The 257,566-nt window shown below is 40.5% G+C and overlaps 3 protein-coding genes across 5 annotated transcripts in view; 1 reads left to right on the top strand and 2 right to left on the bottom strand.

Annotated features, from left to right (window-relative positions):
* Positions 1-73,826, bottom strand: part of LOC111146579 (TATA-box binding protein associated factor 2) — a 91,881-nt gene extending 18,055 nt beyond the window's left edge. Inside the window, exons 1-25 of one of the 2 annotated variants that reach the window (XM_022502190.1) lie at positions 73,548-73,826; positions 73,076-73,130; positions 64,039-64,199; positions 54,253-54,371; positions 52,819-52,960; positions 51,353-51,584; positions 49,031-49,215; positions 47,432-47,545; positions 46,186-46,285; positions 44,517-44,602; positions 41,927-42,062; positions 40,737-40,891; positions 39,941-40,055; positions 39,489-39,598; positions 37,380-37,445; positions 35,932-36,184; positions 34,207-34,347; positions 30,917-31,027; positions 26,336-26,529; positions 25,362-25,501; positions 22,224-22,293; positions 15,462-15,571; positions 6,012-6,241; positions 4,552-4,707; positions 3,959-4,064 (exon numbers count right to left, since the gene is read on the bottom strand). In XM_022502190.1, the coding sequence (XP_022357898.1) occupies positions 3,959-4,064; positions 4,552-4,707; positions 6,012-6,241; positions 15,462-15,571; positions 22,224-22,293; positions 25,362-25,501; positions 26,336-26,529; positions 30,917-31,027; positions 34,207-34,347; positions 35,932-36,184; positions 37,380-37,445; positions 39,489-39,598; positions 39,941-40,055; positions 40,737-40,891; positions 41,927-42,062; positions 44,517-44,602; positions 46,186-46,285; positions 47,432-47,545; positions 49,031-49,215; positions 51,353-51,584; positions 52,819-52,960; positions 54,253-54,371; positions 64,039-64,199; positions 73,076-73,130; positions 73,548-73,630 (3,370 nt within the window). In that variant the 5' untranslated portion in view covers positions 73,631-73,826. The remainder of the gene's footprint in view (positions 1-3,958; positions 4,065-4,551; positions 4,708-6,011; positions 6,242-15,461; positions 15,572-22,223; positions 22,294-25,361; positions 25,502-26,335; positions 26,530-30,916; positions 31,028-34,206; positions 34,348-35,931; positions 36,185-37,379; positions 37,446-39,488; positions 39,599-39,940; positions 40,056-40,736; positions 40,892-41,926; positions 42,063-44,516; positions 44,603-46,185; positions 46,286-47,431; positions 47,546-49,030; positions 49,216-51,352; positions 51,585-52,818; positions 52,961-54,252; positions 54,372-64,038; positions 64,200-73,075; positions 73,131-73,547) is intronic. The other variant, XM_022502191.1, reaches the window with a different exon arrangement.
* A 504-nt stretch (positions 73,827-74,330) lies between these two features.
* LOC111146631 (DNA replication and sister chromatid cohesion 1) lies at positions 74,331-89,167 on the bottom strand. Its single transcript, XM_022502264.1, has 9 exons — positions 88,945-89,167; positions 87,427-87,595; positions 84,864-84,998; positions 83,509-83,599; positions 82,214-82,352; positions 81,455-81,507; positions 81,113-81,267; positions 78,513-78,661; positions 74,331-75,424 (listed from the first exon to the last, which is right to left on the bottom strand). The coding sequence occupies exons 1-9, from the start codon at positions 89,121-89,123 to the stop codon at positions 75,316-75,318; spliced, it is 1,179 nt and encodes a 392-aa protein (XP_022357972.1). The 5' UTR covers positions 89,124-89,167; the 3' UTR covers positions 74,331-75,315.
* Positions 89,168-101,594: 12,427 nt separating this feature from the next.
* LOC111146641 (DEP domain containing MTOR interacting protein) lies at positions 101,595-229,862 on the top strand. 2 transcript variants are annotated; one of them, XM_022502275.1, is made up of 9 exons: positions 101,595-101,716; positions 145,416-145,594; positions 146,869-146,992; positions 169,855-170,033; positions 189,974-190,159; positions 192,315-192,449; positions 197,107-197,177; positions 199,087-199,191; positions 228,194-228,509. In XM_022502275.1, exons 1-9 carry the CDS (start codon positions 101,595-101,597, stop codon positions 228,320-228,322), a joined length of 1,230 nt encoding a protein of 409 aa, XP_022357983.1. In that variant the 3' UTR covers positions 228,323-228,509. The 2 variants fall into 2 exon arrangements, with proteins under 2 accessions (XP_022357983.1, XP_022357984.1); XM_022502276.1 differs by lacking the exons at positions 145,416-145,594; positions 146,869-146,992 and having other exon boundaries at positions 228,194-229,862.
* Positions 229,863-257,566: the final 27,704 nt, after the last annotated feature.

Below are 257,566 nucleotides of genomic sequence, written 5' to 3'. Positions count from 1 at the left end.
TCTTCTCTAGTGCACATGGGACATTCTCCAGAATAGATCACATCCTGGGTCACAAATCAGGTCTCAACCGGTATCAAAAGATTGGGATCATTCCCTGCATATTTTCAGACCACAATGCTCTGAAGCTAGAACTCAATCACTAGAGGAAATTTGGAAAGAACCCAAATACATGGAGACTAAACAGCATCCTTCAACCAAGAAATTAAGGAAGAATTAAAAAAATTTATGGAAACAAATGATAATGAAAACACAACTGTTCAATATCTGTGGGACACAGCAAAGGCAGTCCTGAGAGGAAAATACATAGCAGTACAAGACTTTCTCAAGAAACAAGAAAGGTCCCAAGTACACAACCTAACCCTACACCTAAAGGAGCTAGAGAAAGAACAACAAAGAAAGCCTAAACCCAGCAGGAGAAGAGAAATCATAAAGATGAGAGCAGAAATCGATGAAATTGAAACCAAAAAGACAATAGAACAAATCAACAAAACTAGGAGCTGGTTCTTTGAAAGAATTAATAAGATTGATAAACCCCTGGCTAGACTTATCAAAAAGAAAAGAGAAAGAACCCAAATAAATAAAATCATGGATGAAAGAGGAGAGATCACAAACAACACCAAAAAAATACAAACAATTATAATAACATATTATGAATTCTATGGCAACAAATTTGACAATCTGGAAGAAATAGATGCATTCCTGGAGACATATAAACTACCACAACTGAACCAGGAAGAAATAGAAAGCCTGAACAGACCTATAACCAGTAAGATTGAAACAGACATCAAAAATCTCCAAACAAACAAAAGCCCAGGGCCAGACGGCTTCCCAGGGGAATTCTACCAAACATTTAAAGAAGAATTAATACCTATTCTCCTGAAACTGTTCCAAAAAATAGAAATGGAAGGAAAACTTCTAAACTCATTTTATGAGGCCAGCATCACCGTGATCCCCAAACCAGACAAGGATCCCATCAAAAAAGAGAATTATAGACCAATATCCTTGATGAACACAGATGCAAAAATTCTCACCAAAATACTAGCCAATAGGATCCAACAGTGCATTAAAAAGATTATTCACCACGACCAAGTGGGATTTATTCCAGGGCTGCAAGGTTGGTTCAACATCTGCAAATCAATCAATGTGATACAACACATTAATAAAAGAAAGAACAAGAACCATATGATACTCTCAATAGATGCTGAAAAAGCATTTGAAAAAGTACAGCATCCCTTCCTGATCAAAACTCTTCAAAGTGTAGGGACAGAGGGCACATACCTCAATATCATCAAAGCCATCTATGAAAATCCCACCGCAAATATCATTCTCAATGGAGAAAAACTGAAAGCTTTTTCGCTAAGGTCAGGAACACGGCAGGGATGTCCATTATCACCACTGCTATTCAACACAGTACTAGAAGTCCTAGCCTCAGCAATCAGACAACAAAAGGAAATTAAAGGCATCCAAATCGGCAAAGAAGAAGTCAAACTATCACTTTTTGCAGATATGATACTATATGTGGAAAACCCAAAAGGCTCCACTCCAAAACTGCTAGAACTTGTACAGGAATTCAGCAAAGTGTCAGGATATAAAATCAATGCACAGAAATCAGTTGCATTTCTCTACACCAACAAGACAGAAAAAAGAGAAATTGAGGAGTCTAAATTCCATTTACAATTGCACCCAAAACCATAAGATACCTAGGAATAAATCTAAGCAAAGAGGCAAAGAATCTATACTCAGAAAACTATAAAGTACTCATGAAAGAAACTGAGGAAGACACAAGGAAATGGAAAAATGTTCCATGCTCCTGGATTCGAAGAACAAACATTGTGAAATTGTCTATGCTACCTAAAGCAATCTACATGTTTAATGCAATCCCTATCAAAATCCCATCCATTTTTTTCAAAGAAATGGAACAAATCCTAAAATTTATATGGAACCAGAAAAGACCTCGAATAGCCAAAGGAATATTGAAAAAGAAAGCTAAAGTTGGCGGCATCACAATTCCGGACTTCAAGCTCTATTACAAAGCTGTCATCATCAAGACAGTATGGTACTGGCACAAAAACAGACACATAGATCAATGGAACAGAATAGAGAGCCCAGAAATAGACCCTCAACTCTATGGCCAACTAATCTTTGACAAAGCAGGAAAGAATGTCCAATGGAAAAAAGATAGCCTCTTCAACAAATGGTGTTGGGAAAATTGCACAGCCACATGCAGAAAAATGAAATTGGACCATTTCCTTACACCACACACGAAAATAGACTCAAAATGGATGAAGGACCTCAATGTGAGAAAGGAATCCATCAAAATCCTTGAGGAGAACACAGGCAGCAACCTCTTTAACCTCAGCCGCAGCAACTTCTTCCTGGAAACATCGCCAAAAGCAAGGGAAGCAAGGGCAAAAATGAACTACTGGGATTTCATCAAAATCAAAAGCTTTTGCACAGCAAAGGAAACAGTTAACAAAACCAAAAGACAACTGACAGAATGGGAGAAGATATTTGCAAACGACATATCAGATAAAGGGCTAGTATCCAAAATCTATAAAGAGCTTATCAAACTCAACACCCAAAGAACAAATAATCCAATCAAGAAATGGGCAGAGGACATGAACAGACATTTTTCTTTTTTTTTTTTAAAGATTTTATTTATTTATTTGACAGACAGAGATCACAAGTAGGCAGAGAGGCAGGCAGAGAGAGAGAAGAAAGCAGGCTCCCTGCTGAGCAGAGAGCCCAATGTGGGGCTTGATCCCAGGACCCTGGGATCATGACCTGAGCTGAAGGCAGAGGCTTTAACCCACTGAGCCACCCAGGTGCCCCTGAACAGACATTTCTGCAAAGAAGACATCCAGATGGCCAACAGACGCATGAAAAAGTGCTCCACATCACTCGGCATCAGGGAAATACAAATCAAAACCACAATAAGATACCACCTCACACCAGTCAGAATGGCTAAAATTAACAAGTCAGGAAATGGCGGGTGTTGGCGAGGATGCAGAGAAAGGGGAACCCTCCTACACTGTTGGTGGGAATGCAAGCTGGTGCAACCACTCTGGAAAACAGCATGGAGGTTCCTCAAAATGTTGAAAATAGAGCTACCCTATGACCCAGCAATTGCACTACTGGGTATTTACCCTAAAGATACAAATGTAGTGATCCGAAGGGGCACGTGCACCCAAATGTTTATAGCAACAATGTCCACAATAGCCAAACTATGGAAAGAACCTAGATGTCCATCAACAGATGAATGGATAAAGAAGATGTGGTATATATACACAATGAAATACTATGCAGCCATCAAAAGAAATGAAATCTTGCCATTTGCGATGACATGGATGGAACTAGAGGGTATTATGCTTAGCGAAATAAGTCAATCAGAGAAAGACAACTATCATATGATCTCCCTGATATGAGGAAGTGGAGATGCAATGTGGGGTGTTTGGGGGTAGGAAAAGAATAAATGAAACAAGATGGGATCGGGAGGGAGACAAACCATAACTGACTCTTAATCTCAGAAAACAAACTTGAGGATTGCTGGGGGGAGGGGGGCCGGGAGAGGGGGGGGGGGTTATGGACATTGGGGAGGGTATGTGCTATGGTGAGTGCTGTGAACTGTGTAAACCTGGCGATTCACAGTCATGTACCCCTGGGGACAAAAATACATTATATGTTTATAAAAAAAATTAAAAAAATTAAAAAAAAAATACAAATGCAGAAGTATGCCAAATACTTAAAAAGGACCAAAATGAAACATAATTTTAAAAAATCCTTTAAAAAAACTTATTCCTTTGCTAATAGGCATTATAATCTGATACAACCTAGTACTTGATACTACCTACTTTTCAACTTTATAGCTGTTCACTTGTAAATAAAGCAAGCGGTCTTAGAACATCAGTACCACGAGAACTCTCTTCATCACCTCCTGATTACTGTACACCAGTCTTACCTGGAGTCGATGGCCTTTCAAGCATGTTTAAATGATGGGAAATGAACGCCTGGCTATCATGAACTGTGTCCATGTCAATTTCCTCCTCATCTTGAGAATTTGAAAACTAAAACACACACACAAAACAAAGGAGGAAAAGAACTATTACATCGCTTTACGTTTGGATCTTAGCTCTTAGGAAAGGTAGTAGAGAAGCCACAGAATATACCCCCACATCTTAAAAGGAAAAGTAGTCTTTTTCTCAAAAAGTACTATGAGTAAGAAAAAATTAAGTGGGCCAGCCTCTAAAAGAAGCTGAATGGATATTACTGGAAATGAAACAGCAACTAAAATCTACTCCTATGTTGTAGGGAGAGGGAGTGAGCCATGGTAGACAACACACACATAGTTCCTCCCCCAAAACAGAGAAGAAGTATGTGATAATAGAAGTTAAATAATCAGATGGAAGATCTGAAATGGACATTTGGGTTCTTTTATGATTCAGTCTGCCCCATCTGTTCCTGCTAAGGAAAAACCATTGGAAGTATTCAAAAAGATTTACAAGAAGGTGAATATCCTACACTATTAATACAGGTTGAACCTGTATTTCTTACTCTGATTTTGAGTTTGACTTTACTGCTATCCTCATTCTTCTCCAGTATTTGACCAGGTTCTAGTGGGGACCCCAGTGGTGTATCAGCCTTCCTCTTCACTCCCTGCTGATGAGCTGACATATTACATGTTGCTTCCTTGGCAAGGTGATCATCTTCCTGCGGCAATATTCAAGATCAAAATTAGATTTCTGAAGACAAGTAGCTCATATTATAGCTGAACACTAATAGCTACAGCAACCATGCAGATTAGAACATGCCCAGTGCCTAAAAATTATCAGCAATGGGCTTAAAATAAACTTCACCTTTTCCTGTCTGCTGGTCTTTTTGTGGGGAGGTGGAAGGTATAAAAGCGAACTTCTAGAGCTTTCCCAAAAGAATGTATCTTTTGGTATCATTTCCTCCTCTTCTGAAGACTCCAAGAATGAATGTGAATAAGTTAACATAAATGGGCAAGAATTAGAAACATATTTATTTCTACAACTTTGTAAATATTCAGATTTGAAAGAGCACATTAATGAGACTCTTTTTTTTCCTATGGAAAGATCATCTTACTTCTTTATAACCCAAACTCTAGGATACATTTCAAATTTACAACAAATACGTACAACTCTATTCCATAAAAATCTAGGTGAATAAACAAATTTAAAGTAATTATCACTAACTAGCATGAAGAGAATCTCAGTTTTCAAGTGTCAAAACACCAGTAGGGAATTGCCAGGGAAGTAATCTGGTCTAAATATTGGCGAAAAATGAAGCATGAGTTATTAAGGACATTTTGTTATTAATATGAAAATCATTTCTGGAAAACTTTTTTGAATTACAGTAAAATGATTCCTCAAGGTCTTTCTGCAAAAAGTCTGGTAATTTTCTAATGCATAGCTAGAAACAAAATTTTTTTTAAAAGGCAAACACAGACACACATATATAAATAAAAATGTAACGTATCAACTCCTCCCAAATCAGCAGCTTACTCATTTACCTAACCATTTACGGTTATATAATTCGAAAAGCATTTGCCAGGCACTTATCATATGCTTAGAATTGTGCTAGGTATGACAGAGAGTAGCAAAAAAACCAAACCAAAACAAAACAAAAACACAAAGTCAGGGCCCTTGTGTTCAAATAGTTTGCCAACAGCATAGACAGATAAGATTAACTATTCATTTTAATTTTCTACTACTCGAGGAAGAAATTCAACAGTCAAGTACAAAAACACCAGGTCGTGACAAAAGGGGAAAAGGGACTGACAGGACCTCATTTGCCACGTGCAGTCGTGCAGCTTGTTGGGAGCACGTTCTAAACTGGAAAGTGCTCTCAGCTACTGTCAGTTGGCCGTTATTTTCAAGTGGCACATCAAACTCTTCGTGGCTTTAAAATTCACCAGTCAAAAAAAGCCATTCTCCTCTCTAGAGAGCCCTCTATGATAAAACTACATCTTCCAAAATGCATGGGATTCTTACAGGGTTCGGAAATCCAACTAGCTGTGCGTGACTACTTGGATTAATCGCAGCTTCTTGGTTGCCTGCTATGGCCTCTGGAATTATGGTCGGATTCAAGACAGCTTTTTTCTCTTTTAGATTAAGAACCAACCCAAGCTCTGGTAAGGGCAAGCAGGAAGGTCTACTGAGGCCAAAGAGTGTGAAGTACAAGTCCACAGCACCACACCGTAACCTCCAGTCATGTGACGTTCCTAAGAAGAAAATAATAAAGAAATAAGTCAGTACGTACATTTATCCACAAATTTTTAACTGTTCTACAACCTACAAAGGGGAAAGGATTATGATGTCAAGGGGCCATCTAATGACCTGGGCTCCACTGGCAAACCCTCTACTCTCAAGATGCATCGTAACACAGATTTTCAGAAATTGTTATGGAAGCAGTAAATGCTTTTTTTCTTAAAAAAAAAAAAAAAAAGTTATTTGAGAGAGACCTCGCATGCACAAACATGTGTACAGGGGTGCAGGGGAGAGGAAGAGAGCATCTCAAGCTGACTAGGGAGCCCACGTGGGGCTCGATCTTATGAGCCTGAGATCATGACCTGAGCTGAAATCAAGAGTCCGGAGGCTTAACCAACTGAGCCACCCAGGTGCCCCTGGAAGCAGTAAATGTCAGTGAATGAAACTAATGAGTTTTATAACTGGAAAAAATGTTATCATTATACCATTTTTTTTTTTTTAAGATTTATTTTAGAGAAAGAGTATAAGTGAGTAGTGGGAGGGACAGAGGGAGAGAAGCAGACTCACTGCTGAGTGTGGAGCCTGACCAGGGGCTCCATCTCAGGACCCTGAGATCATGACCTAAGCTGAAAGCAAGAGTAAGATGCTTAACCAACTGAGCCACCCAGGTACCCCCATTACACCATTCTTCTTAGCAAATGCATATTAGACATTCACTAAAAATTTAATATTCCCCCAAACAGTATTTTTTTCTGGCTTTAAATCTTCCTTTTAATTCCTCCTCCTCGGTAACTACTCCACGTTCATTCATTTTCTGTTCATCTTGTCGGATTTTCTTCTTGAACAGCCCATTAGGAAGACAGCACACCATGAGCCTTTATGAACCCTACCACTTGAAAACAAATTCTCCTGTCAAAGTTATTACTTTTAGGTTTAAAATATGGTAAGAAATCCTACAACTTCTTAAAATAACATGATTCAAAACTTTATTGAGGAGGAGGAAAATGTTTTGCTAAATGTCTTTATATTTGTGTTGCTCTACTAGGTATTTGTTTAAAAAATAAAAATTAAAGGAAAAAGCAAATCCCATGGATAGCAACAGCTGGTAAAACACATACTGACCAGAAGACTGACTGTGTAGAAATTCGGTTTAAAGTCATTGAGAGACTAGAGACAAGTTCTTTCAATTTCTCTGATGAATCTCGGTCTTTTTTATCTCCAAAATAAGGGTTTTGATCTTAGATTACACCTTATCCCATAAAATAGCAGATCAGAGAGAGCAAATCAATACCAGAGTTCTTTCTCACTTTCCCTTTTTTCCCCAAAAGAGCCCTCCAGGAAGATACTGCCATCAAATGGAACTCATTGAAAGGACAAAATCTGTCACCTATGGTTGAAGAATTGCTATGGCTTCTAGGAAGAATTTAAAATGAAGTACAGAATTTAAAATAAATGAAAAGTGACATGTAAATTCTTCTGGATAAGAAAAACCCTACAAATACTTCATTTTGATCAAGAACTATGATTTCAAAGGAGGACCATAATGTAGGAAAAGAAGTTGCTACAGCAAATTTTAGACAGCATAAATACTAGGTTTTGTGGTTTTCAACAAATACAGAATGAGTAAATAAACTGCCATCAGTCATGTAGTGGTTCTGATAAGACTTACTCAAATAGGTAATAAACATCACATAAATTTTATGCTAAGGAAATTCATATGGGAGGAATTATTATTTTGGAGAGTTCATACTATATACGACACTGGGCTAGGCACCTTACATGCCTAAGTCTAATGTACATGCCTACATGATGTACATGATGTACATGAAACAGCTAACATCAATCCTGTTTGAGACATCTTAACTTTGCTACTATGTGAGAAGGTAACAGATAAATAGCATTGTTAAAAGCAAAAGAAAGGCAAGAGCTCCTAAGGAGGATGAGGTTTTTGCCACAAAAACTACAGAGAAACTAGACATGGCAAGAACAGTATGGATTGAAGAGTAAGGATTTTATGCTGGAAATCCATTTCTTTCTGTGGAATACGGAGAGCTGGACATTTTAATGGCCTACCATTGCTTAAGTTTTTGTAGGCATCCACTATTCTCCTCCTCGAAGCATTTTCCACACGTAGGTTCCACAAAGGGCAGGTATCGGATTCCTGAGGCTTTTATTACGAAGCCTGGATGGGCTCAAACCTCTGAGGGAAAGGAAGGAATCCTGCCAGAGCAGCGAGCACTATCTACTCATGGGCGTCACAAGTAAAGGAGTGAACCTCAGGCATTTTATCAGCAAAGAAAACTGGAACAGTTTAGGGTACATTTACACTGGAAGAAAACTTAGCCTTGAAGATTGGTATCACCTAATTACATCTGCTGCAAATAACCATCCTGAACTACGTTGTAGATGACATCAAAACCAGTCAGGCCATTGAGTATGAACTCCTAAGTTTAAATAAAAATTATTAGCAAATGGAAAATGTACATTTTGATGAACTAGGGTGTTTTGTTTTTTTTTCAAAGTCAGCTTGAAGATGATTAGGCAGCACAGTGAAGGCTGCTAAATGCACTGAGCCCCTAGAGTAAGAACTTTGATGCTTTTTATTTCTATGTGGGCTTTCTGGTTTTGTTTTAAGATTTTATGTATTTCAGAGAGTGGGAGGGAGGGAGAGCATGTGCACGGGCACAAGACTGAGAGGAGGGGCGGAGGGAAAGGGAGATCACCTGCCGAACAGGGCGCCCAATGCCCGGCTCGATCCCAGGACCCTGAGATCATGACCTGAGCCGAAGGCAGACACTTAACCGACTGAACCACCCAGGTGCCCTGCACTTTGTTTCGTTTTTTGAGGATTCTGGTAGATCCTCATTTGAATGGAGGAATGAATACTGTCTTGTTCCTGAGGGAAATTACTGATAGTGCTTCCTCCCTCAAAGAACTGATGTGTATGTATTAAAATGTAGGGCTGGTAAGAGGGAGCTAAAAAATGAAGAGCAGTACTTCCTATAAAATTACAAAAGAGAAAAAAAACAAAGCTCTATTCCACTTCAAAATCATAGAACAGAATCTGAAAATGGCTGTCCTTATGTACAGTGCAACTAAGTTGAAAGGCATACCAGGGAAAACATTTCTGCTAAATGACCTGCTGGCTCTGGGATCTTGGGCAAGTCAGGAAGGAGAACACAGATCTGAGATAATGCGTAAGGTCCCCTCAGGTTAAAATTCTATGATTTCAAATCAATCAATTCCATTAATGAGAAGCCCTGAAACAGTTCCTGACTTCTACCCTCAGTTACAGCATTTTGAAGATGCTCTTCTAGCTTACATGGCTCCAATCACGGAAGCGGCAAGGAATGCTCATAATATATGAACAATACAGTTATTCGCTCCTCTCGGGTCAAATGCTGTCCCATCCTGTCCTCACTAGCGGTTACACTCTGGGACCCACCCTGCTTGCCTGAAACAGAAGAATAACACTCATGAAGAAAGGAGGATACCCAGTACTGATGTTCTCTACTCCAATCACGAAGTTTCTAAAGACAAACTCCCAAAAGAGCAAATCTGACACTATAAGAGCATCTCTTCGTTTTTTGAAGTAATTGCTACTAAAGCTGATCAAGCCAAAACACTGCTAAGAAGAGAAGGAAAGCAAGCTACTGTTTCCAGGACATTTTTCAAGAAACCCAGCATTTCTTATTGATGAAAGAACCTTGGAAATCTGAGCAGAGCTGAGTCAAGCAAATAACAACTGCCCGAGGGCAGGTCTATCCTGATCTCCCCACGCCTATTATACGAAGTACAAAAATTTCACTCACAGCCATGTGTGTGTACATGGATGAAATTTCCTACAAAATATGTATTAGTGAGTTTTCATTTTCTTGGCCATTGTTCTTCCTAAAAAAGAGTGTTTACAGGGAGAACACCAGAAGGCCAGAACTTTGAAATCTTCTGATGTTAATATCAAAACTGTCTATTTTCTTACTCTGAAATGTGGCAAACTCCACCAAACAATTTGAATTAGAAGCTTTCATTCTACCCCCAAGAGTATAGTTGTACACTTCCAAACACTAAAAAGTATGATGTAAACAGCCATCAATGTCCCGAGCAATTTTATAAATGCTCTCACGTCATTGTCACAGTATTGTGCCAAACACTGAAAAGCAACTTGGGGAGTAATGGCTAAGATTTCTTTCATAATGACATACAATCTAATGCAGGCCTCTATCTTGAGAAATGAAAAAACACTGTTAATCAGGAAAGACTTGAGAAAGTACTTACATTTTAAATAAAATGCAAAGCACCAATGAAAAACTCCAAGTCCTAAGTACTTAATTTTTACATGTATTTTTAGGGGGCCTGGGTGGCTCAGCGGGTTAAAGCCTCTGATTTTGGCTCAGGTCATGATCCCAAGGTCCTGGGATCGAGACCCACATTGGGATCTCTGCTGAGCAGAGTCCGCTTCCCTCTCTCTCTCTGCCTGCCTCTCTGCCTACTTGTGATCTCTATCAAATAAATAAATAAAATCTTAAAAAAAGAAAGGAATTTTAAAAATTGTCATGGGGTGCCTGGGTGGTGCAGTGGGTTTAAAGCCTCTGCCTTCAGCTCAGGTCATGGTTTCGGGTTCCTGGGATCGAGCCCCACATCGGGCTCTCTGCTCAGCAGGGAGTCTGCTTCCCCCCCATCTCTCTCTGCCTGCCTCTCTGCCTACTTGTGATCTCTGTGTGTCAAATAAATAAATAAAATCTTAAAAAAAAATGTCATAAAAGAAAATCATTGTCATGTTGGTCTAAAATCCAGTATCTTACATAAAGCTGTAAGAGGTAGGATTCTCATATGTTCTGAATTTTACATTTTTCTTTGGGAAAGGAAAATCATTTCTTTCACTGTGGTAGAAATATATATATACAGCTAATAGAAGAAAGCCAGGTCACAACTCCACCTGTTCCTCACTATATATGGGATAAAATGCAAACTCCTGAGGGCTCTTTACTTTTGCATCCTAATCCATTTTTCCAGATAACCCTGTTTGCCAAACACCCTTTCAGAACTTCAGGCTTTTTTTTTTTTTTTTTTAAATAGAATTCTCTTACCTAAAACATCTTCCTCCTGTGGCAAACTCCTCCATTCCTTAAGAGCTAGCTCAAAAGTCACCACCCCACAAACATTCTGCCATTCCAGGCAGGGTTCGTGGGTCTATTTTCAGGTTTCTGAAGTTCTTTGCTCTTTTCCTTATTTCGGCAACTATCTCTTTGTATTAAATTCTTGTACATACAAAACATAGTACAGTGGCTACTGGAAGTGCTCAGGAAATAAATGGTGGATAAATGAATACTTGAAGCTTTAAAAAGGACTGCCTATGAACAATGTGATACTTTTAATTGAAAATAAACCTATTTATTTAAGATTCTTAAGCAACTAGAGACAAAAACGATACAATGTGAAAGAGGTTTCTCTTTAAAAATGTCTATTCTTGGGGTGCCTGGGTGGCTCAGCGTGTTAAAGCCTGCCTGCAGCTCAGGTCATGATCCCAGAGTCCCAGGATCAAGCCCCACATCAGGCAGCGGGAAGCCTACTTCCTCCTCTCTCTCTCTGCCTGCCTCTCCACCTACTTGTGATCTCTGTCTGTCAAATAAATAAATAAAATCTTTAAAAAAAATGTTTATTCTTTCTGAGAAGCGTTATTCTTTAAAAAGTATATGAGAACAAGAACGACATTTTGGCAGAAAACTGAGGAAATGTGGATACGAGATCTACACTGGAGTAGGGCATGTTACTGATAGAGGATAGGTTAGAGGATTTCCTTATTTTTAGGAATATATACTAAAGTATTTTGGGAAGAGTATCATGATGCAACTTGCCTTCAAACAATTCAGGGAAAAAAAGAGGTACGTATACACAAAGAAAGAGAGGGAAAAGAAAGTACGTATGGTAAAAAGTTAGTAGCTCCTGAACTGAGATGAAAATACATGGTCATTCACTGTATTATTCTTAAAATTTTTCTAAGCTTTGAAAATGTTAAAAACAAAATGTGGGGGAGGAAAAAAGTATGTGGGAAAATTAGAGGAATGGGGTAAGATATCTAATATCTGTATGTATGTGTACATACTTGTCCAGGTGTATATATGTGTAAGTGTTTTTAAAACAAAAACAGAGTAGCAACCCAGAACTTCAGACTGAGTGGAGCTACCACACGCCAGACAGATAGCAGAGACCAGGCAGCCCTGGGATCTCAAGGCAGAAGTCTGGGAACCTTCCTTGTGGTATATGGCCATTAGAATGACTCAGTTTCCAAGAGCCCCTACTTTCTTAATCTCTCAGCTCTAAATACTTGTAGTTTATTTCTAAAGAGTATTATTAATATTAATGACATATGAAATAAAAAAAAGCATGAATATAATTTCATATAATTAGTTCATTTGTCTTACTCTCAAAGTAATTTCAATTTCTGAAACCCTAATGCTATGTATCCTACCACAATTACTCTCTTATTGAGAAGTTTCTGAAACCAGCTAAGCAAACTTTGATTCTTCAGAAACACCTGATGACCACCTTCTAAGATGAGATTTTCTTAACTGCTATGATACTGTCTCTCTATACAATTTCAAATGGGTTCAACAATTTTTTTAACTATGCAAAGTCAACATATCTCAAATCCACTTCGGAACAGGACAGAAATAAATGAATATAATTAAATCCCCATTGTCCACAGTTTTTTGTTCTCCGTATATTTATCGCAAATGACCAGATGACCAAGAAGCCCCAATAGGGAGTGAGGGGCAGACAGATTTCGGTAGGATTTAGGGCCTGAGATGATGTTCTGGATCCTTTTGTTACAAGCATATTCTCATTACCATTTCTTAAAAACAATCACAAGTAAGAAGATATATAGTAATGTGAGAAATTATCATGATAAAATGCTGTTTTAATACCTTTATTTCAACTACAACTATGTATATACAATTTTCTTCCCTAAAGGCTGAATATATTTAAGTGTTAATAGTGGGGATGTAATAAAATTACATAATATTTTCTGTTTTGGTTCAGATAAAACTCTGTAATGTGATTATATTAATGTTACCATTTTTTAAAAAAGACACTTTAAAAATTATGGGGAGTCTGGCTGGCTCAGTCGGGGGATTGTACGACTCTTGATCTTGGGGTTGTAAGTTCGAGCCTTACACTGGGTGTAGAGATTGCTTAAAAATAAAACCTAAAAAAAAAAACCAAAAAAAACAAAAAAAAGGGATTTCTTAAATCAGATTCATTCATATATCCCAAAGGTTCAGGAGTGGAAGGGAAATAAGCAATCCTCTATCCAATCTTCCCTAATATCCAATGTCCCTCTGAAAACATTAAAAAACAAAAAAACAAAAAAACTATTCCCAACTATTCATGCCACTCCCACTGTTCATACTACTCCCATTTATTTATAACTCTGAAACTGAGCAATAAATTATTTATAACTACAGATCTGTTCTGAGAACTGCCATTGAGAATTCCAAGTCCAACCAACAACTGTACTTTATACTGAACACTACCAAAATTAAATACTAAAACATCAATCTGAGCTTGAATGTATATAACCACAGTTTTCCAATGGGTTTCAAATAAATGTCTTAGAGAAATCGTCCCATTCATCTTAAACACATATTTATTTTGTTCAAGAAATCTTCTCTAGAAGGTGATAAGAGATTCTTTATTTCATTACTATGCTTTCCTCAAAGTTGTAACCCATCCCAGTCATGGAATCATGCATCTTGTTAAGAATATATTCAACACAGTACAGTTTGTGCCACATATTAACTGTTAAACGACCCTTTCCAAGTTCCTAAACTTGTGTATTCATCCCCTGGATCTAAATGACAGTAATCATAACACCCTTCAAGGTACCACAAATAGCAAAATATAAAAATTATGTAAACAGCAGCAATCATTCTTCTAGGGATTAGGGAAACCATCAGAAAAATAATTGAGGTTTATCAGTAGGAAATGGTTTATGTGTTATTTTCTGAATACTTTGAGGACAAGAGTCATACTACTGTGTTTCAATTTAATACCTGCTATGGTGCTTTTACCTGGGGTGCTGCACTATGATTACAAAACTAAGGGACAGAGTTATACAATTACTTAACATCACAATGCTAGTAAATAAAATAATTGTTTAAAAAGAACCAGAACTCGGTATTTAGTTATGATTTAGAGAAGTGGCCGCCAATATAATAAGCAGGATAAGTTATTTTCTAATACTCTAGAGAGCAGATAAAGTAACATACATATTGGAACGAATAGCAACTGCTCTCTCACCGTCTACCTGGAACAGTTTATCTTTAAGTAAAATAAATTTACCTTTTAATTGAATTTTAAAACCAAAACTAGTACTACAATTTCAACACATCAGAGCCATACGGCAAATTTTCTTGAAGTATATACAACATTTATAAGTCAACTGGAAAAGATAAAAAAATTATTTAATAGAAATGGCAAAGAGTATGAACGACCTACGAAAAAGGAACTACAAACAGCTCAAGTATATGAGACGCATAATGATATCATTACTCTGTTAGCTTAACACCACTGTTGGCACTTAATATGAAATAGATACTGTGCTTTACAGATAGTAACTCACTGAGTTTTCAGTTTGCAGAGGCGGAAATCAGCGCCACCCCATTTCATAAATGGAGATACAAAGGCTTAGACAAGTCACACCTCATAAATCATTCAGCTGGGACCTGACCCTCATCCCGCTGGTTCCGGAGCCAGTATGTAGGAGCAATACCTCTCCCAAATAAAGTGACTTCAAAGTGTGATGGTATCCACTGTGCAGAACGGTAACAACATACACTGCTCATGAAAGGACACACAGGAAACTGGTTCCCCCTGAGAAAGGGAACTAGGTGGCAAGGGAAACCAGATGAGAAGACCTATTTCTCAACGTTTTGTAACCTTCTGAAATAAAAATAACAATAGTAACCCTTTGCAGGTCCATATTTATAGCTCTTCAGACATGTGGGATACTTCCATATAAATTAATATTTTTGTTTCCTCAACCACTTTGTGAGGCAAAGGGAGTGAACAGATCCTTAGCAAATGTCACCACGCTCACCACTGTGAAGGCACATTTCATAAGTATCCGTCTTAAAAAAAAAATGATAAAAAATTAACCATAGTTCTTTAAGTACTGAAAAGTTGTTATAAAATGAAAATACTCGGATAATAAATTTTTAAAAAAATTCTTACCAGAATTCATAAGTTTCCAAAGTTGATCTACCAAGGCTTCATTGCATAATGGAGACTCCATGTTCTTAGTAAATGGTGGGTTCTTTGTCAACATGTTTAGAATCTTATGTCTGAAAGATAAAGAAAAATCAAACTTTTGCTGACCATGAACTAAAAGCGTTTGAAAATTATCTGTAGTATCTCCTTCCTATTTTATCATCTCTTCTTAGATTTATCTTTGTGTTTAAGTTTAATTTAACTTCAAAAGACATTATTTCACACATAATATTTACTATTGTTTTTTCACTGGAAAGATTCTGGTGGGTTTGTTCTTTCAAAAATTACCTTAGTGTACAAGGAGGTCCTTTAAAACGTGACTTTATGTATTCCTAACCAACCTTTCCCATTTCATTTCTAAAATGAACCTTTTATTCTCCTTAGAAAAATTTTTAAAGAAAAGACTGGTCAGTAAATACAAAAATCTTAAAATGGGTCAAAAAAAAAATTACGTATGGACCAAGAAACCAAGAAGCCTACACTGAGGTAATAAAATGAATACACACTTCATTATTATAGTACCTTTTAAAGCATGGAAATGTGCAGAAGCACTCAAAATATGGAGACCAAAAAAAAAGGTTTCCTCAAAATGAGCTGAAGTTTAGAGGAGTTAATTAGTAAAAGCATCCTCATGCTGGTAACAGTTAAACTCCGCTACTGGGAGTTATCTCCTGTGAGAGGCCATCTGAACACTTCTGGAGTCTTCTAAAAATAGGGTTGGTGACCAAAACAAAATCTGAAAAAGAAAATGTCCAAAGCTATGTGTAGGAGACACTAAAGAAAGAGGATAGAGAAAGAAAACGAAAAGCAAGGAAGCTATGGCAGTAGTCTAACTAAATTTAGTGCAGGGATAAGAGCCAGGGCCAGGCCTAAGAGATTAAAGACCACAGAGTAATGGAATACTTGGATATAACTGGAGAAGAAACTTAGGTTGTAATTACAAATGAGATTAGCAAAACCTTAAAGGTGAACTCAGGCAGTTTTTATATTTAATTGTTGGTGGTAAGGCATTGAACTGGATTTGTACTTAAAAAAGAGATGGGAGGAAAGTGGAACAAATGGGCTGCAGATTAAGATACTTAACCCCTTTTGGCTTCAATTTTATGTCTGTAAAACTGGAAGATGTGGACTCCCACTTTAACATCCTCTTGTGCTTTGGTATTTTAAGACTGTATAAAATAAAAAGACTAACGAAAAGCTTTGAGAACAAAAAGCGAAATGGAGTTATAGATGCAATTTACAGATAGGGAATATCAAAGGGGATACACACCTTCATGGATATTTCATATTCATATTTTCAAACCTTTATAAATAAACACAATTTCTATCCTTAAGGACCTCAGAATCTCTATGTAAGAATAGATCAATAATACAAGTAAACAATCTTTAAAAATACAGATGAGTTTGTTTACAGCATGTTCATGTTGTTATACTTTAAGTCTGCATTAAGAAGAAAACTTAAGTTTCTATTCCGCTGCTTTCTCAGTTATCCTCAAAGACCAAAGTGGTAGCACCCAACTAATAAAACTTTATGGCATTTACTCAGATCATCACAAACTCCTTAGAGATGTGCCAATGAACTGAAAAGATGAAACAGAGGGTATCTTTGAAACGGTCACTAAAAGAACAATAATGATCAGCACATGTATTACTATTATCAAATTAAACATTTCCTCAAAACCTTTGTGTTTCTCTAAAGTTTAGATGATAGAAGAAAGGATTTTACAAAGAAATACTTATAAATGACTAAATACCCAAAGCAATACTCAGGAGATGAAGTTTAAGGAAAGACAATGAGAATCTCATGCTTAATTTTACAGAGATTAAATATAAAAATTCAGAATATGCTTATATGCTTCAGACAACTGGAACAGACCTAAAGCAAATCCTGAGAAAGTCACAGGTTTATAGTATTATTTCCCTAAACAGTTGAGAATCTTCTTGGTGGGCCAGTCCAATCTACTGCAAATCACTATCAATAAGAAACTCAAATCAAAACTAAAAACATGCTCAAAATCTCTCATGAGAAAAAGCACAAGATGTATGTGTGTCTCTTGAGGGACTGATATACTGTAATCAAACATATGCTTCATTCCAAAACCAGAACATAATTCCATGTCATCTTTAAAACACTCTTATCCATTTTAAAGAATATAATTAATAGTTCTTCCTATCCATATAAAAAGTATATTCATGGATAGAAATGACTGGAAAGGAATAATCCAAAATGTTAAGTGTTTCTGGTTAAAATAATTATAGGCTATTTAAAGTTTTCTTCTTAATGTGATTTTGCAGTTTTCCAAATTTATAGGAATAAAAAAGTCATGCCCAGTAATGAATCACTAAGTTCTGCCCCTGAAACCAATACTACACTATATGTTAACTTACTTGAATTTAAATAAAATCTTGAAAAAAAGAAAAAGAAAAAAGTTATGCCTACTGAAAGGAAACTATAATTTTCAAAAATGTAAATTTCATTTTAGTTCAAAAATACAACACCTAGATTTAATTATTTATTTACTGCATCTAGATTTTTTTTTTTCTTTTCCCTTTTTGGATTATTTCTCTGTCTAATCAGACATGTGAAATGCACAGCAAACTTTATGGAAAAAAAGCATTAGTAAATGGTCAGGTGATTATACAGGTTACCAAAAGTGCATTTATTTAGTTTCAATTCTCAAGATACCTTAATGAAGAACTAAGCTACAATCTGAAAATCTTCTATTGCAAGAAAATGATAAAAATAAAGTGGACAACCCTATTATTATATTTAAAACATCAAGCCAACATGAAAGGCTAAGAACTTGCCCAACATTTCAAAATAAACACCTTAAAACTTTTTTCTGTATACAGTTGTCAACATAGAGATAAAATCACTTCTCTTTAACATATGAAGGAAGTTAAACATACATATGATTAGGGAAAAAGCCATACAGATGTTTAGAGGAAAAAGGAAAAAATTGCATCCAATCACTCATTTCACATGTACTGAACCGACTATTTGTAAGGACAATGTTATGTTCCATACATACAGTGACAAAAGGAAACGCGGTCCCTGTCTCTTTGGAACTTTTATTCCTATGGGGGAGACAAAAATAATCAAATAGTTCTAGCTATAAAATTAATATTTATATATACAGGAGGTATTTCTTTAGTATAGGAAGAATGGCAGGATTTTTATGGGTGATTATGACTTCAGGGACATGTTCTAGTACAAAGAATCAAGGAAGCATCCTTGCAGAAAGAAATTTCAAGTTTAGCTCTAAAGCATCAAGGAGTAATTATAGGTAGTTGGGGTTTTTTTCCTCCAGACTTTAAGGTTTCACCCTAAAATTCTTCAGAGCTTTATCTAACTCTACCAAAATCAGTAATTCTGACATATATAATAATAAACACAGAAAGAGAAAATCAACATATATTTTTTAAATTTAAGTCTTATTGGGATGCCTGGGTGGCTCAGTCGGTTAGGCATCCAACTCTTGGTTTCAGCTCAGGTCATGATCTCATGGGTTGTGAGACTGAGTCCTGTGTCAGTCTCTGCACTCAGAGGGGAGTCTGCTTGGTGGTTATCTCCCTTTGTCCCTCCCCCACTCTCTCTCTCCCTCTCTCTGTCTCTCAAATAAATAAATAAATCTTTAAAAAAATTTTAGTTTTTATTGAAGACCATTTCATCATTAGCTTAAAAATCAACCAGGGCCATAAAAATAAAATGCTGTGTTTGGGGTAGGAGAGAATAATGCCAGTGACTATAAGACAGACACTAATATTTACCCATCTTTAAGACTAAGAATTCTATCCAATCAATAAAGCAGAATATGGTGGATCTGTACTGTAGTTACTTAACGAGTTTAAGAAAAAGTAATAGATTGGTGGTTGCAGGGGAAAGGGGGACAAAATGGGTGAATCGGGGCAAAATGGGTGAATCAGGTCAAAAAGTACAAAACTACAATTATAAGTCACAGGGATATGATATACAACATGGTGTCAATAGTTATTAATACTATGTTGTATATTTGAAAGTTATTAAGAGAGTAGATGTTAATAGTTCTCATCACAAGAAAAAAAGTCTGTGATTCCTTATGGTGATGGATGTTCACTGAACTTATTGTGGTGACAATTTCCCAATATATACTAATATTGAATCACTGTGTTATACACCTAAAACTAACATAATGTTATATGTCAATTATACCTAAAAGAAAGAAAAGAAAAAGGGAGAAAGAGTAATGATGGGAACAAAGAGAAAAGGACAGAGTTCCTATTCAAACTATTAAAAACAAAGAAGAAACAAAAAAATATGGACAGATGTGCCAAGATACTAAATACACACATGCATTAACTGTTACATGGTAATACTTCTATCCTCTGACAATTAACATTAAAGATTTTTAAAGACACGCTGAATTTTTTAACTATGAATAGAACTATGGGCTAGACGGTATTAAGTACAGAATAAGAGCTTCCCTACTACTGATGATATAAATGAATCAGATTAACTAAGAAGAAAAGCGTCAAATATAATCATGAAGTGTATCTTTAAATAAGGTTTTCAGTTCAGACTGTAAATAACAGTACTCTTGAAATTTGAATGCTATTAATAGTTCCACAACAGAACTTCAAAAACAATCATTCAGGTTGTATAGTATATAATTTAGAAATACAGAGACTTCAAATATTATATAGTACTACAATCTGCTAAAATGATCTTCAAAACACAGTTCCATGATCTCAGAAATACATGCTTTAATGTCAGTTTCGATGTTGTGAACTGAAAACATAAATATACACGATATACTTTGTTTATACTCTATTTTTAATTTCTGTTCCTACTTGCTGTCAGTAGGATCTTACAAACTTCCAAGTGCATGAACTGTCAGGGAAGAGATGAAGCTGGTTTCCTGCTTCTCCTCTTTTATCTGAATATATACCTGAGAACGGATGATCATTTTATCCACGTCAACCATACCTTTAGTACACATCAACCAGAAAGAAAAATTATTTAAAATACAATTTAGATCACAAATCATGAACTATGAAATATTAACAGCAAAACTTTGCATGAAGATACACATATAACAGGCAACATTTAAAACACTGAAATGGGGGCGCCTGAGTGGCTCAGTTGGTTAAGCATCTACTTTCGGTTCAGGTCATGAACTCAGGGTCCTGCAATGGAGCCCCACATCGGGCTTCCTGCTCAGTGGGGTGTCTACTTGTCCCTTTCCCTCTGCCCCTCACACTGCTCATGCTCACTCTCTCTTGCTCTGTTCTTTCTCAAATACATAAAATCTTTAAAAAAAAAAATAAAGTTAAAAAAAAAAACACTGAAATAGTTAGAGTTGAAAAAAAGACAGACAGAAATAAAACACTGAGATAATAAGGTCCCTTAACCAAGAGCTCACTGCTACAACCCATCTCAAAAACTAACACTGGTCAAAGACAATGTCTTTATTAGGGAACTATAATCTCTTACATGGACTCCTCATGCCCTGACGCATTTCAGTAAGGGTAGAGAGCAGTTTGCCTGTACGCCTTTTTGGAAGAAAACAACTATCTGCCAACTTACATGTAAAGCTGAGTAAGACAACATATCTAGGTTTATGTTCTTGTTTCTAGTGGGCATGACTATAAGTTACTTACCACAAGTCAAATTTTATTTTATGAAGTCATAATCTTAAAAGAAATGACAAAAATTTAAGTGTCTCATATATACAAAGAAAGGAAGACAGAAAAGGTAAAAAACTGAATCCTATTCAAATAACTATGAATTATATGTTAATAAAAAATACACTATGAAGATCCTACTTTGCAAAAAGAAAGCAAGAGAAGTAAAGGAAATGAAGACTAGAAGAAATACAAAAATGAAGCCTTACTAAGTCAGGACTGGGATTTTCTTCTACTTTCCTATTATACTTTTTAAATCCCAGGTCTGTGTATTAAAAATGGAGATTTTATAGGAGATGGAAACAAATGGGATACACCAAGACACTTCTCTCAATGACTTGTAAAATAGACTGAATCAATCAATACAGATATTATAAATTCGGATATATAAGAGATGTACCATGTACACTACAAACTGTTATATAACCTTTTCTTTGAATTACAATGGAAGTTGTATATAAAGTTGCAGGAAATAAACTTTGCTTATTAACAATGTATTTTTAGGGACCCCTGGGTGGCTCAGTGGGTTAAGCCACTGCCTTGGACTCAGGTCATGGTCTCAGGGTCCTGGGATCCAGCCTCACATTGAGCCCCACATCGAGCCCCGCATCGGGCTCTCTGCTCAGCAGGGAGCCTGCTTCCTCTCTCTCTGCCTGGCTCTCTCCCTACTTGTGATCTCTCTCTAATAAATAAATAAAATCTTTAAAAAAATGTATTTTTTAAAAGGTTTTATTTATTTATTAGAGAGAAAGAGAGAGAGAGAGCATGCATGAGCTGAGGGGAGTGGCAGAGGGACAGGGAGAAGCAGCCTCCTTGCTGAGCAGGGCATGATCCCAGGACCCTGAGATCATGACCTCAGCCCAAGGCAGACGCTTAAACAACTGAGCCACTCAGGTGCCCCAGCACACTCAATTTTTTAAAAAGCACCTTAAAAAGGACATTAATACATGTATAACATATTCCTCTTTTTTTAAAAAATAAAAACTTGTTCCATGTATAATCTTGAAAATTACTCAGTTTACTTTAGGACTTGCAAAATCAAAATACAGCACAAAAACTAACCTTACATAGGGTACAGGGTCACTCTGAATCATATTAAGTAGCCACTGCAGTTCTTCATAACTCCTGTCCACTGAAAATAAAAATAAAGAAATGTATGTTTTTAACTATAACAAATGAAATAATGAGTGACAAGGAGAGATTTACACTTAGTATTTAGGGCAATGCCTTGGCTGTATTTCAAATCAGAGTTGAAGGCTGTAGGCGAATTCTTACATTTTTTATGAACAGGCCACTTTGTAAACTTCACTGGTATTGTGCTACATATAGCCAAAACATAAAACAGGACCAAGTGCCTATTTTTCGCTACTGCTCAAATCAATGACAAATATAACATAAAGCAAATTATAATTTAAGATCCCTAAATTAGATGAGTAACTCTAAATGGACAAAATATACTTAAATAAAATTAATAGGAAAATTTGATACCCAGTGGTATCTCGACTATAATTACAGTATACCATATGAAATACTGTTTTTACCCAAGTGGTTTCTTTCACTTAAGACTAAAGAACAGTCTTAACTTCATAAGATAACATAACATAGTGCTATAAATATAAATGAGCTGGATAAAAACACTCATTAGCAATTTCTGTTCACCTTTTCAACAAGTTATGTACGCTTTTATGATTTGAAAACCTTTACTATCAGAATTTTATTTCTGATCTCTTCTATTTTTTCACTTTCTAATGATCCAGATATACGGATAATACTAAAGCACCTCTCAGTTATACTTATAAACTTAGCATTCTTTTGGAAATCATAATATAAGCATTCTATTTGATTTCAGGTAATACTAATTCATGAAATCTTCATATTCATGTGGCAGTAAACATCATTCATGTATTTTGGGAAAGAACGTTGGGAATACTGGCGTATCTGGTAGATCTCAGGATGTCAAGATTTCACAAACTGGTAAAATGTCCAAACAAAATAGGAGACTGATAGATTATTTTTACTTGACAAAATATCCATTAAAACAAAATCACTATTTTCATTGCCATTTCTTAAGAGAAAGATTTATTGTTACCCTCAATAAAAAGAACAAATGAGGGGCGCCTGGGTGGCTCAGTGGGTTAAAGCCTCTGCCTTCGGCTCGGGTCATGATCCCAGAGTCCTGGGATCGAGCCCCGCATCGGGCTCTCTGCTCAGCAGGGAGACTGCTTCCCTTCCTTTCTCTCTGTCTGCCTCTCTGCCTACTTGTGATGTCTGTCAAATAAATAAATAAAATCTTTAAAAAAAAAAAAAAAAAAAGAACAAATGACCATCCTTTCTGAACTTAGCCCAACATATATAATATACACTATTTTGTTCTACACCTTTATAATTTCTGACTATACACACACATACTTCTATTGAAATTTATAAAAAAATGATAAAGATTTGAGATTTCCTCTAATATGTAAAAATTAACCAGTATCTATTAAAGAACTTCGTTCACTCCTTCCTCTCTCCAAAGTCAGAAGAGAAGTATAACATACTCTAACTTCTTTACTCTTTCCAAATTTTAGCATAAATCTGGAATTCTATATGTAAATTAAATTATAAAGTTCTTATATTTGCATATTATTTTTTAATTTTTTAAAAGATTTTATTTATTTGAGAGAGAGACAGAGCATGAGCAAGAGAGGGACAAAGGGGGGAGGAGAGTGGAAGCCGACTCCCGGCTGAGCGAGGAGCCCAAACTGGGCCTCAATCCCAGGACCCAGAGATCATGACCTGAGCCGAAGTCAGACCCTCAACCGACTGAGCCACCCAGGCGCCCCTACATATTATAAAGAATTATTTTGGAGGGGTGCCCGGGTGGCACAGTCAGTTATGCCTCTGACTCTTGGTTTTGGCTAAGGTCATGGTCTCAGTGTCATGCAAACAAGCCTTCATGCGGCTCCTGCGCAGTGTGGAGTCTGCTTAAGACACTCTCCTCCTCTGCTCCCCCCACCCCACCAAAATAAATACATCTTTTATAAAAGACAAATTATGTTTGCATTAAATTTTCTAACCATGCCATTAACAAATATTTAAGCTTAGTTCTAGTTTTTTTTTACAGGCATAGCCATTCATCACTGGGTCTTTCATTTCACACTTTCTTCAATCTTGAGTTATTATTTGATTCACTTCCAGCTCAGCTGAAAATTCTTTGGGAATTTTGTTTTAAAGAGTGTTATAAAGGAGATGTACTTCTAAATCTTTAAGACTATATGAGTGACAACCTGGCAAAAAGAGAAGGTAGGAATGCACTTTTCCCTAAACATTACATTAGCCCTTTGTTCACTATCTTTTGAACTCTTCATATTCTGAAGAAGTCACAGGCCACAGGTAAATCATTATTTTTTTATCCTGTACAATAACTAGGTTCTGATATTCCTAGGAACTTATACACTTTTTCTTTAACCTTAAAATTTTAAATTTTATCAGATTTTAGCTTAAGAAGTTTCATTTTACTCTTTCAAAATATTCTATTTTGGATTACTGTTTTTCTTCTACCTCTTCTATTCTTCTTGACTGAATTCTTAATATTTTCATCTTTTTATTTTTCTGCCCTGTATATCTTTAAATGTTTTGAATACACAATATTCTCTTGGTCACTTTCTGCTCTTACATTTTTTCAATTTCATGAAGCCTGTTCTAAGGTACAAGATGTTTTCTTGAGTCTTCAGTTAGAAACTTCCCAAAAATCTTCTTCTAGTTTTAATAACATGTAATTAAAGCTATGGAATAATACTACTGATTCCTTAGAAAGACCAAAGATACCTATCTCTAATTTTATTCTTTTCCCTCACTTATTCTTATGCAAGTTCTACATTTATCAAAAATTCTTTCTAAAGAATTTAAAATTTAAAAACCTATTATGGGGGCGCCTGGGTGGCTCAGTGGGTTAAGCCTCTGCCTTCGGCTCAGGTCATGATCCCAGGGTCCTGGGATCAAGCCCCGCATCGGGCTCTCTGCTCAGCGGGGAGCCTGCTTCCTCCTCTCTCTCTGCCTGCCTCTGTGCCTGCTTGTGATCTCTGTCTGTCAAATAAAAAAAAAAAACAAAAAAAAAACCTATTATGTAATAGGAAACCTCAATAACTAAGATGGCTTTAAATATTTAATAAACATTTCCTTCTAAAATGATATGCACATATGCTTCTAAAGCATTACCTTTAGTATAATCAACGACTGCTTCCAAAGCTGCTATCCTGATGTCCACAAAGTGGCCATACTCTGCATAAGATTTAAAAAGAGCTGGATCACTTGGAACATGTCCATTCTTCTGAAGCACTCGTATGGCTCTCAAACAACTAGGAAAAAGAGTACTTGCAGTTACATATTTCCATAAAAATATACTGAATCAAACTTGTTTCCCAGACATTAGGAATCAATCTGTAACAGCAAACTGAAATGCTGATGTGATCTGAATCTTTTAATTTTGTAACATTAATTTTATGCAATAATTTAGTCAATAACATCATAAAAGTGAGAACTGATGATATCTGAACTACTGGATCAACTGTTTTTTTAGCAAACTCCTAAAGAAACAAGCTTTTAATAGCCATATACAAACAAGCTGACAGAACTAAAGTCATCTAAATAAGAAGCTTAATAATACAGAGATGTTTATACTATATCCAATGGGATAAAAACATTTTCCAGACATCAAAAAATAATGCTTATGAAGAACTTCTGATGACATGAGAAAGTGTTGTGATAAAAGAATATAAAAATTTATATATATAATATGTATCACATAATTAAAAATGTATTTAGTGGGGCGCCTGGGTGGCTCAGTGGGTTAAAGCCTCTGCCTTCAACTCAGGTCATGATCCCAGGGTCCTGGGATCGAGCCCCACATTGGGCTCTCTGGGCAGCGGGAAGCCTGCTTCCCCTTCTCTCTCTCTCTGCCTGCCTCTCTGCCTACTTGTGATCTCTGTCTGTCAAATAAATAAATAAAATCTTTAAAAAAAAAAATGTATTTAGTTACAAGATGAAAAAATTTAGAAAGCCATTCTCCAAAATACTAAAAATACATCTGTGATGGTATAATGAAAAAGGATTTTAATTTTCTCCTTTTACTTTACTATATTTCCTGTAATTAGAGTAATTTCTATTATAAAAGCAAGTAACTTTTATTATACCTGACAGTGATGGTGTGTCTATAACTTGGAAGAAGTTTTTCCATATTCAAAAACCTGGTGATTTCTTCAAGAATGAGTCGCACATCTGGATTTAAGTTGTCCAAAGTTCGAACTTCATTATTCACACTGACTGCTGGCGTAACAGAGTTGGCAAGGGCATCGATCATTTCAGCACGATAATAGTTATCTGAAAACTAAGCCAAAAATAATTGCAAGAAACAAAATTCACACTTCTGTTCAAAAATTAATAAAATATTTATAACTTCAAAACATAATTTATCAGAAAACATATGCAAGTTCTTGGGTAATTATTTAACTATGTCTTTTGTGTAGTTATCCATTAGGAAAAAGAGTAACTCACTAATTAGTAATACATTAGTTTACTCAACTAGTATTTACTGCATATAAGAGGAACCTAGTTGGATTCCTCTCAAAGGAAGACCACAAGCAACAAAGCCTACTGGTAACACACAGCTTGAAATCAGCTGTTTAGCTCTATTCTCACATATAAATTTATAATCAAGAATCACCAGATATTTAAGGAAAGCATCAACATAAAAAAGGAAGACCAAAACAAACAAAAGGAAGAAAAGCAACCTGTTGGCAAGAGTTTGCAAGGAAAAGAACACTGCTAAGGGGGAAGAAAATCCAAAATCTATCATGAACATTGTCTGAGAAATAACCAAAGGTATGCCTTCCAACTGCATAACACATTTTAAAAAGAAAAAATATGCAGAGATTAGAAAAAAAATGCAGAAATTCAGAATCAAAATTAAATTGGAATATAAAATTGAAAAAATTCCTTAAATTCTAAGCAAAAAGGAAGATACAAAGTAAAAAGAAAAGGAAACGAGGCCTGGTGTAGAAGACATAATAAGGTACAAACAGGAGATCTAGCAAGAGAGGCAGAGATAGCAGAGGAGACAACCATCCAAAACAATTTCTAAATCCATATCCCAGTCAATTCCCAGAGAAACAATTTATTGAAAGCAATCTAGGGTGGCTTGATTAGCCTGGGAATTTGAATATGGAGCAATTAATTTTATCATCAGTGGGAATATGATACAGTTTTATATCATTGGGAATATGGTACAGTAACACCAACTGCCAGGGGACAGAGGGGAAGCACCTGTCCCCTGTGACTTCCATGGTGGAGGCAGAAGTTCACAATGACAGTTTTAACGACAGAATCCCAACACGTGCCTATGTTCAGATACTGGGCAGAAAAAAATAAGGCACACACAAAAAAACAAAAATCAAAGAAAAAATACTCCATACATGTTCACTATGGACCAAGTTTTGTTTTCAAATCATTTTCATGATTGCAAAATTAATCACTAAAATTTTAATCTCTAAAAGTCCTATCTTTCCCTCTGGAGCCAGGGAAAAGAATCATGGATTTTTGTCAGCCTAATTTTGTTTTAACATTGTGGTATTTATCAACCTTTTCTTTTCCAGGTTCTAAGTCTTGTTTCCAATTTAGAAAGACCCTTTCCATTCAGAGATTATTCAAATTACCAGTTTTCTTCAAATATTCTGATTGCTTCATTATTACCTTCTGATAACTACTTTGCCAACAAAGCAAGAGTTCATTTACTTAACCACTATTTCTGACATAAGTATTCAAATCACAGAATGAACTTGGAAATTAAAAATGAGATGGGGGAGTGGGTGAACTAGGAAAACCAAAAAGATTTAACATTTATCCCTCTGACCACATCCAATTTTCACAGCTACTATAATCCTAACTGAACAAGCTAGATTATCTGATCACCTTAAGGTTATAAGAGACAAAGAAGAAAAAATAATTTGCAGAACACATGGAAGGTAGGAGGTATTCGGTATAGCGATAATTCCTACAAAAAACGAAACAAAACAAAACCTGAAGGCATCAGTATCAGTGTACTATAGCAAAGACTGACTGATGTTTTTAACAAAATCAGGAATAGTTCAACCCATGTTCCGTGTACTGTAATTAACAAAACAGAAATTCCATAGGCATATATTATTTATTAGAAATTCATATACATGTATAAGAGATTAGCACAGAAAATGGCTAATAACTAGGCTTTAAGGGGGTTTAATTTCAGACTTCTTGAAAACTTACCCAGAGTACTGAATTTCATGCTCTACCCAGTTAATGAGATGTTAAAAAATTTTTAAATATTTTCCACTGATTCTCAACTTCTTTTTGGCATTTCTACACATCTGGCTTATTACCCTAAGGTAAATCTTTATTAGCTTCTAATCTCCTCAAAGGGAAATTGAGATAATAGTCTCTATCTCAGATATCTGATGAGAATCATATTAGATTATACATATTTTGGTCCTGGCCATCCAACACACAAAAAACAGCTTATTTTATTATTACTATTGTTATCATTATTGTATTTATTCTATCCTTAATATCTTCCAAGATTAGTATGCTAATCTTACAGCCACTAACTATAACACCTGATTAGCCTTCTTCTCAAAGTTACAAGAAATTGAGTCTTACACGTTGTTCTGCAAAAAAACAATGGAAGTGTAAAATTTCATAATGTCAGTACGCACCTTACAAAATCCTAAATGATGACATGGATGATATAGCATCATGTAAAGTAGCATGGTGCACTAAAAAGATCACCACATAGATGGGTGGTGACAGCTCACAGCACAATTCCCAGATTACACTTACTGTTAATTTTCAACTCTCAACCTCTGTGTTCTTCTTTCATTTGTCAACTCCAAAATAAGTAAGGTTTAAAGAAATTAAGGTAGATGAAATCACTTTACAAAGTAAAAGTACTATACTGGGGCTACCATGATTTTAATTACATAAGCAACCCGCTGAAACAAGAACTGACATAAACAATCTTATAAAGTATTTCTCCCTTCCATCTGAATGTAATTTTGATTCGACATCATCTGAAATTCTAACCTTGTATCTTCAAATAAAAGAAATTCATGTGTAGAGGAAGAAAGGAATACTATAAATCAAAGTCAAAACAAACCAGAAGACTAGGAAAGAATCTTATAAAAAATTTTTTTAAAGATTTTATTTATTTATTTGACAAAGAGAGAGAGATCACAAGTAGGCAGAGAGGCAGGTGGGGGGGGGGGGAGGCAGGCTCCCTGCTGAGCAGAGAGCCCGATTTGGGGCTCGATCCCAGGACCCTCGGATCATGACCTGAGCCGAAACCCACTGAGCCTCCCAGGCGCCCCTAAAAATTTTTTAACAGTATTCAAAAATGGAAAGAAAAAGTCTATCAACTATAATGTACTTTTATTTTTATTTTTATTTATTTTTTTTTTAAGATTTTATTTATTTATTTGTCAGAGAGAGAGAGGGAGAGAGAGCAAGCACAGGCAGACAGAATGGCAGGCAGAGGCAGAGGGAGAAGCAGGCTCCCTGATGAGCAAGGAGCCCGATGTGGGACTCGATCCCAGGATGCTGGGATCATGACCTGAGCCAAAGGCAGCTGCTTAACCAACTGAGCCACCCAGGCGTCCCTATAATGTACTTTTAAAGTACTAATTTTTTAAGGACTATTTTTAGCTTAAATCATTTGAATATTATTCTATGGACTTGAGGAAAAATTGGTCTTCCTGATTTTCATTACCAATCACCATTTTTTAATAAACATACTTGTCACTTTTTCTTTACTGTTGTGATGTTTCATTAACTGTTCATGATTTCGACTTATCTGCCGTATCAGATACATGTGTCTTTACATGTCCTGTTCCTTCTTCCTAGAATAACACTGCAAAAATCCTATTCATCTTTAGGACTCAGTCTGAAAGTCACCACTTGTATACAAAACTTCCCTGAGTTTTTCTCTCTATACCCTTTGGAAGGCACTACTTTCTTTGAATTGCCCTAGAAAAGTCTAAACATATTTCCACTATGGATGACTATTAACTGCTTACTTGTCTGATTTCCCCATTAGGTTGAATCTGTGAGGGTCCAGAGTCAAACTGAAATACAGCAGTTGTTCAAGACATGTTTAATGAGTAAACAAAATTCTAGATGCCATCTACCAACTCTTCTTTCTGTTTAACACAGTATATTGCCTAGCACAGCATGTATTTTCAAAAACATTTGCTGACTGTTAGTTACAATTACAAGATGAAATGACTTTTGAAGCATAGCACTCAACAGCTATTAGCTAAATAAATTAATAAACATACATTATAGTAAAAAGTTAAATTTATTAATGAACAAATTATCCCTGGAGGGAACTGTTTTCTGTGTATCACATGGCAATAGAAAAAGGAATAAAAAATAACTGGGCTGTCAGACTTCCCCAAATCAAGTTTTAGTTGGCTTCCTGAAATCTGATACACTACTATTTCCACATTGCAACAGGTATGAGGAACATGCAAAAAAAAAAAACTAATTAAAACAAACAACTAATCTTGGGTTGTCTTCCACTGGTTATTATAATAAATCATATTTGTGTATTATATAACAAATATATACATATATAGTCTCAAGAAATTTCAAGTACCATGGACTCAACAATGATTTCACAGTCTAAACATTTCTTTAAGAACAAAATGTCACTAGGTAGTTTTATAATATTTGTTAAAGTATCTTACCTTATTTTTTCTGTTGTCATTGTACTTGATTAAGTCTAAAATGAATGTTAAGACTTCTTTGGGACAAAGGTTGTGAACATCTCTCAATAAAGCCATTGCAACTGGCATAGTCTACAAAAAAAAAAAAAAGAAAAGAAACTTTTTAAGCATATAACCTCTTCTGTTACTACAATTCATTTTAGTATATGCAGAAAAGGGTTACTCCAGGGCTGACCTAGGTATCTGGATGGCGCTTAACCCTCTAATTCTCACCCCTTCTCACTGGGAACATGTGACACGTTGCAACAGAGAGCAGAGTAACAAACCAAGGGCGGAGTAGTCTGTAGCCTGTGTGCCTATGTCTTCATTTGGTGAAGTAAAGTATATGACATATTAATTATATAAATGCAGTTCTGTGTCTTACAGTGGAAAAGGAATGGGTTTTAACACTAGAGAGACTATTCTTCAAGTCCTACTCTACTACCAAGACGATTATTTTAGCCAGCTGCCTAGTTAAGAGCCTTGCTTCCTCACAAACATGTTTAGGATCAGATGATACAGTGTCTGGAAGCATGCGACAGACAGGAAAGACATCATGAGTCTGAGAGACACTGATTCTGCAGTACCACCCCACTCTCAACCTAAAGAAAAATGGTATATTACCTAAAATCCAGCCTAACTTTTCCCTTTCCAGATTTTCACAGGGAATTTTCCTAAAGAAGTGGAAACCTGACTCACACAGTGGTAACCTTTACCAGTAAAACCAAGCTATTTAAACTCAAGAAAGAACCACAGATGAAGTCATCACAGTCCTCAGTACCCAGGGAGATCTGGACTATGCTCTCATCTGATTCAAACTAACAGCATCTTCCAAACTGCAGGACAAAAAGGAGGGTAAGCTCCTTTGCTTGCATGAAGGAGTAGAAGCGATAAGACCGTCAGTGTTACCACGATATATAACAAAAGACAGTGTTCGTGCCCTAAGAATGGAAGGAAAGGCTCTTTTCCACAGAAATACCTGTCCTATGCCTGTTCTGCCCTTAAGGAACTCAGGTTTGACTTAGAGTAATCTTTTCTCAGTCTTTTCTGGCACCAAAGTATTATGTGAAAGAAACTGGTCTACAAGCATTACTTTTCCAACTTTTTTGACTGCAACCCACAGTAAGAAATACATTTACATCCCAATCTACACACACACCAATGTCATGTATACTAATTAAAACCACAAACACTCTATACCTACCCTTATAAGATATGTTGCCTTCTGAAACTGCCTACTATTTTATTTAAAAACAAACAAACCAAAAATTACAAATCGATCTCATCCCTCTCACTAATGGGACACACCTCCCAATATAAAACACAATGTAAGGTATACGGACACAATGGCACAATGAAGGGAACATTCTGGGTAGACAGAGAAATCAACTTGTCTCCATACCATGGATTAGTGAAATGGCAAGAGAGAGCTGAGCAACAAGTTAAGTACTAGAGAATGTTCAGTCCTTTAAAATGACATGCCACCTAGAATTCTTTGATCACACAAATATTGGCTTTCCCAAAACCTGGTTCATCCTGAATCTGTTCTGCTGATGAAATTCGCTCTAATTATATCATGACTTCTATTTTCAGTAGGTATCTCCATGTGGCTGGGTAATCTTTTCCTTCTCCCACTGTCACATATAAATCTCACCTTACCTAACAACCCCCTCAACATCTATCATTTCACCCACTTCCAATTTGCTTTCCACCTGCCTCAGAAAAAGGAATGTTCTTATCTTTTCTAAAATAAACCTCCCAACTGCGTCCCACCCACTCCTGTATCTTTAGAATTGACTTCGCCTTCTCTTTTTTATATTTACTTGCTCCCACTTGAATATTTCATCTCACCCTTTCCACAGATTCCTTTCTCTGTGCCAAACATGCCTCAAGTTTCTTCTTCCTTTATACAAAACTAACCCACTGCTTTATCCATGACATGTCTTTCTCCCACTCCTCAACACCAAAATCATTAAATAGGCTTTGTTAGTTTTTTCTACTTCAACTTCATTCCTCTCTCTAGTTTGATCTACTTAATCTGAACTCTGCCTTTATTACATATTTTGTTTTTTTTTTTAGGAGAGCATATATACATATATATATATAGAAAGAGAGAGAGAGACAGACAGAGAGACAGAGAGGGGAGGAGGAGGAGGAAGAACAGAGGGAGAGGGAGAAAGAGAATCTTTTTTATTTTTATTTTTATTTATTTGTTTGACAGAAATAGATCACAAGTAGGCAGAGAGGCAGGCAGAGAGAGAGAGAGAGGGAAGCAGGCTCCCTGCTGAGCAGAGAGCCCGACGCGGGACTTGATCCCAGGACCTGAGATCATGACCGGAGCCGAAGGCAGCGGCTTAACCCACTGAGCCACCCAGGTGCCCCGAGAAAGAGAATCTTAAACAGGCTCCACACCTAGCACAGAGTCTGATGCAGGGCTCAATTTCACGACCCTGAGATCACAAACTGAGCCAACCAAAATCAAGAGGTGGCTGCTTAACTGAGCAAGCCACCTAGGCACCCCTGCCTTCATCTTCATCATCATTATCATCATCATTAATATATATATATATATAAGTTTTCTATCTGATATAGTGTAAAAACACTTTATATATTTGGTCTATTTGATTTTTAAAAAGGCAAATTTTACAATTGAGTAAACTGAAGCTTACAGGGTTAAGAAACTTATCCACGTGCAAACTGCTAGTGAGAGCAGAGCTAAGACTGAAACCAGAGATGGGTACTCTACTTGTCTGTTTCAGAAGGGTTGTCCGCATTCTGGAAGGACTACCATCAGAAGGACTCACCCATACCTCCATCCCCTATATGAGCAACCAAAAGGTCAAATTATCCATTTCTGTTTACTTTAGTATGAATGTTGATAGCTACTTACACACAGCTCATAATCTCAATGAATAATCAATTAAAATTTGGGGAACATTTTTTTTTTTAAGATTTTGATTTTGAGAGAGAAAGAGAGAGAGAGCATGAGCAGGTGAGGGGCAGAGTGAGAAGCAGACTCCCCACTGAGCAGGGAGCCTGAATCGGGGCTCGATCCCAGGACCCTGGGATCATGACCTGAGCCGAAGGCAAACACCTGACCAAATGAGCCACCAGGTGCCCCTGGGTAACATTTTGAAGAACCAAAAATAGAACAAAGGCAAACGTTTTATAAAAAAGTAAACACACCTGTTATTTAAATAGTCCCCAAGTTAAACTGAAATACATAGATAACAGCAAAAAACAATTATAACAAAGTAGAAAGTAAACTGTACCTTTTGTAGAAAATAGCTTTGAAAGCTCATAAAGTTGTTTGTTTTTACAATGTTTGGACAAGTTTTGCAACAAAACATTCGAGTAAAGAGTGACTTCATGGCTGGTGGTCCTGTCCATGTGCTCACCATTGAATTTGCAATCTGCAAATAATTAGAATGAAGTAATTTCCATTACCACTGAAAACACATTTTTAAATAAATAAAATAGCTTCTTAAAATCTATTAATTGGATTTGTTTTCAACAATTTCAATTCTCAGAAATTTAATAACTTTAGCCTTTTATTACCATTTCCAAAAAAAATTAACTCACCTCCCCCCCAATTCTTATGTACACTTATATTTTCTGTAATTTCTAAGTTGGAGCATTCTGTTATGTTTAAAAAAAAAAACATATTTGCAAAAGGCTTCTATTCTGAGTAAGTTTGTCCTTTTCATTTAGGAAAATATAATTCTAACACTTCAAATTACCAAATAGAATCATCACCATGAATTTTAAATAAGGTTTTAAAATCTACCCTAACTGAAAAATAAGCCAAGTACAGTGCTAATGTTTAAGTCTGCAAGAATGCTCTACAGAAAAACCATATATTGCTACTGAAACTTTTAGAGTATATAGAAATTATGTCTGAAAAGAATAATTTATAATTTTAAATAACAGTCTATAATTTCATGGACCTGCTAAGAATTTAGCATGCAAGAATCACAAAGATCTTTATAAAAGCAATGAAATTATATCCTTAGCAGATGATCTATCAAAAAATACCATGTTGTCCCTCACATATCTGAGCAGGATGTAGCAATGTAACTCAATAGTGACCATTAAAGACAAAACGAATCTAACCATTATAATCTTCGGAAATGCCGGGCAAATGGATTTTAGCAGTGAGGAAGGCAGGGCGGTCACTAAATGCAAATGAACCTGTATCAAGATTTTTTTTAAATACCTGGAACCCAGTATTTCTGGCCAAATTTTTGTCTGCATTTTTCTGGTTTTTATTTGTTCTACCTTCAGTTTTTTAAAGAAAAATATTTAGTTTTCTTAATAAATAAACTTTTCTAGCATGTGAAATTATAGAACCTATCATTTTAAGTTATGTATCACTAATATTGGTTACTAAACCCAAACCAACATGAAATAACCACCACACAAACTAGTTAAGATGAACTGATTTCCTATAATATTTAACGTAAAGCACTACTCAAACTAAGGAATTTCTTGCCAAATGCATTCTGTGCTTTAACAGGATGGGTTTGGCAATTCAATAAAATGGTGAACAATCCTCTTTGAATTTAAAATCTGACTTTCATTTTGACAATAAAAAAATTTTTTTTTTTTTTAAACCTTGGTCTGACCTGGTAAAGTTCATTCTGTAGGCACAGAGGCAGGCAGAGGGGGAGGCTGAGCAGAGAACAGGATGGATGTGGGGTTCAATCCCAGGACCCTGAGATCATGACCTGAGCCAAAGGCAGAGGTTTAACTCATTGAACCACGCAGGCGCCCCGACAATTATAAACTTTTAACGCATTATCTATTTTCAGATCAAAATATTTTCCTTCTGAATCAGTCTTATTAAACATATTTGGAAAAAAGCTTTTGAGGGACCAGCTACCAAGTAAAATTAAAGACTTCAGTAAATGTTAATTCATTATCAGAGTTTTTTGGGTTTTTGTTTTTGTTTTTTTAATGCAGTAATCGCGTTTTCTTTCTACTATGCATCATCTCACCTTTGCGAGGCAGAAGCAAGCAGACATTCTTACTCGGTAGAAACACTGCTCTTGTTCTAATATGTCAGTGAGTGCAAGGCGAGATGCTGGCGTAGGGAACTTCTCCAAGGCCAGAATGGACTCCTGCTGTGCAACAACGTCCCTCTCATAGCGGAGCTGATACTGCCACATGAAATCAGCTTGCTCAAATTCTACTTTCCTCAGCACTGACATATCTGGGTCTATCCTTATCCACAGCAAAGGGGAATCAGCACTGAAAGAAAATAAAATTTTCTTTTGTTTCAAATTCATGTATTTATAAAATAAAAACTAAGCATTTATTAAACAGATTCTCTTCTCTATGTAATACTCAAGACTGCCTGAACTTTTACTGTATTTTTTTAATCACACTGAACATTCTCATTATATTTAATGTATTTCAAACTTTCTCACAATAGCTAATATTTACTAATCTTACTTAAAAGATCCCTCAAGGATAAGAAGACAGTGGTCACAAAGAAATTCCATCTCAAAATATTAATCTGGGGATTTTGATTTGTGATTATATAATGTGAAAAAAAAAGAAAGAGATCAAGTTTCCTCATTCCATGGCCTACAGCCTAACTGACTATGGCTATAAACGCCATCATTTCTTGGAATCAATCTGTGACTAAGAAATGAATTTATTTTACTAAATTAACTGATTTTTTAATACTTTTTTAAAAAAAATGTTAGATTCATGATCATCTTTTTCAAATAGCAAGTTCTGAAATCATAGTTCAGAGGCATATCATGAATTTATCCTCCCATACTTGTCAAAGTAACTCCCAGTTTAAAAAAATCTAGTCTATGGCAACACCATCATCAAAAGGACACTACCTAAAATACTACTTTAATTCACCAAATACTAGTGGGTGCTTACTACAGGAAAGGCACTTGATATAGAAAAAGTATATAAATAGCATATAAACAGCAGTAATATTTGGCAACCAAGCCAGTAAATAATTACAGATATTTAATTAAAAAAAAAAAAACCACAGAGGCACCATATGGATGAGCAAAATGAAGTCTGAGTTATAGTATTTTTAAAAATTAAACACTGCCAATCAGTATATACTACCACATAAAATTTAGAACAGTGATATTTAAATTGTATTTTGAAAGCACGGGGAGCCTCAAAATGCCCTGAAGCCTTGACCAAAGACAAAAAGAACCTGGATCATCTGAGAGTTCCCTAGAAATACAGACTATCAGGACCCACTAGTGAAGCACTAGATCAGAAACTGTATATTAAGAAGATCTGCAAGTAACTGACATACACATTATAGTTTAAGAAACACTGCACTTCTATGGACTTTCAAAGTTTTAAAAGCAGCAATTTCAACACATTTACATACTTTTAGGTGTGTGGAGTAACGAGACAAACGACAATGCATATAATATTACATCCTGAAACTTAAGTAACTTACTCCATCGCAGAAAGATCCATGTCAACTTCTTCTCCATTCATGAGTGGAATTTTTTTCTTCTTATTCCTACATTCAGGGAAAAGTTAAGTTTACAAACTGTGACATTTTCAATTCAGAAAGGAGATAAGAACAGCTGAAGTTCAAAATAAAAACTTCAGGCAATGTTGTAAGACAGCTTGAGGAAGAAGGGATAGTGAATGTAATGGAATTTAAACACCAAAAAAATCTATTTTGAAGCTGAAGGGAATGAAGTCTATGATACTGAAAGCTCTTCCTGATGAAAGCTTAACAAAAAGCAAAAATATATAGCTAAATGCCAGGTTAAAACATAGATGTACTTCTAAAAACTGGTAATCTACAATTTTATACAGAAAAGATTGATCTATCAACAAAGAAATCCTTTATAAAAAATTTGAAAAAATAACCAGGCCTGACATGAGACAAGGAGCAAGGAGCTATCCCATATGAAATGAAGTATGTGGTTAACTATAAAACATCTTAACAATATTAATTAACATGTACAACTGATCAATATGAAAAAGATTTAGGATAAGTCCTCCAAAAAGCAACTGCTTCCATGCAAATTACTCTTGAATGATAAAATCTACTGGATATACACTAAAAACCTGGGAGACTACAAATTAAAATAGGAACAGAGAACAGTCTTCCTGTGTTCCTCACACCAAAGAATACCCAAAGGACATACTGTTACTATAGAGAAAAAACCCTGAGGAAATGCTATGAAAGGGGTAGCAACAGGATGTTCCCAATTTCCAAGGCAGAAACAGAACAAAAGGAAGGGAAATTCAGCCTAAACTAAGAAAGAATTTTTGCAGAGAAAAAATGGTTTCAGGGAAATTTCACAGTCAAGTTTCTGAAGGCCGTCACAATCAACTGACATCCTCATCTGTCTGACATGACCTTAATGTAGTCATAAAACTTCTGTTCCTCAAGTTCTGATATTACTACACAATCCTCCAGCAAAGCACAAAAATGTTCCCATCTTTTTATTCAGAATACACGCTAATGGCTAACAACAGTGGTAAGAAAAAATATACTACATTGAAGATGAACGGTTGAATACTTTATTATTTTTTATTAACATATAATGTCCTATTAGCCCCAGGGGTACGGGTACTTTTTAAGGAAAATGACAATGTGCCTTTTTAAAAAACAACAAGAAGGTTTTTTGTTTGTTTGTTTTTTAAGATTTTATTTATTTATTTGACAGAGAGAGAGAGAGATCACAAGTAGGCAAAGAGGCAGGCAGAGAGAGAGGAGGAAGCAGGCTCCCCGCTGAGCAGAGAGCCTAATGCGGGGCTCGATCCCAGGACCCTGAGACCATGACCTGAGCGGAAGGCAGAGGCTTTAACCCACTGAGCCACCCAGGCACCCCAACAAGAAGGTTTTTTTAAGGGGCACCTGGTTGGCTCAGCAACTCCTGATCTTGGGGTCATGAGTTCAAGTTCCATGTTGGGTATAGGACTGCTTAAAATAAATAAATGAAGGGGCTCCTGGCTGGCTCAGGTGGAGGAGCATGTGACTCTTGATCTCAGGGTTGCAAGTTCGAGCTCCACACTGGGTATAGAGATTACTTAAAATAAATTAAAAAAAAAAAAAAAAAAGAATGTTCTGTAAAGGCATGGTGATATAGAGAAAAGGAGAAAGACAAAATAAAGAAGATGCAGGGGCTTCTTATGACATAGGTATTCAGCACCTTCCTTTATATTTAATGATCATTTCCCCAATATTTACTATAGATATTAATCCAGCGGGACTAATAATCCAAACAATTTGCCTTGAATTTTTCCTGGTTCCAAAAAAAAATCAAACTTCTATCCCACCTCCCAATGACCCTACAAAATAAAGATTCTTAAATCTAAGTTTTTAAATTAATTAATTCAAAGAATAAAAATGTCAAGAACAGAAAGCAAATAAAGAATATTTGGTAATACCAACTTGAAATAGAAGGAAGAAAAAAAGATACCAGATAATATGTTCTTTACTTGAAACTTAGGTATATATTAGGATTTTTATTTTGGCATTTTAATCCGTGAGATTTTAAGTTTAATTATCAACTGCAGTTTAAAGTTATGATTCAATGCCTACCTTCTGCTTTTGGAATGACAGGGAATATCATGTTTAAGGCTGTTTTCTTCGATTTGCAACGTATGATTGAAAGATCCATCTAACTCCTGCACTGTCACTTTAAGTGGTCCCTTTAAAAAGAAACAGTGTTCAAAGATAATGCTAGAAAAATATCATATATGTATTCTTACATGTACAGGTATATATTTCAAGATATAAAACAGTACTATGGAAGATCTGTATCAGGAAACACAGAAAGGTAGTTGGCACCAAAGGAGGGGAGAACTGGGGTAACCTGTGTCCCCTGAAATCTCCATCATAACCTCCATCATTGATAGTTTGTGTTTTCTCAATTTCCACCTTTGCAAACAAAATCTCATTATATCTTCTAATCAGTTCTCCACCCATAAGCTCTTCCTATATTGAAACGGGGAAGAAAGCAGTAAAAAAGGCCATTTGGAAAAAAATCTTACCACATATTTCTGAGTTCCAGGGGATGTATAATCTTGCTTTATTTCTAATTCCAAAACATTTCGTTTTCTATTAAATGCAAAACTTCCATAAAATTTTACCACTCCACTCTGGTCTCTGCAGAATTGTAAAGGAACTTTTGAATTCTGAGATGAATATGTACTAAACAAAATAAATGACTCATTACAGTAGGTGATAACTTTCAGACACATTCTCACCAGTTCAAGGCCTGAGAACACACTTCAGGGTAAACCAGGTGGCAAAGTATTCAAAATTTTTGTGATAACTGTTTCCCCAGATTTAAACAAAATTTCTGAAATATTAACAAATTTGTGTTTTGAAAGAAATAAAACCACTGTACTGGTTTATTAATATAATAGTGCTTTGATATGAAAAAAATGTAAAAATTGAAAAGTTCCCAGAGAGCACTTAAGTTGTGCCAACCCCTAACCACATCTAAAAGCCACCAGACTGCTACATCTAACGAGCCATCCTCCAGGCCTGTCTGGTGGATTATTCACCTCCCCCACCATCAAGCCTATTGCAATACTCACATACTAAAAAGCAATTCAAAATATGCCAAATTTTATAAGCATAAGCATATATGTGTGTATATCTCAATGATTAATAGGCACCTCAGCAGAAATGATTTACAGTTCCTAGTTATTTCTACTACTATTTAGCAACTTAAATAGTTCTTCTCCTTTGGTGTCCCAAATCTTTCTTTTGCCTCCTTCCCCTGACACATATAACCTTATTCCCTTCCCCTCCTTGGTGAGCTGCTACTGAAAAGGATACACCCACTGCTTTATTAAAGGCTGGATGTCTTTGCCAGAGACATTTGAGATGGATTTCAAAAATCCAGATGTGGAAACCAACATCTGACTCCACATATGTGACTGGAACTTCTGTGATGAAGCAGTACTAGCCAAACTTAGCAGTTTATTGAAGACCTGTACGGATGAAAAGGTCATTTAGTATGTTTGTGTAACACAATATACATTGTTTTTAATTCTGTACTATACCCACTTTGCATTATGACTTAACTATAGTCAATTACAAAGATAATACATTTCATATCTTACTATATAGGTAGATCTAGTTAAAGACTATTAGCAATAAAAGCATGCAAAGATTTAAACAGCCAGACTATAAAACTGTTTTTCCTCAAAATATAAGTCAATTTTAATGATGTCCTAGCCAAACAATGAACATTATTTTTAAGGATTATAATAACAATAATATATAACACCTATAATTTATTGTATCATGAACTTTCAAAGAAACTAAACATTTAGCAAGTTGAGAACACTCATTAAGACTTACACAGCTCTACAAGTTTCTTTATGGACCATCTCTCATTTAATATTGCTCCACTTTAAAGGTAAGGTGAAGGACAGAAAGATTAAAGAAACTTAATTTTAAGGCAAACATAAAATGCTTTAAAAAAATTACTAAAAAAATTTTTTTTCACTCACCTGTAAGAATGTTATCAGTGGAAAAAAAAAAATAGCTGACCATTTACAATACATCTTGCTTCTACTACCTCAACCACTATATCTCAACTATTTACACCAAAACTTGCTTAAAATATATGGCAGAATTTAATAGTAGCAAAAATAAACATCTTTTAGACAGGGTTGGGTTTTTTTATTGAAAACACTCGTAAGTGGCAGTTCACCCTTAATATTTTAAATAATGCTAAACACAAAATCATATATACAAATAGGTTTTACTTTCATTCCTACATTCTAATTTTATATCCATGACAATCCAGCATTAAATGGGTAAGTATTGATACTCATTCTACATCTGAGGAAACAAATGAAAAGCACTGATTACTTTGTGAGCAAACAGCTAATTAGTAACAGAATTCCTGCTACAACCCCAGAGGCCTGACTCCTATTCTACAGAATAGCATTCAGATTATACATATAGAACGTATCTTTCTTTGTAACTGTTAAGTCCTTAACTTCAATACTACTTACTTGTAGCATGAATTCCATACTGATCCTATTTTCAATCAATCTCATCACGAGGTGAGCTTTACACTGAAACATAGTGTAGTATTCCCAGGAAAGTGTATGTGGATGTTTTATTGAAAAGTGTAGATGAGATGCCGGACTAAAAATATAAACAACTGTACTTAATAAGACAAATTTGTGTTAAATAAACAAGTTTCATGGCCACATCATGATAATATAACTCAGTAATTTCTTAGCATGAGAGCAATACAAGTAGGAAACTTCTAAAAATAAATTTAACTGCAAGAAAATTACGAGGTTTCATGAAAAAACAAAGGAAAATTTTAATAAAAACACATCCAAGCTCCTAGATAAGAACAGTGTCCATATTTTCGTGCTCTCCAAATTCATCATTATAATTAATATAATTCTAACCAATATCCCAAGGTTAAACCACATACACACAAAAAATTCCAGGCGCACTACATAACAAAAACAATTACAAAAGTACTAGAAGAAGGAAAAAAATTTCTTGTCCTATTCTAGGGTGGGAAAAATCCTTAAAAAACAAACAAACAAACAAACAAAAACTAACTAAATAAATAAAATCCAGGGGACAAAGACCAGACTGACTAGGTAAAAATTCTAAATTCTGAAATGATGATGATTATCATCATGAAAAGAAAATCATTAAAGAAAAGTAAAGTCTAGTAAAAAAAAAAAATTATAACATATATGAACACTTAAGATGTTTAAAACTTTTCACTATTTTAAATAATGCTGTAGTGAATGTCTTTTTACACATGCGCAAGTATTTCTGTATGGCAAATGTCTAGAAATAAAATTTCTATTTCAACAGAGTTAGAAAAACAACTAATGAATCTAAAAATCATCTACTTTAAATGGCTATTTAATTGGTACCAACAAATTACCCTTCAAAATGACTGTACCAAATTACACTCTCACAATTAATGTGTAAGGGTAGTCATTACACTTGCTTCATAACATGGCATATCGAAATTTAAAGTATTCGTCAATTTGGCAGTTACACAGTAATATATGTATGACTGAACTACGTTTGGTAATGCTGTACATAAATAAAGGCACACACACACACAAATGGTTATGGCTATTTCTAAGAGGAACTGGTGGGAGGGAGGTATATTGCTTCCAGACTTTTTTTTGCCTTTAAAAATTAAACATATTAGAGCTAAATAAATGGGCAGAACCAAAGTAAAAGCTTTCAGTGTAAACAGTATTTACACACCATGGCAATGCCTTAATCATATGCTGGGAAACTGCCATATAGCAGGCAGTCAGGAGAAGAAAGTGAAAGGAACTAGTATTTATGAAACTTGATTTCAAGTAATCCTCACAACCAACTTGGTTAAGGACTATTACCGTCATTTTACACATTAAAACACATACACAAAAAGGTTATGCAATTTTCTATGATCACAAAAATATTGACAAAAATCCAAGTTTGCCTAACTCCAAATTTCTATGCTTTCCTATGAACTTACTCTTGTCTTGGTGACCATGCTACAACAAAGAAAAGGCTACTGGTTATACAACTTTAAATTTCTTAACCTCTGTGGTGATTTTTTTTAGACACTGGAGCAGCCTGGTTAATCTTATACGTCCACTTTTGAAAAAATGCTTTCATATGCACAAAATACAATATATAGAATTACACAGAAAACCAATTGTAATGAAATGCAGTTATAAAAATATTTAAAAATTATGATATGCCAATATATGTGCTAGTTTATTAATACATTAAATAATGAGATCTGGCAGTGGTCTATTATAGTAATATTGAGGTGGTGATAAGTGCAGAGTATTTCAAAATATCTGCTAACAATTATAACATGACAGGAAAAGATCTATGATTTCTACTGTTGACAAAGTCACAGATAGTACTGTCTGTTGCCTACTTTCATAGTTAAGGAAAATATAAAATGTCAGCTAACAATGAGGGAAAATACAGAAAAACTTTCCCACCCATTTCAATCCACATTCCTTTAGGGAATCCATGGACACTAGAACAAACAAGACTGCCTGCCAGTACCATTATTTTGCTGTAAGTGGCTGTCTTCTTTACAGGGATTTGCTACACAACACAAGGAGAGAAAGGGAAAGAAGGAAGGTAGAGAGGGAGGGAAGTAAAAGGAAAGAAGGGAAAAAGCAAAGAATAAGTAAGTGTCTAGGTAGGTGACCATTCAGACAAACAGGTATAGGTTGGATGTCCTGAACTTGAAATTACCTACTTAAGAAAATAATTGGTGGTCCATAAGCAAAATACTTGTTCCCATTATTTTTAAACCTTTCTAAGAACAGTATAATAAACTAGCATCTGGAAATCAACATGGAAAAGAGTAAAGCCTTATATTTTTTGAGAGTCTTTAATGTTTAAATCCATTTGTAGTCATCACATGCAGTAAAAACAGTAAAGTAAGGAAAGAAGTAATGAGAGTATTACCAGTATTTGTGGTTTCAATATTACATACTATTATTTTGGTCTGTGTGGGCCTCAACACACATCCCAAGTAATCCTCCAAGACTGAACCCATAATATAAGGTTTATAATACCACCTCTGAAAAGCAAACATACTTATCCTTCTCTTTTCCTCCACCAAATATGGGATGTAGTAAAACTCCACCAGTTTTTAGTTCATATGCCACTATTTTGTCTAGCTCCTAAAAAAAATAAAAATAGAAGTCAGTGCAAATTTCTTTATATATCAAATTTTAGAACTGAACTGTGATTTCTCATTTCCTGGAATCAAAATGTAAATTTCTTAAAATATGTTAAATGTGTTTACAAAGTAGTTTATGTTCTTATAAACAAAGCAGACTATACAGCCAGCTCAATAATAATGCCAAAAAGCCTTCTCTCCTTTGTGACTTCAGGGCTGGCCAGCAGCCTGCCAATTTTTCTTAATGGCTCTTCCCAACCTTCTCTGACCTGTGTTCCAAGTTCATTTATTCCTTCTTTGTATTTTGTTTCTGGTGGAGGATTTAGGCAAGTAAAAAGAAATGGAAATAAAATTATGTCAGGAATCTACCATTTTAAAACTTTTTCAGTCTTCTCTAATAGGATACAGATCAAAGCAAAAAAGAAAGTTTAAGTGGAAAAAAAAAGACAACAGAACTGTGTTACAAACTCATGACTAATTTAAATAATATGTAAGCTATATACAGAAGTGGTAAAAAATCATAGTGAAGTAGTTAAAAACCTGGTTTGAATTCTGGCTCTACTACTCACTAGCTGTGTAACTTTGACCAAAAATTTAACCTCTCTTCATTTCAGTTTCCTCATCTGTCAAATGAGAGTACTAACAAGGTACTTAGGAAAATTAATAGTTAATACTTGTAAAATGTTTACAGTAGTTCCCAAAACACTGTAAGTGCTATACGCTATTTTTGCTCTTCATTAATAGTTTTTGAAATGAAGAATGGACTCTTCCAGTTTAGATGTATAAATTCTTTTTTGGTTTAGATGTTTGAAATCCTTTACAATTATCTTTCGGCTTACTTGAGTTTAGCCTGGGATGATGAAGATACATAAAATGAGAAAAGGGGAACATGGAGGGGTTTATTTCATAAAGATATTAAAGGTTGAAATTTTCCCACTTGAGAAGGAAGGAGTTAAGCACAAGATGAGTAAAATGTATATGCACGTGAACAGAAAGGGCTAGGCAAAATACATTTGATTTTTTTCTTTTTGGCCAAACCTTTAATTAATAGGAAAAAGACGTGACAATGACAGATAGCATAAATGCACTGAAGGGCTAGCTGGCACATAAGAAGCACTTATGATGTACAAGGCATCACGCACACTACATGTATGATGTCTCATAATCCCCATCTACTCTCCTTATAAAGATGACACTGAAAAAGATTACCCAAAGTCACAAAGCTTGTAAAGGCTATGAGGCCGACTGAAAAGTAATCTGACTCCAGAAGCTGGGCTCTAATCTAAACAAATCTAAGAAGCACAGAGTTATGTTACCAATGACTACAAGGAGCTTGGATATATCTGATGACTAATTTGACGTTGAAGGAGCCTAAATACTTCCTTGCTTATTAGCAAAAGAGTCTTTGGAAGTCAACACTGACATGGAATTAGCTAAAAGAGACCATTAGTCTTACTCTGTAAAGTGATTTTCATTTTGCTGGGGAAAATTAGGCACTTTCAAATGACAGTGCTTTACAATTATGGAAAGTAAAGGACAAGTGACTTGTTGACTTCTAAATGGGAATGGATCTGGCTTTTTTACCTCTTTAATCCAATGGCGGTATTCATTAACACCAAAAGTTTTTTTCATCCAAAGTCCATAAATATAGCCAGAAATTCCCTTCAGTACCCATTCATCAGACCTATACAAAAAGTCAAAATGTATTCTTTTAATCATAAAAACTCTTAATCATAAAAATTTTCAGATAAGGCCAAAGAGGATAACAGAACACAGAGTCTGTACTTTAATGCATTCTTTAAAAAAATGAAAAATAATTTAAAAAATGTATTAACAAAATATTTGGATTAACCACTTCCTAGCAGTAAGTTCTACTTACCCATTCATTACACCTTCCTCACATCTGCTTTCCAGTCTTATTTCAAGTAATGTCCCTACATTTGCACTGCTTCCCTCCTGGCCAACTCTGTCCATACCATCCGCCTCTAAGGAAATACTTGCCCAAAGCCAGGACTGTACTGCTCAATTTGTAAATTTCACATTTGCCAATCTCATGCATAATTATCAATGGGATTCTGAGATCGAAAGTTCAATTACTTATTTTTGGTTTTTCAAGAGGAAAGGGAATTAACACAATTCATTCATCTGTTCATTCGTACACTTATCCATTCATTCACTCATTTCTTCAAACATTTTGCCTACCATGTCCCAGGCACTATTTCTTCACTGAAACTATGTTATTCTGGAAAAAATTACAAATCAAGAGAACTTAACCTCTGCCAACAACAACAAAAAAAGAAACAAACCGATATTCGTTTACCACATATAGCACAGAATGGTCACAAAAATAAATTATAATCTTAAGGGAGTTTCATGTATTTCTTCAAATTCATCTCAAGTTAATAAAAAAAAAAAAAACTATGTTCTTATCTCTTACTTCTTTCAAGTATATTAGTACAAAGGTAAACACTAACAGGAAAATACCTACATCATTATCACTACTGTAGAAGACTGTTATTTTGCCTTATACATGATCTTGACCATTACCAGTTACATTGAACACTGACATTAGAATTCTAACCACAGTTTTCTACACATTCAAGGCCTTATGTCTACAGTATTCATTCAGTTCTCTAATAAATTGTTGCTATCAAAATTCTTTTAAAAATTATAGAACTACAGTGCATTGACAGTCAAAAATTTGGAGTGAAATTTATACTCATTATTTTTCTCTAAATATACAGAGAGAAAAGAAAATACAGGAAAAGAAAACAAAATCAAACTTTCCCAATTCTTCATCTCAGTAGTTGTAAACTATGAAATTACTCACCAAGACATTCTGGATATGAAACACCCAAAAAACTGCTGTGCTAAGGACTGGGCTAAACACCTTCTAGTCAGAGGCGTCTCATCTATAATCATGGCACTATGTAACAGATTTGTGCTAGAATTTAAAAGAGATAGCTAATTATAACCAAGAAATAAATAATTATTCAGTCAAAATAAAATAATCACACTTTTAAAATAAGAGAATTCAAGTTCAACGTAAAAGAGAAAAAACAGAACATTCTTCCAAAACTTTCACCATCTTTTCAAAATTTAGGTGAAATCCATAATCTTAATTCACTTTTGCCTAAAACAAGGACTGTAATGTTTCCCACTGATCTCTGTGAAAAATCTAAGTATCTTTTTCTGTGGGAAGGGGAAATTATCATTAGCCTGAATCAGGTATGTTCATCAGAAACTGATCCTCCTATGAAGCACTCTTCTAATTTCAAAAACCTTTTCCCAATAATAACTATTAATTTTTTTTAAGATTTTATTTATTTATTTGCGAGACAGAGTGAGCGAGAGAGAGCACAAGCAGGGGCAGAGAAAGAAGGAAAAGGAGACTCCCCTGATGAGCAGGGGGCCTGATTCGGGGCCCAATCCCAAGACCCTGGGATCACAACCTGAGCCAAAGGCAGACACTTCACCAATTGAGCCATCCAGGAGCCCCCCGCCTCCCCCACTTCTTTTAAAGTAAGTTCTACACCCAGTGCAGGGCTTGAACTCACAACCTCAAGATCAAGAGTCATATGCTCTACCAAGTGAGCCAGGCAGGCACTCCTATTAATTTTTTGTGCTTCATTGTTTACTTTTAAATACACTGACCATTAAGATCTTTCTAACATACTCCAGAAAATACAGGGGCAATAATACTATTCCGCTTCTACAGATGAGAAAATATAGGCCCAGATAAGATAAAATGATTGAACCTAAGGCATAAAATTTATAAATCTGGAACTTTCCAAGGAAAGAAAGTAAGTAAGGCAGGAGCAGAAAGGAAATAAATGAAGGGCGCCTTGGTGGCTCAGTCGTTAAGTGTCTGCCTTCGACTCAGGTCATGATCCCAGGATGCTGGGATTCAGGTCCCCACCCGGCTCCCTGCTTAGTAGGAGGTCTGCTTCTTCCTCTCCCACTCCCCCTGGTTGTGTTCTCTCTCTGTCAAATAAATAAATAAAATCTTTAAAAAAAAAAAAAAAGAAAGAAAACAGACGAAGTTTTCTCTCTTTTATAATTTGCAAAGAAATTTCTGACATCAGTAAATTTTTAAATGATGCTAGGAAAAAAAGCCCATTAGACATTTATATAAGCTATATAACTTACATGATTTTTTAAAATGCATAAGAGACTAAAAAAAAAAATCTGTAAAACATCACTATCAGTTACATCTGGATAAAAGTAACAGAAGTGTTTTGGGTCACTTGGAAATTTTCTTTTTTATGCTTTTCTACATTTTGAATTTTAAAAGCATTAGATTTTCTACAAAATGAATCCTATTTAAATGAAAGGAAAAATGTTTGAAACATATCTTAAAATTGATCACGAAATAACCTGTCTTCATAACATTACCCTCATTTGGGCATTGTAAATCTTAAATACCAACCTAAAAATGCTCATGGAAGCATAAGCAGCCACTTCAACATAAGCCTCGTCGATGAATACAGTCTTAAAACAGGAGTATGGGTATCGACATGTAAGAATTTCTTCATAAAATTCAAAAACTTCATGAAGATACGATGTAGTATGTTTAAGCAATGGAAGAAGTTGAGGTAAACAAAAATGAGTAACCTGAAAATAAAAAGCAGGAAAGTTCATTAAAAGACAATGTTACCTTTAGTATTTTAAATTCCCTAAATGTCTCAATTATAAGGAAAACTTCATTCATATAAATCCTTTTCACAAACTCATGGCAATGAGGGAAAATGCTAGTGTGAAATCAGTGATTACTTTTACTGATTATGTTTATAAAATATTCACTGTACTCAGAAATTAAATTCATGATGAATTAGAAGTCTGTGAAATGCTTAGATACACTGAAAATACAACTTTGGTTCAAAATTAAAATGCCCTCTGCATTATAAGCATACAAAAGAAGAAAGATTTAAATTTCCGAGGCTTATTACAAATCCAATTTCGATTCATAAATATCTCACCTAGTGAACAGGTCCACCTTGGACACAGCCACTCAAGTGTAACATATCCTCTCATCCCATATCATGATTCTGTGCCAAATAAATGGCATCAACAACAGATCACTCTGTTTAGAATGACCTACTAAGGTTTCATGCTAGAGATTAAATCTGAGCTAATCTTTTTGAACTGGACAAAAGTTTGATAGGAATGAAGAGGTCAAGAGGACATTCTCAAACAAAGTCAAAGATAGAAAAAAATATGGTATGGTTAGGAAAATCTAAGTACCTATATCAAATATAATAAACAAACAGGAAAGTAATGGAGAAAAAAGCTAGGAAGGAAAATCAGGGCCAAATTCTACAAGATCCTGAAAGCCATACTAAAGAATTCTGATTGCTGCAGGATTGTGGAGGCAAGGAAAGTTTTTAACGTGATTAAAAATTATTCTTCTAACAGTGTTAGAACAGATTAGACACTAACATACATGAGTGATGAGGATCCATGTACGATTAATGGTCAAGGGCCCAAGGTGCATTATAATTAGCACTCCTCTTGGTACACAAACAAAACCCAAAATACTATTCATCAAAAAAAGATTCTCTTTTAGAAAGACCCACGTGACAGCAAATCTGATAATGCAGTAAAAACTATTTATTTGAGACAGAGAAAGACTAAGTGGGCTCTAAGTATTCAAGAAAAATACTTAACGATCATTTACCTTTCTCCTATCCAATGGCCTGGGAGTGGGAAAAAATTCTTCCAAAACACAAAGTAGGTACTAATCAAATATTGATTTTACAGCTAACCATTTACCAAAGATAATAAAATTCTCTGCCAATCTTATCAGCGAATATACTTTTAAGAGTCACTGTCAAGCCAGTAAAAGCAAAACCATTCATAAAATATCCTGAATATTTTCCACAAGTGACTTTATAAATCTTGTGAATTTCAGGAAAGCAAATATAAGAACATACCGAGGAGCTTACTGACAGTCTAAACGTAACTGTCAGAGATGCCCTCCATCTTGCTAGCATAACAGAAAGAAATACTATTGAGACATATAGTCATTGTGTATCTTAGCTTTATACTAAGAAATAAAAATCTAAAATTGAAAATGTTAGGGACCAAGAGTAAATAAAAAGAGATTCATTCAAATGTTACTTTAAACAGGCACAGAAGTAGAGAGAGTCAATAACCAATACATCACTTCATGAACACCAGAAGTCTCATCCTTAGGGAGGCCTAAAAGGGCTAATTGGTCTGCCAATTAATATACCATTTATAGCAAGATATGGGATGGAAAAAAACTGCAAGAAGCCTTCATGAGTGTGCTGAACAGAATTCTAAACTCAGCTTCAGCCTTATCTTTCTTCCTCTATAGCTGCTTAAGTGAGAACAAATCTTGTTCTTTAATTCTGAAATTGCAATATTTCAGATTCCAGAGATGGGACCATAACATTCATAAACATACGCCAAACAAAAAGGTGACACTAATACAAACTAGTTACATAAATCAACTCCTATTCTAATCAAGGTACACTTGAAACTCATTTGGAACTCTAAGTTCTCTGTTGAAAGAAAATCTAAAACTTCAATATACCAACATTTTAAAAGGAATTCATTCAAGAATTCACATCAGTTAATATATCAGATAAGGAATCCTTTTTCTCTCTAGTAATATTCTGGATAATTAGAAAGAAGAGTTGGGAAAAAAACTCAGTATTTCATTATATCCTTCCCTTTATCAGGGTGAAAGGCTGGGAGGAGAGAGGAACAAGAAGCTATGACTTACCTCATGCATATATGGATCTACAAGTATTTCAAAAGGTCCAATGGCCAAAGAGATATTTGATGCAGCTGTTGGAATGGTAAGCATGTAATGGAAGGTCTTCTTCCTCATATCATGGGTATACACTGTCTCCACCAAATCTCCATTGGAAACAGCCACCATTGCGGCATCTACTGTAAATTCTAATTTCCATGTACATAATTCAGAGTATGAATCAACACATGGGAACCAAAATCTAGAAAAAATATCAATAGCATAAAAAAATAGTGAAAGTATAACCTTCATCATTTCCCCCCACATATAAGTTATTCTAACATTTACAGAATAGGTGCAAAACGGCCTTCAGCTATTTGCCTACTGAAGCTTTTTACTGTGTAACTTGAAAGAATCTGATTAAAGACAGAAACTTTTCGCCAAATATTATTTGGCAATATCAAGGAAATATATCATGTGATACTGCCAGTTCAAACGCTTAAAAAAGAGATAAGGAGTTCTTAGCTTTGAATCTTTAAATTAAAAATTATTTTCACTTGCATATTCACAATAGTTTTTATGTAGTATTCATTTCTGGAAACTAAAAAAGCTTATAATAAAGTCTAAAAAAACACAATATTCAGATCTGATCCATAAGTTAGAAAACTGTTTTTGCAGGACACGATGCACTGTATTAATTCAAATGGTGTTAGTAAAGCCAGACATTAAATTTCTATACCACTTTCTATCAAGGTCAGGTTTTACTGTCAGGGTCTGTACCTAATATTGCAACACAAAGAAGTATAAGACATCATCCTTGGCTTGAAGGAGTTAATAATCTGAGGATTACTAAAAATCTGAAGAGACTATGCATACTATAATATTTCAATAACATACAGTGAGCTCTTGAGCTCTGGGAATGAACTATAAGTACACGTAACAATGAAGGTAAATCTCACTACCATTGTGTTGAAAAAAACCCATATATAAAGAGCATAATGCATAACTTCCATCTATATAAAGTTCAAAAACAGGTAATTAAGCTGTGGTATTTTAGAAATAAAAACAATTGTTAACCTTGGGCAGGAGGACATTAGGTGAGCAAGTAATGAATGGAAATAGGTAGGAGGGACGATTCTACATCGCTGGTAATGTTCTTTTTCTTGATGTGAGATTACGTAGGTTTGTTCACTTGTGAAATTCACCGAACTTTTTTTTACTTACAATTTGTGTAATTTTCTGTATGCTATTTTACGTCAGTATAAAGTTAAAAAATAAAAAATTGAAGTGATTTTAGAAGCCTCATTTTGAGAGGTAAAGAGAAAATGTAAGACAGGACTAAAAATGAATGACTAGTGGAACAAGATTCAGAAGAGGTAAATTTGAGGATCAAGCTCACACTTCTCATTTTACACAAAACACATGTATTGCACATACACAGAAAAAAATGCAACTGGAAAATGAAATTAACTGAAATATATAAGAATATAATCTACCTTGTGGAATTTTGATACCCACAAGAGAAAACATGAGCACCTCTCTCTGCCATACTTCCCTCAACACTGGGTACCACAAAATGAAGACCTCCTTTTGGCTGATCCAAAGAAAAATTGATGTGTATCTTTAGGACCTTTAATTCTGCAACAAATAAATATATATATACATTGATATATAAATACATAATTAAGTAACAGTGGTCTATATAATAAGGGCAAAGACTTACACTAAACATAAAGTGGGAATCAAAGCTCAATTTTAAATGAAAAAACTACACTACTTACCCTCGTTTAGGCTCTCACCTTCTCTCCACCTATACTAACTCAACAGCCTGCCTCCATTGATGTCCTTCCTTCCACTCAATTCCACTCACTGCTAGCTGTGTTCTCCCAAAATATGGCTCAGGTCATGCCATACCCTCCTCCCAACATTTCTGACAATGTTATACTGCTTCAAGAAAACAGTTCAAAACTAGATTCAATGCAAAACTTGAAAAATAAGGACTTAAAAAGCCTCCCAGATTGTTAGTTGACTTCGGGGAATAGGAGTAAAGGATGAGTGGGAAAAGCTACCTGAGGATCAAAGGTAACATAATGCATTATTTATTATGTTACCTTTGATTTCTACATAACAAATACATGTTGCTTTCGTAAGATTAAAAGGCGTTTCTTATAATTTCCCTGAAAACCCTACAACCATATGGACTATTTCCAATCCCTGAACATGAAATTATAGCCTTCTATGACTGTCCCCTAAATTGGGCAACTCCCCTCAAGAAAAATGCCCCCCAAACACACCAACTATTTAAAAAAAAAAAAAAAAAGCAAAAGCAAAACAAAAAGTTTTTTTACTTCTTTATCTTGGTTATAGGCTAAATAAAGGTAGGTGAGTTATATATAGTAATTATAATGGCTGTGATTTTATACAAGAGAAAATGAAGGTTTAGAAATAATAAGACAGAGTGTGCTCAAAAGTGCAGAACAGAGAACCCTATGTTCTAGCACTGATTCGACTTCTAATTAGTGACCTTCAATAGGTCACTTACTGTCTGGACTTCAGATTACTCTTCTGTAAAAGGAAGGAACTGAACGAGGTGGTTTTTTAGGATTCTTCCTGCTATGACATGCTGTAACTCTAAACCACTTTGACACTGCACGGGTTCTCAACTCTTGGCAAATTGTCCCAACCATCCAATTATTTTTTAAAATAATTTTCACTTTAAAAACAACAGTGAATGGGTTGTTTTGTCACAGTCCTTAATTGCTACTTTCCTATTAACCAGTGATCCTTAAGAAAAAAAAAAAGAGCTTCCAACTTCTGTATGTTTCAACTTATTAACCTACAATTATGACATCATTAATTTTCATAGACGTTTCAGGTCACTGAGCCTAACATGATTCTACTGTCCAGTCAATATATTTTTGGTATTTTACCATCAACGTGTTTCCATAACTCTGATGGAACCTTAATGCAAAGTTCTCCATTTCCTGCATCGGGATCCACAGCACTAACCGCGGCTGCATAAGCATTGGAAAAATAATTCAGATTTCTCCTGGAAGAGACAAAAAAAGAGCCTGTTCTACTAATAAGCCAAACATCTCACCAACTATTTTCTTAAATATTTGATAGCATTTGTTAAGTATTGTATCATTTTATGTAACCTATGAGAATATTTTTTAGCCAAGTAACTATTACTCAACCCATCATGACAAAACCTATTAAATAATAAATATGTCATATTTAATCTACTTGCCAATGCTATGGTATTATTATGATTATCACATCCTTCATTAATTTTGGAATGCCAAAGCCACTATACCTTCCTGAGAGAAGTGAAAAGAATATATGCAGAATTATTATTAACAATTAATGAATAAATATTCTTGATCATGCTGGCAAAAATTTCAATGGATTCACAAGCTCTATGATCTGACAGAAATTAAGAAATTAAGATGTTTAAAATAGGTTAGGATGAGTATCAAGTCCTCAAAATATAACACTTCTTACCATCACTCACCAGTGCCTGACAATATAAGCTTAAGGAAGGAGGGAAACTTTTGGCTGCTTCACTGTTTTATCTCCTATATGCAAGGGGGCTACTCTATCAATATTTGTTCAATAGTTACTTGGCTTTATTTCCCATTAGATGAAAACAACATAGAGAAGTCTTATGGAAATATTAAAACACTCTTCCCATTCAATTTTCTAATTTTATTTCACTAAAAACAATATATGTATGTGTGTAATTCACTAAATACACACACACACACACATAAATACACACCCACAGAGATCTCCTTCCATTTACAACGGGTTTATGTCCTAATAAAACCATCATAAATTGAAAATATTCTAAGTTGAAATACATTTAATACACCTAACCTACCAAAATATCAAAGCTTAGCCTAGCTTACCACAAACGTGTTCAATACACTTTCATTAACCTACCACTGGGCCAAATCATCTAACACAAAGCCTATCTTTTAATGAAGTGTTGAACATCTCAGGTAATTTATTGGATAATATATTGAAAGTGAAAAACAGAGCGGCTGTATGGATAAAGAATGGTTCTAAGTATATAGATTGCTTAGCCTTGTGATCACATGGCTGGCTGGGAGCTATGGCTCACCGCACAGCAAAACACAGGTACCACATACTGCTAACCTAGGAAAGTAATCAAAATTCAAAGTATGGTTTCTACTAACTGCGTATCACCACCTCTGCACTATCATAAAGTTGAAAAATCTTTAAGTCAAACCGTCCTAAGCTGGGGACCATCTATACACCTATTACATTTTCTCACTGAAATCGGTTAAAGGAATATGGACAAAATGGATAAAAGAAAAAAGACAAGGAATGATGTAACAAGAAAATGAGATGAAAGACAACCCCATGAGCCATATTCTTGTTGTGCACCTTTAGGCTTATCATTTGGCCACTAGATGAATCCAGAAAGTAAAGTTAGTTACATTTCACTAGCTTAATAAAATTTTAACTAGTTAAAAGGCAAGATTTATAGACTATACAGAGTGATTACAGGAAAAATTAAATGGGAAAAGCCATTAAAAAAAATTAAAGTTATAAACTCTGAAACTGACAGAGGCCATTCCTCTCCCATTTTCATCCTCTATTATCTAGGAAGGATGTACTAACTAAAGCTTTTAACAACTACACAACATAACGTTTCGGAAGCACTTAATCAGACTTCTCAATAATTTTAACTATTCCGGGACACCTGGGTGGCTCAGTTGGTTAATCGTCTGCCTTTCGCTCAGGTCATGATCCCAGGATCCTGGGATTGAGTCCTACATCAGGATCCTTGCTCAGTGGGGAGCCTGCTTCTTCTTCTCCCTGCGGATCCCCCCACTTGTGCCCTTGCTCGATCTTCAAAAAAACAGTAATAATTTTAACTATTTCTTCCTGTCAGATAAATGTGTAATGTGTGAAATGTGTAAAATAAATGTAAAATATAAAATAAATGTAAAATGTGTAGAAACTATAGGATCACAATAAAATGAATAAATCTGTATTTTCACATACCATCTATTTTTTTAAAATATCATACAGCAAAAAGAACTCTTTTTCCTTTGGTATATAATTCTGTAAATTCTTACACATGTGTAAAACCACTACCACAATCAGGATATAGAATAGGTCCAGCATCCCAAAGAGTACCTTGCGCTATGCCTTGTGTCAGATAAATGGGAGTCATACAGAAAGCAACCTTGTGAGGCTGGTTTGTCTCAATCCGTATGTCTTTGAAATTCACCTCAAGCATTACATGTATCAGTAAGTTTGTTTCTTCCTATACCTAACAGCATTTCACAGTATAGACTGGACCACTGATTATTGTTCATTCATTCAGCCACTGAAGAACATGTGGGTTGTTTCTAACTTTTGGCTATCACAAATAGAACTGCTACGAACAACTGTATATTGTTTTTCATGTGATTTTAATTTTCATTTTTGTAGTACAAATACACAAGAGCAGAACTGCTGAGTCAGATGGTAAAATATGTTTAGCTTTGTAAGAATATGCCAAACTGTTTTCCAGAATGGCTATACCATTCCATATTCCCACCATCAATATATAAAAGTGCCAGCTGCTTCACATTCTTGCCAGCACTTAGTTAACATACCATCTAATTTTAAAGGCTACTTTGTATATCAGAGATTGCAATTTCTTTTCAATAGAATTTCAGAAACATGAAATATGAAAGACAGTGGAAGAAACCTGTAATTTCCCCCCCAGTTATCTGTGAAATTCAAAAATAAAAAACAATCATTACATAAAAAGCCAAATTTAAACATATTAGACCACTCAGTTTTTTTATGGGAAATTATTCTCACTTAATCTCCTCATTTCCTGAGAAAAGGTAAAGTGGTCCAAATAAAATGGTGAGTCATTTTAAGCAGAATCTATTGGAAAGTTAGTTATGAGGAACAATCTTCTCATGGTTTGGATTTCAGTGTTTCCTTTCATAATATGAATCAAATATGTTTCTTTTCATAATAACCTCACTAAAGCCAAAAATCACAAGGCAGGATTATAATAAGTGTTTTCAATTTTCAGAATAATAGTGACTGCAAAATATTAATATGTCCTTGCCCTGTAACCACGACCATCCCCAAACTCCAGCTCCCAACCCTCATCCCCTCAAGGAGACAAAGCTTAAAGAGACAAGTAATGTTGTAGGAGAACTGAAAAACTGGTAAACTAGGTTAATCAAAAGAATTTTCTCCAAGAACCTATTATAAACATTCATATTAAAATAATCTGGTAATTCTTTGTCAATAACATATACTTCTTTAAACTATAAGTGCAGATTTTACAAAACTTAAGATTCAGTTATTTGTAAACTTCTTCTCTATTTAAATAAAAAAAAACTCATGGAAGTGCAATACGTATCAGAAAAGCACACATAGTCTAAATATACAGCTAAATAAATTTTCACAGAACAAAAGCAGCCAGAATAGAGCAAGAACAGAACTTTACCAGCCTCTCAGAAGCCCTCCTGTAATCACTAACCAAGCCCCACTTCCTACTACCAAGGTTACCCATTATTCTGACATCTAAGGTGATAGATTAACAACTTAATAGACTTTCTCCTGTGTCGGACTTCTTTTACCCAACGTCAAGTCTGCGAGATCCAGACATACTACAGCATATAGCTGGTGGTCATTCATTCTCGTTACTGTTTAGAATTCCAGTGGTGTGGGAACATACCACAATCTACCTTCCACCCCTGGTCAGTCTTCAGGTAATTTCCAGTTTGACTATTATAAATGCTGCTGTGAACATTTTTGTACACATTTTTTGGTGAACATATGTTCTATGGTGGTGAGCACATGTTTCTATTGGGTATATACCTAAGAGTAAGACCTACTGATAAGGTATGCATCTATTCAAACTCAATTTACATTTCTATTAGCAGTGTTTGAAAGTTCTAGTTACTCTACATTCAAGTTTTGGTTTCCCTTCTGTCTTTGGTTTTGACAGTTTCCACACAGAGAAAATAAGTAAATAAGCCAGCCAGCAGGAAAACCCATTTTCTGAAACAGAGACCATATTGGTATTTGGGTATTCCAAATCAATAAAGATGACTTTTTAGAAATAATCAAAACAACATTTGATATGATACTGTGAAATAAGGTTGCTTGGAGAAAACTGTACCTGACAGGTTTTTATACAAAAAAATAAATAAATAAATAGATAGATAAATAAATCTAGGGGATTTCCCTCAAATTCAAACTTGAATGAACTACTCCAAATAGCCATTTGTCTAAAATTAACAACACAGAAAACAACAAATGTTGGTGAGGATGTGGAGAAAGGGGAACCCTCCTACATTGTTGGTGGGAATGCAAACTGGTGCAGCCACTCTGGAAAACAATACAGAGGTGCCTCAAGAAGTTAAAAATATAGCTACCCTATGACGCAGTAATTGCACTACGAGATTCAAAGGGTACACGCACCCCAATACTTCTAGCAGCATTATCAACAACAGCCAGCAGCATTATCAACAACAGCCAAATTATGGAAAGAGCCCAAGTGTCTAATGACTGATGATGAATGGATAAAGATGTGATATATATATACAAAGAAAAAGAATAAAATCTTGTCATTTGCAACAACATGGATAGAACTAGAGTGTATTATGCTAAGCAAAGTCAGTCAGTCAGAGAAAGAAAAATACCATATGATTTCACTCATATGTAGAACTTAGGAAACAAAACAAATGAATATACGGTAAGAGGAAAACAAAGAGAGAGAAAGAGGGAAGCAAACCGTAAGGGACACTTAACAATAGAAAACAAACTAAGGGTTGATGGAGGGAGGTGTGTGGGGGATGGGCTGGATGGGTGATGGGTAGTAAGGAAGGCACTTATGATAAGCACTGGGTGTTCCATGCAAGTGATAAATCACTAAATTCTACTCTTGAAACCAATATTACACTATATGTTAACTAACTAGAAATTAAATTAAAAATTTGGAAAGGGGTGTCTGGGTGGCTCAGGGTTAATAAGCCTCTGCCTTCGGCTCAGGTCATGATCTCAGAGTCCTCTGATGGGAGTGCCATATGGGCTCTCTGCTCAGCATGGAGCCTGCTTCCCCCTCTCTCTCTGCCTGCCTACTTGTGATCTCTCTGTGATATAAAAAAAATAAAATCTTTAAAAAAAAATTTTGGAAGAAAAAAATCAAAACAAAACAAAACCAAAGTAGCCATTTGTGAAAGGCTAATAATGTATTTCAAACTATAGAATAATGAATACACATAAGGTCAAAATTACTCTATAGCTATGCATCTATCATTTAATCCAAATAGGAAGGACTATATCTAGTTTCAGGGCTACCACATTTAAGAAAAAATAATGACAAATCAGAGTATATTCAAAGGGTGAGAATGGTAATAAATTTGGAAAGAGTTTTAGATGAGGAAGGGTTAAAAGTATTTAGATCATGTAGACTAGAAAGGGGAAAACAATATTTAATTAGGATAAAACAATATTTAAGTGGATAATTTTGTGAATATCATAGCAAAACAAACTGTAGTTCGATATAATAATGAATTTTCTAGCATTCAGAAATAATGAAAGGGGTGCTTTAAAATATAGTGAGCTCTCCAGAGCTAGAAGCGTTCAAGCAGAAGGTGAAACAGTATAGGAAAAATTCCTGTTGATGTTTTGACTAAGTCAACTTCAATGTTACTCCAACCACCATAACTTAATGCCAATTGATACTAGTAAAATAACTGGCAGTGAGGCATCCTGGCTGAGTTAAAATATAAAACTATCTTCATATAAAACTTACTTAACCATAATCAGTGAGGGAATCACCTACTTCTACTATGTATTAGTAAAATAACGTTTAAAACCTTTATAGTAGAAGTCTGTATTAAAATAAAGGATCCACAAAATCTTTTTTTAAAAAGTAGCAAAAAATAAAATTAAACATCAATTTAAAAAAATCAACTCCAATTACTCTAAAAATAATCATTCTAATCACTCAACAGCTACTTCATTTATATCTCAAGATTGGTCATTTCTACTATCATTCCTGAGTGAAAATGAACATAGGAGACAGGAATTAAACTGATGCTTGGAACTCTGGAAGACTGAAGCTTTTCAAGCAAAATAAAAAAGATCTTCTCAAAGTTGCAAAGCCTACCTAGGGAAGGAAAAGAAACAAAGTAAAAGGATGTCAGCCTCTGTAGGCTATCCACAGAAACAGCTTCTCTGGCAAAATCTACATTTATTTCATTCTAAGAAAAAAAAAATACAGCAAGAAAAAAAAAAGGAAAAAAAAAGAGAACCAAAAAGCCATAACTCCTACAGGACAAACTATAATTTATCAACAATATATAAGATTCAAATATAAAATATACTTAGAGAAACTGCTGCAATTATTTTACTGGCAGACAATAAGCCCCCCAAAAAAAGAGTGAGAGAGAGACTGAGCAAGCATGCGTCCCATCCATGTAACGTAGCAAACAGGGTTTTTAATTGCATCTGGTCATTTAACAACTCAGCTAACAGTTAGGTAAAACAGGCAAAAGTATAGACACAGCAATGTCTTTTAGTCTGTTATCTAATAATGTTTCCCTTCCTTACACTCTCCCTGCAGTAAAAAGATACTGAATCTCAAACAAGGTAAGCACACACTTTCCATTAAAAATAGAAGGGCCTGGCGCCTTAACTTTAAAACAAATAAGAAGAAATGTGACGAAGCAGTATTATTACTTTGACTGTTAGGATAATCTTGTTTTAAATACATTTAAACTCATTCTGGTAGTAAAGATCAAATGTTATCACAGAATCTAACTTTCAGTTTCAAAACTGCTACACTTAATTTCTGTTTCAGCTTCAGTGTAAATTTTACTGGTTTATGAAAGAAAGTTACTTTAGAAACAAAGGTGACGGAAGTATCCAGGAAGCACAGTAAGGACCTCAACTCTCGGCCTTTCCCAAAGTTCTCTAAAAGTAATATAAGCCAGAAGAGAGATTTTCCACATCTAACTTCTAAGGAAAGCAGAATTTCCTCCACTACCTGGCATACTTCTATTGTGGCTTATCAATCACAACAGTATTTCCCTCTTTGGTATGGCAGCCAGAAGCACCAAACCCAAGTCTAGTTCTTCCACAGTCACTATGCAGTAGCTTCTGTTAGCGTGTGCCCACTACCCAATTTGCTTTTCACTGCTCACACTACTTTCATTAGCTTCTTTTTAAAACTGTTGTCTAAGAAAATTCTACAACCAATTTCAAACCCTTTTTAGAATGAGTCAGAGAATAAAAACCAGGAAAAAATAACTAATGTCCTCTCTCTTAAAAAGTAAATGAGATTCTAGCGCTTGGCAGAAAAGCAGGGGTAGGGAGCAAGTATTTGCTAAGTGACCATGCCTAACTGAGCTCTGGTTCTAGCTGAAAAGATTAAAGTGTATTTTTGAAAAGATTTCCCTTTATAACCTCCTTTTCTTTCCTTATAATGCTCTAAGTGATAAAGCATCTTCCCTACCACTAGAGAAAAATTTTAGGGGATATGATCACCTCAAAACAAACATGGCAAAAGTAAAGCTTGCTTCCTCAACAGCTGTGGAGTCCACTGTTCCTGTCATTGGACTGGCACTGATTATATTCTCTGAGACCTGAGCAACAGGTAAAGCAGATGTGCAAGCACTGTTCTGTGACTGGCAGATAGAGAGGCTTCTAACCCTGTCATGAAATACAGAGTTCTAGTACCAACTGGGTAGCTATTCTGGGCTCTAGGAAGGCAATGGCTTCCCCACCTGCTTTTTTGCAGGTGTCTTTTCCTTTCATTAGTGGTGTATATTTACTATCCCAAAGGCAAGTCATTTCTACCCACCCCCGCCCCCGGGGGAAAGAGGATGCAAATGATTTTTTAGTAAGTGTTTTTATATGAGCTCTACAAGTGTGGCTGAAAAAGCAATGTAATTTCAACAACAACTCATCTCTGTGAAATGGGAAGTTACAGAAGCAATTCAGACATTTCCTGAATTTTTCCAACAAGCATTTCCTTTTCTCTTCCCTGAGTTGTAAAGATTCTGAACCAATGATAATTGGAACCAAAAATACACCTAAACACAAGCCTCTTTTCTCAACCCTTCTAATCACCTGGCACACTATTTAAAACACAAATTGTAAGACTATATCCCCAGTTTCTGATTCAGTAGATCTAAGCCAATGCATGGGAATCTGCATTTCTTTTTTTTTTTTTTTTCAAGATTTTATTTAAGTTCTATCAGTTAACATATAGCGTAGTATTAGTTTTAGGACTAAAATTTAGTGATTCATCACTTGCATATAACATCCAGTGCTCATTACAGTAAGTGCCCTCCTGAACACCTATCACCCATTTACTCCATCCCCTTACCACCTCCCCTCCAGGAACTCTGTCTGTTCCCTATTGTTAAGAGTCTTTGATGGTTTGCCTTCCTTTCTGTTATTATCATATTTTTTTTCTAACAAGTTTCCAGGTGATACTGATGCTGCTTGTCTGGAAATCATATTTAGAGAATTACTGCTTTAAGGCAATGTTGTACATCTAGAGGAATTAAAATACCATCCTGACTTAAAAAAGGTTATAATGAAGTTTTGGCACCTGACCCCAAAACAGAGACTCATGATAAAATGCAATGCTATCTAAACTTTGAAAAAACATGTGCCCTCAAATGTAGTTGACAGTACTTAACACAAATGTTACGGGGCACAATGAAGTAAAATACTAAGTGCCTTAAAAATAATAAATAATCAGGGGCACCTGGGTGGCTCAGTGGGTTAAAGCCTCTGCCTTCGGCTCAGGTTGTGATCCCAGGGTCCTGGGATGGAGCCCCGCATCGGACTCTCTGCTCAGCAGGGAGCCTGCTTCTCCTCTCTTTCTCTGCCTGCCTCTCTGCCTACTTGTGATCTCTGTCAAATAAAATAAATGAAATCTTAAAAAAAAATAATAATAATAAATAATCCTATTTGCCTAAGGAAATAATTCAAAGGAAAATAAACTGATCTGGGACAAAATATTCACTCAACATTACTTAGGATCTCAAAAGCTGGAAATTATACAAAAGCTGAAAGCTGGGAAACAACATGCGAACTATAGAATACTGAGTAAATGGAATATTAATCTAACCATAAAAATGACAGAAAGTGAAGTGTATCATATTTGGAAAAGTGGAGACAAAGCACTTAATTGTAAAAAGTAGGACACAAAACTCATCACAACGTGTTTACTGATAAAAAACAGAAGTAACCTCAGTAGCTGCAGTATTTATGTAAAGTGAAGCAAAGAGGCATTTAAAACAATATTTTATATGATAGTCTGAAACTGTCTAAAGTAAAGTGGTCTCTGGTCCAGGGATTATAGTAAACACCTAATCTACTAAGATCACACTTAATATTTATGAAGTAATTTTTAAAAAACATTAAAAGTAGGAAAATGGTTAAAATTTATTTAGAATTCTCAGATAATACTTCTTGAAAACCAGTCTGAAGAAAGGAAACTTAGTAACTTATTATGTTGGGCAGAGCTAGTAAAATTTCTTGAACCAAATGGGCAGAGCGGTAAAAGAAAAATTATAATTAGGAAAAATATTGCGATTTGAAGTCTAATAATCATCTAAGAAAAATCTATCAAAAAAATTACTCCAATAATATCGGGAAAATAAAGCTGTTAGAAATATCAACTCTTAGTGTATACAACTTACTGTTTTGATTCATTGTGACAGACTTCCAAGGTTGGGTCATTATAAATAAAAGCAGCTTCTAAATCATTTATCCTTACTCGGTATATTCTACACTGTTTGCTGTTCAATTTGATTCTGTTCAAGTTCGCAACTGTGGGAAATATAGTCAGTTCCACGAATCCCTGCAAAGATAAAGAATAATAACTTCATTAGAATTAAGAATGGTAGGTTTTAGAACATATTTTTTAATCTCTACTACTTACACTTACTTATACTTTTATTTCTACTATGTATACTACACTTCAGAGACAGAATCTCAAATAGCTACATACAAACAAAAGCTCTCCAAGTATCTTCATTTCAAACATTACTGTCCTAATGAATGAACAGTTGTGAATTATAAATACTTTTATCTTCTTCATGATTCACTATCAGTGAAAATTAGACATTCTGCTAATAGAAAAGTAAAACGACTCACTATCAAATTCAAGAATTTCCATACAGACTGGAACTCAAACAGGGAAGAAAGAAAAGAAAAAGAAAAAAAAAAGAGCAGAAAGAGAATCAAAACCAGGTTGGTGAGTGAAAGAACATGGCCCTCCAAAATGGGAATCAAATGGGAAAGATGGGCCATTGGAACATGGCATCTAGTCCACTGATTTTACTATCTCAAGTAAAAAAACTGATGTACTCAAATGCCAATTATGGGAGGGCATGAAACAGTAGCCTTTAAGGGGCTGCAGGGTGAATAGGGAAACTGGACAAGCTACAATGGGAAAAGCTAAGATGAAATGAGGCCGCAACATAGAGGACTAAAGCATAACAAGTATAATGGCTGCTATTTAGTGAGCGCTACTATATGCCAGACATTACACGAATATATTCTCTCCAATCCCTCTAACAACCTAACAACTGAAAAAAGTATACTTTTCACAGATAAGTTAACAAAGTTAAGAAAGTCATATAACTAGTAAGAGGAGTATTCACATTCAAACCAGATCTAAATGATTCCAACGGATTCCTACAATGCTAGGTTTCTCGTACAAGGTTTTAAATAATATACAAGAAATTTTTTTTATAACATTCAGCATAACTGCTCAAATATCTAGAGATTCTGCAGCCCCAATCCCTCTAATTCCCAAATATGAAGAGAGCCGTACATTCTTAAATTATACTATCTATGCAGATCTATGTGGTAGCAAATGAGAACAGAAAGAAGCCAAAATACTGCTGATGAAAGCTGTGTTTAAAGGTGTAAACTGGGGTGCCTGGGAGGCTCGATCATTAAGCCTGCCTTGGGCTCAGGTCCTGATCCCAGGGTCCTGGGATGGAGCCCCGCACTGGGCTCCCTGCTCAATGGGAAGCCTGCTTCTCTCTCTGTCGAATAAATAAGTAAAATCTTAAAAAAAATAATAATAATAAAATAAAGGTGTAAACTAGCTTAATTAGCCTATCAGCAATCCAATGACCAATCTATATGAACAAACTTGGATCAGCTCAAAGACAGCGAGCAGAATCAAGACAACAGCGAAAGTGAGCTGTAATAGAAAAGATTATGGAAAGTGCTTTAAGTCAGTAGTTAGCTACATGGCTGGAACTAAGAACAGGATTTGGCTTTCTAGACTAAGGTTAACAGTGACAGAACAGTGAATGGAGTGTATTTCATGAAGATAGGGAAAGCCCAGTCTCCTTGTAACATCAGGTCTCTGACACCACCTAGAGCCCTAACCTATATTTGCTTACAACATTCAGATCCATTAATTTCTACATGCCTCTGACCATTGCTATTACTGCAAGGCCCCCAGTCACCTAAGCTCTCACTTAGTCTCATCTCCTTCTTGCTCCTTGTTCCCTCCCAAACACTTTTTTTTTTAATTTAAAGATTTTATTTATTTACTTATTTGACAGAGAGAAAGAGATCACAAGTAGGCAGAGAGGTGGGGGGGGGTGTGGGGGGGGGAGCAGGCTTCCCGCTGAGCAGAGAGCCCCATGTGGGGCTTGATCCCAGGACCCTGAGATCATGACCCGAGCTGAAGGCAGAGGCTTAACCCACTGAGCCACCCAGGTGCCCCCCTCCCAAACATTTCACAGCTGATCATACTCCTATCCTGTTCTAAATCTCTCTTTTGCTATTCAACTTTTTCAAATACTTGTTCTATACCTTCTGGCTTTAGATAAAATGTCTCTTGAAATCCCTCTGACAAGAAGTTACTTATTCTTTCATTCACTATAAATTATGGGAGGGGAAAACAGGAGACGTCCTAGTTTCAAATGCTACTCTAGACCGCTCATAGGATTTTATATAGCATATGCTATAAGAGCAAGGGCAGGATAATGTCATCTTTAAATGTTATGTTTTCTGGAGGTAAACTGCCTGCATTCAAATCCAAGCTCTACCACTTAATGAGTGTATGATCTTGGGTTAGTCTAGCTCTGTCTTTTCCTCATCTGTAAAACAGGTGGTCTGACAACTCAGCAATTTAATACATGGAAAGCCCTTAAAATCATAGTGGACATCTAATAAATGCTTAAGACATGTCTTTATCATTCTTTTCTACTTCTTTTCCCATATGTTCATGCCACATAGGTCCACTACCCTCTATTCCTCTTTATTCGAATCTCCCAAATTCTTCAACATTTATCAAAGGCTCATACTCCCCCTTTTTAACCTCTGCCATCACTCTAAGTGATATGAATGTAGATATATTTGATCCGTGCAGTAACACAGCTTCAAAGTTCCCTGACCTTAATTCCTACAATCTTCACTTCAGCATCGAGACCACACTCCAAAAGATGTATCATTACTGCTGGTAATTACTCCCACGCTGACACTTCAAACTTGAGTGCCCACAATGCTTATCCTTCTGCCCCTCCCGTTATTTCCCTCCCCAGTCTTACTCGTCAACCACATGAAGTCCTCCAATTCCTTGACCTCCTCCAGTTTCTTACACAATCCTTCTTCTCCGTTTATTCAAGATCCTTCATTTCAACCACTCTTCTGCCATCTACCAATTCTCTTGCCCTCCTGCTGCATGTAGCCATCTTTACTGTTCAAGAGTGATCCTTCCACTGGTCACTGGAGGCCATACCCTACAGCAGCCTTTAAAATTCCACTCTATTAATCACCCTCTCCTATAATTACAATGCCTCCTCCCTACAGAATTTCTTCCTGTGCCTACAAACATGTACAAGTCTCACATATCATTCCTTAAAATCTTGAGATCTATCACACTCAAATGAACTAATTTTTGCTCTCTTCTTGGAGGTATTGTATCTTGATTCTGAAACAATTCCTGGAGTCCCAAAACCTTACCAGTCTACTAGTCATACTGGAAGTCTTTGGAAGTCAAGTACTAATGGGGGTAACAGCCCAAGGCTATTTCAGAGTAGGACTCATGCTTATTTCCCCAGTCTCAGAACACACAGTATATATTTTAGTAACTGACAAATCCCCGTATTTGTTCTCTCACCAGCACAGTGAGGACTACTATAGAAGGGCTAGACAGTAAGTCAAAGCAACTGAACATCCCTTGGGGAACTGCAGAGATTCACGCCATCAGATACTGAAAAGATGCCTACTACATCTTCACTTAACTCTACTATTCAGCCAATACAAAAGTTGAGTAAGTTTTGGAGAACGACAATGAATTATTACAAACCTGCCAATTACAACCACAGTTTCAGACATAGTATTTTTACTGCAGCAAATCATCATAGCTCTTGGTAACTAGTATCGAAACTAATTATCAAGCAAATGCTTCCCCCACCCCGCCAATTCTTACCAGGAAAAAAAAAAATCAGACACAGGTTTTCTTCAAAATAGCAGAACCCCTTCACTGTCATCTAATAACTAAAAGCTATGATCAATTCTCCTGCTCAATCAAAACGTAGTCCAAAAGTCCTTTGATTCCAAGATAGGCTATAAAGAATTACACTAGTATATTATAATGACAGAATTATGCTAACTAGACCTGGTGAGAAGAGAAAAGCAAGTTCTCCAAACGCTTTAAGAAAAAAAAACATATGGATGGCAGAGGATGCAGGTTAAAAAGCATCAAAGTTCAGGGGCCTATCACATTAATAAAGCTTCTAAGGTTCCAGTATTGAGGCATATGAAAGTATTCCTTTCAAAGAAAAGATAAGTTGCTTCATTTCATACTGCCCACCAAGGTGGGGAGGGGGAAGAGGAAAGGACACAAAACTTGGTAAGCTTCTTTGAATTCTGGAAGCAATATCTAGATCTGGGCGTACTGCTTACTAGGCAACCTATTAAGTTACCAGCTTTGAGAGGGGTCTAGACTAAGAAAAGGTTCTGCAGCAGGTCCAGGCGTGGTTCAAGCCATCTTGACACTTGGGCCTTACGAGTTAGCAGATCCAATGGCACTAGGAATGTCCATGACAGACAGAGGTGCTCTACAGACACTGGCTTTTCCCAATAGAATGACAGTGCAAATTCCTGAGCTTTGAGAGGAAGGCCACAAAGTCTTCTGCCGCTAACTACACTCAAATTTGCAAAGCAACTACTGGTTTGCTACTAGACCCTTCAGTAGAAACTCAACACTTGACTGCCAAAGATTGTTACCTGAAATGACCATAATGATAGGAGAGTAAAATAAAGTTCTGAAAAATAAAACTGGGCAAGTGCAGCAGTTTTCCACTTTTAAACAGAGACAACAGATCTGAGCCAGGGCCAAGCAGATTCATAAAGGAGAGGCAACACGTGAGTAGGTGCTCAGAATCCAGTAAGACGTCCTCCCACTGCTCGTCTATCTCTCCCTCAATCTACACCCATCATGTCACTGAGAGTTCCCTATGCTCAGCTAACAGCACAAAGCACAAGCCCAAACTAGGAGTAAGCATGCAGGATGCTACCACCAGCTGGAAGTGGAGGGAACTGCCATTAGAATGCCACTGAAGTGTGGCCCTAAAAGACAGTGGAAGAAGTTCTACAGCCAGCAGAACCTTGGGAAATATATCTGGCCATACCCTCCTTGTAGAAGCAGAGATGTCCTGAAGTATACAACTACACGGATCCATGGGCAATTGCTAACGGGCTGGTTAGGACTTTGGTAAGAACAAAATTAAGACTGAAAACAGGAAGAGAGCAGGAGAAGTGTATGGATGGATTTCTCAGAACAGGTACAATGTGAAAATATCCATGTTGTTATCACATAAATGACCATCAGAGGGCACCCACAGCAGAAAGGACCTCCCCAAAACCAACTGGCAAGATGAAGTAGATACAGCAGACTCTTTCCCTAGTCACCCTACCCAATGCACAAGGAGGTCATAGTGGCAGAAAAGACGCTCTACATGAGCCCTATGGCATGGTCTTCCCTCCATCACGGATGTGCTGACTACCACCACTGCTGAGGGCCCACTGCCACTAGCACAGGCTCATACTAAGCATCCAGTATGGTACTGGAAGGACCACCTGGTAGGAGAACGACTATAAGACAGCGGACATCAAGAACATATCTGTCCTTACAAGAGCAGACATATTCTAGATTTTCCCCCCAAACCACTACATACTTGTAGAAGACCATACATATCATTGTAATATCTCATACATGTCTCTAAGTATACAGGAAAGTGTGGTGATGGGCTCTTACACACAAAATTTACTCATTTCATCATGTGCCCTATAATCCAGAAATGCTGGCGTGATCAGCTACTGAAGGCTCAGGTACTACATCAATTGAGAGACCTCCAATAGGATGCTGTTTGAACTAGTGGACAATATGCAAGGTCAGCTTTCCATGGCCAAACTAGATCTGCAAACCAAGGGTAAAAGCTGGAGTGACTCTTCTCACTATTATATTAAAAAAAACAAACAAACAACAACAAAAAAAAAACACTGAAGGAATCTTTGCTGTCTTTGTAACCCTGAGTTAGGCATATTTGGCCAGGAGAAACATGCATCCACCAGGGCACATAATCCTGGTTCCATTACACGGGAAACTGAGACTGTCCCTTGACCACTTTGGGTTCCTCATGCCACTAAACCGTCAGGCAGAGAAAGAGGCCACTATACTGACTGGGATGACTAATCCCAATTATCAAACAAAGATTAGGTTCTGCAACACAGTAAGGACAACAATTCTGTCTGCAGTCCAGGAGGATTCATGCAACGCCTCTTATGGCTCACCTGGCCAACAGTCGTCATCAACGGAAAAGAAGCAACAACTCAATAAAGACAGGACAGGCAAGGATGCAGATCCTACAGGAATGAAGGTCTAGTCAGACCAACAGAAATATCAGCAGAAGAAAAAGGGAAAACGGAATGGGCAGGAGAATGAGGAAGCTGTGTTTATCAACTTTGGCCTTGACAACAGCCAAAGAAAGCAGGGGCTGTAGCAATTACGTTTCACGTTCTCTTTACTTTTCTTTCCACTGTTTTGGATGAAAGATACTGGTGGGAGCTAATACTTTAGTGGGAGTAGAGCTGAACGGCCATATCCTCACATGAATTCATGAGATCAGAGATTGGCAAACTCCCTCAAGGGTCGGGCAGTAAATGGGTTTTGTGGGCCACACAGCCTATGTCATAGGTACTCAGCTCTGCCAGCGCAGCTCCAAAGCACTGTGGACAATATATAAATCAGTGGACGTGACTGCACTGTGACAAGACTTGTTACAAAAATAGGTAGTTAGCCATTGCCAATCTCTGCAATAATGGGTGAGACTTCATTAAGTTCCCTGTGTTGGGAATGCTAGCTTTTCATCTCAAAAAGACAAAAACAAAAACAGAAACAAAACAAACAAAACAAAACAAAACAAAAAAACAAGAAAGAATGTTTTTGGGGGCAAATGGATAGACTATTCTACATATTCTCCTTTTGCCCCTCCGAATCCACTCTCCATTCTATACCCCAGGATTTACATTAACTGGCCACTAGCTCTTTAGCTTCTAGTTGGGGTGGTCCAATGGGAAGCATGAGGAGAAAACTGGAGAAGAAAAGTGAGCTCATTACATCTAAACTTCAGGTTCCCTGCTACCCAGTAGGCAGTAGCTTTTGCCACCAAAGGCCACACACCTATAAAGTGACTCTTTCCCACAGCTACTATAGTCTATTATACCCTAGTAACCTCTTCCTTTGTTTTTTCAGGTTTAGAAGTGTTAACTGTTCCTTGTTGCTAACCCAGCGTGCCCCACCATCTCTTGGTTTCTCTTAACCCTGTTTGTTCTAAATAGTCCTTTTACAACCTTCCCTCAATTAACCTGTATGAATACACTGCTTATTTCCTTCTAGGACCCTAATCCATTCACCATCCAACCAATTTTTCTAGTGGGAAACCCCCAACTCATTCATAGCTCCTTCCTAACATTCTTAGTATGAGTCATCTGCAATTCCTTCCCATCTATTATTTCAGCAGGGGCAGAGGAGATGGAAAAAGGGAACAGACAGTAAGGAGCTGCAGGTGACTCTTAGGTCATCCTGGATTTAAAAATGGCTCCATCACTTGTTAACCTAATGCCCTGAAGAAAGTTGCTTAGTCTCCAGTCTTTCATCCACTTTAATTTTAAAAATTAGGATTAAAATAGTGTCTACTTCATGGGGTTATTGTGATTGAGGTCACACACATAAAACCTTAGAAAAGTCTCATACATAGAATGTACTCAATGAACATTCACTGTAATTCAGTCAATCATGTCAACTCTATTTCTATACCACTTTCATTATTGTTATTTCATTCAGGGCTTCATCATTTCTCCCCAAGATTATTACAGTAACATCTTAATTAAACTTCCTAATTCTCATATCTTCCCTGCCCAATTAACACAACACAACACACCTAAGTATCCTTCCATGAAGTACAAGGTAAATATAGCTGACGCCTGAACAACACAGGTTTGAACTGCACAGGCACACGTATATGTGGATTTTTTTCCTAATACAGGGCAGTACTGTAAATATATTTTCTCTTCCTTATGATTTTCTTAAGAACACATTATTTCCCTACCTTACTTTATTACAATAACACAGTATATAATAAACACACAAAATACACATTAATCAACTGTTCATGTTACTGGTAATACTTCTGGTCAATAGTAGGCTATTAGCAGTAAGATTTTGGGAAGTCAAAGTTATACCCGTATTTTTGACCGTGCAGGAAATCGGGACCCCTAGCCCCTACATTATTCAAGGGTCAGCTGTAACCATATGCAGGGAATATTGACAGAGAAATTCCCTGCAGGAAGTCAGGACCCCTAGTCCCTACATTATTCAAGGGTCAGCTGTAATCCTATGCAAGGAATATTGACAGAGAAATTCCCTAAATAAGGAGATGGGACTTAGTGAACCTTTAAGGATTCTAAGATTCCTATAATAGGTTACTTTTTAATTTAACTATACAGCTCATCTTGAGTAAACACATGCATACAGCGGTAACAGTTCCAGAAGAAAGTTCATGCCATCACCTGCCCCCTGCAAAAACCAAAACAAAACAAATGAAAACAACAAAAAACAAAAAAACAAAACTCACTAAGATTTTGTCTCTTTAATATAGGTCCCCCCAAATTAAGCACTTGGGCATCCAAAGACTGTCCCAGACTGGATTATATACGCAATCTATAAATATCAAAGGAAAAGGCAAGGTCTGCGAGATTTCAAACACCCTAACACCATACCTAAACCTTCAGAAAGCAATGCTCCTAAACCAGGTCAGCCAAGTATCAAAAAACAAAACCGGCCTCTTAGCAGCCAAGTTAAGTCTGTGAGAGCGCTAACCTTAATTTTTCTCACAGAAGAAATTTCACTATGGGCTTATTCTTGTGTCATGCAAAATTCTAAAATGCTTGGTAATAGAGACTTTCATATTCCACAACAGATTAAACAGAATAAAATGTTAATACAGAAACAAAAAGAGAGAGAAAGAAGGGAGATTTGAGGCAGTCGGAACAGCAGCAAGGCTATGCACCTTGGAGTCACACAGATCTGAATTCTGAATATTACCTATTCTTGAAGCATAGTCATCTGGAAGGGAACATTTCTAAATATTGTAAAGGATGTTTGAATTTGTTACTGCTTATAATTGTTGAGAATATACTTACCACAACAGATTTTCTCTGGAAGTTTATATTGTTGATGCAGACAACCTGATGGGTTGTATATTAAAAAGAAAAAGAAAAAAATACTGCTATTATTAAATAAAAACATAATTCTACGGAAGAATAAACAGGAAGTTCTAAGCAGCTCACAATCCTACTGATTAAGGTAATTGCACGTTTTAAATTTAGCAACAGCCACGAAAACAGATTTCTTCGTATAAAAATAGGAAGCTAGGTATTTTAAGAAAAACAATTATTGACCTGCAAGGGACATTAAATCTGTTGAACAATACTGCCATTCAAAACCATACATACTGTCCACATAGGGTCCTACAAACGGCATTTCCACCACCGTGAGTGGGCTCTAGTTTCCCACTAGGTTTCCCAGGGTCACCAAGGCAGCTTCAAGCAATCACAAAATAAAACTAATAAGAACTAAAGCTAGAAAAGGAAAGGAATACGAAAAAATACTTATAATTTATATGGCCTTGGGCTTTCAAAGCCCTTGTCTCCTTTCTTCCTGTTCATCCTGGCGGGCTCTAAACCAGTCGGCGGCATGAAGCGCTCCCACCGAGCTTGGCTTCCCGGTTCCCGGGGGGCTGCGGGGTATTACCAGCCTCCGGCACCTCCTACTCCCCGCTCCCCCAAGCTCCCGACAGTCATGCCCCGCGGCCAGGGCTCCCTCGGCGGCCACACCCCGCCGCGTCCGATCCGCCGCCGCCGCCTCAAACTTGCTCCCGCGATTCAGCTCCTTTTCGCCGTCTCCGGCTAGCTTGTCACGAAGATGCTCCTTTCACCAACCGCTCCAAGCCACAGACGGCCGACATCTTGCCTGTCACCTCTGACCTCTGGCGTCAGCGGAACTGGGACGGCGCCGAGGGCGGGAGCCGGAAGTTCTGTGCCGGTGGGTGGGGCTTGCGAGATCACATTGGGGGTTTTGCCTTTGCTTTCCCTGGCACTTGGAAGCCCACTGTTAAAAATTAGGAAATGTATAATGATTGCGGAAGAGCTGGGCGGGGAATAGGTGTGTGTGTGGCGGGGTGGCGGGTGTCTTAGAACCAGGGACACATGAAACCAAAAGAAGAGGGTCCCGCGGGTTTGCTGTGTGAAGGGACAGCATGACCTCATTGGGCCCCAGTGACTGTAGCTGTGAGACATGTAATTAGACCCAGGTAGTCCTAACTCAGACTTAGAGGCCTCACTAGGTACTGCTGCCTCAGTATTTTTTTTTTTTTAAATAATCACACATAGATACAAAACATTTATTGAAAAGACAAATATTTTGAAACCATCGACATGTGCAGTTTATGTACAAGAGAATAAAACAGTTGCAAATTTCAGTAACAGTCAAATCTTGGTTAGGTAATTGTGGATTACCCATTAACTTTTTTTTTTTTTTTTTAACCTTGGATCAGATTTATCTTTCACCTAACCCCTCAAACTGTCCTGGTGACAAGCTTATTAGCTAAGTTAAAATTAATTTGAACTTTGGTCAAATGAATACAAATCAGGAAAATAAAGCTATAAAGGCATTTTATCAAGCATTCCAAAACCCATTAGACATTACTTGTAGATTTCCAGTATTAGCCGTGACCCTTTTCTCCATTACAGGATTGAAAATTGCTCTATTAGTATTCTTCATGTAAGATTGAGGATCAAACCCATTTCACATGGACATCAGCCAGGCAACACAGCAGCTATTACCAAGCCAACTTCATCAATGTAAATGACTAATTTAGATAATAGAGGATCTAGTGACTCTCTGTCTTGGTGGAATGTTGAAAATAGAGGGGAAATCACTTGAGAAATGACATTTTAGTGAACAAATAGTTTTTCTAGGAAAGTATTACTATTTAGTTCTCTGAAAAAAGCCTTTAACTTTGTTAATTATTAGGACGTCAAATCCTAACTAAAGAAATGCAATTTTCAATATAAAAAAGGCCAACACTTTTCTATAAATAAAACCATATAGACTCGAGATATACTAAATATAGAAAACAACACTTTTGTCCTTACTTCATTTAGTCTGTATGCATAATTAAAAAATAACTTGAAAGACAAAGAAATGTCCTATTTCATTTAAGGGGAAAAGAGCCGTAGTTTCAAAACACTTAGGATTAGGAGAAAAACATTTCAAAGTATGTTTTTAAAATCTGTATATGCAAATATATGCAAGAATCTTTTTCTTATAACCATCAACTTTATGAAGCAACTTCAGTCCCAAAGAATAGATTGTTGTTCTTTTAAGAAATGGGTCTTCTTGAATTGTAAACTTTAACACCATTTTGTATTGACGAGCGAGAATATTTAGTGAGCAATGCACCTATGGTTTGCTTCTCTCCACACAAATCTCTGTGGGGAAAAAAAAAATAAGTGAATAGCATGAATATTAATAGTGTTAGGTATTTATATATATGTATAATATTCATATACATATACACTATATATATACTATATTTATATATATATACTATACTCATTGTGCTAATTACTTGTATCTCTCTTACCTATATCCATCTTTCCAACAAGCATAAGGATATGTGTTTGTGGCAGAGACAGGGTACAGAGTGGTTACTAAGCCTTAATTGAACTAGGTACTATACAGGTATTACCTTGTTTAACCACAGAAAGAGTAACAGTAATGTATTACTTAACCCCACATTAGATATGGAACTCAGGTGGTCAAGGATGGAATCAAACTTCGCTGCCAGGTCTGCATGACTTCTAAGTCCAATTTTTTTCCCCATTGTATCACAGTCTCCAAATTAGAAATACAAGCCATGCAATATAGGAGGGTCTAGACAGAGACGCTGGGTCCCAGGCTACCTGTGGGTGCTTATCTATGTTACTCACCCTCCCTGAACTTTAGCTTCATCTTCTGTACCCCAAAGAGGAGAAGGACTATCACTGGAATGTATGAGGTAAAGAAAGAATGAAGGGACAGGAGTTGGAGAAGGGAGCAATAGCAAGGTCATACAGGCTTTAAAGAACATGGGAAGGAGCAGTTGTGATTTAATTCTAAGTATAAAGGGAAGTTACTAGGTGGGTTTTCATTAATGTAAAAGCAGAATGTGATCTAAGTTTTAAATAATGGAGGCAATGAGTTGATGATTATGGAAGCTAAGTGGTGAGTACCTGGTGCATTCATTATGTTATATTGTCACTTCTGAACATTTAATATTTTCCAAAATAAAAAGTCTGAAGCATGGGACAGGAGAAGAGGGAAAAATACAAGTAGGGACACCAATTCAGAGGCAGGTCCTAGAGGACCCATTAGGATTTGCTCATAGTTTGAACCAGAGAGTGAGAGAAGAAAAAAGACAAGTATGATTCCCAGATGTTTTGCTTGAGTAACTGGACTAATGGTGGTGATGTCTCTGAGAGGTGGAAGATAGGGTTAGGACAAGGCGGAAACCACGGTTCTGTTGTGAGCATGTCCGGTTTGAAACTCCTCTTAGATATCCGGGTGGACATGTTCAATAGACAGCCAGGTTTAAGAGAAACTGGACCTCAGGGAAAAGATCAAATATGAAGATAAAATTAGGAAGTCATTAAGTTTAAATCCAGGTCTAGATGAGGGCACTAAGGAAAAAAACACAAATGGAAAAGGAGATGGTCAAGAACAGTCCCAGAGCTCAGAAGCATTTAAAGGTTTGAAAGAACCGGGACATCTGAGCAAGAGACAGAGAAGGAGCTGCCTTGGGAGAGAGGGGACAAAAAAGGTGTGCTTCAAGTAGAAAATGGTGCACAGTGTCCAACAGTTCTAAGAGGCCAAGTAAATAAGGATGGACGGTTGACCACTGAAATGTAGAAAGACAGAGGCCAACAGGTTAAGGAAAGAATGGGAAACAAAGAAGCAGAAATGAGTGCCCAAACTTTTAAAAGGAATTTCTTGTGAAACAGAGCAGAAGGTATGGGGTCCAGTAGGTTGTTGTTTTTTAAAAGGAGCAATAGTACAGAATACCATATGTTGATGGGAACAATCCAGCAGGTAGGGAGACATCAATAACAAAAGGGGGGACAGAGATAACTAGAGGATGTATGTCTTTAATAAGGCCAGAGGGATGGGGCGTCTGCATGGCTCAGTGGGTTAAAGCCTCTGCCTTCCACTCGGGTCATGATCCCAGGGTCCTGGATCGAGCCCCACATTGGGCTCTCTGCTCAGCAGGGAGCCTGCTTCCTCCTCTTTCTCTCTCTCTCTTTCTCTGCCTGCCTCTCAGCCTACTTGTGATCTCCATCTGTCAAATAAATAAATAAAATCTTAAAAAAAAAAAAAAAAGTATTTAAAAAAATAAGGCCAGAGGGATGGATCTAGTGCAGAAGAAGGACTGGCCTTAGGAGTAAGGATGGTTCATGCATTATAGAGGAAGGACTGCAAAGGGCGTTTGTGCAGACATAATGCAAGGAGGCTGGCAGATTTAATGGTAGGAAAGACGTTGTCCTTGTCTTTTTTTTTTTTTTTTTTTTTAAGATTTATTTATTTGACACAGAGAGCGAGATCACAAGGAGGCAGAGAGGCAGGCAGAGAGAGAGAGAGAGAGAGAGAGAGGAGGAAGCAAGCTCCCCGCCGAGCAGAGAGCCCGATGCAGGGCTCGATCCCAGGACCCCGGGATCACGACCCGAGCCGAAGGCAGAGGCCTTAACCCACTGAGCTACCCAGGCGCCCCATCCTTGTCTTTTCTTATCTGTTTCTAAGTCCAGCCTGGGTAAAGAGAGGACAGGAGAGCTAAGACCTCCTCTGCCAGTGAAGAGGTGGCAGCATTAGTACATTTGAGATTTGAGTCCTATAAACAGTGACCAATCAGCTAGGTCGTTTTCCTGCAATCTGGCATCTATGGGAAATGTTAAAGCGAGGCAGCAGGAGAGGGGGGAGGGTGTCCGTCAGCGAGAGGGCCTGCTTTAGAGCCATAGTGGGGCATGTAGTCTGACTGGGCCTCAAAGTGCTGCACTTTGGCAGGGAGGAGGGCAGAGAAGTGGTTTTAGAGGCAGCATGAGAAAGAAAGACAACACATTCCCACCTCTGGGATCAGAGGTGAAGAATGACAGAAAAGACGGCCACCACTTGAAAAAGTTTCAAAGGAAGCCATGTCCTCAGGGAATGCTCAAAAAAAAAAAAAAAAAAAAAAAAAAAAATTTCCAAATAAAAAATCTTTTTATAAAAATCTCTTTATAAAATCTCTTTATAAAAAGAACCGTCACATGCACGTGGGTGGCTCAGTGGGTTGGGTTAAGCCTCTGCCTTTGGCTCAGGTCATGATCTCAGGGTCCTGGGATCGAGCCCCACACTGGGCTCTCTGCTCAGCAGGGAGCCTGCTTCCTCTCTCTCTGCCTGCCTCTCTGCCTACTTGTGATCTCGGTCTATCAAATAAATAAATAAAATCTTTAAAAAAGAAAAGAAAAAAAAGAAAACCCTCAAAATCCACTTTGGTAAATTACTTACTGAATATATGGAGCAATGTCTTCTTCTGTCCACTTTTCCCTTAGAGAGAAGAGACTGTTAAAACGTTCTTGATTATCCTCAGGCAAATCATCTACTTTTAGCAAAAATATGATTTCTGGTCTCGAGTGTCTATCCACCAAGGCTAAACCCTATTTTTAAAAAATGAAATGAAAAAGGGCAGTTAGAATAATGGTTTAGTGTCTAAATACAACTCATTCTTTTACCTTTAGGTTTGGCTGAGCCCAAGCCGCTCAAGACGTCAGCTACATGAAACTTCCACAAACTTCCACCTCCTCTAGGAGAGACCCTCAATAGTGTTTTTCATAAAAAGAGCTCCCTTAGACAGTGAATTCTCTTTTTCCCTTCTACAATCTGACTTCCGTTGCTCAATTTATCAGGATGGCTCTAGTTCAAAGTCACCAATGACCTGTCATTGCCAGATCTAGGGGCACCCTTCCTTGGATTTGCTAGCCCTGTTTTCTTTATTGATGTTGTCTCCTCCCTCTTTGAATCTCCATCGCTGACATCACCGTCTTATTATTTTCCTCCTAACTCAGCATTGCAGTTCCCTCTGCTCCTACCCTGATACCTCAACTTGGTTCAATGTCATTGTCCTGGGTGTCTCAACTCACCTCGACTTAACCTCAGACTGCAAACACTACTTGCTAATGACCGCAACACATGCACCTTCAACTCAAATTACTCTTCTGAGAGCAAGAACTCTATACCCTATCTAAACATATCTAAGAACTCATTTGATACCCAAAACTGCTCTAGTCCCATTATCCTAGGAAACCATGAACTCTGGGCATTATCCTAGATTGCATTATTCAAACCCCATACCTATGTGATCACTTAATCCTATAGATTTTAAGGCCTCAACATTTCCCTTAACCATTCCTCATCACCTAATTTCTTTGGCCAGTACTTTCTTCGTTACGAGTATATGACTGTAGAGAGCCTGGAGATTTCTCCTTTTTCATAATCTAGCCAACCTTCCATCCAAACATCCTCAAGGTCACAGTGTTCTTTCCAAAAGGTCAAATTCATCAGGTAGCTCTTCTCTTCTGATGTCACTAAAAGGTCCCCAAGAGCTTTCTATCCCTTTGCACAGACCGTAGTGTCCCTCACTGACTCACTAGCACCTTTTATTCTAGTCACGCATCTCTACCAATAGTGCCCCAATTTCTCTCTCTCCATGCCTTGGAACACACTCTCCGGGGTCCTCATCTCTGCCCTTCCATCTAGAGAGTTCATAGTTCATCCTTTCAAACTCGGCAGCTCAAACAGCCATGCCTTCAGGAATTCATCCCCGATCAACCAGTCAGTGAAATGCGTTAAGTCCCCTTCCTTTGCTCCCATAACACCTTGTACACACCCTTCCCATGACACAGATCATGCTACGTTGTAAGAAAGGATTTATGCATGTCAGAGGCACCCGCATTGCCAGAGCCCAGAATGAGGACCCTGATGGCATGTGACATCTTCTTCTCAGCATCCAGCATGATGCCTGGATGTAGTAGGAACTCTCAGTATTGAGCAAATCCTCTCACATTGTAACAAATACTTACTGAGCATATACGACACTATTAGCAAGCAACACTGAAGAAAATTCTATCACGGAGAGTGGGAAACTCACATAATTAAATATTTTCCCAGAGCTAAGCGGTGAGCGCCATGAAGGAAAAATACTGGGTGCTCCGGCAAAGTCAATAGGAGACATTTTTTTATAGAGAAAAGAAAAGCCTACTTGAAGGAATGACTCAAAGATGAATAGGAAGTGGCAAGGCAAAACTACAACAAAGGTCGTTCTAGAACAAAAAGCCTTGTGTGAAGGTCCTCAGGTGGGAGAGAGCTTGAGGATCTTGAAAACCTGAAAGACTGAGCAGGTGGAGGAAATGGAGCCACAGGGGGGGTGATGAAGCATTTTGCAGGCCAAGATACGGGTCCTGGATTTTGTTTTTCTTTTTTTAAGATTTTACTTATTTATTTGAGAGAGAGGGCAGGCACACACACACACACAAGCAGGTGGTAGGGGAGGAGGGAGAGGGAGAAGCAGACTCCCCGCTGAGCAGGGAGCCTGACATGGGACTCGATCCCAGGACCCTCAGACCATGACCTGAGCCGAAGGCAAACGCTTCACCAACTGAGACCCCCAGGTGCCCTCCTGCATTGTCTATCTTAAATGCTACAGGCAACCATTACATCATTAAGCATGACGTTCGTCTCATCCACTGACATTTTCCAAGTCATTCTAGCAGCACTGCAGAGAATGGATCAGAGGGACACCATTGCTCTTTACAGCCACATAAATATGGCACTTCAGGTTCCAAAAGTGCTGGTGGGAAGACAAATGCAGCAAGATGAAATACACCAGGGGCGGGAAGCAGGATTAACTGTACACCGGCCTGAAGGACCTCACCAAGGTGGCAGAAACATTCTCAAAGCAGTGACGGACTGAATGCAGTGTCGGCTCCTAATGGAAACGGTGGCTTGGAAAATAAAGTGGCTCCCAACTCAGTGGCAATAAAGATTTCATGTCACCCAGTAACGAATGAAACCCCATTGCATTATGGCAGCAACCCCACCGCTAACCTCACCTTAAGCTGATCGAGCTGCGTTGTCATTCCTTCTGGAACGCTTTGTTGCCACACTTCTTGAAACTCAGCCAGGTTAAATTTCACTGCATTCTGAAGGAGCATCTGTGCTGTTGCTCTGCAAATTTTATCAGCACTCAATGCAAAATAAACTTCACCTAAGGAAAAGGTCGTTTCTTATGGTCTTCTGACCATTCATTCAATGCACTACTCCGGTTTCTTTTTCCCCAGTGCAATTTCTCAGGAAAAATTACACCCAACTCACCTCCCGCAAACCCACATGCACATTTCAGAAAGGTGTACCAATTTGAACACAGACAAGTTAAAATACTTTCCAAATCTTACCTTCCTCTACATATTTCTTCCCGTAACATTTAAGACAGTGTTCAATCATTGCCCTGAAAAATTTAAAACACTCCTTTGAAAAGTTCTCAATATGTTTTTAGGCATTATATCTTAAACACCATTGCTAACTAAAAACTTAAGATACAAATTTGAGATTTTACGTACTAAGTGATTTTGGTTGCCAATTAAAATTTTTACAGCAGGAACTAAGTAAAATATACTGGAAAGCTACTACATGACAGGCCCATACTAAACATTTTTTTTCATGAATTATGTGAGCATACATTTATTATCATAAGATAGCTAAAGCATCATTATGAATTGTAGGAAGCACACTATTTTTTTTAAGATTTTATTTAATTTTTTGACAGAGATCACAAGCAGGCAGAGAGGCAGGCTGAAGGGAGGGGGGAACAGGAAGCAGACTCCCAGCTGAACAAAGATTCTGATGCTGGGCCCCATCCCAGGGCCCTGAGATCATGATCTGAGCCAAAGGCAGAGGCTTAACACTGAGCCACCCAGGTGCCTCTGTCTTGTATTTTTTAAGGTAGTAAAACAAACAAACAAACAAAACAGAGATGATGGACATTTATTCAGCCCAGTGACTAAAACTTCTAAGTCCTTCCTGGTTATATTATTTTTTAAATTTCTGTAAGACATCAAAATATTAATAGTCCATGCCCTATATTTAGTTCCATGCTGGGAAATAATTTTCTTTCCTTTAAGCAAGTTTGGAGGGACAGTGATTAAAATACTCACTCTGGCTCCAAGGGTCCAAGCTCCTGAAGACAAATATTCAAAGGAACTTTATCAAAAGACCAAGATTCAGAATCCACAAGCTGAGTTACATGATTCAGAAGTTTCATCTCATAATCAAATTCAAGAAGCCTCCAATAACCTACAAATTCCCAAAGTAATAGTTACAAAGGACATTGTAAGCAAATTAATTGGCTAATAGATTGATGAAGCAGCAGTGTGCTCTTGCCCAGTACAAAAGAGACTTCTAAAGTCTTCGTTTTCTTTAGAGGAAACACTTTTTATGCTTTTCTCCTCATCATTACGAATTGTGTCTGGAGGGAAACCCAAGTGGTTTTTAAAAAGTACCTTACCTAAGACTCACACTGATTTTTTCAAGTGCTTTAATAATTAGTTCAGAGCAATCTTGCCATTCTAAATGGAAATGCGGAAATCCTGTAGCTGGTTCAGTGATTTCATTAGAACACTGTACAAAAGAGGCAAAGGTTGTAGGTTGGATATCCCACATAGTGATTTCCACTCTGGGGCACTGGCATGGCTGTAACTCTCCTCTAGATGCCTTGCAGAGGTGTTCTTATGCTCATAAAGGGGGCTAGGTCACTCAAGAGTCAACAGACTCAGAGGTACAATATGAATCAATGGCAAGATAAAGGTTGGGTGTCAAGATACCTTTCCCTGTTCTTGAGAAAGATCACAAAATGCCAACTGAGCACTGAATGCAACACCATCCCCCCTGGAGAAACAAATCAAGTACAAATCCACCATTTCCAAGGGAGAATGTTACTATTGCTATTCTGAAAAAACAAAGGCGACCTTAGAAAAGAAGGTGTGTGATGTCGATCTGAGAAAACGCCAGGAATAAACTATGCGCCCCTCGACACATACCAAAATTTTATCCATCCCCATGCAAGAAGTGAAAAATGAAGAGGGTGGCATTAAAATCCATTGGTTTCTAACCTCAACATTCATGGTACTCCTATACCATAGCAATTAATGGCAGGCATCCATAATTTAAAACTTTATTTCCAAGGCTTAGGATCAACTGTGCCTCAAGAAAAAGCCCTGTTAGGAGTGGCTGGACTCACCAGTCAGGTGGACCTCGTCATGTAAACAAGACATGTAGCCTCTACCTCCCATCCAAAAAGATAAGTATATCTTTTTTAACCTTAACCCTAACCCTAACCTAAGCTTTAAGACCAAAAGATAATTAAATAGATAGTATGCAGTGGGATGAAAATGTCCATAAATTTCTTTCTTACATGATAATTCCATTGAATAATTATGGTAAGTAACGCTACCTTCAATCTCACAGGCATTTAGAACTTGTAATTGGGTCATTATTTCTTCCTCACTTGCCTGAATTTGATCAAGCAAATCTTCCGTTGTATACTGAAACCAGGAAAAAAAAAAAAAAAAAAAACAACAACATTTTAAGGCCTTTGAAAAATATTTTTTTAGACTCACTGAATTTGGGAGAATAGATACATAGAACAGATTAAAACAGTATTTATACATAGCTCAATTTCATCTGATAAGGTGTAATGATTATTACATGAAATCTAAGAAGAAAATATAGGGTAGATCTTTGTGAGGTCGACTATAGCCACAGTTTTGTAGATAGGATGCCAAAGAGAAAAGAAAAGTAACGTAGGGCTGAGTGGGAGAGGGAAGTAGGAAAAAGTAAGATTAGAAGGTAACAGTTAAAAGTAGGAGGTACGGGGTTTCCTTGGGGTGGTTAAAGTGTTCTGAATGTCATTGTGGTGACTGACCACACAACTCTGTGTATATCCTAAAGCCACTGAATTAAAGGCACTTAAAAATGAGTGAACTGGGGTACCTGGGGGCTCAGTGGGTTAAAGCCTCTGTCTTCGGCTCAGGCCATGATCTCAGGGTCCTGGGATCAAGCCCCGCATCAGGCTCTTTGCTCAGCGGGAACCTGCTTCCCCTGCCCCCCTTCTCTCTGCCTGCCTCTCTGCCTACTTGTGATCTCTGTCTGTCAAATAAATAAGTAAAATCTTTAAATAAATAAAATGAGTGAACTATCTGGTCTATAGGAAAAAAAGAAAAAGAAAAAAAAGAAAAAAAAATCAGTCAATGAAGAAAACGAGAACTAACATAAATACGGTCTTCAGAATGCCCATACAGTTCTATAATTTTGAATTATATTAAAAACTTGAGAATTTTTTTTACTTAGCTTGTAAATATTTTTCCATACTTCCAGGAATCGATCAGTTCTCACAGGAGAATAAGAATACTTTCCACTTCCATAATGTCTTTCCTGAAGAGCCCCTAATTATATTTTTAATTAAATAAAAAATAAACTTCCAAAAAACGTATTCCATAGTTAGGAACATGTGACGCTTTCAGCTATGTAAATGACACCATGATATCTAGCATTTGCTTTAAAGTATTCCAGAAAAAGGAGGAAAGAAAAAAAGGTGGGATGTAGCAGGGAGACAGAAGCTGCAAGATTGACAAAATATTGATAAATGTTCAACTGAGTGATGAATATATGGGGGGGCGTCTTTCTGCTTTGGGGTATGTTCGAAATTTTCATAATATAAACACTAAAAGTAAGAATGTCGCCATTAAGTGGCTCTAATTATATTTCTATTTTGTAAATTTCAAAGAAAAAAATGAAAATAAGTCTTACTTTTGAATGATTTGAATCCTTTTCTTTTTGACTATCGGGTCCTTCATAAGTATTTTCCATCAAAAGTTTCTTTAGCTTCTTTAATTTAGGTCTGCATCTTCTTAATTCCCAGTAATTATTAGAAAAACCAAAGATCTAGAAAATATAAATACATAACCTTTCAGGAGCCTTTCTAAAAGAAAACTTCATACAAAATTTCAACCAACTCCTCTGCTCCCAGTAAGAAGAAAAGAGAGCCAGGTAATGTGCTTTCTGTTGAGAAGGCCTCCTCCAGCCATCTCAAGCAAATGAATGGGTATATTCAGGAAACATCTTTTCAAACCCCAATTAAGAAGACACTGCCAGCATAGTGAGCCAGTCACTGAGGTCAATAGCTCAAATGTACTCTGGAAACTAGGGTGTATGCCCAGAAAAGAAATGACCGAGATGGGACAGTTCTATAAACCTGATGGACACAATAGAAAATGAGTATTTTTAGGCTGGAAAACAAAAAATAGAGACGTGATCACAGTCTTCAAATAATGAAGGGATGTTAAAAGAGAGAGGGAGTTTCCTTGCTCTGTGTGGCTTATGGTGTCAAAATCTAGCAGAAAGTTAAGGAAGAGAGACTTTAATGCAAGAATGCTGCTAATTCCTTGTTGTGAAACCGCAAGAGGCTCATCACTCCAACCAATCCAGTTGACAGTGGCTACTGGACGGATGAGTATCTGCTACCCCTCCCTACCTCTGGGACGGCCAGTACCTAGCGTCTGTTAGGTGCCCGGTTAAATCGTTCACTTAAGTAAGGAGAGAAGGCCGCACTGGATTATCTGCAGGGTGCCTTCCAAAATGCAAGGGCAAGGATGCTTCTACTTTCAAGCTAGTACAAGGCTTGATTGACAAGTGATGGGGATGCTGCTGAATCCAAGGATTCCAAGGGAGGAGCCTAACAACCAAACCAAAAAGATCGGTTTCATCCACAGTTCACAAATGGACGGGTTGCTGACTATACCCAAAGCACAGATGTTGGTGACTGTTTTATGCTGTCCAGAAGGGATAGTCAGTATGGAGTTGAAATTAGTTGCCCATGTGGAAATATTAGAGGAGATTTCTGTCCCAGAATCTAAATGTCAAGGTTTACTTGAAAGCAGGAAGTCAGAAGACTGGCCTGCTTTCCCACAAGGCCATGCTATGGCTGCCCGCATATGTGGGTCTAGTGTTTTCCAATTTGCCACAGACCCCACCACTCTCTATTACTGCAAAGACTAATATCCGCTACCATTTTATCAGCAGCAGCTTGCTCTGCCCATGGGCATTCCTCACCTAACCCTTCCAGGCATCTGAAGCGCAACCACAGTTTAAAGCTTGGGGCACCTGGGTGGCTCAGTAAGTTAAGTGTCTGCTTTCGGCTCAGCTCATGATCCTGGCATCCTGGGATCAAGCCCTGCAACGGGCTCCCTGTTCAGTGCAGTGTCTGCTTCTTCCTACTCCCTCTGTCCCCCTAAAGATTAAATAAATCTTTAAAATAAAATCTTTAAAACAAAAAAACTTCAGTTGGTAGATCTCTGTTACACTTTCCTCAGTCTCAATGCGCAGAATTCCCTTAACGAGAGCTCAGAGGTACTCCTAGTTTGTTATACACCTGCAAAAACACCTATAAAACAGGTGCACGATGAGAAAATGACATCTTTTACAAAAGACTGAACTGCCCATATTTCTAGTTAATTACAATTGAAATACAGAAACCCCCCCCCCAAAAAAAGAAAATTTACCGGAAGTTATTCTGTTCTAGCAACATGATGGATCACTGACATTTCCCAGTATTTTCCCTTATTTCTATTCCAATTCTTAGGCAGTAGTTGGCCTAACGTCATTCCAAGAGAATTAAGGGCTATGTTTGGATCATGACATGTATAATAATCTAGACAGGATGGAAATTTCTATTTGGTATCAGTCATCAGTAGTCTCCATGATAATTAAGAATTTATTATGCATGGCTAGATGCCGTAATGAGCTAAACCGACTTCAAAGGTGAGAAACACACCTGCCTCAAAAATTCAAATTTCTTCGTTTCTTCACCTCATAAACATTACTTAAAGTATTAGTTGTGGCTTCAGTGAGCCTCCTTTCAAACATATCTCCAGCAAGACTCACTAAAAATAGGTAAAACTTTTAGAATATGTCACCTAATCACAAACTTTCCATGTTGCAGAAAATGGTCATCTTATCTATGACTTAAAAATCCAATAGGGAAAATAAGCCAACTTCACAAGACTCCAAACAAGGCCGAGACATTTTAAATTGCATTAGAGAACTTTTCAGATCCCCTGTGATTATACTAAAGATTTTTTTAAAGATTTATTTATTTATTATTTTAAAGATAGAAGGGAGAGGAGAGAATCTCAAGCAGACTCCCCGCTGAGCTCAAGCGCTGGACCCTGAGATCATGACCTGAGCCAAAATCAAGAGTCAGACACTTAACCGACTGAGCCACCCAGGTGCCCCCATACCTAGATTTTAATTAAAAGCAGTATTAGCACAGGTGTTGTGATTCTCACATAAATTAGAAGGCAGAGAACAGTACCTCAGCGTGAATAATGTTACAATGCGTTTCCTCCTTCTTCAGCTGGTCCGGAGTTTTACAGCCAGGAATAAAAAGCAACATGTTGGAAGTGTCCGCTATTTTCAAGTCATACGTTTTGTCTTTACTGCACAGGACAGCCCGTTCATCTTTGTCACCCCGAATCACAAGACTGCAGGAAAATAGGAAGAGAAAATACAGGGTTTACTGAGCCGGCAACAGACATCTTCATCATAAACAGTTCCAAAATCCTCTAGAGGACGGGAAGGACAAAAGTGAGGAAGAAGAAGAAAGGCTAAGGACAAAGACGATGGCATTGACAAGGGCAGAGGCTCTAGCAGTTTTGTTTATAAAACGTTTAACCCGCCTCTACACTATTCACCTCTTTTAAAGAAATAAAAACAAACCCTGAAATAGAATAATGTGTCATGCTTTTTAAAGTTAAAGACTTAATTTAAGTGAAAATAAGTGGGGTTTCGTTTTGAGTTTCCTAGCGCTAAAAACACTTAAGTCCCAAGCACCCACTCTTCAACATTTATTTCCACCTTGCACTATCCATGCTTCAATATTTTGTTTAAAGCAACTACCCGTCCCCTGGCAAAAAGGTTTTTAAACAACGCACTTCTTGGTCCTTCTGGATTGCCAGGTGGATGAATTGTAACCAGATAAAAGCAAAGTCAGCCCACCTGAAGTCCTTTCTTAAACTCCGCCCCACCCCGTCCCCAACTCAGCTGGAATGAAAACCAAATGAATGAGGCTCCGCTTAGGCTTCCTTAAAGATCCTTCGCGGCTAGCATCCGTAGATGGCCAGTTAATTATAACAGCGTCAAACGAGTAAATGTGAAAACTGAAAGCCTGAAGAGTTCAAGTTAAAGAAATCTACAAGAAAACAACCTCATAAGATACAGGTGTTGGAGGTGGGGTGCTGCAGAAGAGAAGCAAATCAGAGCCCCTAACTCCTTTTCCAGAAGCTGGGCGTGCACAAAGTTGAATAACTCTCTAGACGTCTCCTCTGTATTTCTTAATCCATGGCTTTGCAGCCCATGTGTAGCTGACCCAAAATGAGAAACAGCTTCAGATTTCCATTAAACGGCCCCACGCGAGTAGGCTTTTGGAGGCTTCCCACAATGACCAACTGTGTAGAACGGCTTTCAACTCATTCCCTACAGTCCGACCTACTTACAGTGGAATATAAGCGGGCGGAAGGCAAGGAGAACTCTGTAAACATTAGAAAGTAGCACCGGATTTTAAGCTACAATGGCAAAGTGTACACCGCAGCTCCTGACATCAGTGTTCAGGGCTCCCAAAACTTCACTGAGGTTCTATTTCCCGATGTGTTCCCCCCAGATGAGCTGGGCCAGTCCTCTGGATCACCGCAGTCCAGCTACGTGGACGGACCGCAGTGGCGTGGACCCCTCGGAAGAAAGGCAGCGCGCTGGAGATGAGGCCTCCGGGCAGCTGCGAGCCCTCTGCGTTTCCGGCCCAGTTTCCCCGTCCTGCGTCTCCCCGCGGGGCAGTCACCTGTCCCCGGCCTCCAGCTGCTGGCACAGCGCGGGCTCCAGCTCCAGCAGGCAGAAGTCGCCGGCAGCCGCCCCGGCCCCGGGCCCGAAGGCCAGGCAGTGCACCGCGGGCTGCAGCTCGGCCGCGTTCAGCTTGGCGATCTGGAGCGTCGCGTCCACCTCCTCGCGGGTCCGCTTCATCGCTGCGCCCGGGGGACCCGCCGCGCCCGGGGTGGGGGGGCAGGAGGGATGCCGCAAGGCTAACGAAAGAGAAAGGAGCTGCGTGAGCAAGCCCGACCCCGCGGAAAGCACGGGAGCACCGGACAGCCTTCCAAAAGCGCGCCAAGGCGGAGGGGGCGTGTTTCCGGGGCGGAGCGTCCGCGGAAGGCTCCAAAGGTCGCCGCTGCTCGGGGGGGGAGGTGAGGTCCGCGGCGGCCCGTCACCCCACGCACGACCCGGGCTGCGGGAGGAAATCCAAGCTTCCGCCGGGCCATCTCGGCGGGACCCCGTGAGAGCTGTGCTGCCACCTCGCCGGGCGCCACCCGGAGCCCTCGCCCACCCCTTCCGCTTTCCCGCCGGCTCCCGCATTTCCTCGCGGTCAAAATCGTCTCATCCTCCCCCACCCCCACCAGGGGCGGGCCTTATGCTAAGCACTCTGTAGGCATCCTTTGATGAATCCTTCAACACAACCCTTTAAGGTGGTCCCGGTTCTTCCCATTTTGCGAGTGGGACCAGCTCCTGACCCGCGGTGGCACAGCAGGAGGTAGTGAAGTCTGATCCCACCCCCCACGCTGTTGGGGCTCTGAAAACAAGCAGCCGGGTGTCCTGCAAACACTTGGGAGTGGGAGCGAGGCCCTGGTAGACGTGGTCAGGGAATCTCACGTCTTCGCCTCTGGGGACCATCATAGCTGGGAGACAGTGGCTTGGACTAGATCCAACCATCCATTGAATACCCGGTCTGAGCTGGGTGTCAGGAGAGGAGCCGAGTCCCCTGTCCCGAGGAAAGCCACCTTTCTGGGGCCGGAAAGGGCCTGCAGTCTCCTGGAAAGACAGACTCGCCACTGCAGGGTGTGTGAGTTGTTCACGCAGCTTTCTCTGTGGTGTCTTCCAGACCACATTTTACAATGAATACAACGTTTTAAGAGAAGGGCGTCCAGATACGCAAGTGCATTAGTAGCTCGTAAGGGCATAACCTGAACTCTCCCAGGGACCCTGCAGCCCCAGTCTGGGACCCTTGCTGCCCCTGGGAGCTGATGCAGCCTGGGAGGAACGTTCCACTAGGGATGTGCCTCAGACCTTGGTTAAAGTAAAAGAAGGAGATGGGTGGGTGAGTGAGGGGTTTAACTCAAGGGAAATGAGTGGGCATTTTCTTTCCGCTTCTGGGTGAAATCATACGCAATTACAGAGTAGGGCATCCCAGGGGCACGGGCGCTGCTTTAGTTGGTGGCAGAAAGGTTGGTTCCTATGACCTACTTCTTCATTAACCTTTTTTAGTACACCTGAATGCAACGACTATGTTGGAGAAAAATGTTGACTATGTAGGCGGTTCCATGATGAGATATTTACGAATTGGAAGAGAATCAACCATTGCAGGTGCTGTTAAGTGGGAGCAGCTCAGTGTGTGAAGAATGCTGGCACTTGCCTCAGACGCGCCTGGCTTGCAATCTGAACTCTGCTCTCCCTAGTTTTGTGACCTAGAGCAGTTTACTTCATTTCTCTTGTTCCAACTTCCTTGTCTGTAAAAAGAAGATAATAATACCTACATTCTAAAATGCATGGAAAGCAAAGGATACTTTTTCAATGGCAGCTTTTTGTTATTTATTAGTTATTAATAAATATAAACAATAATAATTAATAAGTATATTAATATATCATATTAATTATAATCAATATATTGATAATATATATTGTTACTAAATCAATAATTCATGTGCTAAGTATATTATATATTATTTTATATATTATATATGATATAATATATATTATAAATTAATAATTAATAATAACTAATTAATTGATTATTTGTTTTTAGGTAACTTATTAAATGATTTTACTAATATCATTTGTAACTAATAAATGATATCCAATTTTGCTATTTGGACAGGGAGCTGGGCCTTGGTTCCTCTCTTAAAATAGAATTGTAGTCTTTATTAATTCATTTTTCTAAAGCATCTTAGTAGGTACATTTCTCTAAATAAAAAAAATTACACATTTTTCTTAACTGAGGCTTATTCCATCATTAACCTGAAAACAAGGAAAAAAGAAAAGCTCTTTTAGCAGGTAAACACACAGTTACAGGAAAACTTCAAAAGAGCAAACCACGTAAAATTGATCTGTTTCTGTAGATGCTAGGAGCTTGATTATAGTGTTCATGTGTTGTTTTATAGTGTGAAATGGGAATTTTATTAGTAAATCATAGATTATAAATAAGAATTAAATATTAATACTTTTTTGTTTTTGTTTCCTCTCTTGTTTTCATTATTTTTAAAATTTTTATTTATTTTATTTTTTTTTAAGATTTTATTTAGGGACACCTGGGTATTGGTATGATTAAGTGTCTGTCTTCGGCTCAGGTCTAGTCCAGCATGGGGATCCTTGCTCAGCGGGGAGCCTGCTTCTCTTCTCCCTCTCCCTCTGCCCCTCCCTTTGCTCATGCTCTCTCTCTCTCTCTCTCTCTGACAAATAAAATCTTAAGGAAAAAATACATTTTGCTCTTCATTTGAGAGAGAGAGAGCACAAGTCACAGGCAGAGACAGAGGGAGGAGACTCCCCACTGAGCAAGGTGCCCCATGCAGGACTCGATCCCAGAACCTTGAGAGCATGACCTGAGCGGAAGGTAGGCACTTAACTGACTGAGCCACCCAGGTGCCCCTCATTATTTTTTTTTAATTTAATGAACAGCTCGGTGGCTTCCAGGCATTCCAAAAACTTAAAATGATTCATAACCATGACCTAGGTTTGGGCTCTCATTTCCCACTACTGTGGCCTCCTGAGGTCTAGGTTTTCCTACCTTCCATCCCTCTTTCCCACTGCCCAGACATCCCCATACCACGAAGAGTAAATTGTCTAAACATTGAGTTCTCTAATAGCATTACCTTTTGCTCACAGATCATCAACATCTCCCACACCCTTAGAAAAAAAGCTCATACTCCTGCCAGCTTCCAGGACTTTTCACACTGGGTCTGTCTTGCTTTTTCAGACTCTTCACCCCCAAGTGCTTTTCATGTCTACTATAATCCACAGATGCCCCTGTCCTCCTCTGGTTTCAGGGGCTGCCTGGGTGGCTCAGTCCCTTAAGCATCAAGCTCAGGTCATGATCTCTGGGTCCTGGGATCAAGTCCCGCATTGGGCTCTTTGGTCAGCAGGGAGCCTGCTTCTCCCTCTGCTTGCCTCTCCCTCTGCCCACTGCTCACCCCGCTTGTGTTCTCTCTGACAAATAAATACAATCTTAAGGAAAAAAAAAAAAAAACCTGTCACCTATCACCCTGGAGTGGTCTGCCTCTTTCTTTGGTCCCACCTTGCCCTCCGTGGCTGGGGCCAGTGTGCAAACCAACAGAACATATCACCTCAATGAGGTGATCAAGGCGAACATCAACGCTGGGATGAACATCATGTGCCTTCTGATATGATACACTGAGTTAATCCTGCCAAAATACATGACCTGAATGTAAATGTAAGGAAAACCTCAGGCAACTCAAGTCAAGGGACATTCTATTCAAACAATCAAACAAACAAAAAAACCCAAAAAAACAAAAACAAAACAACCCCCCCCCCAAACCTGGCCTATATCCTTCTCCAAAAATCGCGGGGTCATGAAGCACAAGAAAAACTGAGAAACTCTCTGAAATTATATGAAAGTAAAGAGACATGATAATTAAATAAAACTAATTCATGTAGGAGCCAAAAGATAAAATCCTAGGTTAGATCTCGGACTAGGAAAAATTACTGCTATAAAATACATTGTTGAGATCAGTAATGAAATCTGCATATGGACTGAGGGCTGGATAAGAGGTTTTTTGAGTTGTTGGGTTTTTTTGGTTTTTTTAAATCAATGTTACATTTCCTGCTTTTGATAATTGGGCTGTGATTATATAACAGAATGTCTTTTTTCTTAGGAAATACACATGGAAATATTTAGGAGCAAATGAGCATGATGTCTGCTTCTTATTCTCAAGAACTTGAAAAACAGAATATACATTAGATACATTGACAAAGAAAATGATGGAAGTGGGGCAAAATGTTAACCATTAATGAGTCTGAGTAAAGTATACAAAGGCTTAGAGGAACGTCAAGTCCAGATACAGAAGTGAGAGGTGGCTCTGGGGTATGTACTGGGATGATTGATGAGGGAAGCTGGTAGCTTTTCGTGTCCACCCATACTGAGTTAGCAGCAGCTCTGTCCACTGGCCAAAGCGGTGCGTGAAACGGTCATGGGAAGGCAGAGAAATGCGTGGCGGGTAATGAATTCCACGAGTGGGGAGCAAAAACTCCCCGAAGGCAAACCACCAACAGAACTCCCTACTCAGGCTCAAGTGTGATCTTACCCCTTCCCCCAAATCTCTGGCGGTAGGTTGTGCAGAACAGAGGGTGAAGGAATGGTGAACACAGATTCTCAAAGCTGAAGAGAGACAACCAAGAATCACCATTTATAAAAATAAAGTAAAATAAGTCACCATTCATGGATGACCAAGGACATAAAAAAGAGATCTAGGAAGTCATCAGATAAAAGAGTTCAGACCAAAGGAAACAGAGGTAATGGAGCAAAAATCCCAAGACTTTGTGATAGATATAATTAAGATTTTCAGAGAGGTGAGAGAGAACTCATAGACAACGGTCAACCAGCAGTCAAAAGTCATTTCCGTTTCCCAAATGTCATTCCCATTTTTAATGATACATTTAGTTGCGGACTCTCAAATTAGCTCCTTCAACTCACGGTGTCAGAATTACTGAAGTAGAAAAGGCAAAATAGAAGTTGTGAAACCGTCACAGAAATTAAATTAGTATCTTTTTTTTCTCTCAGTCTTTTGTTGTTTTTTTTTTTAAGATTTTATATATTTGAGAGAGAAAGAGAGAGAGAGAGAGAGAGAGAGAGAGCACACAAGCAGGGGGAGGGGCAGAGGAAGAAGCAGACTCCTACCGAGCAAGAGATTTTTAGATTTTAAGTAAATTGCAATTTTACATTTAGTTCTCTAATTACTTAATGTCTCTCCCTACCTTTTTTTTTTTTTTTTTTTTTTTTTTTTTTTACTCTAAGAGCCCACATGAGTGATGAAAGTGGCTGGGTTTAAGAAGTAATTTTTGAGGGGCGCCTGGGTGGCTCAGTGGGTTAAAGCCTCTGCCTTCGGCTCAGGTCATGACCTCGGTCCCGGGATCGAGCCCCACATTGGGCTCTCTGCTTGGTGGGGAGCTTGCTTTCTCCTCTCCCTCTCTCTCTGCCTGCCTCTCTGTCTACTTGTGATCTCTGTCTGTCAAATAAATAAATAAATAATTTTTTTAAAAAAGAGTAATTTTTGAGCTACAAGGGACAATATTGACTACTTGATTAGACATAAGGAATAAGAAGAGGGGAAAGGATCGAATATTCTCGGTTCTGGTGTGAGCAACTGCATTTCTCTTACAACATACTGTAGGAAGGGTAGGAACAGATTTGGGATGAGATATCATGAGTCCTGGTTCTAATGTGTGACAATTGATGTGCTATGAGGATACACAAGGGAGAACACACTTCGAAGTTGGATTTAGAACTTGGGAGTTTGAAGAAAGATCTGGCTAGGAGCTAAAAGATAAAGCTTTTAAATATACATCCATAGTGATTACAAGACTGCCTATAAATGAGATGACCCATGGAGAGTGTGATGAAGGGAGGAAAAATTTCTAGGTTCTTTGGCTTTTCTTATAATTAAATTGGCATAAGACAGATTAATAAGAGAAAAACAAATGTAATTCATACGTATGGGAGCTCATAGAAATACGAGACTAAAAGAAGCGACTAAAGCCAGCAGTGATTTTTACCTTTTAGACAAAACGATTGACATGATCAAGTTTGAGCTTGGGGTAGTGAATTAGTGAAGAAGTGATATGGTTTATTTTTGCAACATCTGGGCCTTAAACTCCTTTTCTGGTGATAAGGGGATCTCTCTACCTCCTGGTGCAGGTGCCTTTCACAAGGGAGATCTATTTCCTGCTTTTAAGGAGACCAAGGAAGGTCAGAGAGGCTTTTTTGTACCAGCTGCTTCTTAGGTTAACTCGAATTCAAAATAAGCAGTATGCCAAAGAGACATGTTTTGGGGGCAGCCTGCCCTGAACTCAATCAGTGATTTTCAAAACTCAGCTAAAAAATGAAGCCTCACCAATATTTGAAGCATAAGCCTTGAAAGAAATACCTCCTGGGGTGGCTGGCTGGCTCAGTCAGTAGAGGCATGGGAATCTCAACCTCGGGTTTCTGAGTTCGAGCCCCGTGTTGGGCATGAAGCCTATTTTATTTATTTTTTATTTTTATTATTATTTTTTAAAGATTTTATTTATTTATTTGACAGACAGAGATCACAAGTAGGCAGAGAGGCAGGCAGGAGAGAGAGGAGGAAGTAGGCTCCCTGCTGAGCAGAGAGCCCAACACGGGGCTCTATCCCAGGACCATCATGACCTGAGCCGAAGGCACAGGCTTTAACCCACTGAGCCACCCAGGCACCCCTGGAGCCTACTTTAAAAAAGAAAGAAGGAAAGGAAGGAAGGAAGGGAGGGAGGGAGGAAGAAAGACTTCCTTAGAGAAATAATTTCATGAGATAGGAGAAATGGAATCAAGTAGTGTCTTGGCAACTGTATCACTTTGTTTTTACTTAAAATCGTTTCAGATAAGGAATTTCTGATTTACACCAAGATGTATTTAATTCTACAGGAAATACAGCAGTTTAAATTTTAACTGCACCTTCTTTAAGTAAACTTTTGAAACTTTGCTTAGAAAACAATCAAGACTTTGGCCACTAGATGGTGGTATTGTGTCATGTTTCACAGAGTGGCCCAGTTTTTTGCCCTGTTCACTCACTCACTACCTTAGAAAAAAGAAGGAATATCCATTAATATATTTACCTTATCAAGCACAGAACCGAGTAGCCTGTGCTATCTCAAACCATCTTTGTAGTAATGTAAGTCAGATGATGGCATTCCTTTGTTCAAAATCTGCCAATGTTCTCAATATACACACGCACAATTCAGTGTGCATATAAAAAAATCAGTACGATGTCCTTACACTGGAGTATAAGGAAGAAAAAGAAAATCCTTTATACCAAAATAAAATCTATTTTAATATTTAAGTGAATATAGAAAGTGTAGCGAGATGGTCAGATGTTTACAACTTTTTATAATGAATAATTTTTCAATTAAAAAAAATTTTAGGGGCACCTGGGTGGCTCAGTGGGTTAAAGCCTCTGCCTTCGGCTCAGGTCATGATCTCAGGCCCCACATCAGGCTCTCTGCTCAGCAGGGAGCCTGCTTCCTCCTCCCTCTCTCTCTGCCTGCCTCTCTGCCTACTTGTGATCTCTGTCAAATAAATAAATAAAATCTTTAAAAAAATTTTTTTAGAAGACTTTTTTATTTATTTGAGAGAAAGAGACCAAGAGCACAAGCAGGGGCAAGAGGGAGAAGCAGACTCCCTGCTGAGCAGGGAGCCCGATGCAGGGCTTGATTTGAGCCCTGGGATCATGAGCCTCCCAGATGCCCCTATAACGAATAATTTTAGAATAACAGAAGACAATAGTTTACTGAATACTGCTATCACTTCTTTTTTATATTTGGCATTCTAAAATGTGGCTAAATAATATATTCCTATACAAATACACATAGAGTCACCACACAGGCAATCGCTAACAAGTGCAGCCTGAAAAAGGTGTTTTGTACTCACAGCGTGTTTACCACACAAATAACAAATGAAATAATTTTTTCTAACAAATCTTTCTTGGCAAAGTTCTGAGCAAAGTACAATTTTTTTTCTCAATGTACATAATAATTGCATTCCTGGACAATTCAGAATTATATTAAAATTGTGCAAAAAAAATCTTGTGTTCCTATGTAAAACCAATTTAGGTTCTAAATTCAGGAACAGGTTTTTCATCTGCAGGAATATCCCACAGGACCTAGGAAAGACATTCAGGATTTAGGATAATTCTTTATGAGGTCACTGTCCCTGGAAAGTGAGGATATCTAGCATCCTTAGTTTCTGCTCACTAAAAGCCAGTAGCACTCCTAATACCATGACAAAACACAATCCCCACCTAAATTTTCCAAACATGTTTTCTTGTGGATGGGTTGTCCTTCTCTGGTCCAAGACCCACCATCATTTACTGTCATTGCAAAATCATCCACTAAGTGGCAGTATAGACCAACGTATTGAGCATTTTTGATGCCCTTACAGCTTTAAGAACTTCTTGGGGGTTCAGCGGGACTGGGATCGGAGGACAAAAGGACTTCACATTTATGTTGTAATGTTTGAAAAGACGGATCAAACACGACTAAAATACTAAAAAGGGATGTGAATGATGACACACGAACATTTTATTTTCCCTCTACATTTATTTTTTCCTTTTTTTTATTAAAAAATTTTTTTTATTAACATATAATGTATTATTAGCCCCAGGGGTACAGGTTTGTGAATTGCCAGGTTTACACACTTCACAGCACTCACCATAGCACATACCTTCCCCAATGTCCATAACCCCACCTCCCTCTCCCTACCCACCCCCCCACCCCCGAAACCCTTGGTTTGTTTTGTGAGATTAAGAGTCTCTTATGGTTTGTTTCTCTCCCGATCCCATCTTGTTTCATTTATTCTTTTCCTACCCCCCAAACCCCCGACGTTGCATCTCCACTTCCTCATATCATGGAGATCATATGATAATTGTCTTTCTCCAATTGACTTATTTCGCTGAGCATAATACCCTCTAGTTCCATCCACTTCTATTTTTTCCTTCTTAAAGGATCTGTCAACATCTCTAGACAGGCTGATACTGACCCATCCATTTGCTTCTATCCACAGAAAGAGAATAAAAATCGTGGCAGCTGAGGAAGAGAGACTCCCATTCGTGGGAGTAGACCATGCATGGGAGTAGCAACGCAGACCTTCTGATACCATGCGGGGCACAGGGAAGAACAACACAGCGCTTGAAGGAGTGTAAGAAGACAGCACAGAGAAGGTGGGGTTTGAGTTCATCTTTAAGATCATGTGGGAGCAATACTGGTGTCCACGAAGAGGCAACACCACCACCCAGAGCTACCTGTTATTAAGTTTCAGAGCTGACAATACTCTCTCATACATTTTATTTAAGTCTGTCTTCTCGCATTGCAGCTTACCCTTAACCAGTACTCCTAAAAGGGCAGTCTGCCAACAGGTGACCTTTACCTGTACTGAGATACATTGAGACATATAGACATCAGGAGAAATGTTTATAAAAAGTTGCCAATCTGCTATCTGTTGACCACAACGACAAACTGGGCTGTGTTTTGTACATTTAAAAATGCCCCCCCTCAACAAAAATTCATTTCTGTAGTATTTTACCCAATATCAAGCTTGAGTGGACTGAAAGCACATACACACACGCACAACCGTACCTGGTCCTCATCTCCCAAAAGTTTGAGAAGCACTGGCTCCAAGCACGGGAACAGCCAGAAGGCAGGATGAAGGTGAATAGGGCAAGCCGGAAGAAAAGGCTTACATTTAATAGTTCCCACCTGCAAGAAGTGTGCTCCTTAAATGTTATTGAATCCTCCCGCAAGCCCAATGGGATTAGTAGTATGATCTTGACTTTACAGAAGAGAGCAAAAATTAGAGATGATCATGAGCCTACCCCCAGTGGAGCCAGGAATCAAACTGAGGTCTGTTGGAATTTTCAGCCCTTCTAAGATCTTCACGCTTGGTTTAATCACCATGTCAGTGCCCATCCCTCTTCCAGCAACACCTGCAGATCCCAGTCTATTTTGGAAGAGTTGCTCCAGGGCTGATGGACTCAGCACGGGTGATTGCATGTTCTTGGGAGTCAGACCAATCTTTCCCTAAGTTAGGAAACAGGATCTGTCCCCTAACCCAGTCTCATATGCCAAAGAAAGGTTGAAACAATGACAGCAAACCAGTTCCCCCTTCCCATTCATGTGCACAGACACGGAAAACCCTTCTCATGGAGCAAGAAAAGCAAATTCTGCTCTTTCTCACTGGAGCAGTGCAAGGTGTTTTCCTGACTTGAATTTTTTTTTTCCCTTACGTCAAGGTGTTTTTTAAAATTATAAACTTTCATGATAAAAGCTTTTTTTTAACCACAGTTTTTTAATCATAAACTATTTAACAAGAAAGTATTCCACAAAAAAATATTTCTTGGAATTTTTATTTTTCCGATGAAGTTGCCTAAATTTAAATGAAAACACAACTAGAGTGAAAGGAAGAAGAAGCAAAAGGCAATTGACAATAGTGATGATTTACAATATGTAGCCAGAGCTTTTAGGATAAAACACTGTTGAACAATGGATAACCAGAAATGTGTTATAATTTATTTTTAATTTTATAATTTTATTTATAATTTTAATTATAATTTTCTTTTTCATTCTGCACTTCCAGAAAGCTTAAAATCATTAAGTAAAAGGGATTTAGGGGGGCCAGGCCTGTACTTCTCCTTTCTTCATTTTCAATAATTATAATAATTTCAAAAATAATAATTAAGTCAATAATTTAAATAATAATAATTAAAAAAATAATTAGAGATACTTTGAGAAAAGGTGTTTTGCCTTGCACAAAAACTCCTGGAAAATAATCTGACAAGAATTTCTTCTCCTTCCTCTCTTTCTCCCTCCTCCTCCTTCGTCCTCTTCCTTTTCTTATTATTACAACCAATAAAGATATTAAAGAGAACAGCTTTTGAACACATCATATGCATGATAACTTTACATAATGTTATTAAACCACACAGCTTCCCTATAAGGTAGGAATTATTATTCCTGTCAGGAGATTGAGGCCCAGAGAAGGTAAGAAACTAGCATAAAGTTGCAAACTCTTGATATTCTATGTTATAGAATTAAACCATGAGGGACAGCCAGCTGTTAAACTCATTAATTCTGGGACCTCTATTTCTGTTAAATGATTTTTATACTTCATGCAGAAGGAAGTTCTTAGAATAACATTCATTTGGAACTATATCTCACTTGCCCTACATGTTTGCCATAGGTTTATTTAAGGAGTTAAGGAAGTTAGATTATTTTTCTTGGAGAAAGCATTGCCTAATATCTATTGTTGAATTCACAAGGGAGTTGGACAATTGTTCTCTTTCTGGAGTGCGGTTGAGCATAACCTAGAGAGTCTGCAAATCCAGGGGTCAAGGGCTGCCTAACTGACTTTCCAGGCGTGAAATTTAGGCAAATCTCATCACCTTTCTATGCTTAAGCTTTTCCACTGTAAGCTGACAATAAGAATACACAACTCTCAGGATTTTTGTGAGGGCAAAGTAAATAAAATAAACAAAGTGCTTAGCACCATGTAAAGCACAGAATAAATGCTTGATGAATTGTAAATTTTAAGTTAGGTAATGATCTTGTAGAATACTGGAAAAGGCTACAGTGATATTTTTTAAAATAAATGACAAGAAGAAAACAGAACAACAAAATACAATAAACCAGAAGGATAGTGAGTATAAATACTTTTGAACAGCAGAATTGGTATAAAATACACAAAGAAGATTATTTGAAGATAATTTGCTTTTCAACAGCCTTCTCATTTTCATGTCTTTCCATATAGTATTCACTAAAAAAAAATTTACATTTACTTGTGAAGGTGCAGAGACATATATATGCAAAAATCATAAAAAGCTGCATAAAATGTCAACAGACAGATATCCCTTTACTATAATGACCTCTGCCATTCGCATTACTCTGTTTTCCTGTATACGAGGCTCTCACCCTCAATGAGACAGAATAACAGACCATTCATTTGGTATTAGTCAAAGTTCCTTTCATCTTCCCCATAGATGTCAACCAGTGGTATCCAGTTATTTTTATTTTGTAAAGGAAGAAGCTGAGGATTAAGCACGTTTTGGTAAGAAATTATAGGTAGGAGCTGGATCCCAGGGCTGATTCCCAGGCCAGCGTTCTTTATTGACCACGCTATAAGGTAAGTAAGCTTTCTTGGGTGAAGAGGACTGGGACGAGAACAACGCCTAATTTCACGAATCCCTGCAGTGACGTGTATATCCCTATATCCTTCATTGTTCATTATTCAGCTACTCTGGCAATTTGGAGCATAGTCAGTATAATAAAAATACCTTCACACTGGTCTAGTACCTCCTGGCCTGTCCCCAGGGTCCCACTGTATGGGCTCTGCGGGTTAACGCCTAGAGAGGTCACCTAACCTCCACCAGCACACACTCCGCAGAGCCAGAGCCCCGCCCAGATGTTTATATTTTCCTCCATTGGCCCCGCCCCCGACCACGCGGGGCTCCAGCCGCCTCCCGGAGCCGGAGTTCCTGGAGCAGACTTGCCTAGCGCCTCAGCCTACCCACAGGGATTCCCTCTCCAGCCAATCGCGTCTGAGCAACGGTACTGCCCCTAACAAAGATGGCGGGAGAGGCCTCCGTGGGGGCAGGCTGATTTAACACCCAGACCCAGGACGGCTAGGGAAGACAGCGGTAGCGGAGCGGCCCGGCCATGGAGGAGGGCGGTAGCGGCGGCAGCGGTGGCAGCGACAGCAGCACCAGCGGGAGTGGTGGGGCGCAGCAAAGGGAACTAGAGCGCATGGCTGAGGTCCTGGTCACCGGGGAGCAGCTACGGTAAGGCGTGGGGCAGTGCGGGTGGGCGCGCTGTGGCACTGCCAGCCTGTGCCCGAAGCAGCCCCGCGCGCACATGCGCGTGGCTCGTGCCCTGCGACTTGCGCTGGGTTCCGGGACCGCTGGGGGCGCGTGGACGGTCGGCGTGGCTCCCCTGCCTAGCTGCTGCAGCCGGGCGCCCTGCGACTCGGCACGGGCGCCGGGCTCCGAGGGGGACGCGCGGGAGCGGGTGCTGCGCGCTGCGCCGCTGCAGCCCCGCGCGCAGCAGACGCGCGCTCCCTCTTCCCGGGCACCTGGCGCTGCCAGGCCTCCTGGCTGCCAGGCGACCCCGAGTGCGTCCAGAGAGTGAGAGGGTGGGTGCGCAGCCCCATGCCGCCTCCAGCCCCTCGACTCCTAGAGGGAAGGGCAAACCCAACGATTGACTTGATGTTTTCCTTTCCGCTGGCAAGTCCTGCTTCACTCCTCTGACCCTCGGCGTTTTCATCTGTCTGTAAAATGAGGCTGATTGCCGGGACTGCCTTGACGGCGTGTTGTGGGGGGCTAAACCCCGGGTTCTGAAAAGCTGCCTATCGCGAAATTGGCACGGCCGGGTCAATCATCAGTCGCGTCCGCGAGGGGGCGTGGAGGCACCTTGTCCGGATGCCCCGCTGCTGTGCCAGCTTCCCGAGCGCGCACATTTGGGAGAGCAGAGTCCATGGGCTCCCGGCTGCTGCAAGAATTAGTAATTGACGGTCTCGCCGCACCCGGGACAGGCAGTGAACCCCGGATCCCGCCCCCACCCCCCCGCCTTACCGTTGGCATCCCATCCTGGTCCTTCTTGGGATCATGTTTGAGTAATGTGCTTCCACTGTCTGACCGGTTCTGCAGCTGCCGGTCGTGGGGTCATAAATCAGTTTGCCAGGAGAAGAAGAAGAAGAAGAAGAAGAAGAAGAAGAAGAAGAAGAAGAAGAAACAAACAAATCAACCTGGCTCTGAAGCGTTTGAGCCACAACTCGAGTGCCCTGGCCCAGCTGGCATGAGGCGCTCGCCGGTTCCTTCTAATGCTTGGCCTGAATCTCCAGGCTCATTTTGGTTTCTAAATGCTGTGTTTCAGGACGTTTAGGAGAGAGAATCTTTGGAAAGATCCATGAAGGTTTAGTAACCACCCAGTTTGCAGCGGTTAGATTGAGGAAGTAAATATTGGAAGTCAGAGTTAGTTGAGTTTAACGTTACAAAAGGCAAATTGCACACTTCAATCCCTCCATGACTTTTACGTGTAGAGTCAAAATTAAAGGGAATGAAAGCTCGTTTTTCCTTCATCAAGAGTATTTCCTAATTGAATAAAAATCAAAAGCTTTCCTGATTCAGTCTGAAACAGTCACTTTTTAATAATTTATTTGCTCCTCCTTACTGTATCATCTTTTTCGAAGTCCTCATCGGGTACTTTTCTTTTTTTTTTTTTTTAAGATTTATTTATTTATTTTAAAAGGGATAAGGGAAGGAAGAGAGGGAGAGAAAGTTAAACAGACTCCTTGCTGAGACCCAGTCGAGGAGGGCTTGGATCTCACCACCCAGAGAGCAGGACCTAAGCCAAGAGTCTGACAATTAACCTACTGTGCCACCCAGGTGCCCCTCATTTCTTCTAAAATAACAAAATCGGATGGTGCCTCTCTTTGGCCAGGAAGCACTTTCTCCCTCAGGAGGCAGCTTAAATGCCCCATGCTTAGCTTGTGGGTAAGAAGAGAGAAGGCTCTTTCCCTGGAGGCAGACCTGGGTTTGAATTTCTGCTCAGCCACTTTGTAGCCAAGTCACCATTAGGTTGTTTTCAAGACCGACTTTTAGAGTAAATCTTGGTTTTACTACTTACTAGTGTGGGACCTTGAACAAGTTACTTAACTAAGATTGCTAATCAACAGTGGAACTTAACTCAGTGTTGTTATGAGGATTAGATGAGTTAGTGCTTAGAGGAAGAGTGCCAGGTATATAAGGAAGCACCATGTCCGCGTTAGCTAGCATAGCTCTGTGACATTGGACAAGGTAACTCACTTCTCTGAGCCTTTGTTTCTTCATCTATAAAATGGAAATGCAGATAAGTACTTCATAGGGTTGTTGTGGGAATGTGCCCTTGAGCTTCTGTATTAATGAGCATTCAACAATGGTTGCTGGAATTAATCAGTATTACTGGTCTCTGTGCGTCGCCACATGGGACTTCCAGCCAAGTGAGATCTGGCAGGAAGGATTGGGTGGTGGTTAGGAACACAGGGTATAGAATCAGGCTGCCTGGGTTCTTATTCTGCCTCCACATTTCATAGCTCTATCACTTTGGGGTCAATTTACTGATTCACTCTCTGGGCCTGTTTCCACATCTCTTGCAAGAATGTTGTGAGGATTAAATGAGATGTTCCATGTGAAGGCCTTAGAAAATGTTCACGCCTTAATTTTACTTTGCAAAATTGAAATCATTGCTTTTTAAAATCCCAATCATGTTAGCACTGTGTCTAGCGCATAGTTATTATTCAATAAATATTTGACGAGTACATGTGATTAAATATACAGATGAAATATTCAGAATTTAGGAATTTAAGTGTGCCCTGGCTTCTTGGTTACTGGAAGAGCCTCTCGTGAACGGGTGGGAAGGCATCCATCTGCGCTGTCCCTGTCACAACGTGTCCTTGCATCCTTAGCGGCTTTCCCATAGTCTGACTGGGAGGACTTTGTGATGTACAGGTCACCTGCCTCTAACTGTTTCACACAAAACTCCCTTTGTCCTCTCTTGGTTTCCCACTGCTTTCTTGGTCATCAGAGATAAGGCAAATGAACGTGGTAAGGAACCAGGACACCAAGGATTGGGATTTGAAATAAAAAATTTGGCTTCCAGGTCCAACTCTGTGCCATATATATATATATATATATATATATATATATATATATATAATATGTATATTGTGTATACAATATATACATAATATTGTATATATGTGCTATATATATAATTACATAATAACATATATATATTTATATAAATAAATGCATTTATTTAATGCTATATATTAAACACAGTAATATTTACTAGTAATGAAACACACATGTGTATGTATGTTTGTATGTACTTTTAAACATTTTTCCTTGGTCAAGTCAGCCTCTCTGGGCCTCAGTGCTCTTACCAGCAAAATGGGAATTGATAATATCCTTCCACATAAGGTTTGTGATGTTGGATCAAATGGGCTAGAATATGAGAGGGAACTCTGTAAAATAAGCCATAAACCAAGATTTAGTTATTGTTCTGATTATTGTAAGCTCCAGGTGTGAAATTGAGGCCTGGCTCCACAGTCCTGACACCTTGAAGGGCAGTTGGTTGCATAAGGACATGAAATTAACTAGCAAACTTAGAAACATCTCCTGCTTCCTTTTCCAGCCTGACTGTGGGTTCCTTTTCCTAATCTCATCATTCTTTCCCTTTTCATAAAAGATTTTACTTCCTTGCCCAGTGTATCTTTATGGTTTTGCATCTTAAAAAAGCATTTGGATACCACTCTATACTGACACGATGTCTGCAGTGAAAGAGATAGATCATAACCAGTGTTCACAAAGTTGTGGAGAAGTTGAAGCCTTCATACACAGCTGGTGGACGGTAAAATGATGCAGTCACTTTGGAAAACAGTCTGGCATTTACTCAGTGATAAAACATAAAGTTAACATAAGGGCCAGCGATTTTACTCCTAGGTAGTAAAAGAAATGATAACATATGTCCACATAAAAATTTATGCACAAATGTTCACAGCAGCATTATTCATAATAGCCAGAAACAACAGCTCAGGTGTCCATCTGCGGGTGGATGGATAAATATCCACGCAATGGATTATTATTTGGCATAAAAAGAAATACAGTAGGGAGACATGCTACAACATGGATTAACCTTGAAAACATGCTGAGAGCAGGGATACCCGGGTGGCTCAGATGGTTCAGCGTCTGCCTTCAACTCAGGTCATGATCTCCAAGTCCTGGGATCAAGTCCTACGTTGGGGAGTCGGCTTCTCCCCGCCTGCTCATGCTCTCTCTCTCTCCCTCTCCCTGTATCTCTCTCCCTAATTCATAAATAAATCTTAAAAAATAAATTTAAAAAAAGAATATATGCTGGGAGTGAAAGCAGAAACAAGAAGCCAGATATCATATGACTCCACTTTTATGAAATGTCCATAATAGACAGATCTATAGAGACAGAGAGTGGTTGCCAGCAGCCGTGGGGAGGGAGAATGGAGGGTGAGTACTCATGGGTATAGAGTTTCTTTTGGGGATGATGAAAATGTTATAAAATTGTTTGTGGTTATGATTTCATAACTCTGGGGATGTACTTAAAATCATCACATTATAATCATTAAATGGACGAATTATGTGGTATGTGATTTACATCTTAACAAAAGCATTACAAAAATGGATGGATTTGGATGACACATTTTATTACAGAGTGATAAAGACAAAATATTAGAAGTTTTAAAATAAACTTTTGCTTTTTTGATTGGCCAAAGAATGCAATGATATTTATCACTAACTCAGTAACACATTATTACCACACCAAATGGGACTGATATTTTACATATATATTTTTATAGTATTATTCTTGATACAGAACAGAAAAGGTGCCATGAGTAGTTGAGAAAATCTCAGAACATTCCTCATTTGAAGATAATTAACCATATATAAATAATTCATGAAGGGAATTTCATATTATGAGTTTTCAAGTCATTGGTTATTTTTACGTGCTCTATGCATGCCTTTTATCCTGAAATTTGCCGTGCACTTGTAACTATGACACTCTAATTAAGACACCCCAAATGCATGTCATGTTTCTTCTCTAAGATAATCCCAGAGATACTTTCCACAAAAGTGGGGTTTTCTTTGTTTGTTTTAAAGATTTTATTTATTTATTTGAGGGAGAGAGAGAGTGAGAGAGAGCACAAGAGGGGAGAAGATCAGAGGGAGAAACAGACTCCCCATGGAGCTGGGAGCCCGATGCAGGACTCGATCTCCAGACTCTGGGATCGTGACCTGAGCTGAAGGCAGTCGCTTAACCAACTAAGCCACTCAGGCACCCATGAAAGTGGTTTTTGATAGAGTGTTGTAATAATAAGTTTGTGTTGGGTTTCACTGTTCTCTTTGTGTTGATGGTAGGCATGGTAATAATAACAATAAGAGTCACTTCTATGGCATTTATTACCTGCCAAAGAGATATATGCATGAGTGTGTGTATACATGTATACACATATATGCCTTTAATATATATATTTATATAACATATACATATATTTTTATTTTTAATATATAAAATATAAATATAAACATTTATATATTTATATATATGTATGTCTATATTTAATCCACATAATGACTCCTTGTAGAAGATGTGCTTATCACCCCATTTTATAGATGAGGAAACTGAGGAACAGAACATTTAAACTAACTGGCCATAGGTTATCCAGCCATAAAGTGGTAGAGCCGAAGTCCCTGCACTTAGGAAGGATGCTAGACTACAGTTTAATGTGTCATCAGCAATTTAGAGGGTTACAAAACGTAATGATAAGACAAACAAAAAATGGATTCCTTGTATAAGATTTGTCACATTCTAGTGTGACATCTTTTTGCAAACAAAAAAGTAGACAAGGATTTTTTCCATTCTGTTGGGAAAAATCCAATTTATTTCTGGAAGTGTTTATGTTTTGGCAGGATAGAATGGTCACTTCCTCTACTAACTATTAAATCGCTTGCCATGTGGTTTTGAAAACTTACTTTGGACTCCACTCATTCTAAATTTGTAATCATTTAATGGGAAGATAAATTGCAGTTCACAATTTTGCCAGCTGTGGGGATAAAAGTGGAGTGGGGAGGAGAATTAAGAAGGTAATGAGGGATGCTTAATTAAGAGAGAAAACATTTCAAGCATTCCAGTTATGCTCATCTACCTAGACTAAATATGTGAATTATAGCAATCTCATACAATCACTAAAGTGGGTTCCTCACAAGCAATTTATTAGGCGATGAGTTTTAGCTGCATTGTAAGAAACTGTATTTCTTTCAAATTGTTTGATGTATTTGCCTTTTTGCTATAACAGACTGCCTTTCCAGACTCTTACAGACTTGCTATTGCTTTTTCATAAAAGCACATTCAGCAAATATTGAATTGATTTCCCAAATTTGCAAATGTTAATGCAGTATGCAGGTAAAAGGTAAGAATCAGCTCATTGAACCAAAAACCAAGCTACAAATAAAATAAATAGGAGATAAGGAATTTAGAGCATGCAGAGGAGAAAAAGGAGAAATAGTTCATTTCCTTGCATTTTGAACTTAAGGAATTTTACATTCGACATGGAGATTGTCTTAGGGGGTAGCCCCTCTTGGAAGCCATTAATATGGAAGCTTTGCTCACTCTACTAGACACTGTAACTAAGGAAATAGTAGGAAACCACCACCCAGAAGCTACTACTAGATTTTAGTTAATAATAAAATAAATGAAATAAAATATAAATAAATAATAAAATATATAATAAATATAAATAGATAAATATATATTTATATATAAATATTTATATATAACATATACTGTATATTTACATAAATGTAATATATAAATAAATACAAATAAATACAATATATAATAAATATAAATAAATAATAAAATATATAATAAATAATAATGATAAAATATATTTAGTTATAGTTTTAAAATAAAATAAATTAATTAAATAAAATAGATAAAATAATACAAGGGGAACACTTTTATTCTTCTCAATAGCAGAGATATCCTCGAGTCAGGAAATCGCTGCCTATTTGGTTAAAGAAAAGGGGGGAGGTGCTATAGGAAATAGAGTCACTGTATTTGGAGTCAGTGCAGAAAAGCTTAGTGTAGAGTGTTAACTGCCTTTGAATCAGGGGCTCTTCCAACATACAGACTCTATTCCAGTGAACATCTTTTCTGCCTCACAATTTGGATGAGAGCTTAGGGAGCAGAACCCTGGTACAGAGCAGACCCTCGGTAATGACTCATTTCTTACCAGCAGAGAGCATTGGAAATACTTTGTCACGTTGCGCAAAAATCATCATGCAAATAGAGGACATTTGGTAAGCCCTCCGTAAATGATTGTGGAATTATTTTATACCCGTATGGATGTATTCTCGTGTAAATCCTTTTCTGAAATGACTAGGGTGTTAGTTGTGAACAAGTAATATATTTGTGTTTTCTCAAAGGCAAATGCTGATAGTTAAGTCATGGCTCCCATCTCTCAGAATCAATAAACCTGCAGATAAGTTAAACACCTCTCAAAAGAAGAGAATGTAAGCAGGAGGAACATTGTTCTCCTCTCCTGTTGTTTCCAGTATTCATTTTATCGGGAACTCATTAGGTATATATTAAGGGGCCTTTACTAAGGGGCCTTTATTCTTTTTTTCCTTTTTTAAAAATTATTTTTACTAACAAATAATGTATTATTTGCCCCAGGGATACAGGTCTGTGAATCATCAGTCTTACACATTTCACAGCACTCACCGTAGCCCATGCCCTCCCCAATGTCCATAACCCAGCCACCCTGTCCTATCCCCCCACCCCCCAGCAACCCTCAGTTTGTTTTGTGAGATTAAGAGTCTCTTATGATTTGTCTCCCTCCCTGGTCCCATCTTGTTTCATTTTTCCCTTCCCTACCCCGCACAACCCCCTGCCCTGCCTCTCAGATTCCTCATATCAGAGAGATCATATAATTGTCTTTCTCTGATTGACTTATTTCACTCAGCATAATACCCTCTAGCTCCATCCACCTCATCGCAAATGGCAAGATTTCATTTCTTTGGATGGCTTCATAGTATTCCATTGTATATATATATATACCACATCTTCTTTATCCATTCATCTGTCGATGGACCTCCAGGTTCTTTCCATAGTTTGGCTATTGTGGACATTGCTGCTTTAAACATTCGGGTGCACGTGCCCCTTCGGATCACTACATTTGTATCTTTAGGGTAAATACCCAGTAGTGCGATTGCTGGGTCATAGGGTAGCTCTATTTTCAACTTTTTGAGGAATCTCCATGCTGTTTTCCAGAGTGACTGCACCATCTTGCATTCCCACCAACAGTGTAGGAGGGTTCCCTTAAGGGGTCTTTATTAAGGGGCAGCTCTTAAATGTTGGTTTCTATGAGGTTAGTGACTAGGAAAAAACAGACGAAACAATGGCCAACCCTCTTTCTACACAGGTCATCACTCTTCTTTATGCTCCTCTCCCTGTCCCGAGAAGTGGTGGACTCTAGAACTAAGATCGAGATCCTTCTTCCAGTATTTATCAGCCTGACCCATACTTGGAAGAAAGCTCATGTCAGTGACTGGTTTTTGTGGATTATTATGTACTTGGGGGGGTGGGGATAACAGTGGAGACAGCATGGGGACAGAGGGCTTCGCGGGCCAGACAGCATGCTTGCAAGCAGCTGTCCCTGGTGGCCATCAGGGGCTGTGGGATCTATGTTCATCGGGTCTGGATGGGATGGCTGCAAGAGAAAACCCTGACTTATGTGGCTATGCATAAAGAATCAGTTTTTTTGTAGGTTTTACAATACTTCTAAGGTTGGATAGGAGAGATGAGATGAAGTGAGAGAAAACATATCTGGGAGGGTGGGACAAGATCTTCTTTTGTGTCTGCAGTTTACAGATGAACAGCTGTGGCTAGGGTGTGGCAAGAGGGGACAAATGCCAGGGCCGCCAGCTCAGGGAAGCCGATGGCAGCTGCACAGAAGGTAGGAGGAGGTAGTCAGCAGTGAGTGTCATCAGAGAGGCTCAAATCTGCCCACCCTTATCCCTCAGCTGCTCCTGGTGCTTCTGGTGGTGGTGGTGATCGTTTGCTTATGAGTTTTAATGCTGACAATACGGTCTCCCTGAATACTTGTTCCTACCCATTTCTGATTCTGATATTTGCCCAGAGATTCCTTTTATGGAGGCGAGCTGTGGCCCAGCACCCACCTAGATCTCGGCCTCATGTAGATCATCCAGCTCGGACAGGCTCTGCTTGGGGTGGTGGAATGATTTCTGCTCTGGAGAGCTGAGCAGGGGACATTGTGGGCAGATCAGGCAACAGTCAGAGGACAAGTCCCCGCACAGCAGCTCCTCTGATCTTGACATCAGGTGTAAGAAACAATTGAGCATTCTGATGAGCACTCTTTCAAGAAGAGGGAAAGTCTCATTTCGTGTGATCCTGTTTTCATCCGGGTTGGGTGCGTCACTGCATTTTATTATGTGTGAAGGTTGGCCATTTTCTAACAAGCTGTGAGATTTGGGAAGAATATGCCACGAGTGTTGTCTTGACAGAAAGAGCACGGAGGATTGGGAAGGGGGGGTAGTATAGAGATACGTAATTATGTGTGGGTCTAAGAGCAACCATTCTCTTATCCTTCCTAGAAGAATATATGAAAGTGCAAATTTAATGGGCAAGTATGTTAAGAAAGGGTTGTATTTTTTTCACATTAAAGAAGAGTTTAGCACATATTTCTTTTGGGTATCCTGGGTCAGTTTGCAATCTGTCATGCGATCAATCCTCTTATAAGATTTGCCCGCTACTTCCAAGCACATACAGTGAATGCAGCAAAGTGTGAATTACTTGGGTTGTAAGTCATTCCTGCTTCCTTTCCTCTTCCTTGGGAGGAAAGGAGAATGGAATCAACTTGGATCTTCTTTTCACTGAGTTCTCAAAGTTCTACTTACCTTTTTATTCTCTAACTTTTCCATGAATGAAAGTGACTTTCACAGAATATATTCATGGCAAAAAGCAAGAAGTTAGTCCCTGTGGTGGTATGAGTATGTCTTACACTGAGCCATAGAATGCCCCTTATTTTGTGTTCAGTTAAGCTGTGATAAGGTAGATTAAAACAGGGCTTTACCGAAGCTCCCACTTATTGTGCTATTTTCCTTCTTAAGGACTGACAATGAAAAGCAGTTTTAGAGATGAGGTTTTAAGGCAGTATGATCTAATGCATAACCACACTTCCTTTTCCTTCACATTTGTTAGAATTTATTTTGTTAGCAACTAGGTCACAGACTCTGATTGTCAGACAGAACAGTGGGTAGAACCTAAGCCATCATGCGAGGGTGTGAATGGACCTTGGTTGCCATGATAAAGAACACTTTACTGTACTTACAAGAGATATCACAAAGCATTTTAAGGACATACACGTGTAAAGAATAAGAGCTTTTTCCTCCAATGGTTTATCATGAAACATTCCAAACATACAGAAAAGTTAAAAGAATTTTACAGTGCATACCTTATACCTACCACTTAGATTCCACAATTAACATTTTATCATGTTTGCTTTATCACATAACTGTTTTTCTATCCCTCCTTCTGTCCAACTTACTATTCTTGTCTACTTGGGAGTGAGTTGCAGACTATAATATACTTCCCCTAAAACCTTCAACATGCAATTTACTAATATTCACTATTTGTTTTCTGAACAAATGAAGACTGAAGAGATAGAGAGTTGGATGCCATCAATGATCAGCAAAAGTCTTGAGCTTTGATGTTTGGGGACCATCTTAACTCACAGATTCACAAGATATTATAGCAAAGCAAAGCTCTTCACTGGTAGTCTTGGGCTTAACCATCTGTAATACTGTGGCAAGGAAGATGCCTTTATCCTGCCTGCCATAGGTCCCCTTGGGGAAGAAGAGGGATCACAGCTGTTGTACTTTGGAGAAGGGTTCATTGAATGTTGGGGAGATCAGCACAATGTCCTCAACAAAAGGTAATTTGGGGTCAATGAGAGATCAGTGAAAAATTTTTGAGCAGAGTACATTAAACCAAGACTTTCAGAGAAATAACTCGGAGTCCAGAGCAGGGAGCTTATGCAGAAAAGAAGAAAGTGTCCACAGGAAAGCCACAAGAAAGACACAGCATAAGAAAGGTTAGGAGACATTGGTACTTCATGGACTCTATGGCTTTCAACATAATTTCCCCTATAAACCACCCCAGCATGATGGTCACCTCTTCAGCCACCAGATGCTTTCTCCCTCATCTCCTACCCCTCACCACCTCTGATTGGAATATATGCCTCTAATACTTCTTGGCAATAGAAGTAAAATCGAATTCTCAACATCTGGCTGGAATGCAAGTGGTTCAAGGTCAAATCACAAAGAATTATTTCTGTATCCATCGGATTTTGATGATTTTCCAAGGAACCCCTCCATCCAGAGAAAGTCAAGGCCATATAAAAGTCATCGCTTTGTTTAAGCAAAGTTGTTTTGGGGATAATGAAGATGTAGTTTTTTTGGGAAAAGGCGCAAAACATTTTTTTTTACTTACATATCTCAACTAAGAAAGGTTTTTCATGTCCCATGTTCAGTATATTTTGCCAATTTCCCCCCTCTGTTCTCCATAAATTGGAAATGGGAGTTAGCTTTGGTTATCAAGCAGGCAGGTTCTTCTCCACTATTAATGTGGTTTGAGCTTATATTTCAGTGTACATTATGTTGACCTTACAATAGTGACTTTGGCATTGATTTCCTTACTACATCTTACCATAAAGATAATTAATAGGAATAAATCCAATTAAAAGTGGTATGATTCTCAGATAATATAGTATGAATTTAGCCTTTTATTCTTCAGAATGGTTGGCATATGCACAAATGTAGCAAAGCTTCTGTACTCAAGTGCTGATAAAAAAAAAAAAAAAAACCCTGTGATATCACAAGCGTGATTTTTCTTACACCCGTGTTCACTACCAAAGAGAGCGGCTCCAGTTAAACCCATCAAGAAACATCGATGAAATCTAAGAAGCTGGGCTTGGAGCCAACACCTTTGTCTACACGTTTGCCATTTGCTGACTTTGCACCAATGAGGGCGTTAAGCCAAGAAGGGCAGAGTCTGATTACCGGGGACATCACTGTAACTTGCAATTACATCTGTCAAGCAAAAGGTGTAGCAGTCAGGGGTGGGAATTCCTTACCAACCACTATTCCAAGGCAGTAGGATTTGTTGAACCGTTTCATTTATTCCGGGACAGAATGATTTCAGTATTTACGTGGTTAATTAACCAGAGGGAATCTCTTCAGCTGTCTTCCTGTTAGCTTCATTTTGGGTGGAGATTTTGTTGCGAGATAATCTCCTTTCCAAAAGGGGAACCCTGAAGAGAGGAAGTTGGTTTGGCTATTTGTCAGCAGTTCTGGAAGAATGTTTACCCAGGGAGGAGTCTGAAAACTGTGAGAATGTGGGGGCTTATCTGGATGTGTCTGATTCTTTTTTGGACCGCCACCATCTATATGCTAAGACTTTCTGGCTGAAGCAGGCCTCCAGAGGGTCCTTGGGAGAGTGGTAGTGACTTCTTCAGGGTCTCCTTTCCCTCAATTCTTGTGATTCAGAACATCTTCCACAATCTGGAATTCCTCTGCTTCATCAGTGCTCCTCCGTTGACCCTCTTGCTTCTACCAGAGGAAACTTCCAGTAGCCAAGATGCAATATGTTCTTTATGAGCTTCTAAACATGTGGCTGGGGCAGGGTGGGTGGGAGGAAGACTCCATCAGCACAGCACTCGTACTTATGGAATCTCAGATACATCTGGGGGAGATCATTGCAATCTTTGTTGGTAGCTTATGTGAAACGAAATTTCATTATAAAATTTAGCCTAGTGGTCCTTAAAGGAACATCCCCCTCTAACGTGAGAATTGGTTTGACTTTGTAGTAAAAAATGCTATTCGTGGTGGGGCATAGCAACAGTTATTTAATTGCATTGTCTGGGGAGTTCTGAGAGCTGGGCCTTCCTGGGGATTCTAGTACAACCTGTAGCAAAGAGAACACTTATTTAAAATTATACTGTAGTCTGTTCAGACACTTGTTCAAAGGTTACATTTGAAAATTGAGTGAGGGGCGCCTGGGTGGCTGAGTTGGTAAACAGCGAACTCTGGATTTTGGCTCAGGTCATGATCTCAGGGTCCTGGGATTAAGCCCCACACTGGACTCCCTGCTCAGTGGGGGGTCTGCTTCTCCCTCTCCATCTGCCCGGATTTTAAGATTTATTTTAGGTTTAAATCAAATCTTAAAAAAAAAAAAAAAAGAAAAGAAAAATTCATTTAGTCACTTAAAACCAAGAATGCAGACATTTTATAGTATTAGGCCCTGAGTCCTTGACGATCAAATCTTATCTGTACGACCTCGCATGCCTTGAATGGCAGAAGGATTGTTAATGCAAAGTGTGTGTTTCTCATAGGGGCAGGTGTTTTCTTTTCCAAGAGTCCCTATGTCCAAGTTTGATAATTCTCCTGGAGAAGGGGTCAAGGTGATTGACTGCAGACCTATCTTCCTTTCCCCTTCAGACCTTTAGGAATGGGAGGTGTCAGCGAAAGATGACACCTTCTAAAGGGAAAGTCCAACTCTCATTGCCAAGCTTCTTCCAGTGACACAAGAGGATGGCTGCACCCCTTGGTTTGAGTCTTCCCATCGTAGCTTACAGACTTCCATCAAGGCCTCCACAGCACTTTCTGTTTTTGTCCCTCTGGGGGGGGGGGGGGGGGCAGGGTGGGGTGAAGGTGAATACCATGTTTCATAGTGTGGATTAAGGACACTTTTCCTAGGGACCCATACATGGAAAAAGGTCAGCAAGGAGGGACACGGTCCTCCATTCCTTATTGTCCTACCAAAAGTTGGCCATGAGCTGAAGCTGCCTGGCATGCAGTCTGTTTCTATTCCATAGGATGGACCCTATCCCTTTGCTGCATGACATTCTTGTATTGTGAACTCAGGCACCAAGAAGTCCGACCTGGGGAACAGCAGGTGCCCAGCAGCTGGAGACCTTGGGGGTTGTTTGAAGTTACGGCCAGGAAGGGAGGCCACCAGTCCTAGAGGAAGCTGGGTTTGGGTGCAGCCACTCCTGCTGGGGAAAGGTCAGGCTCCCAGTCTCAGCCAGCTCACTGCCTGGCAAAGCAAGCTGGGCCTCTGAGGTCACGGCCAGACTTCTTGTGTATCCCTCCACAGGTAACAGAGCCGTACTCTTTGAGGTGAGGTCTGCTGCCTTGTTTAATCTTAGGTCCAGAACTTAGTGCATAAACTCCAGGAAGAGGCACAGCGTATTTTAATGCTGAAGTGCATTTTGTCTTACTCTGAAGTTTGGAAACCAGGACTTTAAGTGTTACTTTATCTTATAAGGTAAAGGTTTGGGGTGTTCGGTTCACAGGTGAAGCTAGGTTACACCTTCTAACCTCTGACTCTAATTGCTCACCACTGAGCTTCCATCCGTTTTCCTTCTGCCAAGGTACGTGGACAAATCATCCCTCAGCAGCAGAGTGTAAGCTTTATTACTGCGCTATTTACTGTGATATTCGTTGGTTTGGTGTTGGTTTGATTTTCTTTTAGCCTTCTCAATAAATAATAACAGTCATTACAATAATAACCAGTCTTTATTGAACCCGACTGTGTGCCGAATAGTGTGGTAAGCATTGTATATGAATTGTATCATTTAATCCTTGAATAGGTATCATTAGTCCCATGTTCGAGATGGGGGCACACAGGCTTACAAAGTAAGAAACTTGTCCAGGGTCGCAAGATTTACAAAGTAAGAAACTTGTCCAGGGTCACAAGATTAGCCAAACAGAAGAGCTGGGCTTTGCAACACCACAGCGCTCCATCAAAAGCCATGCTCTTAGAGTTTGCAGGTGGAGGAAACAGCTAGACTCAACCCCAAGCCACTGGAGCCTGGAGTTCAGATTCAGAGAATGCCCCAGCTGTTGTAGGTGTACTGCCTGGACCTTGGAAATTTGACTTGTCTCGGAATGTTTGTGTCTGTGTTGAGTAAAAATGAAATTTTCATATGCTAGAAGAATTATAGCAAGTTGGTGCAGCCACTTTGGGAAACAGTGTGGAGATTCCTTAAGAAATTAAAAATAGAGTTACCCTATGACCCTGCAATTGCACTACTGGGTATTTACCCCAAAGATACAGATGTGGTGAAAAGAAGGACCACCTGTACCCCAGTGTTCATAGCAGCAATGGCCACTGTTGCCAAACTGTGGAAAGAGCCAAGATGCCCTTCAACAAATGAATGGATAAAGAAGATGTGGTCCATATATGCAATGGAGTATTATGCCTCCATCAGAAAGGATGAATACCCAACTTTTGTATCCACATGGACGGGACTGGAAGAGATTATGCTGAGAGAAATAAGTCAAGCAGAGAGAGTCAATTATCATATGATTTCACTTACTTGTGGAGTATAAGGAATAACACGGAGGACATGGGGAGATGGAGAGGAGAAGGGAGTTGGGGGAAATCGGAGGGGGAGACGAACCATGAGAGACTGTGGACTCTGAGAAACAAACTGAGGGTTTGGGAGGGGAGTGAGGTGGGGGGTTGGGTGAGCCTGGTGGTGGGTATTAAGGAGGGCACGTATTGCATGGAGCACTGGGTGTGGTGCATAAACAATGAATCTTGGAACACTGAAAAAATCAAATTAAAAAAAAGAATTATAGCAACTACATACATGAAAATGATGAATAGCAATGTTAATCCCTTTAAAAAGTAATGAAGAAATACTTAAAGATACAAAAAGCCTGGCTCAGTTGTGTGAATAATTAACTAATTTCCACTACACTGTGTGCCTAATTATCAGGAAACATATTGATGGAATATGTCAGATTGACTTCTGTGTGTTTTATCATAAGATAAGAGTAAATACACCTCACCTGTGGATTGTTTATTAACCAGAAATGGAAGTTCTGGAAGGTGAATACAGCTGGTCATATTTTAGTCTGTAGAAGGAAACTTATTTATTGCTGCTTTTCTATGTTTTGAAATTCTAGAAAATGCACATCCCTAAGCTTATGTTTTACACATAAGGAATAGATTAGGCAGCAGAATCTCACGCAAGAAACATTTTTAAATGTTCCAAATATTATTTGGGACATTGTAGATTGAGACCTTTTCAAGGTATTGCTCAATTTCTGTTTAGAGCCAAAATTAATTTTTACTTAGTCAACTATAGGTCCTTACCTTAGACCCTAATATAGAGACTTTGATTCACTGTTTTTCAGAGTGGAAGTTGAAATAGGGAAAAAAAAAATCCTGGACATTTAGTCCAGGCTCCCTTGCTTCATTTGTAGGAATGGATTAGACAATAATTTTATGACTGTAACTTATTTTTTCACACTAGACCTTGAGATTTGGTGGAAAATGGGTTCCAGAGTTTAGGTGTTGATTTTTGGATTAGAAGAAAATAGAAGGGTTTGGGGAATCTTGGATTCAAGACAGAATGAGTATAAAGATTTTCTCTGGTAACAGGGGATATGCAGGCATAATGCTAGAATTTTCAAGTATCCTAAGACAAGACTTGCTTGTCTTAGGATAGGTTAGCAGAGGAGGGGATAAGGAATATTTATAGGAGGTTATGCAGTCTTGGCCTGGGTTCTTGAATAAATGGACTATCTCAGGAGATTCTGGGCTCTAAGTAGTCGCTCTTATTGACTAAATCAATTTAAAGTTCTGTTTCCTTTTCTATAAAATGGGAAGAAAAATAGGGTCCTTGAAGTAACATGCCTGTAGAGTTCTTAGATTAAGGCCTAGCGTGTAAGGAACATTCATTGTTAGTTGTTGTTATTACTATCAGTAATAGTGACCACATCAACATGGCTCAAAGTTAACATTCTGAAAGGACATTTTCGGCTATTATGAAATGAGAGTGTACATATTTATTCATGATGTTGAAAACATGAATTATTAAGTGATATATTAAAAATCAAACATGTATATTGGGAATAAGCAAAACTACAGCTAGTGGGGCATATCTGGCCCACTGCTAGAAATAAAGTTTTATTGGAACATAGCCATGTCTTTTCATTTATGTATTGTCTATGGCTGCTTTTATGCTATAACAACAGAGTTAAGTAATTACAAATGAGCCTGTATGGTTTCCAAAACCAAAAGTCTTTGTTATCTGGTCTTTTATAGAAAAATTTGCCAACCCTTAATTATATATCAAAGAGAGAGAGAGTTGTGTGTGTGTGTCGTTTGTGCATAGTTGTATTTAGGGACACCTACCTTCAAAAACTGATGACATTCTTCCAAATGAGAGATGAGTATTTCGCAAATTTATAAATTGATTTTGAGAAGCTTTGGTGTTCATTACTTTCCTTTACCTTTTTAAAAGACTTGTATTTTATAGTAGGAAACTAAGTTTAGAAACATTCTGATTTTTTGATCGGGGATAAAGACTTGATTCACCATAAAGAGCCTTAAACTATTTGTTTTCTAATTATTTTGTCCCCTCACGGATGCCTATTATTTGTTCCACTGATACAGAATATGACATTAATAACAAATACGCAGCTGTAGACTAATGGTTGTTCTCTGTGCAGTTTTGCCAAAAGCCCATATTTTGGTAAAACCCATATCAAGACTGTGTATTGCTGTTTTAACCAAATGTGAAATACTGGCTTTATTTCCTCCCCTCCTTTTTTTAAATCTTTGCCCCACCCTCTGTCAGTTACTATGAATTTCCAAATAGTATTATAGGTATAAAGTCCTATTACTCTTTAATTCCTCCTTATCCTGTGATATAAGGCTTTCTTCCTTTTTTTTTTTTTTTAAATTTCATTTATTTATTTATTTACTTTTAGGGGACTAGGGAGAGGAGAAGAGGGAGAGGGAGTGAGTATCTTAATCAGGTTCCACACAAACCTTAGAGCTCAATATTGCAGTTACATCTCACAAGACCTGAGATGAAATCAAGAGTTGGATGCTTTACCCACTGAGTCACCCAGGGAAACCAATCATTGGTAGACTTATAAAAAAAATATGTTGGAAATGCTGTTGTACTAAATCCCTTTTATGTGTATGGCTGCAGATTACAATGACCTAGCCACATTGGTGAGTATCATAAAGTGACCAATGGTATATTAAGAGCAATGGGCTTTAGAATTCTGATGGCTACTAGTCATTTTCTATTTATAATTCTACTGAATCTAACAAACTCTAAGCAGCAATGTTGATGTTGTCCAGACAAATAAGGATGGTTATTATTAGGATAGGAATCACTGGTGGCATGAAGAACAGAGAATAACCCCTTTCTGAAGGTCATCAAAATATAACAGAACCACCACAGTTCTAATAATATGTCCGTGTACTGTAGGTGGAAATGGAAACTCACAAAACCATAGCTATGATAAGTATTGGCTTTAACCCAGGAATGCTCCACTTTTAAGAGTGCTAAATTAATTTGTTTCAATATGATTCAGTGTTTTGTATTTTATGTTCATATGTTTCTGTTCATATGTTTTATGTTCGTGTGTGTGTGTGTGTGTGTGTGTGTGTGTGTGTGTGTGATTTTTATGGCTATATATGTTCATTTTTCAAAGGATAACTTCCTTTTATCACACATTAAGTAGCTCCTCATCTGTGCTTGTGTATTCAAGCTTCTTCATGTCTCTAGAAATCTGTTACTACTCAGCTGATTGGCACTTTAGTCACTTACCTGGAAGTCTCTTCCCACATCTGTTCATTCTTGCTCTTGGTCTTGGGACCGAATCTAGGAACTGAACGAAGCCAGAAGGAGTAACCACTCTTTTCCTTCATTTCCGTGTCTTCTGGATGAGGAAAGTTGTTTGTCAGGTGGACAAAGAACACCACGTGACCCATTCAGACACTTCACATAGTCTCCTGGCAGTTAAGGTTTTAAATCTGTGTGTGAATCTGTATGTGTTTAAACTTTTAGTCAAAATCCTCAGTTCAGTGCAGTGGCCATTGGAATGCTTTTACTTTGTCAGCCCCCCCTTCTCCTTTTTTAAAATCACAAATCTATTACAAAACAACCATAATTTGTACTCACTGAATCACTATATGGCTCTGAGAAGCTCTCTAGTCTGCTTCAAGAACTTGTGATCTTCATCATCCACAAGTTCTTGAAAGTCTCTGGAAATCTCCCACCTGTTTAATTTTAAATGCTGCTCGCAGTCTCCTGATCCCTTGGTGGGACTCTAGAGCAGGTTCCCAGACGTACACTTCCTGTGTTTTCTAAGCTTCCATCTTCAAACTTCTCTTGAATTTTTAAGACCCTCTATATCCTTTCAGTGAAATCCACTTTTTCCTAAATTAGCCAGAATTAGTATCTGCCTCTTTTTTTTTTAAAGATTTTATTTATTTATTTGACAGAGAGAGAGATCACAAGTAGGCAGAGAGACAGGCAGAGAGAGAGGAGGAAGCAGGCTCCCCGCTGAGCAGAGAGCCCGACGTGGGGCTCGATCCCAGGGCCCTGAGATCGTGAGGTGAGCCGAAGGCAGAGGCTTAACCCACTGAGCCACCCAGGTGCCCCAGTGTCTGTCTCTTAACAACCATTATTGACACAGAAATTAACACCAGGAATGAGGTCTATAAATACTATGTCACAAAAATTATAGATATCTATTACACTCTTTTTCCCTCTAAATGCACAGAGTTGGGATATTAATATAAAACGATTGCTTGTTGCACAATATAAACAAAGGCTTATAGTACTTGGTATAGAAAATCCTCCTGTGGTCAAAACAATCATCTTATTGTTTGCTTACATTGGAATGAGCTTTAATACATAAAAGTATGTTGGATTTCTAATGACATTGTTATATAGATGGCTGCTTGTTTCTCTGTGTTGATAGCTCTCATGATATCTCCACTGTTCTAGGAATGGGGGAGGAAATAAAATAAAGACTTATTGATTGATCCCCTCTGGAGAGTGAAATGCTTTTAGTTTCCAAGTAATTTCATTCTCCCCATTTTAACTTTAAAAAATAGGAAAACTCTTAGGGTTTTTATTTATTTTAGAGAGAGAAAGAGAGAGCAAACTGGGGTTGGGGGCAAAGGGAGAGAGGAAATCTTAAAGCAGGCTCTGTGCTCAGCATGGAGCCCCTCGTGGGGCTTGATCTCAAGACCCTGAGATCATGACCCGAGCCCAGATGCTTAACTGATTGAGCCACCCAGGTGCCCTGGAAAACCCTGAGGTTTTAGGTACTGGACTTCTCTATGCTTTGGAGTTTATACTGGGAGTAAGAAGCAGAGAGTATTTTATTTAATGGATTTCATTTGGTTGTTTTCAATTTTAGATGTTTTCATGGACAAGGACACTTACGCAATCTATTTGTGAGCCAGTTCACATTTTTTTGGTCTTTTTATATTTAGTCTGTCATTTCATTGCACTGTTAAAATTGCTAACTGTTTAGGTACAAACATGAAACTCCATTTTAGAGTCAGCTGATTATACACTGAAGGTAAGATAACACACAAACATATTAATATTTTTAGCTTTCTCAGATGCTGTTAGAAAGATGCGATCATCTCGGTCTCGTGAATTTATAGCAGTTATTGATGCTCAGATGCTGTCAGAAAAAATGGGAGTAGGTCACGCTGTGAACCCTCAGCCTGTAGAATCACAGAGAACACTTGCTGGGTGAGACAAATATATAAAGAAATGGATGAAAGATCTAAATGTGAGACAGGAAACCATCAAAATCATAGAGCAGAACATGGGCAACAATGCCTGCGACATCTGCAGTAGCAACTTCTTATTAGACTCGTCCTGGGGAGCAAGGGAAACAAAAGCAAAAATGAACTATTGGGGCTCTAACAAGATAAAAAGCTTCTGCACAGCAGAGGAAACAGTCAACAAAACTAAAAGGCAACCTAAGAATGAGAGAAGATTTCTGCAGATGACATGTCTGATAAAGGGTTAATATCCAGAGTCTATCAAGAAGGCATCAAACTTAATACCCCCAAAAACCCAAATAATCCAGTTAAGAAATGGACAGAGACATGAATAGGCATTTTTCCAAAGAAAACATCCAGATGGCCAACAGACACATGAAAAGATGCTCAACATCACTCATCATCAGGGAAATACAAATCAAAACCACGATGAGATAGTACTTCACACCTGCCAGAATGGCTAAAATTAACAAGTCAGGAAACAACAGATGTTGGCGAGGATGCAGAGAAAGGTGAACCCTCTTACACAGTGGGTGGGAATGCAAGCTGGTGCAGCCACTCTGGAAAACAGTATGGAGGTGCCCCAAAGAGTTAAAAATAGAGCTTCCACCTTATAACCAGCAATTGCACTATCAGGTATTTACCCAAAAGATACAAAAATACTGATTTGAAGGGGCACATGCACCCTGATGCTTATAACAGCATCATCAACAATATCCAAATTATGGAAAGAGCCCAAGTATCTATTGAATGATGAATGGATAAAGAAGAGGTGGTCTATATATGTACAATGGAATATTACTCGGCCATCCAAAAGAATGAAATCTTACCATTTGCAATGATGTGGACGGAACTAGAGTGTATTTCACTAAGCAAAATAAGTCAATTGAAGAAAGACAAATACCACATGATTTCACTCATATGTGGAATTTAAGAACCAAAACAGATGAACATATGGAAGGGGGAAAGAAAGAGAGAGGGAGGCAAACCATAAAAGACTCTTAACTATAGAGAACAAACTGAGGATTAATAGAAGAGAGGTGGGCAGGCAACGGGCTGAAAGAGTGATGGATATTAAGGAGGGCACTTGTGATCAGCACTGGGTGTTCTATGTTAAGTGATGAATCACTAATTTCTATTCTTGAAACCAATATTATACTACATGTTAACTAACTAGAATTTAAATAACAACTTGAAAGGCAAACCATAAAACAGACTGTTAAGTATAGAGAACAAACAGATGGTTACCAGAGGGGAGGTGGGTGGCAGGATGGGTTAAATAGGTGATGGGGATGAAGGAGTGCACTTATCCTGACGAGCACTAGGTGTTGTATGGAAGTGTTGAATCACTATATTGTACAAATGAAACTAATATTACACTGCATTATAAATGGAATAAAAGTAAAACCTTAAAAAAAAGAAATTTATTATTTCTAAAATGATTTTCCTTTCTCTTTTCTGAAAAGCTTTCATGATAGGAACTATGAACACCATTAACATTTAAACAGATATAATTAAATCTTATGTTTAGAAAGAGGTATGATTTTTTATCTAAAATTTTTAAAAATATTTTATTAATTTATTTAGAGAGAGTGTGAGCAGGGGGAGGGGCAGAGAGAGAGAGAGAGGATCTCAGGCATACTGTGAGCGGAGCATGGAGCTTCATGACCCTGAGATCACAACCTGAGCCGAAATCAAGAGTCAGGTGCTCAGCTGACTGAGTCACCCAGGCACCCCTAAACTTTCTAATTAAAGTATAGTTGACATATAATATTATATTAATTTTAGGTGTAAAACCCAGTGATTCAACAATTATATATGTTATGATATGCTCACCATAAGTATAGTTACCATCTTTTGCTGTACAAAGTTATTACTGCATTATTGACTATATTCCCTATGCTGTATTTTCCATCCCTGTAACTTGTTCATTTGATAATTGGAACTTTGTACCTCTTGTTTCCCTTCACCTATTTTGTCCATCACTGCATCCCCATCTCCTCTGGAAACCACTAGTTCTCAATATTTATGAGTTTGTTTCTCTTTTTTGGTATTGTTGTTTATTCCTTTGTGTTTTGGATTCCACATATAAGTGAAATAATATGGTTCTTGTCATTTACTGTTTGACTTATTTCACTTAGTGTAATATTCTCTAGGTCTATCATGTTTTTGCTAAAGGCAGGTGGCATTCTTTTTTATTGCTGAGTAATATTCCATTGTAAATATGGAATCCCATATCTTGGCTGCTATAAATAATGTTGCAATAAACATAGGGATGCCTAGATCTTTATGAATTAGTGTTTTTGTTTTCTTCAGGTAAAAAATCAGAAGTGGAACTATTGAATCATATGGTACTTCTATTTTTAGTGTTTTGAGGAACCTCCATACTGTTTTCCAGAGTGGCTTCACCAGTTACATTTCTGCCAACAGTGCATGCAGGTTCCTATAGAAAGAGGTGTTTTTTTGGTTTGTTTTGTTTTGTTGTTGTTGTTTTTAGTGTGGCTATTTTTTTTTTAAAGATTTTATTTACTTATTTGACAGACAGAGACCACAAGTAGGCAGAGAGGCAGGCAGAGAGAAAGGAGGAAGCAGGCTCCCTGCTGATCAGGGAGCCCGATGCAGGGCTCAATCCCAGGACCCTGAGATCATGACCTGAGCCGAAGGCAGAGGCTTAACCCACTGAGCCACCCAGGAGCCCCTAGAAAGAGGTATTATTGATCCTGAACATTGTATTGATCCTTAGCCTGTTAGCTAAAAGGAATCTGAGTGATTATTATAATTCTAATTTATAGGTGAGAAGATTTAAATGCAGTTCGTCCAACTTTCTTGTCCATTGCTATGTCTATATGTTGAGCACTGGAGTGGGTACCTGGTTGACCTAAGTAAAAATTTGCTAAGTGGCAAAATAATGCAGCTCAGAGAGATTAAGTGACTTGGTCACAGGACACACAGTTACTAAGTGATGGAGGCAGCTCAGATTTATTCCAAATCCCATTCTCAGCTTTGTAATGCTAATACCCCAACAAGAGTCACTGAAGTAGTTTTCAGTGATAAGAGCTAAGATAAAGAAATATAGTTGAAATATTAAAATGCAGAAATCTTAAATTGAATAAGGGATTATTTTACAGCTAAAATTGGTTCTGTGGTTCTGCTATGTTCAAAGGGAATTTTTTTTAAATACAAAATTGCAGAGGAAATCTTGAGGGCCATGTCATTTTGGAGTTCACACTAAATCATTGCATTTCAGGGTTTTTAGACATGGAAGAACTTTTATATGTTGACAACAAGGAAAGTGAAGTGTACTGAACTGAACTTTCTGAGGCCAGGGTCCATGCCAGCTTGTTTACCACGTGTTCAGTGCCTGCCACAGTGCCTGATGCATGCTAGGTTTTCAATCCATATTTGTTGACCAGAGGACATCTAGAAAACTAGAATAGTTGCTCCAAGTCACACCTTGGTCAAGGTCTTCCTAAAATGTTGATCACATCATAGTTCGTCAACACTGCATCTTTTTAGGTCTTCAGCATAGCCAACTTGTTGAACTTCAGACTGGAAGGACCTTGGTGAGAATCTAGTCCAGCCTTTGTAAATGACTCTTGCTCTGCCATTTGACTTTGTGCGAGAGCAAGAACTGAACTGACAGTCTTGCTTCCTCCCCATTCTCTACTTCCTCGTGCCAACCCAGAAAGTCTGCATGGGGAGTCAAGATGACCTTCTTCTCTGGAGACCAAGAGGCCCTGAAGTGGTTAGTGTATGTAGAGCTGACCCGGGACATGAGGTTCTCCCCCATTCCTGGCCACCTTTCCTCTGTCCCACAAGCATCTTCATGGGACCGTTCTACTGGAACACAGCATGTCTCTGCATTTCTGGTTTGTTTTGCTCAGAAGTCTTTGTTCTCCATTTTTAACTGAAGACTGAAACTGACCAGCCCTCATTGGGGAATTTAAAATGTATAACTTTCTCACATCTTAGCTCTACATTTTCTAGTAGTAGCAGTCATCTGATGTCTTGAGCATGACCACCTTTCCCCACCCTCAGAGCTCTTCTGCCCCACTACAAGGAGAGGAAGGAGGAAGTACAATGCACTCTGACTGCCCCCCCCCATAAAATTCTGTCTTCTCCAAGTCTATTGCAGTTAGAAAAAACATTGTGAAGAGATTATTCACCTAAGTGAGTACATTTCTCACACAAACTATGTCTCTCACGTGTCAGACATTGTGCTGGCTCTTAAGGAAAACATACCAACCCTGTCCTCAAGGAGCTCACAAGCAGTGACTCCTGCCAGCTAGTTCCAGAGATGGAAATGATGATTCCAGGGTGGTGTGGGAGGACGTCCACAATGGAAGCGCGTACGAGCCGCATTGGGAGCAGCGGGTGGAAGGGACCAGCTTTGCCTGGTGGAGGGGGATAATGATTTCCTTGAGCAGGTACCAGCTGAGCTAGGTTTTGAAGTTTACTCAGGATACGGTGAGGGAGAGGAGGTTCATTGGAGGCAGAGAAAATAAGAAGTTGGAAATACCTGAAGATGAGAAATGTCGTGGCATGTTCAGGAAAGTCTAAAGAGTCATGTAGTCCATTAGTTTTCAAATGTTTCTGCTTGCCTATCCTGATCTGCGCAAATGTTTTGGTCATAGGGACACCTGGGTGGCTTTGTCTGTTAAGCTCTTGATTTCGGCTCAGGTCACAATGTCATGGTTGTGGAATTGAACCCCAAGTTGGGTGCCACGCTCAGCAGGGAGTCTGCTTGAGATTTTCTCTCTCCTCTCCCTCTACCCCTCCCTCTCTGCTCATGTACTGTCAAAAAAAAAAAATAAATCTTATAAACAAAACAAAAGAAAAATGTTTTGATCATAGATTCCCCCACATGAGCATATTAATTTAACAGCTATCCACATGTACTACTGTTCCAATGCATTACATGTATCAGAAACTTGTACAAAAATAGCAATTGAAATTCTTTTACAGGTGAGATAAAATACATGAAGACATTCTCATATTTTTTTCAGTCGCACCCGAAGGGTGGTCTTAGACCCCTCCTTCTTGAGAAAGTCTACAAGCATGTCAGATTCACTGCTGTATCCCAGTGTCTGGCACAGTTTCAAGCATTACTAGGCACCAATAAATATTTGTTGGATTGAGCTGATTTTTAGTATGGCCAGAATTAGCCTGGAGTTGTGAGCTGGTGACAGATGCTTCTCGGCTTTGCTGAAGGGAGACCTTGCTAGATTTTCCCAGGGCTCCAAGCAGGACCCCAGAGCTTTGAGTTCAATCTCTGACTCTCACTGTTTATCTTAGGGCAGGCAAGGCCTTCACGTAACTTTCCTGTCTCATGAGGGCATTCGCACCATTCAACAAGGGCAATAATCTTCCCACGCATCACACGCCACTTGTGGCGAGTGACTAATAAGAGTGATTTTGTGAAGCACGTGGCACTGAGGAAAAGCTTATCAAAAGGGTGAGTGGCCCTTGTGTAAATAGGTGGACAGAATGAGGCCATTCTTCCTCCTGCTCTTACTGCTAATGATAACAATGTCAAAAGCGTATTCCTCTGTGTGACTTTGGAATCCAGGAGTCTGTGATGTTGGGGTAACAGAACTCTTTTCCACCTGGTAACAAACAGAACATAAAGTCTGTTCCAGTGCCTTGTAATTCATGGATAGGTTTGAACACGATTTAAGGCACTTTTTTTTTTTTTTTTGCAGTAGATGTATTTATTATATATACTTCACCAAACAGTTCCGTTTATAGAAGTGTCAGTTATATTTTTCCCATAAGTAGGACTAAATGAAATTTGGGATTCTGAATTTTAAGTGCAGTTAACATTTTATTAGAGATGAGTTAAGATTATATACTTTGAGGTATATAAAGAGCACAGATTGATTCAGCGGATTTTGGAGAAACCTGGACATAGCCTTTTTCATCTTTTCCTTCCAGAATCATTTCCTTATATGGATGCCTGCTGACAGTATTTTATCTCTACTTACTCAACCTACAGATATTTATTGGGAGGCTCTGAGACCCGTTTTTGTTTGTATCATAAGATAAGAGATAAACAGTGTGATTCCTGCTCTCAGGAAGATGACTTTTTAGGTAGAGAAACAGAATAAGAATCCACGAATAATTGAAGGGCAGATGAACAAAATGCTACAAAGTACCCTGGAGAATTAAAGCTACTGTTTTAGAAAGGAGAAATCCTTATGCCCCACAAAAGGAGCTGGCCTCCTGGTGAGCGGGACATGAGGAAAGATGAGTTGGTTTTGTAACAGTTGTAGGGAAGGACAGAAATCCTAGAGGTAGGAATACCATGGGCGAAGACACACAAATGGGATAGGTGTAGGGTGTGGGCTTGCTTGACCGGGGCAGGAGCCTGTGGTTGAGAACAGGGGTCAGCACGGTTGGTAAAGGGGAGAGGCAGAGTGAGGGAAGGCTCACAGAAATTTTTTGTTGCTACACAGAGGACTCAGGACTTGTGGCATATCAAAAGGAAAGGGAGCCTCTGAATGTCCTTCTATAGCCTTGAGGCAGGCAGCAGGTGTGTGGCGAATGAGCAGCATTCCAGAGAATAAACAAGGAGACTCGGGACTAGAAAAGTAGCTGTGGCCTAAGGCACATTAAGGGATATTTCCAGGGTGTCAACAATAGAACGTGGTGACAGGTTAAACACAGGGGATGAAAGAAATCTGAGTATAAGAAACAATGATGGAGCTCCTATCAACAGCACTCTGAGTGCTGGAAATACAAAAAAAAAAAAAAAAAAAAGATGAAGTCTTAATTTCTGCGCTTGAAAGAATTCTTAGTACAAGGTAGCTAGGAATAGTGCCTGGGTGGCTGGACTGTTTGGAGGACACGTGCCTAGAAATCAGATGTTTGGGAAAAGGAACAAGCTTACTAGGGAAGGATGGTTAAGAGAATGTGTGTGTTTATGGGTGGAGGTACCGTGGGGACCCACTGAAATGATGATGGATTTGTGTCTACCATGTTTTGTGTATGTTGAGCTTGTAGGGCAGAGCTGGGGGTCTGGAGATATAACAATGAGTGCCATGGATGGAAATGCCCGTCCTCATGTTGCTTCCTGGGTCAAGAGAAGAATTAGAAGTATGGCTGTTTGCTATGGAATCAATGATATGACCCTCAAAAGAAGTACCATGGAGTATAAAATAATATTAAAGAGTATGAAGCAGAAAACATGTATATCCTCAAATGCAAATAATGCTTTAACATCTGGGTTTGAATTTTTCACCACTGATTTCTTAATTTAAGACTTTTACCTTTCTTTTAATTCTAGTGGTTACCTCCTGCTCTTTAGCTCATGCAGTCGAGAAATGCGGAATGAACATTTAAGGAAGAGTTTGACAGATCTGCTGTAATATAAAACCCACATAGAGTGATGTGTGGCAAAAACGAATGGAGCTATTCTCAGGGCATGATAGATAGTCACATCATAAACACATTTAATAGAATTAATTGTACCTCCAACATGGCATCTAGACTTAGTTATTGGTATATGACTCATTGGTTGAGTGGTTTAGGTAAGAAGTTCACCATCCTTCAGGTTAAATGCTCAGAGAAGATTTAAGGAACTTAATTACAGCACATTATTGCTGCAAATGAAAGGAAATAAATTAAAAATAAATTTTAAAGGACCAGAAACTGGAGGAAGAAAGATCATTCTTTTTTATGGAAAAGTGTTTTAGAAATAGCTCTAATGATCTAGGAAGGACTGTAAAATATTGTGATTCTCTGAACATAGACATGTTTAATTTGATCTATTCAATTATAGCTTGTGTTCACCCACTAATGATGTTGATTATATTCAGGCTATTGGTTTTCTATTATCAAATGAACACAGTCCCCTTTCTATGGTTTATGCCCCTTTATTTTAAAATGCAGTTTTCAAACAATCAATCATGGAACATTACATCAAAAACTAATGATGCACTGTATGGTGACATAACATAATAAAAAATTTAATTTAATTTTAAAAATGCAGATTTCATCATTGTTTTCATCTGAACACCTTATTCTGGGCTGCTTCCACTTTCTGTCTGCACCTCCTCCCTTAAAACAAAGAAGTTGAGAACTTGTGTTGCTTTTGAAGCAAATAGCAATCAAACCAAATCAAATCAAATCACTGTTCCTTCACTGTGTAATGAGGGGGAAAGTTACAAGTCTGATAAATGGAGACTGATTTGCAGGGCATTTTAAGTGTTCTCAAGAAACTAACCAGACAGTTAGCTCGTCAGCTCGCCTGGAGCAGATGAAATTGTGGCATACATCAGTGTCCTCTCGGAACAGACCTCGGGTTTAAACAGATGCCCGGGCCTCATTTCAAAACAGGAGAGAGAACCCACCAATTCACAGAACACCAGTATCCTGTACTTTTTGGTACCTGGAGTAAAGGTTTGTCACGTGTGCTTTTGCTTCCTAGCACCTTGCACACACGAAAACAAAGGCTGGGAAAGATATTGGAGACAGGTGCAGGAGCACGGTGACATTAAATAGAGAGAAGTCTTCCAAAGGCTGTGTGGAATTTTAAAGGATTTCCAAAGAGTCCACTTTCACCTTCTCTACCCTGCCTCGGGTAGCCTAATTAAGAGAGTGTGACTTTTTAGCTGTTGCCAAGTGCCACCACCATTCAAGTGACAACTGTCAAGGGAATGTGGCTGAGAGCTGACCAGATCTCTAGTTATCTGGCTATCTTTAGAAAATACAGTCTTGGCTTTAAAGAGTGCTATAATTCATAAGCAGCCGCAGGTGTTTGGAAACCACGCTGGGCGTCTGGGACTTTAAATAGAGATTGGTTAAGTTTTCAGATGCTTTATAAAAACATCAGCATGGTTTAAATGCCTACCCACCCACCATAACAAAACAGGGAGTTATCGAGAAAATGGAGGGCTTGGGGTGCTCATCAAAATAACAGAAGACCCATGTAAAACATAAATATGCAAATAATACTACGGGTACAACCACTGGTATCACCAGTTATAACCACAGAGAGATACGCCTATTAATGAGGTTGGATATACTCTTTCAACTGTGGATTCCTGATAAGTGAGAAATCAAGTTCTAGATGTTACATGCAGCTCTGCCCCTTGTGAACTATGAGTGGCAATCCCAGTCCCCGTGGTAAAGCTCCTTCTTGTCACCGGCGGGTGGGACTTAATCCCCTCCCCCGCCAAGTACCTCACAGGGTTGTTTGCAAACATCAAATGCGATGAAATGAATGGCGGTGGTTTATAAGCCACAATGGGCTGAGCCCATGAACTGTGACATTACTACTATGTGGAACCTCAGTGGGACTCAGATTTTCAGAAATCTGGACGCTCCAGAGGAATCATCTTGAGTCTTTCACACTTGACAGAATCCCTTCTTGGCTGTTTCTGGTGCTTTTTTTTGCATCTGCTTCCGTCCCTCTGTTTCTCTCTGTTCCTCAGTCTGAGTGACCTGGAATCCAGACATGTGTGGGTCTCCATCTAGGAGGTTACATGCACCAGAGCCTCCTGAAATGGAAACAGGGAGAACACCCACCAAGTGTCTTCAGAGACACCATGGGTACATATGTATTCTGGAAATTTCGCTGAAAGTGTGTCGAGTTCCTGCAAGGGTCACAGGAACGACGTTAAGAAAGGGAAAATGTAAACCTGGGATAAGGCGATATCTAGATTGCTGGTAGTTTCTTCTCCCTAGCTGGGTCTCTCACAGGTCTGCGAAGATTTTCCCGAGGGGGATATTAGGTGCGTGAAATACCATTTTAGTATGTGACCATGAGAAATGTTTTTGTTTTCTACATAGTTATGAGTGAAATGTAGATTTTTAGGTTGAGTTTCCCCCAGGATTTCAGTTTTGTTTTTTTTTTCCTTTTGTGAATCTAGCTGCCCTGCAATGTGACGTTGGTTTCAGATGTGGTGATTCTACAGGTTTACACACAAACGCTCTGCTCGCCACAAGGGCAGCTGCCATTGGGCACCAGGCAGCACTAGTAGAATGTCATTGGGTCTGTTCCCTACACTGTGCCCTTTATTCCCATGACCTCTTCGTTCTCCCAGAGTTTCATTTTACTTGTATTCTCTTAGTCACAAGACAAACAAAATCATGATACCAGTGGAGCTGGTGTCCACACTCTACCCGGGTATGAAAGGTGGCCTAAACATCTGGTCGTTAAGTGTGTTGAGTACCTAAAAGGGACCACTAACCCCCGAAAGGGCTTATGTTGGAATAGTCTGGATGTTTCTCAACAGCCCTTCTTGTGACTTTCTTGTGTCCCAGTGTTTGTGTGTGTATGTGTGTTTGTATCACTGCTCCGGAGACTCTCAGTATTCTCTTTTTTGTCTTTTTCGCTACAGTGAGGCTGCCTCTGGCCCGTCACTTCACAAAACTTTAGTGAACACAGCACCTTCAGATTTGGCTCTGTGTCTTTGGGGGCTGACCAAGTACCTCAGCCTTCTCCAAATTTCCCTCCTCTCTGGTGGTCTGGCTCCTTTCCTAAGCTGTCAGTGGCTTCCTGGGTGGGGGCACCCTGTCCACCATCCTGAGCCACATCGGTCCAGACCTGTCTGGATCTTGACAGAGCTTGAGCTAAAGCTTGGACACCTGCTGTATACACATTCTGTGAAGAAGATTGTGGGCTCTTTTTTTCTTTTTTTTTTTTTAAACAGCCTCCACACCCAGCCTCTCATGACCCTGAGATTAAGACCTGAGCTGAGATCAAGAGACAGACACTTAACCAACTGAGCCATCCAGGCGCCCGGGTGGGGGCCCTTTCTAAAGGAATTATCATTGAACACTACTTATCTGGGGAAACCAGACACACACATGTGATCCAAATATTCCTTCATATTAATAAAAAGGAAATTGCAGAAATCCTTTGAAGTGCTGCTGAGTGTTTGCAACCTGGATGGGTACAGAGTCACCAAAGGGCCCGAGAGGAGAGATGCAAGTTTTGCATTCTGGGCTGTGCTAATGTTTCTTTCTGTCTAGCTGAAAACAAAGATGAAAATCCAGACCCTTCTACTGAGTATCAGTTACCATTAGCCCTGTCCCACATGCTCTGAGAAATACGCGAGAGGAATGAAATAGTTATATAAGCATAGAATTTGCAGGGTAGTTGAAGACAACTGATGCAAAAAAGAAGAAAATAACAAATAATATATGGGTAAACATGAGCACTGGAGAAAATAGATCACAGAAGAGTCAGGGAAACGAGATCCTATCTGGTTAGTGAGAGAAGTCATCATGGAAGAAGGTGGAGTTGAGCTAGACTTTCCCGGATGGATAGAAAAAGCAATGGAGCATATCCTGCAAAAAGGGTAGGCTACAAATAGGGACAGAGGCAGAAATTAAGGTGACACATTTGGCTAAAACAGAGGCAGTAAGAGAAGAGGAAAATAATTGGATAGATTCAGCCTTAACATAATATGGAGACTTTGGTTGGCAGGGGTGTGTGCGCATACCCTACATACATAGAATACAACATTTTCATTTTGAAGAGACAACACTGGTTTCAGTTACATGGTCCTTGAACTATAGAAACTAGCTTACCATGAGCCATTGTTCCAGCTATGCCTGGTATGCAGTTGGAGCTCAATAAATGTATATTGTTTGAGAAAACTTGTAGGAGCCCCTTAGCTGAAAGCAGCCTTCTCAATAGCTGCAGATATCCCTGATAACACTTTTTTTTTTAAAGATGTATTTATCTGTTTGTGTGAGAGAGAGCGAGTGATCAAGTGTGAGTGGGAGGAGGAGCTGAGGTTGAAAGACAGCATCTCGGGTGCCTGGGTGGCTCAGTTGGTTAAGCGACTGCCTTCAGCTCAGGTCATGATCCTGGAGTCCCGGGATCAAGTCCCGCATAGGGCTCCCAGCTCCACGGGGAGTCTGCTTCTCCCTCTGACCTTCTCCTCGCTCATGCTCTCTCTCACTGTCTCTCTCTCTCTCAAATAAATAAATGTAAAAAAAAAAAAAGAAAAAGAAAAAGAGAGCATCTCAAGCAGACTCCCCGCTCGGCGTGGAGCCCCACTCGGGGCTCGATCTCACCACCTTGAGATCATGACCTGAGCCAAAATCAAGAGTCAGATGCTTAACCAATGAAGCCACCCAGGCACCCCCTGATAACACTTTTGAGGGTCCTCCAAGTACTTTTAAACCCAAAGAAACTTTTATTCTCATGTCCTGCACACCCAAAGCCTATGACACTGTGGCGGCTTCAGCGTCTGTCTTGTGGGCTGAATCTAGATGATTGTAACCGTAAACAGTGTTTGTAGAGCTCCCTTAGTGCCAGATTCACTTTAATATGTTCATCCTTGTTTGGAAGCCCAGAGGAAACAAAATTGCTGTGTTGTGCTCCTGGGCCTTGTGGTTTGTGGTAGCTCTTTTTAGTACAGAATGTGCCCCCAAACAGCCTGTTCCATTTTGATCTCATGAGTGAGGATTTACCCTGGGGACTCTTCAGCATATCCATAAAAAACAGAGGAGTTAGAGTTGAAAGAGATTTTTAGAAATCATCTAGTCGGTTTCCTCATATTCTCGATAGGAAGCTCAGGTCCTAATTCAGTTAAGAGCCCTCCCCGCCGGAGCCACGTTACCTGGACGGAACCGGCACACACTACACTTAGGTGGCCTGACTCCTCCCAGGGACAGTACAGTACCCAGTGTCTGTGGCTGCCCCCCAAACTTTGAGGACCCTGAGGTCCGCTTTCTGAGCCCGGCTTCCGCTTTGAGCTTCCTTCTCACCAGTCAGACCAATTCTTTGCTCTTCTTCCTTCAAAGTCACGCACCTCCCTACTTTAAACTTCCTCTCAATCAAAATGGGAAGAGGTACCATGCCACCATTAATACGTGCTGCTTAACCCATTCCATTTATTTTATTTTTATTATGTTATGTTAGTTCCCGTACAGTACATCATTAGTTTTTTTTTTTTAAGATTTTATTTATTTATTTGACAGACAGAGATCACAAGTAGGCAGAGAGGCAGGCAGAGAGAGAGGAAGGGAAACAGGCTCCCCGCTGAGCAGAGAGCCCGATGCGGGGCTCGATCCCAGGACTCCGAGAACATGACCTGAGCCGAAGGCAGAGGCTTTAACCCACTGAGCCACTCAGGCGCCCCACATCATTAGTTTTTGATGCAGTCTTCCATGATTCATCGTTTGCATGTAAGACCCAGTGCTCTGTGCAATCTATGCCCTCCTTAATACCCATCACTGGGCCAACCCATCCCCCCACCCCCTCCCCTCTAAAATCCTTGTTTGTTTCTCAGAGTCCACAGCCTCACATGGTTCTTCTTCCCCTCTGATTCCCCCCCTTCATTTTTCCTGGATTATGCTGAGTGAAATAAATCAAGCAGAGAAAGTCAATTATCATGCAGTTTCACTTACTTGTGGAGCATAAGGAATAGCATGGAGGACATTAACTGATGCCATTTAATATGAGTTCAGGTCGTCACCTGTTCATTAGCTGAAGACCTCTGTTAAAAAAAGAAAAAGGCTGGGGCGCCTGGGTGGCTCAGTGGGTTAAAGCCTCTGCCTTCGGCTCGGGTCATGATCTCAGGGTCCTGGGATCGAGCCCCTCATCGGGCTCTCTGCTCTGCGGGGAGCCTGCTTCCTCCTCTCTCTCTGCCTGCTTCTCTGCCTACTTGTGATTTCTCTCTGTCAAATAAATAAAATCTTAAAAAAAAAAAAAAAAAGAAAAAGGCTTTTATACCTTCTTATTGGATGGACAGCTGTCCTCCTCCTTAAGGGGGAACGAGCATCTGTGAGCAGGTAGGGAGATACATTTAAAGGAAGAAGGAGCCCTAAGAATCACACCATAGGTTGAACCCTGGGGTCGTTCACATGTCAGCCTTTTACTTTTTTTGGCAAGATGTGGGGTATAGACCCCCAGGCTTCTGATTTCCTGGGGAGGGCACTCCAGTGCCTGGAAACAGACTCCCTGAGAGTATGTCCCATGTGGATCCCCCCCCCACCCCACCCTCCGCCCTCAGCCCTGGAAGGTCAGCTGGCTCAGCGCTTAGCTCAGCTCCTGGTCACTCTCCCCCTGCCTCCTCCCCTTACTCTTATCTTCTTTTTATTCTGCAGCATAATATTGGTGCACCCCACCTTTGCAAAAGGTGGTTTGCAAAGTGTGCTCCCTGAAGAACAGCATTAGCCTTACCTGGACCTTTGTTAGAAATGCAGATTCTCGGGGCCCCTGGTGGCTCAGTCCATTAAGCCTCTGCCTTCGGCTAGAGTCATGATCTCAGGATCCTGGGATCCAGCCCCTCATTGGGTTCCCTGCTTCTCCCTCTCCCTCTGACCCTCCCCCCTGCTCTTGCTCTCACTCTCACTCTCTTTAATGAATAAATAAACAAACCTTTAAAAACAAAAGAAATGCAAATTTTTGGGCCCACCTCCAGATCTACTGAACTGGAAACTAGCTGGGAGGGCCCAGCGCTCTGTGGTTAACAAGCCCTCCTGGTGATCTTAGTGAAGGACTTCTTCGAGCATCACTGCCCTCCCCTTCTCTAACCTGAATCTCTGTGTGTCCCCCCCCACCCCCACTGGAGCACAGAGCTCCTGGCTGATATTTTTTCAGATTCCATTTAAGGGTCCAATGAACAATATTTAGTTATTATTTCATGATCTTTGTACTTCATCTTTCTCTCTATTTTTCCTCTTTGTCTAAAATGGGCCCTGAGACAGCTTCTGCTCTAAGAAGTTTTCAGTTTCCGACACTAAAGGTGCTGTTGCAATGCCGTGTCTCTCTCAAGGAGGGCAGGTACAGACTGGGCGTGACAACAGGAGACTTGAGAGGCTGTCACAGAGTCTAGGCCAGCTTGCCCATCAGTGGGCCAGTCCTCAGTAAAGGGCTAGAGTGCCACCAGTCGCTGTTTCCAGGCCGTCCCACAGTGGAGTTCAGGCAGAGTCTGGTTCGAGTCAGGAGGCCAAAGTTGACGTTCCAGTGGGTCAAACATGGGCGAGTCACTTCACTTCTAAGTGTTGGCTTTCCTATCTGTCCAATAGTGATGGCAGGGAGGACTTGGCCTGGATAGGCTGTAGGTGGTTTCCTGTTAAAACAACTCAGTGATTTTAGTTATCAGTTTGGTTGAGGTGGCAGAAGGGGTAAGATTAGTTCTTGTAGACCTCCCAGGAAGTGAGGCCTCCATGTGTTTTTAGGAAGTGACTGAGTGCTGTCTCACCTTTGGTTTTCTCTGCGAGTTACCTGCCACCCCATACGGGGGCTCTTTCTCATCCTTGAACAAAGAACAGGTAAGCTAGACTTAGGTAGACTTAGATAGAGTTGCTAATTCACCCCCCTTATTCCCTGATTCACTCCCAGAGATATTAAGCAAATTTAATGCAAAATCCTGCACCCACACTGGAAAACAATGACCAGCAACTTGAGCATTTGTTCTAAAAAGTACATATTTAGTGGCTTCTTGAGGCTGCTTTTGATGAAATCTGACAATGAAATATATTACATAATAATAACAGTAAGGGTTGACGTTTACGGAGAGCTTATTATATGCTAAGCACTTTACATAGAATTTTCTCATTTAATCCTCACAATATGAGTCATACATTGTTATACCCATTTTATAGATGAGAGAGTTGAGGTACTGAGAAGTCAAATGTTTTGTCCTAAGTTACACAGCGAATAACGGGCGGAGCTTGTATTTGAACCCCAGTCCGCCTGGCTCCATAGCTCTGCTATAAAGGAAGGATAAATCGTGAATGAGGAGAGCAGGAAGTTAATCTGCTGACTGATGCCGCAGAGTCCCTGTTCCTGCCCGAGAGCTATACTTTCTTATCCCCCACTTGCTGCTACCTCCTCAGCTGACTCAGTAACCAGTACTGGTCCTACGGGTCACTCTGTGTCCTCACTGAGTTCCAGAAACCATTCTGGGCTGGTTTCTTCACCTGTAAAATGGCGGAGGCCTGATACGCCTGGGTGTGGTGTAAACAAATAATGACCGATTTGGAAAAAAAAAATCTTGGAGCTTCTTAGAAAGGTGCTTTGCGGGCAGGAAGAACTTCTGTCTCATCAGAGAAAGAGATCAGAGCTGGGGATGTTGATGCCAGTGCTCTTTGTTCCTTCAGAACAGGAGACCTCATGGGGAAAAGCCCCCGGGAGGAAGAACTCTGAAAATCTCAGGTCTAATGAGGTAAGGAAGGCTGACACAGAGACCTTCCCGTCTTGACCCTGTATTTACCTCTTATCTCCCGGATGAGAAGAAAGATTTAAAAGGGCCTCATGAGCTATTATGCATATGTCATTTGTTGTATGTCCTCATGAACTGATGCTTGCTCTCTGGGATGGTGTAACTCAACTCACCAGCTCATTTCCATGCCACCCCCCAGAAGTGGCATCCTAATTATACAACATTGGCTCAAAGCAGACATGGAGACAGTGCGATGACTTCTTTTGTATATATGTTGGTGGCGGTATCTATAGGACGTATAAATTGCATAAATTTTCATCTTTCCATGTTTCTTTAGCAGAATGTTTTCTCTTCTGTAGTCTACATGAGCATAAAATAAGCAGAACACAGAGGCTTCTGGCATTTAAAGTTTGATGTCACTGAACGCTTTCTAAACACAGAAACCGGAAGATCTGAGTTCAAGTTCTGACTACTCCTGATCAAAAATGTGACTTGAGCAGGTCCCTTTAATTTTTCTGAACTTGCTTCCTTATCTGTCAAATGACTTATGACAGTGCCTTCCTGATCACAGGGATGTCAATAGCCTCAGCTCTGTTCAAATGTGAAATAACTGTTATTATTTCTGCTAATATGCCATCATCAAGATCTCAAATATAGTGCATGGTATGTAGGACTTGGAATCAAACATGCTTCCCTCGTGGGTGTGCTTACCATCTCAGTTAGTGTGGTGACAAGACACAGCATAAAGGACTTGGGCTTGCACTGACCTGACATGGGGCCTGGGAGGGCTCTGGGTAGAGCCCATGGCTCTGCCTTTGTTCCTGATTCACAGAGCCGGTGCTTATAACCCTCCTGCAAAGGGGTCTTGCTGGTGGAACATTTGACGCTGCTGTCATTGAAGGTGGTCACTGCATTGTGTGTGTGTGTGATCTCAGACCAGTTCCTGCTGGCTCTCCTGAATCACATACACTGTATTTATGTTAACCTGTTTTTTATGCTCTTTCCTTCCTTTCGCTGTGTGTATTTTTTCTGTTGTTCTGATCTGGTTGGGAGAAATCAAGCATCTTCTTGAAGCAAAACTACCTGAAATGTGTATAATGATCCTATCTCACATAAAGATATACATAAACTAGCTGTACATGTGTACATAGGAGATTTTGGCAAGAATATATAAGCAACTATTTTTTTAAGATTTTATTTATTTATTAGATAGACAGAGATCACAAGTTGGCAGAGAGGCAGGCAGAGAGTGGGGGGGGGAAGCAGGCTCCCCTCTGAGCAGAGAGCCCGATGTGGGGCTTGATCCCAGGACTCTGGGATCATGACCCAAACCAGAGGCAGAGGTTTTCACCCACTGAGCCACCCAGGTGCTTGAACATAAGCAACTGTTAACATCAGCTTCTTTTGAAAAGTTGGGGGGGGTCAAGGAAAATTTTGAACACACCCCAAAGTCAATAAAGGAGTAGACCCCCATGCACCTGTCCCCTGGCTTTGACAATTACCAGTTCATTATCGTTACCCAGCTTCGTGTTAGACCTATTTGAGTTTCTTTTTATCTACCACGAGCATGTATTTGGAAAATTTGAAATTTTAATTGTAAAGTCAATTCAAACTTTAAAAGAAAATGCAGGAGGTTAGGTTTCATTTGTCCCTGTCTTTTTTTTTTCTCACCCTTTTAGACTCTGGTCCTCTCAGAGGTAGGTGATCAAGAATGATTCTGTCTGACGTCCCTGGGCCCCAGGGGCAGATACTGGCTGAACATCTGGGAAAGACAGCAGCTTTGGTTGACAGCACATCTATGTCAGCGCTATTGCCTTAATCACAAGGCTCGCACTGTCAGCCCTACTGTGTGGCTTGCTGTGTTTTTTAATTAAACTGTTTACTTTGGCTGAGATTTATGACGCTGTTTTTAAATGAGAATATGTGCTTTCTGTCCCCTCTTTGTTCCCTGGGCCCGACAACCTGTGCAGTTCTCTGCAAGCTATTTTTCGCAAAACAATCTCTGCATTTCTTATCAGATGGAGGGTAATTTTACAGGGATTATTAACACTCTGCGCTCAGTAGTGTTTGTTCTCCTAGGGCTAGAAGAGGAAATTGTCTGATGCAAGCCCAGCAGCTGGTTAGCTGGCCAGGAATAGAATATTACAAAATCACCTTGAATCTAAAACCTGTGCACCAGCTGTCTGAGATGAAGGACGGGAAGGTGGTTTTCGTATTTAAATTCCTTAGTCGGTGGTATTGAAAAACGCGGCTAAAATAGAAATGGTTATTTTCCCCAGTGGTTCAGTGTGGATCGATCTGGACTGTTAGTCAGAAGACCATTCGGCCCCGTGCCTTGTTAGCATGAGTGCGTTGCATGAGCGAATTGATTTTTCACATCAGTGAGAATTGATCCCCTCCTCCGCGCTAGGCACTAGAATGACACAAATAAATAAACAACTCTCTCTTAGTATCCTGCTCCTCGTCTAACTGTAATACAGTGGGATGAATGTTCTACTCGTGGCACTAAAATAGAGTGGGAGAAGAGAGGAAAGAAGGTGCTGTAACTTTGGAAGGCTGGGGGGATGTTCACAAAGGAGATGCCTTGTCAGCTGAAGAGCAAAGACAATTTTCTGAATTAGTGAAGGTGGAAGGAGGGTCTCCATCTTGAGCAGAGGCGTGGGAGGTGATGGCTGCGCGGGGTATGGGGAAAGGTCCAGTGTGCCTAGACTTCGAGGCGGGTGTGTTTGTGTTTGTGTTTGGGAGGTGAGGAAGGTGAAGAAGTTTGGAAAGCCTCCTTTGAACCTGAGTAGGTGTGGTTCTTTTGGATTCAGACAATTGAGGCTTCCTCAGCCACCTGAAGGGATTGGTTCTGGTTATTAGTAGGGCACGCCTAGTGCGGAAGAAGAACTAGAAAACCTAAGGAACCAAGGTACTCCAGGGCCAGGCATCTCTATCATTTTGTAACCTCTTTCTCCTCACCTCCTAGCTACACTGTGCCGGCCTCCCCACTCCCCTCACATTCCTGGTCGGCCAGTTTCCTCAGCATCTTGGTGGGGAGTGTTTACCTTTGCTCTGGGAATCCCATGGTGATCATCTCGGAAATATGTAGGGTGTATGTGGGAAAACCGAGTGGGAAAACCAGGAAGTACTCGGTACTTGGCAGCCTTTCAGCTAGAACGGCCCACATTGCTGTTTTACACATTGACATCCGGTGAGTTCCATTTGAACAAAGTGTTCCATGGCACAAGTAGAGTTTGAAAACTCCAGCTCTAGTTTAAATCTTGGAGGGAGCCATTCTGCTTGGCTTTCACTGATTACATCACTTGGGTTGGGTAAGATCTCATGCCTCTGGTCTCACTGAACAGCCCATGGGCAGGGGCCACCAGAAGTCAAGGGCTCTTTCAGTCAGGTACCTCCCCACATGGAAAGAAAACAGGCCCAGGGTTGTGAATCCCGCCGGGGGTAGATAAGGTGTGGAAGGCCATTTTAAATCAAAGGGAGTGTTGGACATGGTGGACGATGTGACTGACGTGTCCAGGCAACAGGTCTTCTTTTAAAAAGTATGGTTTCTAGCCCCTTGCTCAGCATTTTGTGGAGTCTTCCTATTCCAGGAGAGGCTTGGCTCCTCAAAATGTCTATTTTTCCATAAGACTTTGAAATATTCCTTACTCTATTCCCTTTTTGGAGATCTCCATGTACATTAGCATATGAAAACCTGTAAGGCGTAAGCTAAGTTCAAGTAAAAGAAAATAATTTTTTGAAAACCACCCATACACACGCAACACGGATTAGAATTTTGGAGATTGATCACCCTGGAATGGAAAGTATCAATCGTTTTATAAAAAGACTTACGGTTACCAAGCTGTGGGGTGGGGACTCCTAATAGAAGCCTCCTTACCTTTTTGAAAATTTTGAAAATTTCAACAATTTCTTAGTGTCCTTGGACATTCATTTTTTCAGCAAATAATAAGGGCCCAAAGTGCTAGGCAGGAACACTTGGTTATGTGTTTGCAGTGTGAAAATTCTTATCTTTTTATTGGGATAATTTTTCGGGAAAGTACAATTAAAAAAAATTTTTTTTAAGATTTCTTTTATTTATTTACTTGAGAGAGAGAGATCGAGTGGTGGGGAGGGGCAGAAGGAGAGAGAGAGAGAGAGAGAGAGAAGCAGACTCCCTGCTGAGCAGGAAGCCCAATGTGGGGCTTGGTATTCTGTAGTATTTGAAGATAAACATTACCTAATAATTTTTTTTTAAGTTGGAAGTTTATAGGAGCTAAAACTCCTCTTTTGGCTCATAACATATTCCTCCTCCTCCAAATTATATGGTAGCTTGTTCCATGTTTCGATTTCTAAATAAATTGGTCCTCATTATTCTTGGATTCCTGACAGACATCACGTCTGAGAATTAATGTTTCACATTCTGCCACTTTGAGCATGTTAAACAAATTACTCAGTGTCATTGTCGCTGAATTAATTAGAGGGAAGTGAGACTTTAGCACGCCTATGTGAACATGTTTTTTTTATCAGGCTTTGTTTATTTTGTATTAATAATTACAACTCCACATTGGTTTTGTGGCTTTAACATTACCTGCGTCCGGGAGCCGCCGTGAGGATTGCTGTCCATGAAGTAGTGAAAACAGTGCCTAGTGCATAGTAAGGGCTTGAATGCTTGCGTTGTCCTTATTAATGAACTTCGTGACTGTGTGATGAAGTAATCACCATGGGTATAATTATCCCCATTTTATCAGGGAGGATGCTGGTGCTCAGAAGTTGGATTGTTTGGAATTACTGGCAGAGTCAGGACGAGAACCAAAAGTTGCTATTCCTAGTCTTGTGCTCCTGATTGCTGTCATAAGAGACATTTTAGGGTTTAGTATTTTGATATATGAACTTGGGAGGATGCAACATTCAGGCAGTAGGCGTGAAGCGAGCATAGATATAAGTGCCTAGTCGAGTACTAGGCATCGAGTAGGAATGTAGTGAACATGGGTTTTTCCTTTCTACGCCGTTTACAGGCGTTAGGATTCTCTTTTCTTTTCTTTTCTTTTCTTTTTTTAAATTTTATTTATTTGACAGAGAGAGAGTAGGCAGAGAGGCAGGCAGAGAGAGAGAAGGAAGCAGGCTCCCCACTGAACTGAGAGCCTGATGCGGGGCTTGATCCCAGGACCCTGGGATCATGACCTGAGCCGAAGGCAGAGGCTTTAACCCACTGAGCCACCCAGATGCCCCCGGATTCTCATTTCTATCTTCCTCTCCCTCGTCCCTGCTGATGTCCCAGGTAAGCATTTCATCTGCAGACCACTCGTGCATCTCCAGGCTTTAGTCCTTCCTAGTGGTCCTTGTCAGCTCAGCCTACCATTACAGAGTATCACAGATGAAGTGGCTTGAACAACAGAAATTTACCTTCTCAGAGTTCTGGGGGCTAGAAATCTGAGATCAGGGTGGGGCAGGGTTGGCTTGTCTGAGGCCTAGCTCATAGGTGACCCCTTTCTCTGTGTGTCTTCACGCTCTTCTCTCTGTATAGAAGTGTGTCCTAATCTCTGCTCATAATAAGGACACTAGTCATCTTGGATTAGGGCCACCCTCAAGACCTCACTTTAATTTAATTACCTTTTAAGAGACCCTATCTACAAATACAGTCACATTCTGAAGTGCCAGGGGTTAGGCCTTCAGCATAATGAATTTGAGGGGAACACACTTCAGCCCATAAGAGTGGTCTAGCCAGGAAGAGAGCTGAGCTTCCAAGCCCCAGCCCAGTGTGCTCCCAACTTATACTCACAGTCCCTGGGATAGCAAAACCCATTAAATTTCATCCAGTCAACTCTGTTCAAAAAGCAGGCAAGCAGACAGTCTAGTTCCTTCCTTAAGGAGTAGACGAGAGGAGGCTGGGGCCTGTGCTGGGTGCCGATGCTGAATGGACATTCTGTTGCCCAGTCTCAACACGGCCAAGGATGGGGTGAGCAGAACTGCCTCCATTCTACAGAGGAAAAAGTAAGCCTCTGGCCTCGCTCACATGGATACTGTGAGATTTACTCAGGTGGCACTCCCCTCTCACAACGATGCTGAGAATATGAGGTTAGAATAGGACCATGTGGGCAAAGCAGGAAGAAAGCCGACTTTGTGTTTCACCCAATTCAAACCCTTGAGAATTAAAAAGTAAATGTAGGCTGATAAAAGAAGGGAAACCAAATGGAAAAAAAAAATTTAAAGGCTGGTTGAAGACTCTTTTGGAAAAAAAAGTCATAGAGTTCTGAAGGGTGTTAAGGAAAGGCTCTGGGTCAACCGCTTTTCTCCATGCTAATCCATCAGCCTGTAAATAAATCATGTTTGTCCCACGGCTTTCATCCATCTCTCCCGGATATTCTGTTTATCCCTCCCTGGCTAGAGGCAGCACAAAGTGGCCGTTGGGAAGTCAGACTCTGAAGTGAGACCATCAGGTGCAAATTTAATTTTCTTTGCTTATTAGCTGTGTGGCAAGTCACTTAATCTCTTTGAGGTTCTCTCTGCTGTTAAAAAAAAAAAAAAGCGTAGACGGTAATAACAAGTCTCGGTGAGGTCGTTGCAAACATGTATGGAATGTGCTTTGATCAGCTCCTGGACCCTTGTAAGCCTCACCGAAAAATTAGCTGTTGCCCCTATAGAGAGTGGGATAGGCAGAGGCCGGGATCTTTGTGCTACTTTCGAACGTAGGTCTCTAATCCTAGAAATACGCAATGGGCAGGTGGTGGACATTCATTCATTTCTGTGGCATAGATGCATGAATGCCCATGCAGTGGACCTCTGTGACGAAGCGGAAGTGCCTGGTTTCAGCAAGTGTTGAGAACTTTCGTTTGTACTTTGGTTGAAGCCGTAAGCCCACTGGTGGATGGAAGAAGGGAGCCTGCCAAGTGGCACGAGAGCTCTAGCTCTAGCTTGTCCAGGGTTGTTTCACACCCCTCCACCATTGACCTGTATTATCTCTAGATCTGAGTGTAGAATCATTTCCTGGGACCTCTGGGCTGGGACAGTGTGGCAACCCCCTCCCGACCTGCAGGTATGTGGATGGCCCTTTGATACATTTAGAGCCTCCACTTTGTTCTGAGCTCTGGGATTGGCTGAATGATTTGCGTTGCCATTAAAATTCCTGGAAGTAATTGCCAAATTTTCTTTCCAGGCTCAGGCTGCATGAAGAAAAGGTGATTAAAGATAGGCGACATCATCTCAAAACCTACCCAAACTGCTTTGTCGCAAAAGAACTGATCGACTGGCTGATTGAGCACAAAGAGGCTTCCGACAGAGAGACCGCAATCAAGCTCATGCAGAAGTTAGCTGACCGGGGCATCATTCATCATGGTGAGTGAGGTGCCCACCGATAGTCACGGTAACTTGGGAGGAAACCAAGGACCGCGTCTTCCATTCCCGATAGGAACCCTCCCATTGAACAAATAAAACCCTGGGTCTCCTGTGCATCTGTCTCCAGTGACATTCCTCTCCTTTCTCCAAGAGGCATTGGGGTTTATTCCCATTTGCTTCTAAATACATTTCCCTTTCTGTATAGGCATCTCTTAGCAAGGTATCGTATTGCTTTTGGTGCTTTAAATCATTACATAAATGCATGTTTGTTCTTTCACAACTTGATCAGCCCTGTAAGATTCACGCATGCTGATGGCGTAACTCTCGTTTGCTGTGTATACCATATATAATTACGTTTGCCATTATCGTTAGCTATGCCAGATACAATGGGTACGCTTACCCATTCTCCTGCTGATGACCATTTAAGAGGTTTCTGAGTTTTTTTGTTACTTCAGTGGTTCCGCTAACACTTCTCCTGGAATTCTCTAACCCTGACCAAGACCTCCCACGTGCTGTTGTTTTGGCTGGAATGCCCTCTCTCTTCGCTTTAGCCCAATTTCTCGCCATACTTCAGGTCTCTGCCTACATGCAAGCTCTTCAGAAAAGTGTCCATTCCCTGCAACTAGGTTACTGGGGTTACTGGTTATTCCTTCTTTGCTCTCCCACTGTGATATCCCCTTCTTTCGTTGCCCCCTCGCACCGTATGTTAATTCCAAGTTGACATTTCTCATTATCTCACTAGACATCACATCCTTTGAGGCTGATGCCTGCCCCAGTATTTCAAGAATAATTTGTGGCATGACTGATGCATAAGAATGGTGTGACCATTCTACTAGATAATGATGGTGATGATGAGGATGGTGATGATAGCTAATATTACTGTGCTAAACACGTGTACAAAATTGTAGAATGGTGTGCTTCAGAACTTAGGTAGTAAAACAAGTCTTTTTTTTTTTTCATTTTTATTTTTTATTTTATTTTTTAAAATTTTTTATTTTTTATTAACATATAATGTATTATTAGCCCCAGGGCTACAGGTCTGTGAATCGCCAGGTTTACACACTTCACAGCACTCACCATAGCACACACCCTCCCCAATGTCCATAACCCCACCACCCTCTCCCTATCCCCTTCTCCCAGCAAACCTCAGTTTGTTTTGTGAGATTAAGAGTCTCTTATGGTAAAACAAGTCTTAATTAACCTTTCACATCATTTGAGGAATTGAATAAGATTTTTGTTTTCTTATTTGCCTCTCTGTGTACATTGTGTTTCAGTGTGTGATGAGCACAAGGAATTCAAGGACGTCAAACTCTTCTACCGCTTTAGAAAGGATGACGGCACCTTCCCGCTGGACAACGAAGTGAAGGCCTTCATGAGGGGACAGAGGCTGTATGAGAAGTATGTCGCACATGAAATCCCCCACTGTGATCTTAACTTGTGGAGAGAGACAGGGCTATTTCCGTCTTTTTATCATTCTGCCTTCAGCCTGGCTCTTCCCTGTGGGACAGTTACATAACTGTTCCTTTTAATACGGGAAAACTCGATCACTCATTTTCTTTTCTCTTTGCCAGAAATCAAGTCGATTTTGTAAGATTCTTAATAAAGAATTTATTTAAATAGAAAATGCTTTATTTAAATAGAAAATACTTAAATATTTATTTTTTATCTTTGAGTCGATTTAGCAAAAGTCCAGAAATAAAAAAAGGTTGGAGCTCGATGTTTGCCCTCAGTAAGTAAGGCAGTTGCCTATTTTCTCTTTTTGAGGACTGTTGTATAACTCAGAGGTTTAGTCTTGTGAGTGGCTGGAGAAGCAGTGTCAAGTACAGGGGAAGTTCAGGTTCAGGTCAAGAGATGAGTAGTGAGAGATCTTCAGATAGCAGGATGGTCTAAGAGGAACCATCACTCAGCTCTTTGAAGATGCCTTGTCATCCAGGAGTGTTCCATTGCTGGGTCTCAGATCTCCCCACTGGTCTGTCTCTGAGCTGATCTCCTGTTCCTGTGGCCTCTTTCCCATCCCACCTCTTGTTTTTTGCCAAGGCAGCCACTAGAGAAAGGAGGGTGGGGGTGGGACGCTCCCTCCTTAACACTGGGTGCCTTTCAAATAGGTTGAAAATAGGTCTTTATCACACAAAAGAGCCTACTGAGTGATGGGTGTGTTGGTGCATTGGGAGGTGGGTCTGGGGAGTCAGATTAAGTAACGTGATGGTGAAGAGCCAGATAAGTTTGATTCTAGCCCTGTCACCTCCCCTCTGTCAACCTCAGTCCTCTTTTATGACTGAGGAGGGGTGATGGGACTACCTCCTAGGTGTTTAGTGCTGTTGTGGGAATTAAAAGAATAAATGTGTCAGGTACTTGAATATTTAGCTCAGTGACTGTGGTACGCTGTCAGACCCCAGAGATGATAGCCATTTCAGGTATTAGTCTGGTATTGTCCAACCACTTAATGCCACTTAATGCCCCCTACATGTTCCTTCTCCCATCACTTGCTTTCTAAAACTGAAGTGTAGAAAATCCCTCCTCTCCCAGACTCACATGAATTTGAAGGAAGGTGTCCATCAGCACCTCCATTTGTATATCTGAGTGCAGTGCTTGTTTTGTTGCTGTTTTCTTTCTTTTTATGTTTATTAATTCTTATTTAAATTCAATTGATTAACATATAATGTCTTACTAGTTTCAGAAGTAGAGGTCAGTGGTTCATTAGTCTTATATAACACCCAGTGCTCATTCCATCACGTGCCCTCCTTAAGGCCCATCCCCCAATTACCCCATCCCCCCACCCCATCTCCCCTCCAGCAATCCTCAGTTGGTTTCCTGTGATGAAGAGTCTTCCGTTGTTGGTGTTTTCTTTTTCTTTCTTAGCTCCTTCTGGAAAATTCTAGTAGGTGCTAGATGTTTAGATCACCAAGACAGTCCTTTCAAACTATAAGATTCTATGTTGTCAAAAATATACATGTCATTTCCATGGATCAATATTGCTGTCTTTTTTCTGTGTGCAGTTGGCCTTCCTATCATAAGTGTTCAGTGTCTCAATTTCCAAGTAAACTTATTCCTCCAAACTGCTTGTGAAATTAGTACTAGGAAAAGTAATTTAATCGGTACTTAACCTTGCATGAACTAGCTGCCTCCTCGCAGTCTTGGCCCTACACTTGGTTGCTGGAACACACTTGGAACAAACTTTGGGGCCTTTGGAATGATGGCTCAGTTTACCTACTTGAAAAGTTTTATTTAGCATTATATATTATATATATATATAATATAATTATATAATAATATAATATATTAATTTATTGATATAAATATATTAATTTATACAAACAATAACATTTATTAATATGAAATTTAATATAATTTTTAAATATTTATTTTATATATCATTTTTATTGTATTTCCCTGGATATCTTTTCTATGAATTCCAGCATGTACTATTATTTTGTAAGCTTTGTATACTTTCAAAATTATATGAAGAAGAAAATAGTTTTGTTCACAGCTCTTTTTAAGAAATTTATTTATTTTAGTATGGAAGGTTTTTTCCCTTTTTTTGCCAGAAAACTCGCTTAGGATATCTCTAACATTTGTGAAAGAAGTCCTTGCAAAATATATGTTCCTTTTATTTTTTTTTCCTTTTAAGATAATAACAATAACATCAGTTGGTTAATAACTATGTATCAGGCATCCTGCCTGACTAGTCCATTTGTTTGGTCATCATAACAAACCCTGATTTGGATCAACTGTACCCATTTTATGGATGAGGAAAATGTGGCAGGGAGCAATTCAATCTCTTACCCAAGGTCAGTTCACTAATAAAAACATCTGGGATTTGAACCCAGAAGCCCAAAGCCCAAACTTACTGCTACTAGGCTATTGATAAATCTTAGAATGTTTATTATTAGGAAAGATTTATCATTATTTATTATTTATGGAGATTAAACTTATGAAATTAATGTTTTCTTCAAAACGTAGTTTATCTTAAAATGTAACATGGGGATTGTAAATATCCAGATATGGAATTTTCTGTAAAATTCACAGAAATTTAAAAATATGAGAATACTCCAAGTAGACATTGGAGGTGAATAAAGTGATTTTTCTTCATGATGAACCTACCTATAGATTTAGGGACTAAAGAACATAAGGAGTATAATTATTGGTACCTTAACAACAAAAAAAAGAGATAAATCTATATGGTATTTTATAAAATGTGATGAAAACAGTATCTTTTATTTATAAATTAAGTTCCACAAAGCATTTCCACTAGATTATTTTACCTGAATTCTCTCAATAGACTAATGATAGAATGGTAAATAATGATAGAAATAATAGCATAGTCGTTCACGGTATAAAATATAATATAAAATACATGGGACGTTACATTACTACCCTGTTTCTCAGAAGGAGCATCTGGGACCTGAGGCAATCAGATCATTTCTGTGTGTTGGTGATACAGCGTGAGAGGGTAACAGGTGTGTGGGCTCCCCACACCCTCCCCACAGCTCTCGGGGGCTGACTATATTGTCAATATTTCCTTTTTGCTCTCCTCTTGCTTGTTTGTTCCGTGTTATTAATAGAACTTCGTGAAACCAGGTGGTTTCTGCTGGGGTTTTGCTGAGCCGGGCTGACTTGGGAGCACTCGGCTTTCTAACCTGTAGAGGTGTTTCTCAGTCTGCTGGGTTGTAGGGCAAAGCTGTGCTTCGAACCTAAATTCAGTGACTCTGCTACCTCTTAGGATCCACGTGGCTCCTGTGAATGTAACTCACAGGTACTCAAACAAATTCTGGTTAAGGGGTGAAAACGGGCCCTTTCAGGGTATCCCACCAATAGAAAGGTTAGGGGAGAGCTGGTGACATGAGTCCTCTGCAGAGTGAGTGACAGTGGATGTGGTTTTCAGAGTCACGCAGCCCTCTGTGTGGGGGCTCACACATTAGTCTGTGTGAGTCCAATCCCAGTCTCGCAACTGGCTTGCTCCATGACCTTGAGCCGACAGCGGAACCTCACTGATCTGTAGTCATAAATGGAAGTAAGACGGGGGTCTCACCTGGAAAAGCTGTGGGGAGGACTTTACAGCCTGTACATTGCTAAGCACAGCGCTTGGCATGGGGTGAGCACCCAAGAAAAGTTAGCTGCTGATACTAGAGTAGTAAATCATAATGTAAATAAATGATACCCATTATTATTTAACCCAGAACAGAAGTTAAGAGTCCAGGAACCAGGCTACCTGGGTGTGAATCCTGGCTCCGTGCCTAATTATCAAGGACCTTCACCAAACTGTGCCTGTAATTGCCTTCCTAGTAAATGGATATATGGCCAGTATCCACCTTTCAGACTCCTTGTGGGGCTTAAATGAACTACATGATGTATAAGGCACACAGGACAGGGCCTGCCTCAGAGTAGGAGCGTATCCCGTCGCTCCTCTCCTGCAGCTGGAAGCAAGTGTGAGAAAGAGGATGTGTGCCCCTGGATCGATGCCCAGACTTTGTCATTTTGCATAATTCATCTGAGCACATTCAAGGCACAATGCACTTTCATCAACAAGCTTTCATCAGACCTTCACTGCGCCTGAAGGTGCCTAGAAGAAGGCCTGCCATCTCTCCAGGAGGGGCTTCCCGTTTCCCACTTAATTTTGCATGGGCTCACATACCCCAGACACACAACGCATGACTGTAACACATTCTCCTGAAGAGTACAATTTGTACTTTTCTTTTTTCTTTTTAAATTTTACTTATTTATTCATGAGAGAGAGAGAGAGCAGAGAGTGATAGAGAGGCAAAGGGAGAAGCAGGCTCTCCGCCGAGCAGGGAGCCCGATGCGGGACTCGATCCCAGGACCCCGGGATCATGACCAGAGCCGAAGGCAAACACTTAACTGACTGAGCCACCCAGGTGCCCCAATTTGTACTTTTCAAATGAGACCAGCATGAACAGGATAAATATCTGTAACTTAGAAGAGCAATGTTGAATTTGTGCCGCTGCCGTCCTGTGGTAGAAGATACTTCGAGCGCATGTTCCAAACTATTAAATTTGATTATCATTCAGCAGTCAGCAAAAGAGATCACTTTAAAATGAGTTGAGCTCAGGATGATCCGTTCTATATACTGATAAAGAGAGGTAGCTATAAAAGAGAAAATGAGTTGACCGTACGAATTTGGACTTCCCTTACTAAAACTAGTAGTTGAAATGGACATCTGAAACTAACCTTGATTTCGTTGTGAGACCTGGAGGAGACTTCTCTGTTCTAGTTTAACCTCAGTCTTCACAGGGAGGTAGCTCTCTTCTAGGTCTGGTTCATATGGACATTAGTTTAATTTTTCACCTAAAGAGCCTTTGGTTTTTCTCAGCAGCAAGAGTTTCCTCTCTCCAGCCACTGATAGTCTGATTAGTTTGCTTAGGAGTGTAAGCCTGACTGAAGAATTGCTTTAAACCACCGCACGCCATTAGAGTTCCCACTGCGTCCTTTATATTCTCTCCTCGAAGGGAAATATAAGACGGAAACTATATCCAAAGGGGAAAAGTCCTTTTGTGTGTTTTATCTTATCAGAGGTTTCTCTACCATGTGCCCTTGGGATCTTTTTCCTGTTCCCTCCCAGTGCCTGGCACAATAAATATTTGTTGAATGAACAAAGGACTCTGCACGCTCTGATTGCCTTGAGCTGCTGAGCCTGGTCCATAAAAGAGCTACAGAGAACTTGCTTTTAATGGCAAACAACAGTAACCAGAGTTTTACCTTCTCTTGCCTCCTTAGGGTTTACAAGGCATCTTAGGCATTAATGTGTGTGATCCCATGTACAACTCTGGGAGTAAAACCTGGGAGACACAATTCATCCCACTGCAGAGGTGGGGAACATGAACTGGAGAGAGGTTTAATGACTGATGTAGCCCTAAAGCATGGAGCTGCAGCAAATTTAATAAATACATAAAAATAAAGTCTTCAAGCTTTTGACCCTATCTTGTTCCATTTTTGGGATAGAAGTGCTTTTCGAACGGAGGTACGGAATTCTATGGATTGATTCAAATTTTGTGTTCAAAATGTGTTAATTATTTTGCATACCCTAATGAAAATACTTTCTAATAGGCTATGTACAGCACCGTCACAGTTTACTTGTGCTGCCCAGTTTAACAGTGATTCATAGAATCTTGGAATAAACTTTCCTGTCTTCTTGGTTTATTTGGAGAGTGTCCTAGGATTGCATCGTAAGTGGGTTAAAATTGTTCCCTTTTGCAATGGCTTGTCCGAGTGACAAGGGATGATTTTGATGCTGTGTAACCGATGTCAAGAACTGTTAAGAATCTTGAGATTTTACCCTACTTGCAAGCTAACAAGTTTGCCTGCCACCATTTCCAGGGTGCCGGCAGAAGACAGGAGACCCCTGGGCCAGAGACAAGGGACGGTTTGTTGCTCTCAGCAGTAGTAATAACCAGAGTATCATATTTTCTGGAACCAGTTCCCCAAGCCTCACTTCCCACAGAATAGCACAATGGAGGCCACCTGACGCCTGCCAGGGCTGGGTTACAGAAGAGGATCCCAAGCTTGAGGAACCTGAGTTTTTTGTAATAGTCATTACGCAAACTGCTCTTTAGCACAGAGCGAGACATTATCTTTCTTATACAGGATAGTAAGCCAATCTGCCCTTTTGCTTCAGAGACTGTCACTGTTTGCCTTCCAAGTCTGCTCACTATACAAGCATTCTTGAAAAGATAGTTTAGAACATATGCTGTCAGTGCTTCTACTTGCAAGATATAAAGAGATATGTAAGATCCTTGGAGAATTATCTCTGGGCAACTAAAACAAAATGCACAAATTAATTGGATTTTGTGCTGATTATTGAGGGAGCAACGAATATCCTCACCAGTATCCTTACTTCTGTATTTTGTATGTTAATCAAAACTCCCTTACAGGTTTCATTGCTTAACTTTTATAAGTAAATGTTGTGTTATAAGCATGAGATTTTTAAAAATGGGGTTTTCTGTAAAATTTTATTTGAGAAAGGAGATTTGTTGTTTAAAAAGTTTTAAAACAGGGACAGCTTTAAAGGGCCATCATCCCCTCTCACAGGGTGTTTAACAATCATTTTAAGACAAAAATGTAAAAAAAAAAAAACAACAAGTAAGTAGTTTCATTATTGTGCAGCTCTAAGTAGAGTCACGAGAAACGTTTGACCTAGAACCACATCCTTGCTGGATGCTCCTAACCATCTCTTCTTTGTTTCTTTTCTTTAGAAAAAAAAAAAGGTTTCTTTGTGCAAAATTGTGTGTTTCACCTGATGAGTTATTAAAATGTTTAATAATTTGTCAGGGGGAGACCATATAAAACAAACTCACTGTTTCATCATTTTCAATATCAACACAAATATTATTTATTATTTATTATTTATTTTTTTAAAGATTCTATTTATTTATTTGTCAGATTGAGAGAGAGAGAGCAAAAAGCAGGGGGAGCATCAGGCAGACGAAGAAGCAGGCTCCCCGCTGAGCAAGGAGCCCGATGTGAGGCTCGATCCCAGGACCTGGGATCATGACCTGAGCCAAAGGTAGATACCCAACCAACTGAGCCACCCAGGCACCCCAACACAAATTTTATATTGCAGTTATTTTCAAATAATTTCTCGAAACACTGCCTTATACATTCTAAGTGTAGTTGAGAGTATGGAAGACAATGTAGAGCATGTTGAAATGAACCAGCCCTGGTTCGCCTAATTTTGTTGGTTTTCCTATTTTTAACAGCTGAAGCTTCAGCCTGCCAAGGAAGGGTGAAGTAGGAGCCAACCTCCTGGCTAGTTTGGTCCAGGTAGCTGAGCTCAGGCCAGTTCTCCAGGAATAGAACTAGCCAGTGTCTGCACATTTAGTGATGCCCAGAGACTGGGCAGTAGGGGTGGTGAAATGCATCTGGGAACACAGAGCCGTTAGAAACACAAAAAATGGTGTTACAGCTGCTTCACACTCATCAGGGTGGTGATCACCAAAACAAACAAACAAACAAACAAATGATAAATCCCAGTGTTGGTGAGGATGTGGAGAAACTGGAACCCTTGTGCATTGCTGGTGGGAATGGTGTAGCTACTGGGAAAATGGTGTGGGGAGGGAGTCCTCAAAAAATTAAACATATATATACCAGATGACCCAGCAAGTCCACTTCTGGGGGTATGTACCCAGAGGAATTGAAATCAGGGATTTGAACAGGTATCTGTACACCCATATTCACAGCAGCATTATTTATAATAAATAAAAGGTCAAAGAAGCCAATGTCCATTGATGGATGAATGGATGAACAAAATGTGGTATTTACATACAATGGAATGTTATTTAGCTTTATCTATTTATTATTTATTTATTTATTTTTGTTATTTAGCTTTAAAAAGGAAGAAAATTCTGACACTTGCTACATCATGGGTGACATTATGCTATGTCACAAATGGACAAATGTCATATGATTTCACTTTTGTGAGGTCCCTAGAGGACTCAACTTCATAATGACAAAGAGTAGGTTGTCAGAGCCTGGCATTGTGGGGTGGGTAATGGGGAGTTATTATTTAGCGGGTATAGAGTTTCAGTTTGGGGAGATGAAAAAGTTCTCGAGATGGATGGTGGTGATGATTGTAGATTCACGTGAAGCTACTTAATGCTACTGAACTATAACTTAAAAATAGCTAAATGGGAAGAATTTATGTTTATTGACCACAATTAAATAGATAAAATAAATTAAAAAATTTTAAATCACTTAAAAAACAAAGCTGGCCAGAGCTGGACGGAAAGCAGTCAGACAGCTTAGAGTACCAGCGAGCATGAGAAAGACAGCAAGGTGATGATCCCGTACTGTTAGGACTAGGTATTGACTGGAGGAATTGCCTCCCTCTAAACTAATGAGCTAAATACTGTTGTCCTCCGTTTGGCAAATAAGGAGATCCAGGCTAGAGAGGTGAACTGAGTTGCTTACCTTCACAGCCAGAAAGCGCGAGACCCCTTTCCAACCCTGGTTTTCAGCACCAGAGCCCATGTTCTGAACCACTTTTCAGTCTGCACATTCTGCTTCAAAAAGTTTCTGTAGCTTCAAGCCGGGGTGGTAGCAGAAATGAAGACCACTAGATGATAGTGAACCACAGGCAGCTTAGGAGACTTTTAAATGGATATAAAGACAGTCTTTGAGTCTAGTTTGGGAAATCGTATTCTCCTTACTGTCCCTTGGCGATGCCATCCCCCTGTAACATATGGCTGTAATAGTCCAGCTTTGTTAACCCGCAGAATGGGCACCGGTCCAGCTGTGCCCATGAAAAGCCATCAGCCTTAGCTTGTCATCTACAGAGTTCTAGCTCTAGGTGTTATTTAGAAATGATTTGAAGGTAAATGCATTGCTGCTTCACCAGTAGACCGGGTTCGGTGGCGGTGGAGGTGGACTGTGCTGGTTATTTCTGCCATGTTTCCCTGATCTCGTATGATTGCAGGGCTGTGGGCCAAGTCTCTGTAACATTCACTTTGCCAATCAGTTTCTGTTGCTCCTTGTCAACTTGGTAAAAGGAAAAAGCCATTTACGGTTTCTGGAATTGGGGAAGCCTGTGTTGGAGTTCTTGGCCTGCCTCTTATTGAAACATTCAACCTTTCCGACCCTGGTTTTTTTTTCATCTATAAAATTGAAAGAAAAATGTGTAATTCACAGATTTGTTGTGAGGACTGAGGTAAAGCTCAGCAGAGCCTCGTCTAATGCAGGAGACGTTGTATTTCTAATCCATAAGGGAAAATGCATATAGGCAAAAGTATCCTTGTGTTACCTAGACTATTAAAAAAAAACCATGTGCCTTTCTGCACTAGAGTCATTCAGCATGGTGAGACTCCCAGCCTGGATGTGGGACATTTTTTTCATCCTCCAGATCCATTCTCTTCAGGTCGCAGCCCTCTGTGTGCCCCAGAGGCTGACCTACATGGACAGAGGTCATCACCACGCTCCATGGCCATTGCCTCAGTCCGTGGGAGGCATGAGCAGGAAGTAAGTGGGAGGGAGGACAGTGAGGTCAGGGTGATAATTCTCTGTTCCCTCCCCACTATTGAAGGCCTCAGCTCCTGTCAGCCAGCCCTCTCCTTCCCCACATCTCTTTTATGCTTTGGAACCTTCCCTCCCTCCAGAATCGTTAGGCCTGGAGTTGTTAATGATCACTGCAGTCTGCTAGTCTGGGAGCTTTACTTGGTCATTGCCTTTAACCCTGCCCATAGCATCAGTAGCTCTTTCATCACGGACCAAATTTTAGTAGCTCATTTGCCCATCCATGTCGTTTCCTGCGGGGACCCCAATTGATAAGCCAGTGAGACCCATTTGGGCACTGATAGGAGTTATCTTGCACCTCCTTGAGTGGACAGGCAGACAGAATTACCCACACTCCGTCTGTAGAAAATTCACTTGCTCTTTCTGTTTTTTCTGCGCATGTACCACACATGACGGGATGGTTGGAACTGGCACCGGATTCTGTCTGTCACCACTGTTATGCAAGTATGGAGTGTGGTTGGATTGAAGCAGATTATTTTGGCTCCCTTTCTGCTCCTGTTTCATCCTGGGTTCTAGCCCGGAACTACAGCAGCCATCTCCCCGATGTGATTGGGTCTCATTCTCTCCAGTTGGACCAGAAGCCCATTGAGGTCATAGATTTAGGTCATTCTTACTTAGGAAAGAAACCAGTGGTTAGCCCCTTTCTCTTTTTCCTAACCTGTGGCATGTTCAAATTTGAGTAAAACCAGGGTGAAGTATTTGATCATCTAAGATCTCTGTATTTGTATTTACTCATTGTAGGGTCTTAGTGGGTCTTAGTGTAGACATTCAAAGAATAAGAATAGTAAACATAGCCATCATTTACTGAGCACTCCCTGCTCTAGGCACCATCCTAAATATTTTTCACATATTACTTCACTTAATTCTTTCTACACCTCTAACTAAGAGGGAGAGATTTTCACCATGAATTTACAGGTAAGACAAGTGAATTTGAGACGGACCAAGAAACACGCTTTAAACCTCCAGTTCCTAAAGAGTGATCCCGTCAAACTTGCTCATAATGCTCACTCTTCTTTTTCCCACAATTGGCATTAAAAACTAAAATTGTAATTTGAGTGAACCTGTAGAAATGAAATATCCTCTCTAATATGCTTTGAGTACAATGACCCCTGCTTACATCTGGAAGAGATCAAGAACTGAGAGTCCTTTCTAGAGGAAATAGCTGATTTGTTTTTAAATGTTAAAGTTCTAGAATGAATGGATCAAGGGGGATGGGCATGAAGAGGCTACACCAGACATTCTGCCACATAGGGACAGGAGAACACACACAGAGTAGAAGAGCGGGCAGGACCTTCTGAGAGAACAGGCACATTTTGGAGCGAAGCAGAAGTGGATGTTTTAGGAGTGGCACCAGGGGAAGATGTGGCTGGGAGATTTTAAGGAAGGAGAGTGTTCTTATATTAGAGGCTTTGTATGGAAGCTCCCTGAGGTTGGTGGCTTTGGCTTTAAATATCAAAACGAATCCAAGAAGTATAGTTCCTATGCTGTTTATCTTGCTTTATTTGCTAAATGAAAACATCCCTACTTAATTACTGTCTCTTCACACAGAGCTGGGGAGTATAAGCAAAGACATTGTTCCATCTAATGAAAAAAAGCACCAAAGTGACAGAAAACATTTATTAATTTCAGAACCTCTAACAAGAGTCTTTCAGACCAGAATGAAAGGCAAGCTGGATTTTTAACTTTATCAAATTTAAATTTGTAGTTAAAGTTTAAAGTTGAACTACAAATTTAAATTTTTTGAACTGTAATATATGTAAAGTACACATATCCTAAGTGTACAGCTTAATAAATTTTCACAAATTTAACCCACCTATGAAACCACTTTTCTCCAAATAGTATTTTTTTTAAATTTCCCTCTGTAGTCTACCATAATTTAATATTCTAAACAAAATTGACATTAGCATCAGTGTTAACATTCATTAGAATATAAACTATATTTTTAAGTAATTAAACTTCTTTGGCTTTTATATGTTTCATCTGTTACCTGAATGCCACTTCCTCTCCCCCAGATGCCTGGAATTAATTGGTTCTTCTGGTTAGTTTGAACTGTTGGACAACCTGACAAGGACAGACAGGGTTGACGAGGGTTGACTCTCTGGGGTATGTGTATGTGCCTGTGTGTAACATTTGCTCACTGCTACTTTGTGCCCGGTGATATGCCTGACTCTCTTATAGATTAGCTATAATTTTTACAACGCCATTGAAGTAAGCATTATTATCTTTATTATATCCAAGAGGAAATCCAGGATCATAGAGCCCAACCACAGCTTGGAAATCACAGAGATTCAAACCCAGGACTGCTTCTCATTTCCTCTCTCTGGAGCCATTTGTGCTGATAGGCAAGAGCAGAGGAGAAGGGAATCAACCATCACTCCTAGATTCCTTGCTTTCCTTTTGTTATCTGTATACTTCTGACTCTGTTATGGCATTTATCTGTCTTGCCCATGGGTTTTTAATGTTTGCTTTTCCACTGGAGTGTGAGCAATTTAAGGTCAAGGACCATGTCTTTTCATTTCTGCATCTCCTGGGACATAGAAGATGCTCAATAAATATTTATTGAATTGATGAATGAGTATTATTTTTAACAACTTTACTAAGATTAATTCCCATGTTATGTAATTGACCCAATGAAGTATACTTCTTAATGGTTATTAGTATATTCATAGATATGTGCAGTCATTACCAATTGCAATTGTAGAACATTTTCATCACCTCAGAAAGAAACTCTGTTAACTCTTACCTATCACTTCCCTATTCTTTCATCTGTCCCTAAGCAACCACTAATTCTGTCCCTCTAGCTTTTTCTGTTCTGATCATCTCATGTGAATGGAATGATACAATACATGGTCTTTGGTGACTGGCTTCTTTCATTTATTACGTTTTTCAAGGTTCATCCCTTTGTAGTTTATATCACTACTTCATTCCTTTTTGTAGCCAAATACTATTCCATTGTACAGATAGATAACATTTTCAGTTTCCTCAGTGGATGGGTGCTTGGGTGGTTCTAATTTTTGGCAATGATGAATAGTGCTGCTATGAACATTGGTGTTCACAAGTTTTTCTGTGGACGTATGTTTTCATTTCTCCTGGTTATACAGCGAAGAGTAGAATGACTGGATCATGTAGTGGTTTGAGGAACTGAGAGATTGTTTTCTGCAGTGGCTGCACCATTTTACATTTCCACCAATAGTGTATGAAGCATCCAATTTCCCCACATCCTTGCAAACAACTTGTTATAATCTGATTTTTTTATTCTAGCCAGCTAAGGGGTGTGAAGTGATAGCTCATTGTGGTTTTGGTTAGCAGTTCTTGATGACCAATGATGCCTAGCCTCTTTCTCTGTGCTTCTTGGCTATCTGTATATCTTCTCTGGCTTATTGAGATCATTAGTCCCCTTGGAAATTGGGTTATTTTTCTTTATTATTGAGCTTTAAGTGTTCTTTATGTATTCTGGATGCAAATGCATTGTCAGATATATGCTTTGCAAATATTTTCTCCTATTCTGTGAGCTGTCTTTTCACATTCTTACTGGTGCCTTTGAAGTATGAGAGTTATAAATGTTGATGTAGTCCCATTTATCTATTTTTTATTTTGTCACTGGTGCTTTTGGTGTCCTAAGAATCCTTTGCCCAATCCAAAGTCGTGAAAATTTGCCCGTATGTTTTCCTATAAAAATTTTATGGTTTGGGCACCTGGGTGGCTCAGTGGGTTAAAGCCTCTGCCTTCGGCTCAGGTCATGGTCTCAGGATCCTGGGATCGAGCCCCTTATCGAGTTCTCTCTGCTCAGCGGGGAGCCTGCTTCCTCCTCTCTCTCTGCCTGCCTCTCTACTTGTGATCTCTCTCTGTCAAATAAATAAATAAAATCTTAAAAAAAAATTTTATGGTTTTAACTCTTACACTTAGGTCTTTAATATAATTTGGGGTTTTTTTTTGTATAAGGTGTGAGGTAAGGGTCTAACTTCATTTTTTAACTTTTAAAATTTATTATTATTATTATTATTATTATTATTTTTGCATGTGGCTCTCTAATCATCTCAGCACAATTTGTTGGAAAAAAAAATTGCTTCCCATTGGGAGGCCTTGGAACCCTTGTTAAAAATCAGTTGACCACAGATGTGTCAACACAGTGATTTTAAATCTGTTTTAAGAGGAGTGGAGTTTATGATCGTACAACATAACATCTTGGTTGAAAAAAGAGACCAGAGTCTGTTTCTCTTCCTCTTTCACACCACTTCCACAAAAGTACAGTACAAAGTGGTCCTCCTGTCACCCAGCCCATGAACCTGTACAAAAGTAGCACCTACTTGTCATGTGTTTAGTTTTTTCATCACTTTCTTACCTCTTTAAAATACACTTATTGGGGCGCCTGGGTGGCTCAGTGGGTTAAAGCCTCTGCCTTCGGCTCAGGTCATGATCTCAGGGTCCTGGGATCGAGCCCCGCATCGAGCTCTCTGCTCACCAGGGAGCCTGCTTCCTCCTCTCTCTCTCTGCCTGCCTCTCTGCCTACTTGTGATCTCTGTTTGTCAAATGAATAAATAAAATCTTTAAAAATAATAATAATAAAATAAATAAATAAAATACACTTATTTTCCCTAGTGGGTATTGTCCTCAATTTGTCTTCATGGCTTCATCTTGCCTCTCCTAAGCTTCTTTCTTTGCCCGTTTCTTTCTTTGTTTTTGGCCTCAAATGCTTCTATTTCCTAATAATTATGGAAGCATTCAACATAAATAATGATTCCCTTAGGAGAAGCCTTTATAATATGTTTGAGAACCCAGCTTCCCTGGACAGTTGTTGGAAAAGGCCAACAGAGGTTGGAATTGTTTTGAAGATATTGTAGAAATGCTCGGCTTCTCCTCTTCATGTGTAATTTTACAGTCATGAAACCATAGCTGAATGTGGCCTTTTAGGGCAGCTGTGGCCTTTCAGTGGCACTTGGCTTCTGTCTAAAGCTGACTCAAGTTCTGAAAATGTTTACTACAACAACACTGAAAACCACAGGCAATGTGAAAATTACAGCTCCGGTTCCAAAATACCAGTCTCTTCAGAGCATAAAGCCAATACTAAGAAGTTCTAGTTTTTCTTCCAGCAGATTTAAAATAACAAGCAAGGAGGAAGGGATTTCACCTTTCAAAGACAAATCACCCTCTCTATTACTGTTGCTTGTGATATTCTGTTTTCCCTCTGTTGATTAACATTAACAAGTATTTATTTGAGCACTTCATGTATACGCCTTCCCTAGGCTCAGTTTCTGTTTGTTTTGTATGTTTGTTTTTTAAGAAATAAAAACATTTAAGGCATGGTGTCTATCTTTCAGAAGCTTCTAGCTTAGCTCAAGTGCATTAAAAATTGAATGGATATATAAACCATGGCACTGATTTTAAGTTCAAAACAGAGAGAGAGCTGTCTGGATTGTACTTTAGTTGGGATAGCCTCAAAGAGGAGTTAGTACTCAATCCAGCCCTTTAAAAGAGGCCAACTACATCATTTCGTACCTAGTGCAAATGAGAACCAGGTAATTTTTGCCCTTTCCTTCTGGCTAGTGCATTCTTTTCCGCACAGGACTGCTCATGAGGAATTAGGGCTAGACTTTAGCCCTCCTTTTTACCTGCAGCCAGGTTTCCTTGTACAGTGAACAACCTGTATCATTGTACAATGACCTCCCACCCCCCTTTTAAAGAATGCTTTGGATTTCTTCAAGAAAGAAAGGAGAGGAGATGTGAGGGAACAGCACGAGTAAGGAATGAAGACGAAAATGAGGATGTTCAATTCAGTGTATAATATGAAGACGAAAGCAGGAGTGAAAGTAGGTAAAAGATATTCGTTGGCAAAGGATTAAAATGCTGTTTTTTCTTTCTTTCCCTCACCCTTTCCAGTGTATACCATCTTTACTCGTATTAACTGAATAGTTTTCTGTTTACTAGTTCCAAGTCTAATATGAAAATTATGTCAGTTTATCAGTATAACATCTGTTCTATAGATAATAGCATAATACTTAAAAATACCCATACTCATGTAAGCATTTCTACCTAATTAATACCTTCTTTCTAATCACAGAAGTCAATGTTATACATTCAAGCTATATGTTGGGAGCATACGGGTAAATATATAATTTCTATTTGGGAGCTTCTTTATTGTATTGGGTATTAATATAAACATTTTGTCAGGAACAAGTGATGCAGTTAAGCATAAACAACCTTGGGGAGACTAGGTGGCTCAGTCAGTTGGGTTGAGCCATCTGACTCTTCATGCTGGCTCAGGACGTGATCTCAGGGTCGTGTGATCGAGCCCTGCATGGGGCTCTGCACTGAGCTTGGAGCCTGCTGAAGATTCTATCTCCCCCTCTCCCTCTGCCCATCCCTTGCCCCCTTATTTTATGTGTGCATGCTCTCCCTCTAAACACAAAACAACAACAACAAAAACCCCAACAAAACAAAACTTAATATGACTTCTTTATTGATAACATTTTTCCCCAGTTACAAAAACAGTACCTTCTCTCTGGGGAATAATTTGAGTAATAGAGTATTACATTAAGAAGGAAACAAAAGTCATTCACAAACTACCCCCAGGAGTAAGAAACTCTTTTAATATTTGGGTAAATGAATATTTAATTTTTAATGGTTCTCATATATATTAAGTTACATATTTTGCCTTTCAAAATAATTTATCATTATGTTAACATAGGATTTTTTAAAAAGCTAACTTTCTGAATCCTAAACCACCTTTTTGGCCACATAGCCCATGGGTCATTGTGACTCTCCCTAGCTTATGCCCTTGAGTACCATTTACCTATGTTCTCATGTTATATAGGGCCTTCTCAACTATTATGAATTTTTTTTTTCAGGGCACAAGGAGATCGCTATCATCTTATTTCTATTTCTGTACTGGCCCCTCAATGTAGCAGTTCCTTCTATTGTAATGCTGCCTTCCCCTGGTTAAAGTGGGTCTGGGAAATGTGACTCAGATATATATCCAGGAAAGGTTGACATCAACTCACATGCACAATCAAAGTCTGTTTCATACATGCTTATGGGAGGCGGGGATTGCTAATGCCTAGCGCTGTATTTGGCATGTGGCCTTCTGTCATGATTATAGGCCAGAGCAGGACAATTTTGATGAAAAATGAATTTGTTCTATAAAATATAAGAGTTCTGAGCCTCGTATATACTTCCGATTACTAATTAAACTAGAGTTGTTATTCTGGTCTGGAGAAACACACACAGAATTTCAACCCATTTTGCCACAGAAGGTTTTGATTTGATCAAATAATGGCTCCATCTAGGAAACTTTTATCGTCATCGTCAACATTGTCATCTTCATCCTCATCATCGTCATCATGGCTAAAATGCATTCGGTGCTGCAGGGGCAGCTGGCACTGTGATTGAAGCATTTCGTGCATTATTCCACTCGCTGCAGACCTCCCCAAATAGTCACCCTTACACTCCCCAGTGTACACTTAGGGAAGCAGGATCCTACGGTTAACATGTATAGAGAGTTCGGATTTAAATCTGGATTTGTCTTGAATCTCATACTTTTAAAACTACCCTATACTTTAAGTAAAAAATATTAAATAAACGAGGAAGAGAAAACACACAGCTGTAAATGAGCTAACTATTGAAATTGCCTTTCATTGGTTAATGAAAATAAATCAGCATGGTACCTCCTCTTCCAGATGGTTCCAAATATTCCCGCCTCTTCCTATATGCGCATGTTGCTCTTTCCACAAAGAGCTGGTGCATGTATCACCTCCCGTTGAGTCTGGCCTGAGTCTGATGGCTTCAATAAATGCAATTCTGGGCAATTGACATTCTTTGACTTCAGAGCCTAACAATTTAGAAAGCCTGGCTGGGTTGATTGGTTTTTGATGAGTGCCAAGATAGTTCAGCGGGGGATGAATAATCTTCCTTCAAATGGTGACAGAACAGCAGGATAGCCACATGTGAAAGAATGAAGGTGGGCCCCAGCCCCATGCCTTATAGAAAAATGAGCTCAAAATGGATTACGGAACAAGATGTAAGGACTAAAACTGTAAAACTCTTAGAAGAAGACATAGGAGCAAATACATTTTCCTGGGCTTGGACCAGGCAGTGGTTTCTTAGCTGTGACACCAAACGCACAAAGGACAAAAAGAGAAAAATGGATAATTCGGACCACTTCAAAATTTAAAACTTTGGGGTTACAAGCAATATGATGAAGAAAATGAAAAGACAACCCACAGAGTGGGAGAAAATATTGGCAAATCATATGTCTGATAACGGACTTGCATCCTGCCTGTAAAAGACATTTAAATTCAAAAATAAAAAGACAAGTAACCTAATTTAAAAAATGAACTAAGGATCCGAATAGACATTTTCCCAAATATGTACACATGAACAATAAGCACGTGAAAATATGCTTAATATTATGAATCACCAGGGAAAATGGAAATCAAAACCACAGGGAGATACCACTTCACACCTGCTAGGAAGGCACTCAGAAAAATGAATAGATGGTATCAACTGCTGGTGAGGATGGGGAGAAATTAGAACACTCACACTTCACTGGTGGGAATGAAAATGGCGCAACCACTATGGAAACAATCTGACAGTTTCCCAGAAGGTTAAACAGTAACCAAAGTGATCCAACAATTCTACTCTTAGATTTACACAAAGACATATGTCTACACAAAAATCCTATATGAATATTCATAGCAGCATTATTCCCAAGAACCCCAAAATGGAAACAACCCAAATGTCCATTAACTGATGCATGGATGAGCAAAAATATAGTATATCCATAGGACGGAATATTATTTGGCCATACTATGGAGAGAATAGAATATTAATATACACTCCAGAATGGATGAACTTCAAACACATTATGCTGAATGAAAGGAACCAGTCACAAAGGGCCATGTATCATATGATTTCTATGAACTGTGTAGAGCAGGCAAATTTGTAGACGCAGAACACAGATTAGTGTTCACCTAAGGATGGGGCAGTGAGGAAGTGGGGAGTGATTGTGATGGGGTTTCCTTTTAGGGTGATGGAAATGTTCTAACATGGATTGTAGTGATGGTTGTCTACTCTGTGTATAAATACTGTTGAATTATACATGTTAAGTGGGTTCACTGTATGGTAAGTAAAAACCATAGACTAGTTCTGGTAAAGTCTGCCCCCTCCCTCTTGGGCTCTGCATCTCAACGTCCAGGCTGCCTCACTGGACAGAGATGCTCTGTTGACTGAGGAGCATGGCAGCACCAGACACCTAGCCCTAGCCACCGTCTGCCTACAAGTTCATGAGTGACCCCTAGCAAGAGTGACAGAGGAACTGCCAGCTGAGCCCCAGGTAACCCACAGAATACTTAGATACAATGAAATGATGGTTGTTTAAAAGCCACCAGCTTTGAGGATAGCTTGCTACATAGCGAAACACAGTAACAAGTAGTCAGTCTTGCCTTAACTCTATGACCACATATTAGTACCAAAGTAAGTCCCGTGAAAGCATTTTTCTTAGAGAGGAACCTGTATAAGGGACATTATTTGATTTTAAGAAGAAATGAAATGAGGAAGGACTAAGGCTGGTGGGGGCATGTTTTACATGGCAAGCTACGTCAGTGCAGGCAGGCCTGCCAGCTGGTCTCTTTCCTAAAGCTCACATTGGCAATGGGGGCTAGCCAGCTACTTGTCCAGAGGCCACCAGCGACTTAGCAGGAGCTCTAGAGGTCTGGCAGGTCATGTTTCTGGTTACAAGAAGTGACATAAGTAAACCCTATCCACTTGTCCTCCCCACACCCAAAAGGAAAATCACTGAGCTAGAAGGGACAGAGTGTTATAAAGAGAGATAAAAGCCAGGTGGGTCCATCTATATCTTAAATGGAGACTGTCAACAGGGAAGGAATTCTAGATTCCCAATCCTGCGCCCGGCCATGACTTCCATATAACAGGACTCTGAAGATTCTGCTGGGAAGCCTGGAGGGAGTGCCAAGGAGTTTCCCTTGTCATTTCATAGCTGTTGGGCACAAATCCATCCTGCTCTGGGATAGACACCATGATTGATTAAGTAGTGTAACATATTGTATCTACCTCGTCTTTTGAACTGTAGAGCTGTTTCATTCACACTCAGGGATGATATCCCCAATCATGGATGAAAATGGCATTATACTCCTGAGAAAAAGGAGGCTGAAACAAAGAAAAGTGGCTTGTTTTATATCTCACAGCCAAGTGGTCTATTCCGAATAAACTTAAGTCTTCAAATTCCTAGCCCAACATCCTTTCCACAGCAGAATTGGCTTCTAAGTCTGAAAGCACTGAAAAAGCACATACTGTGAATGGACCTTCAGGTGTGGAGGTTCAATTACCCCAAATGAAATGATTAATAAATATGTATAACTTGCTTCTTAGCATGACTCTGAGCAAGTTTCCTACCGGCAACATTGAGTGCAATCATTTAATTTTTTCTCATATGGATGAGAATTAGATTTTGGAAATTCAGATACGATTGACATATAATGTTGTGTTAAAGACTGACATTTTTCTCATGTGGATGAAGAGGGGGTTGGATTTCTGTGATCGCTAAGGTTTTGTCCTGCTCTAGAGTGAAATGGTACAACTTGTGTTGCATATTCTTGTTAGTTTGAAAAGAAAATGAGGGTTTTTAAAGAAAAAAACTTTCATGCAGAAGATAGGAACTTATTAGGAATCGTTCTAAAAGAGGAAGATGACACAATGGTTTTGGTATTTTATGGGATTCAGTTTTCCATTGAACAAAGTTTTGTGGGTAAACGTGGTCCATAACCTAGTGGAGCTTATGAGTGAGTAGAGACAGTAGTCTTTAATCTGGTAATGACAGACTGTACAGGGAGCAATGAGATGGCCTAATGGAGACCCAAGGATAGCTGAGATAACAAAGGATAAGGAGTCAAGTAGTCTTAAGGAGTAGAAGAGTGGAAAGGTGGGGGAGACCATTCCAGCTGCAAGAATAACATATTCAGAGGCCCTGTGGCAGATGATATATGATATATTGAAGAGCTATAAGAAGACCATCTCTGAAGCACAATGAGGTCAGAGGTGAAGATGATCCTAAAGGGATAAAGGGAAAGATCATACATGCATTAGAGGCCATATAAAGGATTTCAATGTTTAGCCTCAAAGCAACCAGAAACTACTAAATTGTATTTTCATCAAGAGTAGGAACATTGAAACATTATCAGGTTTGAGTTTGAAAAAGATAAATTTAATTGCTGTGTCTGAACTTTGATGCTTGAGGTTGGGTTGCAAACAGGAGGGCATACATAGTAAAGTCTAATGAAGAAACCATTGTAATTGGGTTAATGGTGTCAGTGTTATGGACTAAAGTAGTGACAGCATTGGAGAGGGGAAGGCCTAGATCTATGAGTATGATTTGGGATATAAAATTCACAATTCATATGACTGCCTGGATGGGGGGAAATGAGGAACATGGAGGCATTGAGGATACTGCTTTGTTTTCTGGCAGGATGATGGAAGCACTCACTGGCACAGGACCAGGTTTGGAGGAAGAACCCAGGTTCAGGTCTGGGTTTGTTGATGTTGAGGTCTTTGAGATGTCTGTATGGATCCAAAGGTCTGGAGTTGGGAATATAGGCCTGATTCAGGAACATAATGTTGGGGATCTTTCGGACATGGATGGCAATTGAAGCCAGGAGGTTGAATGAACTTCCCTGAGAGACTGAGCAATAAGAAAAGAGGTATTTGGGGTACAGAATCTCAAGAGATTCCAGCCTTTAAAGTCCAGGGAGATGAGCAGGAGCCAATACAAAGATAACTGAGAAGGAGGTAGGAAGAGAGGGACAAGAGGGAAAGCAGGACACGGTAATACTCCTCCGCGAGAGGGAAATGTTCAGTAGCATCTAATGCTATTAACACCAGCCCAAATGGGGATCTTCAAAATGCCCATCGTATATGGATGCAAGGGAGAATACTCCAGCCCCCGTAGGAGTTTTTCGGGAGGTGTGGTGAGGACAGAAGCGAGGGCAGTTGGAGAACGCCGAAGAAGAAGGCGTGAGAAACAAGTTCTGTGGGAACGGGGGTGTTGTGAAGGGGTGGCTTACGTCAGCGCAGGCTACTGGAGCAAATGCCACAGACTGGGTGGCTTAAACAATAAACTCTCATTTCTCACAGCTGGGAGGCCGGGAAGTCCAAGATCAAGGCGCCGCATAGATCTGGGGTCTAGTGAGAGCCTTCTCCTTGGTGTGCACACAGTCTTCTCATGTCCTCGTCAAGAAAGAGGAGAAGGGAGTTGAGGGAAATTGGAAGGGGAGATGAACCATGAGAGACTATGGACTCTGAAAAACAATTTGAGGGTTTTGAAGGGGCAGGGGGTGGGAGGTTGGGGGATCCAGGTGGTGGGTATTGGAGAGGGCACGGATTGCATGGAGCACTGGGTGTGGTGCAAAAATAATGAATACTGTTACGCTGAAAAAATAAAAAATTAATTAAAAAAAAAAAGAAAAAGAAAGAAAGCAGAACCAAGATCTCTGTCTCTTCTTACAAGGGCCAGTAATCCTATCATGGGAGGCTTTATCCTCATGAAATAATCCCCCCAAAGGTCTCTGCTCCAATACCATCACACTGGACATCAACATTTCAGTATATGAATTTTGAGGGGACACAAGTATTCAACCTGTGATAGTTGTCTTGTAAGCCCAGTGGTTTGGGAAACTGAATAAGTCCTTGTGGAAAGAAATACTAACCTTTTTAGAAAGGCTGGGTCCATAAATTGCCCTTTTCAAGGTACCTAAATGGAATGCAGTCTGCTACTGTGGGTTTTGGATTACATTTCCAGGGCTTTGTTTTTCTTTTTTTCTTTTTATTTCTTTTTTTTTTTCTTTTTTCCTATTCTTGTCTCTTCTTTTCTCTTCTCTTCATTTCTTTCTTTCTTTTTTTTTTTTTTTTTTTAAGAAATCCCTACATCCAACGTGAGGCTTGAATTTACAACAATCAAGAGTTGTGTTCCCTATCGAAAGAGCCAGCCAGGCACCCCACCGGTTTTTGTTTTGTTTTGTTTTGTTTTCCTTTTCTCTCAATTACCAGGAGAAAATGCATCTTGTTCATTCCTGAAGCAGGTCCCTCTGTTAGAAATGACATGTGTAACAGCACGTAATGGCCACATCTGTCTAACAACTTGGCTGTGAGACTTTGCAGACACCTAGAATGTAGGATTTCAAAGGAGCAATTTTCCCTCCCTGTAGGCTTATTTTTCTTCCCTTCCTTCCTCCCAGGCTGATGAGCCCTGAAAACACGCTGCTGCAGCCCAGGGAAGAGGAAGGGGTCAAGTATGAGCGCACCTTCATGGCGTCGGAGTTCCTGGACTGGCTGGTCCAGGAAGGCGAGGCCACCACAAGGAAGGAGGCCGAGCAGCTCTGCCACCGGCTCATGGAGCACGGCATCATACAACATGGTGAGTGTGTGGGTCGGCTTCCACGGAGGTCACAGATGATCCTAAAATCATGTGGCTTACAATGGCACGTGTGTGTTTCTCACTCATGGGTTTGTTGTTCCTCTGTACGGGCCTGGGCTCAGCTTAGCCTGTCTCCAAACTGGGCTCAGGTTCAGCTGAGCTGGCCATGCGTTCTCGTGCTGGGACCCGGGCTAAAGGAACATTTACTCCTGGGGAGTAAATTGTTCTTATAGATGAGGCCGGAAGCTTAAAGAGGACAGGTGGATCCTTACAGCATCTCCAAAAACTTCTGTTCAGATGCGATGTAACATCCTCAACACCCGTATCCAGTTGGCTACAGCAAGTCCCCAGGTCCAGTCCAGATGGGAAGTAGATGTTTCTCACCAAGTTGGGTGCAAGGGGAGGGTACCATTTGCTGAACCACGGTACAAACCACCACAGTGAAGGATTCATCCAAAAGACCTCATAAGAGTTTGACTTTCCTTTTAGGGCTGACTCATAATGATGATGGCATAACCTATTGGTTAGGAACGACATTAGTTATCTATTGCTGCCTCAGAAATTACCCCAGACATTAAAGCTATAAAGCAATAATAAATGTTTATTACCTCCCGCAGTTTCTGTGGGTCAGCAGGTTAGGAAAAGCTTAGCTGGGTGGTTCTGGGGTGGCGTCTCTCATGACATTGCAAAGATGTCAGTCGAGGGCTACCATCGTCTGAAGGCCTGGCCGGCTACAGGATTGGCTTCCACAGGTGGCCCTGTGTGTGCCTCACAAGTTGGTGCTGGACATTGGCAGAAAGCTTCTGTCTAGTGCTGTCTGGACTTCTTCATAAGGCTGCTAGAGAGTTCTTAGGCTTAGGACATGGCGACCTGGCCATTCTTGAGGAGGGAGAATCTAAGAGGATGCAAGACAGAAACTGCCGTATCTTCTAAGTGAGCCCTGGAAATCACACACTGTCATTTCCTCAGGACTCCACTGGTGACCAGGTTGACCCTATTCGGTGAGAGAGGACTATACAAGGGTGGGAGTACCAGGAGGCAAGGACCACCAGAGCCATCCCAGAGGCTGGCTGTTGCAAGAACGAAGGCTCTGGAATCCCAACTCCACCAGTTATAGCTACTTGCCTTCTCTTGTCTCTAAAATGGGAATATCTACACAGGATGTTGTAAGAATAAATGTGGCTGATGTAAACCACTCAGTTCAATGCCCTAATCTTAATAAGTGCTCAGTGTATTAACACAACTGCAAGGTATAGGCTCTGAGCAGCAAGGAAGGGGCTGGGAACCAGGTAAACACATCAGCCTAAAAGTTAATAGGAAAGGTCATACTTGAGTCATTCTTTTATTATTATTATTATTTATTTATTTGTCAGAGAAGAGAGCACACACACAAGCAGGAGAATTGGCAGGCAGAGGGAGAAGCAGGCTCCTTGCTGAGTAGGGAGCCCAGTGTGGGACTCCATCCTGGGATGCTGGGATCATGACCTGAGCTGAAGGCATATGTTTAACTGACTGAGCCACCCAGGCACCCCTACTTGAGTCATTCTGGCTGTGAATTCCCCTATCCCTACTTCCACACAGGCCCGAGATTTCTATCCCAAGGTTAGAAAGATAATAATGGAATTATAGAGGTGAAAGACTAAGAATTATTTGGAGCAGTGTTTCACAGCTGCAGATTGCAACCTTTTAGTGGGCTGTGAAATCAATTTAGAGAGCCATTCCCAGCATGACTACTCCCCAAAGTATGGGCCAGGGACTGTACAGTGTCACCATGGGAGCATGAAAGAAATACAGAATCTCTGATCCTACCAATTTCTGCTGAGTCTAATCTACATTTTAGTATGACCCCCACATGGTTTGAATGCACATCAAAGCTTGAGATGCACTGGACTGGATTTAACTAGGACACATGAGAGCTGTTTGCATGAAGGGGGAGTGATATTCGACAGGTTGTTTATTTTTTAATGAAATAAAAAGTACATTTTTATGAACCAAAAAAAAAAAAAAAACAGAAGCATAGTCTATGTAATATCATTAAGTATTGTTTTGTAAAACTTTGATTTCAATGAGATAATGATACAAACATTGGACATAGTCAAGTGCGTATTGATTTTGCCACATACACATCGTTACTGTGTGCTGGGGTCAAGTATTTTGAAACCCACTGGCACAGAGGCTGTGGTCAAAGAGGCCCTCAAGCCTCTCACTATATTCCAGGGGATTTCTCCTCAGTAACCCTGCCAGGACTACAACCATTTACTGATGGCCTCCTATGTCAGCTACTGTGCTAAGCTCATTGGGGGTGGGAAGTTGGGTAGAAAGTAGGGTGCCAGTGTGGTCTCCAGCCTTAGACATCTTAGAGTCTTGTTGGGACTCAAATATGGATATAGAAGCAATTAGCGAACAGAGTACATTTCATTTATTTCTTTTATACCCTGTGGCAGGAACCATTCTAATGGTTTCACCAATACTGGCTTATTTAAACCTCTTAAACTCTTTGAGGCAGATATGTTTTGGTTTTATTTTTGTCTTTGTTTTTGTTTTTTAGGATTTTATTTATTTATTTGACAGAGAGAGAGAACACAAGCAGGGGGAGTAGCAGGCAGAGAGAGAGAAGCAGTTTTCCCCACTGAGCAAGGAACCCGATGCGGGGCTCGATCCCAGAACGCTGGGATCATGACCTGAGCCAAAGGCAGACACCTAACTGACTGAGCCACCCAGGTGCCCCGAGACAGATATGTTTTTTGTTGTTATGGTTAAATTTATTTTATTGTGGTAAGAACACCTACCGTGAGGTCATTCTTCTTAACAAATTTCTAAGTGTCCAATATAGGATTGTTGACGATAGGGTAGGTGTTATCATCATTGTTTTACAGAAAAAGAAACCAAGGCCCCAGCAGGCTAAAGATTTCATCTGAGGTCACTCGGGTAGTAACATCCAAAAGGATATTTGCTAATAAGTGTGAATTCAGAGTTGGTTGGAGTGTGGGGCTATCCACAGTGAAAAATGGTGTATTTGGGTTAGAGTTAGTGCTGTTGTCTTTGCTATAGACGGAAAACTTGGTGATACCAAGCGCCAGAGAAAACTAGCCTCTTACACTACAGTTGAGTGACTGATACTGTAACATCTTCAGAGAGAAGAGAGAGGGTGCCAGGAATTGTTTCCGATTCCAAATGGTTAGCTCATAACACAGACGATTCCCTTTCTCCGAACAATGATGGGACACCTTGGGATTCTTGTGCAGCCTTCACAGATGTGAAGAGCTAGTAATTATACATCAACTACACTGAGTTTTGTAATGCCATCAGCATGAAGTTGCAATGTAAAGGGTAAAAGAAGGCATTACCGAGAGCAAATATTAACCCCAGAAGTTTGCTTTCTGGAGTTTCAGGAGGATTGAATATTCTTTATCTGGAGACGTCAGAGTTTCCAAGGGAGCCCAGTTTCCCGGTCCAGCAATCCATTGCTAGATAACAGGTTCCACATTTGAGTTATGAAAATATGGTCACCTCGTATGTGTCTGTTAGAGCTAATGACAAATGCCAGTTAGTGTCTTACACAAAGCACTGCGTTCTCTAGCTAATAATTAACTTCACAGTTGAACCATTAAAGAAAGACGGACATTAGGCTTTGAGCGGAAGGTTTCTGGATAAATGTGATTCCCTAGACTGAAACCAACAGACAAAAAAATCAGGCCCGCCATGAAATCCTAACTAGCTTCATTTATGAATGGTGGATAGTGTGTTCTGTAATCAAGACAGAACCTGGAGATGAATCATTAACTTACAAGCCTATGTGTGTGTGCGTGTGTGTGTGTCTGTGTGTTTATTCACACACCCATGCATATATGTATATGTTGATACAAATGTACGTATGTTGACCACATATGTACATATTCCTCCAGCTTTTTCATTTATCAAGGCTTACTGTATACCAGGTACTGGACTAAATACAGGTTTTAATATACTGTATATATTTTATAAGATTTTATTTATTTATTTGACAGACAGAGATCATAAGTAGGCAGAAAGGCAGGCCGAGAGAGAGGGGGAAGCAGGCTTCCTGCTGAGCAGAGAGCCCCATGCGGGGCTTGATCCCAGGACCCCAGGATCATGACCTGAGCCGAAGGCAGAGGCTTAACCCACTGAGCCACCCAGGCGCCACTATACTGTGTATTTAATGTGTGTATGTGTCACATATACAAGATATATATATATATAATCTTATTACACTTTCACAGCAACTCTGTGACATTGTATCATTCTTATTATTCCAGTTTTACAGTGAAGAATTCAGAAGTGCAAAGCCTTTAAGCTCTTTTCCCAACGGCGCATAGCTAACCAGTAACTACTAGGTGTTGTGCCTTAGACATTTTCCTTGGCCCAGGATGTATGCACCTGGGTGTGGCTGCCTGATACAGTGGCATGAACCTTGTCTCGGGAGACAGACAAGATCAGGTCCCAGCTTTTCCACCTACTGAGTGACCCTGTCAACATCTCAAGTCTTTCATTCCTGAGGCTTTTAGATTTATGAAATTAGAGTCATGTTATCCACCTTTGAGAGTTACTTACTCGCTCTGTGGGGAAGATCATATGACCTTACACATGAACTGGAAGGATTCAACATAAAGTCAGCCTCACGTCTAAGATGTATTATGGTGAAAGGACACAGAGAAGGATCATTGCGGGGAAAGACACCTCGGGTGCTGTCTGAAGAAGCCCGGCACAGGATTTCTCTGTCCTCCCTCCTAAAACCATGCAGATCTGGCTCCTTAGTCCAGCAGGGACTTGCCGTAACACATGGGCAATACCTCTGTCCCGCTGGAGCCCACTCGAGACTCAAGTACAAGGTTTTCGCTGGGGGCTGCTCATGGAGGGGCACTCTGCCTGCGTGGCCCGGCACAACTACCCACACTGCAGACTCTCAGAAGGAAAGCACATGTTCTCCGTAAATCACAGAGTTTGTACAAACAATCTAGGCAGGCTGGTACAGCTGTGTACAGTGTGCCAAGTGGGTAAAATTACCTTATCAGTCAGTAACTTCGGGAACTTTCCAGAAACCAAGTTCCCAGATGCGAGCCGCAGGCCAGGCCCACCAGCAAGCCCTCCTGGATTGGGGCTGCCGTGGTAACCCCAGCACAGAGCTGCCGTGAGGTTTCCGTTAAGAGCGGTTGGCAAAGCCTTCCGAACAATGCCTACTTCTTAGGGGCCCCAGACACCAGCTATTGTACGCGATCTGATCGATGGGAAATAACAGTTTAAATTTATAGAGCCCCTACCATGTGCCAGCCACTCTCTAGTCACTCTCCTCATGGACTCATTCTTCTCCCTGACTCTGTTAGGTATCATAATTCTTCCCCTCTTAAAGATGAGCTTAAGGGGCACCTGGGTGGCTCAGTGGGTTAAGCCTCTGCCTTCGGCTCAGGTCATGATCCCAGGGTCCTGGGATCGAGTCCTGCATGGGGCTCTCTGCTCAGCGGGGAGCCTGCTTCCTCCTCTCTCTCTGCCTGCCTCTCTGCCTACTTGTGATCTCTGTCTGTCAAATGAATAAGTAAAATCTTAAAAAAAAAAAAAAGAAGATGAGGTTAAGTAACTTGCGGAAGACAAGAGCTGGTAAACAGCAGATTCAAGATTGAAATCCAGGCAATCTGGCTCTTACCACTAAATACAACTGGACCCATTGGAATCTCTGTAACTCCCCCACTTTTATTGCTTTGGTGCATAGCGCCTGGCAGATGTTTTAACCATAAAAATGGTTAGCTCATAACACAGACGATTCCCTTTCTCCGAGCAATGATGGGACACCTTGGGATTCTTGTGCAGCCTTCACAGATGTGACGAACACATTTCTCTGCTCACATAAAGTATCTGCCTCCGCTCTAGCTGTTCTCCAGCTAACTTTGCCTTACATGGAGGGAGCTAGAAACCAGATAATCACGTGGGTCAGCTGCTCACAGCTGCAGCAGCTGACCTGGAATAATCAGGCTCCTGCTGCTCTGTCCAGGCATATAATTTCCTCTTTTAAAGATTTAGTCAGAGCACTTCAAAAATTTCAACACTTCATCAAGCCCTTCTCTTTTTCTTTTGTTTTGAGCATATATTTATATAACATTTTGCAATTCCCAAAGCAGGTTTATGTATATTATCTTTTCAGTCCTTCCAGCTGCTCGGGGGAGAGTTGGGATTATCCCCTTCTCCAGTGGAAGATGGTAGCTGAGACATTCACTCGGACAGCCGTGAAGAGAGAGCTTGGAATCTGCCGCACAGGAAGCTAAGTGCCAGATCCAGACAATTAACCTGATCTTTCCAGTAATTAAGATCACTGATAGAGTTCAGCCTAAGCCTAGAATAGCCTGGCCAAAGAAAGAATGAGAGAGAGAAGGAGAGAGAGACAGAGAGAGAGAGAGAGAGAGATGGGAGGGAGGAAGAAAGAAAGAAAGAAAATGGCCTTGAAGATTGAGGCCAAAGGTAAGATTGCAACTTGCCCAAGACTGAGGGATCCTGCAGAAAAGAAAGTCTTCTGCCAGTTATTAGAACAGTGAGGAAGACTTGCCCTAAGACTATTGCAGTGAGGGAGGGAGATGGAGCTCAACTCTGAATGTCACAAGGACAAGTGGGGATTTGTAGCCGTGGGACAAGGTGAGGGGGTCAGGGAATGGAAATGTATTAATAGAGGGCATAAGGGGTAGGGGGATTCCTGCTAAACCGATTTAAAGAGTTCTTTTGAAAGGTAGGCCAAGGAACTTATACATCAAAGATGGAGGATGAGAAACTTGTCAAATATCAAGAGTGATTGGGCATTGTGGTGGGTGAAGGTTCTCACTAAAGTGACTTAGCAGAATTCTTCACAAGACTGGGCTGGCTAAGCAAGCCAAAGACAGGATGGGGGGCCAAGGTCAAGGCCTAATCAAAAAGAACCTGGCTATCACTTCTCAGCCTTTTGGCTAAGATCAAGTGTAGGGGAACCTGGCTATAAAGTCAGAACACGGAGAAAGTCTTTGTCAATGGCAACCTACCCTTTCTGGCCTACCCTCCCTTCCTGTCCAGGCAAAAGGCAGGCAAAAGTGTTAGACAGGCTTTTTTTTTTCTTTTGTTTATTTAATTAGGCTATGATAGTCCCCAAACAGTACATCCTTGGTTCCCTGATTCATTATTTGCCTGTAACTCCCAGTGATCCACACAAGACAGGCTGTTCTTAACCACTGTTAGTTCCTTCAATCCTTCCCCCTTAAATCAGTGCATTTAGTATTGTTGTCCCTGCTGCTTTAGATGACCGTGTTGTAGGATTTGCAACTAGTATAACCGTTTTCTCCTAAATGTTTAACTCTGAATAGGGAAAAAAAAAAGCTTGGGGAGAATATTTTCTCAATCTACTTTTAATAGTTCTTTCAAGCATAATCTTTATCAACAGCCACAATCTAATAAAACCATTTCATTTTCTCAATTTGGAATTTTGGGGAATTATCCCACTGTGCATTCTGATGTGCTTTGACTCTATTTTATTTTTTATGATAGCTGAATCCAAAGCAAGAAGGAAAATGTACACAGCCAGAATTTTGCTGCAATATAAACAGAAGGGAGCAAGGTTACTTGGTAAAGTCAAGGGCTAATGCACTGGCACACATTATAGTGTTGATTTTGGTTAAAGGAAAACAGGTCTGTAGCTACACTGAGCCTTAGCTATTAGAAAGTATAAAGGGAATGAGAGATAGCCTTATCTTACGTAATTTTCCAAAAGAGTACGATGTATAAGGAACAGAGGGCTTTTGTGAACAGTGCTGTAACTGCAAACATTTCCATCTTCAGTTGACGTTAGTATAACTTGTCAGGTCCGCAGACACTGATCTAGCTACAGACAGTGTTTGGCCTTGAAACCTGTAGTCCTACCAATTCCAATTCTGCCTCACTCCTGATAGCTCGTCGTCCAGTGTCCTGCCCATACATAGTCCTCAATTTACCCAGGTGCAGCATTCTTATAACAGCACGAGGAAGTCTTGACGTTCAACAACACAATCGCTGTGCAGTTAAAGTATATGGAAGCTATGCGATCTTGTATTAAGTACTACTCAGCTAGGTGTTCCATGGTAATTTAAGGACTTTGCTGGGTTTCTGTGGTCATCTCTAGTGGGACATGTAGAGGTCTGGGGTTTATTAGAAAGGCATATCAGGGTGGAACGGACAGTTCAGGTTGCTGATCATGATACACCCCTCCCCTCTCCTACTGCTCGCGAAGCACCACTGTGGTGTTAAGTCCGGGCTACTGATGGACATGAGCTTGACCATAGCCCTCAAGGCAAAATGGAGGGGAGTGGGACAAAAAGTTAAGAGGCCTTCCTTTAAGGAATGAAATGCCTCCATTCTCTTTTCCATCGAAGATCATTTTTCTAGCTCTTGACTCAGCATCAGTCTTGAGTGAGTTTTTTGTGGCAGTCCCTTGCAGCTGGGAGACTGGGACGTTGGAGGAAGTGTTCATGTCTGGGACCCAGGTTCTCCTTGGATACTAATAAGGATTATTTTCACAGCATTTCATCCTTGCTGCTGTCCTGCAGTCTCTCATGGTTATTCCTCTAGAAAGTCCCCAACTAGCCATGCCAGGCTCAGGATCCTTACCCACTCACACTCACATTAACTCAGTTTTCCTTGCTGACACTCCACTCCCAGACAGTGTGTCTGGATTGTCGTTTTGTGTTTGGGCCTCCAGCTCCTCCTCCAGCTCCCTCCTCCCCTATTCTGCCAGGAATGGCTAAGTAAACTTATTTGTACTGGGCATACAAATAAAGCGTATTTGTACTGGGGAGTGATTGCTAGGTGTAAAACTGACCATATGTCAACTCTGATCGGTGTGACTATGCAACGGTATTAAGTTAAAATTTATGAAGGAATTATACACACGTATGTACACACATCCAGATTACAATGGAAAAATATGTTTATTAATGTTCATAATCAAATTTAGTCAAATTTGGAGAGTAATGTTTTTGTAAAATTATTTATGTAAATTATTTTAAAACTGACATAAAATTTTAAAGGCTCTAACATTTTCTCTAGCTTTTCTCTAAAAAGCTTCCTTTCACTTTCTTCTCTGTCCCAGTGGTGACATGGGACCTAAGGAGGAGCCCACCCCCCCTCTTCTCTCCTTCTATCCAAGCAAGGCCTGCATATTGGGATCTATAGTCTCTCCATCTTATTGTAGCCACTCCTTCAGCTCCTATACAGTTTCAGTCCAATTGGAAATTACCAAAGCCACCATGCCTGGGGAGAAGGGGTAGGTGTTGGTTTGAACCACTGGCTCGCTCCTGTCTTTCTAAAATCATCTTTGACAGTTGCCAAGAGCATAATCACAAACAAGGATTCCTGCCAAGTGGGAACATAACGTGCTTCCACATCAAAATGAAGGAACTGGGATGGGGGACATAGTGTGGGGGACAGAAAAAGGGATGGCAGTAACAAGAACCCTCGATCACTCAGCTGTCAGAAGCTCGGGATAAGAGTTCTCTTCTCCGACAGATAGTTCTCAAAGTGCTACACGTAAGGGCATGAACTCGTTTGGTGGCTAGCTGGTCTGTTCCTATGGCGTATCAGCCTCTACTCTAGACTGATCCCGTTTCCCATAGGAACATGCTGTAAGCCATAAATGCAATCCATAGATGTACTTTTAAAATTTCTAAGAGCCACAGTAAAAACAGTAGAAGCAGGTCAACTTAATCGCAATAATCTTATGTGAAGTCACCGTCTCTAAAATATCATTTCAAAATATGGTTAACATGACAGATACCAATCAGCTCTTTAATGTTCTTATTTTCCTTACTCAATCTTTTAAAATTCAGTGCAGGGGCGTCTGGGTGGCCCAGCCGGTTAGGCATCTGACTCTTAATCTCAGCTCATGTCTTGATCTCAGGGTTGTGAGTTCAAGCCCCATTCAAGCCCCAATACTAATACTAATAAAATAATAATAATAATAATAATAAAATCCAGAGCTCATCTCAATTCAGACTCTGCGACATTTTAAGTCCTTGGCAGGCCCATGTGTCCTTTGGCTGTCATTCTAGAGAGGCAAGCTCTGGACCTTTCTGAATCCATCACAGGGTAGGACAGTATCCTGGGGAATGTGTTTGTCATTTTTCAGTCCCTCATCTCAGACATCTTTGTCTGTGGCTAAATACCCAAACATTTGCGTCAAAGAAGCACCTGGTTATCTCTGTTTTGCCACGCCAGTTTGGACACCCCCACAGAGCTGGTTGCCAGCCGTGGAAGTTTCTGGAATGGTGACAATAATTCTCTCTTCCCCGGCACACTGATTTCACAATCATGTTTTCTTTCTCTTGTTTTTTAAATATTCCCTTTGATTTTTAAATATTTCCACAAGTCAGAAACTGTTGCCTGCCATCACTTAGGCTGGTTTTGATGTCGGAGGCTCCCTCTTTGCTCAGAAAGGGCTTATCCAATAGGTAGCGCAAAATTCAGGAGCGCTTGCTTAAACTCCTGCTCTTCCTTGTGGGCTCTTTTGGATTTTTGCTGGCAGAAGGATAGTTATTAATGGTGCATTGACATTATTGTGACCTGCCTTTCAGAGATCTGTGTGTCCCCATATGTTTATGAATTTCACTTACGATGGATAAAAGATGAGGTTATTGTAATTTCTTTTCTGCCGATGTGAAAATTGAGGCCCAAGGAATGTCCATAAGCAGTTCCGTCCCAGGGGAATCAGAGCCGAGCGGCTGGAAGGCGTATCTTCTGCCTGCATGACTTTATGTCTAATCCCTCTTGGCTTCCAGTCAAGCAGTTTGTTGTAAGGTGTGGGCTGCAAATAAATGGGAAGCATTTGTTATTTTAAGCTTTTGATTTCATGTCTCCAGACCTACATTTGGAACAGCATCAGGATTGTGTTTTGGTACAAATAACAGAAAATATAATAATGATGGGTTGAACAAAGAGGTCCTTCTGCCTCAGGCAGGAAGATGCTCCAGGGAGAGGTGGGGAGGGGGGGGAGTCCTGGGCTGATAAGAGGTAGATAAGGCCCCATCCATTTCTGCTTGGCTATTCCTAGAGTTCGCCAGACCTCATGTCTGTACTGTGGGAGGGGAGAAGATGGAAAGGCAGAGAGAGGTCACCTAGTAAGACTTGGCTTTTTGTTTAGGAAAGGTTTCCTCTTCTCGACACTTAAACCTACATCATGAGGGTCAGAACTGGGTCACATGGTCACCCCTTGGCAGAAGGCGATCAGTGGTCGAATGCCTTTACCCAGGTACACTGCTGCCATGGGCAAGTCATAAAGGAGGAAGAAAGAGAGTGGGTTTTGGATAAGCAGCTAGCGTTGTCATCCACAAGGACAAACGTCTTTTATCATTTCACAGTGAAATGCGCTTCCCTGGGAAACTGGGCTTCCAAGGGATAGTTTCCTTTTTGCGTCCACTCACGGAGTTCCTTGTAGCTCTAAGTGAGATGGGGGTACCAATGTCAACGTCTTAGTTTTGACCACTGCACATGGTTATCTTAACGTGAGGGTGTGTTGGGGTAGATGGGGACTATCTATACTCCTTTACTGCTTTCCTATAAATCTAAGAAGATTTCAAAATACAAAGCTTATTTTAAGAAAAAAAGCATGCAAGGTTTTTTCCTATACCTTTTTTTGTTTAAGAAAAGGTGAGTACAGATATAAACAATATAGAAAATAGATGAAGACCTTTTTTTAAAAAAAAAACACCTCTAAATCTCACCACCGATTCCTTCCTTTTCTGAACGTCTGATTCTTCCTACTTCAAAGATACCGCACTATTCAGTGTCATAAAAACACCTGACAAATTACTTGATGGTGAAGCACCGTCAGGTTCTGTGGTAATCTTTCTGGAAAGGGTTAGAAAATGCCATCTGGGAATGAGGCTGTGGTGGGTGTTCACACTTCATATTTCTTGGGTAGCATTTTATTCTGGTCCTTCCAACCTCCCGCTGGATGCTTTTCTCCGTGTTGGTGACCTTGCTGAATTGATCTGCCTTAAGTTGGGTGCCTCCTTTTCTTCCAGAGCACCTAGAGTTGTTTCCAGATGCTTCCACTCCATAGGCGCAGTCTCAGAGGCTTAAACCATGAAAAAGTTTAAGGCCCTGACAGCCGTGGGCCTTCCAGAAAACCCACATATGGCCAATGTTACTGGAGCACCCCTGGCCTAGAAACTATAACGGGCCCTTTACCTATGTCGTTCTGTTATTTCTTCAACTTGTTTTCCAAATGAATGCAGCTGGAGCTCAGGGCAGTTAAGTAACTTAGTAAAGACTGGGTATCCAGCCCTGGATAAAATATGAGTATCAAAGATGAATTATCTTTGAAGATTCTGGCTGTATCTTCTCAGGCTGAGTGTAATGGATAGTGGGAAAAAATTGTATTATTTGGACAAATACAATGCAGTTCATCTTTAAAAAAAAAAGGGGGGGGGTGAAGCTGCTGTTCAGCCAAGGGTCCTCTGAGACCAGACCAGTGTTTTCTATGTCATCATTCTATCCTTTCGATGAGCAATTCCAAGGTAATAAATGTTCTGTCCTGGTGAAGAGTTTTGTGGAAAAGGTGCCTGTCCAAACTGCCTTCTGTAAACTAGAGATAGGAATCAATGAGGGGTAAGCTGGGATTTTGGCGTTGGTAAGCTCATTTACCTCTTCAATGGCGTTACATCTCTGGATGGGAGTTAGTCGAGAGAGGAGAGTAAGGGGTGGGGTTCCAGAGTTCATCTGTCAGTATTTCTTTTTTTTTTTTTTAAGATTTTATTTATTTATTTGACAGACAGAGATCACAAGTAAGCAGAGAGGCAGGCAGAGAGAGAGAGGAGGAAGCAGGATCCCCGCGGAGCAGAGAGCCCGATGTGGGGCTCGATTCCAAGACCCTGGGATCATGACCTGAGCCGAAGGCAGAGGCTTTAACCGACTGAGCCACCCAGGTGCCCCAAAGTATTTCTGACTTGAATCTTCCAGTTAGTAACAATGGAACCTTGGGCAAATTTACTTTGTGTAATCCTGTTTTCTCTTCTGTAAAATGGGAATAATTCTAACGGCTCTCTCATAGTGTTGCTGTGAGAACAGAATGATACAATCATGCAAGTGCTCAGCAGAGGGCCTGGAACAGAGTGTCCCTCAATAAATGTTCACCAGTTGTTACTTTCATTTATTGTTATCATCAACATCCACAACATCGGATGCCTTGGTGGGGAGGGCTCGGTATCACGTTGATGGCCTCACCCTTGCTGGTCTTACGCAGTATCTTATCCATACTCTGTGCTGAATGCATACATGTTAAATCAATCAACATGGAGGTACTCTCATGAGGCCTTTGGATTTATGCCAACAATTCCAAAAGATCTAGAACAGAGTCACAAAATGGTTTTCATTGACTTTTGTAGGTGCAGTATTCCATTTCCTGGACAAAATAAATTTGTTTTTAGAACTTTGTCCTTATGGTATGATTTAGTCTCTGAAAAACATTCCCTTTGTCTGGAGTTCTATCACTAACAGTGAAGGTTCTAGTCTTTGGAATGTACCCAGCTATTATTTAATGATTCATGGAGAAGAAGAAAACATTATTTGACCTACCATCTGTTTATTAGCTTTGTATTTCTGGCACTGAGACACAGAAGATGCAGAAACCTATGCCATCACAATGTCATGTTTTGATTTTCTTCTTTTCTGCTATCTTTTCTAGGGTGATTTTTGTCCTTCTTCCTTGTCTCTTTCCCATCCTCTCCTCCTTTCAATCAATTAAGTTAGTGTAATTGGGTTCTAACTTTGTGAATGTGAAGTGTTTTGTTTTAGTAGTATCAGTTAATAGGACTTTATACCCTAAAACCAATTTCCTGTTTTCATATCCTCTACTTAATGTTGTCGGTGCTCAGGAAATAATTATTTTAGTTCTCTGACTCACTGTTGTTACTGCCGTTTGAAGAGTTTAGGATCCCAAGCACCTCTCTCTGTCCTTATGTGCCACAGGCACTTAAAAACAATTGCTTAATGTTCTTGAATCAAGGACTTCTGCTGCTTGGGGAAACAGGGCTCTTTCAACTCCTGCATTCCTTTAGGATGGTTTGAGATGGGTAATTATGACCTTAAGTATAGCTCAGATTAAAAAAAAATAGCTTTAATCTTCTGTTGTAGTTAGTTCTCAGTGTGTGTTTTCCACCAAACACATTATTAAAAAGCATGATATCAATATTTTTTTGTCTTGCCAGTTTTTTAAATCTGCAGCCTACCAAGCAGCATGAGTTGCTTGGACTCTGAAGGGCAGTGAATTAGTAGGAGCAGGGAGGCCAAAGGCCGCAAAGCCTTCCCTGGACACTGAGACAACGGAAGGCTTTGGGCTTGTTGGCAGGGGAGGTGCAGCACTTGCATATGCACATTTTCTTTCTTTTTTTTTTTAATATTTTATTTAATTATTTGACAGAGATCACAAGTAGGCAGAGAGAGAGAGAGAGGGAGAAGCAGGCTCCCTGCTGAGCAGAGAGCCCGATGTGGGGCTCCATCCCAGGACCCTGAGATCATGACCCGAGCCGAAGGCAGAGGCTTTAACCCACTGAGCCCCCCAGGCACCCCTGCATATGTGCATTTTATTTGCCTTTTAGAAACCCTAAATCTGAGGACTAGATCCTGACGTGTTTAGTCTTGAGGTTTGGTCAGTATGCTTGTCAATGCCTGTCAATGTCAATACAATGTCTGCAGGTGGGAAATGGTCCTTTTAGAATGCGGTAAAGGGAGATGAGAAAGCAAACGAGAGGAAATGGAGTGAGGAGTAGGATAGAGTGACAGCCCGGATGGTCCCGAATGATCCTTCACCCACCAGGGTGCCCTGGGGGAAGCAGTGAGCCACACCAACCTCTGCTGTGCGGAGGACCGTTGAGGGATGCTTATCAGGGCAGCTGCTGAGGGTCTCCTGTCTTCAAGGTGACCTGGAAGACCTTTAAGCTTTGGCACCAGTTTGCCTTTGCAGTATGGTGCCCCCACCTCATCCTTGCTGATCATTCTCCTCATGGCAATAGCATTATCCTTTCCCCCTCCCCTCATTAAGCCCTCTTTTCACTCTGCCGAGTTACTTATGTAATCCCAGATCCAAGACCACCTTTAAGAAGGTTTGATGGAGATGCCTGGGTGCCTGAGTGGCTCAGTCAGTTGAGTGTCGGACTCCTGATATGGGCTCAGGTCATGATCTCGGAGTCCTGGGATCAAGTGCCCCCCGAGCTGGGTGGCTCTGCACTCAGTGGGGAGTGTGTTTGAGATTCTCTCTCTCCCTCTGACTCACCCTTCCCCCCCACTCACACTCTCTCAAAAAAATAAATCTTTAAAAAAAAATTAAAGAATAAATAAAAATTTAAAGGTTTGATGAAATGCCATCCAGAGAGCAGTTGGTGACTGCACATTCTCTTCCCCTCCCTCCCTCCCAACCCCCCTCCCCATCACACTGCTGGGTTCAATGGGCTTGTTTCATGATGCCTATTGTGTTATGTCATTTGCCAGCAAACATTTCAAGGATGAATGAAAGTATGTGACCTTCTTCAATCCAACTAGATAAGTAGCTTAAAATGTCTTTTATGTTCAGCTGAATTTATAGGTTTCAAGATGATAGATTTTTATATTCATGTTTAGATTCTATGTGTCAGTGGTGAAGAAGCCAATTTCCCCTCTTGTAGATAATCACTTTCAAGGTCTCTTTGTGTTTGCCGAAGTCATCCAAAAACTTATAAGAGAAAAATGTAGCCACATTGTCTACAAAAAGAATCTATGTATGTCACTCTATTATAACATTTCTCTCATGCTTTCTAAAAAGGAAAACCACACAGCAAATCAGGATCTCTTTTCTTTTACCAAGTATCAACAACATGGTGAGCTTAGTGTTTCTAGAACCCCCACTTTCCTAAGCAATTAGGTCCTCTTGTATTTATAGCTTTCTGGCTGTGCCTGCTTTTACTCTTATTTTTATGTCTGATTTAATACGAAGCCGAGTCAAGCCCCTTGGGAATGCTACCCATATGAGAGGAAAGTCTTCATAAGTCCCAGAAATTATAAATTGAATGGATAAATAATTATCACTTTTCAATTATAACTATAATTAAAAGAGCACAACTAGAAAAACCAGATATCGAATGTCAGCTTTGAATATTCTGTCTTACTTATTCCTGGTTAGAGGTTCATAGTCTCAAGGAGCAAAGAACAAAATTTGTCAAATTGTTCGTATCACAATATTTACTTTAAATAAAAGTTCTGTACAGTGTTGGGATCTGAGAAGTAAAGAATTGGAACAACCTCAAGTTTTAGAGCCACCAGTTACCTTCCCCTAAATGGTTTTCCCTTCCTTCTCTTTAATTTTTTCCCTCTGAGTTTAGGTTATTTCTTCTGTGTTTACCAAAGAGTAAGCCACCTATGTAGCAAATGGCTTTTGGATTTCATATAGTGGATGTCATGTTAAAGTGTAGGAGGAACCAACGCTTTTCTCTCTCTGGAATATAAACTGTCCTGTCATTTAGCCATTGTTTATTTCTTGAGGCTTTACATGTGTAATTTATGACCGAAGGCTAAAGTCAATCTTTAGGAGTCTAAGAACAAGAAGACTTAAACCACTAGATTTCAGACGATATTCCAAATCTCTCACATCCATTATCCCATTTTTCCTTCACAGCAAAGCCGTGAAAAGTTGAAAGTTTAGTAAGTTGCCTAAAGCACTCTGCTAGTCACGTTGGCAGAACAGAGATCAAAACTGAGGTCACTGAACTCTAGAACCTTCACTTTTTATTGCGTAATATTAGTTTCTAAAAGTTACTCAGCCAAAGAGAGTGTGTAATGGAGTCCCAACTTAATTGTTCCGTTCTTATATGGAGCAATGTCTCTTTTAGCAGTCTTTGGTTTTTGAAAGGAGGAGCAGATAAGTTGTCATATTCCAGCCACCGTGCTAAGAGAGATAACTGCATGGTGTGCGAGATTTAGTAGGTGCTCACATTGTTGCATAAATGAATGGAAGCCATGTGTCAACTGATCGTTGCTATAATATGGCTGTCTACCTGTGCTCATCAAGATTTTGTGACTACATTTATCTCTGGTATACCTAAGGCTATGCTCACAAACAAAGCAAATGCCTGAAATTCAGTGTTCATGTCATCCAACTTTTAATGAGCGAGAGAGGAAAAAAAAACCCTTTTAAAAGCCAAGTAATTTATTGAAAACAATGCAGGTGACACATGCAATTGTCACTTTTCTATTCTGAGAGGAGAATTGGACTCCATCTGTTCCAGCCACACAGCTGGAAGATGAACACACGGAGTCCTTCGTTTTCACAGAGTGTGGCTGCTCCTCGGGCGTGAAAATCCAAATGAGCCCTTGACAATGGAAGTGGGGCATTAAATATCGTGTGTCATAAAATTGAATTCCCATAAGCCAAATGGCATCATCATCAGTACATGAGGGTAATTATAAAAATAACAACAGTGCTTGTAAAATAATAGAGGTCTAATTTTTTGAGTTCTTACAGTCCACTTGGCATTATGCTTATCAAGTGTGGTCTGCTGTCTCGTCCAACTTTTGTTTTCCCTGATTCGGTCGATCACATTTAAGGTCATTTGCAGGATTGGAGAGGGAATAGGATGAATAAGGACTATTTGAATTTAACCCATTCATCTCAGATGCCAGATTTACCCTCTGAGCTGTAGGTAGTGGGGAGCTGGGGAGGTGGAGAATGGAGCATAGGTATGACTTCAACTCTAGGTCTCGGTATTTAAAGCCCAAGGAGACTAAACTGGCAGCCAAATTTCCACTTCAATTAAAAATACTTTTTAAAGTACTTTTGGTCATTCTGGAATTTGGTTGGATTTAGAGTGTTTTTCTGTATTTATTTATACCAGAGCCATTGTTTTGTATATGTCACACTCCAAAGAGAAAGCAGTAGGTATTAATAAATGTATACAGAAGTTTGTATTTTCAGGTTGTAATTTAAGATACTATTGCCTAAGTCAACCTGAGGATTTAAAAGATCTCAATACACTCCAAAAAGTTTGCCAGAAATAGATAACTTCTCTACAAAATTTTATTAAAATAGCATTGTTGAATGTAGCGATTAAGTAAATTTATTATTAAAGTTTGACATGGAGAGATGGAGAGGAGAAGGGAGTTGGGGGAAATTAGAGGGGGAGATGAACCATGAGAGACTGTGGACTCTGAAAAACAATCTGAGGGTTTTGGAGGGGTGGGGAGTGGAAGGTTGAGTGAGCCTGGTGGTGGGTATTATGGAGGGCACGTATTGCATGGAGCACTGGTTGAAGTGCATAAACAATGAATTCTGGAACACTGAAAAGAAATTAAAAAAATAAGTAAAAATTAAAAAAGATTTTGACTATCCACAAAAGAACCACTATTTGTAGATAGCATATTCAAGTGTAATTGGCTAATCTCTTGGTCCAGGATGCATTCAGCATCTCCTGAATCCAAGAATGACATCATCTATTAAGAACATTGCAGAACTACCACTGAATTAAGTGTATTTGTCTTGGTGGCCAAAATCATGCGTTTAGCCAAAGGGACTAGTCACCATTTAAAGACAGTGAAACAACCATGTGAATCATTAAGTTAAAAGTTAGCAGTGGACTCTCTTAAAAGGGACCCACCTATCTGAGGCTTAGATATTCATGTAACCAGAATTGCTCATAGCAAATGTGCATGATAAACACAACTATAACCCTAGATTTCACTTCCTGGTGTTGAGCCAGAAGGGATGTGATGCTATTTGTGAAACACCTAAAGAGGCTGCTGTACTGGTTACTATTATTGATAAATGAGTTAATATGATTCTCAGTGTTTGTGTTAGATTATTTTCTTAGTGATTTACAGAATTTTAAATTTCACATTTCAAAAAAAAAATTGCCAAAATAAGTACCTTAAAAAAACCACCTTTTATCTCTTTTTACCATCATTTCATAATTGCAGGACAAAAAATGTACACAACATGTAGTCAACCTAAGTCAATAAATGTGAGTTGAATAATTGGGTGGGTGAATGGACAACAAAAAAGCTGTGATGATATCATTTCAGAATAAAGGAAAGGATTCAAAGGGACTATACTTAGTTTAGGAAAGACTAGAGATGCATTGTCTTTAATGTTCCAATTTTCTATGCCCCAGTAACTTCTTCGTGACCTACCATGAACCCACACCTTGGTTTAAGGTGAGCTCTGTTGCACAGACTAGCCATAAATAGTCTAAAGTTAGCTGTGTTCTGGACATATTGCTTACCCAACCACTACCCATCACAGACTGTTCACTACCAGTCTTTTACTGAGCACCTACTCTGAGCCAAACTTGGGGTAGTCTAGGATTTCAGGTTGCCAGAATGATTAAGACGCAGTCTGGGCCCTTAAGCAGAGGGACTTAGTTGGAAGAAAGAGATGGACTTCTCCCCCCTCCCCGACCAAAACAAACAAACAAATTATATGTAGTCTCTGTATTATTTTTGCAACTTTCTTTGAGTCTATAATCATTTCAAAATCAAAAGTTTAAAAACAAACGGACGTATGGCTATGAGACTAGCATTTTGTGGGGCGCTGGGACACATGACCACATGAAGCCATGATCACTGCCCCAGAGAGCCTAGAGCTGAGTGTACAAGGCAGAGAAGTGAACAGACAATGCAGGCTCCGTGTGGTAAGTGCTGAGCGGGAGGTTGCATAGAGTCTCAGACAACTCCAGGAAGAGTATGGCTTTAGATCAGGGGTGAAATCAGGCAATGCTTCACCCAAGGAATGGGTTAGTAAATTTTTAAAGTGCATGGCACCTGGAAAGCTCCTGGGGTGGTGTGTGGACTACAAGCTCATGTGGCATCTGGAGAATTACACTCTTTCCAAAGACTTTTGCCCCTGCTGGATAGAGTCTCCTGGCTGCGGTGCTCTGTGGCCAGGACACCAGACATACCTGTCTGTTGTTTCTCCTTCCCAGTGTCCAACAAGCACCCATTCGTGGACAGCAACCTTCTCTACCAGTTCAGAATGAACTTCCGGCGGAGGCGCAGACTGATGGAGCTGCTCAATGAAAAATCGCCCTCGTCTCAGGAAACTCATGACAGCCCCTTCTGCCTGAGGAAGCAGAGCCATGACAATCGGAAATCTACCAGTTTTATGTCCGGTATGTCAGTTTCATTGTGTATGCGATCAGGTGCGTTTGTCTTTTGAGAACTAGTCTAGCGATGCCTCACCTTTGTGAAAGGCTGTCCTCTGGCACCTTTTTATTTATTCATAACCAAAAAGTATGGGGGGAAAAAAAAACCCCAGCATGACCATATTGTTCCTGGGCAGTCCATTTAGATGTCATGAAAACATAGTTATATCAAATTATGTTTTTTCGTGATAGAAATTTTCTTAAGCTCTCACGCTACCTTATTTACTTTTCATTTGTAAACAATTCTTACATATCATTAATGATCCAGTTTTCTAAATCAGAGCACTGACAAGCTCTATGTTTTAATAGTGGATAAGGACTTGTGAGGGCATATTCAACTAAAAGACTACTGATTGTCAACCTGGCATGAAGGGGTGACCCAGACCAAAGAAAAATTGTGAAAAGCAAGCAAAGGAGCTCATAAAGCCTAGGACATCACATGGAAGGTCACACAGTCCCATATTTACAGTGACCCCTGCCAGAAATGACACTGACAGGGGTCCGCAAAGATAACCCCGCTCATCCGGAAAGGGTTAACTTGGGGTGCCCTTCTTCGGAAGAAGCAGAAGTGCTTAAATGGCTATCTTCAACTCCTCTGAAAATTTGTCATGGATTGACCCGAGAAACTGGTTGGTCTAAGGTTTGCACGATCTGGGCTTTGCCTGAAACTCAGGGCACAGTGAAAATGTGTGTCTTGGTTACTTATGGCAGGAGGCAATGAGAACCCTTGCAGCCATATTGACAGCTTTCTGTGCCCCCGGCACTGAGCTAAGCTTGCTTGCATAGTTTTGCTCTTTAATTCTCACTGTACCCTCAGAGGAAGGACTTTTCTTATTCCCATTTTGTGGGTGGAGAAACTGAGGCATGGAGCAGTAGAGGGGCTTCCCCAAGGTTACAGAGCTAGAAAAGGGTGGACAGAGCTGGGGTCTCATGCCAGTTCTGTCTTAACTCCAGTGCTTCTGCCCCAACCCCCCTCACCCCACAGACAGAACTAGGGTGGAAGAAAGAAGGGAGCAAGAGCCCCTCAGGGAAAGTGAGGACTAGCAGCCGGTCAGGGGCCCAGTCTGTGCTCAGACACACCCCAGCCGTGTGTCCCCTTTGGGCTGCAGCCTTCTGCCAATGCAGAGTAAGTCTTCCCGTTCTCTTCTAGCGCTAAGCTCTGCCTGTGCCTTGTGGTCAGTTAGAACCTGAAAGTGACAGTGATGAAAAGGAGGACAGAGGGGACGTGGTCACCACAAAAGCCAGCATTTGTTTCTTTCCCATGTTCCAGGCACTAAGCGGGGACTCTCCGTGGCTTCTGTCATTTGACCGTACACCCTCCTCTCTCCCCTCCCTCGTTGAGAGCCACACACTCTGTGGCAAAGAGAACCAGACCCGACTGCTACCCCACATACACTTTCAGAGCTAAATACGTGGTCTTGTGTTTTAATCTCCCTCTTCCATGGCTCTGGGTGATTAGTGACTTCATAGTAAATCAGGAGGCTTTATTATTACCGTTAATCCGTTAAGTGTCAAGCCGGGAGGTAATTTACATCCTTCCAGGACTGCTCAGCACAGGCTCCCTCATTCTTGAAATAACATTTTAGGTGCCTGAGTACATTCCCATTCATCATGTAATCCGCTCTTCCTACCGATCCGTGGGACCGCATTATTCCCACTTCACAGCTGGGGAGGTAGAGGCTCCAAGAACTGAAACGAGTGTCAGGCTGCAGTTGAAATTCTTGTCTGTCTTTCTTTCTTTCTTTTCCTTTTTTATTTTTTTTATTTATTTTTTTTTCTTTTCCTTTTTTAGATTATTTATTTATTTAAGAGAGAGAGCGAGCTCACAAGCAGTGGGGAGGGACAGAGGGAGAAGCAGGCTCCCCGCTGAGCAGGGAGCCCAAGGCTGGACACGATCCCAGCACCCTGGGATCAGAACCCGAGCCGAAGGCCCCCGCTTAACCGACGGAGCCCCCCCCCCCGCGCCAGGTGCCCAAATTCTTGCTTTTCTGACTCCAAGGCCAGGGTGCCTTTTCCTGGTGGGCTGGCCTGGCCTGGCGGTGTGTGGCGGCGGCAAGCTCCGGCGGGCTGGGGAGAGGAGGCGAGCGCCCCCCGTGACCCGCTGTGTTTCCCGCCCGCACAGTCAGCCCCAGCAAGGAGATCAAGATCGTGTCTGCCGTGCGGAGGAGTAGCATGAGCAGCTGTGGGAGCAGCGGCTACTTCAGCAGCAGCCCCACCCTGAGCAGCAGCCCCCCGGTGCTCTGCAACCCCAAGTCCGGTGAGTGGCCGAAAGGCAGCCCCGGTTTCTGGCTGGGGTGGGGGATGGGTGTGCAGGCGGGTCCCCCCCCCCGCCCCCGCCCCGGGGCAGCAGATTCTCAGACGGGGTGGTGGGGACACTCGTGCGTGGGAATCTGGTGCCAGCATCCCCTCGAACGGAAGGGAAACATGGAGGTTTGGGCAGAGGGAGGGTCAGGCTGCCCCACTGACTCCAGGGGGAGCTCTGGAGTCTGGGTGGCCCTTCAGAGTTGTCCCAGCTTGGGGTGACACGGCCAGGCCTGTCAACCCTCGTTTTTGAGCATTCATTCGATGTCAGCTGCCCTTGGGGAGGAGGGCAGGACTTTGGGCAAGGCAGCTCTTTCCAGGGGCGGTTGGGAAGACAGTGGAAGATACCCGCAGTCCCGGCGTCTGGGAGAAGCCCCACACTCCTAAGAGGGTTTGAGCAGATGCAAAGATCTTTTGGGTCCCAGGAGTCCCCAAAGAAGAGGCACGGATCTGTGCAAACCCTGCGCTCTCTGAAAATGACTCCTGGTGCCTTGCGTTTATGATCCTACTCATCGAACTCCATGGCCTTTACGTTCCAGAAAGAAAAGTCTAGGCACAAAGATGGGTGATGAGCTCGTGCTTAAAAACATTTCTTCCTTGACCCTGTCAGTTCTTCAGCCCGCAGGTTCCTGTAACTCCCAGATACAGCCAGCGTCGCACTGCCCCTTACCCACCGCTCTGCCAGAGTTAGATTGCATGGTCCATCATGCCAATAATCACTGCCTTGAAAACACCCTCAACTCCCTTTTTTTCCACGCCCTGTCCAGTATATCACCTTCAGGGAAGGGAATTTGTTCCTTTGGCTCATGTTGTTCTCTCATCACCACATTTGGGGATATAAAGACGAAAGATCATGACCCCTTCCCTCAGTGAACCCATCATCTCTCTGGGAGGGGGGAGAGAATACACATGTTAGTAAGGACAAATAAATATTGATCAAAGGGCTTTAGGAGAAACTGTTATGTAAGGATGTTATCTAGGCAAATGGGTATTTTACCTAATCTAACATTTTTTTGCTACCTTCTGGAGGGTTAGCTGGAAGAGGAAAATCATAATGAATGAAGAAACTGGCTTCCACACTGACTCTGGCTAGAAAATCATTGAGCCCCCATGTGTTTTCCAATGAACGAGCACTGCTGATAAGGTAGAATGAGAAAGGAGAACTGCATTCTTAGAAATAGACTTTTTGAAGCCTAGATGGAAATCTGAGAGGTGTAACCTAGAGTTAGAAGCAGTAGAGTTCAGTTTCGGAAAAGGGTCATCGAGGCTAAAGCCATTTTTTTTCTTGCTTGCATTTGCATACAATGGTAGAGTCAGAGCGAAGTGTTAATTACTTAAATGAACTACACATCCACCTTTCCTGGGTGGGTTTGCCCTGTTTCCTCTTTCTCCTCCCCCCTTGGCTCAAAGGGGAAAGTATGCTGATAAGGAGGCAACAAAGAAAGGTCAGGTTGCCTTTTTTGGGTCTCCATTGTGGTTGTCTCAATTGTCTTAACTATGCTTCATAAATCCTACATCTTACCCATATTCTGACACGCTTCTCCCTCACTCTTGGGAGGGTTCCCAGGGTGCAGTGAGCTCATGTGTGATTTTTTTTTTTTCTCAAGCAGATAAGCAGGGCTTCACAGTAAGGCATTCAAAATTTCATTATATTTACATCTGGATGTATTTTTTTTTTTAGTACTGTGTATTAATGCCCTAAGCCAGCCAAAACAAACAAACAAACAAACAAATAAACAAAAAAAGAGCTACCAGATATTCCCGTGATTGGTGTTCTTATAATGAGCAAATAACTTCCAAAGGACACAAAAAGAGAAAGCTAAAGGATAATTCCATGGGCTTCAAGATTTCTATATTTTTCAACAGAAGAAAGGGCAAGTGTATTAAAATGTTTTAATTTATAATTTATTTTATTTTATTAGTATGGTGGTCAAATATCACAGTACAGTGTGATTTAAAACCATGGCGAGCTGTGATCTCACACCTGTTAGAATGGCTGTTGTCAAAAAGACAAGAAATAACAAGTGTTGGCGAGGATGTGGAGAAAAGGGCACCCTCGTGCCCTGTTGGTGGGAGTGTCAATGGGCGCAGCCACCGTGGGAAGTAGTATGAGGGGTCCTCAGGAAACTAACAGAGAACCATCATATAATCCAGCAATTCTGCTGCTGGGTATTTATCCAAAGGTAGGAAAACAGAAGGTTGAAAGGTTATCTACATGTCCACGTTCATCACAGCCTTATTTACAATAGCCAAGACATGGAAATGACCCAAGGGTCGATGGCTAGACGAATGGATGAAGAAGATGAGGGATATGACACAACCGCATATCGTTCAGTCATTAAAAAAAAAAAAAAAAAAAGGAAATCCTTCCATTTGCAACAACATGGGTAGATTTTGAGAACCTTATGCGACATAACAAATATGTGGTCTCACTTATATGCGGAATGAAAATGGGAAAAAAAAACACACCCAAACTCACATATCCAGGGAACAGATTGGTCATTGCCAGAGGAACGGGTGAAGATGGGCAAACAGTACAAATTTCCCATTAGAAAATAAGTAAGTCCTGGGGTGTAATATACAGCATGACCCCTATAGTTCGTACTACTGTCTTGTCCATTTCAGAGTTGCTAAGAAAATAAATCTTAAAGGTTATCACAAGAAAACAAAAGGTTGTAACTATGTGAGTTCATAGGTGTTAGCTGGACTTATTGTGGTGATGGTTTGCCAAAAATATATACATATACTGAACCATTATGCTGTAACCTGAGACTAATATAGTTTTAGATGCCAATTATAGCTCAATAAAAAGAAAGATTATGTATATTAAAGAAGTGGACAGTAATATTACAATAATAATATAGTAATGTCATGGTAATATTACAGTAATAATAAATATTACAGTACAGTGTGCTTCCTATATCCAAATTCATACACCCAGAAGTGGTTTTGGAGAGGAGAGGGGGGACTTGTCTGATAGGAAATTAAAAAGTCTGAGTTCTCAACCGTGGACCTCTTCTCTTATCTCCTGTTCATCTGAGAGGTTCTTTTCTTTGATATTCGACCTGCTTCCTCTTTTGGGGAGAATGTAAATTCATGTTCTCTTTTATGAGCTTTATAAAAGCAACCAGTCATCCCAGCCACCTGTCATCTCAACGAGAAGCACTTCATTGCCTTTGACAGAGAGAGGGTCTGTAAGGGTCAGGCTTCCTGGTGGGTCATCGAGGTCTTGCCCTGTGCTGCCTTATCTTTTTCTGCTGTACCCTTGTTCCAGGACTGGCCCCTGACCTCTGAATGCTGCCAGCCAAGGGAACTGAAGGCTGGCACTTTGCCAGGTTAAGGGCTTGGCCTTGGGCCCTCATGTTTCTTTAGGATACCCAAGGTCATGATCTCTAACTAGGTAAGGAGGCTCCCTGGGTCCCCATTTGCTGGCTTCTCTGGATGTCCATAGCAGTCCCCTCTCAAGTTCTTAGTGAGCCCAGGATGGATGGAGACATTCATTACAGCGTATTGTTCTAATTGTTTTATTTTATTGTTAGTGTTGGTGTTAATCTCTTACTGTGACTCATTTCTACAATAAACTTGATCATGAATATGTACACATAGGAAAAAATGTAGTATCTCTAGGGCTCAGTCCTATCCGTGCCTTCCAGCACCCACTGGGGGGTCTTGGAATGTGTCCCCCACAGATAAGGAGGGACTACGGTATTGGCAGAATTTCAGGCCGCCTGCAAGTCAGGGATTGGCTGCTGGCTTTGCCATCTTGCTGGGCAACAGCAGCGAGCTGATAAGAACAGACGTCTTAGGAGGACAACTTACCACTGCCTTCTGGAGTTTTTTAGCCCATCATTCTGTTCATGAATAAAGAGAGCATGGGAGGACCCATGTTGCAGTGGCTGCTGGGCCTTGGTATCCAGTGCCCGAGTTTGAATCTTGATTCTGCTACCCATGAGGGCTGAGATCCTGGACAGAGCTATTTAACTTTTCTAAACCTCTGGTGTCTCACTAATAAAATAGGGATAATGTGGAACCTAGCTAGATAGCTTTTGTGATTACTAAATGAGATAATATATTTGAAGCACCTAGCATAGAGCCTAGCACACACTGAATATGCTTAACATTCCTCTAACATCATTCCTCAGGGCAAGAGGCAGTGAGTGTGTCCATGTAGTCCAGGATATTGATCAAGAAATAAGTAAAGCTTCCATGAGTGAATGAGATGTGTGCCGTATGTTGTTGGGGGGGTGGGTAGCTCTTGAAACATGGCTATGGGACTACTGGAGTCAAGTCTCTCTCTTCACCTTTTCCTGTTGAATACGTGTCAGGATTCAAAAGAAAGAAGCATGAGCACTAGAAAACTTTTTCTTGATAGAAAAATATCAATGCACTCCTGTGCCATTTCTTCTTTCCAGAAGTCTCTAAGTTGGGCTTAGGGTTAATCGTCCTGCTCATGTTTTCTGTCTCTGTTTGGCTAGAAAGATACACTGTAAGGTGGGGATCCTTGCCATGCTTGTTTGTGGACGGTCACATATGAGGCATTCAGTAAATATCCGCTACATGAACGAACAAACGACCAGAAGGGTTTTCACCTTGACCTTGTGTCTGTCTTACAGTGTTGAAGAGACCCGTAACTTCGGAGGAACTCCTGACTCCCGGGGCTCCGTATGCAAGGAAGACATTCACGGTAGGCTCCTCATTTGGGTTTTTCTCGTGCTTTCTCTCTGTGCCGTGTCAACATGTCAGTGAATCAGTGTGTAGCTTAGGGACAGAATTGAAAACCTTCTAATTTCCCTTTTGTTTTGGCATTATTATGAGAGTAGATTTTCTTGACCCTTGGGCACTAAAATGCATTGGGACTTGACATGATTTATGATTAATACAGCATTTTAAACTCCTTTTGATGTGCCCTTAAGAAAAGGTTTCCACTATATACTTAGTCTGATATAATTACAGACTTTAAGGCAAATGGCAGTGCAAATAATGCCAATAATTCCTTCTGTGTTACAGTTAATCCCAAAATTCATTTAAGACATTAGAGGAGTCTTTAGGGGAGAAAAGAAAACTATGGGATAATCTGTTCTACCACAAGTAATGGTGCTTTTGACAATGCTGAGCGTGTCTTAAGTTATACAAGCCCTGGATTTTGGAGCACTGCGTACCTGTGAGCCCCTCCTGGCCACCTGCCCCTTCTTGGAGGTCCTCCAGGCTTCCTTCTAGAACTACCAGCCCCACTGGCTTTCTTTAAACAGAATCAAAGTGCTTTGCTTGACAGAACCTCACACACTCTCCATTCTCCGCCTCTTTCTCTCAGTCTCTGCACAAAACCATGTGGACATGCCCTTGAAGGCACTTCTACTCTTCCTTCAGTCTTCTAACTTTGGGGGACACCTGGATGGCTCAGTTCGTTAAGAGTCTGCCTTCAGTTCAGCTCATGATCCCAGGGGCCTGGAACCAAACCCCACATCAGGTTCTCTGCTCAGCAGAGAGTCTGCTTCTCCCTTTTTCTCTCCCTCTGCCTCTCCCCCTGCTCATGCTTGTGCTTGCACTCTCTCTCTCTTTCTCAAATATTTGTCAAGGCCTGCCTCACATTCTGGGCACCGAGGAGTTAAAATAAAGATGGGGTCAGTCCTAACCCATCAATATGAAAAAATGCATTGGAAATATGTCTGTAAAAGATAAACTATGTTTTGGAAGTGAATTAGGTATAAGGAACTAATAACCAGCAAAACCTAAAGCCAATGGAAGGCCTAAATTTTTTTTTTGAGAATGTTCACCAAAATTGCACTTGCTTTCCTGCCTTGCATCAGTCTCAAGCATACGAGAAACAGTTGATGATATTTGTAAGTATTTCTCTTTGGTTTTAAATGTAAATGCCCTCATTGCTAGTAATTGTGAATGTGTGTCTTCTGCATTTTAGTTGGGGTATGTATTAGAGACATGTCTGGGAGTTGCCCAGGGAATGTAACTGCCAAGTATAATGATTCTATAGGAAAAGGCATCCTCTAGTTTCAAACACTTTTGGAACAGCCCCTCCTTGTAAATTGTGAACTTTAAGTACTTATTCACTTACTTTTCTTGGTAGACAAATTGTGTTTCAAAAAAGTCGAAACTCTTCATATTCCGCACCGTTGGTAATTTAAATTGTTCCTTTGGACTTCACGGATATAGCAAGATCACCAGGAGAGTATCATTGGATCCAGGGGAAAAAGAATAAATTTGGAACAGAACTTGGGTCTAGAGAGAAATTTCAACCGTGTTTTCACAATCTTCTAAATTTTCCATTGGAGTCTGATATTAAATGGCATAGCAGCCTAAGAAAGAGGCGATCTGCTGGTTATGTACTGATGAGTACACCTCACAGAGGAAGCTTCTTTCTGCCAAAAAGGTATTTTCTTGACCCCCCTTTCTACATTGATATGCCTGTGTTTAGGATAGAAGCAAAGTGTCATGTTCTCCCACAAGGTTCAGATAGAACAGAGGAGAGAGATATCAGGACATGCGCCTTAATCCTGGGCTGGTTTTCTTTCTCTTGGAAGGACAGGCAAATTGCTAGAGACCATCTGCCGATTGCTCATTGTGGTTTTCCTCTCCAGATTGTCGGTGATGCCGTGGGTTGGGGCTTTGTGGTACGAGGAAGTAAGCCATGCCACATCCAGGCCGTGGACCCCAGTGGCCCAGCAGCAGCAGCGGGAATGAAGGTACCTCCAACTGGGCAATGTCTGAACACCTTTAGCCTCGTTTCATTGTTTGTTTCCATCTGTACGTTCCCTCCCTGAGTGGTTTGGTCCCATTTTGGTCAAGTTTCCTTTACCCTTTCTGAAGAGGGTTGAAGTGAAGCCAAGAATATATGATGTGGCCACCAGGAGGAAAAGGTTTCCTGTCACTCTGATGGGGCCTCATTGGTTTCCGGCCTTTGCTTGGTTAGTCTCATCTCTCCCCTCCACCAGTACTGAGTTTGAACAAAAAATAGTAGCTTTTTTGCTCAAGTCTTTTTTTTTTTTAAGATTTTTATTTATTTATTTGACCCAGAGAGGGAGAGTACAAGCAGGGGGAGAGGCAGGTAGAGGGAGAGGGAGAAGCAGGCTCCCCACTGAGCAAGGAACTCAGTGCAGGGCTTGATCCCAGGACTCTGGGATCATGACCTGAGCCGAAGGCAGATGCTTAACCGACTGAGCCACCCAGGTGCCCCACTTTTTGCTCAGGTCTTATATGATAATTCTACTGCTTTGGTTCTATACGAAGTATACTTTGGGGGCGTTTATGCAGTCATTGGAACATGCTTAGACCATAGGAGGCAGCAAGCAGTGAGCAGAAGAAAACAGAAGTCATGGGATTTGGAAGAGGAGATCTGGGATTCCCATTTTGGTTCTGCTAATTTCTAGATCTTTGACATTGAACAAGTCCTGTAACTACCTCAGAACCCGCTTTATCCTTTCTCAAGTAATATATTTCCTTCTGCTGTTAAAAATGTGGAAACTCTTTATAAGGTGCAGAGAATGACACAAACATCAAACAAATTGAATGAATTGTGGAAGATTTTTGAAATAACTTTTGATATTTTATGGTACTAAAGTAATGCATATAAAGTCAAGAAAGTCTAGAAAATACAAAAGAAGAAAATGTAGAAAATACCAGCAGAAGAAAATGATAATTGCTTGTATCTTTCGTAACTCAGATGTAACCACTATTTACATTAACTTTTTTTTTTAAGATTTTATTTATTTATTTGACAGACAGAGATCACAAGTAGTCAGAGAGGCAGGCAGAGAGAAAAGGGGAAGCAGGCTCCCTGCTGAGCAGAGAGCCCAATGAGGGGCTCCATCCCAGGACCCTGGGATCATTACCTGAGCCAAAGCCAGAGACTTTAACCTACTGAGCCACCCAGGCCCCCCTACATTAACTTTATTGGGGTGTGATTGACATACAGTAAAGCATATCCTGTTCACATTTTAATTTCTATCTTCCGACTTCTTATATTATGTATATACATATACACACATACATCTATATGTAAGGATATATGTGGTGTGTGTGTGTGTGTGTGTGTGTGTGTGTGTGTGTGTATATATATATATATCTTGGTTTCTTTAAGCTTTTTAAATTGGAGTATAATTAAGTACAATGTTATATTAGTTCCAGCTGGACAGCATACTGATTTGACAATTCTATAGATGACTTGGGGCTCACCTGGGTAAGGGTAGTCACCATCTGGCACATTGTTTTTATTTACACAGAAATATCATATAAGAAGTTGTTGAGAGCATTGGTTTTCTATTTCAAAACACCTTTACCTGGGCTGCCTGGATGGCTAGGTCAGTTAAGCACCTGACCCTTGGTTTCAGCTCAGGTCATGATCTTGTGGTTGTGGGATCAAGCCTCACGTCGGGCTCTATGGTCAGTGCGGTGTCTGCTTCAGATTCTCTTTTCCTCTCCCTCATCCTCCCTCTCCCTCTCTCTCAAATAAATAAAATCTTAAAAAAAAAAAAAGAAAACACCTTTACCTACCCCAGTTTTCTTCTGTCATCTGTAAAACATTTCTCAGAGGATATTTATATCTTGATTATCTGGGCCTGTGGGAGGATGCAGAAGGCTTGAAAGCTACAGATCATTCCTCTGCTCATTTCTTCAGCACTCTCATCGTCTCCCATTGTCAGTCCTTTTCCTGGACCAGTAAACCAGTCAAGTGATAGGCATGGCTTGGGTCTTCACAGCTCTGATGTCCAGCACTTACCCTCCACTGATGTGCCCACTGGAAAAGAAATCTGGGCAGCAGAGACCAGCTCAAGGGTACACAGACCACAGATTACTGCTGGTCTGGGTAATCAGTGCTGTAGGATTAGGGGTTGACTCTATGCCCTGATCTGAACACCATCATTCACGCAGGGAAGCGTGGGCTCACCAGGTGCTGTGCTCTGGCTGAGTTGCAGAAGCCTTGTTGGCCAAGTCCATCTGTGTGACAGGCCCTTCCTCCCTCCTCCATCCGCAGCGGGCACAGCACCAAAGAAACTCGGAGCAGGAAAGTTGGCCGGGAGCAGAAAGGGCGAGCATTTGTATCTGTGCCGAGGCTGAATTTGTCATTTTCTAATGGAACTCTTGGCCCAGGGAAGAGTTTTATATTTTATTTCCATAGTAAAGCACCTAGTAGAAATTATTTTTGGCAGAATGCTTCAGTGCTAAGCATGTCCTCACTCACATAGGGGTTTGACCTAAAGCATGTTTGCTTTGGGGAAAGTGATGGACTTACGCTGCAGTTGAAGACCTTGTTGTGCTCGGCCATGTAATTGATTGTAGTCTGTCTTTATTGATTAACATCAATTACTGTTCTAGGCATTCTTGATCGGTCCATTCATTAGGTCCCTAGTGTATATACTCCGATAAGTGGGTAACCTGATAGTCTTTTTTCCAACATCATAAGCTACTATTTCATATGGTTTATAGTCTTAGTTTCTCCAGGGGTGTACAATGGTTTTCATATGTTTTTAGAACAATGCAGGATTTTTTAGAGCAGCATTTCCAAAGTTGTATTATATAGCTCTCTGGTCCAGCAAAATATACTGACCTGAGGTTCTGTGATCAAAATTAATTAGTTAATTAATTAATTAAAAGAGAGAGAGGGTGTGCATACATGCCCACAAGCCGTGGGGAGTGGGGGCAGAGGGAGAGAGAGAGAATTTTAAGCAGGCTCGATGCCCAGTGCAAAGGTTCCATCTCTCAACCCTGAGATCATGACCTGAGCTGAAATCGAGTTGGACACTTAACTGACTGAGCTGCCCAGGGACCCCTGTAATTAAATTTATTTCAAAATTTGAAATTAAAATTATTTCAAACTGCTGTGCACTTTAGTGCCCTTTCGGAAATTCACAAAGCACGCTGGCGTATTAAAAATTCTGGTAAGTCCAGCAGGCAAAAAACTTGTTTAAATTGTCTAACACAATGTTTTATCATTTAATAGAAACACTCAAATGAAATCTTAGGATTGTTAAGCTATAGCATTAAAACTGTTCAAAGAGGGGGCACCTGGGTGACTCAATCAGTTACACATCTGACTCTTAATTTCAGCTCAGGTCCTGAGACTGAGCCCCACGTTGGGCTCTGCGCTGAGCATGGAGCTTGCTTAAGATTCTGTCTCTCACTCTCTCTCTGCCTCCTCCCCCTGCTCTCACTATCTCTCTTAAAAACAAAAATAAAAACAAAAACAAAAACAAATGTTCAAAGAAACTGCTTTTGGTCAAACTGTGTATTGAGATGACTATATAGAGATATGTTTTTGAATTGTATTGCTGGTTGAATGAAAAAGACAGAGAATAACCATGCCCTTCCATATCCATATAATTTAACTGTGTATATTCATTTTAATTACTTAGCACATTGTTTTTCTCGAAGAAAGCATTGAGCTATTTCCTATTTTACCATATTTACTTGCCCTCGAATAACTTCACTTACATAAAAATCCGTTCCTATAATCCAGTCCCAAAGGCTTGTTTCCACTGACCTGTCATATTGCTGTTGCCCTTTACCCTTGTTCAGGAGAACTGCAGGGTGGTGTGTCTGGTTGTGCTGAGCCCTGGAAGGGTAGGAGGATGGGACACCAGCCCACCCACGGGAGCTTACCTGCTGACCTGCGTAATGATTGACCTGCTTGGTCTGGGCGGTAGGAATGATCCAAAGCTCTGGCCAGAAGCCTCGTTTAGCACCTCTGACTGGCAGGAGCTGACCCAGGATAGTATAAAGTGCCTCGCTCTGTGTTCAGGGTCACTGTCTCCGTGGAATGCCAGCCTCACCCCTCAAGTCACGGTCCTGGTTTTCTCCAGCTTTCTGACGTGGACAGAGCCTTGCGCCTGAGCCTTTGTGACCACGGCTGCTGAATTTCGCTACTTGACTTGCCAAAACAGAGATCATTTTGTAGCTAAGTTTCTCATGGGTACCATTTCTCTCTCTTATGTCAACTTTCTGTGGGGATCTGAAAGTTTTAAGGTGTGGGCCACCAGCATGTGGACAGGACAGACCCCAGACTGAAGAAACTGAGGGCCATTTGCCCCTGTTAACGCTTCTAGGCCTTCCCAGACCCAAAGGAGAGCTCCTTGCCCGGTTTAAACGGCATCCTTAATCCATCATGCGAGGAGACCTTCATGTTTGTATTAAAATTTACTTCTCTAGAATGTCTGGAAGAACTTCAGAGAACAGGTATCCTTCAGGAGAGTGATAAGGTCTGCCGCAATTCTAGATTGGAGTACAGACATCTGAGATCTTTGTGCCTGGGCCACATAGCCCCGTGGCCCCATAGCTCTCAGGCCTCCCCGTCTACACCGCTGACTGAGGCAGACGGGGCTGGGTCAGACAACTGGACTGCAAAGTGGGGCAGCCCAGTTGAGAATGAACGAGAGGCAGGGCCGGGAGCCTACAGACGTGTAGAGCAGGGAAAGTTGCAGCCTGACCTCCGCTGTAAATGCAATGGAATTTTAGACGTTTCGGTCAATTATTCGATTTCTATATGATCTCAAGCTTGTTTGTCAAGTGTGTCTTTAGTCTGGTTTCTCTCCTTCCCTTCTGATGACTTGATCTCCATGCTGTAGGAAAATGTTTGCTCCCAGAGACCTAAAAGGAAACGGATGTTACAAGAGGCCCCAGACTGTAACCTTATTTTTAGTTTTGTCTGAATCAAGACGCTCTTAAAAAAAAAAAGAGAGAGAGAACAATTAGTTGCATCTTTTCTAAGATGTTTGCTGTTCTGTTTCATACAACTCCTCTCCTCATTCCCGTGCCTTGAAAAACAGCCGTAGGAGTCATTAAAATTCGCACTTGATCTAGCATCTTTGCCTTTGGAGCTGTTTTCCTTCTGATGGTTCTTTTGCTTAAAAAATGGAAACTTTAAAGTCACTGGGCATTACAACTCCACAGTGTAGCATGAAATATGGGAATCATCAAAAGCTTAGTCAACCGTTCAGCATTCAGTGCATTTTTTTAGAAGATTTTATTTATTTATTTGACCCAGAGAGTGCACGAGGAGGCAGAAGGGCAGACAGAGAGGGAGAAGCAGACTCCCCACTGTGCAGGGAGCCCGACGCAGGGCTCGATCCCAGAACTCCCGATCATGACCTGAGCAGAAGGCAGACGCTTAACCGGCGAAGCCACCCAGGCTCCCCCAGCATTGAGTACATTTTCAACTAGAAGAGGTTGTTTGCTACATTTTCTCTTTGGCAACTCTTCATTCACCTTTTAGGAATTCCAGAGCAGTAGGCTGTGGTTTCTTGTAAGGCAAAGGGGGGAAGGGGAAAGAAGAGAAGGATCTCTAATTTATGGAGTATATTCTGTGTGCCTGACCCCGCACCATACTAGGCCCTTTCTGTACCTAAGGCCATTTAATACCAGCATCTGAATACTAAAATCCTAGAGAAAGAAACGGTTCCAGGAGGAATAATTCTATTTCTTCCTTCTTTTCTTCTACTTTGAAAGGAATTAAAGTGTCTTCCACAAGACTGCAGGCCACAATCGAATGGCCATCACTTAAACATGACTTCACATCACAACCTTGAATGACATCCTTTTTTTTTTTTTTTTTTAAATCACATCAAGTCGAAACCCATTTCCGGACCACGTTGTCTATCATAACTTTATTTTACATGATTCTCTAGTGGCTGTTCTCCACTGTAGACAGGGGAGAATTTTTACATTTCACAAACACATCATGCTTGTATCTTCATCTGCCCACAAATAAATCTAATCAAGTGATTCTGGCACTTAAAATCCTCTAATGGCTCCCCATTACAATGAGAATAAGGTCCAGACGCCTTCCCGTGGACTGCAGTGTCCATGATCTGGACCCTGCTGAAAATAACATTACTTTTACCCTGTTTTGCTTATATAAGACTCCATTGGCCTTGCGGGTGTCCCTTCCAAGTACCAAGTTTTCCTGCCTAAGGCTGGATGACAGGCTCTACTATTGTCATCAAAGTCTCAGATTAAAGGTCAGTCTTTCAGAGGAGCTTCCGTAAAAACCCTGGGATAGTCTCCCTGTCTCTCTCCAGTCACTCTTTACCATTATTACTCTGTCTTAGGTTTTGAAGGCATAGTATTTATCAGAATCTGATAATAGTACTTACATGTTTATTATCTATCTGTCTCTAGTAGCTCCATAAATGTAGGGACCTTGTCTGTCTTAACTACTATGTTCCCAGTACTTAGCACAATTCCTAGTGTTTAGTAAGTGCTGGAAACAATTTTTGAATGATCCAATGAATCTGTACTTCCATAGAAAGGCTGAAAAGTTCACCCATTGAACACCTGTATTGCGTCCCCACACATGTCATATGCATTCTCTCTTTTATTTTTCTTCCAACTTTTGAAAGTGGAAGGGAAGCGTTCTTCTGACATCATGAATGGGAAAACTGAGACCCAGTGAATCTCTTTCCCCAACTCACCCCGTCTGTGAATGTCAGAACTAGATTCAAGCCTGGTCTCACTGCCCAAAGCCCTACTAATGTTTCCTACTGCATTATTTCATAAAATGCAAACCCACGAGGCAGAGTTAAATAGATTATATATCCCAATAAAACCTTAAACTATTGCAAATTACTCATGGATGCATGAACTTTGATGTCTCCTGTGGGAAGAATTTATATTTAATTCAAATGAATTATTAGGGCAGTCACGTGTTCTCCTGTGTTGGCTTGAAGATCAAATAAATAATTTTTATTCTTGGCACCAACCTCTCACTTGGGTCAGCTCTAGATCTTACTGGGTCACCCAAGTGAAAGAGGCAGAATATTCGTTCGTGTTAGTTTAATCACCTATCAGGGTAAACCATTCAGCCTTCACACTGTGAAGAAATTTGAGCTGTATTTACAAATAAGACACAAAAGCTATCCTTGCTCTTTTCTGGAAAGTTTCTTTTTTTCTGGTGGGGATAATTAAATCTGTGAGAAACAGTATTCAAGTTTTTATGCAACCCGTGCCAACAGTCAGGAGGGATTTCAAGACTCCTGGCTTCTTCTCGTGTTTCCTGCTGTGATGAATTGATGGATGTGGACTTATGGGGCCTCTTTTCTCTTTGTTTGTTTCTTTGCATGTTTATATAGAAACAGAGCTATCTGACTCAGAGTAAGGTATGCATGGTCATTGTGTTCTTTTTTTACACTTTCAGAAATTCCTATTTCCTTATATGGAAGGAAAAAAAGTAAAAATCCTGCTTTTTGGACTTTCTTCCTCATAGCAACAAACCTAGATCTCTCATGGACTTTTCCTTATGAACCAAGAGAGGCCAGGTTGGGCAAACCATCCAAAGTTCCTAATTAATTTAGCCAAGACAGTTTGGGCATTCAAGTAGCAAATTGTGGGATCATGGTCAACACAGATGAAAAAAAAATGCTTTCTGTTAACTGTGTTAAAGGTAGTTCTTTTTCAGTTGAGTTCAGGAAATTCATGCGTGGGAATAAAAGGTGATGTCTTATGCAGCATGCTATGCCTCTAGCCATCTTGTCCCTTAGTTGACGGAAAGCAGTAGGGTTAGTGTCCCTTTGCTCATCATTAGGCATGACTAGCGTTGGGGGAGAAAAGACCATTTTGCGGGTGGTCCCTGCCTGCACAAGAGGCCACTTCTCAGGGCCTCAGCTCAGACCCCTTAGCTGCTCTGTGCCCTTCCTTAACAGAGGGTGATCTTCATGTCCTCCTCTGACAGCCTTCCAGAAGACAGGGCAACTCGGCACAGTTCTTTGTTAAGTTGGTATTAGCCACCTACCACGCACCAGACACTATGTCAGGCGTTCATGGGATTTTCAGTCTAGAGAAGAGAGACTTAACCAAGTAATTCCACTCTTAAATATATAATTATAAACTGATGAGAACTATGAAGAAAAGGACTGGAGTTTCTCATTTTTGTAGAGTGGTGGGAAGAATGACAGGGAACACTTCCCTCAGGAAAAATGCTTGAGCTGAGATCTACAGAGCGGAGAGAAGTCAACTAAACCTGAGTGTGTCTGTGCATGTTGTGTGTGTGTGTGTGTGTGTGTGTGTGTGTGTGCGTTCTGTGTACATGTGTGTTATACACACACATGCATGCACACAAACATACACACAAAGGGTTTATTCCATATAGAAGAAACCCAGAAAAGGATCATGGTTCCTCATAAGACAAGAATGGAAGCCATGGCTAGACTATACTATGAAGAGAATTTTGGAAGGAGAGGTAGCAACGAGATAAGATAGAGTGTTTCTCAACTTACTTATTATTAGCTTTCCCGAAGGAGCCTTTTTAAGACATTTTTCATCCCTCCCATGAAGTTTGGATAACACAGATGCACTGTATTCCTGTTTATGTACACTATGCGTGTATGTGTACGTTTGTGTGTACACGTGTATATGCTTTGTACATAAAAAGAGGAAGATTTTTTCACACTCCCTTTTGGGGCAGTTTTTCACCTTTGGTGGCTAAGTCACACCTAATGAGAATGCGTGAGTTAGGCAAGGAAGCTCAGGTGCTTTATAAAATTGTGTTAAATTGAATTGCAATGGTCATGTAACCAAATATATAGCTTTTAAGTGTATAGTTTGATAAACCTTGTTAAATGTACGCACTTGCGTAACAACCTTCAGAACAAAGACCATTTCCAGCATTCCAGAAAGTTCCCTCATGCCTCACTGTTATGATTTCTGTCACCAGAAATTAGTTCAGGTTTTTAGAGTCAGATAGATTCCTGGCTGCACACCTCATGTCTCTGTGATGTTTAGCAAATTATTTCATTTCTCTGGGCCTTTTTCTCATCTTGTAAATGAGGAAAGATGTGGAGTCTTCCTCACAGGGTTGGTGAGGGAGGCATGCTGTCCTGCCCCCTTCCCCACAGTGTGAATACGCGGGCATCTCTAAGAGGCATCCAATGGAATCAGGCTTATAGCATAAGCTGATGATTACTTTGGGCCTGGTGATCCTTCTAGTTCCCTCAGCTCTGGCCCTAACAGTCTGTGTTTCCCTTTGCCTTGTGACCACAAATCCTGCCTGCTTCTCTCATTTCCCAAATGTTTCTCCTCCTGTGCTCTTCTAGAAAGCTGCCGCCATGCTGAGAAGGACACAGGTTCTTTCTCAATGGCTTCATCTAGTGAGCCTATTACAAGCACCTCTAGTTCCCCCACTTTCAGAATCTCCCAGAACCATATCTGACTTATCTTGGTTGGTCATGCTCCTTCTTTTCATCCGACCCATCCTCCTCATTCCTTATCTTGTGGCCCATCCCATGTTCCCAAAGGCTCAAGTCTCCAGGTAGTGTGCCCAGTGCTGGGTCATAGGATGAAGAGTCAGGCTTGGGTGTCATACAGCAGGTGTTTAAATCCCACCTTCACCACTTGTAAAGGACCCAGGATAATGGCTTAAACTCTAATCTCAGCCTCAAGTTCTTCATTTTTACAGTGACACTTAAAATAGTCACTCACAAGTCAAATGAAATGAAATGTATCCTAGGACCATAGTTGGCCATCATAAACCCTCAACAAATGTGTGTAGGTGCCAGTATTAAATTGCTTATTCCAATTATTGTGGTATTCTGAGTCTGCTGGCTCATCTTTGCTTAAATAAATTTATATTTACAAACATGTAATACAGAGTAGCAGACTCTTCAGTAGCTGAAGTGGGGTATCGTGGGGAGCCTGGTCTAGATAATCAGAGGTCCCTGCCATGTGGCATCGTGCCATTGTAATTTGATCACTTTCTTAGAAATGCCAAACCTCCATTTTTCATGTTAAAATGGCAATGATCCGTGCTGTGAAATGTGTAAGCCTGATGATTCACAGACCTGTACCCCTGGGGCAAATCATACATTATATGTTAATAAAAATAATTAAGATATGGTTAAAAAATGGCAATGATCATTGCTTCATGGCATAAGTGTGAGGACAGATAAAACATGCATGAAGTATCAAGCCCAGAGCTGTCATGGAGTAGACCTTCAGTAAGGATCGTCTCCTATGTCTCATCACATGTAAGATGCATTGATTGTAAGATGGAACCCGATTTCAGAGCTGTGCATCGTAGAATCAGCAGTTACTGGCATTACGTCAAGTCCCAGCCCCACCGATTCCTGTACGTCTAGCAGTGAGTTTGTTTTCCTTGCTGCAAACCTTGTTCAGTATTGAGTTGAAAATAAATGCTTTTATGCACAACTGTTGCAAAAGTCATCTTTTACAAAAACAAGGACATGTCAAGTTTTAGAAATGTCTTGGTATAATCCTGAGCCATTCCTACACCGATCTACTGTGGTTTCTAATGCCAGTTTTCTTTGTGCTGGATCCCTGAGGACAGGAGGAAAGGCAAATACTGAGAAGTGAAAACCTTGACATCCCTCAGACCTCAGTAGATTAGGTGGTCACCCTATTTTTCTGTGTCACACCTGAATAGTTATGTGAGGCCAAATCCTGTCAACCTTCTAAAGGATTCCTCAAGGGCAGATAACCCTAAGACTGCCTCCAGGTATAAAGTCAGTGACCCCTACCCCCAAGACTCACCTATACCTGGAAGAAATCAAAAATGACCCCAACCAAGGCTGGACATCTCCTTCCGCAGCCATGCTCCTGAATTTATCCATGACCAGCCCAAGTATCTGGAAGAGTAAAGATAAGTACAATACTGTTTACTGTCTCCACTGATGTGTGACTTACAGAAGATTTCACAGTTTGGGGCTGTAGATCAGCGACTATTAGGTGTCACTATTTTATGAGTGGCATAAGATCCTTCCAAACAGTGGTTAAGACCAGTATTTTTTGTCATGTACAAGCTGGAAAGAAGTCAGTCCAAGGCTGAGATGTGTCTCTGTGGTCTCTGATTCCTATTTTGTTTATTCACTTGCTCAGTTTCCATTGCCAAGGTCACTTGAAGGTCTAGGATGGCTGCTGGAACCATGAGGTTTGCATTCCAGCCATCCATAAAAGACAAAGGGAAGGAGAAGGGCACTTTTATTCCTTTAAAGATTCTTCCTAGAAACACTGCTTCTGTTTACATCCCATTGGTCAGAATATAACCACACATGGCCACACTTAGATACAAGGAAATCTGGGAAATGTTGTTTATTCTGAGTGACTATTATGGGTTGAATTGTATACCCCCCCCCCCAAAAAAAGACACGTAGAAGTTCTAATCTCCAGTACCCGAGAAGGTGACCTTCGGCAAATAGAATCTTGACAGAAGTAATCAAGTTATGATGAAGTCATTAGGGTGGGCCCTAGTCCATGATTGGTGTCCTTATAAAAAGGAAAAAATTAGAAATATAGACTGATACTCACATTAGAAAGGCAGACAGAAGACACACAAGGAGAAGATGTCCGTGGAACTGGATGGTACATCTATAAGCCAGGGATTGCCAGCGACAAGCTGAAGCTGGAAGATGTAAGCAAGGATCTCCCCTGGAGCCATCAGAGAGAGCGTGGCTTTGCTGATGATACCTTAATCTCCTACTTCTAGACTCCAGAACCATGAGACAATGAATTTCTGTTGTTTTAAGCCACTCTGTTCTTGGTATTTGTTATGGCAGCCCTAACACAGTTGCCATGTATCCAAGAAAAAATGGAGGTTCTATTAATAAAGAGGGAAAAGGGCACCTGGGTGGCTCAGTGGGTTAAAGCCTCTGCCTTCCGCTCAGGTCATGATGTCAGGGTCCTGGGATCGAGTCCCACATCTGGCTCTCTGCTCCGCAGGGAGCCTGCTTCCTCCTCTCTCTCTCTGCCTGCCTCTCTGCCTACTTGTGATCTCTGTCTGTCAAATAAATAAATAAAATCTTTAAAAAAAAATAAAAATAAAAATAAAATAAAGAGGGAAAAGACAATGGATATTAGGGGACAACTTGTAGTTTCTGTCACTGACCATAAAAAACTGTACAAACATCCTTCAAGCAATATTGACTGAGTACCTACTGCCTACGGTGCCCTGTGGGGATCCAGTGGTAAGTAAAGCCAGCGAGGTCCCTGCCCTCGTGGAGCTTCTGGTCTAGCGACAAGGGAGATATTAGTAATTCACACACATATTTAGTTATGCACTGTGATGTATATATTTAGTAGGCATATTACCAGATGCAAGACTTGGAGTCTCGGATACAAATTTCTGTAGGTTTGCACATTTCATTCATTTTCAGAATCCCAGGAGGAGCTCTGAAGTCAGGGGCTGAGTCTGCACGTTGCCTTCAGCATCAGAGTCTCTTAATTCAACCCACTGCTCTTATTCTGCCAGTTGAAATGAAATGTTGTTGATCTTATAGTTATAGCTTGTGGTTATCAAGGGAGAGCCTGTGAGAGAAAGTAAAATGATGGAGAACAAGATGGGAAAACATCCGTTTGGCAGAGGGTCGGATCACTGAAGCAGGAATTATGGATGTTGAGTTGATTGAATGCTTTGTTTTGCACATTCCTCCTCCTCCTCCTCCAGCCTCTTCCATCCCAGGCCATATCATGACCCTCCACCCAACTGCTTGGCCCAGAAACCTAGAAGTCCTGCTTGTTTTTCTCTTCTTCCTCCAATGCAAGACACTTCCAAAATGTATCTCGAATGCATCTGTTTGTCTTCATTTCCCCCCCTCCAAAACCCTGTCCTCTCTCACCAGGACTACTGTGGCCCTAATTGGTCTCCTTACACGTGATTTTGTAACCTTATCGTCTGTCTCCCATGTTGCAAGGAAAGGAAATCTAGTTCTGCCACTCTCTTGCTTGAGATCCTTCATTGTGTCCATGTTGCTTTTAGCATGAAATCTAAAAACCTTACCATGGCCTATATAGTCCCACATGAACCTACCCCCACCTATCTTTCAAATCTTACCTCCTAGCCACTCTCATCCTTGCTCCCCTCCATCATCACCTTGTAGATCCTCAAACCAGTGATTGTTTTCTCTCCATGGGCCTTTTGCACTTGCCACTCCTTCCTCTTAGGATTCTCTTCGCAGCTTGTCATGGGATCCTTCCTTATTTTTTACACCTCCCCTTACAGGTCTCCTCCTCTTCAGTGGGGATGGAACGTCTTCGTAGCGTTTTCACACCCATATCTCATTGGCTGGAATTGTGTTGCGTGGTCATTTCTGGGGTTGCTGAGGTTTTCAATATTTCATTCTTCACCTTTTATAGGGCAAGAGAAAGAGAGGTTGGGCCGAAGTAGGGTGGCTAAATTCTGCGGTATCTGCTGAGCCCCTCGTTTTTCTCTTTCTTCCTTCCCTGCTTATTCCCTCCACAGATAAGTATTTGTCTTTTTCTTAAAGGAGAACTTAGGGAGTTCTCCCATTTTTTAAAAAAAGATTTTATTCATTTATTTGACAGACAGAGATCGCAAGTAGGCAGAGAGGCAGGCAGAGAGAGAGAGGAAGGGAAGCAGACTCCCTGCTGAGCAGAGAGTCCGATGCGGGGCTCGATCCCAGGACCCTGAGATCATGACCTGAGCCGAAGGCAGAGGCTTTAACCCACTGAGCCACCCAGGCGCCCCTATTTGTCTTTTTCTAACCCTCCTCTAGGATACATGCTCTATGAATGCAGGGATAACATCTAATTCTTCTACTACATTTCCAATAAATGTTTATTGAGTCAACAAGTTAATTTCTGTGGCCAGCGATGGTGGAAACTCTGATCCAGACACTGTCTCTGCTTTACTAGAATAGAAAGGCTTGTTAATATGGCAGGTAGCCAGTGGGATTTCATTCTAGCCCTTGCCACACCACGTGACCCTTAACAGGTGCTCAGAAATTTTTTTAGAAATCCCAGTCAATTGGTTTCCATTTATTCAAGACTTACTATTTCTAAGGTATTAAATAAATCCTTGGAAGTTGATTCCTAAGGCCCCATCATTATAGTCTTAGGTAGATGGACAATATAATATGTACTATATAATAGAATATGTATATGGTGTATATATATATATATATATGTATATATATATATACAATGTATAATATAATATGCAACAACAAGATAATTTATCTGAAAATCCCCAGCACCTTGCTGGTACAGAGTCCATCCTCATCTTTATTTTTTTTTTTCATCTTTATTTTTTAAAAGAATTTGAGAATGTCAGGTGATGTCTAGACAATACATCATTTCAGTCAGATACAGAGGCAGACAGCACTGAACATATTTGCAAAAGAAGATAGATTTTCCATCTGGGAGCACATGTCCCACCCTTTCAGTAGATTTCGTGGAGAACAAGTGAAAACAGCCCTATGATAATTTAAAACAGTATTTGTTGAGTAACATTACATGCTAGGCACTATGCTAGGTGCATTATCTCTGGGCTTTCATTTACAATCACCTCTGTCCTGGGACAGAGTATTGTCTTCCTTTCTACAGCTGGGGAAAATAATGAGGTTTGGAGGTTTAAGAATTTTGCCTACATGGGAATTCAGATATGCCTGGGTCTAGATCATATGCTTTGGAATCATTATTGTTTATGTGTGGAACGGCTTATATCAAGAGAAGATAGAAGCCAGAAATACCCTTAATAACACAGGGCTTTAGAGGATCCTGGGCCAGAAGCGTAATACTGCATTTGGGGCCCCTCTGCAGTGGTTCTTATTGTACAGCTGTGTCCTCCGGTTCCATGACACTGATGGATGGCATTCTTGCAAAATGAGAAATCCAAATCACTGAGCTGTTTAAAGTGAAAGGGTGGAGTTTTGGGAACTAGAAAAAACATAGCCTTCTCTCAACTTTCTGTGTCCCAAAGGTCCGAGCAGCCCAAATCTGTGGATCTTTAAGATGTTAGTATGATCCCCAGCATTGAACTGGGCTTCTGAATGAAAGTGTTCTGCTGGCTGGAAGCCCAGAAGCATGCATCCTGGTGTCTCCTGATAGCAAGTATGGGTCCCGACAATGTGCTTGTGGAGAGCCTTAAGCAAAGTCTGGACTGAACGTCACCAGACGCCTTGTTCCACCCTGGGCTTTAATATCTGGTTTTTCCTTCTTCTGTGTTTTGTCGGACACTGACAAGTGCTTGTTCTGCTGGCTGAGTCCCATACTGTAGAGACGTCTCTCTCTGAGCTAAGACTTTACTTTCTGCCCCATCTGTCCTCCAGCCCCCATGCAAATCCATATTCCTTCCACCAGTCCCACGGTGGAATTAGAGGGCAGGATGTGCAGAACCTCCGGGCTGGCAGACCCCCGAGGGTGGTCTGGCCCCAGGACCTCTCTAGGCCAGTGCAAGTCTTCTGGGTCTTTTGTGACCTGATACCACCTTCAGCCTAGTTTGATTTCTGGGAGGGGACGAAAGCCATTGTGGTTATGTGATTAATGCTTGTCGGTTCTCCTTTTATTCTTGGCTCTTGTCCAGGATTTTCATTGAATATCTTTATAAATGAAATGTGTTTGAAATTCAACATCATATAAATGTCTGTTGAATTACCAACAACAATGGAAGGTATTATTTTCTCTATCAATAATCAGAAGCTTAGAGCTAGAAGATTCTGCTGATTCTTAATATTATCTTGGGGTCATATGCCTCTTTGAGAGTTCAGTGACAGCTATGGACCCTCTTCCCAGAAAAACAAACAAACAAAAAAGTTGGGTGTGTCTGCGTGTGTGTGTGTGTGTGTGTGTGTGAGAGAGAGAGAGAGAGAGACATACATTTGCACACAGTTTAATGTTGTTCACGGATTATCTAAAATTTATTTGTGGATCCCGGGATAAGAATCTCCCAGTCTAACCTTCCCATGTTATCAGTAAGGAAAGTGAATCCCACCTAAATGAACTGACTCACCCAGGGTTAAGTGAGAAAACCAGAACTAGGACCTGATCATGCTGGTTACTGTGTGCGATGGATCAACTCAATGCTTGGCCCGTGGACATTCAATTTAGACTGTTTCTATCCCTCCTATACCCCACCCCTACCATCGTAGTCATTTTAGTAACTAATATGATTTGGGATATTTGAGTTTATATTATGGTCAACTATTTTTAATAATAATTTTTATACTAATAGTGCCTTGCTTTTGTGACACCTGTGTTGGAGACTCACATTCCTCATTGTATTCTCACAACTCCCTGAAATAGAAGTGAGTGTGTATTATAAACTCCATTTTACATGCAGGAAAATCAAGACCCAAGGAAAGCTGTTCAGGGTCAAGTGAGAAGTGAATGGCAGCTCTTGGTGTGCCCTGAATTCCCATTTCGGGGAACCGGGCTTGCATAGAATCTTCTTGTTTAGAACAAGCATAAGAAAGAGCACAAAGCTCCTTGAATTAATGCCCAGACCAGTGTTTCTCCGGCCTCCCTGTACATCGGAATCACTTGGGAAACTCCTCCAACATATCCAAAGATACGGACACAGTTGATCTGGGCTAAGGCCCAGATATGGGTGCTTTGTGGAAACTCCTAGACGACTTAAATGTGTAGCTGCCAAAAGTGAGAATTATCATCCAGACTTCACAAAAGGTGGATACAGTGCTACCTGATCTTGTCCTGTGGTTGGATAAGGGGTGCCCTGACTTTCATGCCTGAAATTCAAAGGGAAGACAGCATTCCATATAGTTTGTTTTTGAAATGCGCTGCAAAGACGTTCGGACAGTGTACTTTGGGTCTGGAGGGATTAACTTGCAGCGTCTCAGTGACAAGCACATTTGGAAATGCATTAGCTCCACTTGGTATCAGAATCGGCCCAAAGCAGAACAAGCCAAGAAGCAGCCCGTAAACCTCAGTAACACTGATTGCGCACAGTTATTCCTCAGGCTGACTTCTGGGCTGCTGTGAACTATGTGGTACCATGGGTGGGTCAAGACACCCAGCTTCCCCCAGCCGCCGGTGTAAAACACAGCTCTTGTTGCATGTCCCGTACCTCGAGATGGAATTTCGGGATGGAGTTTCAGCCGCATTTGATGGTGAGGTTGCCACTTAACAACTGTGGCCTTGTACCCTGGGAAAATTGCACTGTGTCAGGTTCTTTTAGAGATGCAGAGGCTTTTTGGAAGAAAAAGGAAATAGACCGCCTACCGGGCCAAGGAAAGTTGAAGGCTGGTGGAGGTCAGCTGCTTTTTAATTCAAATACATGTTGGGTCTTTAGTTTGAAGAGGTGATGTTTCTCTGCCCAGGAACCTCTCCTCACACCTAGATCTGTCTAGTCACCCAGATTAGGCAGAAGTTTGTGCTAACTGATGAAAAGTTCACAAAGCGAGGTGTTAAAGGGGGCTCTCTTGCTGGGCTGGGAAAGCCAGAGATCTGCTTAGAGAGGGCCCGCAGAGCCCTTCGGCACCTCCAAGGAAAAAGCTGCCTTTGTTGTGGCTATGTGTGATCAGCTGTGTTACTACAGTGGGACCGTGGGACCCTAACGGGGCTGTGTTCCAGGCAGAGTAGCCACCTGCACGTACCCTCAGCTGGGGTTGACAAGGTCAAATTCACAGAGCCAGAGTAATTAGGACCGGGCACACACCATATCTTTGTAGGCCCACTGGTGGCATGACTGTCTCCTGCCTTAGCTAGGTCAGAGGAGGCAGAGGACCAAGGGGTCCCCCTGTCTGTGTGCACCGGAATTTTGGGCCGCAGGGCACAGGGCTGCACTCTGTGTGGAACACAACTTAGGGGTCTCAGACTCTGTGGAAAGTCTGAAGTCATTCTTGTCAGGAGCTTCTGATCTTGTGGAAATAGGATGTATACAGAGAAATAGCTGAAAAAAAACAACATTTTCCATATGTATTAGCAGACACCTCGGTTGTTTATGGTTCCCAAAACTCGATTTCCGGTTGGGTGACCCGAACGTTCGTTTCCAAACATTCTGGAATGGGACTGTAAGGGAAGCTGGTGAAGAAATCTAGAAGGCGGTGACCTCCTTGGCGATGGGAGGCCTGACACCACAATTGGTCAGAGGGCTATCAGTCGGGGAGAAGAACCGGATATGGAATAACAGACCAGAACCCCTCCACAGCACCTCTGTGTCAGCCTCTCACTGTATTTAACCACGGCAGCCATGAGTGATGTTCGCTGTCTTACTTCTGCTTCCCACATAGTATGCAGATTTCTCCTTGTGGCCACTGCGACCTGGAAGTACACTGGAAAGGGAATCTGGGAAATGTAGTTCTGGCTTGGCCAAGGGGCCGATACAGAGCGCCTCCTCTTATTTATTATATTCATGCTCTTCCTAAAAGCAGGCCCGCAGAATATCCCCAGTACAAATACAAAGAAGGGGTGGGGACACTGAATATGAGATCCATCTGGTCAAGGAGGAGAGAGGATGAAGAGGATGACCTCAAGGAATTGTACCCAGTACTTGCTACCGCATGTGAAATTAGATTATATACCTCTAGAGTTGCTTCTACCATTGTCTCTGTAAGCAAAAACTATCTCTTTGTTCCCTCTGGCTCCTTGGGGTAGGGACCCAAGACAGAGGAAGTAATTAAAATAGGAGTCCCATGTTTGGTCTTTTCTCTCTAAACTTAAAAAACAAACAAACACCTCATTCTAGCAAACTCTGGTTCTGTGCATAACATGACTCATCTCAGGTACTTTATGAAAGATGGAAGCAATAGGACCAAACTGACTATGACCATCTGGGACGCTTTCCTAGATCATTTTTGAATGCCCAGAATGGAAGCCCATTTTCCTGGGTTAACCTATAAATTAATCACTTTCTCGCATTAAGACTTAGCGAAGCTGTTCAGTCCTGGCTCAGAATCCAGTGGTTTGGCATTCGAGTAAACATGCGTGGGTGTGGGAGCTGGCCCAGGAGGGCAGACCACTTAATGGAATGTAATGTCTGGTATGTTCTTCAGGGATAACAGGAAGAAGGAACCCATTTTAGTTGGGCGTCACGGTGAGCACAGTGACGGTTGCTTAATGTGTATCATCTGTCTCATCTTTGTCCCAACCCTATAACCTGGATATTAGCTCTATTTTGTAGTTGAGACTGACAGAATTTGAGTCATAGCCTCTGGTTGTGTGAGTAAATGGAAGAGCCAAAAGCCAAACTAGCCCAGGTCTGTCTGTTTCCAGAACCCTTGGTCTTTCCATTGTATCATGGTACCCTCCAAATGTGTTGGGATTATTTAATTTTCTGGTCCTCAGTTTTTCCACCTGGGCTAATCTTGGCAAAGTCGGTTACCAACTCTGCCAGGGATTAGGTGTTTCTCTAGGAATGGAGATATTGGACAGAACCCCAGTCTTCAAATCCATACAGTGTGCAAGGTTCCTAAAGATGTTATGATCCATAACATAACACAAAGGCCATACCTACTGTTTATTGCTAGACCCCAGGAAGTGGGAGTGGGGTGGGGTTTACTCCCAATCTTTAGCCAAGTCAGCATGGAACCTCCCCAGGTCCTTCAGTACAAGTCCCTAAACTGAGAGGGTCCTGAGGAGCCTGATTGGCAGCCCTGTCCTTGGCCCACAGATCGCTTGGTCCCAAATATAGCCCCATGTACTGGTAAAATAAGAGTTTCTAGAGAAGAAACAGAGGCATAGTTTCCTCTGCCAGGGGTACTCAGCTCCCAGCGACCGTGACAAAGAATTTCTGAGGTTACTTAGTCCAGATAACGTGCTCACAAAGACCACACTCTATCTTAGACCTATTTTCAACCCGTTTACTTCCTCCCCCCCAGAATACTACCACCTACTTGTGACCCGTGCTATCTCTGCAAAGTACACACGCATACACACCACTTTGTTCTCAGCTCCAATCACAGCGGCACCACCTTGGGGGTAGAATAAAAAGAATGAGACTTTGGTTCACTCTTAAAGGTTAGATAATATCAGGGCATCTGGGTGGTTCAGTTGGTTGGGCATCTGCCTTCGGCTCAGGTCGTGGTCCTGGGGTCCTGGGATTGAGCCCTGCAACAGGCTCTTTGCTCAGTGGGGAGCCTGCTTCTCCCTGTCCCACTGCTGCTCTGCCTGCTTGTGCTCTCTCACTCTCTCTGTCAAATAAATAAATAAATTCTTTTTTTTTTTTTAAGATTTTATTTATTTATTTGTCAGAGAGAGAGAGAGGGAGAGAGAGCAAGCACAGGCAGACAGAATGGCAGGCAGAGGCAGAGGGAGAAGCAGGCTCCCCGATGAGCAAGGAGCCCGATGTGGGACTCGATCCCAGGACGCTGGGATCATGACCTGAGCCGAAGGCAGCTGCTCAACCAACTGAGCCACCCAGGCGTCCCTAAATAAATAAATTCTTAAAAAAAAAAACGATTAGATAATATTACCAACACACTATAGATCACCTCTTATGAGTAAAATAGTATATGAAAAACGTGATGAATAACCTTACTGTGTATTGCCTCTTGTTTAGTCTCTTTTAACTTTTACTATATTCATTTTGCTTTTTAGCATAGTCCAAAAAAAAAGCATAATCATTTCTGGGTGTTAAGTGCCTAATAATAAATAGCATTCTAAGGGCAAATAGCTAATTGGGTAAAAGGTTTCTGTGGAGGAAAGAATTTGGGGTCAGGGAGGAAGTTGGACCTTCTGGAGCCTCTTTCCTTTTAGCCATGAGCTCCCGTGGGAGTTAACACATGGCGTTGGGAGTGTGTGTCTCCTGCTGCTGGAAGCCCCAGTTCGCCATTCTTGGAATTCGAAGGAACTTTCCGTATCCAGAGTGCAAGCCAACTTTGTCAGGGGGGGCAAGGTAGGAGTGATAATTTGCATATCCTCTGTGGTATTCAAAGGCTCCCAGATAGCAGATTCCTTTCCTTCAGTAGTAAAGGAATTCCAAGGAATCTTGTGGTTATAATGTACGTACATTGCTTCTCTTCAGTGCCTGGACGCTGCTTATAACCTCAGGGAACCACCAGGTCAAGAGTGTGCTGTCTGGCCTTAGCACAAGCAGATCTTGGAAGTGGTCCCAGTGAATCCAGAGCAGCATGTGGGAAAGGGTATGAAGCACCAGGACAGGCCACAAATCCTCCCTCTAGCCTCAACGCCATTTCCAGAGGGAACCCCCTGGAAGGCAAATTTTCATCCTAAATCTGGAAATCTAAGTTCAGTGGACCCCATATCTCCCCCTCCTTGAAGTATGCCACAGTCCCCCATGACTGGCCCCTCCCCCCACAATGGAGCAAAGTGGACTAAGGGTGAGCCTGGGTCTGAAGCAGACCTTTGGTCGATTTGGTCTGGAAGGGGGCAGATTCTGTTAGAAACCAGCAGGCACTTGGCATTCCTCAGTCGGAAACAAAAATTCTTCAGTGTTGCTTTTTGTTGTTGTTTTATTGGGAAAGTCACTCGTAACATATCCTTGGCTTTCCTTCGAGGTTGATGGCACAGTCTGTTCTTTGGGAACATCACAGGGCCCTATAGTGTGCTGAACGTGCATAAAGCTTAGAGGAAAACGAATTCTCTGGAGAGAGGAGCCTGTGTTTGTCTAAGAACTGGATCTCTGCCGCCTCCCACACCACTCGCTCTCCAGCCAGTTGCATATTTGGTGAACAGATTTATGGGACTAAACATACAGCTGCAAATCCTTTCTTTTTTTTTTTCCCCTCCTCAAGAACAATGTTCCACTGTCAAGGCTATTATGCACTAAATACAGACACACAACTTATTTACTACAGCAGTGTCTAAAACTCCTGGTATCCTTGCTGAATGTGAGTGTTTTTGCAAACATAAAGCATTCTATAGATGTAAGGAATTCATTCTGTAGAAGTCATGAACACATTCTGACTCAGCTCACTTTAGTTCTGCATCGTCTTTGTTAAAGTGAATATCCTACAGACAGGACCAATGATGCCTTAAGGAATTCTATACTCGATTTACTTTAAAATTATGCTGACTGTTTACAGTGGTTTCTGGATTCTCTAACCTTGCAGGATACTCTTAGCTTAGGGAAAAATCTCTCTTATCACCCTGGATTGATTTTTATCTTTATTTTTCATATTTTATTTCAGTAAATAATACCAACTCAGTATCTATTTCTGTCTCCCAAAACCAGAGCCCAAGGTGGCTTTCCTGGGTAATCACCATGCGATGGTTGGTCTGTCTTTTCGTTTCAACAATCTGCATTCACGAGGCTGTTTGCGGGGAGAGGTTGTGTGTGAAGAGGGACAGAAGAGAAAAGCCATTATTTATTTAGTGTTTCACTATTATTAAACACGGGGCTTAGTAGTTAATCAGATTTGATCCTCATAATAAACTTGATCCCCATTTTACAGATGAGTAAAGCATAACTCAGGGTATTTATAACTTGCTCAAAGTCCCATTACTCATAAATTATAAAGGTTAGAGTTAAAACAATTCTATTGCACTATATAGAAAATGTACATATTATTTAGGCACATCTCAGTTTGTTACAAAATGAGCTGCTAGTGAAACTACTACCCAGGAATGCTAAGATAAGGTTAGTTGCCTACTTTTGAAATTTGTATCAATTAATCATATTATAATCATAGTATTAAAACTTTGTCTCTTGGTCTCTGTCTTGCCAACTGTTTTGTTATTTTGAGGGAAAGCCTCAAACAGGCTTACCCTCCAGTCTTTTCTCCTTCAAGAACACAAGGAAAAGGAAGAGAAAAGCCAGGGTAGCTCTCATGTGAGTGCAGTCATTTCAGGGATGCGAGTGTGTCGGTGAATATAGATTTCCATGGCAGGAAGAAGACACTTATGTAATCATAGGTGTAGTGTTTCTTTCCAACCTCACTCGCACTTTGGATAACAATTGAATGATTGTGATGGAACGCTAGCCATACAAGGACGAATGTGCAATTGCGCAATGCAGGGGCACTCAATCCATCTGTAGGATTGTCTGGTGTCTGCCGGGAGGACTGGCACAGGAGAGGAATTAGAGGCAAGATTATTTAGTTGTTTTGGCTCCTTATCAGGAGAGAAGCTGGAGTTCAGCCTAGGTATTCATCCCAACCTGATCACACCCTGAACTGTGCTGAGTCCTACCCCTGTCTTCCCGTTAACTCTTACCAGACCTACCATGGTTTCTAGGACTTTTCTCCACTGCCTTCTTGCTCAGAAATCACTTACCTATGACTTACAAAGGTGTTCTTCTTCCTCCTCATTAAGGATGACATCCTCCATATCCCTTCTGTATAAATCAAGGTACCACCATTCCTGGAGGAAATGAGTTTAGAGCAGCTACATGACCTCATGCTTGATCTCTTTTCTGTGAACCGGGAAATGAGAGAATTGCAATAAAATCTTTGAAAATAGATCTGTTAAAGGTAATTATAAGCAGAAGAAAAGTATCCCACCCTCACTTAAATTCTCATTTCCGCCTACGGGTGGCGTCTACATTCCCTGAACCTAGGTAGGAGGTAATACGGTACCTAATGTAGATCTAGTCACATGTTCTGTTTATTGTATGTGTGAGCTTTTTAATACAGAAGAGAAAAACATTTTCCCCAGGCTGTGTACTTCCTGTGGTTACTTGTAATATGTCTTTATTTGCAGAACAGAGTGTACCATAGATGCTAATTCAAAGTCTGTCATAACTGAATACGTTATGCAATTCTACCTGCATTTCCAGATCATTTTGCACATTTTTAGTAACAGGACATTGGAACTGCAGGAGCCACAACAGTTGTGAGAACCACTTAGGGAGAGATGACGTTTTTACTAACAGACTGACTCCAAAAATACTACCTTGAATACAAGCATGATGAATGTTTGGAAGGCTTTTTTCCCCTCGTCATTCAAGAAAAAAACAAATAGAAATAAATATGTAAGTTCATATCGCTCAGGACTTTAAGTGGCACAAAAGCAATCCAAGATTAACTGAGTAAAAACCTTTTTATGCAGTTGGAAGACCCAAAATATCACTGTCGACATCACAAGCTATTTGAGCAAACCTACACTGCTTAATTAATAGTTAAAGCAAAGAGAAGAAACATGTGTCTTCTACTATTCTCTGCATTCCTCAAACTTGCATATATAACTTGTACTTTATAAGTTTGTATTTATGTGGGGCTGTGGAGTCATATGGAGTTCAAATTCCAGAAGTCGCACTTAGTTGTGTAACCTTGAGCAAAAACTTAACCTCTCAGACTCAGTTTGTTCATAAGCATTATACTGATGATCATGGGTGGCCAGTGATAGAAACCAGCTACCATAAAAGAAAATTTTTAATTTTTTTTTTAAGATTTTATTTATTTACTTGGCAGACAGAGATCACAAGTAGGCAGAGAGGCAGGCAGAGAGAGAGGGGGAAGCAGGCTCCCCATTGAGCAGAAAGCCTGACGATGTGGGGCTTGATCCCAGGACTCTGGGATCATGACCTGAGCCGAGGTCAGAGACTTTAACCCACTGAGCCACCCAGACACCCCAAAAGAAAATTTTTTAAAAGAATGATTTATTGGAGCACCTGGGGGACAGAGTCAGTTAAGATCCAACTCTTGGTTTCAGCTCAGATCATAATCTCAGGGTCCTGGTATGGAGCCCCATGTTGGGTTCCAGGCTCAGTGTGGAGTCTGCTCACGATTCTCTCTCTCTTTTCTAAAGATGTACTTATTTTAGAGAGAGAGAGTATGAGTGGGAGGGGCAGAGAGCGAGGGAGAGAGAGAATCCCAAGCAAACTCCCTGTTGAGCGCAGAGCCCAATGTGGGGCTCGATCTCACGATCCTGAGATCATGATCTGAGCCGAAATCAGGAATTGGACACTTAATGGACTGAGCCACCCAGGTACCCCCAAAATGACCTTTCTCCAAAATCAAGTGCAGATCAAGTCACCACTCACCAAGGTTGATGACAAGTCCAATATAATATTGTTTTGGTGTCCCATTGCCCATGACTTCCCCTTTGGGATTATGTTGTTTCCCCAGGTGCCCATCCTGGGGTTTAGGCACCCCAATAAGAAGGACTTTGACCAGTGTGCTGCCCATGGTCCTTGTCCAACTGGCCCTGATGCCTGCCCCCTTTCCACCTCTCAACTCCAGGGCATAGGTCCTGAGCAGCGGCCACGGAGGGCTCATCCTCCCAATCACACAGCCTTTACCATTCCAGTTTTGAACCTCCAAGAGACCCTGCAATCAAGAGGTCTGTAAGACCCCTTCTTTCAACCAATCCTGCATCCACCCTCTCCAGTCTACAGAGATCTATGAATTGCTGGCATCAGCCCGCCCTTCCCTCCAATTCTTCTTTTTAATAACATCTTTGTTGAGTTATAATTCATACACTGTGTAAATTGTATATCTCACTTATTTTGGGCATAGTCACAGAGTCATGTGACTATCTCCACAATCAATATTAGAACATTGCACCACCTTTGAAAGAAGCCCTACACTTTTTTTTTTTTAATAAAACAATTATTTTTGAGGATTGCAAGTTGGTTACAGTTTGACTGGACTAGACACCCTTTCATACCTCCCCATGCCCTAGCCTTAGGCAACCACTAATCTACTTTCTGTCTCTGTGCATTTGTCCGTTCTGGACTTTCTATATAAATGGACTTATACAAATACGGTCTGTTGCAACTGACTTCTATCACTTAGCATCATGTTTTCAAGGTTCATCCATGTTGTAGCGCAAGGTTGATTCCATTTTATTGCTGAATGATATTCCATGATATGGATATACCAAATTTTATTTCTCTTTTCATCCATCAATGGGCATTTGGCATCCTTTGGTTCTTGGTGTACCAAGTCTCCCTCTCTTCAGCTCTTTGCTTCTGGTGGCCCCAGATCAGGAGCATAGACTCCAATGTCTGTCCGCTAGGTGGCAGAGAAACACAAACCAGTGTGGACCATGACAAGTAAGAGAACATCTACTAGGGTTAGCCCCTACTCAGCCATTGACAAGTGGCCATCCTGACCTGATGTTATTAGAGCTTTAGATTGTTCCAGAGAAGCTAGATCCTAGATGTTTATGTGGAAATTTCCTACTTTTCAAGTGTTGGTCAGTGAAAACAACCAGTGTGTCAGAGAGACAGAATATAATTCTGGTTGAGACTAAATGCTAAAGGTAATCCCTGGTGATGCTGAGACACATCTCTCCTTCCAGAGCCCATGAAGGTTTTGCTGGAATGTGAGCTCACCTGGCAACTACTGCCTTCTCATTTGGCATCACAAAAAGACTATTCATCTCTTTGGAGGAAAGAAAGATCCGGGTCTAAACTCAGCACTCTGAATCAGGAGGGAGTGGACTTTCTCTTATCCTTTGGCTCATGAGTATGCTGGAACAGAAAAAACAAAGCACCACGAATGTTTACCTTAAATTAGTGCTCAATTGCCTTGCAAATTACCCATGGCCTACTTTAGGAGGGATTGTAACCTGCTAGTATGACTTTGATTATGACTATGACTTCTATCATGGTTGAGAACTGCTGATTCTATACAACATGTGCCCTGAATCCATGAGGACAGATTTATGGAAATGGGAAAGGAGAAACAGTGATGGTATGGTCTCCTTACATACGAGGATGCCATGGCAGTGTAGGTTGGGAGTGGAAAATATTGAGGTTCATGACAACAGAAAGTGTTCATTATGTAAATAACCACTTTGTTTACCACGGTCCACTTTCCATTTTGTTTTGCGTGTGACCACAGAGAAAGTGGGTATTTTTAAAGAGAAAGAAATTCATGAAACCAACAGTGTAGTGCTTGACATGGGCAAAGAGGCTTTAAATTCATTATCTAATTTGAGCCCGTGCAGATAAGCATTTTTACCTAACCCTGTTTTATAAATTGAGACATGGTAGAGAAGACATGACTTGATTAAGGTCATCAAACAAAAGGAGCCAAAGACTTAAATGCTTAGGATTAAATTCCAAATCCCACATCTTTTCCATCTATAGCTGCCCTTCTAATACTTTCCAATATTGGTTTGAGGAATAGGATAGGTATTTTTACACTTAATAATATAGTGTTTTATTATATTTAATTTATAGATTTAATTTTATTTTTATATTCAAAATATATTTTGTGTTTTAAACATTTATAATTCATATTATTTATATTGTATCAATACAGTGTTCAAGTTGATAGTTATTACCCACTCAGAAAATAAGAAAAGGAAATAATGATTTTCAAACTGTTTTAATATTTTCCTATTCTTTGAGTCATTAACACTAAATCAATTAATTAATAATCAGATATGCATATTAATTACTGGGGGATTATAAAGAAATATGATGATAACAACAGATATGGGAGACATTCAGTCAGTCTCAACCAGAGAATCTCCTTTCCTTCCCCTATCTCAATCTTCTCTCCCTTCTTCCTTTTTGTCTTCTTTCCTTTCCTCCTTTTTATTTTCTTATTTTCTTATTCAGTGAGGGGATAATTTATAAGAAGCAAGAAACCCTTCAGAGTCCATCAAAATTGTGCTTTTTTTGCTTAATGCATTTATACATTCAATTCATTCAACAATGAATATTTATTGGGTTACTGCATTGGTTTTGCTATTGCTGCTGTAACAAATTGACATAAACTTGGCAGCTTGAAACAAAGAAAATGTATTGCTCTAGCTCTGGAGTCAGAAATCTAAAGGTGTGAGCGCGTCTGCATTCCTTCTGGGCTTTTGGAGGGGAGAATCCACTGCCTTGCCTTTTCCAGCTGATAGACGCCACTTACATTTCTTGGTTCCTGGCCCCTTTCTCTTTTCTCTCCACTTTCTTGCTTCTGTTCTGACATCTACTTCTGCCTTTGGCTTGCAAGTCTCCCTCTCCTAAGGACCCTTGCAGTTACATTGGGCCCACCTAGATGACTCAGGATAATCTCCTAATGTTAAAATCAGCTGATGAGCAACCTATTCCATCTGGAACCCTAACTCTCCATTGCCCTGTAAACTAAATATTCAGAGGTTCCAGGGATTAGGACATAGACATCATTGGGGGTTGGGGATATTGTATCTACTATGTGCCAGGCACTATACAGACTTACATTCTGTGGGATTCTGTTTTGCTAATTAGATGTACTTATCACTGACAGCTGGAGATCTGTGTCTCTCCATTTTTATATTTGAGGGACATAAATCATTTGAATGTCCCATGTCTGCCTCTTTAGACACACAACAGATATACCAACTGTTATTTTGTGTCAGCTAAATAAGAAAGTACCCAGCATCTGATGTCACCACTAACCTCAAATGAAGTACCTCCCTTTGAGGCAGTAGCTGTAGATCATTCCCAAGCTCACTATGGTCTCTCATTATTGAATGGTACTTCTTTTTTTTTATTGTAATTCTCTCTCCTATCACGGGTTAACTAATACTTAGTGTAAAAGCTGACCTTTATTTGCCTCACCCACTTTCATAAGGGATGGAAATAGGGAAAGGTATGAAATTTATCATCTCAATGGGGACACCTTGGCAAGTGAAAGGAAGCACTATTAATAATCCTTCAGAAACAGTAGGTGGAAAAGAGGGCTGTCTTGGGAATCGTGGGCCATAGGGGCTCCCTAAATATTGACTCCAAATGAACAACATCCCTAAACACTGTAAAAATGTATTGAGTACTCCATTGGCATAGAGCACTGCAAAAACTTGATGTACTTCACTTCCTTTAATTCTTACAACATCTTATAAGGTGGGTATTATTATTATTATTATTATTATTAATCATCTCTAGTTTAGAGTTGAGGGAAATGAAGCTCAGAAATTTAAATACCTAGCTCCAGCTAGTAAGTTGCTAAATTAGGATTTAATCCTAATTTGGTGAAACACTAAGCCAAATGCTTTTTCTCTTATATCACCTTCAAGGAAAAGCATAGATTCTTGGAAATTGTTGTCTTCAGCTGGGGGCAGTTGGGTATTTTAAGAGATGTTAGACATTAGAGATACACAATGACTTCATTAGAAGTCTATGGAAAAGCAGGAGCTATAATAGATACTTTCTCTTTGTCTGTCCTTTAGGTCTGTCAGTTTGTCGTCTCCGTAAATGGGCTCAATGTGCTGCATGTTGACTACCGGACGGTGAGCAATCTGATTCTGACGGGCCCTCGGACGATCGTCATGGAAGTCATGGAGGAGTTAGAGTGCTGAACAGGTGGACATCCCGGCCCTTCAGTGGCCTGAGGATGATCGAAGCCAGGACAACACAAAGCAATGCAATGACAAGACTTCCATGCACACAGATGGTTTTGGATGCACAAAATTTCTCCATACATACACATCTTGATTTGCGTTTCATACACTGTTTGAATGTGGAAGAACCAGGTAGATCATCTTTTAAAAAAAAATTATGTCCGTGTATAAAAACGTTCAGAAATGAAATTTCCTTACGTAGTAGAATTGCCTTACTCAGGTTCCATTTGTAGTTCTCAGCCATTGTTTTTTATCTTGGTTTGCCTAAAGTTGTTGAAATGCTTCTCTGGCCAAAACAGCAACATGCTAAAATCCCCTCCTAGGATTCAATGGAGTAGTTGTTACAGATTTTAAATTGTTCTTTTACCAAAATGAACCTGGAACTCTTTATGGAAAGATCTGGATTTCACCAAGCTTCAAAATAAAGCAACATCCAAAGGAATATTACCCGTTAACTAGCATTTTGAAGAGGTTCTAAAGCATTCAAGTGCTTAAAAGCCATTGAAAAAAATGACTTTTTCTTAATTCCTCCTTTAGTATCAATTTCTAACCTATGTTTTCATTTATGGCGTTCATTAGAAAACAAAAACCTTGTGATGAATATAGATGGGATGCATAGGGGGATACTACTTCTGATTATTTGCTCTGATTTCTCTTTCTGAGCCTAAATAATTTTGTCTTATCAATCAGCTACAGAAGCTTTCTAGAATTAATCCAGAATATGTTGAATGTCAAAACAGAGGAATTTGTATATACACATATCAAGCCTCTGGCAAGATTTCACATTGAAGTTGTCCCTTTTTAAATGAAGTATTCTAGAGCTTGGCCCATATGTGATAAAAACTTGAAATTAAATTGCCTTGTTGGCCTGAATTTTTACTAGCTTTCTAGTGTAACATATTCTAAGGAATGACATGCCCTGCTTCTTTGGCGGGATTATTTTTCACCAAAACATCATCTTGTGTTGTCATTTTTCAGCTCACTGTATATATGCATGTTTCTTTTTTTGGTTTAGAAAAGAATGCATTTGGGGGCTTGGTGTATCGAGGAAATTCCTCAAAGTGCCAAATTAGATAGTCAGGGAATGCCAAATTCTTGATTTCATATAATGCATTCTGAACAACCAGGTTACTTTCTTATCACGTATTAACAATGAAATATGAATGTTGTACCTCAGCCATTCTTTTTGTGATAGGTTATCTTAATGTGTTGGTACTAGTAAAATGGACATATCGTGCTACAGATGTTACATATATATGTTTCTGGTAATCCAGCTTTTCTGATCTTAGCTTTAGTCAGAGAATAGGATTTTGAAGTAATATAGAATGTCTAACGTTAGTACCGTCGATCTCCATTTGGGAACTAGTAGCGATTCTGTGTGTATGTGCGATTATACTGTATGCCAGGCTTTGTGCTACGGCACTTAATGTATGTGATCTCTTTGAATCTCCATCAGAATCCTCCAAGGGACACCTGAGTGGCTCAGTGGGTGAAGCATCTGCCTTTGGCTCAGGTTATGATCCCAGGGTCCTGGGATCAAGCCCTGCATCACGCTTCTTTCTTGGCGGGGTGCCTGCTTCTCCCTCTTCCTGCCGCCCCACCCGCTTGCGCACACCTGCTCTCTCTCTGACAATAAATAAATAAAATCTTAAAAAAAAAAAAACCTCCAAGAAGGGTATTATCACCCTCATTTCTCAGATATGGAAACTAAGTGTAAGCAAACTTCAACATCCGTGTTCTCACTGCTGCAAGATCTGCTAAGATTCAAACATGGGTTTGTTTAATGCTAGAGCCCATGTTACCGCCCCTCCCCCAGCCTTTCCCCATTTAGGGACCTACTGTTGAGGGGTTATTTTATACCCAGTGCTGTGCTAAAACTATACATCACTTATTCCTCCTGACCCATGAGGTTCAATATCGCCATTATCTCCATTTTACAGCTGAGGAAGCTGATTCATACAGAGATTAGTCATGTGCCTGAGGCCACACAACTAGTGAGTGGGAGACCTTATGATTCAGCTCAGAAAGTTCTTAGGACGTCTTTAAAAGACAAGTCTTAGATGCTGCCTCTGTTCAGGTGTTCATTAAATTCAAAAGAAGGAGGACCACCTTTGTCGATGGCATCTTCTTCTTGCCTGCCATCCGTACTTTGTACTCATGTCCTAATGCCAATCGTCTTGGGCCCTGGCATAGTATCACTTCCCTTTAACCAATCTAAGCCCCAGAGAAGCACCTGTCTTTCTTTACTCCGTTCAGCTTCCTGCCAGTGGAATTTCTTTGATTGAGAGTTTATTGATGTCTTCGGTCAAATGAATATGAAGGGAAGAAGAGGAGGAAAGAAGGAAGGAAAGAAAGGAGGGAGGAACTATTTCTTCCTTTGGCTCCCATCACCCTCAGATTAAAGGCCAAATGCCAGAGAATTCTAGTTAAGGTCAAGAGAGCTTTGCCTTAGCTACTCCTTGGCAACCCTCCACCCTGATATCCTTACATGGTAATGAAAGTGAGTGCTCCCATTCCCATCGGGACACTACTGAGCTCCCTCCAGCCTTTCCACATAAGCTTCTCCTCTCTGCAATATGACCTCTCTGTCTTTGCCTGGAGAAATCTAAGTAACTCCCCTTAGATAGTATCTTCTCTGAGAAATCTTTGCCAGCTCCCCACTTCTGGGCTTGACTCCCCTTGTCTAAATTCCCATGGCCCCTTATGCATCAATGCCCTATGTTTATAGCACTGATGATATTTACTTGGAGGTTATCCATCACGTCTCTGTCAGAGACGTATGATAGACGTCTCTGACAGACATGTATCTGTCTCCCTCACTACACTCTGAGCATCAGCAGGTGGTGACACAGTAGTGTATCAGCTGTCCCTGGCTGCTGGCGTGCCACCCCACAACATGCCTTGTAACACTCTCTGTGCTCATGATCCTTTATGTTGGCAAATGGCGCAGAACTCTGCCGGGATGGCCAGCCACTGGTCCATGTGGTGCCGGGTGGGTTCCCATGAACATTTGTGGTCTAGGAAGGCTCTGTGCATGGGTGTCACAGATGGCTGATGCTGTTGGCTGAGGTATTTCCTTTCACCCCATGTGGCCTTTCCCCAGAGTTCCGAGGATTCCTCATCACGCCTCATGAGATCAAAGAAGGTGAGAATGGAAACTGCAAGGACCTTTCATGGACTTGCCTGGGGAGTGACCCAGGGATACTTACGTAGTGTGTTGCTGGTCAAAGCAAATCACTAAACTAGCTGAGAATCAAGAGGCGGGGAATGGTCTCTCCCTTTGACGGAAGGAGCTGCAAAGAATTTATGGCTACTTTTAATGCACCAAGAGTAGGTACTCACCATTCATGGAATAAAGGACCGAGGAGCTACCTAGTTACTGAAAGGCTCTGCTTTCCAGATGCAAATCGTTGACCAAATACTGGGTAGAAGTTCGTTACTAGGTTGTGAATAGAGCCCAGTGCCTAATGAAAACTTCAAAGTTGGAAAATCCTAAACTAATGGTGCCACATGGAGCCATGGAGAGCACGGTGTCCTGTCCTCATTTTACTGATGAGCACAGCTCAGTGTGGAACGTTCCGGTGGCACACCCGAGCTCATGAGGCTTGCTAGGGAGAGAGCCCAGGTTAGACGCTAGTCTTCTGCTTTCTAATGACATGTCCTTTACAAGATAGCTTTCTGTAGCAAACACAAATGTGGTGAAAATAGGCCTTTGGCTCTGGGGTGTTCATAAAACACAAGGAGTGCTGTCTACCTGTGAAGGTGAAAGATTACATTTTAATTAACTCAGGCCGTGGATTGTGAAATCATATCATTAAAAAATAAGTATCTTCTGTGATATTTTAACAGGCAAATTGCTTTAAAATTTAGGAACTCCACTTCTAAATGAAACCTCAAGAATTATCCTAAATGAACAGTAAGCAATACTCCTAAGAGCTTTTCTTTCGCACGCGCATTTGTGTGTGTGTGTGTGTGCGTGCACACGTGCGCCCACGCACACGCATATCGTGTGTGTAGCTTCACTCACCGAGGGTCCCTGAAATGGCTTTCGTTGTTCCCCGAGAAAACACTTTGGATTTTTCAGGAATTTGTATCGTGTGTTCGTGTTAGTGTGACGGAGGTGGAAGTCTTCTTTGGTTTCTTCATTAGTGTGGTATATGCTACCAGTGCAAGTTTGAAAGCCACGTTTGTTACTTCTGCTGTAGAAAGAAAAACGCAGTTGCCTTTTGGGTCAGTCCTATTGTGTGATGTTTGACTATTAATGTCTGATGAATAGTTGTACAAGTTGCTAAGGGGACTAGTTGAGAAATGGCGGGTAACCGGAAGAAGATACCCAAATTTGAGCAGATGAAATGCAGTCAGCTTCATGCCATCTTATAAAAGTGACTGCATTGGGGTGGCAGCAATTAACAATTAACAGTTTAAGAATCATTGCTTTCCGTTCAAAATATAGTATCACATTTCCAAATACTCTTTTCAAATATTTGTGATGAGAGTCAAATTTCAAGACCTATTTTCTTTTCTTTCTTTTTTTTAATGATTTTATTTATTTGACAGAGAGAGCAAAAGAGCACAAGCAGGGGGAGCAGCAAAGGGAGAGGGAGAAGCAGACTCCCTGCTGAGCAGGGAGCCCCATGTGGGGCTCTATCCCAGGACCCTGGGATCATAACCTGTGCCGAAGGCAGACGCTTAACTGGTTGAGCCACCCAGGTGCCCCCTCAAGACCTATTTTAAACTGACACTAGCTATTCTTTCCTGTTGAGTATTAATCCTGTTTCATTTTCGTCAGAAGAACTTGGGAACATTACAGTTTTACCAACTGGTAAGAATCCGTTGATATCACTGAGCATTGTTTTACTCATCGAAGGCAGAATTTCAGGTATAATATGCTTTTCCTCAGTTCAACACCAAAAGGGCAAATCTGCAGCATACCAAAATGAAGTTCATCGTCAAAGTTAGCATATGATATTATCAAATTCATTAATATATGTACTTAATTTATATGTTTATTTTTAAATTAGGTTGAAATTTATGTTTTCCCTTCTTAAGAATTGTAGCATAATACTGAAAATTAGAATATGAAAATAGATTGTGTAGTATGAAATAAATGTTAAATTTTTAAAGTGGTGACTTTAGGTTTACAGCTTTTCCTGTCTTTTAGGACAAATTAGCCGTTTTTTTATCCTAAGAAAGGGTTGCATTATAAAGTTGCTCTACTACTAAGCTATCAGAGAAAACACATGGGATTCATATCTAATTCTCTAATGTAGCCAAAAGTGCCATTTGTAACACTACTTAATGATGGATGTTTTCTGACGCTCTTTTGCCTGAAAAAAAAAAGTGCATTAAAAAGCTTTTTCTGTACTGTATTTTATTTGGAATCATTTTCTCCCTATAAAGCCCCATATTGATGAGTATTGTGGAATAGCCTATATGGAAAAATGTTATGTAGTTGTTTACTACTCCGGGAGAATGTTAGTTCTTTTTTATTTTCAACTAATTAGGAAATTGATTACATAATTCAGTATGTGTGGGAGCGGATAAAGCATGGGGTGATTGGATTACACTCAATATAAACCAAAGACACTTTACATTTTTCTCTCATTTCCTCCCTTCCTTTCTCCCTTCCTTCCTTCCTTCCAGAAACCTTGCTGAGACTGTCTTGCTAGATACTGTATATAGGCCCTGGGAATACAAAACTGAGGAGACATGACCCTGGATCCATGAGTCACTTTTGGGCCTGCCTTCTAGAAGCGTTCTCTCCATGGAAGGGGTGGGGGGCTGGATAAGAAATCATGGTGTTGAAGCAGGTGGTTTACTGCAAGAAACCACCATCTCACCCAAGAACCAGAACACTGACAGCAACTTACCCAGAGAATGGTAAAGTCAACAACTTCACAACTGTGTGCCCACTTTCCCTTACCCAACATAACCACAGCAGTCAGTGTTGACTTTACCATTCTCTTGTTTTCATTATTGTTTAGGTTTTTTTTTAATGAACTTTATTAAAAGGGCATCAAGTTTTATATAATCTGAGATTCGCATATTTTTGTTCAGGATTATATTACTAAGATTCTTCTAGATTTTTCTGCGTAGTCATCATTCATTCATTTTTCACAGCTTCACAAATTTCTAGAGCCCAAGTTATTTTCTTGTCATTGGGCATTTGGGTTGTTTCCACTGTTGTTGTCATCATCATTGGTAGGGTTGTTAGGAACATTCTTATACCAACTCCTGGGAATAAGCGTAGGAATTTACCTTAGGCATTTACTTGGGAGAATAAGTGCTGAGTCATGGGAAACGTGAGTGCTGACTTTACAAGGACACAACTAGTTTCCAAAGTGGTGAGTCACTGTACACTCCTTTCCAAAATATGAAAGTGATACATGTTGTCAATATCTTCTCCAACACTTGATATTCTGAGACTTCTTAATTTTTGTCAAATAAATGTCTATTTGGTCAATGATACTGAGAGTCCTAATTAGCTCATAAATTTAAAGCACAGAAAATGTAATTGGCAATTTATAATCCTAACTTACTACATCAGTGTCTTCATGATGCCTCGATGTCTTGAAACTTTTTATCCTGTAACAACCCTGTGATTCCAATGAGGCAAGTATTATTGGAAGTCAGTATGACATATTTATGGACATCCAACAAATATTTATTAAGCACGTGCTATGGGTCTGTCACTAAGTCTTCGGCAAACAACAGTAAATAATAAAGGTCCCTGTCCACATGAAATTTATGTATCCTTGGGAGCCACAGATAATAAATAAATTATATAAATAAAACAGTTCATTTTAGATAGGGGTAAGTGCTAAGAAGTAACTGAAACCAGATGGGGTGATGGAGAGTGACCAGGATTTCAGCAGGGTGGTCAGTAAAACCGTGCTACTCAGTTCCCATGAGGCACCGTTCTCATTACGGTCCATGTGAACAGCGCCCCCTGGAGTTATGCAGTGCAACAGCTCTGAGCCAAAGCCTCTTTGCAAACCTGGTTGTTGGCCTTAATACCTAAAGAAGGCGACTGAGTCAGGCTTAAAGAAATCAAGAGGAGTATTGCAGGCAGAGGAAGTAGCAAGTCCAAATGTACTAAGGCTGGAAAGGTCATAGGGGTTAAGAGCACGGGATCTGGAGACCTAGAGACCTAGATTCAGATTCCAATTCTCACGCTCAAGAGCACATTCAGTTACTTGATGTCTCTAGGTATCAGTTTCCTGATTTGTAAAATGGGGATTATAGCACTGACCCCGTTTGACTACTGTGAGGAGTAAATGAGATAACACGAGTAAAACACTCATCTTTATGCTTGATCCATAATAAATAACCAGTAAGTGGATGTTTGTCTTGTTTTTCTGCCCTCTAAACAGAAAGGAAAATGAACTCTGGAGAAGTTATGACTTGTCTCAAATCCATGCCAACTAATGTATATGTGGGACTGGAGCCTGGGTCCCAGAATGTTTAGTCAATGCTCTTCTCAGTGAATCTTTCTGTGTCTTGGTTTTCTCATTTTTTTTAAAGATTTTATTTATCTATTTGACAGACAGAGATCACAAGTAGGCAGAGAGGCAGGCAGAGAGAGAGAGAGAGGAGGAAGCAGGCTCCCCGCCGAGGAGAGAGCCCGATGTAGGGCTCAATCCCAGGACCCTGGGATCATGACCTGAGCCGAAGGCAGAGGCTTTAACCCACTGAGCCACCCAGGCGCCCCTGGTTTTCTCATTTTTACATGATATAATCATCTCAGGAGGCTATTATGAAGATTAATTAGTTAATACATTGAAGGGTCTTAGTACAGTGCCTGGCACATAGTACTTTAAAAATAACGACTGATAGCTATTATTATTAGTATTATTACTTAAAAAATATATTAGGTCTCATAGACTTTATCTTTTTATTTTTTTAAGATTTTTTTATTATTTATTTGACAGAATAACAAGTAGGCAGAGGCAGGCAGAGAGAGAGGAGGAAGCAGGCTCCCCACTGAGCAGAGAGCCCGATTCGGGGCTCGATCCCAGGACCCTGAGATCATGACTCAAGCCGAAGGCAGAGGCTTAACCACTGAGCCACCCAGGCACCCCAATTATTATTAATATTACTATATCATGCTAATTTCAGCCATGGTGACACACACTAATTCATAAGATTGTCTATACATATATGTCTTCATCACCAACCATGTACATTTTAGTTTTTACCATAGACTGGATAATAGATGGGTTAGAAAAATATATATGATCATCACTATACTCAGTTGAGTACATTAAAAGAAATCACCCACTCTGTCACCTTGGCTATCCTCCTCGGGTGCTGCAGAGCAAGGATTTTCCCAGGTTGATTAGAAAACACAGCTCTGGATTTGTGGCTGTATGTTGGGACAGAGTAAAAACCCTTCTGCTTTGGATAGTTACTCAGCTCCCTCACTTTGAAACAAAAAATTACATATAAATAACTTACCAAACATAATCTTTGAAACCCCAGATCTCATACCGAGTAATTTCACAACACGGCATATTATCCATTTACCACCTGATCAGGTTCCCGACAGTTTGATAGCCTGTTAAGAAAACAGTGAAAGGGGGCGCCTGGGTGGCTCAGTGGGTTAAAGCCTCTGCCTTCGGCTCAGGTCATGATCCCGGAGTCCTGGGATGGAGCCCCGCATCGGGCTCTCTGCTCAGCGGGGAGCCTGCTTCCTCCCCTCTCTCTCTGCCTGCCTCTCTGCCGGCTTGTGATCTCTGTCTGTCAAATGAATAAAATCTTTAAATAAATAAATAAATAAATAAGAAAAGAAAACAGTGAAAGTAATCAACGGGTGTGCCTTACGTCCCAGGGCAAACGCTCTTTCTCAGGTACACCAGCAACTCCGTCTTGATTATCAAGAAGTTATAAAGGTTTCCTGAGCATCATTCTGTTTGTCTTTTGTGGGCAGCTTCCTAAGTCTAGAGGCTTAGGAGATTCATGCGGGAATTATGCAAGTGAAACCACCCGCTAGTGCTTCTGTTAGCACAAGCTTTGGGCAGGCGGAGAGTGGAGGCACAGGCTGCTGCTTGCCTTAGACATCTGACGCATGTCCTGGAGCAGAAGAAAGGAGCGCTCTGTAAAACACTTGGCAAAGCGTCTCGGGTGCTTACATCCCGGATTTGACAGCTCCCTTTTCCTTCACCTGTCTTTGGGCCATTGTGACCTTCTTTCATTGCCTCCTGGGACTCCATATCTTACTCTAAATTCCCCTTGCTCCCTTGGGACTCAATATTAAACTTGCTTCTCCCTGAAATCTGAAATGCCTGGGTCCACAAAGGCTGATTGATGATACAAACTTGAGGAAGGGAGCTAGGGACAGCTCTTGAGGTCCAGCCTGAGTGGATGAGACTTGGGCTGGGTAGGACAGAGAGGAGGAGGAGAAAAGAAGAAAGAAGGACATTTGATCTGTTACCTCAACTTTGAAGAGGTGTCTGTGTGTGCACCAAACCGTGAGAGGAGCCCGGAGTTCAGAAGATCTGGATGTTCCTGATGCTATGAAAGGTGAAGAAGAAGAGAGCCCTTACTCTTGAACCTGGGGTGACAATGGAGCATGTGACGTGGGAACAGGAAGGTTCATTAATTATTAAGCCAGAAGACTCCCAGGTGTGGAGCTTAACAGCAGAAAGGGAGGAAGCAAGTCCTGTGAGCTCTAAGGAAGACTGGAAGGTCAGGCCAGCAAGTCTGTTAGACAAAGAACCCCTATTTTGTTTCGTTTTGTTTTCAGATTTTCTTTCAGCTTGTCCAAGCTATGTAAGATGTGAGAGGGGCTCCAGGGTGGCTCTGTCAGTTAAGTGTTCGACTCTTTGGTTTCAGCTCAGGGCATGATCTCGGGGTCATGAGATCGAGCTCCGGGTTGGGTTCTGTGCTGGGCATGGAGCCTGCTTCAGATTCTCTCCCTCTCCCTCTGCCCCTCCCCCTGCCTCCGCCACACACCTGTGCACTTGCTCTCTCTGTCTCTCAAATAAAATAAAATAAAATAAAATAAAATAAAATAAAATAAAATAATGTTGTTTTTGCTTGAAATGGAGGGGAAGGAGGTCATACACCGACTTAGCTGTGAAGTGCATGGTGTTTCTTACCGCAAACACACAGTAAGCCACTCACTTACATCTCTGCTTAGCCATCCACCTTCCTGGCCTTCCTCCTTCTTGCTTAAGAAAACTGGCTCACCTGTATGTACTCCACACACTTCCATCTTAGTACAGAAATGGAAGTAGAAGTATGAAACCAGAAATCAGGATCCTTTTTTTTTTTAATCCGTAAGAGGCCTTGTAAATTTGGCTGGTTTACTCTCATTTTATGGATGTTAGACAAACGAATAATAATAATAACTAATATTTATTTCACGCTAAATACATGCCAGCTACTCTGATAATTGTGGTTTTATGGATGATCTCATTTGATCCTCACACGACTCCATGACATGGGTCCTAGTAAAATCCTTGCTTTGTAGACAAGGATTCCAGCTCTCTAGGTAGGTGAAGTCGGTGGTACAAGGTCATATACAGGCCAAATGGTGAGGCCAAGATTGGAAGCCAGTCATTCTGACTGCTGACGGTATCTGCCTCCCGTGGCAACCCGGTTTGTCCAAGGGCATGAGATGGCACATGCATGCGGTGGCAAGAGAACCATCTAGAGCCAGACTTTGCACCTTGGGAGCACGCCACACTCTAGCTGTTGCTGTGGGGGACCACAGCTGGGCCCCTCCTGAGCAGCAATGATTCAGGGCTCATCCCTCTTGCCTAGTGACTGCCCTTCTGGCTCGTGTTCCTCTTGCACACACCAGGGATTCCCCCTCCTCCCCTCTTTCTTATCAACATCACTACCTATCATTTGGTTCATTCCTAGGGTTTCCTTTGTTCCCCAACTGGCAATGTAGTGGCCCTTTTTTCCAGCTTCCTTCTTGGATGGTTCTTGGAACACAAACACCTAGGCATTTTTGTTTTCATGCACTCGTTTCACTTCATTCATTCAACACATAATAATATATACCTCCTATGCTATTAGGTCAGTGCTAATCACTACAGGCGGACAGCCAACAAGTAACTTGGAAGTTCCAGAGGATAGGAAGGAGCTACACTGAATCCTCTATCTCTAGGACCTAGTAACATTCCCCACCCATAGTCATCTCTTAATTAACGTTTGTTTAAAAAGTACGTGTCTGTAAAAATCTCTTCAAATTGATAGTGTACCCTCCCAAAATGGAAATCGACCTAGATATCTTAGGTATCTTCTTAATGCTTCCTCCTTCCTGCCTCCTTTCTGAGATGACCTGTGAAACACACGGACCCTCCTTTTCATCCATTCCTTCAGGCAGTCTGGTGTAGCCCCGTTTCCCTTGGTCCTCCAGTGAGGCCACACTGACATCTGCTGGATCACAGGAGACCTTCAATCTGGCATCTTTTTTAGAGCTTAAGGAGAGAAAGTGGGCTCACAGCAAGGACCAAGGAGAGACAAAGAGACCTCTTTCTTTTAGAAGGAGATAAATTTATGGTCACAGACCCACAATAAAAGGAATCAAGGCAAAGTCCCTGTGATTCCAGACTTCTAGAAAGTTTCTCAATGATTGAGAAATCGAATGTCTATTATATGCCATGTACATGCTCAGGGTTTGATGGCCGTTTTTTTTGTTTGTTTGTTTTGTTATTTTTGTTTTTTTTTTTTTTAGATTTTATTTATTTATTTGTCAGAGAGAGAGAGGGAGAGAGAGCGAGCACAGGCAGACAGAATGGCAGGCAGAGGCAGAGGGAGAAGCAGGCTCCCTGACGAGCAAGGAGCCCGATGTGGGACTCGATCCCAGGACGCTGGGATCATGACCTGAGCCGAAGGCAGCTGCTTAACCAACTGAGCCACCCAGGCGTGCCCTGATGGCCATTCTTAACTGCTGGATTGACTTTATGCACATTGTCCCAAGTAACAGCTCTACGTATGATACATCTCACAATGGTTCATCAATTCCATTTAACCTTTGATCTTCTACCTTCCCTCTACAACCCCCACCACGCAGAAAAACTAGGTTATAAGTCCAGGGCTGGACTTGTACTCTGCACACACACACAGACACAGACACAGACACACACACACACACACACACACACACATTTGAAGGACAAGAAGTTTTCATCTGAATGCAATCTCTGAGAGTTGTTGCTGTCTTTTAATTCCCAAGAAATTCTTCATTCTTAGATGTGTTGTGCTTTTCTCATGTGAATTAGAGGTCAAGAAAAGTGTGTTAGAGTTTTCTTACAAATAGGAACATGTCATCCTACTTCCAAAGGTTACTTCCATATCCAAGCTAAGTTACTGACTATGGCAGAGTTTTATCAGGAGAGAAAGTGGCTGTTAACAGTCCAAGATCATTAGTGCCCAGAGCAAGAAAAGCTCAGTGGATATGCATTTTTACAGTTACTTAACACAGTGCTTGTAACTATGAGGGGGCTTCCTGACTCCAGCTCCAAGCCCTATAGAGGAAGAGCAGAATGCGCACATCCCCCTTCAGCTATGTTCAACCAGGGGATGAAGTACCTCTTTCTTACTCCTTGGAAATGCCTTCTGTTCACATCAACCACACTGTGGATGCCTTTGGATGATGTCAACATCTTAATATGAAAAAGAGCGAGTCCAGAAACAAAGCATGCATTGGTTCTTTGGCAAGTCTGGTGGGGGTCATACAATTGGAGAGTTCTACGAGGGCTGAGACCACCCCTTGCATGAAGAGAGACTGTCTCTCATTTGACAGTTGGAGTCTTCCCCTGGTTTCTCAAAGGGAATTCTACTGTAAAAAATAAAAATAGTGCATGTACAGCTTCTCACTTAATGGTCTCCTTTCTTGGTGACAACTTCCTTTGCAGTTAGTGTCTAGACTCTAAATTCAAGTAAAGCTTCCCTTTTTAAAAATTTCTGCTGACCATGAGTTAAGAGTGCAAGGCATTTCCTTTTGATGCTCCTGACCTTTTGTTCCCTTAACCACCAACTGACTTTCCCTCCCTCTTACTCCTTTCTTCCCCATTTTGACTTAAAACCTATTAATTCTCCTTATCAGTTTCTAGCAGCCTCTTCTAGCCCTTACTGAATGTTGAGCTCTATCTGTTGGAGGCTGGTGGGGATGGGGCAGCCATAAACAGAAGAGTGGGTACAAAGCCCACTGGATGGAAGAAGCACTGGAGAATCCACAGGGAGGGGCTCTGTCTGTTGGTTGGTCTACGTAGGATGACACACAGGAGTAGAGCCAACTACATCAGCACCTAGGCAACAGAAAGATCTATTGCGGTTGTAGGATCTGAAATTGGGGATGAAGCCAAAAGTCATCATCATGTAGACAAGGCAAAGATGCATTAAGAAGGAGGGAAAACTAAAGCCAGAAAGAGAGCTCTAGATCTTTTGTCACGAGCTACATCTTCCACAACTTTCTTCCAGTCTCTTATCAGCCAGGTGATGTCTTTGTGAATCAACCTCAGTTCAGTGGAATCAGAGAATTCAAGTAGATTTCTCTTAATTCCCTTATAATTGTCCATGTCATATAAACCATATTTATAGTTATCTTGTCTTAATATTGAAGACCTTAGTCTGCTCATGTCAGAGTGCTTCATAGCCTCTAGCATGTGACTCTACTACAAAATGGTTTATCTTTAAACATATGCATTAAAGACAGCACCAGGACACTATTTTAACATCCTAACTTGGGCAGTTGCCCTGGGGAATGTAAAAGACACACAAAAATTAAATGAATAATTGCTGACACCGGTATTTCTACCACCACATTTCTACCAGCTATTTCTACACGAGCCATTTGGAACCTCATAAAGTTGTTGTGAGCATTAAATTACATGAGATAACCCATGAAAAGAGCTAATAATATGCTTGGCGTGTAAGTGCTTAATATTATTATGCTGATTATAATAAATACCATCGTCGTTTTTATTTTCAGCGCACACCAACTAGGAAATGTGATTGTCATAGACAGACTAGATGCTTTCTTGCCAATCCTGCTTCCTCTTCCTGGGAAGTCTACAGCCTTGAATTTGGGTAGGACAATGTGATTTGGTTCTGGCCACTGGTATGTGTATAGACGTTATATATACCACTTCTCGGGCTGGCTATAAAAATATCCTGTGAAATCTTACACTCTCACTCTCACTCTAACATGGGTCCAGAAGAGAAGGATTCTGGGATAGAGCAGCCACACAATGGAAAGAGTCAGGATCCCTGAGTTGTCTGCGAAAGAAAATGTCCTGACTCAGGTCCGGCTATGACATGAGCAAGAAACCAATTCGTATTGTTGAAGCCACTGAGATTTGGGGGGTTTGTTATTGTAGCATAAATGACCTTACTCTAATACAGTGGTATTGGAGAAAAGGAAAACAAATGTATCTAATAACTAATACCCAATAAAGCAGGAAAAAAGATTTGCACATGAAACAAATCTGTAAAACTGTGTGGGGTTTTTGGAAAGCTATAACATGTCATTCTGCTAGGAGGTGAGTCCTGGGTTTCACACTAACAATAATGGCAGAGCTGGGATGTGAATCACGTGTGTCTGACTCCAGGACCAGTACTTTTTTTTTTTTTTTTAACTACATCCTTCATCAGTTTGGGATGAACCAGCAGATGTGCCTCCTGCAAGTTAATGATAAGGTACCAGATCTCTGTGGTAGATTGAACCGAACTAGAATGAATGATGTATCAGCCAAAGCCTTTGATAAGTAGTAGAAAGGATGGAGGGAAAAGAAAGAACCAAAATGCAAAGCTAAGGAAACAGTGCTGAAAGTTTAGAATGGTGAGAAGTGCCATGAGCAGGAAAACGTGTTACAAAACTAGAAGCCAAAAGAGGGGAACATGGCAGAAGTGTGGAGTGATACAATCAAGAAGAAAGACTCAACCTGGAGATGGAATCAAGCTGGAGGGTGTTGGAAACTCGATTTGATGTGATGTTGGCAAAGGGAAGAGCCTGATGGACAGGATCCAGCAGGATGGACTTGAGGCAAGGGAAGGAGTGCAACAGGAAACCTCCCCCAGATCTCCTATAAATACAAGCCCAAACTGGGTCATGACTATGCACTGGGGAGAAGCACAATATATAAAGACTAGCTCCATTGTCACTTAGGGCGATGCTGGTTTTGGGTGGTGAAGTGTGGAGTAAAGGGCCCACGATCAGGGCTGGGTGTGCTTGGAAGAGCACAGGGTGTCAATTCTACAGAACAAGTGGAGACCAAGAAGCAGAAAGATAACCGTGTGTGTCTGCCAGTGAATTCAAGCAAGTGGAGACGATCCAAGTTTGGAGTTGTACTGGGAAAAGATTTCCTGATTAATTTAGAAAAGACTGATAGATCCGTCATGATTTTTAAAAAAAATTTTTAAAGATTTACTTATTTATTTGACAGACAGAGATCACAAGTAGGCAGAGAGAGTGGGGTGGGGAGGGGGGAGCAGTCTCCCTGCTGAGCAGAGAGCCCGATGCAGGCCCGATCCCAGGACTGATCCCGGGATCCTGAGATCATGACCTGAGCCAAAGGCAGAGGCTTAATCCACTGAGCCACTCAGGTACCCCTAGATCAATCATGATTTTTTGGGCAGCAAGTGACATAAAACCAGCTTAAACTAACTTACAGTGGGGGAGACTTTATTACTTTATTTAGGTGCATTGCAATAGGAACAATGATTATAGACTTTATCATTCACCTGGAACACTTCTGAGAATGTAAGAGGGAGCTATCAATGATTAAGCTGGGGCAACAGGTGTCAGCTGGGCCTGCTTAGGCAAACTGGGAACTGGCAAAACTGAGTGAGTGTTAGGAAACCAGGGCAAGTAAAACCTAAAAGGCTGCAAGGGATCTCACTCTCTGTGTAGCTGTTACTTTTCTCTACTTTCTCCTTCTCGTGTATGGCCTTTATTCACACAAGCCTATGTTGCAGTGGGCACAGCTGCCAGGTTTGAATTCTTACAGCTGACCGATCAGTGAGGAAAGGACGCTTTTCCATCGGCTTCACTGTGAAATGTCCTGCCCCACAGCTTCAAGTCATCTGGCCTGTGTCACATGACCAATCCTGGACCAATCTTTGTGAACAAAAGGACGGATTCCTATGATTGGTTCACCTTGGTTCCTATGCCCTTCCAGTGTCGAAGACATAGGAGCACTAGTTTGAAGAGCATTTTGCCAAGGAGAAGATATTTCCTTGGAGATAAAACCGTACACGCCCACTATAATGGCCTTTTATAGAGTGCTTGCTGCCAAATCCACCGGCAGTGTGGAAACATGAAACACAGCTGTTAGATAAAATACATCCTATATAAAACAGCTGGCAGATGCAGGAGCTACCTGGAAAGAGTGTTAATCATGAACGCTGCAATCTGGGAAACTGCTGGATTGTTCTATCCCTTTATAACCTAGTATATAGGTTATAAAGTTATATACTAGGTTATATAGGTTTATATAACCTTTATAGCCTGTTAGTGACATGTATGGTCCCAGGACGCAGTATTACTATGAGCCTCTAGCACCTCTCAAGTGAAGGGAGCTTACTCCAAAAAGCCATTGGCAGAGGCTCAAGGCACTGAGCACCTCAAGTTTCAAATGGAGATTTGGGGAACAGAAAGGAAAATGAGGATTCCATAGAAAAGGGTTGAGAAGGAGAATGTTAGAGGTGGACATGCCTTCGGTCCCAGCTTGTCCAAGGTCCCAGTTCTGCTGCTGCTGGCTAACTCTCACTAGCAATCCACTTGTCCCCAGCCCAACCCTTCCCAGAGAGAAAAAAGTGGACAAATGTGCGGAAGGCTGACTGGGTGACTGTGGGCTCCCATCCAAAGAAGCAATTCAGCCAAAGGACAGGGTAGAGAGTTGGTCCAGTGGAATTTGATTTCACAATGGGCCCCTTGCCACTACAGAGGGCACAGTGCTTAGTGGAGAGAGCTCTTCGACCTCAAAGTCGTGCCTTTCAGAAAGCTGCAGCTTTTACTCTAATAAATAACCAACCAGCGTAAGCCAAGCCCTGCTGGAGTGGGTAGGACTGTCCTTACCACAGTGCTGATCAGCAGGAATGTCCCCTGTAAGTCCTGCCCTTCGGAAACAGGCAACAAAGTTGAAAATGCTGGAAGCTGTAACCATTCTTTGGAACCCCACATAATAAATGGGAGTTTCCTCAACAGGCTATTAATAGGTAAATTCTCTCTTGCTGGATTGTGAGTATCTGAACAACTCACAGGAAATTCTTCTTAGAACTTAGCAGTATGTGAATAAACAAACAAACGTGCACTAGCATCTGGTTCAGGATAAGTAGTTAATGAAACATGCCATAGTTCACCTTGGCTCAGCATTCAGGAACATGAAACGAATTACTGGAGGTTGAAATGATCATTTTAGCTCTAGGCTTTGGTCAGTGTACATGTTCCCTGTTCCATTTTGTTCATTTCTTCTTTCAAATGTTTCCTCTCTCTTGTCTCATGATCCAAGACAGAGTATTTCTTTTTTATCTTTTTATTCAAATATGTAGTAGTTGCTGTGGTCCTGTTGCAGACTGGGCCCTGTCTCTCAGTCTGGCTGCTGGAAGGGCTGGGAGGCGGTAGTGCTTGGCTGGCCATCACCAGTCCAAGACCTCTGCTAATGAGAGCCACCCTGCATTGCTCACAGTAGCCAAGGTACGAAAACAACCTAAATGTCTTCCATTGGATGAATGGATCAAGAAAATATGGTATAAATGTACAATGGAATTTGATTCATCCCCTCATTTGTGACAATGTGCGTGAAGCTGGAACGTGTTCTGCTAAGGAAAATAAGCTAGACCAAGAAAGACAAGTAAGTGCATGGTATCACTTACACATGGAATCTAAAAAAGAAAGTTGAACTCCTAGAAACAGAGAGTGGAAAGATGGTTATCAGGAACTAGGGTTGGGGAAAATAGAAAGAGATTGGTCAAGGGTACAGACTTTCAGCTCTAAGATGGCTGTGGTCTGAGTATCTAATGTATAGCACGGGGACTCTAGTATTGTATAATTGAAAATATCAAGAGTAGAAACTTCTACAAAAGTAGAAACTTAAATATTCTCACCATGAAAGGGTGGGGGGAGGTTAAAAAAAGAGAGAGAGAGAGAGCTGCCTCATCCTAGATCATGCCCCCTTCCCTGGGGGCAGTCCATGGCTTTGCAGAAAGCATGAACTTGCTGAACAGAAAGCACACAAACACTAAAAAGAACACCTCTCAAAAGAGAATGTGTGTGGAGTTTAGGCATAAAAGGCTTGACCCCTTTGGGGTGACTCTGAAGGGTCATTTAATTCCCGAGCTCTCTCCTATTGGACTGGCAAGGCCTTTGCTTACACTGTTTCCCTGTCATTTGCTCCCTCTGCTCCATCATGCCTTGACTCTAAGATGTTGTTCATGAAAGCACCCACCCCAGCATCTTACTGTATATCAATCTCCATCTTGGAGTCAACTTCCAGATAATCTGACTCCTGATAATGTATAACATAAACCCAGAAATATGCATTGATCGTAATTGCACAGCTTCATGAATACTTACAAAATGAACACACCCATCTAACCAGCACCCAAATCAAGAGACATCCCACGTGCTCCCCTATCACTAAAGGTAACTATTATCACTTCTAAGAACATGCATTTGTTTAATCTGTTCTAGTACTTTACCTGAATGGTAGCATAGAGTACATCCTCCTTTCATGTCTCGTGTCTGTTGCTCAACATTTTGTGTGATTCGTTCATGCCATCACATGAGATTGTACATAGTTCATTCTCAGTGCTTCTTCCATTGTGAGATTATAATGTAGTTTATTTTTCTACTCTTTGGTTTCTGGGCATTGGGATAGTTCCAGTTTGAGGCAACTAAAAATGGTACTCAAATGAACATTCTAGCATAAATATGTCTTTGGAGGGGCATAAGCAATCATTGTTGTAGGGGATTACATATATTAAGTTTTAGTGGACAGTATTCCAAAGTGATTGTACCAAGTTATAGAGCCACTCGCAGTGCACTAGCTTGAAGACCAACACTGGGTGTTTTCCACCCTCACTCACTGTGGTGAGCATGTGGTGGCAGTGTATGGTGGTTTTGATTTGTATTTTCCTGGAGGCCAGTGAGGCACATTTTCCTATGTTTATTGGCCATTCAGATATTCTCTTTTAAGAATGTCTCTTCAAGAGGCGCCTGGATGGCTCAGTGGCTCAGTGGGTTAAAGCCTCTGCCTTCAGCTCAGGTCATGATCTCAGGGTCCTGGGATCGAGCCCCACATCGGGCTCTCTCCTCAGCGGGGAGCCTGCCTCCTCCTCTTTCTCTCTGCCTGCCTCTCCGCCTACTTGATCTCTGTCAAATAAATAAATAAAGTCTTTAAAAAAAATGTCTGTTCAAGTCTTTGCCCATTTTCTGTTGGGTCACGAAGACAACCCTCTCTTTACTGCTGACTGCTGGAAGACCCTTACGGAGACCATCTTTGGTAGAGAGGCAAAGGGGAGTGGTGTTTTGTCAAGGGCAAAGTAAGTGACAGATGAAGAAAGCATGCAGGGAAGCATGTAAGAGATGATAAACATGGTCAGCAGTGCTGCTGGGAATGAGATCCATCCATAGCAACAAAGTCATAGACTCACGGAGAAAAGTAAACTGTAAACTGTAAAAAGTAAACTGAGGGAGGTAGTCATGGAAGCCACGGACACAGATGGGGTCCAGCTGTTGGATGCAGGAAAGCCAAAGCGGTGTCTTGAATGGATGCCACCAAGAACCACAAGAATCCACTCAATTGATAGATGAGAAATATGATGCACGATTGCCAGAAAAGTTAGAAGAGGTGGTGTTTCCAGAAAGAGGTTAGAATGAAACAGAATGGTTATTGTCAGTCTTGTGTATCCGGGCAGAGTCTCAAGACCAGCAAGTGGCTCACGTGGTTTTAGAGCAGAAGAGAGGAGGCACACCTTTTTCAGGTTCATGCAACAACCACATGGGAGAAAGAACAAGGGCAGAGTGATCTCGAACACAAGAAAATATCATTACCTAGGTAACTGTTTCCAGGGAGCAGCCTGCAACCTCAGCTAGCAGGAGGGGACTGGAGTCAGATCTACTGTGACTTTGCCATGCCTTCCTGTGTGTCTCCAGAACCAACCCCCACCCCAAGCCCCCCAGATCCAGCACTAGACCTGTCCTTTCCTTCACTAAAAGCTATTTTGAGGCAACTCCACCTCCTGCCTTTCTATCAGTTTGACGTGTAAGGTTTTTATTGTGCTGTGGCTCTTGAGCCTCCATGGCTGCCTGTAAAAACTGAGACCCTGTTTTGCTCTTTTTAGACCACTGTCTGAAGACTTGTGCCTTGAAGATCTTAATTGTTTTGTAAGGATAGACTCTCCTGAGGGAATCTTTATTTTAGAGATGGGGCAAAGCTGGAGAAAGGAGATAACTCTCCACAGAACAAGTCTGCCCTGTTGATCCCGTTGGAACCTTGTTTGTATTGTTATAGATAGGGAATGCCGAAAAAAATTCTTTCATTTCTTTATTTCAATTGCGGGTATTGTTTTTGTTTTTGTTTTTGCACATCTGCTATGGGCTTGCTGTATATACCCTGGAGACAGAGCAGAAAACAAGACAGATGCAGGACTTTCATGGAGAATTTGTTCCAGTCGGTCAGATAGACATTAAGCAGATAGTGTCAATGAAGTATAAGACTAGGAAGTCTGGATACCTTTCTCTCAGAGAGATAAACCTTCTTTTATGTTCTAGCTCTCTCCTAGGAAGAAGTAATTGAAAAACTGTGCAATAGGCATTTTCAACAGGGACTGATTTTGCCCCAGGGGGATAGTTAGCAATGTCTGAGAATATATTTGGTTATTCTGACTGGGAGCTTCTAGCAACTAGTGGGTAAAGACCAGGGATGTTTCTAAACACGCTACGTTACCCAGGACAGCCCCCTACAACAAGGAACTATCCAGCCCCAAATGTCAAGAATTCCAAAGGTTAGAAACTGACTCATACCATCTGTCTAATACTTCAATAGCTTTCCTAAACCTCCTACCGTGCACAGGCAGCTCCCATAACAAAGAATTATCTGGCCCCAAATTTCCATAGTGCCGCAGCTGAGAAACAGTGCTTATTCGGCTCCAAATTCTGGCTCTTTCGAAGCCCAGGCATGGTTTTCCTCTACTTTTTTTTTTAAAAGCCAAATTCTTTAGTATTATACTTACTACAAATAAATTATTAGCATTTATCATGAGCCAAACATTGTGCTCATAACTAAACACATCGTGAAAAACTTTACATTATCTCATTTATTCATCTGGAAAATATGACATAAATAAGATTATTCTCATTTTATAAATAAGAAAACAGAGGTTCAAAGAGGTTAATAGTGTTCTCAAAGTCACGCAGGTTATAAGCAGCAGAGCCCACATCTGAAACCAGGTTTACAAAGGCTAAGCCCTTAACCATCACATTGTACCCGTCTCTTGTGATAACATCATTACTTTGCAGTTTTTTGATGTTTTGTAGTTTTCAAGGCACTTGTACAAAATTATTGCTAAAGTAGGGCTTTATGGTAAAGTGCGGGCTTGAAGTCCTTTTTTAAAATAATTTTTTAATTAACATATAATGTATGATTAGCCCCAGGGGTACAGGGCTAGCTTGAAGTCTTAATGTTGTTTGAATCCTAGTCACTCTGTGACCTCAGATAAATTACTTGACCCTTTTCGGCTTCCGTATTCTCATCTCTAAAAAGAGTGCAGTGAACTAATTCATTTCTTCATGCCCTTCCAGTTCTAGTCTTTTTTTTTTTTTTTTTTTTTTGCTAATTAATGACATAAGGTAAAGCGGCCATCTTTGTCATCGGCTGTCAAGCATCTTATTCATAACCTAGAGCAAGAGATTCGTTTTGTATCATGGCTCAGTGCACACGCACACACACATGCATACACACATGCACAAGTACATACACATAACTGAAATGTAAATTTTATGGAGCACACTGAAATGGTCAGATCCAATAGATTATACCACAGAAATGAGAAATCTCCAAATGATAAAGCAACAGGGATTTTGTCCTGGCTTATGTCATGTGCATCATGAGGCAGCTGGGGTCCTGCTTCACTTTGTTCTCACCCCGGGACTCAGGCTGACGGAGCAGCCTCCTTCCCAAAGGTTATCGCCCTCAGTCGAGGAGGGAAAGAGAACATGGCAGGTCCCACACCAGCACTCAAAACTTCCACCTGGAGTGGCACGTATCACTTCTGCTCACATTTCTTGGACCACGTCACCTGGCGATACCCAGAGGGTAGGGAAAAGTGATTCGACATATGCCTGGGAAAAGTACCAAAAATATCTGCTCAACAGCATGAATGACCACCACAGATATGGACTGTGATGGTCAGCCTTATGAGTCAACTTGGCTGGGGCCGTGGGGCTTGGATATTTGGTCAAACACTACTCTGGATGTTTCTGCGAGGGTGTTTTTAGAGGAGATTTACATTTAAATTAGTGGACCTTAAGTAAGGTAGGTTGTCACCCATAACGTGGATGGACCCTATCCAATTAGTTGGAGGCTTGAGTAGAACCAAATACTGACCATCCCCTGAACAAGAGGGAGTTCTGCCAGGAGGTAGCCTCTGGATCTGAAATTCAGCATTGGCTCTTTCTGGGTCTCTAGTCTGCTGACTCATTCTGCAGATTTTGGACTTGCTAACCTCCAGATAGGCTGATTCCTTAAAATAATTCTCTTTATACATATTTTATATATATGTATATAAATATATATGTATGTATATATATTATATACTTATATATAAAATATGTATGATATATATTCTCTGTATATCATATATACTATACATAATATATTAGTATATGAATTCTGCATATATACTATATATTCTGATACAAATGTGTATCTTATATATTTTAAAAATAACTCTATACTTGGGGCGCCTGGGTGGTTCAGTGGGTTAAGCCTCTGCCTTCGGCTCAGGTCATGATCTCAGGGTCCTGGGATCAAACCCTGCATCAGGCTCTCTGCTCAGCAGGGAGCCTGCTTCCTCCTCTCTCTCTGCCTGCCTCTCTGCCTACTTGTGATCTCTCTCTCTCTCTCTCTGTTAAATAAATAAAATCATTAAAAAAAAACTCTATACTCTATCTACTATCTATATCATATCATATCATACTATATTATATATACGTCCTATTTCTGTTACTCTGGGGACTTCTGACCAATATATACCCATACTATGTAGGATGCATTCTGTTGTTCTCTTTTTCTTTCTTTCTTTCTTTTTGGTTTTTTTTTTTAAGATTTTATTTACTTATTAGGCAGAGAGGGAGACAGACAGCATGAGCAGGGAGGAGAGGTAGAGGGAGAGGGAGAAGCAGGCTTCCCACTGAGCAGGGAAACAGACACCCAGACATGGGGCTCCATCCCAGGATTCCAGGAACGTGACCTGAGCCGAAGGCAGATGCTTAAACTACTGAGCCACAGGTGGCCCCTGTAGTTCTCTTTTTCAATTTAATTGAGTTCTATTCTGTCCAGCCCTGTTCTATTTCATTTTTTAAAAAATGTTAGTGACAAGCCAATAAATCTATTTCAAACTTGATCACAATCATAAGCTTAAAAAAGTCTGGCTTATACCCAATCAGCAGTGAAAAAGTTGGGAGCAGGCCCTAATTTTAGCCAATTAGAGATTCTTTTACTCTTTTACTCTTTTATTCTTTTCACACAGGAAATGTTGTAGTGTGTATGTTTCTGCTCAAAGGGAAAACAAAACAGAACAGTGCTTTATTTTCGAGCTATCACACCCTCTCACATCGGGCTCCCTGCTCAGCAGGGAGTCTGCTTCTCCCTCTGACCTCTCCCCTCTCATGCTCTCTCTATCTCTCTCTCTCATTCTCTCGAACAAATAAATAAAATCTTTAAAAAAAAAAAAAAACAGCACATAGAAATGCCATCTTTAGGATAATGGATGCTAGGGGTTGAATTGTTAAGAAATCCCCAGTACCTCAGAATTTATGAAACAATAATAGAATCTGTGGGAGCAGACTGAACCCACACTCTAGAATGGAATTATTTACACTTACTATACAATTAACATCTGTAACTATGCAGCTTAAGATCCAGTTACTGAACGCTGGTGTCCTACCAGAGAACACCAATTACTCCTAACCAAGGAACTGCTGAAAATCATTAGCTTGGGTAAGTCTGTCCCAAAGAATTCTATTGTCATTTTATAAAGTCTTGAGTTAGACTCAGTAGGAATTATTACAAATAGATACATGGAATGGACAGACTTGATTTAGAGTAGAGGCATTCAGGTACAAAAGAGGTAAAACCATGTTTTATGGGGTCAATACATGCACAGGCCATGCTGGCCTCATACTGCACAACAGTGGGAAACATAATAACACAAATCTGGGGGGATGGTGCCCCCTGGAGTTGTGCAACATGGTGGCATTAGCCAGGTAAGCAGTCTCCCAAACAGACTGTGCCTTGTATGGGCATTTTCTCTTTGGCCTTACCAGGTAAGCCAAGCTCTTAGCACAGGTGATGGACCCAAAAATATTGCTTGATTCTATCTCCATATGCGAGGAAATGAGGCTTGGGAAATTGTAATGGGGTGGGGGGGAAGGCGCATGACCAAAGGGCCACAGATGAAAAGAGACAGAGCCATCATGTAATTATGCCAGCAGTCTTCTGTCTGCTCCTCTAAAATATTTCATTCCTGATTAAAGAACAAAAGAAGAAACAAACAAATGACAATCTTCGAAATAATATAAGAATTGGAATTCTTAAGCTAGGAGTATATGGCTGAGCATATGATAAAGATAGAAGTGTATGCATTTTCAGTGAATGCAGTTTCCGGAAACTTAACCTAACTTACAATGTACCTGAGCGCAGGAAATAAAAACGGTGTCATCAAGAGCTCCTGCTGGATATGAAGAAACATGGAAGCAAGAAAAGGAGTCCCAAAGTCTGGAAGCTTCTCCCACCCAGCCTGAAGCTTGGAGTTTTGCACTTACAGCTTCTGCAGTGAGTCAGAAGATCCCTACAGCCTTGGGTCTGCCTGTTGCCTTGTTGTTTACCAAGAAGACTTCAGAGCCAAGAGTCACACTGTTTAAAAACTGTGAAAAGAGGGATTCCTTGGTGGCTCAGTTGGTTGAGTGTCTGCCTTTGGCTTGGGTGATGGTCCAGGGTCCTGGGATCAAGTCCCACTCTGGGCTCCTTGCTCAGCGGGGAGCCTGCTTCTCCCTCTGCCTGCCGCTTCCCCTGCTTATGCTCTCTCTCTCTTTCACAAATAAATAAAATCTTAAAAAAAAAAAAAAGGTGAAACTGTGAAAAGAAGCAAGTAATTTGTCTTGCCTGTTAGAAAGGCGAAAAAATTTGAGAAGATTAAAGGAGCCTCTCCCGTTCCGTCCAATGCAACCTACATGCCACTGGGAGGGGAAAGAACGGTGTAGAAGGAGAAGGGGACAGGCAGCCCCGCAGGGGTGTTGACTCTGGGGATCGCTGCTGTGTGTGGATTCTGCATTTGTGAGAGGAGACGCATGACAGTGTGGAGAGAGGCTCAAATACCTAAATGACAGGTGGATAGTGGCCATGTGAGGGGGAACGGGGACCAAGACAAGAGTGAGCTGTAGGGTTGTGGGTGATGCAGAACGCGCGCTCCAAAAGCATTCAACTCCTGGCACTGTTTGTTTTCAGACAAAATAGAACAAATCCACAGCCCCAGCGAAACGAAACACCTCTGCAGGCCCCGGGCTCCGCTCAACCCACATGTTCATAGTTCCCAGTTGAAAGGGTCAGAAACTGGCAAGAGCTTCGTCTCCGTCTTTTCTGAAGGTCACGATTCTGCCCCTTCACTGTTCCTTTCATGGGCCACTTGAGTTCTGCTCTAAGTACAGTCTCCCTCGGGCAATTCGACCAAGAACCAGGTGATAATTCTTCTTGAAAACAAAGGTAGAGAGAATCATATTCATTATATCCCGGTGTGGCTGTTTAGTAGGCTAGGGTTTAGAATCAGTATAAATTAAAGAAGATTTTGTATTGATCAGTACAATCTGGGTATAAAAATGTGATGATTTCTAGAGTATTTAAACTTTGTCTCTCCTAGCTAGCAAAGCCATTAAACCCATAATAAATAGCAGAAAACACTTATTGTCCTTCCTATGAGTCAGACTCCACAGACTTACATGGATTATCTCATTCTGAATCACTAAATGCTTGCAATAACTCTCCAAGGTGGGCATTATTACCCTCATTTTTCAGGTGAGAATGCAGAGTTACTGAGAGGCTAAGCAACTTTCCTGAAGCCACACTAGCAGTGGCGGAGATGGGATTTGAAGCCGGGGTGTGGGGGCGTGGTCCAGTCAGCACCCATAAATCTAAGTAAGTAACCAGCATGAAATCTCTTGCCCTCCGTGCACTCTACCAATTCTTTTGAGTTTTTGCCAGACCAGTGGCGGGAGTCATGCCAGAGCCTTAGACCTGCAGCCGTCCCTGGTCCCATTGCCTGGCAGAAAGACAGATAGAGGGCGCCTGGGTGGCTCAGTGGGTTAAGCCGCTGCCTTTGGCTCAGGTCATGATCTCAGGGTCCTGGGATCGAGTCCCGCATCGGGCTCTCTGCTCAGCAGGGAACCTGCTTCCCCCCCCCCTCTATCTCTCTCTCTGCCTGCCTCTCTGTCTACTTGTGATCTCCCTCTGTCAAATAAATAAATAAAATCTTAAAAAAAAAAAAACGACAGATAGATACATGATGGGTGTTCTTTGCAGACTCTTGAGTTCTGTTTCTGATTGAAACGTCATTATCTTTGTTGAGATTCCTCAGAATGGTGAGGGCCTCGGAGTCTAGCTGCATTTTTGTGGCCAACGGGAGTGCGAAAAAGAATGTCCAAATTACGCACGGACCAACGGTCAAGAGTCCTAGTAGCATGAAAGCTTGATGCATGAGTTACTACTGGTGTCTGGTCCCTAGGGCTAAGACTCCCCAAACTGGGGAAACTAGTGGTTTCCTTTTGACCTCCCAGGCACCGTGCCAGATACAGAAGGCATGATGCTCCCCGAGGAGTAAAAGTGTTTTGGGGTTCAGAACGTTGGGACACTTGCTGGGTATTAACAGAGAGAAGTTTTTAAGTTCAATGCCATTCAAGTTGTTCTCTGCTTCAATACCAGAGACTTGGTGTAAGTTCCCTAGAGAAATAGGGAGATGAAGGGATTTTTCATGAATCAAACAGCAAAGGAGAGCCAGGCTAACAGGCACCCCAAAGAAGTGGAGGGAGCAAAGCTGTCTTGCTTGTGACTTAATAAAGGAGTTTGGCCCAAGTGGGAAGACATTTTCGTATCTTCGGCCTTTAACAGGCTGTAGCTGTAGTAATTTGTCGTCTGCTTTCTCTCTGTCTGGCTGGGGCTCGGGGTTCCTCCTTACCTGTCTCAGTCTTACTTTGGCTCTTTCTGGCCCTCTAATGCACGTGAGTTTTGACCATGTCTTCCGCCTGGCCCTCTGGCTCTGCCCATCCACCCCTAGCCTCTGCCTCGGGGCTATCTCATCTTTTCTCAGTGTGGACCAGCGGTAGGTCTTCAGGTTCCCCACTCTGCTGCCTTCCAAGCTTCCCTGGAGCTCCAGGAACTCCTGGACCCTTGGACAGGGAACTGCCTAGAGAAACTCAAAGTCAAGGCTTCCCTCCACCAACCACAAAGGTGGACACCAGACTTACTTTGACGTGGCTATTGCCAAGTCGGGCACCCTGAGAAGTGGCGGTCCATTTCCAGAATCTTTACTGAGGAGGACGTAGAAATCTCTCTTCCTATTGGCTTTCTTCTCCAAGTTTTAGGCTTTATCCCAAAGAGGGGATAGCTGGTCATATCCTCTGATCACTTCATCGTCCTTCTCTCTTTCTAGTCACCTTCTCCATCTCACAGTCCCTTCTGTTAGAAGAAGTGAACTTTAGTCTTATTTTTCCTGACATCATAGTCACCTTTAAGCCTGGAACAGCAAGCCTCATGTCCTGGGTATCATGAGCCGAAGAGATAGCTTTTTTTTTTTTTTTTTTTAAGATTTTATTTGAGAGAGAGCGGGAGAATGAGAGAAAGAGAGAGATCATGAGCAGGGAGGTGGAGTAGAGGGAGAAGCAGACTCCCTATTGAGCAGGGAGCCCAAGGCAGGGCTCGAACCCTGAGATCATGACCCAAGCCGAAGGCAGAGGCTTAACCCACTGAGCCACCCAGGCACCCCAAAAGGATGATTTTCTATACGATGCAGAAGTCTGGGAATTAGTCCATCAGGCCTAACCTTGATATAGTAATGGGCTCTACCACTAAAAGCTACAGCAAACTCTCTTTTTCTCTCCCCATAAAGATTTTACTGTCTTTATAAAGAGGGCAAGCACATTATATCTACGACTCTTAATAAGAGCTTCTTACAAGAAGTCTGAGAATGTAATAAAACAAGATTCGAGGGTGTAACTGAAATGCACGTCTTTAACATTCGCAAGCCGTTATTTTAAAACGACCACTGTCTAACCATTCCCTCAAGTCTCTTTCCGTTGAAGGTGAGCACGTAATTAAACTGGGAGCCTGTTTCTGCTCCGGAAGTGGATTCCTGCTTCATTCCAGCTGAGCTACTCGTTACTCATTTTCAGAACAGGTGCCAGGCAGCTATGCCCTAATCTGTGTCCACAAGCCACAGAGACCTTCTCCATGGGTCTTTTGGGAGAAACCAACCATTTTCGGCATGCAGCAAGTGATCCTGAAGCCAGAAAGAACAGGGCAGGGTCTGGGAAAACAGCCCGCCCTTGGGAGACATAAACAGTGGTCCTTGTTTTGTGATTCTTGACCTCTGTGATTTAAAGAAACTTAAGGTGACTCACTCTTCAGACATTAGTTTCCTCATCCGATAAAATGCTCTCACCAAGCTCCATTCTCCAAACCTGTGTCTTTACTAAAAATATTCCAGCAGCATTCTTGCCCGCCACCCTCCCCACAGCATTTTTATAAAATGTTGTGAAATGCTGCCCTCTTGTGTTTTTCAGGGCTCATCTAGTTTCAATTTTAAAAAATAAATTCCTAATTTTAAATGGATGGAAACAGCTTAAAATTTTTTAATTTGAAAATTGACCCGTTACATTCAGCTCCCATTGTACCAAATATTACTGATTCTTGGTTAAAAGAAAAAATAAAAGTCCCTTTCTAAATGCCAACCCCTGTCCATTAAGGTGGTCACTTT

Source organism: Enhydra lutris, unplaced genomic scaffold (assembly GCF_002288905.1).
Source record: "Enhydra lutris kenyoni isolate GAN:26980312 unplaced genomic scaffold, ASM228890v2 scaffoldscaffold14, whole genome shotgun sequence".
Classification (NCBI taxonomy): domain Eukaryota; kingdom Metazoa; phylum Chordata; class Mammalia; order Carnivora; family Mustelidae; genus Enhydra; species Enhydra lutris.
Note: the sequence above shows the minus strand (reverse complement) of the source record. Positions and strands in the feature narration are given on the sequence as shown.

Coding starts and splice junctions, on each gene's coding strand:
- LOC111146631 (XM_022502264.1), bottom strand. CDS start 89,123: ATGAAGCGGACCCGCGAGGAGGTGGACGCGACGCTCCAGATCGCCAAG. Junction 83,600..84,863: donor AGGATTCAAATCATTCAAAA/GTAAGACTTATT, acceptor TCCTGGTTTCAG/TATACAACGGAAGATTTGCT. Junction 82,353..83,508: donor AAATGCCTGTGAGATTGAAG/GTAGCGTTACTT, acceptor GGGAATTTGTAG/GTTATTGGAGGCTTCTTGAA.
- LOC111146641 (XM_022502275.1), top strand. CDS start 101,595: ATGGAGGAGGGCGGTAGCGGCGGCAGCGGTGGCAGCGACAGCAGCACC. Junction 192,450..197,106: donor GCTCTGCAACCCCAAGTCCG/GTGAGTGGCCGA, acceptor TCTGTCTTACAG/TGTTGAAGAGACCCGTAACT. Junction 197,178..199,086: donor ATGCAAGGAAGACATTCACG/GTAGGCTCCTCA, acceptor TTTCCTCTCCAG/ATTGTCGGTGATGCCGTGGG.